The 288358-nt window shown below is 38.8% G+C and overlaps 2 protein-coding genes across 8 annotated transcripts; one reads left to right on the forward strand and one right to left on the reverse strand.

Annotated features, from left to right (window-relative positions):
* Positions 1-21187: 21187 nt before the first annotated feature.
* On the reverse strand, positions 21188-193027 carry mid2 (midline 2). 5 transcript variants are annotated; one of them, XM_030739155.1, is made up of 11 exons: positions 192906-193027; positions 95284-96161; positions 69339-69404; positions 67336-67431; positions 53567-53674; positions 47955-48103; positions 46733-46860; positions 45478-45621; positions 39307-39468; positions 23293-23500; positions 21188-22943 (listed from the first exon to the last, which is right to left on the reverse strand). In XM_030739155.1, exons 2-11 carry the CDS (start codon positions 96103-96105, stop codon positions 22520-22522), a joined length of 2307 nt encoding a protein of 768 aa, XP_030595015.1. In that variant the 5' UTR covers positions 96106-96161; positions 192906-193027; the 3' UTR covers positions 21188-22519. The 5 variants fall into 5 exon arrangements, with proteins under 5 accessions (XP_030595015.1, XP_030595014.1, XP_030595013.1 ...); XM_030739154.1 differs by lacking the exon at positions 192906-193027 and adding an exon at positions 116059-116163; XM_030739153.1 differs by lacking the exon at positions 192906-193027 and adding an exon at positions 116283-116512 and having other exon boundaries at positions 21189-22943.
* Positions 193028-218187: 25160 nt separating this feature from the next.
* On the forward strand, positions 218188-251867 carry tsc22d3 (TSC22 domain family, member 3). Of its 3 annotated transcripts, none has more exons than XM_030740178.1 (3): positions 218188-218983; positions 249487-249538; positions 250168-251867. In XM_030740178.1, exons 1-3 carry the CDS (start codon positions 218643-218645, stop codon positions 250438-250440), a joined length of 666 nt encoding a protein of 221 aa, XP_030596038.1. In that variant the 5' UTR covers positions 218188-218642; the 3' UTR covers positions 250441-251867. The 3 variants fall into 3 exon arrangements, with proteins under 3 accessions (XP_030596038.1, XP_030596039.1, XP_030596040.1); XM_030740179.1 differs by lacking the exon at positions 218188-218983 and adding an exon at positions 244341-244568; XM_030740180.1 differs by lacking the exon at positions 218188-218983 and adding an exon at positions 248571-248930.
* Positions 251868-288358: the final 36491 nt, after the last annotated feature.

The following is a 288358-nucleotide window of genomic DNA, read 5'->3' on the forward strand; positions in this document are numbered from 1 at the left end:
ATGTTGCTCACATCTGTTGTAAAGTTCTTAAAAAATAATTTTTTGGTTTCTGTTAACTTTTTTTCAGGGTCAGAGATCAGACTGATGTTCCTCTCTTTACATGGTCATGTTGGTGATAAACGATGACAAACAAGAAAGAAAAAGAAGATGATGATAAAGAAGAAAGTTTGCCTGGCAATGTAAGTTCAGTATATTAAAAACTAGATACAGATATACTAGTCTCTATTCACACAGTGGCTGAGAGTTTTCTATCAAACGTGGGCTATCTTCATGGCCCCTTTAAGACTGCATAATATGGATGATTTCAGTAAGCTCAGAGCTACATTATGCAAAAGAGAAGTGAAGCAAAGAACATGACCTTTAAAGCTGCCATCTGAGCATATTTTCAGTCCGTGACATAGAGTAAACAAAACTCAATTAGCTTAATATATATGTGTGCTGTTAAAGACTTATCACAGATGATGACACACTCTGGTTCCCTTGTTCCTGAAGAGGAGCCTGTGCTGTGGTTTGCATAGTAATGTTGTTGGCTTTTTGTTGTTTTTTTTTATGATCACATTGTTTATTTTGACCACTCTGCTTTTCAGTTAAAGCACCTTATTACTCTCCTCGCCCAACCCAGTTATTTGAGGTTACATTTACACTCACTGGCCACTTGTTTAGGTACACCTGCTCCTTAATGCAAATATCTAATCAGTTAATCGCATGGCAGCAGCTCAGTGCATTCAGGCATGTAGGCATGATGAAGAAAACCTGCTGAGGTTCAAAGCGAGTATCAAAATGGAGAAGGAAGCTGATTTAAGTGACTTTGAATGTGGCATGAATGTTGGTGCCAGTTCTACCGGGATTTTACCACACAATCATCTCTAGGAACCATAATCATTTCTAAGAACGTATACAGAAGAGCATCTCTGAACACACAACATGTCCAAACTTGAAGTAGATAAGCCACAGCAGTAGAAGACCACAGAGGGTGCTGCCACTCCTGTCAGCTAAAAACAGAAAACTGAGGCCACAATTCACATGGGCTCACCAAAACTGGACAATAGAAGATTAGAAACATCTTGCCTGGTCTGATGAGTCTTGATTTCTGCTCCAGCATTCTGTAGGGTCAGAATTTGGCATAAACAACATGACAGGATGGATCCATGTTGCCTTGTGTCAATGGTTCAGGCTGTTCTTGGTGCTGTAATGATCTGAGGGGTATTATCTTTGGCCTGTTAGTATCAACTGAACATGAATATTGTTGCTGACCAAATGCACTATCTATGATATGACATTTATACTAATTTGTAAGGGTAATCTCTGATCCCACTTCAGCCCATTCAACAGTACCATACCTCAGCACACCCTATTGTAAAACAGATGAACTTTAACAGATTGCCCCAATTTTAAATGGCCTATAAAATCTTCAGACACTATATTTGCCTGACAGACAAACCAAAACCCTGAATAAAATTATGGGCAAATTGGAAATATGATGACAAATATTGTGTAACAGAGATAAGTGAATTGAGGCAAATCTGTCCAGTCTTTAAATTTGTTTCTAAATGTACATGCTGTACATGTGTAATTCATGGAGAATGAGCAAGTAATTGCTATACTCATTAAAGGCCATTGAAGAAATGCTACAGCACTGATGTTACTAATGAACCAGGATGTTAACATTGCCTTAAGTGGCCTACTTCCTAGAAACTGGGTGATTAACAACAGCCTTGTAAGATCATGATCAGAAAAGTTCAGCATGAGAAAAAAGTAATCCTGGAATAGGAAGTGATGCAATAAATTTGCATCTGAAGACTGATAGCTTTTGTTAATACATTTTTGTTGTACTTACAGTGGAAGGTACTTTAGTGGCCAGGCCTCCCAAAAAGAGGGCGTTTTCCATCCTGAAGGGGTTAATCTGAAAATGAGGCATAAAATTTTCTTTTCCTATCACCTAACACCATTATCATGTAATATAATCAGATCTGAAGATGGTGATTTCCCAAACATGTGCTGATCTTTTCTGGAATTAGTGTACCTAAGAAAGTGTCTCATGAGCGCATATGCTGATAAATGGTTTTTACCAAACCTGGTGGAAATAAATACCAAAATATAACTCGTGATGATACTAGCACAAATACAGTCAGTCATCTTTGCTTCTGCAAGCACAACATAATATGGATTCAGAACCCCTCAGACTGTAAATGTTACCCTGGCAGATTCAAACATTAAGATTGTGTCCGGATTTCATTTTTCTGCCTTTTCCAGCTGTTAAACCTGGGATGCGAAGTGGTAGCTTTTATTAATCTCAATATTTCTTTGCTATTTGATTGTATACTCCAGTCTGCCTCTGATATTTGTAAGCATCATCTTCTTTGTACCATCTATTTGTAACACACTTTTCCATATCAGGCCATAATATGTTCTGAACCAGAGGATTACCAGTGGTAGCTCATTAGCTGGTGCTGTATGAATGGTCTGGCCCATGGCTTATCCCACAGTCATACAGCAATGTTTAGAAACAGGCTGTTGCCAGCTGACACGCGCATACGTACTATTACATGGTTCATGGAGAGACTGCCTCACAAATTGTCTGATATCGTACAAATAACATCAATAAATGCTCAAAACATTATGAAGTGTTTGCAGCTTGTTACATAGAGTTACTGCTTGAATGCGTGACAAAGAATCCTTATTAAACTGAAAGCAAATTATTTCTTCTGAAGCAAACAAAAAGAAGCACTGTTATTCCAAATCTTCAGACATGCTTGCAAACATCTTCAGAGCTTTTCAATAAATCATTATTTGAGCAAAGAAAACAATTATTTTCCAGGCTAATGCTGCATGCCGTCTATGCTTTCAAGACTCATTTACCAGTTTCATATTTTTTTAATTTGTTGGGTCAAGACCAAGAGTACACATAGTGCTGCAATGAATTTATATGCATATCGTATACAAGTTATTTAGATGATCATCTCACTTTAAAGCAATCTGTATGGGTTAGATCCAAGTCACACAAGCTGGCAGACTGGTCAGTAATCCCCAGGCAACAAAAGGTTGCTAGGGAAAAATATGTATTCCCTGACTGGTGAAGGATTGCTCGTGATTGCTGGCAGCCTCAGGGTGAAATTGGTAACAAAGCGAGTGCTTCTTTGCAGCTGCTTTGGCTGTTAGCAAATTGCCACGGTTGCTTGTAGATTGTCTGGAAAATGTCAACTTGTCTGCAAACACTCACCAACTACTCTCGGGGGGGGGGGGGGGGGGGGGGGGGGGGGGGTTAGTGAAACTGTTAAAAGAGTGACACAACATGTTGGCTGCAGTGGTGAGGTACAACTTTTACTGTGAAGGTGAAGGTTCCCCGTTTCTGGTTTGTATCAAGTTTAGTACCACTTGTCTAGTAGTTAGCAATTGTTTGCAGACAAGTCTGTGTTTTCCATGCAAACTACAGGCAATCGTGGCAATCTACTAGTGACCAAAGCAATCACAAGGAGATTTTAGCACAGTGACTGATTTCACCTGGAGACTGGCAGCAACACCACCAACCACTCACCAACTGGCAGGGGGCTGGGGGAGACACATTTTCCTCTAGAGACCACTGATTGCCAGATGGTTGCTGGATCACTGAGTGGTCTCTAGGCCTGTATGACTAGGGCCTGTCAGATTATGCCTCACAATTAGCTTTGTAATTGTTTTAATTTAATCACCACAAATCTTAAATAATCCCAATAACCTTAAACATGTTTTTACTTGTTCGGTTTTTTTAACATTTAAATTCACCTGGTTTCTGTCTGATAAGACCCTTCTATCCTGTATTGTCCTGTCTGTGGTTTATCCAGAAGACGACACAGTATTCTAAACTCTTGTTAAACAATTACACTTTCCTCTGGTTTGTATTTTAGAAAGAGGGCTTTGTTAAAATTGTATTTTACTTAAGTTTTTGATATTCTACAGTAGTCAAAACAATCTGCCAGTGGATGCAGAAATTTGCCCTCAAATGTTTGATTTGCATTGCTGGATGGAATTAAATGTCATTACACCTTGAACTGAGCTCTAGGGAAGAAGGAGCTAAACCCAAAGTGGCAGGTGAGTGCATTGCATGAGCTCAACATATGAAACCAGAACATGACCTTGAGGCATTGGGTTGTGAATCCTTTTGCAGTGTCTGCAGTTCCTCTTTAAAAGTGGTGCATGTAGACAGAATTTTCTGTGTTTTTCCTGAAGAATCCTTACCCCTGTGATGGGGGGCCTATTAACTGACGTTTTGGCTTGGACTACTTTTTTTTTTTTCTAATACCGGAGTGTAAGCTAAGTACCTGCTGCTCTGATTGTTCAGCCTTCCTTTACTGGGAGTATCACTGTATTCTACATGCATAGGCAGTTGTTTTCTTGATAAGTGATAACGCAGTAATCTTGTATAGATTGAAATATCTTGGTCCATACGTTAGCAGTGTGATTTATGGGGGTTTCTATGAACTCATCTAAGTAAGTTTATTACTAGAGGATACTTTACCCAAATCTAACCCTTAATTTGTTTAGCTTTAAAACTAAGATTCACTATGACGTCCAATAAATCAGAAAGTGTTTTCCTCCAGATCTAACTGCATGACAGTCTGCTATAAGGTAGTTCTTTGACAGTGTCTCTGACTGAGCCTATAGTAACTTAAAATATGACATTATCCTCAGGAAAAGACTACCATATTGTTAGATTAGACTGGATCATTATGTAAACAGGTATACACATAAATACATGAGTAAACATAACAAACCTGACCTATTATAATGCGTGATGTCTGCTAAGTACATAAAAGACTGACCTTGTTCCCAGCTATTTTTTCTGCAGTGCTAGCAGCACATGTTGTCGTCATGAACAGAATAGTGCTAATAGTCCTAATTTTCCCAGACTTATTTTGCAGAGGACACAGTGACACTGCTGTTAACCTGTAAAAATCTGTGTAAATAGTTTTTGTTTCTCTTCTATAAGCCGTGGTATTAGAGCCGATTCTCTCTTCTCGCTCTTTTTTGAAAATTTTTAATGCAGCATAGTTTATGGTTTTGCTGTCTGAAGCATTTTCAGGCATGACTGCAAACTATGCTGTTAGGTTGTGGGAAAAAAGTATCATAAAAGGTCTGGAGGACTCTGAGAGTTTTATAGCTCTTTCTTAGCTCTTTCATTTCCAAGGAAGAATAAAAAATTACAAATTAACTAGAAAATGAAGGGTCAGCTGTGGTTTATGTGGTAGAGTGGGTCATCCACTAATCAGCATTTGGTAATTCACTCCTTTTCCACATGTTGCCCACGTCCACATAAAATGTCCTTGGGCATTTTATGTGGACTGTCACCATCTGTGTGTAAATGAGATACACTTTGAAGCATATGTTTGTCAAAGTATTTGTACCCAAAGCTTCTTTTTACCCTGTAAAGTCAGTTGCAGCATCTCCTCTTTTCACTTCTTATATATGCTTGGTGATCTTCACATATCCCTACATTAAATTTGTGTCCTTAGAGACTTCCCTTAAAACTGACATCACTTCAAATAGGGTTTGCATCCTGTGGGAACTGACTGATGTGCATGTCATACAGAAAACTGTGCTTTGCTTACTAGTGTGGAAAAATATACAGTTTGTATTATGTATTGCACAAATCAGGATGTTGAGGGCTGCTTTACTTAGAAAATACCCCCCTTATTACATAACTGTCACTTTTCCTTAAGGAATGCACTTGTGAAAATAGCATGGAAAATCTATTCATACACATATGAATGAATCAAAGAGCATGAAGGGCATGAGCACAGATAGGCATACTGACAAGCTTAGTCACTCACTCATCATCTACTGACTCACTCCCTAACAGTCAATTTGCACGAATGAAAGGACAAAAATTAATGTTGTTTGGGCTTCAATTTACTGAATCACAAATAATAGAAATATAATCAAACAGTTTTTTAAAACATGAAATAATGATGTTGAGGTTTCTGCACTGGACCCCGCTTATTGTAGTGATGTGATTTAGCTGCAGGCTGCCCTAAAGCGGGGGTGGGGTATGTGTGCTAACAGATTCCATTCACACTCACACCTGTCACCAATTTAGAATCACCAGTTAACCTAAAAACTTTGGACTTTTGGACTGCAGACCTTGGGAGGAAGCTGGGAGAACATACAAACTCCACACACAAAGGCTGCAGCCAGCTGGTGGATTCAAATCCTATTAGGTGACAGTACTAAACCCCTGTGCCTCCCACATACTCCCTCAAAGCAGAGTCACAATACTTGTTACTTTTGTGGTACTCAGCAACTTGGCCTGACATAAACTGTAACATCAACAGTTACAGTATAAGCATCCTTTAAACGTTTCCTCCTCCTCCTTTTGAGGATACACATAAGATTGTTTTGATGTAGTACCACAAAGCTGACATCAAAATTAGAAAAAAAGCGCTTCACAGAAAGATGTTGTGGGCACCGCTACTGGAGAAAGAGCCATGGGCAGAAACACAAGCTACAGAGGTATAAGCCTGAGCGCTCATCGCAGTTTTTGATACCTGTTCGCTGGGGTCAGCATACACTCCATTTTGCAGATGCTCGCAAAAAGTTGATGTCGTGTTAGCAACAGTGGCTAGTTGTTTCTGGCCACGGCACAGTTTGCACTTTTAGGGTCACATTTTTGTACAAAAAAATAAAAAATAAATTACAATTACATTCATAAATCCACTCCCCAGAAGTTGTAGATGGCTCTTCTCTTTTTCTCTTCCTCCACACAAATTGAAGACATCTGACGTGCGCTGCATATAATGCATATAATTGAAGAACTTATGTAACATAAGTAACAGCATAATTGATTGATAAATAACTAATGAATTGCATTACTTAGCATATTGTGTTTACCCCATGTGTTACTACCAAGTGTTGTCGCATAGAGAGATGCATTTCTGAGGAGATGCATGTGGGGTCATAACAAAGACTATGCCGAAGGGTGTGCCACAGGGTTTGCAGCTAGAGTGTGCAGATTTAATGCAGAGCATTAGTTTTAATGTCAGTCTCTATTATGGACCACATTGCTCACAAGTTCGTTTAGAGATACAATGAAAGCAATATTTAAAATACTGAATTAATGTGCCCAGGATCAAACTTTGATCACTGGGTCTTTATATTTCATAAGCATGAAGTTTAAATATTTATAGTAGATTCTTGCATGTGTTTAGCTAAAGGGAAGTGAGTCTTTGACAGTCTGCAATGCTTTCATATTTTTCTGTCATTACCTATTTTGTCAAAAATCTCCTCTGCCAGCTGCTGTGGACGATCTAACAAAACCTTCCACAGAATTCTCAATCAACCATCTGCACTTGGAACAAAGGAGGGTATATAAGACCTCCAGAGTACTAAGCAATGTGGGAGAAGATCTGACAAGACGAGCAGTGTAGCAAACTGATGGGATGCAGCTGGGCTTAATGGAGCTGTGTTGGTAGAACAAAACCAAATGCCCTGCTAAGCCTTGGAGTGTGAGAATTAGAGAGAGCATTACCTAAACTTGGGAGGGAAGCACAACCTCACTTCACAGTGTTTGAAATTAGGAAGTGTTTTCTTCATGTAGAAAAGGGCAGATACACAAATAGTTAAAGTTGAATATTATTAACTGTACTGCGTGTATACTCTAGCAGTATCAAAATAAACAACTGCTTAGATTCTTTTTGGACACCTTGCAACTGTCTCATGTTAAACATATTACGTCACTCAAAATTCTTGAGCCATATAAAATCAGTTGGACATTACAGTGGTTTTATCAAGTGAGCTACATTACCACTGAATATATACCCAACCACTGCTCACACCTCTGTGCTTACTGTACGTATCAATTTGTCTGTCTATACTGACATCCATTAGTTAAATTAATAGAAGTTCCCTATACTTATTCAGTCACAACATATTTCCCCCCTTTCTGTACAGAAACGCACTGTGGTGGACAAATCTACAGTCCTGCCAGGCCATGAGCTGTATTAGATTCATTACACAGTTGTATGTCTCACATAGCGACATTTAACTTTTGGCTGTGGTGAAATGTCAGCTTACTGAGAAAAGAGGAAAGTTCTTCACCCCGCAAGTGGAGAGGATGGCAGATTTAGAATTGTTTCAAAGCCAGCTAAAACATATGAGACCTTCTGGTCCTTCCTTCAGATGTAGTGTGCTTTACATTGTGATATTATATCATTATAGTACAGTAGATGTCTGCAATCTAGTACACAGTGATGCAAAAATATCTGTCCGGCTCTATTAAACTCAGCCAACAATTAGATGAAAACAGGCAGGGAACCTCTATGATTACACTGAGAAGTTCTGTTATTTATAGATCATTTATGGTAGATGGGATAATATTGATGTGAAGCTCTGTGGGGTGCTGAAGCCTGAGGATAACAATATATCTACTCTCCCAGTATCTCTCCTGTTTCATGCACTCAAGAGATAGCGAGGATAATCTTAGAACGATGGCTGTTTTATAAAAATCTTAGTCATTTTGTGTGATCTATGATTCACATCCTACTATGATGAATAAATCTGTATATTTGTGTTTCTCAGTGAGTCCAGATGCAACCAGACCTGTTGGAAAATCTTTGTACTGGATGAAAAAAAGAGAGTTAGTCAATGAAATTCTAAAGCACACAGAGTTGTAAGTTTAAAAACAAAACAAAAAAAAAAAAACCAGCACTGTAAAGAAGCATGTAAAATTGATGGCATTGTACGAGTTATTCCTCTCTTCTGTGACAAATTCAATATGTCATCTTTTGTTAAACAATCCCATCATGTCATGTTCAAACAAAGCTATTATACTTTGCCTCCAAGGAGACATCCTTGTAATTTTTTAAAGTGGTTTTGAGCAGCAGTTCTCCAGGTTTTCTGAAGGTCTTTCAAAGTTTGTCTTTGGGTATTGCCTAGTTTTTCACTTGTTTTCAGTCCAGTCCATTTGAACACTGACCTATGAATCATTCAAGCATTAAAAAAAAAAGCACCTAACTCAAGGGATGAACCGGTGCTGTGTCTACACATAGCAGACAACTTAGCAAAGAGCCAATTTTAAATCATATCTGCAGCCATACATTATCAATTTCCCATTTTCCTGGCAAACCATAAAGAAATGGAGAGTGATGCAAGACTTTTGCACAGTACTGTATAACATTCAGTATTTAATCACTATGCATTGAATCTTTGTTTTTTAGTCTAAGAAAGCATTATTAATTGAAATGTGGACTACATGTGCTTAATTTCAACTGTGGCACTGACAGTGGTAAAAACAGATGCAGATATAGAGTTTTGCATCTGTTAGACAATTAAAGCTCATTCTACATCAGAGTTGCCCATTGCTCGAGGCTCTGGGCAACAGTTGAGATCTTCACAAGCCCCCAGCTGAGTGCTTGTTCACCAGAGAACGAGACAGCCACCTCTAATTGACTGTATGCGTATGCAGTGAACAACAGTTCAGTACGCCTGGCTTTCTTGGAATCTTTGGGTGGGATCCTGAGTGACGTTCTGCCTGGAGACTGTTTTTCTTATTTTGATCCGGGTGTTTTTATTATTTTTCAACAGTTAAACTTGGAGTTTTTCTGGGTTGGGGGTGGGTGATTGTCTAGTGGTCCAATGCATGTCGATATTGCTTTGTTATTCACCTTCTCTCACAGCACATCCCTATTAGAGAACATCTCTTATGCAGACAAGGAAGACACGTGAGCCACGGACAGTTATTTATATCGTGAGCCGCAGCTTATTAAGTCAACATGTCAACCTGAAAGCATCTGCAGCTAATGGGCTTCCATCAGCATGAAGGATGGCTTGATAAATATCAAAGATGAAGGAAGACAAGAGCAGAGGCGGCTTGATATTAATGATAATGCGGAGCATCATTTAAATGGTGATGACTGTTTGGTGCACAGATCAGATATGCACGGATCAAAGAGTCATCATGGTTCACTAAACAAAATTATCAAGATGCTTTTAATTATTCTATCTCCCAAGAGAAGGAGTAATGTTAGGAGCTTAAATAATCAATCATAATCCAGTGACATAGACTGTGTTTATGTTCTAGCCAGCCATATAGACCCAAAATATTTTTTGCTTTGTTTTTACTGCCTATAGTTAAAATGCTTTAAAAGATGCTCCAACAAATCTATCCCAGCTGACATACTGATGACCAGCTGACGACCCTGTACAGGTCACCAGCCTGTCCCTTGCTTCTGTCCCTGCAAAATAGGAGCTCATGCACAAATACTGACTTCACAGTGTCTTTATCTTCTGCTATCAATTTTAAATGCACCATAAACCGTAACCTCCAGCTCCTAAGTAAGAAAGTCCTGAGTGTATTTTCTTGATTCATTAACCTGTGAAAGTGGCTGTAGAGGATGATGAAGAGCTCCTCTGAGACACTCTCCCCTCTAGCTAAACCAAAACCTCTTCTGGATTGTTTCATCCAAATAGAAACACTCAATCTTAAGGACAGCTTGGCCAAAACACAGCACTCTAAGTGTGAGTGTAGGCCACCAATAGTTGTTACAGATACACTTCAAATAGAGCTGACAAAATGATGGGTAATTGATACTTGAATCATTTTATTCTTTTCCAAACTTCTCATATAAACTCATAGAATCCATTCAAAGTATCAGCAAGGTGCATGACATCTCTACAAAGGTAATGCTTTTATTATTCTGATAAAAATGCAGCAGAGAGAGAGAGGGAGATGCCTCAATATAAATATAATGTCAGTTTTTATTGATGCACAGCGCATGTATTTATATCCATAATAGTGCATGATTTTCTGTCTGAATTTTTTAACAATGGCTCCTTGATTACAGAATGTGTTACATGAAAGTTGGCTAATTGTTTAGCCAGCAACCATTAATTTTGTTGGTGATTTAGTCACTTGTTGGTATGTATGATTTTGTGCATCCAGCTGTATATCTGCATGGTTTAGGCAGAACACTGGACTACTCACTAGCTCTGAATTCACTGGACTATTACCTGCATTATTCTCATACTAGGCAGCTGGCAGGTCAAAGACTGTTTAATGTATGATCCAACTGTGCTGGATGCCTGCCTTTTCACATGTACCTCTAAAGAAATTAATTACAAGTGGGGAACAACTAGCAAGTTGATTTTTGAACAAAGCTGTAAACATGTTTATCTGCTGCAGCTTTGAGGCATTTAAACATGAGAAGGTACATGCGGGGACTGCATATCTTTGGGGGCCAGCTCCATGGCCATTTGAGGAACAGCAGTATTTGGCACGTTTGTATTAATTTTTCAGCCCACTTTACCACTTAGGTTGTCCACTTGCTTTTGTCCTCACTTAAACTGCATTTTAGTTTGATGAAAAACTCATTCCAGGGTGAAGACTTTAAGAAACTGCATTTATGTGTGAGCAAGGAAAACAAAGCTTTTCTTGTGCAAGGTCAATGCGCCGTTCCCTCTTTTTTCTTTGGACATCAGACTGTGTGCCTGTTATTGTTTGTAGGCTTATGATTGGCCAACATTTCTTTATGGTTATATCGCCACCTGTTGCTTTATATGTCATTAGAACCCCAGAATGTAACCAGATTATCTGCCCTTCAGGACTGGATTAATTAAAGAAATGGATGGCAGCTAATTATCTGTCTTTAAATACACAAAAAAAAAAACTGAAGTTCAGTTCCCATAGTAACAGAGAATCTTGGACCCATTTCAGCTTCGGTTCTCCCCACTGTGAGAAATCTGGGTTTGACTTTTGATCAGGTGTTCAGCTTTGAAAACATGATGTTTGTCTTGTACTGACTTGAACTTGAACATCCAGCCATCCATTTTTTTTCCTGCTTAGCAGTTTCAGGGTCATGGCTGGGCTGAAGCCTATCACAGCTGTTATAGGGCGAGAGGTGGGGTACACTCTAGACAGATTATGCCATCTAGGCACACACATTGTGCCTGAACCTGAAATGGAAATGATCATACACGCTTTTATTTCATCATGGTTTGATTATTGTAATTTGTTGTTCCTTTGACTGAGCAAATCATCCCTGGATTGCTTACAAATGGTCCAGAATGTTGCTGCAAGGCTTTTCATCTAAAAAGTCCCATGTGACACCAATTTTGTCCTCTTTACGCTGACTCCCTATGAAGTTTCAGATTCAGTTTAAGATTTTGGTCATCACTTTCAGAGCTCTTCATCGTCAGATGCCTGCCTGTATTAGTGAACTTGTACATGCCTGTGTAACTACTAGGTCTCTGAGATCAGCTGATCAGTGCTTGTTGATGGTACCTTGGACCAGATTAAGAACCAGAAGATTATGCTTTTGAGGTTGTAGCTCCCAAGATTGTGATACCTTTAAAAAGAAGCTCAAGACCCAGCTGTGCAGGCTTGCTTTTACTTAGTTTTATCCATTCATACAGTTTTCATTGATGTACCTTATTTTATACTGTAAGGCACTTTGTGACTATATAAACAGACTTTGCTTACTTACCTACTTACTTTGGCATACTCTGCTGCTTGACGTTGTTTTTTTTTTTTGTGGAAAATCCCTGTCTCAAAGAATACCTCTGTACCTGTGGATGTTGCCAAAATCTGCAAACATACATCTTACCTGTATTTTCCTTAGATTTTCTCCCCAGGCTGTTCATCAGTATGTCAATGACATGGTGTTAGCTTCATATCTCCTTGAAACTAACTCCCTGTCATTTTCATGGGGGAAGATGGAACGGCAGAGATTTCTGTTGAGATGTCTCTAAAGCACCTGGACATATCACTCTCTTTCAGCAGGACCATCAAGGCTCCGAGGCTCTCTGAGATACCACCGGGTGTGTTGATTGATTCCTCCCTCAGAGATTAATCCAGATATTGACTGGTGCAGTGTGAGTGTTAGTGTGTGTCTGGGTGTTTGAGACTAAATGAGAGAGAGAGAGAGAGAGAGAGAGAGAGAGAGAGAGGCTATGTCTGATAGAGACAGAGCCAGTGGGCTTGGTGATCTACAGTCTGTTTAGATCCTCATTTCCCAGAGTTCATAGCTCTCTTCCATCAACCTGCAGGCAGAGAGCCAAGCTTTTGCACTCTCCTCCACGGTGGTCTAATTCATCCTCACTTAGGAAAGGTAAAGGCAGCCTCTGTCTTTCTCAACAGGTCTAAAGGCAACTCTTTTTTCCCCACTTTATTTTGATCCTGCTTTCGTTGTTTGTTTTATCTTTGATTTATTGTGTGATTTTTTGCTTTATGTACTGGGTAGAAAAGAAAAAAAGGAGCCTCAGTCTCTGAAGAATTTCCTTAAGCAAAGGTTAAGTAGTTGAAAATGAAGCCAAGGGAAGAAAAACAACCTTATTACAAGACACGTGCAACCACCCACATTCAAGTAGGCTTATATAGACAGAAAACACATTCAGGATTGGGCACACAGTTGCACTCCTACACACACTGTTGAACTCTCTCATTTGAAAGCAGATGAGCCTCTGCCTAACAGTTGCACAGTTTAAATAAGCCAGATTCTAAATAAAGTGTCTGTCTTCCTCCTAAGCAGATGGTAATAAAATTAGGATTTTCTTTTTTTTAAAACATCACTCCATTTTGGGTAAGTAGTGCATAGGTGCAGCTGGGACAGGTGTGTGAGTGTACAACAGTGCCAGGGGTGTAATGCATATTTCTACTTCATTATATCCAGCTGTGCAGTCATAGTTCTGACAGATCTGAACTGCAGTGACATGCACAGATGGCCGTTCACAGCTCATGACAAATCTGGCTGGATTTGTGTCAAGGGGGTAGAATGAAGTGATGGTAATAGCACATTTTCCTACCGGAGACAAATTGGCAAATAGTGCTATGATGGGCCCCACTCGCATTTAGTCCAACTTCTTTCCCACAAAGGGAAAGAACTGTGTATCAGAAAACTTAAGCGATGATAGAATATTGCTAGTATTCTGCATTAACTTCCCAGCTAATTATTGTTTGCAGAATTTATTAGGTTATTGATGAGTTTAGAGGCAATGCTATTATGCCTAATTGGAGACGGACTCAGTTGGAGGGCAGCAGTGTTTGTGCTTTGCCTGATTCATGTACATCTGTACTGTTTATAGAGCTGCCAAATTTACTGCCTTGAATGAGCAATCAAAAATACATAATTTCATACCAACTATGACTGTATAGTGGCATCAGCAACAAAAACAATGCCGGCACTATTAATTACTGGGCTTATTATTAACAAAAAAAAAAAGAAAAAGAAGAAGAAGAAGCAAAAATCAGTCATGTTCAACAACAGAAAATGCCTTATGGATATCATTTTCTGTTTTGGCTTGTTAGAGTTTTATCTAGAGTTTGATGCAGGGTTCATATAATAACTCTAATGGAGCATGTGTGATCTGGAGGTGGAGCCCAGCACCAAGATGCACTTGTTTTGACTGCAGTTCATTCCACGCCTTTTTTTTTTTTTTTTTTTTAATTATTGCTGGCAAAAGAGTTGAATGAAATGAGATGTTTGTTTGACAGCTAATATTTTTGTCCTTTGGTCTTTCAGAGATAAGTTTTGTTTAAGTTCTGGTAAAAGTCCCCACAGAATTGTGAAGCTGTCTTCTTTGAAAGGCCAGAAGGGGTAAATTACGACAGTCTATCATCTGCTGCTGATAAGATTTTTTACTGTTCTCTGTAGAGAGAAACTACTTGACCTTGCTGTATTTCAAAGGTGAAAGAAAGCAGCCACTTTTCCACTGCACAAGTTACCATTTCATCATTAGAAGTTTATGTTTGGCTTTTTTATACCAGGTTACAACACATTCGTAGCTAATAATAATAATAGTAATAATAATAACGATAATAGTGATAATAATAATAATTCTTATTAATCATAAAATATGCATCAAACTAAACTTAGGCCACAAGTACTGAAATACTCCCCATCATGTGCACTTTTCCATCTTTGTAATTAGAGTTGTTGTATGCCACATTAGAGGCTTTGGTGACAAATGACTTAACGAGCTACACAGGGAGTCCTAATTATTCTGCAATTAGAAATGTAATTATGGGTTGCCCCAGCAGCTTGCTTGCTAGCAGTGTAAGAGAGCAGAGGCAGAGTCAGTATCACATTTAACCGTTTGCTAATCTGTCACATACGGCGAGGTAGACAGGGCTCCAATCACAGCGACACTATTTACATGTAAACCTGCGGGCTGACCTGGATGGAGTTAAGCCACTGAGGCTGTAATCCATCAATGCATAGGTAAACTGAATTTAACTAAAAAAGCACTGACCAAATGTGATAGATTCATAACACAGGATTAACTACCGTGCATGCATTCGTGTGTGTATATATTCATAATAAATGTCTCTCAACCTTCTGGGAAGTTGCAGTGGCATAATGGAGAGAAGTAATAGGTTGAAACCACAGTTCTCTGAGCCTGTCTATGTGGAGCAGTTATTCAATAAGCAAATTTATATTAGGCACTACATTATCATGTTAATCAGGTAATGAGGTTCAACGTGCAGCTTCTAGTTAAACAGTAATGGAAATGCAGAGAAGTAGGGATCTTATTATAGTCTTTTTTTCTTGTTTTGTTTTCATTTTACAATACAAGCTTTTATAGACAGTGTTTCTGAGAGCTGTCCTGTTTTCATTCTTGGTGGAGAGAGAAGGTCACAGGGTGGTATGCATTAAAACACCATATTTAGCAGCTGCAAGAGAGTGGCTGAGCTTGTTTTCACTTTGTGAGCCTGTGTGTGTGTGTGTGTGTGTGTGTGTCATCATAGCAAATCTTTGGCATGAAAACTGTAGCCAGAGGTACTCCAAAGGCATCTAAGTGTACTTTGGTATTTATATATATATCTTTGGGCAGATTCTGTCCACCTGCCTCAAAAGTGTGCAAGATACAGTCACAGAATTTTGTACAATAAAGAAGCCACGATTTAAAGATAGGTGTGATTCAAGAACTCATTGGTGTTGCTGCTTGCATGATCTCATTGGAAGACGATCTCAGACTCGCAAATTTTGTCATCTTATATGTGTAAATTTTCAATGGTTAAGGCAACTCAAATTCCCCTTACGCCCTAATTACATTGCTAGAGCATTCCCGCTGCCTCAAAGGAAATTGAATGCAAATTAAATGAGCATACTGTTCATCCTTTCAGGGTCAGTGTTTGTGTTTGTGCCATGCTCGCAGGCAGTGTTGGGGACCGATGTACTACACTACTGTGTTGTAATGAGGAACTCGTGCCAGTAATGGCAGATGAGGGCTAAGAGGGTATAGCCTTACAACCTCAGCTCTGGATGACCTGCCAACCTGGCAACCTTACTATCCCATGCATCGTTCCAGGGCTCAGTCACTTTGAAAGCTGTGGGTTGCATTTAAAATTCTTGTATGTATGTTTGTAAGCTCTGTGAGAGGCCCGAAGTTTGTTTCACAAGCCTCTTAAAAGGGGATTTATTATGAATCTTTTGAGCGTCGCGAGCTAGGTTAAAATAGTACCATTAAGGAATAGTTTTGACACTTTGGGAACTGTTTTGACTTATCTTTTGGCTCCCTTTGGGATCTCTAGCTTTTCTGTAAATATGTCATTTTTTTTTAAGTGACACACCTGAAAAGAGAATCTCAACTCAACAGTTTTTTGGGATCAGACTTTTAATTGGACTTAAATTCACATAAATAACATTGGTTCATATATATTTTGTATAATATACAACTTTATATAATATATATTTCCCCCTATGATTTACATTCCTCTCTGGCTAAAAGTAGATCTGTTATATCTATGGAAACAGAAAGCATTGCAGGAAGGCAAAACTGCTCTTTTTTTGTGCTGTTTCAGTTTTCTTTTTCTTCCTTTTTTTTAATCAAGGTCCAAATGCCAAAAGGAGAGGAGTGCCTTTCTTTAGAGTCGTAAAAAACCATTTCCCAAGTTACACAAACAGAAAAGCAGAAAAGAGGATCTATTGCATTGTCTCTAGGGTATTACACTGCACTACAAGGAGTGGGTAGCTATTGAAAATCATTCACCGTATATATTTTACTGTATTGACTTGTGACACAAAAAAAAAGAGCACTGCAAATGATCTGATATGCATGGCAATGAACATTTCGTGTATGTTCTTGTATTTTTTTTTCCCATTGTAAAAAAAATAAAATAAATAAGGAAAAAAAAGACTGAGAATATGTCTGACTCGACAGGAAACCCTATCTTGAAGATAAGGACAGAGTTATGAACCTGCAGCAAGGTCACATAATCATGCAGTGACCCAGCCAAGCACACTTGCACAGATGAGTTGAGCTTGTCGGTCCAGATCACAAATCAACACTGTTCAGAGCCTGTGACCGACATTATTCAGCAAGATGGGTGGATATCTGGAAGTCAGGTAACATTCGGTAAGCTCCCTTCTTCCCTACTGGAACTCCCACTGTGTTATCTTTGACCTGTGGAATATCTCTGTGAATCAATAAATTGAATAAATATTCATAACCGATGCACCATTCAGTTTCCCCTAATGAATACAGCAGGTCCAGTTTTCCCTGCCGTCCCAACTGACTCATCATGGAAGTGTAAGGTCACTAGCAAATTATTTAAAACAGTGTGTGTCAGCAGGGTATGCCTGCTTTTTCAAGTCAAGGAGATCATAGCCTGTCAGAGTAGGAAATGTTACAAGACAGTCAACAGTTACATGAGCAAAAGGAGTGAAATCGGCAATGAAGCAGAACGTTTTTCATGTCAAATCGGGTAAAAATCTGCATCTTTTTTTAAGCACAACCTCCAGTGTCACTTTGTTACAGCTTCTCTCTACTTTCCGGCTACGCAGCCTCTTAAATCGGCAAAAAATATAATACATATTTGATTGTCTGAATCAGCCCTGCTGCCTGAATATCAAACCAGAGAGAAACCGTCACCCACGCTAGGCCTTCAAATCCAAACAAGAAAGCAAAAGAATTCTCCAACTTTAGCTGTTACTCGAATAGTGATAAAGAACAAAAAAAGTTTCAAGGTGAAGTCTGCTGTAAAATGTTCAGGTGAGCCTCGATCGGAAGGAAGAAGAAAGCAAAAGAAGATTTGGCGAACTTGAAAGAGTTACTTAAATTACCCAGTGAACTGTGAGCCTATAATGTATCATGCATTTATCACGACAAGACCAACCTAAACTGAACATGATGTCTGTTGGTGTGTGTGTGTGTGCGTGTGTATGTGTGTTAACAAATTACAGAGGAAAACACAATCATGCCATGACGTTGCGACAGACAGCAAGTCTAAGTGTTAACCCCCTCCTTCCCTGAAAAGTCAACAACAGAGTCAACTTTTTAATAACAGCTATTAGTTATTCATTATAATTATGATTAAAAAAATCCGACAAACATCATCATAATCATATCCCTTTTCTAAACATAGTTTCACTGTATGCTAGTGAGAAAGCAATGGGGAGGGAAAGTTGCTGGCTGTGTTCAAAGCACAGTAAACAAAACTTTAACTTTAGAGCAAGGACTTTTTTTTTATTGCAAAGTTCTCTGAGTAACCAACAAAAGGTTTTATTGCAATATGTTTTATTATATGTACATGGCAACCACCATAAATTATTTTGAATATATGAGCAGGAAATTAGCATGAGTTAACACAACCAGCAGTAGTGCTAAAAGTCACTTACCCTCCCCATTACAACCCTGCCACTCATGTCCATCTATTATAATACTCATAGAGGGGAGTTAACGTTAATTAAAAAGTGCATCATGAATACGTTGCGATTAATAATAAAAGTAAACTTTTTTTTTTTTTTATAAATAACACTTTTTTCCTCTAGTAATCAATAAATCTCTTATTATACAAGTCGAGTAGTCACATGATGCAAATCTACCCCCTCTGATCTTGTTAATGCAGGATCTGCGAGCGACACTGACACTTCCCAAAATTTGGAAGCCGTGACGTGCCAATACAAACAAGACTGACGGATCAAATCCAGGAGGAAGATCAAGGACAGGACTTCAGCTGCAACCACTTACAGCCATTAAGGATACAACACATGAAGAGTGGCAAGAAAACACTTGCAGTGCAGCCTGCCGTAGTGGAAAAACATACATCCAAACCTGAAGTAAATTGGATACTTTTGATTTTCAAGAATTAAATATTTATCCTTACTGTCTTGTGTGGGAAAATCAATACCACTTTCATGTCTGTGCTAATGTAGGAAGGTTGAGTCCCATACACGTATGAAATTTGATACACATATGCAACATGACAAAACACACAAAAAAGTCCTCTTGGAGCGATGTCTTACACTCAACAGGAAGCCTGCCATTTTGAATCAATTAGGTGCTTTTGACAATTTCCAGCCCTCGTACTTTTTCACACTCCTCCTAGGGCTTTAATGGGATCAACTTCATATTTGGTCAGTCTAAACTATGTGCAGGTGTGGGCAAATCTAAATTGTGAAACTGGTGAGTTTTCATTGGTGGGTGTGGCTGTGGCGCCACATTTTTATCATTCCCCATGAAATTTAATTGACTGTCCTTAACACATACATTATCCAATCTGGCCCAAACTTGTCATGTGATAAGGATCCGCCACTCAACTAAACAGTATTGCCCTTTTAAGGGTACTCACAGCACCACCTAGTGGTAACAGGAAATGTAATGCTTTAAACTTTCAGGTGCAGCTTCAAGGTGGTTCAGCAGAGCCATCTCAAATTTTGTCTAAGGGCGCAACCCTGGCGGCATGGTGAATTTCGATGTCTTGCCATGAAGCATTTTATTACTGTAACTTAAAGCCACATTGCCCAATTTGCACCAACCTTCAGTGGTTTGATAAGAGTTCTGCCCTGAACACATTGAAATGCATATTGTCCATAATATTTAGAGCATCACCTAGGGCCAAGAGAAAATGCCATGTTTTATACTTTGATATACTGCTCCTCCTAGTTTTACCCCATCCACCTCAAAACTGGCCTGAATAAACATCAGACCTTAATAATGATTCAGCAAAAATTGTGAGTTTTCATTTAACAGCGCCCCCTGTAGGCACGGTGATTCGCCAGGAAATAGGAAGTGGTGGGTGAGGAGCTTGGAAAACTCAAAAAGTCATGAAATTAGCCACACACCTCTATCCTGATGAACCTTATCAGGTTTTATTGCTCTGATTATTACATATGGCAAAATGGCCCCACAGTGCCACCTAGAACATTTCAAACCATCAGCCCCAGAGCTACATTTCATCTGTGTATCTGAAATTTTGCAGGCTCAGGTAACATCTAGAGACGTGCAAAAAAGACTCCTGGAGCCATACCCCAAACCCAACAGGAAGTCAGTAGTTTTGAATTAAAGTGTGATTTTTGCTGTGTTTTTCGCCATTTTCACCTCGTATTTGAACAAACAGGTCCTAGAACGCCCAACCCACTGTGGCCAACATCGCTCATGATGTGAAATTGTGAAACCTTTGGGTTTTTGTCAAAAGGCCGTATTTGTGACGGCATGCGGAATTTCACTCATTCGCCACAGGAAATCAAACTGTCACATCTCAAATATACACTGTCCAATCTGTCCCAAACTACACATGCTTGAGGAGAGTGTGAGTCTGGACACAACTATGTACCAACTTTGGGTCACACTCATAATGCCACCTAGTGGGAACAGGAAATCAACAGTAGACTGATAATTATAGTCCCATGAGCATGAAATTTTCATTGTTGGGCGCAGTCATTATATACCACAGCTTGACACGTAATTAGTGTGTGCTTGCCAACGCCACCTAATGGGCGTAGGAGACTTTGAGTGGTCGCATAACACAACATCCAAGTAGCATACTGGACTTAAAACATTTAGGCGACCCTGTAATGCTCCTGACTGTAGCAACCACGAACTTTAGCGCGACTCAACTGCACCACGGCTCGACGTGCGTCAGGGTGCGAGGGCCCTATCATCGCTGTTTGCAGCTTTAATTAAGAAATATTTTTACCTGCACTCCCAGTCTTAATTGCGTGTGTATGTGTACTGTTGAATTTTTTTCCTACTCTCAAATCTACCTCCAGTGATAAATACTTCTCTGCAATCATTGGTGCGCATTACTTTTCCATCGTGTAGAATAAATACAAAACCCTACCAAGCTAGAGAGTATCACCTAAAAACTGTATGCCTGCATACACTTTTGCAGAAACTGTAGGCTACAGATATGATTTCTGGTTGTCCTGCATTTGCTATATTACAAACAGCAATAATCTGATCATGATTTTACTTTTTTATTTGTTTTTAAAATTTTATCTGCATTTCTAAACACATGATATTACGGCCGGTAATATCATGAATGAAAGCAGAGATGTCAAAACAAAACAGAACTTTTGTGATGTTGTACTTTTGAGTGCAACTATGGCTGCTTCCCAGAGAATGTATGCACTTTTGTAAACCTCGTAGGTATCAAACTTCCAAAACAAAAAAAATTGCTCTTTTTTTGGTGCAGAAACAGTGCAGCCTGGCAGCATCTCAGTTTACCCAACTCTCACGTTATACTTTTGTTAAATATCTAACAAAATGGAAATGTAAATTTGACACCCTATGGTCTTACAAAACGTTAAGTGCTGCAACTTGAAGGTTAGAGCTTTCAGTCTTTATGCTACAAGGCCAACTCTTGCTCTATAATCACAGACATGAAAGTGGCATCAATAATTTATCATATTACAAGACAGATGACAAACTAAAGAAAAATCACGACTGATTGACCCCTACAATGAGGGGTTCCAGATGCTCTGAAATGATGTGTGGGGTAATTGGCAGGTGTGGGTTTACTTGTCCCCTTGCAAAGAAGGGTAATTTATAATCAAGACAATGCTATTCTGAGTGATTAAAGGTGGACTTTTTTGGGATAAACAGTGGCCTGATCCTTAGGGCATGAGGGGGTCACTGAATGGTTTGACAAGTCTGAAAAGTGTGGTAATCATATGCTAAGGCCTTTACATCCACCTGCTCTCAAACCTGTTTGCCAAATAAGGGAGATTATGGACCAGCGTCTTAGCACTTTCCACTGCTGTAATCAAAACACCACGAGTGAAATACTTTTGGAAGAACTGTGTTTTTGCAGATGTTTAAAATAATGTCAAAATGTGGATTTCTATCCTTTTTTTTTTAAAAAAAATTGACTTCTATTCATTGTTCTGTGTATTTTTTCTTTTCCCTTTCTATCTTTGTTTAAATCTACTACAGATGAGACATTAAGTAATTTCCCTGTTCATGTGCTGCACCGTCAAACTTTAAATGGCTGACACGAAGATTCTCACTTTGGTCTTCTGCCTAGGGTCAAACACAGATGAAAAAGGAAGACCTTAAATGGTCCTGAAAATACAGGACACCAAAGCTCTCTTTGCCAGTGACTGCAGGGCGTATACTGATGTCTGCAGTCAAAAGACCTTGTTCCCATTCAGTGATGGATTTGCAAAATATTGGATGGCTACAAACTAACAGGACTGACATTTTTCCAGACTGCTGTGCATATTTGCAACTTTTTAAATTTGTAAGAAAGTAGCTAGTTTACTCATGAGGGTTAGAGCAGAACTCAGCCACCGTGTCAGTGTTTTAATCACATTTTCAGTCACTCGACCACTCAGTGGCAGGTCTTCATCCCGGTCAAGTATGGCGAGTCTTGTCGGCACATCCCCATTTGCTGCTGTTGCTGCTCTTGAAGATCTGAGGCCACGCCATCAACAAAATCAGGGACAGGTAGCCCTGAGAGTATCATGACTGACTTGTTCCAGATCATAAAAGTGGGTACAACAGGCAGAAGGAATGAGATTTCAAAGGTGTGAATGTGCTGGGAATTCATGGCATCATAAAAGGACAGTGAATTGTTGTCATAGTCCAGCAGGACACCCAGCCGCCTCAGCTGCAGGCTCGCCTCCACCAGCATCTCCTTACCATCATGCCGCACCATAAAGTTGTTGTTGCAACGTGAGAAGACCCATGAGGATGAGTTTTTGCCGCTCCATTCGTTTTTTGGGGCTGATTTGTAAGCCACCCCGATGGCATACCTGCAGGGAAGGAACATTTTGAAACACATTAGTGATCTGAAACTAGTGTCCTCCTTAATGACTTTACTTACACAGTCAGGCTACCTCATGCTGAGGACACACAAGACAGACACAGGCCCTTTGGGTTTTTTTGTGCATGAAAAGGTCTACTTCACAGCCAATTAGTGAAAAGAATATAATTAGGATAAGAGTATACACTGCGTGTGGTGTGTGTCTGTTGCCTGCATGTGTGTGTGTGTGTGGGGTTGCATAACAGCCTAGATTTAAACTCCCAAAAGAAAGATATTTCAGTTTATCAAGCCTCCTTCCAGGCTTATATAATGCACTTGTGTGCGTGTGCGTTTCTTACCATGTGGATGCGCCGAGTAGCACCTCCCAGTAGTGGCACCCGCTGTCAATAAAGACATTACCAGCAGCTCCATAGGAGCCTGTTCCACTGAAGCGCTCTGGGGTGTGGCTCTTCTTCAGTGAGCTCTCGTCCTTCTCCATGGTCAGACAGTCATTGGACAAACGAAGCTTCTTGTGGGCTGTTTTTGGGTCCAACTTGAAAGGTTGACCTGGAAAGAGGCATAATTATGTGCTGTAACTCCGGCATCATCAAATTCCAAGTCTTCCTGAGTGGCACAAAATAAAGCTCTCTGTAATTTTTATTGTATGAGATGTTTGCGTTTAACCTTAATAATTCTTAATAAATGCAACTTTTTTTGGGCAGGGTTTTTAAGGCAAAAGAACAATTTGCAATCCCAAACCATCACACCCCCCCCCATCCCACCTCATTGCCTATTGCCACCACGGTGGACCTCAAAATAAATGATTGATAGGTCACAGTGGAATGGTTGTAAGTTTAGTGTATTGGTTCTGTGCGTGAATATCAATAGAAACAAACCAGGAGGGAGGGGGATTATTATATGACAGATGCATCAGGAGGATTACGTGACAGCCAAGAGAGAATGGAGAGATTGCTTCATCTTTGCTGTTCCCAACTGCAGGCATGGCACTGGTATGGTAGCCAAGATTTTTGGTGAAATACACACTGTAACTGTTCAACTGTTTTTGTTTGGTTTTTATTTCCATCAAGGACATGTTGAGTGTTGGTGTAAACACCGTGTGTGAAAATAAAGAAGGAATAATAACTGCAGAGAAATGACTTCATACGGCGCATTAAGCAATGATTGAGTAATGATCAGCTCATGCTATTAATGCTCATTAGCCATGTGGAGCTGGTAACACCTTGTTAAAGCGTGCTAGTCTGGTGAATGTTGCAATGATTAAAAATGGTTCATGTACACTGTAAACTGGAAATGCATGAAAATAATGCAGGATCCAATCATGATCAAGTAATCTTGTCTGTGTTAAAAATATATACGTGCCTCTTAAATTGAATTATGAATCACTTTCACCTTACAAAGCTGAACTGACAGTCATAAGTCTGCACTTGCCCGTTTACACTCTGTCATTTACATAGTAAAAGTAACATTCAGGTCAGGTTAAGTTGCTGTTCACGTGACCCAAGCTCTTTTTCAGTCTCCTCTATCTTCTACTACAATATTTGGCTCTTTCTGCTCTTTACTGACCGTATTTCTACATTTTTTTTTCACTGAAGTCTGTCAAGTGAAAGAGGCCAGCGATGCCACGAGATAAAAGGGAGAACGCGCTAAAAATATGAATAAAACTAGAGGAAGATTTCAACCCAGAGCAGCAGCAGCAGAAGAAAACAAATAGAAAGTGGGGTGAGAAATGCTTGCAGAGAACTCACAGGGAGAGACAGAAGAGGAGAATGTTTGAAATACAAGGCCGAGAGTCTAAACTTCAAAGCGTCTCACAGCCTTCGGTGAAAACATTTCATAACAGTGGAGGAAGCCACCCGGCATTTTCCTCTGTGCCTCCAATCACACAGACTTGGAAATTAGCTGAAGGAAATAGCCTTCACTTCCACCACGACAGGTAGTGGTTGGGGCTTTTCTGTGGGAATGCTACTACCCGGCTGCAACAATTCAGTTTGCAATGGCACCAGTAATTTGGGTGTAATGGGTGGAAAATTGGGAGGGCAAAACTAGGTGAGTGGCAGAGAGAGAGAGGAACTAAGGAGCGAGTAGGAGAAGAGAAGTTGAGGGGATAATATGAGACTGAAGATTTGGCACAGGATCCCCTCTCAACCTCTCAGTGTGTGTGTGCGTGTGCGTGTGCGTGTGTGTGTGTGTGTGTGTGTGTGTGTGTATGTAGGCTTCATGGAAGTCAGCCACATCCCTTCCAGACCTGACATTTAACTCTGACACCTCTCATCTCATCTCTCAGCCTCCCTGAGCCTCCCATGGCTTAATGAGCGACACAATGAGGACCCGGACTCCGCCTTCCCTCTCTCTATCTGCCCTTGCCTTCATCTCTCTTCCCCCCATTCTTTCATTCTCATCCTCTCTATCCTCTCTCTACTCTCACACACTCCCCTCTCCAATAATCTGCGTGGTGAGTGTGTGTTACTGCATGTGGATATGAGACGACGAGGCCAATGTGCTGCTGGCAGCCAATTACATTAATGCGCTCTCTTCTTTGAACTGCTTATCGCTGCCAGCGCAGCCATTTCCAAACACTGGGGCTCTGTCATGCCTTTCCAGGGGATGACTCCTGAGAGCCCAGGCTGGGCCTGAGGTTCAGGAAGGGGAGACACACGTGATGGTAGAGGACAAGCAGACGCATACACAAAGCATCAACTACAGACTCTACAAAACGCAGACATGCAGTACAGTAAATTGCCAAGGAGAAATGTTTTGAACCGGGGCCAGCAGGATTCTTGTAAATGGACAAAGTCTGAAATAATGAGTTTGCACTTAAACTGTGAATTTCCGCTGTGCTCTCCATATAAGTGTGGCAAGACACTGCAAATAAAACTGGCAAAATTGAAGGTAGAACTAAAAGACCGATGCATATGCCGAATTGTTGGAAGATTTACAGACTAAAGTGCTCCAGATTTTCACACAACCTCCAGTGGAACAGGCTGCAACTTGTAACCATTGTCTTAGTTTTCATTTCCTGTTTTTTAAAGCACCTGCAAGCCTCGTCTCCTCCCAGAATGAGTCATAAGTCTGTCACTGGTAAAAATGAACCTAATATATTTCTGTGCTGAATACTTGTACTTTAGTGTTTTCATTTTTCATTTTATGAAGTCATTCTACATTACTATTCATACTTCTGTACTTTAACTTAATGCTGAATGTCGGGCAAACTTACATGTAATGAAGACTGTTCCACTTTGTGACAGTGCTTCTTTTATTTAAGTAAAAGATTTGGGTACTCCGTGTGCTGCTGAAGCTCCTTCATGTTGCAGAGTTGCCATGAAATGAACAGACCTAGAGTCACAGCGAGTGTACTGGTATTTGCTAGCAGCACTCGGAGAACATGCCAAATTTGATTTCTTCTGGAGTGCTCTACTGCTGGCCTAAAGGTGTAAATAAGTCATGTGTGGAGTTCTACATTAGGAAGAAGACCATTTCAAAATAAGAAAGTGAATGTTTACATCAAAGAAATTTCAAAACCTTTCTTGTAATAAGCTACCACGAGAAACCACACACACACACACACACACACATACACACACACACACACACACACACACACACACACACACACACACACACACACAAAATGTTCTTGACCAGAAATATGCATATTGCTGTCATATTTTAGAGCAAAAACAATAAAGACAAGATGGGGAACAGCAAATCTCAGGGATGTAATATCTGAGCAGTAACTGTGATTAGCGTGCTTCAACTTCCACAGAAATATTTAAAGATATTTCTGTCTACAGAGATGAAAGTTCCATGTTAGACTGCCTCAGAGCTGCGCATTGTTACGCACTTGCAAGTCTTTAATGGAATGTTGTAAAACACAGAAAAGAAATTGCATCAAGGCAAAAAAAAAATGTGGAGAGAAATAAAAGAGACAACTGTTGGGGGAGCATTTATAAAAAGTAATTTCATTCCAACTTCATTCTGCTGGGTCCTTGGTGAAGTAGTTGCAGTGGGGCAGCATCTGGGTAATCGACTTTATTTCAATTCAGTCAATTTCACCCACACTTCTTTTTTTTTCCTGGCTCACATTTTTGCTGAGGGAAAGATTGGGTTGCCTCCATAATGAAGGAGATAGAAAAAAAAAAAAAAAGATCCATTTTACTGCATAACTAAACAATTACTGCAGTTACTCTTGACAGAGCAGCGCAGCAGCAAACAATTACTCTTGACACAGCAGCAGTGTAACACAACCTTACATCTTTTCACAGGTTTGTTTAGAACTTGCAAACTGGCAGTGAGGCGCTTGGCTTTCTAATTGTCTGGTTCACATGTAATGCGGCATGTAATCCAGCTGTGCTGACGACTTTCATCTGTCTGAGATGCAGAGGTACACTGGTGAGATTAAAAATGCATCAGCCATGTAACATGGGTGGCGACATCCAATAACACTGCACGAGTATTAGGCGCTCAGCACGACTTCTTGGCATTGAATGTTTATCTGTCACATCCTGTCTTTTCACTCCTTCCTGGGCAATTTTTGGCTCTTTCTACTAAACTTCTCCAAAAACTAAAAAAGTCTTTGTGTAGTGAAAAGCAAAGACAAACAGCAGTCCTTGATCTTCTCCAGTTTCACCCTTTAACGAATGAGGCAAAGTCTTCAGAGACCAGTGCTAGAAAAATAATATTCAGTAAGGCTTCTGGGTCTGCTTAGAATTTCACTGTGATTAAGAAGCCATTTTTGGAAAGGAAGTCTCTGTGATGGTTCGTTAGAGTAAAAGCATGTGAAAGTTTTTTTTTAAAATTCTTCCAACAAGGTTCTTTTCAGGGCTTTGCTTGCATGTGTGAAATGTAATCATTCACTAAAACAAAGCCACCCTCTCAGTATTTCCTCTTCTTGCTGTGTCAATTCGCATAAATGTGCTGCATTGCAGGAAAGAAAAATTAGTAAATGTATCAAAAGGCACTTAAAAGCACAGCTTTATTATCAAGATTTCCTTGGTGAGATCATTTGTAGCTTCCAGCAGTCACATTCACTCTGTTGTCTGTCTGGCATTTTAACACAACCCCAATCACCCCCTCCACCTGCTGGCATTTTCACCTGCTGAATGAATCTGAGTGAGCAAACATCAGACAAAAACTCTTTGTCAAACCCAAAAAGACAAATGACAAAACACGGTCACATGTTGCCACCACACGCTTTGAAAGCTAGATCTGAAGTTTAATTGGCTCGGTAACCTTCAAGATAACAATAACAAGATGATAAGAATAACGGTTTATGGTAAAATTGAGCTGCTTCATGTTCTACTAATGAGGAAAAGCGATGTGTTAGTGTTGACAGCTCTCATAAAAACAAACCTATTTATAACGCAGTGAAGTGACCTGGCTGTCTTCAGCTCTATGGCATATAAGGATATCAGCAAGAAAAATGAAATCATGCAACAAATGAAACAAAAGACACAGCGGCACACAGCGTTGAAAATAGGTGGAAAGACCAAAGCCAATAAATGGGCCATCTATCAGTACTTTTCCGTTTCTATACCCTGTTTGGAGTCAGACCCAATAGATTTTGAGAGAGTGCATCACATCACAAACATGTAGCTGTGGGACCGACTCACAAAAAGCTAGAGAACGTGTTCCTAATGAAGGAATGTGGCTCGTTTTTATGTCTCTGGACAACAATGAAGCTCTATTGCATAGAGGAATAAGATGTGCCTGGCTAACATCAGTTTACAGAACCACTTCCTTGTTGTTCTTCATCATGTCGTGGGATTTCTTGACCAAAAATAAATAAATAAAATAAAATATTGACATCTTTTTCCTTGAAAGAGTGCATACAGGACTACAAAGTTTGCTGCCAGACTGGATCAGCTGGGGGGATGTTCTATTCTGTGTCGATTGCTTGTTTTGCCATGCAGCTGTGACTTATTTTTTTCGCCGTCAAGCAAGTGATGACGCTGTGGGACTTCTAAAAGGTCGCCCGGCAGCTAAATAGGTCAGACTTCGCTTTTAAAATGTCTTTTCAAACTGTTTTCGCTGCTGACAAGTAGCCTAAATACACTTTAAAAACCTCTGAATTGGGAAATGACACCCCTGATCGCAAGCACACATGGCACCTGTCTAAAAAGAATAATTTCAAAAATTCTTTTAGAAAAGGCAAAGTGACAAGTAGAGGCCAACTGGGAGTCATCTGGAGTTTTGGTTCGCATACTCTGAGAAGATTTGTTAAAAAAAGCAATATCATAATTGTATTGCCAGTGTTAGAGCAGGGCTCCGTGGGGGCCAGGCAAGTTGTTGCAGCATTATTGTTTGTCTTGCTTCGGAAAATAGTTCTTTATGACTATGACGGCATTTTGGGGGTTGTTGTCTCCTGCTGCAGAATGAAGTTGGAACTCGTCATATGCCTCCCAGAAGGGTATAACATAATAGATATGAATCTAAAAATCCCTGGTTTCTTAAACGTTTTCACAACGCTGGATCTGATTGTTGCACAGTGTTGATGTGAATTGGCACTACAGGTATGTATGTATAAAATAGAACTGACCTGCTTTTCCTAATTTTACTGTTAATCTATTTAAAAGCAAAGCCCTCTTTATCACAGATCATTCCAGAACTACCCTGCTTCTCTGTTTGTGTAGATACTGTCTTTATTTAAATGTATTTGAAGAATCAGAACAAACGGGGATATAGAAGTAACACTGACATGCACAAAAGGTCAACACTGGAATCTACCAAGGATGCAAGTATGCATCATGTACAGCTATTTTATGTGGACGCTCCCTCCTCTCCTTTTCCTCTGCTCCCTTTACCTCCTGTTTCTTCATCTCATCTCTACCTCTGACTGTTTACTTTAGGGGCTATGTGGTAGCTTGGGGCCTGTCATCAGAGATGCATGCTGGGTAAATATTATTGCAGGTCCTTTAACAGGAGGAGGGACATGTATCCCTGGGGCACCTTGACATGTGATATTTTCAGCTGGGATTTTTAGCTACTTGCCTAATATTGTGGCTAGGATCTGAGAAATACACACACACACACACACACACACACACTCTCTCTCTCTCTCTCTCTCTCTGGGGTTTGCTGACTCCCTGTTTTGTACACACAATATGGATGCCCAGAATAGTTTACCAATAGAATGACAAACATTGTTAAGCCAATAGTCCAGTGTTTGCCTGTCAGCAAAGTAGCTGCCTACAGGAAGGCAAGTATTCATTCAGACTGGGTTTTGTTTGGACATAAACAATATGCTCACTCAAAATAGAGCCCAGTCTTTAGTTAAAACAATAGAGCTGCTAAATGAAGACATATTTAAGCCTGGATTTACATTGTTGGTGCTCCTCCTTCACACTATTTCCTTTGTTCTAGAAAATTACAGTAGAGGCTTTGCACTGTGGGGCAGGTCCAAATGTCAAGCCAGAAAGCTGGAATGTGAATGCTGCTGGTCATTGTATCACACCTAAATGGAGCAGCTTATCACCTGGCAGAAGATGGAGAAAAAGTACAAGGATTAAGCAAGCGTTTCACTTTTGGAAACATGCCCTTGGTGTATATCAGTGGAGATGAGAATGTAATAGCCAAAAATATTCCGCCTCATCAGCCTTCACAAAAACTTAAACTAATCTTTAAATGAAATTGTTCATGGTCTTGATATGTATATTGAATTTTGTAGCTGAGGAAATTACAGGTTATAGTTGAAATCCACCTGCACCGGCACTTGAATCAGAAGTTATGAGTGGGACTGCCTGCACTGTAGGAACATAGTGAATGGCCTGCAGTGTTAAATAATTTTAGACTGTATATAAAAGATGGGCATAGCCAGGGCTGGAGCCTATCCCAGCTGCCATAGGGTGAGAGGTGGGGTAAACCCTGCATAGGTTGCCAGTCTGTCACAGGGCTAACACAGAGAGACAGACAACTATTTGCAATCACATTCACACATTTGGGCAATTTAGAATCACTGATTAACCTAGTCCCACTAACTGCATGTCTTTGGTTTGTGGGAGGAAGCCAGAGTACCTGGGCAGAATCCAAGCAAACGCGAGATGGTGGATTTGAACCCAGGACTTACTGAGGCATGTAAAAACCCATTCTAAATTTAAATCTGTTCTCTGTCCTGAATTACCAAACTGTTTCTTACTATAACAGCAACTTTGTTTCTTGTTGATATGAATTCATTACTGAGACAGACAGTCAATTAAAAAAAAAAAGCACAAACAGGGCACAGCCTAATAAAGGCAGTCTGGATTAATAAGGGTACTTGTTTGGTGAGCCACAGCTCTAATAAGTTGTGACCCAACTGAGATGCAAGCTTAATTTAATTTCATGCTTATAAATGCATAAATATATTTTTTGCTTAAGCACAAATAGTATTGAAAAAAAGATGTGCTCTTCCTTTTTTTTTTTATTATTATTAAAACAACTGAATGCTTCAATTTAAAACAATATTGTATTCTCATTATTTTTTCATACATAATCAATCTAAAATGTATAAAGGGATGAAAAAGCAAATATCTGTGAAAAATATGAATCATAAAAAGAAAACATACTTTTTCTGTATTTTAATAAAACCACTCTGTGCTTGTTTAAAGTGAATTTCTTTCCTGTTGAAGAATTACAAAGTGTAACTGGACGGCACTTTTACCCATCTCTGTGTGCTGCTGAGGCCTGGACTGTAATATTGGGTAAAAAGCAGTAGTCTGAGGGCACTCATGTCTGCAAACACTCATCCCTGCAAAGAGCTATTTGATGTCTTTTATTCACCCAACACTCTTCCTTTCTCACTCTCAATCTGTCACGTGTCATCTCCTTGCACACACACACACACACACACACACACACACACGCACGCACAGTCTCTGTAGGTTCTTGCCTTCATTTTTGAAGACAGTCATGTAAAAACCTGGTCACAGTTCACTCTGAGGTAAATGCACAGCTGTGATAATAAAAGGTCACACAGGCACACTTGCATGTGAAGCACTGAGTTAAAGTCTTGAGCCAGCCCTCATTTCTTAGAAATATTTTATAAAATATGGAAAGAGGTTGATTTAATAAAACATGTACAAACATGCTTGGAAATCCAGTATACTGTATAAAGCAAAAGCAGTTTGTTTAATCCTAATAAGCTTGAAAGTGAATATTTGGTATGACCACCATTATTCCACCTCCAGCCTCCACTGTGTTTTGTAGATAGCTGTAGACTGGAGCCTATCCCAGATGCCATAATTTCATATTTGGTTCATCACTCTGTAAGACCTGTTGCCACTCATCTTTCAGTCGAGTTGTTGTGTAATTTAGCATACGTCAGCCCTTTCGCCATGTTTCTCTTCCCTAAGAATGGCTTCTTGACATCCATCCCTTCCACTGAGATCATTTCTGATGAGGCTTCAGTGAACAGCAGATGGATCAATTGAAGGGTCAGATGCATCTCTCAGGTCCAGTGTCAGGTCTTTGCTGGATTTTTTTTGCTATTTCTTAAGGACATGACTTTCAGATACTGTTCATCTGCTTTTCCAGTTTCATCAAAGTGGCTTAGCAAACAAACCAAAAGAAAAAAAAAAAAATCAATTTCCTCTGAAAATCTGAGGACTAGACTGAAATGAGAAACTGAAAAAGAGAAACTTTGAAACACCTTCACAAAGCCTGGAGCACTATTGCTCAAGACCACTTCAAAAAAGTTAATAGAAAGTCTGGCTCCTAGGAAGCAAAATATAAAGAAATGATGGGTGGCTCAAGACTTCTGCATGGTACTGTACATGCACACTCTCCTCTTAGCCGCCTTCTACATCATACTTAATTCATATGTTATTCAAGAAGCTGTGAGTTACTTCACATGTTAGCTGTGAGCATCCCACAGCAAAGTGATACTTCTGTATGCTACAGCATTAGTGCCACTGTTCACTTTGAGCCACTGAAGGTTCATCTTTTCTTAGAATGACCTCAAAAGCCAGTAAAAGCTCCAGGACAGGGTTTTAAATGTTGTCTCAATCAAGACAACTTGAATTTCAAAAGCATGAAATCATTTACAGATTTAGCTTTGGACGTACACTGGCCAGTATAAGACAAAAAGGATCAAAGTCTCTGTTGCAGAAAAGGAGCAGGTGAATTTTTTTTTCTCGTCACATCTTGCTGGATAGCTTAAAGACGCTGGCCTCAAGCAGAGATGAGGAATGGACTACAGAGGCCTCGTTAGTTTGATGAAAATCCCCAAATCATTTTTCAGCTGCTAATGAATTGGATTCAAGTGAGATCACATGGAGCAGTTCATATGCTTTTAAACAGCCCCCACTGGAGCTACAAAATGATTTATATAGTATGTATTTTTTAATATAGCCTTAGTAGTATAAAACTGGTGAAGTTCTCCTTTATTGTTCTTGAACTCCATGGTATTTCATAGCTTCACAATGCTTGACAATTTACTGCAGGTTACTGGACACCTCTTAATAAGAAGATTAGTTTAATACAAATGTTTAAAATATTTGGGGATAATACCTGTTTCCTGTAAAGGATAAACATGACCTCAGAGATTATTTGACAGATGGCGTAAAGATTGAAAAATAGGTTCCAGACGAGGAGATCATATGCCATAGCCAGGGGTAACAGAGGACAACGTGCCAAGAGAGGGGTTAGAGAGGGACATAAAGGCGGAACAGGGAAATTTTGAGGCCACGACAAGCTGTTGCATAACAAAAAAGACCTTAACGAAACCTCTTCAAGTTCAGGGAAAAAAAACAACAACAAAAAAACCCCCAAAGGCAAAAACCTTCACTTTCTTTTAACATGAGCAGTTTCCAAAAACTTGTTTCAGAATTTGTGATTATGATTAATGCGACATATTAGATGTATAATAAGAGTAAGTATGGGAATCACTGAAGTTCATAAGCATGTAAAGGGAGATGTGCGAATACTTTTGGCAATATAGCGTATCTTATGATCCTACATTCACATTTTTCCCCCACATATAACCTGCAGCAATTTAAGGAGTCAGGTTGTGGAAAAGACAGGGTTGTGATGCATGACTTTCTAATATCTCGCAGTGCTAAATGTTCTTTGCTTTGCAACCCTCTGTCTGAAATATGATGAGCTTAGGTTAAAAGCCCCCAGATCCTCTCATACTAAAATACTGAGACAGCTAAACCTTCCAATCTAGTCACAGACAAAAAAAGAGGCTTCAAGTGCAAGTTCTGAGCTCAAAAGCTTGCTACTTGAACCCACAGAGCAGCAGTCTGAAGGAAAAAGCCTAATAAGACTGTCAAAGTGAGATATTTGTGATCAGTTTTGTTGTGACCCATTTTAATCCAAAATCACTATTCGCCTTCAACAGAACAGAAAAGCAAGGCTCTTTAATTTGAATACCAATTCCTCTGGCAAAAAACAGGGAGGAGAAAGATGGAGAGGAGAGGGAGACTGAGGGACAAAGACATGTAAAGAGACTGACACAAACACAGGTATCATAATGAAAAATCACAAAACCTCAATCATGGATAAAAATATTAATGTTTTTTGTTATTTTGATGGCTTGTCTAAACCATTACAGCAGAACGAAATGCTGGTTGCCAATCACAGACTCAAAATCTCAACCAGTTTTGGATGTGGGTGGACAAGCTTCTTTCCCCTCATAGCACAGGCTGCCAGAGGAGAAGAGGAATGACAGTGTGGGAGTGGAGGGGGAGAGAGAGAGAATTATCGTTCTGCTTTGGACTAAACTAGTGCTGAGCACTGTACTCATGTATGTGATATATAATGCTCTCTACTTTGTCATGTAGTGTGCTATACTGCACTACATCGTAGTGGCAAATATGTACGCTAACAGGCGGTAGACAGAGATTTGGTTGATGTGTAGGTGGTTCTGATTGCTCCTCACTCGACAGCTCGTGGTCACTTACTATTCCATTCATACGGTTGAGCGTACAGTATATGTATATATGCAACGTATAATACCTCTGACCTCAATTTAGTAGTAAAGTCAGGCTGGATTTGCAAAGAAGATAAAGTTCACGAGCTACGTCATAATCCTCTTTAATGTCCACTCTACAATCACCATATTTCTAATGATATACATATAAAATCATCAGCGTGTTTTCTTTCCCTCCTTTATTCGCTGCTGAAAAAATCCTCCTTGGTAAAGGTGTAATGGTGCAAAGCCTCGAAAGAAAGATATGACTGTTTGCTTGATGTGCTTTTTGTGTAATATGTGGTGTGTAAGTGTGTGTATCACTACTTACTATGTAGTCACTGCATACTATTGGAAGCTATTATTTAAATATTAGTATATAAAGTGTGAAACATGATAACAAGTACATGTGATTTTAGCCTGTTGGTCGGTGGTTGCTAGGCAACATGATGGCATCATAATATATCATGCATGATTCAAGTTTTGCAGCTATCAGTTGCTTTTATAAGGTGTTGTAGGTGCATAAATGCTACAAGTGGGTCATTTTAGCCTGCTGGTAAGTGGTTGCTGGGCAACATATTTGATGACATAATAGCTGATATAGATAAGAACCTTCAGGAGCCTGAGATGCACCTTTGGTTGCTCAACTCCTGATCATGCAGGAGGAGTTTGCAAACAAACAGAGGTTTCATGTATTACACTAAGATTACTTTAAACCGCCAGTAGCCGATTTCTGAAAATATCATACCAATAAATACATAAGCCATAAAGCTTTACTGAGCTGAAGTGAATTACCAGATGGCAGTATCACATACAGTGGAAAAAAGGATATACAAGTGAGGAGGGGATAGTGCTTTCTAGAAGCCCACTAAGATGAATACTTATGAAATATAATAAATCAGTGATATAAACTAAAAAAGGTTCAAATCTTAACTATGCCTATATATCCTGAGTCTGTCCTGATGACAGTTAATCCTAAAAACCACTCCTGGCAGAAGCTGAAATGAGCTGGCATATCAGCTGCATTTTAGCTTCACTGCACTTCGCTCGCAATTTTAGACTGATTTTAAAATTTTATTGAGCACCCTGGGGCACATCCTAAATTAGCGATATCGCTGAGGTTTTAACTTATTATATGCCACAGCTGAACCTGATGAATATTTCTGCAAAATAGACTGTGGGTGATATGACTTTGTAGATACAGCCATAATGTCCCTTTTACTGTTTTTTAAAAAAGGAATATTAAAAATGCCTCATCTTTCAGATGAACTACTGATAAATTATAATGATTCCTTGCAATATTCATCATGGTTGTTGTCAAGCAACTCTAACATTTTACCTTATCACATGATATGGGAGCCTCTAGAGGGGACTTTAATTTGACATTCATTGTAGCTTGTAGTGAAACCAAGATGCCCCACATAGCAGAGAGGCTGCTGCTCTGGCACTTCAGGGAAGGAAAAAAAAAAGTCAGTGTGTCCATCAGTGCTGAAACACACTGAAAAAGATCTAGGTGTGAAACTAAACAAGCCTGTCAGTATACAACATTATTATTTGGAATTAATAATTACAGCATTCACAATAATCACTCAAAATCAGCAGGAGCCACATAGAAACAGCTACATGTGAATTTTGGATAGTGTTGATGAAGTTCTTTTATTTTGAAATACAAAGAAATAACCTGTGGTTTTTGTCACTAGTTTTAACTAGACCTGGTGCAGTGCACCGACAAGTAAAAGTTTTAACAATGCCTATTTATTGCCACAGAGAGTATGATGTGGCCATGCACTGTTACAGTAATATGTGACTACAATTTAATTATGTTCCAATGCAATTCTAACCAGTGGCCACATCACAATGTTAGGCAATGAAATATTTTTCTTATGTCCCCATGTCACCAAGGAGTTCTATTTTTAAGACTATACTGTGTTTGAGCTGACTCTAACCTAACATGCCCCAAACAGCATCAGTGGTTTTATGCAATTTATTTGCTCACATTTAGTTCACCTTAGCTTTATTTTGTATTAGATTATTCTGTTAAAGTGAAAAAGGAGCACGTTAAAGGAAAGGCAATAGTTCAAGACTGGTAGCAGATTCTACAGCAGCAAACTGCCTCAGGGAGAATACAGGAAAAAAGAAACAAAAGAGAGACAAAGACAGGTAGAAGAAGGGAGGATGCCAAATCTACAGCTTCCACAGTTCCCTCACTTCTGAGACTAGCAACAGAGGTGCTGGTGTTGAGAGTGCTGCAGGTTTAATCCCTGCAACATTTGCAGTGGTAAAAATAAGTCTAAAAGTGAAAGTGTTGCAAAAACTCACTGTAATCTGACAGTGGGAGAGGAAAAAAGTGGAATAGCTCTGTTGTGCACAGTTTATTTAATTCTGCCGCTTGCACACCTTAATGTGAGCCAAAGCACTGATAGCTTGATAGAGGTCCTGCTACTGAACAGAAATTAAACACAATTCTTCATAAAGTAAGTACATACTTATTTCCAAGCGTATATACTTACTTGTAAATTAAATATACACTTTTTGATGGCGTGAAAGTGTGTGTGTGTGTATATATATTGTGTATATATGGGGGGGACGACAATAAGTGTAAGCTTACAAAAAGTGTCTAAAATGTGATACTTAAAGATCATGCTTTGGTCTATTGTGTACGAACCTAAACCCCATCATTCTGAATAAACACTATAAGATAAGACTAGTCAAGGACATCAAGGACATCAAGGACAGCTCACACCCTGGCTTTGACCTGTTTGACCTGCTGCCCTCTGGCAGGCGCTACAGGTGCATCAAAGCCAGAACAAACAGACTCAGGAACAGTTTCTTCGCCAGAGCAATCACCACCCTGAACTCACACACTCACCCACTGTAACTGTGCAACACCCACATCTCTGTGCAATATTATATCATTCATACTGAACAATATCTAACATTCCTATATTGTGTAATATCCAGTATTCATTCACTAGTGCAATATTCATTCACCAAGTGCAATATTCATCATCTTCATTATTATATGTATACACGCATTTACTTTCTTACAATGTACAGATGCACCAATGTAGGTATGTATGTATATATTTTTATACATTCTATTTTTTGTATATTTTACACATTGTTTATTTTCTGTATATCTCTTGATCATATTGATTATACTAGATTATAATATTTTTGTAATATTTTTATTTTCATTTAGAGAGTTTGATTTTCTGTTACATGGCACTGAACAGGAGTGGCCCTCCAATCTCATTGTACATCCTGTATAATGACAATAAAGGCATTCTATTCTATTCTATTCTATTCTATTCTATTCTAGTGGTTTCTTATATTGTGTGAGGGTACCTTTCCTATATATAAGAGACATATCCATACTCTATGCCCTAATTTATAGTAGTGTTGTGCATATGGACAATGTTGTCAGGGATCAGTGATGGTCAGAGTGAACGGTGATAGCTCCCCACTCAGATCATTTCCCTTCTGATGCATTAAATTAATTGGGAAATTCATGATAAACCGAATCTGCCTCATTATAGTTTTCATGTTGAATCTCCACATATTACCACCATCTGTAATACAGGTGTGTATGGGTGTGCGCGCAAAAGTTAATGCACACATGTGTGGCGCAGCATCACCAATCCACAGTTCTGACTGTTGGATTGATTTTTAAATCTGAGCTTAATGTGACTTTGCATTTGCACAGATCTTTGACCTTAACTTTTATTTTCACCTGGTGTTTAAAACTCCACTGCGTGTGGTGACGGCACAGTGAAGTGCCAAAACACAGAAGGGATTCGTTTCTGTAAGACAGTCATACACCTTTTGTAACAGCTTTTTTTTTTATGTTAAACTAAAACTCATATGCCACAAACCCAATTCTGAAAATGTTGGGATACTATGTTAAATGTACCTAAAAACAGAATGCAGTCATTTTATTATTCACAATAGAACACAGAAAACATATCAGTTGCTTAAACTGAGACATTTTACTATTTCATGAAAAATATTGGCTCATTTTAAATTTGATGGCAGCAATCAAAATGTACATTTTTCAGTTGAACCATTTCATATGTTTTCTGTATTGTTTTGTGACTAAAATCTGGACTTATGAGCTTTGCAGGTCATTGCATCCTGTTTATATTTACATTTTACACAGTCTCAACTTTTTTGGAATTGGGGTTGCGTAACAATCGTAATATACAGCATCTACTCAAGAATTTGTAATGTAATGAAATGTATGTAATAAACACTTGCAATGCAATCTAAACTGTTTCTGAATCAACAGCAAATCTTCCACTCATTTCAATCCTCTGGGAAAAACTTTGAGCTGTGACAATATTATGTTGCACAAATGATACAGGGAGATGCAAACTTTCAGCTGTATCAAATATCAAAACCAAAAATAACACAAATTATAAATATTCATAGAAAGGCTGGCAGAAGTGTAACATGTGCCTTCGCTTACTGTTGGTTTTGAGGCGGGCTGGCTCACTGTTGCGACTTCCTGCTTGGTTGATAGCCTTGACGAAGAAAATGTAACGGGTGCCACTCTGCAAGCCGTGCACCGTGTAGTGGTTCTGCTTGATGTTAGGTACGATCATCCAGCTGTCTGCGGAGTTGTACAGACCTGGCGGAGCCACAGAAACACACACACAAGTACACACAGCATGAGTAACAAGGTTATGTTGGTGCTTTTAAGATGAGCAGAGTTAGTGTGTCTCGCTAAGAATCTTTTTTTTTAGTGATGTTCAAAAGAGTAAAATCTGTTCTCAATTCCGACCAGAGGAGAGTTACTTTTCCTCAAAAAACCCCAAGTGAGTCATCCCCACCCAAATAAGGAGCTCAGAGACTGTACGGCTCTCCATGTTATGCAACATTTATGTCTACATACTAATCCATCCCATTACTTTTACATCAAGTTTAGCATGACAAACTCCCTTGAGGCAATATTGTGTGTTCACTAAGCTGAAACTATAAGCCATTACGAGCAAGGTACTCTCAATATAAATCTCCGAAGTAAGTGCCTCAAGGAAAAAGACTGTGATACCCTTTAATGTTCAAATGTATGGAAACATAGGCAGTAACAACATGACCCCGTTTGGTGGGCACTCTGATTTAAAGCAGCTTGCAGTACAGAGTTGGTAATGCCAGTTAAGCTCTGCAGTTACCTGCTACTAAACACAGTCTTTTCAGTCTCTGAGACGTAGCCGACTGTGAAGGATAAAAAAAAAGGAAACTCGGCTCTGAGCTAAAGAGTGAATCGCCGACAATGGGGCGCTCCTTTGGCTTTACTCTTGTGTGAAATAACTGGATGGATTTTACACATTAAAAGCACGGTTATCTCACCCTTACTTGACCTGCCACTCTTGTCACCACGTTTGTTTCCTGATTTCAAAGATGAAATGCAATCTTTGAACACAAGGCGAGCTGTATGAAGCTGCTGTGGAAGATTTAGGGGAGGACTGCTGATTTGTGTAAAATGGATGTTTGCAAAACTCGCCGAGTTTGGTGCTGCTGTGCTCATGCTTCATGCATGAAAACAGAAGACACTGGTGTACAATTTTGTCCTTTAGCACAGACAGGATGAAAAAAAATAAAATCAGCCTTTTATGGTTTGTTTTAACAACAAAAGTGAAGTTACAGTATTAATAACACTGATAGTTAAACTGAAATGAACTCCGCTGACAGGATGAATAATAAAGCCAAGATGTGCCAACTGGAGACTATACAGAAATGATATTTTATGAGCAAACATTTTAGAGGCAGCTCTTACAAAGAGCTGTGAAATTGCGAACGCATCCAAAAACGCTGCCAAAACAAACAAAGCATCTTGTTTAGTAGAACCACAGCTGAGCCTAACATTTGTAGAGTTGAAAGTAGAATAAAAATCCTTTTCATTGTCTCATCTTTCCTCCCCCTGCAGAATTACAGGGGAAACAAAAACCCCGAAAGGGAAAGAGTTCTCTGGGCCATGCTTACCTTGTCCCATCTGGTGAGGATGCATTGTGAATTATTGAGTAAGATGGAAACAGCATGCATAAGTAATGGCTGAGAGTCTGCTTGTAAATATAAATACTTCACAGGACGCAAATAAGGCCTTTAAAAGTGAGGCGGCTTTAAGAATGAATGAGAGGAGAGGACTCTTAAGGTTGGAATTGGAGTTGGGGGGGGGCTACATTTTTATACAAGCTATTCGGAGACAAGGAACGCACACGCGACACATGGCGTTCGTCTTCCTTTAATGCGAGAGAACCTAATTTACACCTTTACACCTGATGCCCGATCCATTTTATATGCAAATGTGTTTATTTCATCCTAGATTTACAAATATGCATGCGCTTTCAACAATGAAATCGTATTGCTGTTTCACACAAGAAAAGCAAGACTGTTGTTCTATTGTGACAGCTGTCCCTTGTTGTTATGAAATGTATGCCACCCACCTGTCGTTTTGGCTGTATCCTGCAGAAATTAGGGAGGCTACAGTGTTACGTGGGCTTTCAGAAAGAGATACACGGGAAAGATGAGAGAGAAGGACTTCACGCTGCTTTCCATTTTTAAAGCTTTTGATCTCTATAGCACCTCTCCATTTTTTGCTAAATAAAATTGGGTCAGCGCGCAGCAATATGCTATTGCTACTTTTGCCACTGAAAACGGGCACTGTGGCTTCAAAGTATGGTGGAGGAGTTCATGGATGTGCCATTTGGAAAAGAGAAAGAAAAGGAATACAGAGAGGAAGGAGATCAGCTCGTGCCCTGCATCCAGACGTCAGGCGCGCGTGCATGCATATGTACAGTGTGTCTGTGCATCTGTTTGTGTCTGCATTTTCTCGGAAGCAGGCAGACGAGAAGGGAAGAGCAAAATAAAATATCCGGGGAATGCAAGAGGGTTTGTCTTTGATGATGCAATATAGAGTTAATGGTGACAGCGTGTGTCTGACTGTGTCCTTGCATGGGTATGTCTTGGATGTGTGTGTAAGTGGTGCTCTATTGATCTCTTATGAAGCAACCGTGTGCGTGTGCATGTGTGTGTGGAGGGGTGCTCACCTTACATTACTTTTACAGGTTAATATTGTCTGACCCGTCTTTGCAATGACTGAAATCTCATTATCATTCACTCAAACAGCCAGTAAGACTGATCTGGTGAGGCTCAGTCCTAGAACTGTTCCCTGTTGAGATGCTCAAAGCGCAGTTGGGTTTCCCCTTGCACACACTGCGAATTTGCTCTTCACCTGTGATAATCATTTTAATATTTCACCACGGGCCACTGTTTACAATCATACATGAATAACAGGTGGTGGAGGGAGACAGCAGGCAGATATTGCTAGCGTGATTAACAAGCAAGCCTCTCAGAAAAACAGCACAAACCGGCAACAGAAATGAAGAAAAAGTAAAAAGTGAAGAAGCATTATGCGGAACATGAGCACTATACTAAAGCTAAGCTGTTTTTCTACATGTTCTGCTGCCCTGAACTTTTCTTGACATTGCCCGAGCTGTACATGAGAATAGGCAATAAACTGTTTTTATGTGCCTCTGTAAGAATAGAGAAACTGGTGATTTCACAGCATGCTGATGAGTGTTTGCGTGTTCTGCCTCTGGCATGCTCGGGCCACACTGTTACTTGAGCCATTATGAGCTCCACTTGTGTGTTATATGTGAGAATGGGCAACTACGATGTCCTGACTTGATTCCCTCAATATTTTCTGCAGTGTTATGATATTATAAGGGTGTGGTAGTTCATTAAAAGGATATATTAAAATAGTCTACAGTACAAATCAGTGCATACAATAACCTCAACAAAGTTTAAATCAACACTGGAAATGGGAAGTACGCAGACAAGCCTAAAATCTAGTTGAAAACTAAGATGAAAAACAAATTTTTATGAATGAACAAGTAAATGTGTAACTGGATAATCCAGGATGCCAGTTGGCAGATGGCAGCCACATGTGCCAACGGCACTACACGGAGCAACGTTTAGAGGGCCACAGGTAGCAGCTACACAGTAGATGTCTTTGCTTACAGTCACTTTTGGCTTTTTGACACTGCTTACATTTGCCCATGGTATTTGGTTTCACTTGCTGATTCTATTTTCTGCCGCTTTGCTTGGATGATCCTGCAAAGTCAAGGTTCACATGGCACCATAACCCCACTTCTCCTCCTCATGGGAAGACCAAGCCTGAAGATGTGGCCAGGCGAGAAAAAGGAGAGAGACAGGATTGGCACTCAAGTGGGAGCATTTAGCCACTTGGAAAGTTTGAGAAAAATACTATGGTAAAAACTCAAGTGGCAAGGCAGGCTAAATGGGTTTCTCTATTTCTCAGTTTCTCCTATGAATCTCTAAGGACTCTGTGGCAGCACACTGCTGAATATTTGAGTCACTCAGTCTATCATAGCTGAAATGTATCCTGATGTTTCAAATGGCTAGGGCACTTGAGTTGCATGGTTAGATGGAGAAATGTCAGGCTACACAGAGGAGAGGAGAGAAGAGGAGTTGAAAAGATTAGAGGCACACAGGTTCGTATGCGTGTGTACATACATGCTTGAATGTGCACGATTATATACATTAATCACATCCTTCTCATATCAGTAAGTGGTCATTTTCACCACGCCTATGTAACCATTATCCACTCCGATCTTCACTTGTTCATCTGTTCTCCTCCTTCTCAGTGGCCTTTCTTTCACTTTATTTATAGAGCAATAGCCAATCAGCTATAGTGTGACTAGCAAATGAAAGCTAGATGGTGATAAATGCACACAATACTATTAAGGAATATTAAGTGTGTGTCACTTGAAGGTCCAGTGCTGTATTACTGGAATGAGAGATGGATGGAGGGAATTTTACTTCCTGGGAAAATATAAGAAAATACGTTTTATTTCATTTTATTGGCTAAGGAGGTCACATTAGTGTGATACCACAATTGCAGGGTGATCTACTAATAATGCCCTACAAACAAAGATGTAGCCATTTAGTTTTTGATAATAACTACCATTCTGCTAACTTAGTGGCTCAAAACCCAGCAGTCCTGATGATGAAGGCTGTAATCTGCTAACCTAAACAACACTGTGTAAGCACAGGTCTTAAGTATGTGTTTCTCATTGATAACAGCATGGCAATTCAGATAAATGTGATAAATCTTCTCAACACTGCAGATTCTCTGTGCACCCCTTTTCTCTTTTCTTAAGTCCTTATCAATTCTCCTGCACACCTTTCCTTGACCTCATGATGTTTTCCATTGAGGTCAAGAAAAAGTGATTGGGAAAAGGAGATAGGAGGTAATATTATGGACTATTCGAACATACCCCTGGATTTATGAGCCTGCAGAGTCAGCCATGTGAAGGTGATAGTCGACTGAAATGTGCTTTGAAAACTAAGCATTTGGTTTTATAAACTGCAGCATGGTCACTGTTCTATTATGAAACACCTCTAGTAATTACAGTTCATGTCTAACAAGAAAGCACCGAAAGCAAAACACTTTCATGATGGTAGTGTTTAGCTAGGTTAAATCTGTTTGAGTTTGGCTGACTTTGATCTGCTAGCAGAATAAATGCTTGCAAACTATCACAAGTACATTGTACTGTTACGACCCTGAACTAAATATGTAATACTTATGGTAAGGATTAGGATGTTGAGGATCAATGGGAGAGAATGAAACCGGAACTGTGTCTGCTGAGTTTTCACACAAAAATCTGATATTTAACCAATCTTAGGCATCCCCATGTGTTACAGTATGCACTGTATGCCCTATTTTTATAATGAGTACTCTTGATAACTCGACTTCATCGCTCTATAAATACAAGCATGCAAAACAACAAAGACTCAAACTGGATGTAAAAAAAAAAAAAAATCTAGGTTATGCAAGACAGCTGGTATAAAATATTGAACATATCAAAATAAGACTAAATAATACTGCAGTGCTTTGTTTCTTTTGTAACTGCAGAGAGGTCAGTGAGAATGGTGTGCTTTGTGCTTCTGTGTAGGTAGATGTTTGTATATATATATATATATATATATATATAAATAATTAAAACGGGAGAACTCTTATAACATCACAATCACTGCAGGTTCACACAATAATTTTGCACAAACATTAGTTGTTATTGAAGAAGCAACTAAATGAAGAAGAAATTACAGCTGGTGGTGAAGCATCAGTAAAAGGAAGGAAGTGAAGGAGGAAAAACGAGCAGCCTGATCAGAAGCCGTCTGTGAAAATATTGTGCAGAATCAGTGGTCCGTAGAGCTGCAGTTGAAGCGACGTTGTAAAAGTTAAGTGAAGTGCATCAAGCACAGTGCATGAAATGAAACGCATAAACATCGGGAGGACTATGTGACAGCCAGTGGCACCGGATTCATTTCAGATGTGGGTGACCAATATCAGTGTTAAAAAAATCAGGACCCAGTAAAACAGATTTAAAACTACGGCAGCATGTTAGAAAAAAAATGTTTAGGGAGAAACACACTGATAGTTCTATGTCAGGGACTCCTAATGTTCTAGTTCAACTTAAATTAGCATTGTTATTACTATGTTATTACTCTGTTCAGTGTCGGCACTTGCCTTTTCTGCAAGTGCAATATGTGTGTTGGACTCTGTGCTTAATATATATTTAATGTATGTGTGTGTGTGTGTGTGTGTCTCACTCACTGATGAAATTTGTTTGGCCTGTATAGATCGTGTACTGCAGCTCATAGGAAGTGACGCTGAATTCATCCTCAGATGTCCAGTGAACAGTGATGGTGTCGTGGGAGGCGGTGCACAGCTCATCTCTTATAGATGGAGGGTTGGGAGCTACATGTGGAGGAAACAAGAACAGGAAATAAATGTTAGAAACTATCATAATTAACCTTTTTGACTAAATGCAGTTTAGTTTTCCTACTTGATTTTGAAAATTAATGGGTAAGAGATGATTACCTCCCTGAAGGGGAATTTGTTTTGTATGTTTTATATCTTTGTAAGGTCTTTTAGTCATTCCTTTTCATTTATCTGAGGGCGTATGAATATGTTGGCTTATGTGTCAGAATGAGAACCCTGGACACTTCTTGCAAAAACTCCAATGACAGCCTTACCCGGTTTGACCTATTAATATTCATGCAGCACTTTCAACATGGCAAAGTCTGAATGGCATTAAGCCACATAACAGGCACACAAACGAATACAATTTCTGAACAAGCATCAGCCCTGGATGTCTTCCTTGGTTGCATAGGTTTTTGGCTGATGAAAACTTTAATTAAAGAGACGTTGTCTGCATCTAAAGCCTGATGAAACATGAGAGCAGGTTCACAGAGAGATAAATTACAAGAGGCAAGAACCAGCCTTGCATATAGCAATGTATAAGGAGATGCAAGAGGGTCAGAAAAGCTTCCTTAGTGCTTTTTTTGCCCAACCTGAATGTGTCTAACATACAGTAAGTGTTGGCAGAAATGTTACATAGAGTACGAGTGCTTGTCAGTTTACTAATCTGGCAGTCTTTAAGGCCAGATGTTTTTTCTGCCTGAAAGGGAGACAGGTGAGGTAACATAGAGAGCGACAAAGTCAACAGAAGTCAAAGTGGTGGAAGAAAGAAAAAAATGACATTATTCTCCTGCCCTCAACGGTGGTTATATCTGGGACATATTTGTGTACCAAATATAGCTATTATTAAAAGAAATAGCCATTACTGAAAAATTAATTTTGCTTTTCAGTTGGTGTGCAAATCTGGAAATAAAAGTATAAGAATAACTCACATAAAAGAGGCATCTGAATCACAGAATGCTAAACTGAAAGATCATGTCAGCTAAGTTGAGTTTCACATGTCTGAAAAGGGCTTATGTCACAAGGCAAGGGAAAAAAAGCCAACAGCAGGACTACTGTGCACAGTTAACTACTAACCTACTGCAGAGTCAACAAAATCGGAATTTACCTGTTAGGTAATCTAATCCTTCCAGAATCTTCTTCTCTCGGGAGAAGTCAAGAGCAAAGTTGTCAAACGCCTCGTTCAAGTTGACATCTGGGATGAGCACCTGCGAGGAAGCCGTCGCCATTGCAACCCTTTCAGGTTGTCAGGACATGGAGGCGAGTAAAGTAAATGTCAGCAGAAGGGTAAAAATGCGAGGTAGAGAAGGAGGGACGAGAGGTCCGATGAGGTGATGAGGGAAAGAGGGATGGAGCGGGAAAAGATGAAAGGTGATGAGGTGTTGGAAAAATGTGAGCAGAAAGGTGAGGTGAGGTAACAGAGAAGAGGTGGTAGACATTATCAGTGACACAAGTAAAGGCGAGAGAGAGGAAATAATGCAAAAGGATACAAACAGAAAATTCATGGTGTCGACATCTCATCCAACTCAATATCTCTGCTTTGGTGTTGTCAAAACACAGACAAACCAGACATGTACTGACACACTTACTCCAAAGTCCCTGCAGCTTTGTGGAAACTTGTGCCTACTTCTGCTTTGAGCATCAGTAAGCTGTCGGTGGCAGGAGCCAGCCAGAACCACAGTGCTGGCAGGGTTACACAGCAGTGCAGTGTGGAGGACAGAACAGCACTAGTCCTTAAGACTTCAGTTCCTCAGTAAAGAGAAACCAGTCAGTCAATAAAGTGCACGGCCAGGTGCTTGAAAAGAAAAGTGGAGCTAAGGCCAAATAAAAGATAGTATACTAGCTGCAGATTTTGCATAAGTCATTGTCTGTGAAAGAAACAGAGCAAAAGATCTACAGGAGGAGGAAGGAACAAGGATCTTAACAGAAGCATGAGGGTTGAAAGGAAAACTGCAGAGCTGGCCCTTAAATGATAGATGATTTTCAACAGAGGCCTGACATTGATCGCAGGAGCCAAAGACTTTTGAAAAAATGCTGATTTCACCAGCAGCCCTTCAAGTGGATTTCACAGAGGTAAAAATCGAAAACTCATTGTAGGGGAGAGGTTTTGATTTAAAGAGTCAAAGTCTTATTGACAAATACGCTGATGACTATCATGTAGCCTGCTACAAGATGACACAGCTGCACACAGGGGAGGAGAGACAAAAGCCCCAGTCAGGATGACTTGTCTAAAGCCTCCTTCTTACCTGGACTATTAATAGACAGTGAACTGAAATTAGTCTATTGTTGCAACAGGCAGGTGGTCTAAGTCGGTGCGCTTTTCAACTCACCTTTCTGCGACATTTCTGGCAGTCTGAAGAAAGCGGGCGTGGTCGTTCTCCTTCAAACTCTGCTCAGCCTGTGTGATCAGGGCACTGGAGCGCTCCAAACACTGGCGACAGTTTGCAATCTGCTGAGCCAACTTGCGCAGTTTCATCACCTGGAACAACCACAGCACATGTTGCCATGTTACGACACACACGATTCTCATTCGTTCACACAACCTGAGCCTTGAAAGAATATATCACTCTTCCCCATAACTAGAACTCGACTTTTGAATTTTTCATTTAGAGAAGAGAACACAGACAACATTGCCAGCACCTGGTCTAGTAAAAGATTCAGAAATGCCACCATGACACTCTTTTACTATGCAGGAATTTTGACATGTACTCTGTCTCTCATCCCCATCTCCAAAACTTAGACAAAAGTAGTTCACCGAGTGTTATTGATCTTCTATGTTCATCTTCTGGGACTCAAAATAACTTTCTATTTGCTCAGGGCAACTCATGTGCTTTCCACTACAAAAAAAAGTGTCTCAAAACTCCCTCTACATCCCCCAAACCCCTCCACGGTAGTTCAATAATTTCAGTTTGATGGATTTTTTTTAATTCATTTTGACAGCCACTTCCGTTTTGCTTCCTATATTGGCACACATTACTGACACAAAGATAGCACACTCCCGAGATGATTTCTGCTAGGTGATCTTGGCATATTACAGAGTTAACTGAAGCTTTTTTACTATAGAAAAACAGACACAAATCCTCTAACACTGACAGATATTGGATATGCCTGAACCTGGTCAAATATTATGCAGAAGCAATTAGCAGATGACATTAGAGCTCATGATGAAGGGTGAGAAATGGAGGACATCAACATAAGGATGTTTCTCTACTCACTAAATGCAATAAAACTATAGATTCCACACAGAAACACAATCATAGACACAGTTATCTTAAGACACACACCAACAGGAAAACAGAGGGACAGAGAGAAAATGCAGTTCTGGTCACAGGGTCTGAGTTGAAGTGAGTCCATCGCCTCTTTATGCTCACATTGACCTTAAGACCATGTTGCATAATCGAAGAGCAGATGTTTCTAGGATATTGGATGAGGTGCAGCAGTCTCCTCATGAATGAGCATGTGACAAAATTGTGAGATGAGGACTGGCAGAAAAATGTTTGAGCACCTTTTAAGTGCATCTACTGTTTATTTGCATGGTGTGCATGTTTCAGGTGTACCAGTGCAGCCAAACAGGAAACTGCTGATTCTGGACCACATAATTTGGTTCATATTCACCACAAAGCACCATGCTGTGTGAATCAAGTCAGGTCACCAAGTCAGGTGGTGCAGTGAGAATAACTTGATCCTGAACACCACTAAGACAAAGGAGATGGTAGTAGACTTTAGGAGGACAACACATGTCATTCAACCTCTGTTCATCGAGGGGGATGAAGTGGAGCTGGTTTCAGATTTTAGGTTCCTGGGAGTACATCTGCAGGATGATTTGACCTGGAGTATCAATACGACCAGCATTGTCAGGAAGGCCCAACAGAGACTGCATTTCCTGAGGGTTCTTAGGAGCAACCATCTGACCCAGAATCTGCTGGTGTCCTTCTACCGTTGCTCTGTAGAGAGCATCCTGACCTACTGTCTGTGCGTGTGGTTCAACAGCTGCACAGCAGCAGACAGGAAAACACTCCAGCGAATCATCAACACGGCTCAAAAGATCATAGGCTGTCCCCTGCCCTCCCTCCAGGAACTGTTCAATGCCCGCTGCCAGAGGAGGGCACAGAACATCCTCCAGGACCCCTCACACCCTGGACACTCCTTGTTTCAGCTACTGCCATCAGGCAGACGTTTCAGGACAATGAAGGCCAGAACAAACAGACTGAGGAACAGCTTTTATGCCAGGGCTATCATTGAACTGAACTCTGTGCGGTTTGGACAGTGATGTGGGGTGGTAGTGCTGACTGTGTGCGTGCGTTGGTGTGTATTGGGGCTAGATTCGTCTGTTAATTTACTATTGTGCACTGTATTTTAGTAATCATTTTTATCACTCATATTTTTATTATTTTATTATTTATTGTCTGAGGCACCTAGAAAGGAATGCATTTTAAATTTCGTTGTGCAACTTCTGTGTACAATGACAATAAAGATTCTGATTCTGATTCTGATTCACGCAGTCAGGTCAGGATTCAGACAGAGGCACACACAGATGCGTGGTCTCTTTCAGTGTAATTTGCCAATGTTTGTGCTGTAATGTCATTTCCGACCAAGCACAAGGAAGCCATGATGAGCAAATTTGAAATTAAAGTAATCTGTTCATCTTCATTAGAGCTCAAATCCTGATTCTGGGAATTAACTTAGTTTGATGTAACTCTCCACAGTGAAAAAAACAACAACCAAAAAACAAAACAAAACAACAACAACAAAAAAACCCCCAAACGGCCTTTGTGAGCGCTGAGACTGCCAACAAGCGGTAACTGTAGAATTAAATACCTGCTTTGGTGTGGAGCGCTTCCAACAATTAAATGATTAAATAAATCATCTGCAAATTTTCAAAGGTAAAACATAAAGTTGAGTTGCTTAATCGATTAAAAGCATCCTAATTTCAGTAGAAAGAAAAGCTAATTTGAATCTCTAATAAATCTAAAAAGCTCATTTGGTTAAGAGGTCACAATCAAAAGCTTTCAAAGAATCTAACGTCCACTCTCGTTTCTACTGCGGAAAAGCTGCTGCTGCTTAAAAGTCTTGCAGAGTTGGAGTCTTAATGGAGTTTTCAACTGACATCTCAGCCGCACTTGTACTAAGTCCACCATAATCTCTTGTCACTATAAATGACATTTGAGCAGGTTGTTGACTGCAAAGAGAGGAGAAGCGAGAAGGGTTTAAAAGATGAGTTATTATTTGGCAACATATGCCACGAGCAACAATTTTAGAGATGATTACTTCTCTCCTGCAGAATAATGGACAGTATGGCACAGTCTGTCTCCCTGTGTGTGTTTGTGTTGCTCACTTTATGTGAAGCCTACTTCATTTAAAGCTGAAATTGAACCTTCTACAACAGTTTAAATACTTACGAGGTGACACTAGAATATTTAAAGTTGTTCCTGATCCCTCTATGAAGTCATAAAATAAGCCATAAACTGTTTTCAGAGGCTGGATTTTATTAAACCACAATCATAGATTTGAAAACAAAACTATATGTTATTAACGGGCTACATGTATTTTTATAAAGTGACTGTACTGATGTAAGCTTACATTAAATTCTCACTCATTTACATAGACTCTTACTTTTCCCTGCACTCAGTTAATTCAAAAACACAATTTTTGTATTCCCCAAAACACCCCAAGTCAAAGGTTTTTCCATGGCCAATCATCTATCCTGACCTGCCTCTGAGAAACTACAGTTGCATTAGCACATTCACAAGAGGCACTTGGCAGGGATTCAAACAAATGCCTAATGTTGTTGTTTTTATGGTGAGTCTCTACCAGGCATAAGCTCATAAAACGAAGCATGAATAACAAAAGAGATTGTCAAAGAAAAAAAAGTGTCTAGAAAGGGTGATATGTAACTCCAAAAAGGAATTTGCATTGTTAGTCTTCAAGACTCTAAAGGAGTTTAAACAGTTTTCATGATGGGAATGGAAAAATGGCAGGATAGATGCTTGGAAGACAGGAAGTCATGTGATAAAAACACACAAACAGAAACCAGGCTGTGGGAACAGTCTGCTTTTTTGTTTTGTGTGTGTGTGTGTGTGTGTGTGTGTGTGTGTGTGTGTGTGCGTGTGTGTGTGTGTGTGTGTGTGTGCGCTGAGAGAGATTAAGTATGACTGCTGTCTTGCCTTTGCAAGATATAGACCTCATTATGAGGAAGTAAGAGAGAGAATGGGAGCACCTTGCTCACCATGATCAAGCCTGTATAATCCGGTTATTCTGTTGCAGAGTCACCTCTGAACACTTTCCTTTATGAGACTGTCCTCAACAGGAAAGCATGTCAGTACTTCGTTTAAATGCATAATATGGGCTGTGTTTTTTGTAGCAATGTTGCTGTGTAAAATATCAATATTCATCTTTTCTTTTGTGCTCTTCTACAATTACTCAGGACATATTTAATTCATCTTCCTTGACCTTTCAAGAGATGCATATGGGCTTCCTACATTTCTCTGCTGTACCTTCAGCTGGAGAGCCTTTTACAGGCACAGACTCTCAGGGGAACAAACCTTGCTCTTTGTCTGCAATCATTGTGGGCACACTCTGACACGTTTCCTCTGTCCCACACACACACACACACACACACACACACACACACACACACACACACACACACACACACACACACACACACACACACACACACACACTTCAGTCCTTGTGTTAACTGTTAGGAAATTTTTCATTTCTCTACAAAGCTCCTCTGCCACTGAGGATCCTCCACAAGCACTCAGAATTTCACTTCTGGAAAGGTATCTCATGGTCAGAAGGGGACAACCACCCATATACACATGGGCACACACATAACACACACAAGACACGCCCAAACACACACAGTATCTGCTTGTACAGTTAGTCCTGGACTTTCTAAAAAAGCAGCAGGAGGTTCAGAACGGTCTTTCCTGCCATTTTAGATTCTTTCCAAACACATTTATGCTGGCTGCCTACATATGAGAGAGGCTGTTATCGCTCTCTTTTTATCCTCATTTTTTTCATTTCTTGTAAAGCCTGCATGTGGTGCATATTTGGGTAAACAGACAACTACAGAAGTAGCTTTACAAATATATTCTGTCCATGGCATTACTGCTTTCATTCTCATCTGCATGGTGGATTGGGCTTTTTGCCCGTTTCAGATGGCAATGCGACACAAGTGCTTGAAATCTGAACTGCTGAAAATTGAATGAAACAATGTAATACGAATTCACTGAAGTCATCATCTCTCTCTTCTAAGTGCCAGTGATCATTTTTTGTTTATACCCACTGAATAAAATTGTGTCTAAAGTCAGACTGATTCTGTTAGTGACAAACCCACAGATGACTGTCCATCTATAACTCGTTTTGCTTTCAGGGTATATTTAGAGACACACTGATACACTGCCTGGTGCTCCTTAACCACTCCCAGCAACATCATTTACAACAACAGGTCATAGACTGACTCAGACTGATTGCAGAATGTCTGCATTTCTAAATTAGACAGTTTTATCACTGCAGTCAGTCTAAGTTGGACTGCGAATGTTTGGCGGCAGGTTGCCTCCCACCAGGCGGCCTGGGCAATCGCCTTGTGATCAAAAGTGGTCGCCCAGAGCTTGAACAGGAGAATCCTGATCTTTTGGGTGCAAGGGATATATATTCTGACTTCAATATTTGAAATGTTGGGCACGTTTAATATGAACACAAGAATACTTACTTACATATATGGCAGAAAATCAGGAAGAACATAATAGGTTCACTTTAAGTTGATAAAATGCAGCTTGTTGCCTGTTAGCTTTGTTTTGCGTGTTCTTTACTGCCTTAAAAAAATCAATCAGTGTAATGTTAACTTAGTAAAGGCACCTGAATTTGAATATTTTAGACAGCATACAAAAGAGGCTAAAAAAAAAGAATTCTGTTTAATAGAAGAATACTTTACCTTGGATTCTTTGATCTTCACAGCGATGACCTGTTTTCTCTGACGAATGATCTCCACTAGCTCATCACACTCCTCTACCAGCTTAGCTTCATGCATGGCTGTGTTCACCTGGAAAGATGTGAACAAACAAATTAAGAAACCCCCAGAGCCTCACTTTAAAACCAAAGTGCATACTCACTGACTTGCTCACAGTATCTTATATTGTGCTTTGCCTTTCTGAAAACAAAAATGTGTCTGCACATTCTTTTTTCTTTTTTTGTCTTTCTTATTCACATGCTCTCTTTGGGAACTTTGTAAGACTTTAGGATTGGCAGCAAAGATGATTTGTATCATCTCATACAGAGCACGTCCTATATTTTTCCATTTCATTAAGAATTCTGCACACCAGGAAAAGATGCCTCAAGCAACATGTGCACCTGGATTAAAAATACCTTGTGATGAACAAAACAAAGAAAAGTGATTTCCAACTCATTAGCTGTCACTGGAAAGATCATAAATCAAGCATTGCAAGTATTGCAAAACATACACTGATCCAAGGTTAAACAAACAAACAAAAAAAACAAACAAACAAAAAAAATCACAAAAATATACATACATCTGACAAATGAATAGGTCAACCAATTAGGGGGTATTGCAGGTAGTAAGAAACTGACAGTTTAATGTACAGTGTAGAGGGAATTTTATTATTCATGTGTCAAAAATGTTCTTCTCACTGCTGGAGGAAAAATCTATCACACCTAATATAAATGGTCACTGTGCTGTCAGACACTTCTCTGTTCTGTTCTTCTATGCAACATTAATTTACTACACAGGAAAGGCTATTATATGCTAAGAAAAAAGCTGCATTAGATTATTAGAAACACAAAACATGTTTATTTCACTCTGAATCGTTATGAAAAAGCCACCGAGAAAGGGTCTGTGCAGCCAAGAATGAATTCCCTCTCAGAATATGCTCAGACCAAGCCAATTTAAGAGACTCTGTGATTATATCAGGACCAAAGTCACCTAGGCAACTCTTCATCAGTTCACCATTTCACAACAACCCTAAATGAACAGCCATCTTCATCTGTGTGGGTGGTTGGTTGAGGTTTATTGAGACATTAAGAACGTTTGCTGAATTTCAACAATGAATCACGACTAACCAGTCTGCTCATTGTGAAATACACATACAATTACTGCAAAATCTTTTGAACCACTTAAGGCATGGTTTTTAGATCAGCAAAAGATGCTCCAACTTCACTGTTGGAACCAAAGCAGAAAGCAGAAAATCTGACCTTCATTGTGTCCAGTGAGTTGGCTGCCATCTCTGTTTCATGAGGAAACAAAGACACACAAGTCAGATAGAAATCCCACCTGTTCTCTTGATGGGGCTGAAACTTCACTGGCTTTAGGTCTTGGAATAGCACATCCCACAACAAGAAACGATACCTGCTTCATCTGCTCGAAAAGTTGTATTTTTTTTACTTCATCATAGTACAATCAGGATGTAAAACACTCCTATCACCATCTAAGATAATTTTGCCACAGAGATGTAATCAGCTGTATTCATAGCTCTGTGGAGTTTTACTGCAAGTGCAACTTGTGGAAGCCAATTCAGACCATTAAAGAAATTACGTATATACACCAGAATAAGACCAGAAAGAAGAACCAGGAATTCAATCCAATTTTATTTATATAGCACCAAATCACAACAAACAGTTGCCTCAAAGTGCTTTATATTCTAAGGTAAAGACCACACATACAGAGAAAACACAACAATCAAAATGAACCCCTATGAGCAAGCACTTGGCGCCAATGAGAAGGAAAAAAAAAAACTCCCCTTTAACAGGAAGAAACCTCCAGCAGAACCAGGCTCAGGGAGGGGCAGCTATCTGTCATGTCCGGTTGGGGGTGAGGGGAGGGAGACAAGACAACAGACACATTGTGGAAGAGAGCCAGAGATTAATAATATCCAGTGATTAAATGGAGAGTGATATATAAACACAGAGAGAGTGGAAGGAGGTGAGTGAAAAAGAAATACTCAGTGCATCAAGAAATTAGAGGTCATCCAGGCCTTTATGTCTTTAAGACATTTCTGCAGTTTAATTAATTGGTCTGTGTCATCTGGCCTCATGGATATATATAAAGCTGGTTATCATCTGCACAGCAATGAAAATATATGTTATGCCTTCTAATAATACTGCCTAAGGGAAGCATGCATAGTGAACATAGAATTGGTCCTAGCACAGAACCCTGTGAAACTCCATAATTACCCCTTAGTGTGTGAAGAAGACTCCCCATTTACATGAACAAATTAGAGTCTATTAGATCAATATGATTCAAATCACTGCAGTGCAGTACCTTTAATACCTATGGCATGCTCTAATCTCTGTAATAAATATTATGGCCAACAGTATTGAATGCTGCACTGGGGTTGAGCAGGACAAGCACAGAGATGAGTCCACTGTCAGAGGCCATAAGAAGATCATTTGTAACCTTCACTAATGCTGTTTCTGTACTGTTATGAATTCTGAATCCAGACTGAAACTCTTCAAATAAACCCTTCCCCTGCAGATGGTCAGTTAGCTTTTTAACAACTACTCTCTGAGATAAAAGGAATGTTGGAGATTGGCCTATAACTAACTAGGACAGCTGGGTCAAGTGATGGCTTTTTGAGAAATGGTTTAATTACTGTCACCTTGAAGGCCTGTGGTGTGTAAAGATAGCACTGTGACTGTGGGAATCTTTCACACAAACTGGCAACTTAAGAGTTAGAGAAAAATCACACAAAAGGCCTGAAATTTCACTTCAAATAGACCTTCTCAGAGGCCACAAACATTAACAGAGAATACTGTTCCTTGAACGGCTTCACTTGTTGCTGCAGCGTTTGTTGTCACAAAAAGCCACAGGTGAGTGTTTCCTGCAGTGAAGGGACTGTAACAAGATTGTTCTTGGCTGGCAACCATAACACAGTACTACACAAGAAAATGCACTGTGAGGAGACTTTCTTCACTGTTGCACACAATCTTACAGAGGTCCAAAGATGACATTTAAATCAAAGACCACAGCAGAGGTATGACAAAAAAACATTGGATCAGAAAGTACAAAGATAAATGCTCATTTGAGATATAAATTTAAACGAGCAAAACAGCATAGTGAGAGGTACTATAAAAGTGATGCACATGAATTTAAGAAACTGAGTTTATACTGAAGGGCTTGATGTGTCTCAGGTCCTGTGTCAGGTCTTTGCTGATTTTTTCAGTTTGCTTAAGGACATGACTTTTGGATGCAGGTGATCTGCTGTAGATAGTTTTGTCACTTCTTTTGTCCTCTGCTTGTCCAGTTTTCTCAAATGTTTTAAGGAAACATCGCATATCGTACAAGGATATGCCATTTTTTTTTTTTGGCTAATATCTTTGAGAATCACCTTGTTACAGCAAAAATAAATTTTTATGTCTGTCAAACTGTATCATCTTTGGCATCTTTAGTAAAATTCAAAATGGTTTCTCTGCTTTGTTGTCTGGTATGTGTAAACAGAATGAAAAGAAAATCTATTCCTCTGAAAATGGTGAGGTAAACTGAAAATGAGTGAAAAAGTCGCCAGTGTCCAGAGAAGAACTTTGAAAGACCTTCAGAAAGCCTCGAGAACTATTGCTCAAGACCACTTTAAAAAATTACAAGAAATTCTGGCTTTTTGGAAGCAAAGTATAAAGAAATGAAAGGTGCCTTAAGACCCTTTCCCTGTGCTATATTCTTGTAAGGATGGCTTTGAAACAAAATAGGCCGTCTGTGGATAGCAAATCACAGTGATACACGAACACAGACAACACAGTTCTGCAAAGAGACATCTTATGACTGCAGCTTAATAACCAAGCAGGATAAATGCAGGTATCTTGGGTCACCGTGAATTACGACTGGGCTACTTAGCAGTGTAGAGTTATGGAAAAAATGTTGTTCTCTGTCCCCCTTCGCGCTCATTTTTTTTTTCAACCTCACTCAAATTAGGCATTATTAGACACCTCTGCAGGTGTGCTAAAAGCACTGTGCCAACTTAAAGTAGGTCTGTTACTGGAAGAATAACAAGTATGAAGTATCATTTCACCTGCTCCTGCTGAAATAAACTTAGCACAAAACGTAAGGAATTTTGTGTCTGGTCAATTATTTATTTGTTGTAACAATGCTTCTTGGCAATAAATCTTATACCATTGGAAAGCCTGTTTATTTCCCCTTCAATGGTGCCAACTCAAAGCAGCAGCAGCACAGGTCAGCTGATTACAGCTTGTACAGAAAGAAAATCTGCTGTCACTCACAAGAGAAAGTTGTGATTCTTTTTCCATTGCAGAGCCATGACAATCAATCCCACTTTATCCCCCTGATTATGCTTGTTTTGGTATTTAAGTGTGGAGGCAGAGTCACCCTGTACAATGTAGGCAACAGAAAACAGCTTTAAAAAAAAAAAAATCTCTTTCACTGCTTGTGTCCTACATAATAGAGTACAGTGATGTGAAGTAGAATTGAGAATGGAATAATGTTTGTCATGTCATAAGTGCTTGCTCATAGGAGGTTGTTTGATTGTTGGGGTTTTCTCTGTATTATTGTATGGTCTTTACCTTACAATATAAAGCACCTTAGGTGACTGTTGTTGTAATTTGGCGCTATATAAATAAAATTGAATTGAATGTAATATTATTACAAAGCTTATGCATAAGTTCAGTAAGGAAAATCTGTAACCACTGCAAGTTTATTCTTCACGTCACTTCCATTTTCACACGCTGCCAAACTCAAAGCTGTCATCATTGCTCTGGTCCAATCATCTTTCTGCACGCCTTCTTAAGGGCAATCAGCCTCTGCTCGGCAAACTTTAAATCTCACCGCTTACCTGTCATGCTCCCTTGTAGACTCATTTGTGCAACCCACCTCTTCCCCATCTCCACCTTACCCAAATCACTCAGTGCTCCATTCAATCCTCCACCTTTATCTTCACCACTGCCAGCGTCTAGACTCCGGGAGGTCCTGTCCTAATTCCCATCACCACTGGGATTCCATTCTACCATGATGAGCCATCAGAGTCTACTCGCTAAATAGCTTAATTGAATTATGTATATCAATAAATCATGTTCAATTCCTCCCAGAGAGCGCTCTTTATTGAATTATTATTATAATATTAATATAGCACAAGGTTCAGTTAGCTTTGCACAAACATAGAAAGAAATGTCCTCCAAAGAGCTTTTACTTTCTTACTTTGAGTACATTTCAGAGCCTGAACTTTTTCACTTTTACATGAGCAGAGAAGTTGAAGAAGCATTTTTTAACACAAGCATCTGTACTTCTACTTAAATAAAGAATGCGCCAGATTGACCAACACAAGCACACTGGCTGATTCATGGATCCAACTCAGACTCAACTCTGCTGCACCATTCAAGGGGAAATAAACAGGCTTTCCAGTGGTATAAGCTTTATTTCCAAGAAGCATTGTTACAACAAAGAAATATTAAATCAAACACAAATTTCCTTAGTTTTTGTGTTAAGTTTAGTTGTGAAAACTAGCAAAAGTAATCCTTTAGAGGTACTCAAGTTAGGGTGCCATAACATTCAATAAAAATATCTCACTTCCAAGAGTATGCCTTTAATGCGTACTCCTACTTCGTGCAAATTTAACTTCCTATGATGCAGTTGCCACATAGCTGCATCCTATTCAGTGCTTTCTACTAATTATTAAAAGTATATCTGACAAGCATGTTTGTGTCTGCATTTACAATTGCATTCTTTTAGGAAAGTGGATAAAATGCGGATAGCAACCGAGTGGTGTTACAGTTAGTTACAACTGGCAGCACACATTTCTCTCTAATGAGCTAACAGTTCTCATCAAGTTGACATCCTATATCCTCTATTGAAACACCCCAAATAAAGACTATATTTGCATGCCTGATCCATTGCTGGCAATCTTCTGCAGATATGCCAGGACATCCAGCAAAGAATTAGTCTACTGTGCTGAGAAATAGAGAGTAGGATGGAAGAAAAATTACAGACACAACAATATGGGATGTTAAAATGAACTGTCCCACATTATTACAAATGTTCTGGATTCTGGCTCACTTGCCCCCTTTCCTGACATGCCACTGATCTATGAAATAGGCACAAGTTCCAATGAGATATTTATTCATTTTTATTTTTTTTTAGATGTAATTGAATCAAAGTAAGAAGAGAATATTGCCACTCAGCAGCCATCTGGTAGTTATTTTTGAATGAACAAGACTGACCCAAAACAAAATGAATGAGTGCCATAAGTGCTACTTTAATGGGACATAAAAACTGCATGTTTAACTCACCAGTGAAATCTGCTTAAGTTTGATAATGTTGTCCCAAAAATGAAGTTTTAAAAAGATTTTACCTCCTAAAAGTCAATGTTAATTCACAAAAAAACAAGACTCATCTACATCTCTCTTATGATGGCAGTACATTCTGTTAAAGCTTGGTCATAATACAGTAATAATGGGGTAATAACAGAAGCTGGGGTAATAATATGGATACAAACATATGTCTATGTAGCAAAACCAAGTAGTAATAGTATAGTAATATACAGGTAAAAATATGATGACCTGGTATGTTGCCAACATTCTTCTTTAAAAGAATGGATAATATTTACATTATTTGAAGGTGATATTACATGTAAATATTATGTATATATGTATAAGCTATAGCATTATACAGTAGCATTATATAATGCTATAGCTTATTACCTGTGAACATGTGGTAGTTTTTGTGCAATAACCAGGAATCGGGCTGCAAAATGTATAATTGCCTGTTTTTATTTGATTACATATTAATACCCTATTAAATCAAGCTTAAAGAAGTGTGATGATTACCAGGAAAGACATGTGGTAATTTATATGTAATAACTACTAATCATGGCTGCAGAATGCAAAACTGTATTTGCTGGTTTCACTGATTACACTCAAGAACAAAAAGGCTTTGCCAGAAAACATGTAAGAGCTTACATAGATTTCTGGGAGAACATTTGTGTGAATTCTGTGATTCCATTCAGGAACTAAATGTACTGTCTCTTCTTTAGAAACATGTTTCTGGCTGAATGTAACAAATTTTAATCTAATTTATAGTTTTTTTGTTTTTTAAAGAAGTGAACAGTTTTGAAAAAGTGAACTCAAAACACAGATATGCAACTCCTCTTTTGTAAAATCTGGGAATAAGCAGAGACAATCATTCAGGCGCTGCCCATCCCGTGGAGGTGAACTAAACTCAAAACGAGTCCTTGCTCCATGAATTCCACTGAAATTGTGATTCAACGCTGCAATTTCTCAGTATGCTGTCATTTTAAGAAAATCCGCTGGCTCCAGAGAAATGAGATGAATTGTGTGTGTGAGTTTTAATGATGCTGCATTGCTCATTCAATCTTGAAAATGCGTTTTGCTTCTGTCACAAAAAGTCTCACAGCTGAATCATCATAATAGCGTCACAAACTCCAGCAAATACTGCTAAATTACCCACCCACCCCGACATTACAAGATCCCAATTTGTTTTGTTAAACTGCAAATCTTTACAAATGCATACTGTGTTAACAAGCCCTGTTCACACCCACACTGATGTATTTTAAATTCTAGTTCAGAACCAAAGGTTTCACCACATATCAACTGTGGCAGGAGTGGAAAGTGATTTACAAAATGTCTAACAGAGCTTGTAGATTTAAAACTCTCAGTCAGGAATGTAAGTTGGTGCACTGTATTAGGTCCAAAGAATTGGTGAAATGGATTCATCACTCCATAACACCTGTTGCCTCCAATTTTCATTCTAGTTCTTGTGTAATGTTGCATACAGTCTCAGTCCTCTCTCGCCCTGTTTGCCTTCCTTAAGAATGGCTTCCTGACAGCCACCCTTCCACCAAGACCATTTCTGATGAGGCAAATTGTGCCAAACTGTATTCTTTGACATTTTCCGTAACTTCAACTAAAGAAATGAGAACAAATGTTTCTGTCACAGACCATTAGAATAAAGTACCCAAAGCTAAATTGTCTGTTATGTGTAGACACAACAGTGAGATTTGTGCCCTTTGTATGCTAGAATGAATTAACAAACAAAAATACAATCCTCGGAAAATGGTCAAGTACAAAGACTGGACTGGACATGAATAACTTGAGCTTATTACATGATCTTATAACGGAGTATATTTATAAGTAACTAGGCAGCTCATTTTCTTTCTCACATTTTGGGGCCAACTTGAAAGAAAGGCAGATGTGAAATACAAAAGTGAGGTCAGAGGTCAAATGTGACATATTTGTGTGATGTGATATTTAGAATCCCCATATATCATTCCCTATATGTTGTCAATACAAACAATTTCAGTAAGAAACAGTTTTAAATAACTCTATATAGGATTATTAGCACTTTGACCTTCAGATCAATCTATTGACCTTGAAGGAGAGGTCAGAGATCAAATGTGACATAATATTTTAAATCTTTATATGGTACTTTCTATATGTTGACAATACACACCACACTTGTAAGAAGAAACTGACCTTGAAGGCCTCAGTGGATGTAAGCCAACTTTGAATGGATGGTTAACATGACCCCACTCTGCACCCCTACAAAGTTTTCAAATTAATTCAAAACTTTTCAAGCTATTATGTTTATAGACAGAATGACACACACACACACACACACACACACACACACACACACACACACACACACACACACACACACACACACACACACACACACACACACACACACCCAAAACCAAAAACATAACCTCCTTGGCGGAGGCAATAATGAGTGGTAGCTCAAGACTTCTGACTGTAATAACTACAGAACAGTGACAGACAGAACAATGTATGGCTCCCAACACAGACTACTTTAGCCAAAATGGCTCCTATCTCACAAAGAGGGTTGAACAAAGTTCAAAACAGTTGTTAACCTTTTGCTGACACTAAAACCCTTACATTTTGATTCAGCTCTGTGCTCATTTCACTCCTCTGCTCTCTCAGATTTCTCTCCATTTTTTTCTGCCTCCGTTTGACCGGCCCCGATTCTGTCTGCTTCTTACTGTCCCCAGTTTGCCTCTTTAAGTGTGACATGAAGTCCTCAAACAGATGCAAGGATTTAGTGTGACAGTTTTATCTCTGATGCTGTCTACAAATTCTGGGATAGCTCCCAAAGATTTATGACATCCAGCTGGCACCTGGCTCTAAAACTGAAAGAAAGGCTTTATGTATGTAATGGAGTAAAAGAAAATGCAACTGTGGGACAAAAGCAATGGGTGTTATGTCAAAAAAGGTGGAAACGCTGTTCTTCTGAAACGCTTCACTAGCAATGAATCTCTAGCTTCATGAATCAACAAAATATTTATATGGTAAACAGATCTGCTGCATTTATTTCCTTTTTTCATGGTAACAAATTCTAACCTCTTGCCTCCTTTTACTTTTCAACAAAGCAATGAAATACAAACATCAGTCACGACTAATTAAATTATCATGCCTATTATCAAAGGACACTCGTCATTATCTCTGCTAATCAAATCTCAACAAGTATTTGATGGATTACCATGAAAATGTATTTGGACACTCATGCTTCCCAGACAGTGTGCCTTCATTTTCTTTGGTGGCTTCATGATATAACCACTTGATGGAAAGAGCACTATAATTATTAGATGGACTCTCTTTAAAATGAATTTTAATAACTTGCTAATACTCTGACTTTAAACAGCATCATGCTAAAAAAAAAAAAAATCTCTGTAACTGTTGTTTATGACTGAGTACATAAACACTAATGATGGCCTGATAAAATGTTAAACTAAGAAAATAAGATACGTGATCGTACAGCTTCAAAAAGCTGTTATGACTTTCAAATTTTTTTGTGGTTTTTAACAGACAGCATCACCTGTCCTGGATGGATCGACAGTAATTGGCTGACTGAGACATCTACCCACTTCTAAAGCTTTGTGTGGGAATCTGTTAAAAGCACAAACATACCGTAGAGCTTGCAATAAAGCAAAAATGTCACTTATCTATATACTCTTAGCCCACGGTACTGATGTTCCCATCTTCGGTTAAAAGTGGGACTGCAAATGGCTTTAGAAATATGGCTTTAGAAATATGTCTTTAGAAATGATGCCAGAAGATGGTTCAATCTCCCTGATACTATTGTGGAAAGATGAAGAGAGATGAGACCTAATGCAAAGGATTAGCCGGCATTAGAGCCATCAACACACAACTGATTCATATTCTGCACACAGTGGGATCAGCTTCGGTGTACACACACCTAGACAGGTCTTGGCTAAAGACTTACTGCTCACTGTGTAATCAGTAGACATACACGTGTGAACGTTTAAACTCACCAGGCTTCTGTCTGATGTGATTCTTTCTTTTTTTTCCATCAGTCGCACACAACTTTAACACGATCCTAGCAGTTGGAAACACCAGCTGCTGTTTTACTGCTTCCTAAAAACAATGCTTACACCACAGCTGTGTCTGGGCTCTCTGGCTCTATTAAGAGCCAGAAAGCCTATGCCTTATTAGAAAGTTCTCTTTCTGCCAGTGCATGTGCCTTGTAACAACAGAGTCTCTGTCTCACAAGGGATAGCTGAACCATGACCTCAGTGGGGGCAGCTATAGAGAGCAAGATAAAGTGGGACAGAAAGACAGAAAAGCTGATCAGCTGTCAAGCTGCAAGATGAATTAAGACGAGGGAGATGTTAAATGCAAGAACTTCACTACACAGACAAAGTTTCAAGGGCACAGGCCTTTAAGGAACTATTGTGTAAGTAAGAAAGAGGAGGCTCACTGGGAATTAAATAGAAAAGCACAAAATGAAACAGTAACAAAAGAATAAGAGCATCTCTTGAGATGTGCATTTGAAGAGGGTAAAAAAGCTTGTACTATTACTCAAAAAAAAAAGGGAGCTTCCTTAATATTAAACAGAAAAATAATGTGCATTTATCAGATAGGATATTAGTCTTATTCTATGTATTAACACAGCTTTCATTCCAGCTCTGAATTTAGTTAAATCTGTCACTGTATCGATGTCTATTCAATATCAGAGTAGTTTTCAGGGAAATGCTCTTCACCGAAGAGCCTCACTGAGTGCCCCTTACTCTGCTGACTATTAATAATCCAAAATGAGTGAAAATAAGTGACGAGTGCTAACTAAACAAAAATCATTTCAAATGCCCAAGAATCACATCAGTGATTTCAAAAACACTGAATCCTATTCTGAACACCATTAAGCACAAAAACCTCACACCAAATACGTGCGGTGAGAATAGAGGCCTGCTCAGAAAGAAACATCCTACACATCATCAAGTCAGAGCATCTAAGACTGAAGGAAAAGATAACTCCCCCGGAGCGAACCCCCGGAGGACCGGGCTGCATCGCTGCTGTGTGTGTGCTGACACACTGGAAGCTGATTCACACTGTGTTTGATCATTTCTTCGGCACCAATACAGTATGATGCAAACAAAGACGAGAGAAATCCAGGTCACGCTTAAAGCCCTTCAGAGATTTCTTATTTTGTACACACTTCTCTCCCTTCACTAAAACTCTCACTTTTTTATTCCCTTTTTGTGTTGTATTGCATTATTGCTGAACATGTTCTTCCACACACTGCCTATATCTCTTTTTTGCAGAAGAGATCACTGGTAGTCAGACTAACACTTATGTTCTTTTCATCCCATTCTCTGTTTGCCCTGTTAACCTCTGGTTGTTTGCTTTCTTTTTTTTTTTTTCTTTCCCTCACCTCTACAGCCTTTACTTTTCAGTCTTACCAACATTCACCATCATCTTCTCCTCATTCGGCCTCCCTCCTCTTCCTGCCACTCATAAATAAAAAAATCTCTGTACATTAACGCATGCTCACCAGAAAATATTTCAGTCTTACTGTCTCTTATGCCTCTCATAAATAAACCACTACCAGCCCTTCGACGCTGACATCACATGGGCAGAATAGCTCTAAATGAATCGAAAACGTATAGTTCGTTTAAATAATTTGCTTAAGAGTTGGTGAGGCATGTTCCCCCCCATGCAATCTCTCCTCATTACTTTTTGATGAATAACTGATGAAATTGTGCTGCTGTCGTGGCGGTGGCACAGCATTGGTATGCAGACAAAGACGAAACAGAGGCAGAATTTTTTTTTTTCATGCCATGCACTGCTGATGAACAGTTTGCCTGTACTTAATGAATCACCCAGCAATCATTTAATTTTGATTGGCTGAGCGGCTGCATGAGTTGCTGTTCATGGACCTCAGACTGACTCGGAGAAAATGGAGTCATGCCCGGCTAATAAGAAATGAACTACGCTGAGAGTGATGGCAGCACTAAAATGCATTTGTCCTCTGGAGCCATTAATGTCAAATCTCACAGAAAATGATGGTGTTTATTAAGAGTGAGTGTGCAAAGACAGAACGTATGAGCCTGAGTGTATGTGTGTGCATGTGCTGGTAATGCTTGGCTGCTGAGAAAACACTCAGTGGCAAAGCATTAGTACTCTCTGACTGGCTTTGAACACCACCTCCATTAAATCATAGTAGAAGCCCAAATGGAAGAGGTCAACAGTGACAAGACGGACTCAGGTATAATTTTCTGCAGACAGCTACAGGTTCACACTAGGACACCAGAGTGCAAACACTCTTTGAAGGTTGTCATTTAATCGAACCCGGGGAACTGTGACACATTAGTACCTTGTGACAAGTCAGATAAAGCTTCCACTTTGGAGATATATGCCATTTGACAGATAATCTTATCTGATTCGCTGGCAAGCATAAATTTCTGGTGTGGGCATTGCCAATGGGAATTAAAGTGTTGAGTAATGCAACAGTAATTCACCCATCCTAAAATCATCGCAGCGGGATTAATTGAAAGCCAAAGTTCAAGGAAGAACCTAAGCAGCATTACAAGCCAGAGCTGAGACAGTGAAGAGGCTGTGGCTTTTCCCACAACTAGAAGCAAAAGGATGCCTTTTTAAATGGTCTGAAAGTGGCTGATTGCTGAGAGCTACTCCTTTGTTCCTGAGTCATACTTTGAGTCAGATTGTCAGTGCTACAATCTGCAAAGAAAGAGGCCACTGAAACCCTAATTGGTATGTAGTATTTTAATTTTTACAGTGCTGTGTTTAATCGCTCATCATATTGATGGCCAAATGACATAGCAAGATCACATCCTTACATTTAAGTCATTATTAACTTGCTGCTGTATTTCCTTCACATCCTTGTGAGGAAAGTATAATTCTGTAGTTTTAATTCTATACTTTTCATTTTTTTTTTTTTTTAAATGATGTAGATTTTTTTTTCTTTTTTTTTTTTTTTATGACAACACTTTAAGAGCCTGGCATTCACTTCCAGTGTTGAGAATAATCAATATTTAATCAGTAGCTGGTGAAGGAACTGAGAGAATTGAATCCTTATTTTAATGCTGGCAAAGTCATAGTTATGATCCAGCAGGAGGGAAAAAAAAAAAAAAAAAAAAAGGAATTAACTAAAATATAGAGTAGCAAAAAAAAAAAAAAAAAAAAAAAAAAAATATAGAGTAGCATCAGTGGCCTGGAGAGAAAGCTAAATTATCTCCCCCAACTGAGTTGGAAATGCCTATTTCCACCCAGCAGAAATTCCCTCATTAAGAATCTTTTGCAGCTCTGAGGCTGTGGCTGACAGTGACCTCTGACTACCATGATACTTGGCAACAAACAAAACTACTTCCCACATGGACGTTATAAGGGTTACAATTAGGGGAGATGACTTGATTTTTACTCAGAAATTAAAAGACATAAAAATATATTACATACCTCAACCTGCTGACAGATTTGAATGAGCTTGGCCATTTGGTTCTCCAGCTCACTGTTCCTCTTCACCAAGTTGGTTAAGTTGTTCTCCAGAGTTTGCTGTTTGGAGGGAGCAGGAGGGATTGGTGAGATTAGCACGTATAACCGTCACAGTGTGCAGTTTTGGTTATAAACACACAAATGCTGTTACTGTAACAATATTGTGTATTTAAAGCATTAAGCTTAAGACACTACAGAAGAACAGATTCATTTTATATATATATATATATATATATATATATATATATATATATATATATATATATATATATATATATATATATATATATGAGAATTTCTTAATATGCATTTACTTTTATTAAACATTAGTTTTACACTGGTTTATGAGTTCATATTTATGTCTTTTACAGTTACAATGAAACCCATATGATTGCATGTGGTAAAGACCAGCACGGTAAGTCCATGCCTTTTAGTACTCCACTGATAGTCGGATGATGTTATTTATATTTTTTACAAACATTACCGATAATCTACCATATGGCACTAAATAGATGGTAACTGTAATACATTCTGTGACATTGTATGAAAATATTACAGCAGTGTTTCACTTCTTTACCCTTTGTTTTTCTATTTTTGCATTTTAAGTCTCCACATTTGATCATTCCTCTAAGATTGGCTTTATAACATATGACATACATGCAAACAAATCTCTTCATACACAATAACTGCTGCTACCTTGCAATACTTTGTAAATTACTTCAATAAATTAATCCAAATGCTATAAAGGCCTGTGAAATAGAATACATACTTAGATGTAAAAACTCAAATAAAATAGGTGCAGAAGGGAAGCGTCTATCATAGTAGGCATGCACGAAAGTCTGACCCTTGTTGAACACTGTCACACGTGGTATGAAATAAGACATAATCAAAAAGAACAATTTGTTCAAAGCACAGCACTTTTACTCCAAAGGCTTTGCTTTCAAAAGCTTACAATTCTAAAAACAATCTGTACAGATTTGACTCACAGTGATAAAATTACTTTTATAGCTGAATTACTGCAAATGCTACAGGAAATATCAGGACTGTAGTTAAATATCAATACTCTGAAATCAGCAGCAAACAAAGTAGGTAAACTGTTGGTAAATTAAATATTTAAAAATTCTCTCCTTTTCTGTAGTTTTGGTTTTATGAAGCCACAAGTGCTTATATAGCAGTTTTATTTGCTACAGAACTCTCTGATCTCTTGATTTCACTTTCATGCCATATTATACTTTGAAGCAATGAAAACAACCCAATAATTCCTGAAAAATGAAACCAATCAACCTCCATTGGCAACTTTTAATGATCAAACACTCAATTACTATCCCTTAACTGTGACTGCTTTCAGATGTAAAACAAAAGACACACACACACACACACGCACGCACGCACGCACGCACGCACGCACGCACAATAAATAAGTTTACTCCAACACATATACTGTACAAAAGATCAAAATGGAAACAAGCAAATGGGAAGTCAGAAATAGAACTGCCATTCAAAGGAAACAAATCAGCGATGGTGGTGACGAGCATCAAAACAACATCAGCAGCTGCAACGAGAATAACAGAACAAAGCAGCAGATAAGCGGCGGGTGTTTGAAGTATCTCTACTCATGCAAGTGAAGGGGAGGTGGCCTGTACAAGCACCTGGCCAATTCTGAATGTCTAACTGTCTGTCTGCTCCTCCGTGTGTCTGTCTTATTATCAGGCATCCTCTGTGCTTTCCAGTATCTCTTCTACCTGCCACTCAGTCTGATGTACGCCTACCTGTTGTCTGTTTGACTTTGCACCCACTTAATTATTCACCTGCCTGCTTATCTCACTTCTTGCATCCTTTCCTTCTCCATCCAGGTGTCTACTTATGTCCCTTTCTGTCCCTCTGCGTCCCAGCGGTGGGAATAGTTCAGGAAGGGAGAGGGAGGGGTGGTGGTGGTGGGGTTGTTAAAAGGCAGCCAGGGAACTCACCGCAGCGCTTGTCTTTGAAGCCTCCATTACTGCATCTGACACTCTGCCCGGGCTCACCTGATAAGCCTATGAACACACACATACACCTACATAAGTGCACACATAAACACACACACAGATAAGCCTGATCACACGGCTGCCAGCTAAATGCACAGCAACTGAAGAGAACTCCTTTCTCATGAAGCTGCCACAAACACTTTTGAGGTTTTCTTGAATGCAGATGAGACCGTGCAGCTTACAGTCTGCACGACAGTAGTGTTAGAGTTGCATCACTGGAATGAGAATTTGGTTGTTGTGCTGCAACCCCCCTGTGTGTGTGTGTGTGTGTGTGTGTGTGTGTGTGTGTGTGTGTGTGTGTGTGTGTGTGTGTGTGTGTGTTTGTTTATTAGGGAGTTTGAAGTGGAACATCAGTGAGTGGGGACAGATGGGTCATTAATTAGCAAGCTGGAGACAAGATGATTAATACATTAGAATACAGCTGCCCCCCATGCGACTGCAGTCAAAAGAAACTCCTTTGTTCTCTACATACATACGTGTGTTTTCCTGCATTTTACATGTGTTTCCTAGTAGGTTATGACACAGGCATGCATATGGTCAGAGACATATGTATGTCTCCATTTATGCAGATGATGTTAGTTTATATGTTCTAGGGTGAGTATGAAACACTAAACCCTGTGGTCAGTATGTAGGTAGGATTCTGCCTAACTTAATGTAACTGAAGCCTTACAGGCAGGTAGCTGACACAGAGAGAAAAAGAGAGAAGGGGGGAGGCAGAGCAACCATCAACAACACACATTTAACAATTTATTAAGACACTCAAGAGACATCAAAGTCAGCTAAACTCGCTAGAGCTGGAGCAGAGAAAAATGTAACAAAAAGCATGTATTAAGGGAGAAATGAAAGCAAAGAAAGGAGGAATGGGTCAGAAAATGCAGATGTGAGTTAAATAACAGCTCAAACAGATATAACATTATTTTATATTTAAGTTGGTTTCGTCTATTAAAATTAAACCTTTTAATTATCATATCAGTTTTCATCATTCTGTCATTCTGAGACACACATGGTGTCAGAGACTTGAAACACCGTGTAATGGAAAGAGTAAACAGGTCTCACCTGTCACACATGAATGCAACAGAAGAACTTGATTAAGTTCTGGAAAATATGGTTTCTTATATAGTCTTATGATGGAATGATGGAATAGCCACACTGATATGCCAGGAACTGGGTGTAAATACTAAATAGCAGGTAATAACTTATGGTATTACCAGCCTTAGTCAGAGAACCATGAACAGCAGTAGGCACTCTGATTATATTGCTATATTTTCTTGGATTTTAATTGCTACAGGTTGAAATCTATTACGCGTAAAACCTATTGCATATATTTACATATAAAAAAAACAAGGATGATTACAGAGACAGAGAAGAGAAATAGAGTGGAGGGTTGTTAGAGTGGAACAAGAAAAAATCAAAGCCAATGTGAAGAGAGATGAGTTACTGCTTTTTAGTTGCTTGAAGCATGTGATGGGCTTGCTGGGGTAGATGGTGTTATTTGCATGAGGTAATATCTTTCATTCACGGACTCAGCTTTAGACATGGTATGTCATTGGAATGAATAGAGAGAGAGTGCAACAGAGATGGGAGGGGCTGATGGGATGGAAATAGGGACGAGTCTCATGTGGAGAGGAGCAGCTTGGCAGGGTAGTTCAACACTGACCAGGCCTCTAATCCAGGCATCGTCCAGTCTGTTCTGTTTCTCTCTTTTCCATTAGTATCACTTCCATTAGTATTCACTAGCTTTCTCTCCATTTTACATTGAAATAAGTACCCTCTCCCACTAACCTGATTTTCTGTCTCATCTACTGCTTTGTTTCTTGTTCCTTCAGTCCTTATTCTGTCTGTCCCAGCCCCGCTACAACAGCAGCTGCTGACAGCCCATCATCTTATGTTAGATCAACACCCCCTCATATGACATCACTACGTTGAGGGGCTCCTGGGTCTCATTCCTGTACAGACGATCCATTTCTCTTGGGATAGACCTCTATTTATATTACAGTAGCTAGACAGCCTTGGGAGAGGGACTTGAGAGAGAGAGACTTGAGTATGATGAAGGGTTTACTGAATTCACTCCCTCAACTTTGGCTGCTCTTATAGCAAAAACTAGTCATCATTATTCATAGTCACATTACCACTAAGCAATGAAATTACACAGAATTACAGCCCAGGGTACCAAAAATGAAGTCAAATTATTAGTGTGTACAAGGTAACAATCCAGACCCTGTGTGTTGTCCTTCAATCACAGCATTACCATGACTCATCTGTAGATGGCAATTTCTGAAATTGTACTATGCTAGTCTAACTCCAGGGTAAAGTGTTACTGAAGGCCGCTCAATCACAGTTGCTGTGGTTGAGCGGCCTTAAAGGATTTTTATTTCAGCCCAATTAAAATTTCCATAATTTAATCATAAGAAGAACTAAGAGACAATAAGAGAAGAGGTTATAAAATTTGACATCACACAAGAGAAGACCATAGTCCAAAGATGTGCTGCGTTTCAGGGAGCAATTTAAACAAGGTTTTATGCCGAACTGCATCTTTTGCCTAATAAGATGACATCGTCCAGTAGCCGAATCTCTGGGTCGTTACAACGTAACAACAGAACAACAGCGCAACTCCCACCACAACAAAAATGAAACAGAATGCCCCGAGGCCAAGTATCCAACTTCAAAGTCTTTCTTTTAATTAATTCAAGATCGTCCCACATGTACAAGAGAAATGGGACACTAAGAGAGAGAAATGAAAGCAACAGAAAGAGGGAGAGATTAAACTTGAGAACGAATTGAACAAGCTCACTTTACAGCTGTTGTTAACAAGAGGCTTTTCAGAATCTGGACGTGTCAGTAACACAAGCCTTCTGGGAAACGGGGTTTTTGTCTGAGGATAATATTTCATAGGGCAAAACTCCTGAGACTGATGCATTGTACCAGGGTATGAAAAATCGTCATCGTACTTGTCTCCCTGCAGTTTAGGGCCCAATTAATGTGACCATAGGGGACACTTAAAACCAGTTAAAATGTTAACAGTTTTTGTTTGTGTCTCATTAAAAAAAAAAAAAAAAGTACTTGACCTTTTCCATTTTTGGACTGAGCTGTATCATTCAATAAAAGACTCTTTCTCCACAATTTTGCAATAAAACTATTTTGGATAAGCAGAAGAAAATGGATGGATGAATGCAAATAAAGAAATAAATATGGAGCAAAAAAGAAGAAAAGAAAAGCACGTCTAACAGTAAATGCAAGGTAACAGTTTTCACAGTGTTGCTCCGTAGCTCTGAATAGAAAGCCACAGATGTCTGAACTCCAAACGAACTCATGTGACCTTCAAGGTACAAGAGACTGACTGAACATTGAAGAGATCTCAGAACACTCGGGTGCAGCGATAAATGGGAGCAGACAGCTAGGAGATGCTTACTTTCATTTATAAGTCTTGTGGGGGGATTCAAATAAAGTTGCTCAGAAAAGAAAGGAAGGTTGGGAAGTGTTCGGAAGGACGATTCTAATGCCACAGTCAACCTGTTATGAATCTCAATTGTTTTCTTCCTTAAGGTCTATCATAAGAAAACTGGACCAAAATTCAATAGTAATTCAAATTTTCAGCTGCATGAGGGGATTAGGATCAAGGAATTTCTCGTTAGGTTTGAAATTGAATAATGGATTGTTATGGCAACTGCGAAGCTGTGAGAGGGCCAGACACAAGCTGGCATTTGATGTTGTTTATAAGACTCTTTGATAAGCATGAGCCTGAGTGTGCGTTTAGCTTTCCAATTATTTGTTTGGGTCAGTACAGAATAACCCAGGACTGCCAAAAACAAGTGGAATATACATGGAGAATAAAAAATGAAAGAGATGAGGCAACAAAATAGATGTTACACAAAGTGTTCTATATTCTTGTCCATTCCCAAATCTCTGTCCCCTTTGGTAGACAATTTCATATCAGATTACACGTTGATGACACTATGATATTTAAATGCAAAGCAAGGGGAATTTAATGCTGTGGATTAGGGGTGCCTGGATAAAGTGGGGTTAGTACAAATCAGTGATATGGTTGAAAAGGATTAAAGGATCTTTCAGTTTCATTTCAATCAGACTACAATGGATTCTTGGTGGAGCAGTGCTGTTCAGTTTCATGGATTCATGCAGAGGAAGTAAAATAATATATGAGTCGACTGGTTGTTGTTTAATATGATGCACTCTTGTGCTCTTGAGAAAGCATGTAGGTTATAGGTTGCTCTAAGTGTGTTGCATGCTCACTTTTAAGTAGAAATTACTCATTTTGCTATGGCTATGTTTTTCTAAAGAAGAAGAAGGTTCTGGGTTTGATTCCACCTGTGAGCTGGGGCTTTTCTGTGTGGAGTTTGCCTGTGTGGTTCTCTCCGGGTACTCTGGTTTACACCCACCGTCCAAATTGATCATTCTAAATTCTAAACTGGCCATAGGTGTGAGTGATTGTCTGTCCTTCTGTGTTAGCCCTGTGAAAGACTGGTGACCTGTCGAGTATGTACCCTGCCTCTTGCCCTGTGACAGGATTAGGCTCCATTCTCACCATTATTCTGAACTGGACAAGTGGTTACAAAAAATTGATGAATGCAAATGAATTTCCTTCATATATACTGTGCAAACTGAATGTACAGTACCATGCTGCCTCTTTGCAGTGATTATAAAGTTAAACATATTTTTGTAGTAAAGTTATATGAAATGCTATCAAAATATTACAGTTCTAAGTCCATAAAAAGAGAAAACCTTACCTGATTTAAATTTGGATGCCATCCCCTTCAAGGTTAATTCCCTGTGCAGCGCTGCACCACTTCCAGGAGGAGATCTAAATGTAGATCGCTCCATGGAAAACCCATGCTGGGAGTGATGCAAAGCTTCACAAGGAGCTGGTCCTCAAAGGAAATGGCAGTCAAACACCTGGTATGGTATTCTCCATTTCCACAGGAGAGTTGCAACTCATCAGCAAGACGTAACACTAAAATAAAATGACATATTGGACCTATATGTGTAATTGCCAAAAATAAGTCTAAATTATCGACAAAGCTGCTTCAACTCTTATTTGAGCTCCGTGTGTGTCTGCAGTCCTCATCTGTCCACTGTTCTAATTTATTCCTGAACTACTTTTATAGCACAGACATCAGAATGTTATAAATCAGCAGGTAGGAGTGGATCTGTAAAATTGTTTCATCAGCTAAGTTGTATGCTGTGCTGCTAATAGTAAAGCCTTGTTATCCACACTAGACGATATCATTAGGTCGGTGGTGCTGACTGTGGGCTAGATAAGAAATATTCCTGTCCTCAAGACAAGCTGTGGCCGACCACTGTGACTCCTGACTAAACACATTATCATCACCAGCTTAGCTGCTTTGTGTAGATAGAAGATGTAACAGAGCTACGGTAGCATATCAAAGGGGCTCTGAAAAAACCATTAGAATGTCAGAATGTTAGAATATTAGAATGTTCTGAAAACAGAGAAGCAGCTCAGAACGAACATTCTAGTTATGACCAGAACAGCAATACCAAGGCGGCATGTCTGGTAATCTGTAAGAGACATCTGATAAGCATGTCTGGGTCTGTTTTTTTTGCCTTGTATGCTTTACCCACAGATAACTGTACAAACAATGACATTGTGGAATTAAATCAAGATATTTCCAGTAGAGATACAAAGTGGCTGGCTTGAGCCAAACAGATAATACGCTGTTTCCAAATTCAAATGCCATGCCTCAGTACTTCTGATATTTGGACTTGCATAACTGAAGAATAAGGAATAATAATGCAGCATATGCCTGTAGCTGATCTCATTCCACTCATTGTGTTGAGCCAGGCTTAACAGGTCACATCACTGTCTCTACTGAACGCATATATATATATTAAATTGATATTGATCTGCTCTCCAAAAAAAATTACATTTTAAAATGTTGAAGGATTCTTTTAGAAGCCAAAGGGATTTACATCAATATGCTTCACATCTTAAACTGTAGGCTTTGACTGACAGCAAAATGAACTCATCAGCAGGAAAGATGCTCCATGACCATGGAATCCAGGATCAATATCTCGAGCCAATGAGCGTAAGCTTCGAGGAAATGTCCTTCAGCAATGCAGCAAGAAATATCTGCTGCCCCATAGATAATGTCTTGTAGCTAACGTTTACCTCTGGCCTTTTGATTACACTGTTCTTCCTTTCTTTCAAAAATAGTTTACTTCTCATGGCATTATCTACTGTTATCTTTCAGTAGTTTGCAAGGCTAATTAGTTTTATAACATACAACAAATCATTGTTATTCCTTTGACAATTTAAAATTCTGACATTTTGACAGCTTTTCTTATTACATTTCTAGGGTGCTATGAACTGGCTAGCGACTATGTCAAAACTTTGGAAATTTTTTTTATCAATAAATAAATAAGTCACTCACTTTGACCTTTTAGAAACATTGTCACTGGAAAGGAGATGGTGTGTGATATTTAAGAAACACACCAGCTCGTTTGGATTTAGCTACTTATCACTTTACCTCACCTCAACTTCCACGGCATAAACCTTACAGTTCGATGGGCTTCACTGTCTTCTTTTCCCCGGGAATGATTTCCACTGCAAATGGATTATATTTTCACATATTAATATGGCAGAAATGCCTGGTTAGTTCCCACATGAAAAACCAGACGAGGCACAGAAAGAGACGTGACTGAAAAAAAAGAAGAGAGTGCCTAACAGCAAGAGAGAGTCACACAGACAGACAAGCACCATACAGCCACATTTCATTGGCTGTAATACAGTTATGTAGCTGCTGGCTCGTTGGTGTATTCATATGACACGGTTATTCGTTTTGTCTTATTTTCTAAAGTGCAATAACAGAAAGAACAGTTTGTTGGGTCTGAGTCATTCTAAGTGATGAGAACCCAGAGGCCGTTGTTTGGCTCTGTGGTTTTAAAACCCTGAGTCATTGCTACAATGAAAAATGCCAAAGTATTGGTGTCCTCTAAATTTGTCTCTCAAAGATTGGATGAGCGAAAAAGAGGAAAAAAAGAGCTGCTTTCATTGTTTATATTATTTCATTTAGTTCAGTCGAAGGTTTGTTTCTCAACCCTCACATACTGTTCATAATGCATGCCATCACAGTGTGGTCCGGGTCAAGAATTCCCTCATAATAAGCATCTGTACCAAACTACAAATCTATTTAGAATGCATAATTAGCCTATTTACGTTTATAAATGGATAATTAATCCTTAATTAATATTTCAAAGAGCAGGGAGAGTTTTTTTTTTAGTTATTACGCTAATTCTTTGAAAATAGAATTGTTTTACCTAAGACACAAAAACATAACAGCCATAATGATTTAAATGTATTTTATTTAAGGGGCAAATGGCAAGAACATTCTGGAACTCTTGGGATTAATTATATAACCATGGATTTATTATATAATCATGCATAACCATTAGAACCATTAAACACTATCCTCACTGCTATATCATAAAATATCCTCATAATTACCATGTTTAATAGTAATTAACAATTAGAATACAAAACATAGCAGACTAGTCGGTGCATTGAAAGCAGTGGGACTTGCATGTGTTTCCCACACTCACTGAAATGGCAGCCCAGGTGCATTTATAACCTTATGACCTCCCAGCCTCTCTTTTGATCTGTGTTTTAATCTCAGTTAGCACTCAGTTTAATCTCAGTTTGCTCACAATAAATTGATTCTAACTTGTTTATATTTGGATTATTTAGTCACACTGCAGTGCGTTGATTTGCAGATGCAAATCTATTACTATGTAATTTTTTGCTCATGGTCTTTATGTACTATATGCGCTTGCTCCTTGTCATTCTTTGTTTCTTTTGGCTGAATAATTGCAAATGCCACCATCGCGACAGTGCTCCTCTGATGGCGTACTTTACTCGATGCAGTGGCAAACCATTCATGTGTAGTGCAAGCCATAGGGAATAATGGGTTTCAGAGCCCTGCGGTGCCGTTGTGACGTTGTACGTAAAGGGCCCTTCATGTTGTTTTACTGTTTCCCTGTTTTGAGATTCCAACAAGCACCTGCTGCTCCTTCAAAGATCAGCAGGTACCTGTCTCTGCAGGAACCTGGGCAAATGTGGTGGCAACACAGACAGTTCTTATGATAGTGTCAAAGTCCCGTTTGAACTGTGTCACCACTACCCCCCCCCCCCCCCCCCAAAAAAAAATATACACATAATAATAATAATAATAATAGTAACATGTAGAGTTTCACCATTCCACCATACAGTTTCGTGATAAGGGTGATCATATTTCACAAGATGGGTTTTAGACTCAAGCTGGTGGATCTAAAATCCATCTGAATAGATACAGGCCAAATCTGACCCAGAAGAGCTGCACAACAATTTAAAGCCATCCATTTTCTTCTACCCATCCTTTTTCAGGGGGGCTGGAGCCTATCCCTGCTGACATAGGGCGAGAGGCAGAGTACACACTGTACAGGTCAACAGCCTGTCACAGGGCTAACACAGAGAGACAGACAACCATTCACACTCACATTCACACCTATGGGCAATTTAGAATCACCAATTAACCTAACTCCACTAAGTGCCTGTCCTTGGACTGTGGGAGGAAACTGAAGTACCCAGAGAAAACCCACACAAACACGGGAGAACATGTAAACTCCACACAGAAAGGCTCCGGGCAGAGTGGATTAGAACCTAGGACCTTCTTGCTGTGAGGCAGTAGTACTAACCACCATGCCACCGTGCTGTCACAACAACATAAAATTTCAAATAATTTTCATATTGTATTTTGGGTCATTTCAGGAAAAGTCATCAAGTGTTGGGCTAAAAGAATGTCATTTATTGTATTTTTACAGCTGTCAAATGCCAAAATGGGTCAAATTTACATACATCAATCATGAACAGAACTCATATGCGTATTAGTGCATATAATGATGAAAAATACATGGAATAAGGTAAAAGAAAAAAAAGTATTTTCTTCTATTACTTGAGATTATTATGTCGCTTGTCAAGGATTTAAAATATTGGAAAAAATCTGAACTGCTGAGCCTGATACACAGCACCCACAGCGGGGTCAGAGAGACGTGCTGTGAACACCATCGCAACTATAACAGCATAATGAGAACGACAGCTGACACACAGAAAACTGTAGCTGCAGCAGAAGATGTTTGCCAAGAAAAATACAGGCAACCTTATTGGTGTACTGGATGAGGCCTCAGTGTTTTGTATATTGTGCATGGTAAATAATGAGGATGCGTGCAGAAGCATAAGACTACCTGTTTCTCTTTCACTGCAGCTAGTGAATTCAGGGGCAATTTTTTTTTACCAGATTTTGAATTTTAAATTGACTGTTTGAATCTCATGCTGACATCTTTTTGCTTTAATAATCAGAATACGCTTTTGATGGTGGTATAATCCTATCTGATCTCAAGCACTGCGCAAAAAAGTTGCCACAGCCAGCCGCTACGCCTAGTCAGCTAATCCAAAAGATGCTGTGTGCTAAAACCAAGGTGTTGTTCTCACCACATCTCCCCTTAAGGATTTAAGCATCAAAGCATCCACCCAAAGTGAGGAAGAAAGAGTTGTGAAGATGGCAAAGAAGTCACGTTTTCTCTGGAGGTGACAAATGTTGAGTGTGGACTTGTCTAATCATGAAGCTGATGAGATTTTGTGGCAAAAGGCACACTTGTTAGGAGTATCTTGTGTTTGACAATCCACTATCCTCTTTCCATCCACAATTTGAAGGAAATAAAAACCTAAATATGTATGTAAAATATACAAACATAAGAGCTGTTACAGCAGTTTTCACATACTGTGAATATGTTCTGTCACCTTGGGTTAACAACTAGCATGGCCCCTTCTGGCTTGTCACCTCCACATTGTGCTTGCTGTCTCTTATTAGGTTTGATCTCTAAGGAAATATTACGTAACTGAAAGCTACTGGGAAAGACTGGGATAGAACAACTCTCCTGTTATTCCCCCGAGACACGGGATTGACTGCACTGCACAGTTTGCCTGCGAAAGCACAATGAACAACTGCCATGACAGTTGTGAAGTTTTCATCGTATCTCCACAGCTTTGAGAGTCCTTGGTGGTGTTTTACCGTATCACTCGTGGCAAAGTGACACAACAGATAATCTCACTTCCCAACACATGAACCACGGGATATTTACGCTTGTGGAAAATTCATGTTCACTTTACAAACACTGAGTATGCGGGGCTTTCTGGCTGAGCTGGTACATGCAACTCAAAGCCATTTCTGAATGAGGAAAGTGACTTTCAAGGAATGATCTTGCTGACATTACAACAATGATCATCTTCTTCTTTACCATATAATACCTACATGGCTGCCCATGTAAACATATACACTGTGACTATAGGCTGTTGGTGTTCTCCTCAGTCATGCTGCAGTATAATTTTTGAGACTCACTTCACTTAGTTGCATCCTACAATCTTCCAAATCATTTGATGCCAATAATAAAGTAAATTAAAATGAACAAAAGCCTATCTGAAATCAGATAAAGACAAATCTCAGACGGGCACAAAGAGTGACAATTGGTAAATTATTAGAAAATAAGTAATAGACTTTCTTCTTTCTTGTCAAGATGAAAAAAAAAAAATCAATACTGCACTCCTGTCTAAACAATAAATGCAGCTGCAGCCAGAAAGCCAGTTAGCTTAGCATAAGACATTTGCTCCTACCGAAAATGTCTAACATGTTAACTAATAAGCTTTAGAGCTGGTGGAACCGACCCACGCTGCCAGTTTGTCAGTATTTCCAGGATTTGCGCTTAACAACGGTAAGCAGCTAAGATGGGAGAGGTTCCAATGTTATCATTTAACTCTAGGAAAGAAAGGAAATCAGCACATTTCCCTAAAAGTTTTGCAATTTCTTTAAGAAGAAAAAAAAATCATATCCAAATTGCATTTAAATGATCCCAGACTACCTTTTTATCAAAGTATTTTTTTTTTAATGTTGCCTTGAATCATAATTATCAAATTTATGCCACTTGTCACAGTGAAAAGATACATTTTTGCATTGCTTTTATTTCCCACTATTGATTTCCTCATTGGAGTTCTGCACACAAATTCGAGCGCACAATTAAAATCTGAAACATGCACCAAATGAAAAACATATATATTGTGCTCAAAGGGCTGTGCTGACAGCTGAAGCCTAACCTGTGGGTTTGCTGGAGGCTTGTTGAGTAGAAGCAAGGCCTTGTCATTTGAATGTTGCGTGATGATGAGTGAACCATCCGTAATGTTGGCACAGCAGAGTCCCTATAGCTTATTCTATTCTCTGCCCCTGTTATCTGCTTTTTCTTCTCTGCTACTTCATATTTCTTAGTCCTAACCTACCACAGCATAAGCTGCCGCCTTTGCCTTAGTCCTTCCCTAACCCTGACCTTCACATTATTGTCCTCCACTTCGACATTCTGCTCGTTTTAAGTGCAAAAGCTAAAAAAAATGTGACAGCAAGAGTCCCGTCTCTAAGACTTGTGACACTTGCCTAAAGATACGGAGCAGACTTGACAGACTGGCTCCGCTATGATTGCAAACAGAAGCTCAATGTGAAATGAGATCTTTTGTCACATCTTTAATAATTAAACATCTACAAATTATTCTACTCTCTTTGTGGACTCCATTTGTCATCTCTAAACCTGATGCTGCCGTTCATGCAACCTTTTTTCAAATTTTCAATCCCACAACAGACACAATAATGCGGTATGAGTTTCCAAGCTAAAAGTTTTATATCTGTCAGCTTCTAGTACCTTCAGGATGTGTTATCTGAGCTCATGGACTACATAAATACTCAGTCATTTGATTTATTTTTTTATGTGAGCGGGCCAAGAGGCAATGAATCTCTAATATCTGCAAGACAAAAGCACTGATGTTATCAGATGGAGGGTAAAGTAGATAGAGCCCGACCAATATATGGCTGAAATGAGATATTTGCTGATAAATGAAAATGAAAAAGTAAGGAAGGTGTGAAGAAACAGCCTTCAACCATGTTATGAGTGTTCTGTTGCATAGTTTGTCCACCAGAGGCAAATGACTCTGCAACCTCCTTATTGGCAACACACGTTTGGAGTGCTACAAACACAACAACCAGCTTTTCCCAGCAGAGTCAGGAAGAGCGTAAATGAGTAATAAACAACTTGTTGTAACAGTAGAATAAGTTTAGTTTTAATTATTGTCATATTATCTTACTTGCGAATCATAAATAACTACACATAACAAATGTTAGGAACATTTTTTCATGTTTGTTGTGTCAGAATACTGGCCAGAGTTTTAAATAACCAATTATTGGTATTTGTGTATCAGTAAAAATCCTATATTGCTTGGGCTCGTGAGTTGCTGCCTATTATAAACATAAATTTAAAAGAACTTAAACATAGAGCTGAATGAATGAGCATTCACTCAACTCACTGAATTAAGTTTTTGAAAAAAAAACTAATCTAACACAGCAGACACCCCATCATTGTTAGAGAGAGGTCAAAAATGAAAATGAAAAAGAAAAATAAGTATATCTATACCAAATATTCATGTGGCTAACACTTGATCTTAATATCTTACTTTCATCAACTTGTTCCTGTATAGTTAATTCAACCTAATTAATGACTTAACTGATAATGACTTGAAGTAACTAATGAGCGAACAGCTAAGTCACCTTTCTAATGCAGCCCAGACACTAACTGCTTAAGATGAAACTAAACATATCTCTTAACAGAATATTACTGTCAGATTTTGCTGAAGAAAGAGACACGGGAGGTTTGTGATTTAGTGCAGTTTGAAATTTTGTGTCCAAAAACTAACTTCCCCTCTAGTACCTTATCTCCACAAAGTTTTATCTGTTACAAATATACTTCTCCATTTCCTTGCCTTTCATACTGAAAAGGTTCCTTTTGCCCTTTCACACTGAAAATGTTGCCCTTGCACAAACTTATCTTTTCCAGTAGGTAATAGTGGGATGTAATAGCTACCCTGACTTCAGAAAATAAATGCTTGCAATTCCCTTGCAGTACATAATGAGCCTGTGTAAAAACAGAGGAGTCGGACTGGTCAAGGGAAATGGTCGCTTTATTTTGGCTGCAGTTTCAGTCCTATTGATTGTGATAGCAGAGAATGCCATCCAGAGACTCGTCTGAGACGTGCAGTGAGATTTCCACCCTGAGCCTTTTATCTTGGACACCACAGTGCCCCCCCCCCCCCCCCCCCCCACCCCCCCCCACCCTCTTGGCCTCGCAGGTTTTCAAATGCAGAACAGAAAAAGACCCTGACTCTCATCAGTTCAGACTGCAGTGACCAACACAGATACACACACACACACACACACACACACACACACACACTTTAACAAATATATACGCACTTACACAAAATGTGCAAAAACACGAAACGCTCACTCCCCCCTTCTGTTCCTGCACAGAGGCAGTGGTCAGTGACAAGACAGAGTGTCTCTATTAGTATCAAAGCTGCTCTGTTCATCTGACAGATGAGTCTGCTTCTTTCAAGGTGGGAAAAGCTATTTACTCCATCTCCACTAGGCTTTACCTCATCTAATTGGTCCTACTATGTCACGGAAGTGGGCCTGTAAATCACATCAATATCATATATTTAGAGATGAGGTCATGTAACTGTAGTGTTGTGATGGCACCTACATAACATCTATATATGACACTTGTTGCCATGCCTGCTGCGGGCAAAAAAAAGAAAAAAAAGGAACGGACACCGAGAGGAGGAGGAGGAGGCGTGAAAGAGGAAGCAAGTAAGAGGAAGAGACATTGATATCATGAAGAAAAACTGTGATTATCATTGTACACAAAGATTCTGGCATCTCTAGACATAGTGCTTTAACTCTGACTGTTGACATGTTGTAGGAATGTAGACTCACACGCTGGGAATCCAGATCCAGCAGGCAAGAAAGATAGTCCAAGTGCAAAATCACATAACCCTAGCTGAGGCTCAGCCTCACTGCGCTGCATTCATGATTTGGCCAGACACCAGAGTTATAGAGCGGGGAACCACACTGGACAGCGTCTGTGATGGACTCGCCACAAATAAGAGAGGCACATTCCCTACGTTCCTGCAATTCTGCGTGGTTGGCTTTCGGCTGTTGCTATCTGGCACAGACATTCCTCTCTGTATGAGTCCCTGCGGAGCTGAACTTCCTTTCTGTAAGCTTAAATAAACAGAAGATGGTCTTGTAGATCAGTGGTGTGGATGAAGTAAAGTATATATGTAGATTTTCATGTCATCCTTGTGCATTTATTCTTTGGTTTGATTTCCTGAGGTGTAATACATTTTTAGAGAAATAAATCTGAAAAAAAACCCTGCAATCTCCTGCAGAACTGAAGAAATAAAACTACTGTAGAAAAGATTTTTCCTACCATCATAGTAAGGTTGTATTATAGGACAATGAAATCATTTTTGCGAACTGTAACATCTGTAGTATTCCAAAGACAATCCTTGAAATAAGGTTGTTCCAGAGTTGTCTGGAAACATCCAGCATTATCAAATGGTTCTTGTGTGTGTGTGTGTGTGTGTGTGTGTGTGTGTGTGTGTGTGTGTGCATGTGTTCTTCACTCAGGCAAACAGCTCAAATAATATATGCTTCTTACCAGGAAAAAATCTTTGTGGTTTGAGGTTTGTAGTCTGTATCTCTGGTTTTGTGTATGGCATGTGTGCACACACTTTATCCATGCATGTGAAAAAAAACAAAAGAACTCTTTTGCAGATTTTGTCTGAATATATGGACACCAATACTGTTTGCAATATATGCATGACCTCACACACGTGAGTGTTTCCCTGTGGAGCTTTGGTGGACAGGGTGCTTGCTGATGCTGTCACCACCATGGTGGCCTGACATAATACATGATGAGTCCCTTTTTTAGAAGCCATAAAAGAAGCCCTGCGTGCTATCAAGCATGCACGAGTGCCCTCTTTTCCCGTCGATTTTCTCGGCTTTAAGAGAGGTACATCAAACTACAGCCCCGGTAACCTCTTTTCTCAGTCTTTCAAGTTTGCAAAGTCAGTTCATGGTCTTATTGTATTGTCTGTCTTGCTTTCAGCTCTTGTGGCAGTGTTGTGTCTAAAATCCTGCCCAAAGAAGCCGTAATACTGTAAGTTTGTGTTTCTTAAGTAGACATATTTTCCAACATTTTTGAGCCCTCATGCAAACACATGAGATAGCCACATGAAAATTCCATGTGACTATCTCATAAACACTGACGGGGGGGGGGGGGGGGGGGGGGGGGGGGGGGGGGGGGCATATCACCATGTGGGATAGGTGACAAGTCAAAACAAATTGTAGCATATATAGCATCTCAATTTTACCTACATTTTATTACCAAGCTTATCTTTTAGTCAGTATTTCTTCTGTGTCAAAGTAATATTCACTGAGTGACCCCCTGTTAACGTCCTCTATAACTATTAATACACATGATGGCATGATGGTGTTCAGACATGCTTGTGTTTGAGGAAGCAAAGACTTGCAGCAGTTAAATTTACTGACATTGTATGTCTGAGACCTAAGTCCTGCCCACATAAAAAGTGATTCACTCATCACATAGGAAACACTGCTCTGCATTTCCCCCCACCACATGTATATTTCAGGCTCAACTTTTTAAACTGTAGAAATTAATTCTTGAAAAACCTTGTCCACCACTCCTCCCTCTTTTTTAAGCTTTTCTATTATATAATTGGAAGAGAATCAAATCTTGAAATAATGATTGCCCTCAGAGAGCTCAGTATGAAAATAGTTGGGGCTTTTTCAAAGGAATTCATAAGAATACCTGCCAATTTTCCTCTTTCATCAACACTTGCTGACCTTATTTCACTTATTCCTCTCTCCTAGATTTCATAATTTTGTACTGAGCCAACTGATTCCTGACTGGCCTTCACAGGGAAGTCATTTTTCTTTGTTACGGTAATGGGTTTGCTTCAGTCCACTGTAATGTGTAGCCTTGTGCTGGAAGGATAAAAAAAAAACATTTCCTCTGTGTCTTGAACTAAAGAAAAAGATGACAAAATTTATAAAATGATGTTCAGCCAAGTGTGACTGTAAAGTATAGACTAAGTAGCTATGTGTATGGCCAACATCCAGTTTTGGTCATTTGTTTGTCTAAATTCCCAGTATCACTGAATACTTCAGCTCTCTGATGAAAGAGAAATTATGTGTTTTACATATCAAGTGGTTGCAGCAGGGAAGCTGCAAAGAAGGAAACCATCTGTCTTAGAGCCAAAAATGAAGTAGATAAAGCTCTGCCTTCCAGAAAAGAAAACCACTCCATAATGAATGACGAAGAGTGACCATCATCCACCATGAAGCAAAAAATATTAACAGGATCAAAAGAAATGGTACAAATGAGACTTACTTTGCTCCAATTTATCAGTCATCAATAAATATGTAAAAGTCTCAAGCCTCCCTTCATTTTTTTTATATTTAGTTTCAGAGGAGCCAGACTTTGTTGTAATGTTTCAAACTGATCTCAAGCAGTAGTTCTCTAGGATTTCTAAAGGTCTATCAAAGTTTTTCTTTGGAATTTGGCTCCTTTTTCACTCTGTGTTTTTGTTTGTTAAGCCACTTAAAACCAAACCACTGCAAAAACGCACAACTTGTTCCCATTTCATTTGTTGAATCTACAAAAAATGCCAAAGATAACACAGGAATAAAATAGCCTGTCAAACTGAGAATCACCAATAAGGTGATTCCCAAAGAGTTATTAGCAGAAAACTTTTATGTGTCCTTATGGTGTGCAATGTGTCTTTATAAAATTTGAGGAAAATGAACAAGTAGAGGACAAAAGAAGAAGATCTATAACAGGTGAACACTATCTCATGTCCTTAAGAAACAGGAAAAATATACCAAAGACCTGACAGAAGACCTGAGAGATACATCTGGCCCTTCAGTTGATCCATCTGCTGTTCACTGAAGCCTGATCAGAAATGGTCTCAGTGGAAGGGTGGCTGTCAAGAAGCCATTCTTAAGGAAGGGAAATAGGAAGAAAAGGCTGAAGTATGTGAAATTACACAAGAACTGGACTGAAAGTCAGTGGCAACAGGTCTGACGGAGTGATGAATACAGATTTGAAATTTCAGATTGAAATCAGGAAAGAGGTACAACGATGAGTGTTTACAGCCATCTGTAAAACACTGGAGGCTCTGTTGTGGTTTGGTGATGCCTTTCAGCCAGTGGTGTTGGGAATCTTGTCAAAATTGATGGAATTCGGAACATAGAAAATTAATGTCAGATTTTGATCCATTGTCCAGTGTGTGACCTCAATAGCATCTGATTGGCAGCTGCTTTATTATTTTTTTAGCAAGACAATGATCCCAAGCACACTGCCAATACAGTAAAAGCATATATGGATAGAAAAACAAACAATGGACCACCATTAGTCACGGACTGACCTCCCCAGACCCTGGACCTCAACATTATTGAAGCAGTGCGTGATCATCTTGACAGAGAACAGAACAAAAGGCAGCCGACATCCAAAGAAGAGCTTTGAATGTTCTTCAAGAAGCCTGGAGAACTATTCCTGAAGACTACTTAAAGAAATTACAAGAAAGCTGCCTAAGAGAGTTCAGGCTGTGTTGAATAAAAAAGGTGATCATACCAAACACTGACTTTCAAGCTTTTCCGTGTGTATTTGCATGTTTCAATAAACTGCTGCACCTATTTCCCATTTTCCTAGCAAATTATAAAGAAATAAAGAATGGCTCAAGACTTTTGCACTGTACTGGATATCAGCTAATTTAATTAAAATGTGTAAGCTAACTTAATTTCACACAACAATAAAAAGTTTGCATCAGCAGATCAATAATACACATCCTCAAAACGGGGGCTTCTAAGTCTCTAAGTCTCATTTGGCTTCTTTGGGTGTTCTATTTTTGTCATCCTAACTTCATAACATGTAAACATGCAGATAATTGAATTGATTCCATACTAAACTAAAATGATTAAACTAAGACGATTGTTCCCTGGATGTTCCCCCTCAGAGGATTCTAACCATTAGGCTATTTTAGTCTGGAGATGATTTAGAGGTCCCTGTTGTCCTCGGGCCATTAAAGACGTGCTGGCCATCTCCCACTGGTGTCATTAGTTCAAACCAAATATCATACCAGTGGCGACACACTGTTCCTGCCTGGCAGCCTGACAACAGCAAATAGAATTTATCACTCAGACAGAATGTGCAAAACGGAAGTGTGTGTGCACAGGCACCAAAACTTGCTACAAAACAGAAAACAGACACTGACTCAATGTGTCTTTGTGTGTATACCCATGTATACTCACGTATCACACACTGCAGTGTGTCTGTGTGTATGGGGTGAATACATTCAGTAGTTGGATGCTGACATTCCAGATTCAGTATAAATATTCCTGTTATGCTATCTTGTCTTGTCCATTGTTGCTGAGCCAGAAGCTAAAATAGTTTCAGGAAAATCCAGGCGCATGTGATTTAATGATTTGACTGCTAAAGATTAACATCGCTCAGTGTCATCAATCCTTCAGTTTTACAAAGTTCCCCATGAAAAATGTAGTTTGTTGATGACAAACTGCATTTGTCATCAACTTCATCTAGCAGAGCCCTTTACTTCTCATCATGTAAATGTGATCATGTGCCACAGATTGTTGCAGATTAATACCAGAAAGTGCTAATTCATCATATATTGTAGGGAAATAATGTGGCACTATATGAAAAGTTGGAATAAAATGCTTCGAAGCCGGCGGAAAATAAGATCAGCAGAGCCAGATGACTTTCCACTGTTGATAAAACTGTGAATCCTCTTATGCTGAGGTGCATTGCTGCCAGCCATCTGACTAAAATACATAAATACTAATGCGTTTATAATCTGACATGCATTATGACAGCTTTATACACTCACATACGCACATATAGCTACAGCAATAAATTAAGGTCACTTGTCTAAAGTGGAGACAGCATGCACAAAACTCATTCTCGTGTGGATAAATGCACTTTGAGTATACGTATATATGTGTTTATATAGCAAAAGCCACAGAGATCCAAAAGCTGTGTTTATCAGCTGCTTAAGTAAAATGATTTTCCTTGAGTGTCAAAAGTGTCAGAGTCTTAGCTAAGCTCTGCTACGCTGTCAGCTTCTTACAGCTTTACCCTAAAATACACACAAGCCTTCAAGTGCCTCGATTCCAGTTTTAAGCCTTGTAACTGGCAAAAATATATAAATAAATAAGTAAAAAGGATGGTGGGGGGGCTGATGAAAAAGAGGCAAAAACTGACCCTAAATATTTTGAAGTTTTGAAATGGACCATTTTCATATTAAATACCCCAAGACAGGGGTGGGCAATTTTCCCAAGGGGCCACATGAGAAACTGGGAAAGAGGTCTGTACCAATAAGCTGAACTTAATTTTATCCACAACAGTCCCAGTTTCTCATGTTTCCCACCCTAGCCCTAAAACAATATTTGGTTCCAGGGACATAATTATTGAAATCCCAATACACGGGAATTATTTGAGGCTTGCAGAGCAAGCACACACATCACTCATTTCATGGTTAAAAAATAAACTTCTTAGTTATTGACTAAATAAAGCATGCTGTATAATTTACAGAAAATTTGGTTGGAGGCAAAGTTAAACTAACTGTACTGAATCTGGAGCCCTTGATTTTACACGATGAACAAGCTGAACTGCAGATAAACATTTGCAGGTGTAAACAAATAATTCCCATATAATGAAAGCACTAGTAAATCAGTCCCTCATATGGACCACTTAGACAGCATGCAGTGAATATCAGTATCACACTACAGCTGCTTTAAGTGAGAATAAAATTGATCCAGGGAAGCAATTTAACCCTGCTCTTATTTTGTAGAAAGATAACGAGGCATCCATTTCTAATGAATAAATTAAAGGGATACGTTTGTAAATTGCTTTTAAAAAACTCAGAGATGAGTAGTGTTGCTTATACCTCTCTGTCTGCAAGGTTTTTTTTTTTTATCACCTAAGCTTTTAAAAGCATCCCACTTTTCATTTTGCATGTATTGTGCATATACATGATATCACTTGCCGCGGCTGCGAGTGATTTTATGAGCTTTTTATAATCTGCTATATTTTACGATAGGCTGGCGTGACATACTTTCACAGCACATGCATGATGCATTGGCATCACATGCACATTAAAGTATAGGCCCTTGCTCATACACTAAGACACACATTGGTGCCTATTTCCAGATAGGCACGCTAAGGTACCAAGTGGCACACAAAGACACTAAAAGCTTTCTACCACATCCTTGGCGATTCCATCAGCATGACTAAGTGAGCTCCATCTCACACTGTTCTCCAGATAGAACCATGATTTCTAATGGCATCATGCACTCAGCTTCCAATCATTTTTCACATGTTCGACCTTGTAGCATCTGCTTTGGCACACATGCACAGCCACTTGAACTTGCAGGCACACGCACGCACACGCGCGCACAAACACACACCTGTAAATACAGTCACACGCACATTTGAAGGCAATCAAATACCCTCCCTCACAAAAAAGACACTGGAGGGCTTTGAGCCTCCCTCTTAACAGCAGTGTGCCACTGCAGTGTATGTGGATTTGTGGGCGACTGAGGGCAGATAGGAGTGGCGTTACCTAAAACGAGACAGGGGGCTGGGGGCCAAATGAGAGAGAGGGAGGAGAGAGATAAACAGAGTGACAGAAAGCGGGTGGGAAGGATGTTGTTTGTCTGGCCGTATGCAAAGCAGAGGAAGTGAGAAAAATATATTGACAGTGTGAGAGGACAGCGATGGAGACAGCTGGTGTATGAGGGAAAAATAACAAAAAAAATATGTGGGTGCATGAGAAATAGAGGATTGGGACTGCATAAGTTCAGTTGAGTGCTTGAAATTTCAGCTTTCCATTTCCTTTAAAAATCATTACTATCACTGGTTGGGATAATGTCAAATTAGGTGTGCTAAACTTTGTTTTTTGAATTTGTCTGTGCAATAAAAGAGCCATAAAGTTCTAATGTGTTGGTGAATTTGGATGTGAATAGATGCATATGAATTTGTACTGAATGTGTGTGCCTCTGAATTTAGGAAGGCAAAATAGGTGTAAATACAGTGGAAGTGGAGTCAGCAGTGGAAGCAAACATGATGCACCCGTCACCCAGAAAAAAAGTTAGTCAGTGCCTTAAAGGAGCTTGGGCGGGGGGGGCTAAGGGTTGGGGTGATGGTGGTAGTGGGGGGAATGAAGAAAACAGTGGGAATAAAGGAAAAGAAACAGGACTAGAGGGACTGAAGAAAATGAGAAGAGGGTAGAGTTAGACACCAGAGTTGAGAAGGGCGGGGCTGGTGACAGACTTGCCTCAGCCTAAACTGGAATTAATCCAATAATCGCTTGGAAATGTTTTGCATATTTCTTCATTCTTCTCATGTACATAACAGACTATCATCCTGTTCAGCTATGCGTGAGACCCACAGGCCTATCAACACCTTAGAGGTACAAACATAAGCACATAAGTGACGAAAAACACAACACTGCTGTAGTGTTAGTACATGTGATGCTATGACAGCTGAAGAGTCTTTACGTTTATCTGCTGCCTATTGCGGGTGTCGCTCTGTCACAAATGTCAGCTCTGATATAAGTTTTGCTCATTCGCCCCCTTTCTGACGTTAAAGCGTGCACACTTCAAACACTCACAGTGAGTAAATTAAGTGCCAGAATTGCAGCTGAGAGGAAAATCATCTAGTGTTACGGCTCGTGATGAACACATCTGGCTAGGCTTAAGTTTTCTCTTGGCTTTTGAAAAACAGTTATAGCTGATTTGCAACTTCATCTTCAGGCGTTACTACTTCTTCTCCTCCAGTTTTTATGCATTGCCACTTAAAAGGAATTTGACAAAGCAAATTTTTTTGTCTCTATGATGGATGCAATGATGGTTAGATTGATTGCCAATACCTTGCCAATAAGATGATTTTTTGTTTGGTTTATTTTTCCAGTTAAAGCATTGAATTCATATTTCCATCATTCATCATTACTATACATCATTGCTATATTTATATTAATTTAAATTACTTTAGTATCTCTGCAGGTATAGTAGAGTTTAATGTAACTGTGTGTTTGTAGAGGAAATACTTTATTTATTTTCCTCAACTTTTTGTTGAGATGCTTTTGATGGTAAAGTTCTCCACTACTGTTATTATGTTATGAAGGCAGGTGTTATAAGGTAACTGTCCAGCCGATATCCATCTACTTATGGTGACTACTTGGGGCAAAGAAGCTCTCCTGCTGTTACTGCCTATGCTATTTCTCTTAATGCTAGAAGTGGAAATAAACTTCCTGGTGTCTCTTTCTCTCACCACCACCACCACCACCATTAAAGCTGTTGTGTATTGGCCACACAGTATGCATGATGGCTGAACAGAGCTACCTATACCAGTAATTGTCAAAAAATTGTCATTTGTTTGATTGTTTCTGCAGTCACTAGTGTCTGGAAACCTAGAAGACGTGTTCATGCTAAGATAAGCTAACTGATGTCTCCAGCTACATATACATTGTATAGATGAATCTTAACAATAATAAGAGTATTTTGCAAAAGTACTTTTACACATACTTGATGGCATGATTTAGAATACAAACTCCAATGCCGTACAACTTTGTAGCATTTCCATTCATAAATGAGAATGAAAATGAATGAGCAACTCTCCGTTAGTCACCAACGATGCTGTAAACCTTCCACGTACAGTGCTGTCATTTCAGCGTTGCATCAAACATGCAAGACTAAAAGCTGATGCTGAGTGCACACTTCAGTTTCTTGATTTGGTTACCCAGCCTCTGAGAGGGGATGTTAGGCTGCTATGATGTTTATCTAAATTACATTCTAATGAGCCGCCTATAAACACTTCCAAAGCAGCAGGTGATGAGATATTCACTGCTACAACAGAGCATCTTTTCGTTAGCAGTAATTTCAGTGAATGTGATTGTGCAGAAACAAAAATGTAAAGAGTAGCACCTTTAAGTTGTAGTCCTTTAAGCACATAAAAGTAAAATGCTATTACTGACATCTGGAGATTATGAGACGCGAACGTCTGTGCTTCTGAGCACGAGCTCTGCTTAACGGCTGCCTGGAGAATTAACTCGCTACCCTGCAGTTCTGCTGTGCCACATTCTGTGTTTAATGGTGCTTGCACTTGTTGCCATTTTCACTCCTATAATATCCACCCTACTTGCCCCAGGGAAGCTTACCTTTCCCCCTAATGTGAATGACATTATTGAGTGACAGCGTAGCTCCCAGTGTACACAGCGGAAGGAGGAAATGCTATCCAAAAATCAAAGATCAAACAGAAGGATGAAGGGGTCAAAGGAGCAACTGAGAGCAATTATTTAGTGGCACTGATTAATGACCAGCTAGAAGAGCTGACTGGGGCATTGCAGAAGACTGGTCAATAACATTAATAACATATGATTAAAAACTCAACTCAAAATCACAGACATTGGGTGGGAAGAAGATTGAAAGTTAGCTGCTACTGCCACTTGTGAGCTGAGCTGGAGCTTGGAATAGGGCTGGTCTCCTCCTTGACTTGGGCTAGATTGGGGATTTCAAAGTCAAGAGACTTCAAAGCCTTGGTGGGGAACGTTTAAACGAGCCACAGCCAGCCACGAATCAGAGAGGAAGAGGGACAGCAAAGTACTTACAGTAAACTCTCCCACAGCTTGAAGAGAATGAGTGGGCTAACACTAGTGTAAATAAACACCACACTCATGTGGGTTAAATCTGTGAGAGGAGGAATTTTGCTGACATGCTGGTACAAAACTGAAGATGGCAGCCAAAGTTTTGGTAGCACAAATCATCTGTAATACAGAATGTGGGCTCGCATTTTCACAAAATTAAAATGGATGGATTCGGAGCAATCACTGGCGTTGTGTTCACCTCAGTGACCCGATGAGATGGATTTTTGTTGCACATGAATATTAACAATGTCTTTTGAAATGTATTCTTACTGTACACCCACCCTTTTTGTACAGTAGAGTGACACAAAGACCAAATGTAAGACCATTAGAATGCATCCCTAATTTTTCTATGCAAAACACAACATCCACCTACAAAACTGCACTTAAACCGTACCAACTCTCCTGCTAAGGTGTTCATTTCTTTCTGAGTGCTTCACAATTCCATTTATTTGACAAAAATCAAACCATGGCAAAACCCATGTACCCCGGGAATGGATTTAAAGTATGGGCAAATATATGTAAAAAGTTATCTCTAGTGAAGTTATCTCTAGCAGTCTACAGGGCAAATACCTCAGCCTGAATTACTACTAAGGATTCAGTGAATTGAATATTGGAATACTGGGTTATGGCTGGTTGTTGAGCTTTTTTAATGACTGTCACTGTTTGATTTGTATACATTAATGGTCTGCTGCATTGAGAATCCATCCATCCATCCATCCATCCATCCATCCATCCATCCATCCATCCATCCATCCATCCATCCATCCATCCATCCATCCATCCATCCATCCATCCATCCATCCATCCTCTGCTACTTCTCTGGGACCAGGTTGCAAGGGCAGCAGTCTAAGCGCAGAAGTCCAGATTTCTCTCTAACTAGCCACCTCATCCGGGGAAACACTGGCATTTATCCAGAAATTTAATCTCTCCAGCACATCCTGGGTCTACCCCAGAGCCTCCTCCTGGAAGGACACGCCCAGAATACCTCACCCAGGTGGCATCAGATGCCCAAACCACTTCAACTGGCTCCTTTTGCCTTGAAAATCCAGTTTGGTAAATATTTAGCTTGTCAGGCACAGTTGTTGAATTGATGATGCCTTATTTTTGGTGTGTTGAGATACAGTTAAGAACTGTACACAGACATTGTCTTTGTACAGTGGACGTGTCCCTCCACATGTCCAACAAATTCAGTGCTAACAGGCTATTCCGGAGTCAGGTGTGGCTAGCTCCTCTCTGACACTATGACATGCCGATCATATATTATGCTCACTTTTTAATAATTTAGAGGCTGCAAGGTGTCCTTCATCTGATTGCTTTATTTAGATCCTTCAACTTGCCAGTTCAGTCTGATCCACAGGCACAGAGACACTGTAACACCGTAACTGGTAACAAGGAGAGCCAAGTATTATCTGTATTACACTATCCCACAGTACACAAGCTTTCTGACATGGCTGCAAGAGTGCAGATCCATGAGTGAGTGATAGGTTAATTAGATAATAAGTAAAATTTAGGATGTTGGCAAAAAAAAGAGTCTTTCTTTGGAAAAGGATGCTCACAGCGATATGAACACATAAAAGACACACAGATATGCTCAACACAAACTCATGATAGAAGTTTTTAGGCCAGCTGATGCATGCTGACCGCTTTAGGCCTTTAGTGGTGGAATTAGCTCCAGCTAGTGCCTTTCTCTGTTGTTTTTCACCCTGATTCAGCAGTCCCGGTCTTTACGCATAGCCTCTGAAAAAGCTCAGTGGCCACAGGGAATGCCAGCTCATCGACAATTATAATGACGGCCCTCCCTATTGGTCTCCTTCTCTCTCTGCCCTTCTCACCAGCACACTATCCCAATTGTCCCCCTCTCTCTCTCTCTCGCTCTCTATTTGTGATCTGTCTTTCTGCCCTTCTTGCAGAATAAAGGCTTTGTATGATGTAATGTTTATGGCACTGAAAGTTCACAGTCAACAGAAATGTCCATTCCCAAGGCAGGAGTGAACGGATTAGATTTTATTGTTTAGCAAACTGCAAACAAATATGATAAATGGTGCATGTTGTATGAAAACATCTGTGTTAAGAGGGGAACAGCCTTATAAGTAAATTGTGATTTTTCAGTCAAATTAGTTGCAGGTTGTGACTCACCATACTTCACAAACACAGGAGTGAAACAACATGAAATAGGGGCAGTACATAGAAATGACCTCATGAGGGACTTACCTTGAGCTTGTCAAAACGTTCAGTGAGGGAGGACACCTGGTGCTCTCTGTGGCGTCCCACGAGCTTGCAGAGGGCACAAATGAGCTGGTCATCTACCAGGCAGTACATGTTGACCTTCTCGTTCTCATGCTCAAGGCAGGTCAGGCCACGGATGTGGGTGTCTGGCACTGGCTCCACCAAGCGGTGGCTGGTGAAGGGCTTCTTGTTAGGGTGTGTTGCACGCAGGCAGCGGTCACAGTATGATACTTCACATGTGACGCAAGTCTTGACAGCCTCACGTGGTGGATCCTGCTCACAGAACTGGCAGCTGATCCGTGGATCCATTTTAGCAACAACAGCTGGACTGTGGTTAGCGTTGGTGTGGTTAATGTGATTGGTGTGGTTGGCGTGCTGGTGGGAGTGGCTGGAAGTGGCCGGGCTGCTACGGGCGCTGCCTCCACTTGTGCCACCACCACCGCCAATCGTTCCAGCTATTGTACCGCTAATGGTGGCGGTGTAGGGTCGCTGCGGCTGCAGGCGACGGCTTTCAGTGGGAGAATTGGGGCCGCTAAGGGAGGCCTTTTGAAAGCGGTCAATGATGTTCTGCAGCGTCACATTGCGCTTAAGGCCCTCCAGGCCGCGGTGATTCAGCGTGATGACGTAACGACAGGTGGGACACTGAAAGGCAGAAATGGATTCGAGGGGCTTGCTGGTGGAGCAGTGAGACACCAGGATGCGGTGAGCACAGTTAAAGCACAGACTGTGGGCACAAGGCAAGAGCAGGGGATCTTCAAACAACTCAAGGCAGATCGGGCAGGTCAGCTCAGACTCCAATGTTTCCATCTTCAGTTGAACCAATCTAAAGGTGACATCAAATCCCACGGAAGCTGGCCAATTACCTACGTGAAGAAAGAAGAAAGATATTACCAGTTAAAAAGGCCTCTAATTAGGAATTATATTTTTTCTTGCGCAAGAGAAGGCAAGATAATTTTACTTGTAAAGTACTTTTCATACAAAAAAAATCTATTTTTTATCTAACAAGTCATAAAGAAAAATACACAGCCAAACAATCAGCTTGTACATTCACTCATTTCTAATTTCACCTGAGTTAGCTGTGAAATACTGGCTTCAGGTAAGCTTGACTGAACTGCACAGATTTAGCAGAAATACACACATAACATCAACAACTTGATTCCCTTGATGCAGCCTTTACCTCTTCCTCTTGCAGACATACATGAAAGAGAGACAGCTAAATGGACAAGGAGAAGATAGTCAGTGGCCGACTGAATCAAAAAAAGAGGTTAAAATTAATGGAATGAACAGCAGCGAAAAGGAGAGACAGAGAAGTATGTAGAAGGACTTTTGCATTTCTGTATCACCTCGACACCTTACAGCTTTTACGGTAAGATCAGCTTGACTTTTCAAGCAACAACTCGAAGGAAATTTGAACTTTTAGTGCATGATCGCTGCAGCAAACAGTGAAAAACAGCTAAGCAAGAAAATTGATTTCAGATCCTCCTTGTTCTCCAAGCACTTCAAACCTCAACACCTGCAAATCAGGCTGTCTTCCCTGCGTGGCCTTAAAATCACTGACATGAGAAATCACTAATAACCCCCATCCCTCTCTTCCCCCGTGGCTCTGTGTCCTTAAAAAGAAACAAGGCAACCACCGTGAAACTGCTGTATTAAACCATGCAACCTCAGGAAGCAGACAGTGACAATTTCATTGAACAAGGTTGTTCCTAAAAGACTGCCCTTGTCTCCCTCTGCGGTGTTCTGCAGGTTATAACTAATTATGATGTTCAAAAAACATGTTATGAGGAAAGGTCAAGAATTACTGTACAAGGGCTACATTCTAACTAGATCTGACTTAGTCTTCCTCCAACATTTAAAGGAATAGAGAATGAATGTGAAAATGAAATGCATGACCATGAGTGTTGACAATAGGTGCTTATTAGTACATTTATTGAATAATGGTACATTCCGCCTGATGTTTTTCCTTGAATTCCAGGCTTAATACCTATCACTTGACAAAAAGTGACTTTAAGGACAGCCTGCCCAACAGGCTTTTTCAAGGCATTGATGGCTCTTTGTCAGTACAAACGATGTTATTTCAAACATAGGGGAATATTTTTTTAAAGCCTCAGAGATGGTTCAGTGCAGTGTAATCTGCCAGTTCTTTATTTGTTTAGTCAATAAAATTCTGAACAAAATAACAAGCAGAATTTCTCTGCCTGTGGTTATGTCTTCAATTTAACTTATTTTATCAGATCATCCAACCCTCCCTGAAGTCCAAAAGCTTAAAAAAAAAAGTAAAAGCTGGAACTCCTCAGTTCAGAGATGCTAAACCATGCAGGGTTTGGATTTTTTTCTTTCTTGAAAAATAACAAAAAAGAAAGACTAACAAGCAGACTGTAGTAGAACAAGTACACTAATGTTAATAAGTTACTGTTGCTAGTAAATTTTCTGACATCAACTGTTTAAAAGACTTAATACTAAAAACACACTTTGTGCTTTGTGAATTTAAAATGAGCTGTTGCTGTGACCTTAAACAGTTAAGCCTGAATCCAGAGGGATAATAAAGTTCACAGCTTACTGTCAAAGTATCATGTTGAAGTGTGGTATTGCCTTTGTTTCAATCGAGGAGTGACCTGTGGCCACCCTAGCCCGTTTATAATTACTGTGCTATAAGACTCCATTCTGACTTGGTAGTGTCCTATTAGTAGCAGTCCTAAAGAACTGTAAAATTGTGAACCATGCCTAATCTCTGGAAACAGCCCCCCCAAAACAAAATGTGAGATAGAGAGCTCAAAGGCTTAAACTCGTTTGCACTAACAAAAGTCCTCCCGTTCTGCAGCACCAGAAACAATGCCTCAACACTGAACTGTGTTCAAAGCAAACATGATTTAAGCAGTCGCAGTAGAGCTTGGGAAAGGCACTCAGATGAAGAAAACAGTTGTATGCATGCAGCTGCTTTCTTATAAAATTAATTATCTGGAAAGGAAATAAATAACTGCCCTCAGCCAATTATGCTGATAAAAGGCAAACGGCATTGCACTTGTGTGCAAAAAGTTGAACGTGAATGAGAAAATATATTTTAGGTATGAGTCTCTGAGTACGCTGTAGTTACATGTGTACATACGCATCCTCCTCCAATATTTCACCTTGGCTGCTATTTATCAGATACTGTATGAGGTTATCGCATAGCCTCGCTATGTCTGGTATAAAGAAAAATACTGGCAGCAGCTGGTGCTACCTCTCATCCTCCTGACAGTAGATTCTTTAGGTGGCACAAATCCCCCTGGAGGTACAAGCTCCAGGACACATAATTACCAGATCTTGGTAGATCTTAATGGGGTGCATGAGAGCCTCAGTGACTTTATTCATATTCTACTCAACCTAATAATATGTTAGCTTTTATATGTTATAAGCCACGGAAATAACATTGAAAGCTGAGTTACTAGAATGACTAATCAGATGAGCTTTTGCATACACATCCAGCAAATTCTTAGACCCATTTTATCCATCCCAAAAGGCCTGAAACACCTTTTTGATGCTATTTCTGCTGGATGGTCATTAAATGAAAGGACAAATTAGTAGTATAGAAACTGTGTGATATTTTACCTCAAACAGTCTTCTTCATCACAAAAGAATTCTGAAGGAATATTGAAGAAGGTTGAAAAACAATGAAGGTTCTTGGCATATGCTAGGTGGTGTCTTATGAGTTTGAGACCCCCTCCCAGTCATAATTTTTTAATTGGCAAAACTAAGTAACCTTCACAATCACTTAAAAACCCGTTTTACGTGCAACAGCAGCCAGAAATGCTTATTCATGTAAAAATAAATCAATAAAATGAAAAATTCCCTGCCTGCCGGGTCACCCCTGAAACACCTATGTCACCAGGAGCTTTAATGTATGAATGCTCTCTTAATCACAATAAATTCTTAACTGCTTTATCATGTCTACACGACAGTGATTACACGTCATTGTCTGTTATTTGTAAAAGCTCTATTGAAACACATCAACTCTCCTTATTTGTAAATGGTAACACATAATAAAAAAAAATAAACACTTAGATCTATGCACCATTTGAGGCCTTTGAATCTCATCATCATTTTGACTACAAACTGCAGCAATACTGACAGAACATTCCAGGCCATGTTCACATAAAAGGCAAAAAAAAAAAAAAAAAAATCTAAATTGAAACAATAAGTGTGGAAGATCTTTTAACACTTTCATCAAATTGTGCCCTGGTCTGAAAACCCATACAGTTAAAGCAATCTGACAGCAGAAGGGTTATTAATCATTATGAAAATTCACTGAATGCAAATTGGGAAAAGACTGTCAAAAGACTGAAACAGAGGCGCTGGTATAGCTACATATTATACTGCACCACTGAGAAACCTGCAAAATAAAAAATGCATGAATTGTATCAAGGCTGCCAAACTCCAAAGTGTCAGAGATTGTCAGTAGATGTAGCTTACAGTAGCTATCAGTATGAGAAGCCTGTGATATCCTTCCTCAGTAAATACACTTATGGCATGGTTGAAAAAAATCCTAAGTGACCTCTTTCTTGAGCTATTGTGTTCACAAGATTTTAAATAACTTAACCTCTGACCTTTTGAGGTCGAGGTCACCAAAATTTGAGGTCATCTGAGATTTTTAGAAGATACGCCTACTGTATCAATATAAAAATCCTAAGTGACGTCGTTATCGAGTCATCGCGTTCAGAAGATTTTCAGAAAATTTGAGGTCAAGGGCGCCAAGATTCAAGTTGGTTTGAGATTTTGAGTAGATGCACCTGTGGTATCAATTTGAAAATCTTACATCACCTCGTTCTCGAGTTAGCGTGTTCACAAAGTTGGGTGTCCACACTACCTACCTGCTTGCTCGCCCAGCAGGGTGACAACAATACCCCATCAGCCTTTCAGGCTAAGGGGTAAAAAGCAAGTGAAAAGCACAGAAGTTCTCTGGGACTGAGAACAGATAGGGGCTAAGCAACAATTCAGTTGGACTGACAGTTTCAGTATTATAAATCAACAACGGGGAAGAGTGCACGCATCCGTTAAGTGATGCTGCACGGACACGTCTTCATCTTTCAGCTGTTCTCTTTAGCAGTTGCCACAGTGGATCATCTGCCTCCATCTCACCCCATCCCTCCATCGTTCTCTTTCACACCAACCTTCTGCATGTCCTCCACTACATCTTCCTCTTTTATGCCTGCCTGACAGCTCCATATTCAACATCCTTCATCCATTGTATCCACTATCATTCCTTTGCATGTCCAAACCATCTCAGCCTTGCCTCTCTAACTTTGTCTCCAAATCACTCAACCTGAGCCCTCCTTCTGATATACTTATTTCTAATTTTCTGGCCACTCCTAACCTTAACAGCTTCAACTCAGCCACCTCCAGCTCAGGCTCTGAATAGATCCTTCAGGGAAGTAAATCTGTCAGGAGAGCTGTATCATAACTAAGGTTGCCAGACAAAAAAAACAAAAAACTGCCAGTCAGATACTAATCAATATGAACAATAAGTATCGGATTAGACACTCATGTGCAGCTGTATCAAATACCAACAGTGCTGTCTTCACCTCCTCCAGATGACACACAGCTTCACACAGCACAGCTGCAGACAAGCAGGCACCCAGCTAGCTACTGAAGTAGTAATAAAATGATAACGATAATGTGAGAGCTAAGCAGCGTTATCAGTCTTGCCTGTCGGTAACATTAATAGATGGTGTTAATTTAACAGGACAACACATTTTTTTTGTGTCTGAAAGGTTTTTCTGTTTCTCTTAAAGTCTCAGACTGAAGCTGAGTAAAGCCCACCAGCAACTAGACAGAAACAATGACGCTCACTAACTTATAAATTAGCAATGAAATGTGGTGCCAAGTCACCAGAATCACAGCACTACGTCAGACAACCTTATCTAATCTTTATTTTTTTTAAAAAGCCTCTCAATTTTTTATATTTTTTCCTCCACAAATAGTAGAGTATTGCACATTTTCCTGGGTATCAGGATCGAGTTTGAAATTCTGAACACTCAACTATTGAGCACATCAGATCACGTATGAGTGCGTGACCATTAAACTGCATATTTTATCAACATCTAATTCAACTGCTGACTGAATCAGCAGTGTCACTTTATTCCCTAGGACAGAGCTCAGCAGTGTTCCTTATGCTGATGCCAATGTGAATGTGTTTAACGGAGCATGGTGTTATAATTAACACCGAGCTTTAACACACCATCAACAGCCCCATTAAGCTTTAGCTATGTCACTCTGGGGAAACAATGCCAGCTATGATGGGAGTCACTAAGGGACTGAATTGCTAGCCTCATGGTAAAGGCGTCTGCTCCGCAGACAGGCTCACACGAACACACACATACACACACACATCCACAAAATCCTAAGCACGCACAGCCAGAGCTCCACATTTACAAGCACAAACTCTTGTTGTCTTGTTGTCTCTCTTCATCTGCCATTCTTGTTAAGGTGAAGTGTCCCATCTGGAAGGAGAACAGCTTGAGCTAGTGCTTCACGAAAAGCACTCATATCACAGGCATACACACACAGTACCACACAAACCCAAATAAACAGCACATGCACAAAAGCATAAACCTGTACGGCACTTACTCTGATCTATTGTCTTGTCTACTGTAGCAACATTTTTTGGTCTCACCCAGACCTTTTAATGAGGTGAATGAAAAAAGAAAAAGAAAAAATGGACATGATCAACGACTTATTAATCTGTACACATTGAAATGCAGACTGAATTTTTCATCTGTATATACTTAAAACCTTTACCCACACATTTTTGTCTAGTGTACATGTGGGTGGAGACATAACCTGAAAGAAATTCTGCAAAATAGAAAACACTGACATCACGCTTTGTGTCAGTTCATAATCTTACACTAAAAAAATAAAGGAGGCTGTTTATTTAAAATCCCAGTCCCAGTCCCCTGTGTCTATGGCTGCATGTGCTTTGACGCATGCATCAGCATGGAGAGATGACACTTGCGGAACAAAGATGATTATCCTTGTATAAACAATTTAGTGGTAAAAACTAAATTGCTCCCCAGTGAACTGTAGTAGCACAGCTGCAGAGCCAAAATGGAAGCTTAATGGACACTTGATGATGATGGAATGAAGATGGTAATAGATAAAGAGAATCACCACACATAGACCTTTGCTCTAAGGCCAAAAGTGCATTTCCACTGAAGCAATTTTTAAAGATACAAAAGGAGGTGCAACCAAGACAGATGCAAGACATCTATCAGAGATGTTCTCTGAGAAAGAGAGCAGGATGAAAGACAGATGCAGACACCACAGGCGAGTAGTCGTTATTATGATTATTATGATACTACTTTCTGGTGTCATTCAAACCCAGCAGACTGTCACCTACTTGCAAAATTTGGAGAGAACACATGCATGACACATGACAGATGCATTTTAAAAAAACGCTAAGATGTACTTCTACCTCTTGGTTGCTACTCCAGTAAAAGCTGCCTTCACTGATGCAACTGACACACTGTCACAATCTGCAGTGAATCACCACTTTTCATTGTCAGATTGACAGTGTTTACAAAACCAACACACCCCCACACTCTCCCCTACCTGTACCCACTACTCTCTGTACTGTAAGTGTCCCTTGAATCTATCTATTTATCACCAGAGGCTGTCGATCACAGGCTTATCACAGAAAAAGGAAGCGGAGCAGAAAAATCACATGCTTGAGGTTTAAGGCTCCAGAGAGCAAGACAGCAGTAAACAACAACACTGGGGGTTCAGCGGTCTTCCTTTTGGAAAGGCTTTAGAAAATACACCATGAGACACAGCCATGTTTATCCCTGTGGGATGCGGGAGGAAGAAAAGTGCATGACAATGCTGCCACAACACACAAAACTTTCCTAATGATTAGAAATGGTTCTCAAAAGCCTTGTACTAATCACTTATATTGCTCAGAAAAAAGAGTAGGAGGGCAATGTTCTAGCTCACTGCAAAGTGGGGGAGGGTGATTTTCTTAATAACTTACCCATGTAAATTTCATTATAAGACTTAAAGTTATATATTATCATGTGCGTGGCTGCTTTGACAGACAGGTAGGTGCCCACCACACTGCATGCTTGGCAATCATCTCAGTGAGTCAGATTCAGTGAACTGGACCTCTTGACTGTGTTTGTGGTATTGGTGCCTTTTATGACATTTTTTAATGCAATTAGCTGACAAATATTACGGATTCTTGTATCCATCCAAGAAGTCTGTATTCTAGCTTTGGTGAGTCAGATTCTAGCAGTTTGATGCTTAGAAACTGGCAGTGTGGTTTATCCATACAGTCTATGGATGCATCTAACTAATCATCATCATTGCTAGTGGTCCTTGCACACTTTTGCCTCCCAAAAACCAAAATGGCAGCAGCCAAAATGGTAACGCTGAGGTTTCAAATCACCCATTGGTGTCAGTATTTCAGTAATATTTGCCATCCTGATGTGTGAGTAGTAAAATAGCGCATCTCCCAAAAATCAACCATTCCATTTTAGAAATTATGATTACCCTGGCAACCCATCTGCAAAATGTGTTCTGGAGAAAGCTGCATACATACAGTACACAACTCTATCTTTTCTGACTTACGTGATAACATTTAGTGCTTTATTGAACTGTAAAGGCCAGCCTGAAGTCTGTGACCTCAATTTGCCCTGGACCTTTTGTTATGCAGCTCACATTTCACAAATATCTAACAACCAGGAAAAACATTAAACATGCTTTTATCAAATGAAAAGCTTTCCGTCCTTGCTTGTTCAGCAGTAACACATTACCAATTTGAAAAAAAAAAAAAAAAAAAAAAAGCCTGGAATAAAACAGGAAAATGAAGCTTGAAATTTTTATGGAGCAGGAAAACTGTTGAAACATGGCACAACAAGGTGGAAGTGTGATTTCTCTCTCTGGCTCTGCGCAGTGCATTTCTCACTTAAACAAGGGCATTTCATTCATGACTTTATGGAGTAACCAAATATCACGCCTGGAGCCAACATGCATGTTTTTACAGAGAATGGCTGGCCTGTTCGTGCAATGTTAAATCACAAAGCCTCACACACTTTGGCGAGCGTGCACAAATTAGAAGAACGAAAAACAGCAACCCGACATTACACGGCTGTATGAATGCTTTCATTAGTGGCAGTGTTAGCAAACACAGCTCTCAAGCCCTTCCCATGGCATTTACCATAATCACCTCAGCTGAGCATTTAAACCAAAAAGAAACAGGACATTGTTTGAGTGGATTCAGTGGAATTCAGCTGCATTAGTGGATTGAAATGCTGACATTTTAGTGGGCAATTAATTTTAACAAGGTTAAAAAATACCCCACGCATAAGATGCATGTCAGGACAGGTTACTGATGACTTATGCCAGAAATCAAGAAATGTATTCATTATTTTAGAAAGAGAAATAGAGCAGCTCCAAAAATAACTTGACCAGAATGCAGTAAAACTATACATAAGAATATATATGTGGGATTAAGCAGCACATTAAGATGCCATGTGTCTCAGTGTGGCTTCTTTTCAGGACAATGTTAAATGTTTAGGACATTAGAAACTTATGAGTGTTCTTTAAGCAAAGCCTCCATTTTTACCCTTTTTTTTTTCCCCTTCATGTTTCCATCCCTTCTTCCTCTACTCTCACTTTTTTGCCCACCTCCACTGGCTCAGTTTTTCCTCTCTCTTCCTCCCTCTTTTCCCTGCTTTTTCCTCTCTGCAGCAGACCTCAGAGTAGGCCGGTTCCATCAAACATGTGATTCCTATTCATAGAATGTAAACAGTAATGCCGCCAAGCTGGTGTTTCCATTTCACATTCAGTACAGTTGAGCAGACCGTCTTAAACTTAACCCCCTCATTGCTACACTGGAGGCAGCGACAACTCCAAAACCAATTTCAAAACAAATCTCGATCGCGTCTCAGTGTGTTATGTTTCTTACATCTTATCTCATGTTTGTCGCTCATAGATTGGTATATGTTTTCAGCAAAGAGCCCACATCTACATAGTGTACACTACACAGCAATTACTTTATTGTCTAAATTTGATTCAAAATTTATTTATTTTTTTTTTAATTTGAGTATCAAGCACCTGCCAGGCTTCAAATTCAGCCTGCACTCTTCCACGACATCAATGAAGTACTTAAATAGTCACCGGGAAGGGCAGCAGACCATTGCCAGTTAACTTTTCCATTCCCAGGTTACCAATGTTAGCCCTTTGTTTGGGCAAAAAATGGGCCTGAGTCCCAGGCCCAGGAGTTCACCTCACTAACCCTTAGCAGCTCTAGTGGAAACTCATTAATACTTTATGAAATAGGTAATAATAGTGCAAGCATTTCAGCATAAATTAATCTGGTAGGAATGAAACATAGTGCGTTGACTAAGTTATGAATGTGCTTAATGGCATCCAAATTAGGTTGCAGGCACTGCTATAATTTATAATTTATTATTAGGAACAACAGTATATACCAGAGCATACAGAGCTGAAAGATGAAAATGCTGTATATTACGAATGGAGACCCAGAACTTTTTTTTTTTTTTACAGTGGCAGAAAATTAGATGAAAGTTTTAAACATCTGAACCTTTATTTAATTTATTTCCGTCTCTTATACACTTTTATCAAATAGCTTATTACCTTTCTTTAGGCTTTGTCATTTGTTCACCTGGCTCCAAGACTGGGGAAACATTGAATGTCATATTGACTCTAACATACACACTATTACTATATATTGATTCCCCTGGCTTGTCACTGAGGGTGCACATGTCTCAGTAACACTCCTTTTCATAGCCATATTTGTTTTCCTGTCAGCAGCGCTGATGAGGGTTCTATTGTGTGAAGGACATTTACTGATGCAAGACAGTGAAAATAAAATAAACAATCAACTCTTGTTAAGTCCAAGGCCAAGCCAGACCTGCTAATTGGTTTAATGTATTTATACATGAAAGCAGACTGGAATGAGATTTTCACAGAGTTGTGACAGTGAATAGAGCACACCTCCTATCCTTTACTCTCTGCTTAATGCTTCTGCCTGTTACAGCCTGGCAGCCTGTGGGTAATAAAGTTAATAGTGTCAGACGTCGTCTCGTCAGCTCTCTGAGGCTCTTTTGCTGTGGTAGAGAGCCTTATCAGGCCTCAACACAACACTGGAGCAACCAGGCCCCTACCTCTCTTCATGCTGCTCCCATTATTCATGTGTATTTGCCCAGGTGAGAACAAACCCAAGGATCAGAAGTTGGCAGAACAGCTTATTAGATATTTAGACACAGCGGCATGTAGTGAGAGCGAAGGAGAAGTAGAGAGAGAACAGCGATACCACTAAACAACAAAAGCAAAAATATAATAAGTAAGCAGGGTTCAATCCACTGGCAAGTGTTTAGGTTGTGACCGGCTGACCTTGACAATCAGGCTCATCAGACAGATTACGGTCTGTCTGATCTTTACTGTGTTATTTAGTTTTATAACCTCTTCTCCCTCTCTTCTGTAAAAAAAAAAAAAAAAAAAGTTTTAAATTGTGAAATATACTTTCTTCTTAGTCAACATTTTCAAAGGCAGCTCACCTTGAACACCGTGAAAGAGCAACAGTGCTGTTTTATCCTTTAGGACTTACCGGCAATCTCCAATAATAAATATTTTGGAGTGAAACAATGCCCCATACATGCATTCATGAAGCTAAAATGACACATGAGTGAATGATTCATAGGTGCACAATGCAGAACCCAAGAAATCTGTTGTTGTTCCAAGTTTGTTTGCTGAAAAGCAACCATGCTTGCCTCTACTGACACTTGACACCAATTCAGCCTCAATTTTTTTTTTTTTTAGATATTTTTATTTGGCTCTGCGTGTGTATATATGTGCACAACTGCACAGTGCCAAGTTAATGGCTTACCTTTTACTGGAATTCTCTATAAATATGGTAATTTACTTCACATCGTGTGAAAAAGCAATCTACGCACCACATAAGCGACACTCTGAGCTTCCAAAAAGAGGATCTTTTCAGATGGAAATTGCATTCTTGGCCTCTGTATACCTATATGAAACTGGAAAAACTGTCAAGAAAACAATAGTCCTCTGTATGAAGATTGACGATATATTTGTGAAAAGTTTTCCCATTGTGAAAACAGCTGACAGTTTAAAATACATATTATTTGTGCTCTAAAAGAGAAGGATGAGTGATCCATAAGGTGCCAGCCACTTTATCAACATCTTGTCAGGGAGCAACAGTAAATGATGTTGTCCATGCTGGTGTTATTGATTCTACTAGTCAGATACCCAGGTCAATATTGACGTCTTAAAACCATGAACAATCGTGATTGCTTATATGACAGCTATTGTTCTTAAGAAATATCTCTGAGGGAAAAAAAAAAGCTGTCCTATTGAACTACAATGAATTTGACTACTTGAAAATCACAGGACCGGAGCTGCTCTTCTCTTCAAAGTAGTAATTTTGCAAGATAAAAACCAACATTTTTCAGGCGGAGAACAAACTATACTCTTGCAGCTAGAGCTACAGATTGTGGCAGTGTGTCATGATAAGACTTAGATAAAGGAATACAAAAGCTCCAAACAGAAAATGCCTTTCTGGTGAATGTGTGTGTGTATATGTGTGTGTGTCCTTGTGGTTATGTGTTACCACATGTGCATGCAGTTTCCTAAATCTGCCAAGACCAGCAGCTGGGGTTTGGTCTTTCAGACTCTTTGCGGAGCCTGCCAGCAGAGGGAAATAAATTTATACGCCTGATTCAAAAGATAGTACAGATTGAAGACCTGTTGGAGTTGTCTCAGCTAAATCATCCATAACCCCATTACCTACAGAGAGTAACTAACCTTGTTTTAGGGATGACTCTTTCTTTCTCCCATTCTCAGCAGAGGTGGAGGGAGAAATAACAGTGTGAAATGACAAACTGGATGACTTGATATTTTAAACCCAAGATGAATTTTTCATTTTGATATGGGTGCTCTCTGTATAGAATTGCATACTGCCTTTAATGCCACATTGCATGCTGCACATTGTAGGGCCATGTTTTCCCAGATGTACATGAACTGCGTTCATTTAAATGTGAAACAGAAACTTTTCATAACTGTTAAATTAAAGGGAACTGTGCTCAGCTGCCAGCAGTGAGAACGGACCAGTTCGGTCACCCTGAGTCAAAGTCTGTACTCTCCCCCAAGCACAATGCATCCTGAAGGGCCATTTGCCAGTTCTACTGTAGTAGATGGTCTCATTAATAAACCAGGAGGTATCTGTAAAGTGTTACTAGGATGTTCAGTTATTCATGCTTGTTGGGTGTCAGGGAGAAAGAAATACGAACTGCAGAAGTAAACCAGAAGAGATGAAACAAAAAAAAAAAAAAAACACAGCAAGGTCAAGAGAAATCACCACAAAAATAAATCGCACACTCAGACTGAAAACAAAAAGAGCAATAAAGACAGGGAGTGGGGAAGGGCGGAGAGGTGGGAGACCTTGCCATGACTGTGACCCCAGGGAGGGGGTTCCTGTCCTTTATCACGCTCTACAAAGTCAGATGCTTCTATTTATACAGCACTGTAATGTTTGGCATTTCCTTCGAGGGGGGGGGTGAGTATGAGCCATTGTTTTCCTTGGCTGCTGTTCGATTGGCTCAGCATGCTCCATGCGTTGAAATGTCAGCAGCTTATAGCTCTATTTGTTTGATTAGGTCTCTTTATCACTGATAAACGATCATTTGTTCATTCTCAAGATGGGAAATCTTATTATTGTTAGGGGTGAAAAGACATGCTGATTGATAGCACAATGGATGAGTCCTGACAGCCGTTTGATGAATTTAGTTTCCTTAATCTCCTCTGAAATATTTATGGGATATGTTGTAGGCTGCCGATGTGTATATCACAACACAACCGTCAAAAGGCAGATCTGAGCTTGCTGATTACAGCTGTACTAACAATGATGTTGCAACATATAATCATTGCAAACTCATTTGCAGTACACAGCAGTCACTCTAAAAATTAAGAAGTCAACTTTACCGGCAAAGAGGAAAATACAGAGGAAAATAGAGACAAAGCAATACAATATTGGGATTGTTTTATGAACTGAAGAGAACGAATGGACGTCCAGGAATGTGTGACAGCACTTCAGCCATCTATCTGGCTTCAAATGCCACATTTACCACCATCCATTCTTTGTGGTTTTAATGATTCTTCAGTACAACTCGTGGTGATGATAATGGCTCATTTACTGTATGGAGCCCGACTGATTTATCAGTGGGCCAATATCATTGGCCAGTATTAGCTAGTTACCGATCTGCCTGTATTGGTATTTATAATGGCCGATCAATTAAACATTAAGAAGTAAAGAGACATGGGAAACACCCTACAACCATATTTTGAGTGTTGACATTGCACAATTTGCAAAAGGGCACTCTACAACTTCCCAGTTGAGTCTGGAACACCCCAAACAAAGCAATTAGTTGATTCGAGCAGTCTGGGAGAGCGTAATTGAGTAAATAAATGATTATACCTAACAAATGTTGGGGAAATATCAACTTATTTATCAGAATATCAGATTTTTAAATATAGGAATCAGTCTTAAAAATCTTACATTGATCGGGCTCTACACATTTTGCAAAAATGACATCTGAAATTGTTTTATGATAATATACAAACACGTTTGCTGTGCCAGAAAACTTAAAAAAAAAAATTAAGCCAGGATCTATAAAAATCTATAATATTAACAATTATAATAACATTCAGAAAATGTGCTTTGCGCTCACAAATCTGAAGCATTCTGAATAATGTGTTTGTGAAAACAAAACCACATTGCCTCCTCAGCATGGCCCCACAAGCACAGCTGACACAGATCAATAGGCTGTTAGTTAAACAATAGATTGCCAGCATTTTAAAAATAGCCAGTCCCCGGGGCACTGCAAAACCAAAGAAAATAATTGTGAAGGTTAACAATGCCCACCGCTATATCAACACTGAACTGAACCTATGGCCGAGAGACTTAGAAATCAGTCAAAAGAATTCCCACTCATAATTATGCTGGCTCGAAATAAAAACGGTCAGCTTCAGTGGAGCAGCTTTATATTCTAAATAACTAACAGTTTTAAAATAAAGCCTCCCTTGCAAACACTCACTTATAATCTCTAGCAGAGGGTCTAGAGAACATCAGACATTTCTGAAGAACGGCCAGCAAGAAAGGAAAAGAACACGTTTAAGAAGGAAGGTGTTCCTTAAAAGCACCTGCTGGGCAGATCACTGTGTATGATAGAATTATGTACGTGTCTATATGTGAGTGCATGAGTCAGCTGAGATTTTTTTTTCCCCCTCCTCTAACCCCTTAACTTTTTGTCTCTGCTCTTTGATCTGTACAGCTATGAACCCTCCTTAGAAACCCCCAAATAACCTTGCAGCTCAAAAATCTTTTTTCACGCCTCCTCCTGTTTACACCTACCTTCTTGATCTTTCTCTTTATAGTTATTCCCTCTCTCCGCCCGCATTTCCATTTCCAATCCCTCTATTTTTATCACAGCTGCATCCGGGCTTGTGCTGCTGAGGTGATGCGTTCATTATTGCAAGCAACACACCTCAGTTATATGGACAAGAAATGAAGGGAGCGAGAATTTGTGTTGGAAGTTTCCAGGATAGTTGGAATAGTTGGAAATATTTGAAGATGCAATGATACCAGAAACATGGTGGAAACTTTGTTGTAAAGTTATAAGAAAAAATTTTAAGAACTTCAAAAGTTAAAACAAACAAACAAACAGAAATGTTTAACTCCTCCAGCTGAAGCCAGTCACTGGGCATAAATCCACACCTTCACAATATCCACAGTTCCTGCTTCCAAGAGCCAGGAGGTGTGGAACACTCGACCCAATAGACAGGTCTCTTGGGTGGACAGCATGACGTCAGGACTGGGCCTGATTTGTGGATGCCGGTGCCAGCAGGTGAGATCATGGGAAACATCTGTACCAATGTAGGCAGCTGGCTGTTAACTGGTGTGGTTGAAAATTGGCCGCCTCCTCCTCAGCTGAGCTGACCTCCCCTTTTTTCAGTTTTGACCTAGTGTTCTCACACACACTTCAGGTCACCATGACAAGTTAAGGTCGCATTCCCACCCTAGTTTTCTTTAGTCTGAACCACCACACAATCTGTTATGTCTAAATACAGCACTTGCTTATATCAGGATGTCAATAGTGTTAGTTGAAAAGGTTTGCATTCCTGTTAAATGACACTGAGACAGAAAAAAAAAAAATACAAAGACAGACACTGCCAGCAGAAGGATGAATGTAAAGACAGGACTTGGCATTCCATGTTATATACTGCATATAGGATTTGGCATAATATATGTTTATATTTGTAAGCAGCCAGAGGGTTAAGTTCTCTCACTGCTCAAAACTTGTTTTGCTCATGTTTTCAAATGTAACTCAAAACCTTGTAAGCTCAATCTGTTTGCTCTGAGATATTAGTCTAGAAATCATCCACTAAGGCTCTATTAAGTCAAACACTTGGAGGTCGGACCAGTCAGCAAAGTACGCAGTGGAGCTGAGATAATGATAAGGATGGGCACTACATCTGAACTGAAGCTCTGACGAGTTCTTGCATGCACACTAATTAACATCTATGATGTCTCCTGCCAAAGCATATCTATTGATTCTTGCCAGACCACAGTTAACAACATGAAGACAGTGGAGTGGAGTACTGAACAGCAGCACACGAGCACACAATTCAGCACTTTACAGAAGTGTGCCCAACACTTGTGGCCAAAGTTTTGTGATTATGTAACCTTCTATATAGTCACTTTTTTGTTTCAACAGCACAGTGCAGTGTTTTAAGATTATGAAGGCTGTTCCCTGTGCTAGCACGGCAGTACAGAAGCTGCTCTGCCCTTTTTAAGATATAACATTATCAAAACCATAGTAGAACACCCAGATGGCAGAGCAGGTCTTTCATGCTAGCATAAGAATAAAATGCCATTTTGGCTAGGAGAAGAAAGTTCAGCAACGGGGTTCCATGCATGGGTACTCTTTGCTGATCTACATGCACAGCGAATATATCAGCAAGGCAGGCTCTCTTGGCAGGGGACCTTCATTGCACTGAGTGCAATGAAGAGATCAAAGGAGTCTGGAGACAAAGACAGTAGGCAATCTGTCACACCATACATCCATCCATACGATGTAAGTCTCAACTCCAAGATTTATTCCACTGATCATTGCTATATCACATAGAAACCATTTTCTCTAATTAATGATCCCCAGTCAGACTTGGCAATCTTTTAGTTTCATTCAGTCACTCTTTTTACAACTAATTACCACCTTCATATATGCATGTTATGGTTAATTTCACCTCCATCATACTCAATGTAACTACAACTATACAAGTGAGTAATTTTTCACAAGATTTATCTGGCCTTTGACCAGTATGAATAATGTGAAGAATTCAGCAGCTGTAAAGTGGGAGAGAGTGGAAAAGAACTATAAATTCTTTGTAACATGTCCATTTTTTGTTGTTGTTGTTGTTGTTGCAAGATTATGGGAGTTTTTTTGTTCTCAACTGATATGCAACTATCAACAGCATGCTTCTCTCCTAAAACAGTGGGTAGTAGGCCCCGCTATTTCACCTGTTTGACACTTTTCCATTTAACATAGGTGCTTGTTGCAGATTCCTGTGGTTTTGCTAATGGCACCCTGAAGAGCATTTGATGCTGTTATTATGCTTACTTCAATGCTACCAACCCATCACTTTTGCACCCATCACAAAAGCATGTCCTCTAGAGTGTTATTACTAGTGCAGAACAGGCATGCGAAAAGAGTGGAGTTTTATTTATTTTTAAATCCAAAAGCAATAAATAAAACACACAACAGTACATTCAAACCTAAAATTTCTTCTACCTTTACATTAGGCCCTACATTTGCCAATACAGAACTGTTTTCTCAGCTCATTTGCCGTGCATATGTGCAAACACAACAACACAGCTGAAGGTAGCAACTCAGGAGCAACAGAGTTTATTAAACGAGCCATGTCTGCTCGCTAAGATGATTTATTTGAACTGTTTCAGAGAATTAGTGGAATTGCTGTGTTCCAGATTTGTTGCAGAAAGCTGGAACACTGAAGGGAACAAAGGAGCAGAGGGGATTTTGAAACATCCCAAGTTCAGATGCACGGCTTCTCTCCATATATGCCTCAGCTGCGTAAAGCTGGCCACCTGCATGCAGACACACATAATGGTATGCTGCCAGTTGCTGCCTGTCATGAAGCTCAGATGAAGTTATGTGCTTTTAAGTATATTACTGGCAGCTATACCAACTTCAGATTAACAGGTGGTCTACTTCAAAATCTGATCAAGGTAAATGGAAAGCTTTCAAGACATTTTAATGTGCACTGGACTTGGATTTACGACTCCTGTCACCTCTGAAATCAAGGTAAAAAAAAAAAAAGTCCTCTCTGAGCACAGGAGCTCTCGCTGGGCTCATTTTTTTAAACTGATGAACACAAATCTAGTGTTCAATGATTTTTAAGGCTTCAGTGACTTCAGTATATTAAAAGATATAACATATAACTTACAAATCACTTGAAATGAAATGGAAAAAAATGCCCAGAGGACAATCAGAAGTATTTTAGAAATTCAGCACATTAGGAAGTAAGAACAAAGAGAACCACGTCTACTGCTTTATCCTTCCACTAACTGAACTGCTGTGCTGTGTTAGTAACACCCTGTTATGCTCAAATTGTTGCACTCACTGTACAAAAAAGTGAAAATACTTGGGGTAATGCATGTTACCAGTGATACATTTCAGCACCAGAACCACCCCTCACCACTGCAGGGGTGGTTCTGGTACGAATATTTTCCCCATTCTGGGACAGCAGCAATGTGAAGCTTTTTTCAAATGCAAGGAGTGACAGTTACATGACCTAATCCATTAAACCCTGTTGAATGGATAATGCTAAATGTATCTCTCTTGATCCATTAAATCCAATCTTACCACACGGATACATCACTGGATAACAATGTTTCTTTTAATCTACCACTTTTCCTTTAATTCTTTTGCTGTCCACAGTGACTAGACAGAAATGTATGCACAACAGGCCAATGGAAGGTAAAGCAGGCACAACAGTGAGCTTTGTGATGTGGGTTCAAGTATTGACAGGCAACAACACCCACTTTTTCTCAGAGGTAGAAAGAGCTGGATGGAAGGGGAGGGGAGAAAATAAGAAGGAAGGAAGGAAGGAAGAGGGTGATAAAGCAAGAAGCAGGAAAACAATCCTAAAGAGAGAAAGCCAGTCAGGAAAGTGAACATATGGCATTTGAGGGTGTAAGTGGCAGCCAGGAGCATTAACTCCATTCTTGTCTATTTGAGATGGACGCGTATTTGAGTATGCTGATGTGTAATCAGTCTGATGAGCCATGTTGTCTAATGGTATGAGACAGCAGCAAAGCTTTAAGGGGAAAAAACCCAGAACTGGGTAAACTTCTATTACAGGACTTCTAGGACATGCAAAAGCCTGATTGGGTTTCAGCCTTTAGTCCACCCTGTTGTGGTTTTGCTTTGCTCAAACTGCTGGCACAGTCACAAAGAGGGTGAGTGGAGAGGCAGAGAGTAGCAATCTGAAAAGCAGGATTTGAGATTCAGCATGGAGGGACTGATTCGAGTAAAGGTTGCAGAAAAAAAGATGCAAAGTACTACCGACGTGCAACCTGGCAGACACATATCACATAACAGCAGTTACGTGTTAGTAGTACCCAGCAATTCAGCAACCTAACAAGAAGCACATTTCCTCACGCTGCCAGCTGAGCACATCAGGATTATCAGAAGTCCAGGATCATATCTGGCCTCCAGCATTGCATGAGATGAATTATATGTCGTGACACTTAAACACTACTGATGAGTGTGTATTTCTCCCCAGTTGCATTAACTTTGTGCAAACTCACTTCAGTGCTACCCCATGGCAAATCTGGGTTTGATTTTAAATTCAGTGTTTGGATTTAAATCAAATCAAAAAGTAAAGGCTTCATTCATATAAGAATGGCACACGCATTTCTATCAAAGTATAATTAATCAATGATACTGTTGTAGCGTCAGGTCAAAAATGTGCAAAGAGATAAAAATATCGAAATTAAATTAATGTTAAAAATGTTCTTTTAGCACGTGTGGTACATAAATTACAGTATATATATGGGGGGGGGGGCATCAGGTTCATTGTTGATCAGAAACCGCAGCCCAAGTTCTCCAAAATTTGCAGAGCAAATCAGATTTTTCTGTTGGATGGATTCCTATGGCACTGAGAAGCATGAGGATGCAATAAGGACCCCTTGTTTATAGATGCAAACATCCCAAGTGCCTGTATTTCATGGATACACTTCTACTCCCGGATTGAGCCTAAAAAAAAAAACAAAACAAAAAAAAACCAAAACCCTGAAATAACCATCAAGCACAACATAAAAATCTCTGAAGCTGAATCACTCTAATAAACACAGTATGCCACCATATGCGCAGCAGGGGTATTCAAACTAAAGCACGGTTTTCTTAAGCTCTGATGGGAGTTAGAGGCACTTTGAAGCAAACTACAGAAATGTTTAATTTTCCTGTCTTTCACTGTAAATGACCCCGGGAAGCAAAAATGCCGTTTTCGTGTAACGTTACACCACCAACCAGTGCCTGCACGACTATTGCCTTAATCTGCTACATCAACAAATCTCTACATACACGGTATTAAATGATCAGATGCGGACATGGAAGAAAACCTGTCCCAACACTAATTCTAAGTTTGAGCATTATACCAGCAGCCTACCTCAGACATGTTCATGCGCGTATGACTCGGTTCCATTCAAGAGAAATCTCACGCAAAAGAAAATCCCATAGATGGTGGGAAAAGAACCACCGGTTCCCGTTTCTATTTCCGGGCGCTTCTTTCTCCCCCGGCGTGTCTGAGCGTTGCCACAAACCTGAACCCCCTTACCGCTAGACCAAGTCGGACACCTCTGAGCGCGGAGGGGAGGGGTTTCAGACACCTACCAGCTTTACATGCCCACTTCTTTTTTCTTCTGTCATCTTGAGAGAAGCCCCGAAATAAATTCGGAATAAACACAGAAGGGTGACCAGGGACGGGATGAACCGAGCCGGGATATTCTAGAGTACTCCTCCTCACGGCTGTTCCACAAAGCGCAGAGCGCGGCGCAAAGCGAAACACCAGTCTGGTGCCTTTCAGTCAGTGGGCTGCACCGCTCCGCTGGCGACAGCTCCCAGGCAATAGGAATATTCAACTTTGGAAAAATGAGAGAGGGAGAGAGAACGAGGGAGAGAGAGAGAGGGGGGGAGAAAGAGATGGGAGGGAGGCAGACAATCAGAGGAAAGCGGCTCCTCCTACTTGTACAATACAAAAAGCAAAAGCAGATAGAAGCGTCAGTGCGTTGAACTGAACCGCTCTGGGCACCAGTTGGAACACGTCTACTAACTGAATGTGCACTTCAGCGACAGACCACGCGTCATGGTTTTATATATTTTATTGGATGATCAAATCAAAGCCCGGGTAGGCACGGTGACAACTACAGATTCAAGAAGGGAAGTTACTTGCCCAGTAACAGTGGGTCAGACACGGTTAAGACAGTTACAACTGATGGCATTTTATAAGCCTGCATGACGACTGAAATAATGCCCACAATCACTCTTTTTTTTTTTTTTTTAATTCTTGAAAATGATGCAACGCTGAGTAATAAAAGCAGACCCCAGATATTAAATATCGCGCATCCTTCATTGTTATCAATAGGTAGCGCCACGTTCAAATGCAAAAAGGCCCAAAGGCAGCAATTAGAATATTCATAGATTTCAAGATGAGAAAAAGTGGTTTGTGAAAATTGATGCACCACACATTAATTTCCTGGATTAATTACAAGATTCAGTGTGTGCAGACACGCCAAGAAAAGTCAGTTATAATATGTGTGCAATACTCCTGCGTCATGCAGTGTGGCTGTCACTTAGTGTATATATCCCATATTATTATTGCAGTATTGCTTTCATATTTCTACCCCATACAGACTGGAGAAGTGCATGCCAAAAATATACCAGACAATTGCTCTAACTTTGTTCTAAAGAGGCGGGTGTGCTGTCTGTGCCTGCAGGTGTGTGTTCTGCTGCTTTGATGTGTGTGTCTGTGTGCTTGGAAACAATGCAGAGGTTAAGAGGTTCTGCAGACCTTTCCAGCAGACTACTCTTTCACATGTGGTTGCTTCCCTCTGCCAACTATGCCCCGTGCCTGTCTGAACTAACACTGCCTGTAATACCATTTCTTTCCTGCGTGCTGCTCTCTGCATTGTGTCCACACACACCGAGGTTGCCCTATAATGGCAGGCACAGGCAGAAACAGAATAATGTAATACTGATGTAAATGTTATTCAGCGCTTTACAAAAGAGTGAAAGATAGAAACACCACACACAAAGGATGCCATGCTTTGAAAAGTTACTTCTGCCACCTCAACTGTTTCACATGTGATTGATGATTAACACAAATACCAACATGTTAGTTTTTTCAACTGTTGTCACAGGAAATACTTCATACCTAAATGAGGTATGTTAACATCACTAACAAGATTTTAAAGATTAGGCAAAACTGTTGGTTGATTAAGACTCTGGACTTCCAATCAGACTTCTGAAATATGAAAACAAAACAAAACAAAACAAAAAACATGTAGCTGCTGTCTTCCAAAGCTATAGTATAGAGAAAAACTGGCTTAACACAGCAGGGAGGCCGCTTTCGGTAAACAGTGTCAGACGAGGTGTGGCCTGACAAGCAGGTGTGTTCTCTGACTGTAAACAAGTGATACCACAAAGCGTCTGAGAGCTGGTTTGTTACCTGTATGTCTATTAGCTGTATCTACAAACACAGATGTCTGGCCTTTTCTTGTCTTAATAATAACCTGTTCAAAGTGTCCTTGTGTCTGCGGCAGCGCTGGTCAGTGTGTGTCATGCAGCTCATGTGCTCTACACTATAATGCAGAGTCTATCGGTCTATCTTGGCTTGATTTTCAACGAGATACTGGAGTGTCACCGTGGTGTCAAGGTGGTGTTACTGGACAAACAAGTCAGATGGTATTTAGTTTGATAATAGCAATAACATACACAGATTTTCTTTTCTTTTTTTTAATAAGCCAAAACAGTTGGATTTAAATTGTGACATTTAAAATATTAAGTATCTTAATTTAAAAGAAAATCAGTAAATGAATATGATTTGATTTGGTGGACAAAGATGAATCAAATACAAATTCACAATATTTTTCTCTCATTGAGAATCAGTGTAAAAGCAGGAGTTTGGCAGTCTGGCAAAGCAGTAAGTCTTCGGTGTCATCTGAGGACGCTCCACCTCACTGTGTTCATCTTCAGTAATGTATATGTGGCTTTATAATTCTCTGCCTTAATAACGCAGACAGTGAGTAAAATATGTTTGCACTTGCACCATTAGGTCTAATAACTCTAGACTAATATCAGCTCTATAATATATAACATGTGGGATGTAAAGCAAGAGCCCACTTTCAACATTTCATGGGGTTTCTATTGATAGTGCTAATGACTTTTCTCCTCTTACTGTATGTCAGTTAGTGCGGCACAGATGGTGTTGATAGATGGCAAAGTGTGGAGAGAAACAAGTCAAGAACTGATGCAGAGACTTTATATTGTTTCATGACTGAACGTAAATTGATTGGGCCTACTAAAGGTAAACTAGCTGGAAAGCTCATGTTCAACTTAGGCTGTTGAACTAGCTTAGTTTGAGCAGAGTATCAGAGCAACACAAATTAAACCATGGCTAGACTATAGAAGCTAGTTTGATATTCTCATACCTTCTGATAACATCATCAGAGCATGTATTTTACTCTTTTAAAATGTAAATGAATTCCCTTTTAATTAAATTATTAAAAAGGAAAAATTAATGCATAAGAATTACTCATATCCATAATACCACCTGCTTCAGTGGAGTTTAACACCACCATTCTTATACAGAACTTGACCATGAAACACAAGCGAGTGCACTTAAAGAAAGCTTTTTCTGCACATTGCCATATTCAGAGTCACCACAAATCAAATCTTGTTATAGTTTATGTACAGTCTGTCAGATGATATCAGTCATAAGCCTGCTCTTGCTATAAGGACTATAAGGCTGATATAAGGTCACTGATGCACACACACGCCAACCTGAACCTCCCACCCATCCCCTCCCTCCTACTTCAACAGACACGTACAGTCATGAGTAAAAGATTCGTTTTACTTTTATAAATGTGATTATTGCATAATTCTTTTTTCCCCCGTTATCTAAATCCTCTGAATCGGTATATGTGAATTTCTATAAAAGAAAAAAAAAGAACTCTTTCTTGAGCACGTGGTTAGAGCAAACTACAAGTGAATATTAGTTTAATTCCCAGCAGAGGTATTTTGGATTTTAATAGGTCTTTTACCCTTTGAGCCTGACAGAATGGTTGGCTGATTGACTGCACAGACTAAGCCTGGATCCAGCCCCAGGCACCCGTCAGCGCTGTCTTTGCTCACTGACCACGTAGACATTTGAATTTTGTGTGAGTGGCAGTCATCTGCACTGAAGGCAGTTTTAGCACTGAGTGCTCTAAATGAACTCAGCAATTTGTGGGTTGGAAAGCACTAATGTACAGCTACTTAGAGTGTGTGCAAAGCAGCTCTTTTCTCATGTGCAGTGAGTGGTCAAGGGCTTGCTATTGATATTTTGTTACCAGCCATTTTTTTGTTTCTCCCTGAACCACTGAGACTCATTTGCTATTATACGACATTCCCATGTGATGGAAACTGTATCAGCAAATGTACAACTGCTAGTCCTTAACCAAATATACAGTACATAACTTGAGCCTGCCATTGCAGTCAACACACTATCCTTAATACTTATTGCTGCACCTTTATAACTGTAAGTCTTTAGTGTGCACACATTTCTTCTGCCATGTGCTGCAGCTCTTGCTATAACTGCTGTCAGTGGTGTTTCGTCAGGGCAAGTAAGGCATCAGTGCTTGCCCAGTGAAATATAAATTGACATCATTTAAAACCTACCGAAGTGAAAGTGATCTCTTGCTTTACATTTCAAATAGCATTCGCTCCCCTAAAGCATCTCATGTTGTCTGTTCACATCCATCCTTTAAATTACTTCCATCTTATGGCCATTATTGTCTCTAGAAGCTAGACTGACTCTGAGTCTTTGGAATTTATAGTGCCTGTATCCTGTTAACAAAGGCTGGAACTTGTCAAGCTTTTTGCACACGAATTGTGGATAATCTGTGGCAGTAGACTGACAGGAGACCAGCATACTAGACAAGCATATAAGAACAGAAGACAGGCAACACAAAATCATGAAACAATTCTTTTAATCGGGTCCAGTTTATCTCATTGTTGTGTGGTGTCTGCTCGCCTTTAAGTAAAAGTCACTGGATGCCACAGGCTGCTTTTCATATAACATATATGTGAATGGTGATGTGGGGAGCCTCTACAGCTCACCTGGTTGAGCAGATGACCCAAAGGCTATGGTTCTCATTGCAGTGGCCTGGGAGCCCCTACCAACTACTGCCTCCCTCCATTTTTTTTCTACACTGTACTATCTAATAAAGGCCTATATATATATATATATATATATATATATATATATATATATATATATATATATATATAAATTTTTTTTTCAAGAAGTGAACAGAGAATATTTTATATCTCTCTTGTGTTGGTGTGGATGTGGAGCGTGTGGAACCAAAGTGCAGACTTGGAGGCAGAGTTGATTGAACAAAAACTGACCCTTTATTGTAGAAGCGGATAATCCAATTGGCTGGCGAAAACAAAGCCCGTTAATAAGAGCGGGCGACTGATGGCAAAACAAACAGAATCAGAACAGTATGACCAGAACAGTATAATGCGACCACGAACTAAGGAAAACCGAGGCTCTGAATTTGCAGAGATAATGAGGGAAAGGGAAACAGATGGGAAAACACATACGGCTGAAACTAATCACAGTAGACAAGACAAGGGAAGCAAAAGCAAACAGAAAGAACACGAGACGAGAGGCTAACAAAATATAACATGAGAACACCTTACACAGACGGAGACTTAAGACACGGGAAACACAGGGAAGGCAGGAAAAGCTGGAAATACTTGGACTAAAATGTAACCTACAAAGAGTCTGGAAACTTGAAAACATAGTTACAAGAACATAGAAACTAGGGACTAAGCACAACAAAGTCAAAACACTGGGTCAAAGATCCAGGATCATGATAATATCAGCCTGCTGCATAGTCATATGGTGGAAAAACTTAAATGAAGCAGCATTTAATTTGAACAAAGGTGGTTTTCTCAGAAAACAAAGATTCATGTGAAAAGCAAAATGCCAGTGACAGAATAAGGGCAGGCTGGATGACTGAGGCTTCCTTGGACAGTAAACACACCAGCCACCGGAGACTTGGCCTCACTATTGTGCTGGTCTGGCCTATGCATAAGACTTATAACATATCAAGTTACCATCAGCAATAGAATTTAACAATGCTTGGGTTGTGTGTGTCTGTGTGTGGGTATGGGTGCGTGTGTGTGTGTGCAAAAATCAGTTACATTCACACACTCCAAGTGCACACTTGCATGACAAATCACCAACACCCCGAAAACAGAGTGTGTCCAGAGGAAATGCATCAGCTCTTCTCTTCCTTTTTCCACTCCCAGCACCACAGCTCATCAGGGACTTATTGTACAGCACCAGCCTGTCTGTGTACTGCAGCAACATGAAGTGATCAGGAGAAACACTCACTCACAGAGACATAAAAACCTTTGTTCCCCTCAGAATATGGGAATCTTTGTCCCAATGTAGAGAGTGATGCAGTGTTATTAGCATTCTGTGCTTGCATGCATTTCGTTATGTTGGGGTGTATAAATATATACACACTGCTCAGTAGCCATAGCAGTTACCGAAGTGAAATCATTATGTGGTTGATTACAATTCCCCACTGTTAACCTAGTGAGATGTAGTACAATACTGTGAATATTTTCAGGAATTTCTCCTTCACTTGGTAATGAATGCATCAGTCCTCTTGCAATACTATAGCAACAATAACCTTATAACTCAAGTTAAAGATGGCCACCCTATTGCCAACTTAACAATCAGGTCAGCATAAACAGATCAATAAACACTCAGAGGGTGTAAACAAATCAGTTTCTGGGTGTAGAATTGCACCATCAGCTTTCCATTAGTCACGCCATCTCATATCTGATATATTTCACTAATAGAGTCAGGCTGAAAATATTCTGTTTTCACCTTCTCACAGAAAAAACACAAAAACCCAACAACAACAACAACAAACACACAGTCAACAAGGATGCTGTTTTTTTTTCCATTAAAACACACACACACACACACACACACACACACACACACACACACACACACACACACACACACACACACACACACGCGCACACACACACACACACACACACACACACACACACACACACACACACACTAAGAGTTGTTAAAAGACTTCAATTAGAGAACTGGAGTTGTTTCGGGTTTTGAATGTCAGCACTTTATGTTTGTGTACCTCTCAGTTAAATGCTGTATATAATTCTTCTGGTGATTTAGCTAAAATGTTAATGTATATTGTTTACTGTCCCTACAAGTGCTGCCAAACCATAACTAATGAAAGTAGATTACGGTAACTTAGCTGTTTCAGGAGTGCTTCCTCCTGGACTTCATTTCATGTAGATATTGCAGATTTAAACAGCTGGTATAAGCAGACTAGATGCGAGCTGGCTGCATAAACCAAACTGAAGGCATAGTGACAACTCTCTAAAATAACACTATACTGCTGTGTCGCTTGAATTGCAGCAGCTGTGTGTACATGTGTGTTTTCACCCTCTGGCTCCACGCCAAGAGATTCTGGAGCTGAATACAGGCTGTTGCTGGACAGAGAGAGAACTGTATTACTTTTGCAGTGACACTAAATAAGCCTTATAATTTGAACATCATTTGACATTTATAAACAGTTATAAATAGGTTATTACACCCCCTTAAAACTATTTGTGGTAATTACAGTGCTCATTAATCCAGTAATGTATCTTCACTTTAATTTAGCGTAGATAATAATGTATATAGTGCAGAATTCAGATGCATGTGGGAGCTTTGGAACTCCACTGTAGGATCAACAGATATATTCATTTGAGCAAAAACAGACACAGACACTGATGGAAACCACAAGTCAATCTGTACATTGTAGGAGGAGCTAACTGGACAGCCCTCTTTCCATAAACATCTAAAAAAATAAATAAATAAAAAAAATCTAATTTGTAAAACTAATCACAGGAGCACAGTACCCAACAACTATCCTTTTTGTAAGCCATACCAGTGTTTCATGACAGCACTGTTAACACTTAGCTAATTTCATCTGACGGGGTTTCATATTAATATGGCTGCCTGAAACCTTTAAAAAGAATATGGAGTCAAGTCCGGCTTTAAAAATATGTTTCCCTAATGTCACATTGCTGTTCTCTGCTTGAGCAGCTGCCTGGCTTGGGAATGTGCACCTTGTTGGCAGCTGTCACAATCTGTAGGATCAAGGGAGCTGCTGTATTTTAATCTGATGATGCAACAAGTTGTGTTTTGGTTTAACATAATACTAGTGATGTGTTATTAGCTAACTGTATCACAGTTAGCCAAATTGCCCCCCCCCCCAGAAAATGATTTGTTTGTGTTTGTTGTCATTAATTGAGAGTGCAACACGGATGCAAAGGTACAAAAATTATTTCTAGTTTGGCAACTCTAATTTATGATTTTGATCATCTATTAGTTAAGCTTCTGTTTTTAGAAATATTATACATTTAGGTATTTAAATGTCCAAAGGTCCAGTCAATTTAAGATAAAGACTGGGTTTCATTTTTTTTTTTTTGGTTTGTTTTTTTAATGTGTGGCATTCTCACTGCATGTTAAAGTATGTCACATCTTCCGGGTGATCCAGATCCTCTTTATGGAGGATTCTGGATTCAGTAACAAAGACCTTATGCTTCCTGTAGACGGTTGATTGATAAATCCTTCCATATATTATTTAAGTTATCGCCACAATAGCAATTTTCCCCCCAGATTAGTTGTCTCTGTTGTACAAAAAAAAAATCAAGCTTTTCACTGGTTCTCAAACTAGAAAGTGATGTGAAGCTGCACTGAATACACTATTATATGACAGATGACTGACAGACCCAACATTAGATCAGTCTTTGAACAAAAATCAGATACGGCTGTGCAGGGATTTAAACCTTGCTGGTACAGAGTTAATAACATCACTGATGATTAGTTAACAATGTATATCCACATCACTACTGCAGCAAAAGGAAGGCGTATGAAGAGGGAAGGATAGAGAGCCCAAGAGGAAGACTGGAGACATAAAAAGCAAAAACACGGAGGAGGGATATGGAGAAATATGGGTCAGACAGAGAAAGACAGGGAAGGCTCAATGTAAATCAGAATGTGTAAACATGTACAGGCCTAATCTCATTATCCCTTATCCTCCTGGGCCTGTGATCAGATGCTTGATTAAAGCAGGAGATGAAAGAATAGAGGTAGAGGACAGAGATGGCGCTGGGTGGGAAGGAAGGGAAACACTGGATGCCTAAAACAGATAGAGTATCCTTTGGAGAAGAAATAAATTGCATTTTTGAGTTACAGTAGCATAAAGCAAATGTAAAGATTGTAGCGTATTGTATGCTACTATGAGTGTACCACTCATGAACATAAAGCGAGGCATTTTAGCAGTATATTAAAGCACATGATGAGCTCATGTTGCATTATATGGCATGTGTGGGTAATATATCAGAAATACGCTTTCATTCTATTGAAAATTACGTACATGTAGATAAAACGTTTGTGTCCAAGAATGATTCTCAGCATGACATGCAAGATGATGGCATTTAATGTAAGAAACAGACAAAACATCTTAAAACTGTCAAAAAAAAAAAAAAGACATCTGCATAAGCAAACCATACTGAAATGTATTGCTAGCGTCTGATTTGCTACAGAAGATATGCCAGAGATAATGCTTACATCCAATTCATAACTGATCCTAAATGTCATGTTTTTCATCTCACCGCTGCCTATCTTCTTCTTACAATTACTGACTATATGGTGGATAATGTCTTAAGGCCTGTTATAGTTTCCATATTTGGGAGTCTGCTAGGATCCGTGTGGCTCTGAGTTCCGATTGACGTAAATTTTTTTCATCAGATGGTGATTGCGAGACTTGGTGTGGGCATCCTCATACCTGTTGAGACATGACACTACACTACAGTGCACCAACTACACATGCAGGAATACAAGAACGACTACTTGCCCATAGTGTCTCCTGCTGTCTTTACCTGTGCCTGCAACAAACTATGATCCCCACCTAGAACAAAATTGATGCCCCCTCAGCATGTGAAGTGAACTCTATGGGTAAATAAAATAATAATAATGATGATAAAAACAACAACAACAAGTGGCATTAAACAGTAAAAACTGTAAAATGCAGTTGCAGTAGTGCAGTAGTAGATTACTTATTCATATTCCACACTTATCACATGTTGTACTCACTTTCTATATTGCATATTTCTTAGTTCAGCAACAAATTACCTCATTACTTTCTAAAGAAATACCAGCTAACTGTGTGTGAAGCTTTTTTTTTAACTGATCCACACATCATAAACCGTAATGTGTGTATGTGTGGTTTGATTGTAGTGCTTTGTTTAGTTACACGAAAAATTATTATTTGCATCTACTGTAGCAACCAAAAAAAAAAAAAAGCCTTTCTCTCTCTGATAGACTCTTTGCTTATTTTTTTGTTGAACTTAAAGGGCAGCATTAATATTAAAGTTAAATGGGCATTATGTGTTACTAGGGCTATATCCCACACACTGTTATTTTTCAGTAAAATTACTAGGAACTTTTATAGGAACAGAGCCCATTTAAATTTAATTTCACTGGACCTTTAAAACTGCATTTACAACACAGACACTCTCCCAGAACAGAAAGTTCACCTTGGCATATATATACTTATAAATGAGTAGAAAATTGATTAAAAAATAAATAAATAATTAAGTGCTCTGAGTTATTGAACGTGGGCCAATAACGTAGTGGCATTTCACACTTGAAATACTTCCTCATTCTGTTAGAGCAGACACCATGAAATAGCCAATAAAGGTGTTGTCAAAACAGAGTCCGACCTGCTCTTAAACTGCGCGCAGCGCGGCAAAGTGCTGTTACAGTAATTCCAGTCACATCAAATGACAAGTTAATTTCAGGTGTGGGCAAAAATTTCTTTGTTCATCTGGCCTGCCCTTAAAGAGCTTCCCTTTCCTTTTCCTCTCCTTTTCTCCCTCCTTTCTTTGAAATGCTGATACCATCCTCAACTTTTCCACTTATTCAACCATTTTCCTTCCTGCTGATTTTCTGATCCATTTTTGTCTTCACACCTCATCATCCAAGTCATGCCAAGACCCCCCCCACACACCTCTCTCTTCCATTTTACCCCCTACCCTCATCCCTTCTTCACTCAGTGGACCAGCACTGCTCTTCATTAAAACAGATGTCAGGCATCTGTCAACATTCAGGCCAGTCCTGGCATGATTGATTTTTGGCCCACCTGTGTCTTTCGTAATGACCAACTGTCAGTTGTTTTACTGCCTGCACTGCCTTGCTTTAGTATCTCTTGTCACCGCAGCTTCCAGAGGCTAAATCTTTCAGCCCAGACCCACAGCGCATCATCTATTTGTCTTCAGATAAGATTTATGTAGGTAAACCATAGAACCAGCCTCCCTTTCCTATGATCACACAGGAGATTGTCTTTAAGGACGGTTATATCAGTGACATAAATGGTTTGCATTCCGTCAGTAAACCAAATATATAGTACACTTAAAGTTTCAATTATTTAGAGACAGAAGCTAATAAATGTCTGTTTGGACTTGCAAATGTGTTTGGATGCTGCTGAGCCTTCAGACTGTCTTGAGCAGAATGAAATGGTGACACAACAGAGCACTGATAAGACATATTCCCTGTGTGGCAAAGCAGTCTGCCTTTCTTTAAAACAAACAAAAAAATTTTCCAGTGAGCCCAGGCTTTTAATTTCACTTTGAAAGTTAATTATTTATCCACTTGAGTTCTTAAGGAAGCAGGAAGTGATAGATTCAGGCAATCCACAATAGCTGATATTTCTATATGTCTATGTGCATTTAGACTCCACTGCATCCTTGGTTTCCATGTGAGTAAGAGCTGCTTGCTTACACTGTAGCAAACTCATGAACCAAACTCCAAACTCATCATAAGGACACGAATCTCCACTTGACCAAGACACTTAAATTTTGTTTACGGTACAAGATGTAACTTCTTGAGCTGAACTCAGACTTTAGTGTGGCTCCAAAAACATCAGATGATGAAAAATATTTTAGGAAAAAAAAAACAAACAAACAAAACAACAACAAGAAAACTTCATGTCCCGCGGCAGCGTCCAGACTGAGTGAAGATATATAACAGGAGCTTCAAACTAGAGACAGAGTGAAAGAAGGGGCACAGCACTTCCTCTAGCTGTACTCACCTGGATGTCAAGCTTCTTTGATAAAGAAGCAAGGTAGAGCTTCCAGATCTGGAACACAGGCAAGTCTGAGGATTCTACTCTCTCTACTGTCTGCCATTTCTCTCTATTAACCATCTCTTCACTGTTTATCTTTCTTTCTTTCCTTCCTTCCTTCCCTCCTTCCCTTGCCCTCTTTCTATCCATCTGCCTGGCAGGATCAACTTAGTGTCCATGGAGAGCAGGGATGCAGCAGAAGGCATCTTTGAAAGAGAGCTCTGGCTACAGACCTTTCATCTAGTGCTATACCTGGCCAAGGCAGGCTGCAGGATACCTTGGATGTCAGAAGGCATACACTAGAGGAGGGAGGACAGATGAGAAAAGAGGAAATGGAGGGAAAGTAAATGAAGTGGAAGAGTAACACGCAAGTAAAGTTAAAAAATAAATAATTTTAAAAAATCTGTAGTTTTAATAATCTATTTATGATTTTGTCAGGGCCCCAAAAAATGAGAATGAAAATGAGCACAAGTGAGAAACAGACATCAGAGGAAAAGTGGGGAGAGCAGAGAGGGGGAACTCAAAAGTAGAGCAGAATGATGAGACTGGACTGCTGTGGCTCAAACATCATGTTAATGCAGTTATCAAATGTTTTTCTTTCACCTGAAATATCGCTATCCAAGACCAAAAAAACCTCAAAATCACTGAAAGTATTTTTATTCAATTTATGTCCTGTTGATTAAAGGAATGCCAAATGAAAAGATTGATACGGTGCGTTAATGTATGTAATGTAAAACCTAAAATAACCAGGGCAAAGCCAGCCAAACAAATAGCATGGTGCTGGGTGGATGAAAGAGAGGAAAGCCTGAGACAGCCAGCTATTAAATGCTCCAGGGAGACTAGCCAGGTGCTCCCAGTTGCACTGATTAACTCCACCTACCAGGAACCTGCAAGCCAACACAGAGAGACAAGCAGGGGGAAACAGAGAGCAGACTCATCCAAGGCAGAGGGCCGTCACAGTAAGTTAAAGGTTGAAAGTTGATAGAGGTGTAGACACTGTGCTAGAGTATGGGAGTGCACTGAAATGATTGCCGGTCGTTCAAAACCTAGACTATGTGCTGCACAGACCATTGCAAATTTAGCAGTGTTATGGTCTACTTTATTTCAACCTGCCACTGCTTGGCCTCTTGCATCTGCAGCAGAGTATGTCTCCTTGACGGGCAAAGACTGAGTGCTTAGAGAGAGTGTTGCCATGACAGGAGGCAAGAGGGGAGAAGTGTAGTTAATGCATGTGTGTGTTTTTGAGTGGCTATGTGTGTAAAATTCATTTGAAACTTGCCTCTAAAAAAACAGCCTGCATGTTTCTTTTGCTAAGGCACATAATAACTCAAAAGCCTCCCTTTGACAGCAGCTGTCTATAGCCGTGAAAGACTGTGAGTTTGACAAATGGATTCTCTTATAGCTGTCTACCTGGTTCTGCATGGGGAAATCAGACAAGAATGCTGCAAGGCAGCACTGTCCTTAGTCCTAAATGCCATGTCTGGGAACACAGACGGGGATCATTATTGAGCCGGACCGTGTAGTTAAAGCTGACAAAATGTCGTTTACTTCAGACATAGCCAGGCCTCTCAATTGTCTGTATCAAAGAAAAGAAAATGGAAATTTGTCTTTTAAGTCAGAAGGTATTTAAAGTGTAATCTGTTCTTGAGAGGTCATCATTAAACAAATTGTGCTTGCCAATAGAAAAAAGTCTAGCTTTCCATACTTTTTATCTCTCTGCCCCTCCTCCCTTTTGTATCAAAGACAACCTTGACCAGGATCGTATTAAATGCTTCACATCAAACGACAGTGTAACCATGGGAGCCAATCTAATTCATAAGAAAAAATAAATAAAAAATCTTAACAAAAGCAGAATATTTTTGTTTGTAGTACTCCATTAAGCCTCACAAGCCTAAGGGCAGCAATAAATAAATACTTTAAGCAAAAATCACTGTTAAATTACTTACCAACAACGCTCAATACAGTTTCCAGCTGCTGGAACAAAGACGTGAATCAAAACACCTGCGCCGCCTTGAAATGTAAAGCTTTTGTTTGCAGAGGAAATGCAGAGATCCTTTATAATACCAATCATCTGACCTATTTTTACACAAAGCGGCTCTTTTCCTTACAATGAATTATTTAGAAAAGCCTATAAAATGAGACTCAAAAATTCATTAAAGACAAATCTTGCTACTGGTGGAAAAAAAAAACGCTCATATCCCTCCATTTAAAGCTATTCTTTAACACCAGTGTGGGAGCATTGCATTCCCACTCAAACTGTGTATAATAAAATTAACATGCTTCATCCTTCCAAACACCAGAGAATTTGAAAAATGCAGTATTAATCCGCTGGTGGAAGTTGTGTGCTGTTAGCTGATGTTGTCATGAGAAGATGCACTAGGAAAACCCAGTTGACTGGTTTTAAATTACTCGACCCTGAGGAGGACTCTAACGAGGCCCCGGACTTCAGCTCCCAGTCCAACAAGTGCACTGGGTTTTCATGTGGTGGTGGTGGTGGTAGGAGGGGGCTGCTGAGACGACTGCCAGGCTCTCAGGCAAGGTGGCAGCTTAACAAAGCAAACCATTTAAGACATGAATGAATGCATCCTCTGAAAAACACACGAGCTTTAGCCAGTATTTTGAGTCAGCACGGCTTCTGTATTGTTTGATTCCTGATAATGACCTTGATGTAACCTCCCTCTCTCTTAAATCCTCCATCTGAAAACACTGAAAGGAGAGAACAGGCGCTCAGCAGCTGAAAACATCTGATGCTGTTATGAAAACTTAAAACACCACTCAGTTCTTATAGGTCAAAGTGAAGTTGAGGGAACGCTTTAGAATAAAGGCAAGGGCTTAAATAAACAGATAATTGTCTACAGGTTTCTGCCACTTGGCTAGAATGATAGAGAGGTGCTGACAGAGATGTGAGTTAGGGTTGGAGGATGAGAATCGCGAGAAAAGATCTTGGATAGTTGAGTTAAAAATAGAGCATGAAGTGGAGGAGGGAGAGGAAGCGGAGGGGGAGGGGGACATACCTGTGGGCTTGGAGGCAGCCTAGTTAGCAGTGTGCAGCACCACCGTGGACTTTGATGGGCTTGAGAAGGAGACAAAGAGAGGGGAGGGAGAGGAGGAGAAGAAGAGAGGTTGTGAAAGATGGGGAGAAATGGCAAACGAGAAGAAAGGAGAAGCGCAAAATGAGGCGAATATTAGGCAACAGACGATGAGCAGGAAGAGGAAAGGAGTGGAGGGGTTGAGGAAGGTAATGAAACAAGTCAGATTAGCATGAAACCCCTTGTCTGAGCCAGAAAAGGACAATAATTTCACAGTAGGCTGCAGATAGAAACAATGACTGCCAATAGTCTGCAACTGATGCACACACTGAACACACAAACACAAATTGGAGATTCCATAAATAATCCAACAGCTATGCATTTATAGGGACAATACAGCCTTATGGGGCAATGCATTATTTCATGGCATGTTGCCTACTATCTAAGAAACAGTCACTCCTAAATAAAGTAGCCCTACAACTTTTTGGTTTTTGCACTTATTCAGTTTAAGATAAATGAATGGGCTTGTGATCATTTCCACAGCTGGTTGATTCAGTCTTCACATTCCTTCAAACATTCAGACATACTATTGTTCATATCTTTTTCTTTCTTTCTTTCTTTCTTTTTTTTTAAACCCCAAATCTTATTTAAGTTTTTGTCGAGATAAGTCTGTTTTGATTAGCCCTTGCCACTCTCTCTCATTAGTATACAATGCATTTAAATTATTACATGTAACTGTATTCTAGATTTCAGATAAGAAACTAATAAACAAGAAATTAGCACTTGATCTTGACAAATAATTGAGCCACCAGGTGCTTCACAAATTAGACTCATCTTAAGTGCAACAAGTCTTTCAAAAGGCCTCGCATTTCATAAAAGAAACGAATGCACATCAAGCACATGCTGAAAACCCCAATAACAATCCTTTTCTTTTATTTAGCAATTATCAACACCCCTGAAGGGATTTGCTCAAAGCTTCTAAACCACCCTTCATAATTTCAGATTTCATACAAATAAATAACAATTCTAGTGAGATATGGCTTTAGAGAAGCTAGATAAATATTGACACCAGAAGGCAGCAGGGGGGGAAAAATGGGGGAGGGAAAAAAAAAAAAAAAAAGGCAACAGTCCCACCATGGGCAATCGATGCATTACATTGTTTACTTCAGGGCCAGCCAGGTGCATTGTTGCTTTTTTTTAATTTTTGTTTGTCAGGGAGATATAATCTGAAAAATCAGAACACATGGCCCATCATTTGGTTCCTAATAAGCTATTGTTCAGGAGGGATTCCAGTGAGTCATCCATGAGTGACAGAAAAAAGGACTTGGCAGGAGGAACTGTGCTGAGCAGCTGTATTGAAAACATCTCAGGGATTTCAAAGCCCCCCCCAAAAAAGCCCATTTCAAATATATGGATTCTGAAGATTTTTGTAATAAGAAAATTAAGAATTAATAGATTATAAATGCATATAAGAAAAATATTGCTGATCCCGGTAATGTTGATGCTCATGTATATCACAAGACCTGATTGGAATGGTCTTAATTTTTATTTATTTATTTTTGCCTGATAACCCAGTGGCTTAAATGAATTTATACTTGATGAAACCACAGTCCTGATCTCTATGACAAGAACAAAGAGATTCAGAGTAACAACTGTCATTAAAAAAGTGAATACATGTGTATCCACTTGTCAGATTTATGTGCTGCAGTCTGAATAATGAACTATGGTTATAAATCACTCTGAAAGCATTCATTAGTTTTCAATACAGCTCATTAATGAGCATAACAAATTAACAGGAGGTGCTAACAAAACTACAATTAATTATGGACAATGTGACACTATCTCCTCCCAGCGTTGCCTACCATCACTACCTCTTCATGTGCATCAATCTGCAGTGATTTACCTTATTGTTTGCCTTAGAAGAGACAGTAAGGACTGAACAGGTCTTCTAATTACCTTGAAAGTGATATTCCAAGCTTTCATCTTCTCTCAGTCCCATATGAGTTATCTATCAGTTACATAAATGAATAAAAATAGAAATGGCTCCTTTCCCAAAGATCTTAAGGTTTATTCTGTGTTTTGTGACTTCCTTTTGGTTTTGAGATGAGATTTATGTTCAAACTCCACAGCCTTCTGTTTATGGTGTTATTCTTGCTTTATTCTTGCTTATGAATTTCTTGTTATCAATGCCTTTAGTTCCTTGCATGCTTTAGTTGACAACAGGTTTGTTAATCCCCTATTGTATTCCCTCCAATTGTGTCTCCATGTTCGTTTGTCCTCTGTCTCAAGTTCGTTTGTTTGAGTCTTGGTCTTGGTGTTATTTCCTGTTTTTATTTTGATGGTCTCTTATCACTTGTGCTCTGTACTGAGTTCTGCTTCCTTTGTCTCATTATCTGTGATTAGTTTCAGCTGTCCTCCCACCTGTTTTGTCTCCCCTCATTATCTGTGTGTATCTATTGTCTCAGTCTCCCCTTGTCCTTTGTCGCGTGCTCCCTCATGGCTGCGTTCCTCATTCTGTGCTGCTACACAGCTGGTTCTTGACAGAAATCCTTTACAAATACTACACTATTACACAAATATGAAAAACAAGGTGGTCGACATTTGTTTTGTAAACATTTGGACTGCACACACTTTTTTCATGTTTTTTTTTTTCTCTGTGTATTTTCTTTAGTTCTACAATTCAGATGAAAATTATTCTGTTAAATTGTAATAATTAGCACTCAGTTTCACACTGTGTTCATATGCCAATGTTGGCTTGTGCCTAAGATATAGATATATAAAGAGATAGATATAATAGATGCAAATGCAAGATTAAACTCTATATGAGCAAAATGTAACCATCTGCTACAGCTGTTTAGCAGTGGCTGAGAATGATCTGTTCTGAGCTGTGAATTAACAACTATAAACAGAAATGTGATAACTTAGTAATGCACAACCAATCATTTGCCTACAGATGACTTGGATTAGAAGAATCTATTATTTTTTTCTGCCATGAAAACAGCTTCAATACACAGTAGCTGGTGCACAAAAAATGCAGTAGAATTGAAGCTTTCCTCTGACTAAATAATAAGTAATTTAACAGTTAAATTACTTAATTTACGTATATTGCTGCTTTGTCTCTAATAAGAAACCCACATAATGATTGAATTAAAAAAAAGACACACTTGTCTCTTGTCAACACATTCAGAGGTTATACATAATAAATAAATGAACAAATAAATAAATCAGAATCCTTGACTCTCTTTTCAACAGACTGTTTTTAAATGTCTAGGCACATCATTTCTAATACATTTTTCATTCTCTAAATTTTAGTGCAATGTTTCCAAGACCAACGTTATCAAACTTCATTAGTATAATACTTTCTTTAATTCTCAAACTGAAAATCCCAACAACACTCAGCTCAACATTATCATCCAATGTGTTGGATGATATGTTTTTGATAAGAATCATAGTTAGGGCTGGATCAGGTGACCCCAAACCCTCCCTTATTTATGCTGCAATAGGCCTAGGCAGGCAGGGGTGGGGTGGGGGTGGGGGTTTATACACCACTCTGCATTTAATCATTGGTTATTACGCAGAGTCAATGAAAGTAACAAGTACAATACTAAAATCTTGTGACACTTTACATGCTTTGGAAACTAGGTGAAACAGATGCAAGAAATAAAAATCAGAAGTTTACACCAGGGGTATTCAACTCCAAGCCTCGAGGGCCGGTGTCCTGCAGGTTTTAGATGTGTCCCTGATCCAACACACCTGAATCAAATGGCTAAATTACCTCCTCAATATGCAGTCAAGTTCTCCAGAGTCCTGCTAATGACTTCTATATTTGACTCAGGTGTGTTGAAGCAGAGACACATCTAAAACCTCCAGGACACCGGCCCTCGAGGCCTGGAGTTGAATACCCCTGGTTTACACCATGTATAATTTCCATTCAATATGCCTTCTCAGCTACCTTAAAACTTTAATGGGATGGTTTTGTGTATGGGGGGGAAAAAACTATACAATTTATATGGTAATTTCTATCATTCCCAAATAACTCCTGGCATTCAGTTATCTTACATTTTCTCTTTGCATACCAAGCTTTGCCTGCATGGCAAAGTCAGTCCAGCTTCTTTCTTTTCTTTATGTAATGTCCCCAGTCTTCTCTTGGTGGATCCTGAAGCATCTCCAAAACAGATGATATATAATTCCATTGTGTTTTGTGTCTACATGGGGGTCTCCTATGAGTTTTGAGGTGCCAAGAAAACCTCTCAAGGGCAGCCAGGAGGCATCCTTATATGTCCAAAGGGAACCTCAACAGATCTATTTGAAGGTGAAGCAGTGGAACTCACTTTGTTTCTTCCAGATGTCTCAACTTTTTACTCATATCTCAAACAGGAAGTCCAACATGGGACATTCTTTTTTGGAACCAGCCCACCACACCACCCACAAAATGTCCCCAAAAGGGTAACAGTTGTAAATATTATCCAAGTCCCCAAACCAGATTAGTTCACACACACTCAAAAATGTGAAACATGAATATATCTTTTGAAATGTTTTTACAATGTAAACTTTTGCGTATATTAACTGAGAGTGGAACATGTGGCTTCTCTGAATGGAAACTGCTTTGGCAGTGAAAACAAGATGTTAGCACATATATTTTTAGGGCTATTGATGTTAAAAGAGGCCGCTCTAACTTAATGGGAAAATTGTTATTTGGAAACAGGCTTATCAGTATCAGTATAACAACATACTGTATTTTCCTCACTCACCCAATTCCAGCCTTTTTTTCCTCCTGCTTCTCTCTTCCTCTTTCACCTGAATTTTCAACTTGCTGCTGAAAGAAATTTACTGTATCAGCCCACCATTCTCTTTCTTTGGGAGTCAGAAAAGGAAGATGGGACAAAAAGGACACCCACAGAATAAAAACCAACCTATGAATGAAAATAAATTGAATTCCGTCCATTTCTTGCAAGTCCTAAATATGCTCTGGCAAGCGTCACAGTTATTGCACTTTGATGAGACTACCCTGTTAGAACTGAGACATCACAACTCTGCTTGCTGATTTAGTGACTGTCCCTGCTGAGAGAGGCTTAATAGAAATAACTGGATGATTGAAAATAATTAGGAGCATACCACGAGACGACAAAAAGTTTGTTTAAAAGCAAAGATGTAATATGAACGCTAACCGATACAATAATTGAGCCAAATAAAATAACTTGGCTTCATAGAGTTCATTTCAAAGCTAATTTTACTGACACGACAGTCCCTAAAAACAATATTGCCAAAACATCAAAATACAATTTAGTGAAATAAAAAAAAAAAAAAAATTTAATACATGTATTGATTCAATTTTTTTTTCAATTTAATTCACTATGCTTACCATCCATCCATCCATTCTCTTCTGCTTATCCGGGGCCGGGTCGCGGGGGCAGGAGCCTAAACAGAGAAGCCCAGGCTTCCCTCTCCCCAGCCGCCTCCTCATTAGGAAGCATCCCCAAGGTGTTCCCAGGCCAGCCGAGAGATATAATCTCCCCAGCGTGTCCTGGGTCTGCCATGGGGCCTCCTCCTGGTGGGACATGCCCGGAACACCTCACCCAAGAGGCGGCCAGGAGGCATCTTAATCAGATGTCCGAGCCACCTCAACTGGCTCCTTTTGATGCGGAGGAGCAGCGGCTCTACTCTGAGCCCCTCCCGGATGGCCGCACTCCTCACCTTATCTCTAAGGGAGAGGCCAGCCACCTTTTGAAGGAAACTAATTTCTGCCGCTTGTATTCGCAATCTTATTCTTTCAATCACTACCCAAAGCTTGTGACCATAGGTGAGGGTAGGAACGTAGATTGACCGGTAAATCGAGAGCTTTGCTTTTATACTAAGCTCCCTCTTCACCACGAAAGACCGGTGCAGCGTCCGCATCACTGCAGAAGAAACCCTGATCTGTCTGTCGATCTCCCGCTCCCTTCTCCCGTCACTTGTGAACAAGACCCCGAGATACTTGAACTCCTCCACTTGGGGCAAGAACTCGTTCGTGAGCCTTACCCTTATCCGGCTGAGAACCATGGCCTCAGACTTAGAGGTGTCGATTCTCATGCCGGCCGCTTCACACTCGGCTGCGAACCATTCCACTGCGAGCTGGAGGCCACCCCTGATGAAGCCAACAGGACCGCATCATCTGCAAAGAGCAGAGATGAGACTCTGAGGCCACCAAGGAAAAAGCCTTCCGCCACCTGGCTACGCCTAGGAATTCTGTCCATAAAAATTATGAACAGAATCGGTGACAAAGGGCAGCCCTGACAGAGTCCAACAACCACAGGAAACGAATCCGACTTATTACCGGCTACAAGGACCAAGCTCTCACTGCGGTTGTACAGAGACTGAATGGCCCGCAACAACAGGCCAGACACCCCATACTCCCGCAGGACCTCCCAAAGGATACCCCGAGGGACACGGTCGAATACCTTCTCCAAGTCCACAAAGCACATGTAGACTGGTTGGGTAAACTCCCACGCACACTCGAATATCCTTTAGAGGATAAAGAGCTGGTCCAGTGTTCCACGACAAGGACAAAAACCGCATTGTTCCTCCTGGATCTGAGGTTCGACTAACAAACGGACCCTCCTTTCCAGCACCCTGGCATAGACCTTACCGGGGAGGCTGAGGAGTGTGATTCCCCCGAAAGTTGGAGCACACCCTCCGGTCTCCCTTCTTAAAGATGGGGACCACCACCCTGATCTGCCAATCCAATGGCACTGCCCCAGATCTCCACGTGATGTTGTTAACCAAGACAGCCCTACAACATCCAGAGCCTTCAGGAACTCAGGGCAAATCTCTTCCACCCCAGGGGCCCTGCCACCAAGGAGTTGTTTAACTGCCTCAGTGACCTCACCCCCAGTGACGGTCAAGTCATCTCCCTTGTCCCCAGACTCTGCTTACACTATAGAAGCCATGTCAGTGGGATTCAGGAGGTCCTCGAAGTATTCCTTCCACTGTCCGACTACCGTCCTGCTGGAAGACTTCAATGTTCACGTGGGCAATGACAGTGAGACCTGGAGGGGTGTGACTGGGAGGAACGGCCTGCCCGATCTGAACCCAAATGGTGTTTTGTTATTGGACTTCTGTGCAAACCACAGTTTGTCCATAACAAACACCATGTTTGAACATAAGGATGTCCATAAGAGCTGCGCTGTCAACTGATCACCACCTGATGGTGAGTTGGATCAGGTGGCGGGGGAAGATGCTGGACAGACCTGATGCAACTAAACATATTGTGAGGGTGCGCTAGGAACGCCTGGCAGAAGTCCCAGTCCGGGAAATCTTCAACTCCCACCTCCGGCAGAACTTCAAAAGCATTCCGAGGGAGGCTGAGGACATTGAGTCCGAATGGACCATGTTCCGCACCTCCATTGTTGAGGCTGCTGCTCAGAGCTGTGGCTGCAAGGTGGTTGGTGCCTGTCGTGGTGGTAACCCCCGAACCAGATGGTGGTCACTGGAGGTGAAGGGAGCCATCAAGCTGAAGAAATCAGGCTTGGTTAACCTGTGGGACTCTGGAGGCAGCTGACAGGTATCAGCAGGCCAAGCGGAATGCAGCTCGGGCAGTGGCCGAAGCAAAAACTCAGGTGTGGGAGGAGTTCGGTGAGGCTATGGAAAAAGACTTTTGGACGGCATCGAAGCGATTCACTATGCTGACATTTTTTAAAAATAGTTTTCTCTCATTTGTGTGCAGGTTATTATCTTCAGGTACTTTGTGGCATTGGTATTGATCCAAATCTGTGTCACAAAATTGATGTTTTTCATATTAGTCATTGATTATTGAGAAAATAAAGCTGCGCTGAGCAGTGACAATCCGTTTACAGTAAAATGTAAAGTAGTCAAAATTCCATAAACAATATTGTCTATTGATTTATAGCCCTAATTGTTGGATATGTATTATTTTTTATCCCACTCTCATTCTACCAAAACAACTGTTACTCACTGTTGCCCACAGAAATACAAATACTCCTTCACAGCAGCAGCAAAAATTGAACAAAAATCACCTTGACATTAGCTGTTCTTCACTGTGTTTAACGTCATTCGTTTAAGCTGAAGCTGAACACTTTCTGGTTGCACGTCCACTTGACAAATACCATTAAATATTCTGTTGTCACACTATCTATCCTGATCAAATTAAAATGGCTCCCTTTTCTTGGCCATCACAATCAGCTATTAATATGCCAAACAAAAGTATCACACACAGATAAATGTCAGTGGTGTAACGTACACAGGCTAATGAGTTTTGAACACTGCTGACACCGTTTGGCTCAAATAAAACAGAAAGGACAAGAGTGATGACTAGTTCACTTTATTCAATTATCCTGCCTGAGCAAAGGGTATTGCTAATGTTAGAGAGGGCCATCTTGCTTTTTTTTCTTTTCTTTTCTTCAAATAAAGATGGTAAATTAACTGCCAAAGTGCTGATGGGACAGGCCAGAAAGTGGTGACAGTGTTCATACTAGGGTTTAATCCCGGGATCCGGGATTCCCGGGAAATGCGATCAGAACCATTTCCCGTTTCCCGGGAAACGTTAGACGGGAAACCGGGAAAAAAGTCGCGCGCGTTGATTTGACTTTCAGAAAGAAAAGAAAGCTTCAGAATGTTAAATTTAAGGAAATATTGAGAGAAGGGTTCGTTTAATGCGAAAAGCATTACTTTTCATTTCAGGCACGTTCAGCCTCCGTTTAAGGCTTCAGCCTTCATCTCAAGCGTTTTAATAGAGGTATTACACAGTTGTACTTTTTTCCTCTTTAATTTGTTGAAATCGTAGGCAATGTGTTTACCCTAAGGTATTTTGTATTATATAATTTTATATTATTATATATTGTTATATTGCATTATATAGCCTATAAAATATGCCTGCCCTGAACAATAAAGAAATATCTGTTTAACTTCGAGTGTTTCTTTTCCTCGTTTGCAGCCGCTTACTAACAATCATGAATTAGGATACGGGCCTAATGTGTGAAGAAAGTATCACGAAATAGATTGCTTTAACATATTTCGCTTTTAAAATGGAGTTGAGTAAAATGTATATTTTTTAGGCTATAAGGATCGGCCAGTTTTTCAAAAGACGATTCACAGCGAACCTACTTTAACCCTCAGACACGGTGTTATAAATTTGCTGTTGCCAGAATGGCAATGACCAAGTCGTAGTGCATTACTCAAGGCCCTGTGTTATGCCATATTATAGTGTAGTACGGTAGTTAACTTTTCAATGACTATTACAGCGTTCCACTGGTGGAGATATAGCGCAACAGATGTCGCCACGACAGCGTGGCTGAGCCTTTATCAATGCTGTGGAGATGAACCGTATTGTTTTGCACCAGCAGTTGTAAAATAGCTTGGTATAATTCCATGTACAATGGAGGAATATTCGAATTATATTTGTTAAGGGAGTGTTGAGGAACGATAGAACACCGCATAGCTCGAGCACTCGAATGTCGAGATGTAGGTTTTATTGCATTAATCAAGCCGACGTTGCCCCCTACTGGGCATAACAGGACATAGCTGGAAAGCTACCTCTACAATATCACAATAGGTTAAGGCCGACACAGGCTACAGAAGGCCTAATTAAAATAAAAAAATAAATAAACTTTTTCCCGGGATTCCCGGGAAATGGCTCGTCATTTCCCGGGATTTGATTCATGTCATTTTCGGGAAAAATATTAAACCCTAGTTCATACTGCCGAAGATAGCACCTGAATTATTGTAAGTCTGCAAGCAACTGGTGAATCTGGTGTTACACAAATCATAAGAAATCAATTTGATGCTTTGGGTAACATGCATTTTATCTCAATTTGAATAGTTGCTTTATATTTTTTCTAGTGCGCTCTGTACATTATTTGTGTAGTGCTTAAATTGCGACAGAATCCTGTCGTCTCAAATCAAACATGGCGAGCTGTGCACTTGCCAGAAATGCAGTATTTTTCTGTGACCTAACGAGTTTTGTAACCATTGTATTCAGCATTTAACAGTCGTATTTTGACTGTAGGTATTTGTAGTTCACTTGATTTGTGAACATAGTTATGCACTCAAAATAGCAAGTTTACATATGGAAGTAGACACAACTATTGGTCTAGAAATGGTTCAGGAAGAATATTTTGAGAAAACAGTTTTTAAAAGTATATTTCTATGATAAAGTGCATTAGCTGTTACGCTACAACATATTAGCCCTTCCACCAAACAAACTCTCACACAGTCTTGCCAATCTTGTTTCCTAGTATGACTTCATTCACAGCAGGACACAAACTTCTCTTGTCAGCATTTTTCTCAGCATGAGGCCAGCAGTAACTGTCTTTATCATCTTCTATTCTATTCTATTTTTTTTTTTGAAACACTGTAAATGATGAGGTCGTAGTTTACATTACATTCAAGAGTAATGATCATTTTAAGTGTATGGAGAAATATGGGTTCATTCATTTATAGGAGAGCTTTATTCATTTTCCTGCAGTTCCCTTACCCTTTCATATTCTCAAATTACAGACGGTAACAGATTTTTTTTGACATTACAGACATGATCTTTAGCTGTCTTATATTATTCAGCTGGTTGGACAAGACGAACACTGGATATGTCTCAGTTTAATCACTTTTGTCACTAATGTTAAGCAAAAGAAGATGCTGAAATCCAAAAAGAAGAATAATGAAAAGGAAGAGAAGATAAATTGTTTCCTCGTGTCTTACCCAGACACCAGCCACAGCCTTCATAAATACCAGTGTGATTGAATTTTTGTGACGTATTTATGTGACGCAATTGTGTAAAATTAGATAGCTGTCTGTTTAGTCACATTAAAGGATGACCTTCAGATACTGGATTACAAGCTGACAGAGCTTTATCTTTGAACAGAAGAGATGCTTATGGGGATGCAGAGCAAAAATATTTGTCTCTGAACATGCAAGCAAATAAAGTGCCGTCTCAAAATGGGAGAAAAATCCATTGCCAATGGTCAGCGCCTCATCTCTTGCATTCCTGAACATGTGGCACATCATTTATGAGTGAGCTGCAATCACATATGGCACCCTCAATTTGACATTTGTACTAAATTATATTACAGGTTTAGCATTGTAAAAGAGGCACTCAGCCATTTAATAAACTTGGAGTGCAGTGTGCACTTATGGCTCATAAAAACCTCGTCTATAATGGGCTGCCATCTATGTCTGGGCCTCAGTCCCTCTGTAGAATGCACAATAAGAGTGAACCTCTAACCTTAATGACTTTTTTCCTCAGTAGGATGCACTTTTAATTATCAGCCTCAAAGCTCTCTGTAGGATCTGTACTCAAAGGGCTGGACTTGCCTAATGAATGCCCAACTTCACAGACTTGGCCTTAAGTTAGTCAGACAGTCAAAACCTGTTAGCGCTGCCAAATTCACCAGCAGAAGTGCTGCAGCCTATTGGTGGCAATGCCGCCTTTAACCTGAATGCATCACACAGCAGCGTTGCTGACCTGGTCTTTATTTGATTAGCAGCAGTATCCTGGCAAAGCCAACAAAAAATTTTATAGCATTTAATATATTCCTATCTCGATCTAAATCGATGAAATACTATTTGGAATTTAGGTTTTACAATTTTAATAGTAATGAGAAAAATCCTCCTCTGCATTTGTTATTCTGTCAGAGCAGTACGACCTTGACAAGTCCGTAAGTAGAGCAGCTTTAATGCTAAACTGGCTGTAAAATCAGGAATTGCTCCAGTCTCAAATACAGCATCACCAACACATTCTTATCCACTGATGTCAAACTGATTTGTTCTGCTGACATCACAGATACCTGCAATGTGTCCTTTGGTACTGGTTACTTGATGCACCAGCCATGGCATTATTAGAAAGAAGAGACAACTGTCCTCTTTTAATGAGTGATAAATTCTGCATTAGGTGGTATGAGAGGTTGGGGAGGAGATTCTGAGTCAGTTTCTCACTGAGGAGACTGCGGTTTTTGCACGGATTTGGAATTTTCTCATTTTGTTTTGCTTTTTTTTTTTTTTTTTTTTCCACTCCCTGATTTAACTTTTCAATCTCTACTCTTGCTTTAACTGATTGCTTTGTTAGATTTATGCACCAAAAACTGCTTGGTTAGGTTTAGGCACTAACACCTACAGGGTAAAGGGTGTGTGTTTTTAAAAAATGCCAAATCACGTTAACCCTTCATGCCTAGAAATTATGTTTACCCAGGGTGCTTTAATGAGACTCCAAAGGGTTCTTTAGAAGCCAGCATAGCAATAATTTAGTGTGTCACTGCACTGAGTCTCGGCGTGACAGAGCCTAGTCGACTATAACTCTATGGGCACATGTCACAACACATCTTGAAAGAAAAGGCTCCTTTGTCCTTTTAGGCTTCTTTCGAGGATGAGATCGGGGTAGATCTTATCAGAATGTGCCAGTTATGTGCAGAGGACTACATTGGAACAAAAAGGAGCATAATCATGCTGCACAAACTGTGTTTACTTCACTGTAAAATGTGCATCTTTTGCTTATTTTGGTGGTTCACCCAAACAGACTGCAACAATGACTTTATACAAAGCAGCTGCTTTTCTTTTCCTGCTGAAACTCTCACTGGAGTCTCATTATTGCAGAACAGACTTTCATTCTTCAGCTCTTGAATGAAGCATCAGTTTGGAGAAGTGCTTATCGGTGTAACGGCATCGGTCTACTCAATGCAAAAACAAACAAACAAAAAAACCCTACTGTTTAAAAGCTATTGTAAGGAAATATGAATTCATATTGTTATCCTTAGAATGTCATGTAAAACATTAGCTGATATTGGCCGTTCAATGTACTAATGTTTTGTAAATAACATACTATATATTATTCTCAGGTTAAAGGACAAGACAATTCCAATGCCATCTTAGATGTATTGTTTAGCAGTGGCTGATTATTTGCCATACAGTTACATTATAACACTGTCACACCTTCACTTTTGATTTTCCTGATGGTAGTATGATCTTTCAAGGCTGTAAAATGCAAGTTTAAGTAGTACATTTACATTTATTATAACATGGTACTCAAATAATTTATGGCAGTGCAACAATTGTTCAGCAGATAATCTTGCTGGGTCAGCCAATGATTTATTCAGCAGATAATCCAGCTGAACTGGCATCTTTGAACCACTTGCTGTTCTTCCTCTCCCCTGCAGCTGTGTCAGATAACCAACAAGAAGTACTCTGAGAGCGCAAGCCAAGGCAGCTCACTCTCAGCAGTATTTACTTTTAAGGGAATAGTACTGTATCCGTATTTGTATATATTCACTTTTTCATTTTCCTTTTTAAATGCACTTTAAGAAGTTTGCACTTGTTTTTACTGCACTACAAAGTGCAGGCTTTTATTAGCCCTGTTGAAATGCATTTTTCATTATGCTTGGCATAATATAGTTTTTTATAATATATATATATATTTTTTTGGCAAATTTGTTTAAATGTTTAGTAGTAAATATCAATTGAAAGGTTTTGATCACAAATTTATTTTGTTTTCCAAAAAAAATCACTGTACGTGCATTCCATAGCACCAAAGCTATGGAATGATCTACCTCTCCATATCCGCACAGCTCAGACGATACACACATTTAAATCTTTATTAAAAACACATTTCTTTTCCTTGGCATTTGGCTGTAGTGCTACCTCCTTTTAGACGATTGCTTTATGGTATTTTTATGGTATTTGTTTTAAATGTTTTTAGTTGTTTTATGTTATTTATTGTCTTTTAATGTTTTTATTTATTTATTTTTTATTTAGTATAGTCCTTGGGGTTATAGATCTTGTACAGCACTTTGGTCAACGTTGTTGTTTTAAATGTACTTTATAAATAGACTTGACTTGTGTATTTAAATAGTTATAACCTGTTACTATCATGTACAAATGATAAAGTCATAATACTGATAACTAATAACCATACTAAACCATGCCAACATGTCCCTTTCTGATCAATCTATTGACCTCGAAGGAACGGTTAGAGTTCAAATGCGACATATTTTAGATCATTATACAGGAAAGCTTCCTGCCTTGGCATCTTAGGCCTGTTGCACCTCCGCTGGTGCCATTAGGTCAGCTGCAGGGTCGTCAGCTGGCGCCGCCATTAACTCATGTTTTGCCCCGAGCCAGTACATCTCCGGGCAGGGAGGGCAAGTGGAATGGACGGGGACTGCAGCTACCTTTATTAGGATGTGGGCCCCCAACTCTTCTCTTTTGTCCTCAAACATAGCCAGTAGCTGGCTCTCTCAGCCTCCTCTCTTTCCACAGGGTTGCCCCTGCTACGCCCTGCTCAGTGGAGCAGCTGGACTGATGGCCTCCCCACAAATCCACAACACCCAGCATCCACAGCCAGCCAGCCTCTTGGCATTCTGCTGCCAGCTCAGTGTACTTGAGGTACTTCCATTCATGTGCTGCTGCCATGCACTACTTTTGACAATATAAACCACACTTGTAAGAATCATAGTTTCTATGTTATAAGGCTTTTGTCAATTTTCCACCAACAAATCATTAAGTTGACCTTGAAGACCTCGGTGGATGTAAGCCAAATTCTAATGAATTACTGTAACATGACCCCCTACAAAGTTTTATCAGAATTCATTCAAAACATTTGAAGCCATTTTGTTTACAGACAGAGTTACACAAACAGCCACCTTGTTTAAGAAAGGAAAAAAAGAAAAAGAAGATGTATCTTGCTGAATTAGAATAGCCATTTTGGAAAGCGCTGAAGATACATCAGGAGTAAATACATTTATTTAACTCAAAGATGTACTTAAAAAAATTAAAGTGTTCACTTCTTCACTTTAGTTCCAGCCAAAAGAAAAGAACTCTGGCTAGCACATGTTGCCATACTGACTAAAACAATCTTCATATATTAATACTTTGAAGTCTTTTTTTTTTAACAATGTAATATTCATTTAATGCAAATTAAGTACAGAGTTTGAAATTCCTTATTGTTTATTTCCTAAGCTTTAGAGCAAACAGCTCTAGCGAACAGTATCTCATCACAGATGAAAGCATAGCCTGAATGCAACATACTAACACTGGCTCAGTTCTACTACATTATTAATAAGCTCTTTATTTGTAAAGACCATGTAAAAACCTTCTCTTTTTTTTTTTGATGTGCAAACTAGACTTTGTAGAGCAAGATAAATTAGTAGTTTCTCATCATTTGAAACTCTCAAATATTTAATAATAATAATAATAATAATAATAATAATAATAATAATAATAATAATAAAAAAATAGCACTGTACTAAACCTGAAAAAGGAAAATGGAACTGGTGAACCATCACTCTAGACACTGAGCAAAAGAATCTTATTTTGGATAACTTATAGGATGGACAGAACATGAGGAGAAACAGGCAGTAAAGGAAACCTTTGTTAAACAGAATATACTACAGTCCATTTCAAACATATCACCAGGAGGAGGCGGTTGCTGAGTGGGAGTCATCTTGTTACTTTCCCTCTACGTTCCTCCTGCAGTGCTTCCTGCAGCTCCCGTTTTTTTTGCTCTGTTCTCGCTCCTCTACTGTCTTCCTCTGCACCATCTAAATATTTTATATGTAGCCTGATGTTGTTTTAGGCATCTGTCCTACTCTTTGATCAGGCAGACTGTCATTGATTGGTTTTTGGCGTAAGGCATTGACTGCTTCATCACAAAGGAAGAGGCAATGAGGACAGACTGGCTGAAAGAAGACAAATTAGTAAATATTTGCATCATCAGCTTGTGTTCAGCTGTTGTATCAATCTTTAAAGACTCAATACAGTGAAGTTCTCCATTATCTTGAGCTGCAAGTGAATTCTGCGCCAATCTGTGAGCACATGCTGCTGTAATTTCAAGCATGCAGTATTGAGACTGTGTCTGAGTTTCTGGCTGATCTATTGTTGTTGCATTAAGACCACTTCTCTGGCTTTGATGTGTCGAACAACCAGGAAAACATGTAAAAACGGGGCCTAAAATATCAGACTGAGAGGAAATGCTGCTGCTGCCATAATCCTTTGGGTAATCGTTTACATTTGATCACCATGCATGAATATGAATGCTGTTGTGCGTGTCCTTGAAAAATCCCCTAACTTAGCTGCTAGGGTAGAGGGACAGGCATGAACACTTTCTGCAGTTCTTCCAAAACATGACAGCAAGATTTTCTTCCACCTCGTGCAAAAAACAAAATGTGAAACAGTCACAAGTGGGGCACATTTACTGTACTCAGAGTAATAAATAAATAACTAAAACAGGCGGGGGGAACAGTGATAAGGTGTGGGGAGTAGGGGACTCCCAATGTACAGTAGAACATTGCAGAAGAGACGCTTATTTCACAGTAATTTTCTCAATTTATTCATGGGGAAGCAGCCTATGAAGGGCCCTTTGGTAGCTGAAAACAGGAAGGCCAAGCAGTGGGAACATATCAGCAGAAAATGTGATGGGGTCATGGAAAGTGTACAGCTAATCCCAGACATAAAGACACAAAGAGATTATGTTTTCTTAAGTATGCTTTCATGCACAGACAATTATGTATTTCCTCTGGATAATTTGATCTAAATTTTAAATTTGTTACCTGAACTTCTCCACTGAGTGGAGTAATTAGCACGGCTGAGTCGTGGTCTTAGGCTTCATTAGCCAAATTCAACAGCAACCAAAAGAACTTAAAGAATTGTGTGCCAAACACCTCAAACTGTACTGAAATTCAAAAAAGGAACAAAGATAATCTAGTCAATGAACAGAGAGAAGTGGGAAAGTGGTTGCATCTTGTTAACTTAAAAAAATAAAATAAAATAGAAATGTGGAATGATTTTCAATTTGATTTCTTTAAATGTGTTAAAACTGTCCAGAAGAAGATCCCAGTGGGATACTATTGAAGTTAGATCACTTCTTATCTTTTCACTGTAGTAATATAGCGTTTCATCTAGATTACAGAACATGAACCAGTCTCTCAAGAGGCCACAGGCTGCATTTAAAGGCGTTGAAGCTAGTTGTTCCTATTAACAATAGATGGAGGCCCGCTTTTAGGATCATGTGGTAGATCTGAAGCCATTTCTACAAGCATATGAACCGAATTTAAGCTTCAGCATCAATGTGTATGAAGATCTTCAGCATTATTTTAATGTTAAATTAGGCTCAGTTACACACTCAACACACAAAGCCACAGTCTTATGTATTTTTTGATGTAGGAAAAGTTTCTCATTTATTTATCCAATCAAAAAAATGTCATTCTTTTAATTTTATGGCAACAAGAATTTCAGTGTGTATGCTTTAAAAAAGTCTTTTGATCACAAATATTACTATGTTAACAATACATTTAGTTTGTTTTGTCTTATCAATCAACAAGCTTTGAAGAGCACACAGCATTAGCTGAACTATTAAAGTTCATACACCCCCTGTGTCCTTGACTCTTATGTAGACTCGGTTGAAGCTACAAAGCTGAATGACCGTGTGTCAGAAATGTTCTACAGTTTCATGTGAACTGCACTGGAATCTTATTTCGGGGATGTCCTTAAAAACCTGTGCACACAGAGCACTAAAATATGCATTCCTGTTGCTCTTGTTTTGAGAAGCTAAGAACTGCTGGGACATTTAACATCTCACTTTAACAAAAGGCTGAAAGTGGCCTCGAGGAATGCACGAGTATCTACTGAGTGGGAAGAAGCAGACTGCAGTCACCGTTTAAGTGTCAGGTCCAAGGTGCAAAAGGAATCTTCCCTTTGGGACATGCAGCAGTCAAAACTAATACGACGGCCTTCAGTGACTTTACACATATGCTGTCTGTTCGTAATGTGGGAATTAATACTGATATGACAGAAACCAGAAACATAAGACTCCGAAGTCAAAACTGTACCTAGTTCCCATGAGTCAAACCAAGGACAAAAAGCCTGAAGCGCTGTCACAATGCAAACCACCACCCACCCATTCACATTTTTGAAGTATAAAGCTTCTAAAGAGCTGAGCATGAAATGGACCCTTTGTGCTGAGCAGTTTAACAGAGAACAGTGTGGCATAATATCTGGTGGGCATTCCCCTTGAGTCAGGGGATGTCACATATGCTCATGACAGACACACAAACACACAAGAAATGAACACAAAGGCGACAGAGACGCTCGGGCCATCCAATTAGATGGATGGACAAAGATTCTCTACACTTCAAGTTTAATGTACCCTTTCTCACACACACTTGCGCACACACTTTCTTTCCCGCCTCCACTCTCTTGTGACAGAATATACCCGTTGTTTCATGCTCTTTGAGGGAGCATTGGGGAGCCAGGCTTCTGGGGCTCTGGGAACGGACATGAATAAATGGACTGTCCTTCATAGCAGCATGAGGAGAGCTGCCAAACACCCAAGCAGGGGATCTTACAATTATCAAAAAGACCTTTTTCTGACTAGCTATAGCTACAACTGTGGCATCTTTGAAGTGGTGGTTACACCCACCCATGTCCAAGTCCACATGTGTTTGAAACAACATGTTGGGAATGCATGCAATAGACACAAAGACATCCCTCTCTGCACCAGATCAAAGAAAAAGTTGAAAGCTTGAAATTAAAGACTATGGAATATAGGGAACAAGTTCTAATTTATTTCCCTTTTCAGGCGTGCTTTTTATCTTAAAATGCCAATGTAACTAGCATAAATGTTGACTCTTTCACTCCTCATTAATACTGATGTGTTTCTGGTTTTCCATCCACATCACACTGTGATAGAGAAGCTCTTAAAACACCTAAAGGTGCAGTGGTTTTGGCTTTCATCAGGTTACAGTTTTCTAAGAAGACATGTCAGTAACAGCGGGAAATGGAATGGGGAAATGTGGCATTCGTGCCATGATGCAGCAGCCGTGATGACATTACACACCGAGAGCAACATAAAGGGTTGTTTCTCATTTGAAAGCAACTGCAATGCATTTGGAAAACAAACAGGGTGTTGGCAGTATGACTTTCAGCATTGTCACCAGAGATACTTTTTGGAGCCACTGTGGGGTTTTTTCCCCACTTTGTTTCAGTGTTTTTATTTTTAAGGTTCAGGTTTCAGTCTGTCTTTTTCATCATAAAGACTACTAAGTTTGAGTTAGGAAAAGAACATGTTTGTTCAGCTAACAGTATAAACACTGTTATGAAAATATACGTACGCCGAGACATCTTTGAATCATTTTCTTTGCTTAAAATAGCAAAATAAACCATACGACGATGGAAAATGAGAATAATACCAGTAAACTAATTACATTTCTACAATGATGTAATTGCTATTTGTGCCCATGAATAGCTCTGCCATGCAGACAGAATGAATGAAAGACTAATATTCATTTAATGTTAGAGCTTTACCATCTGGATTTGGCAGCACTTGTTCATGATTATAACCATTTTTCTGTCCTAGACCATACTTTGACCAGAATAATAATATGAATTCTAATACCAGAGTCATGTACCAAAGTACTTTGTAAGTGATGGTAAATTTGAATTATTTTAAAGTGTGAAGGACTCGAACATTAGAAAACTGAGCCTTCATGGTATCTCTGTATTATCTTGTTTTCTGGAAACAGTGAGTTTTTAAACTTAGTGCAGGTGTGTGATTGATGGAAACTATCTGTAAATACAAACAAAACATGAGGGACACTTGTTCATGTCAGAGGAAAATGCCAGACTGCTTCAAGTTGGCAGGAAGGCAACAGTAACTCAAAAAAAAAACTACTCATTACAACCAAGGAATGCAGAAGAGCATCTCTAAATGCTCAACATGTCGAGCCTCGAAGCAGATGGGCTACAGCAGCAGAAGACCGCACAAGGTTCCCATCCTGTCAGCTAAGAACTGGAAACTGATGCTATAGCTCACACTGGCTCACCAAAATTGGACAATCGAAGATTGAGGTCTTGATTTCTGCAGCAGCATTCAGATAGTAGGGTCAGAATATGGCATCAACAACAAGAAAAAATGGATCCACTCTGCTTTGCAGCAATGTTCAGGATGGCAGTGGTTTAATTGTGTGGAGAATATTTTCTTGGTTCACTTTGGGTACCTACTGAGAATTGCTGAAATGCCTAAAAGTACGTGGGTACTTTGTGGTCATAAAAGGATGTACAGTGCACCCATCTACTGATGGCTGCTTTGAGCAGGATAACACCAGGTCACAAAGCTCAAATCATCCTTTCTTGAAAATGACGAGTTCACTTCACTATATATATATATATATATATATATATATATATATATATATATATATATATATATATATATATATATACATATATATATATATACACATATATATATATATATACACATATATATATATACACATATATATATATATATATATATATATATATATATATATATATATATATATATATATATATATATATATATATATATATATATATATATATATATATATATATATATATATATATATATATAAATTCATCTCTCTGTGTTGGCCCTGTGACAGGCTGGCTACCTGTTCAGGGTGTATCCTGCCTCTCGCCCTATGACAGCTGGGATAGGCTCCAGCCCCCCCGCGACCCTGAACAGGATAAGCAGAAGCGAATGGATGGATGGATATGCGTGTGTATATATATATATTTTTTATATTTAATTTGGGGGATGCTGTGTTTTCATTAGAAAACATGCCTATTGAAGCACTCCACGAGGTGATATATGAGATGATATTTCCTTGTTAAAAGTGGAAAAGTTGCTATGTCATACTTTCCTCCAAGGCCTTTCCCAGTTCTGCCATCTTTATATTCTTGCTGGGCTGGCAAGTACACTGTAAGACAACATAAATACTGCAGCTGCCTCAGGCTTTTCTAATAGCCATCTTAATAAATCGCTTAACCATCAAGCCTGTCTATCACTGCTCTTCTTTCTTGGAAGGAAAAAAAAAAAAATCAATAACTGATATTCTTCTTTCTGTGACAGAAAGAAGCAGAAAAGGGTGGATGAGCTGTCCTTGTGTCAGTTCTAGCGGCCTTGTTGGAGCTTACTGAATATCATAAGTCTACACACATGCACGGGCACAAACATGCACACACTGCCAGGCAACTCTCTTGACAATGAAGTGTTCTAATTAGCGTGGGTAAACATTGGAGTTGAACAGTGTGCTTGTTTAAAACTAACAGAGCTTCCTCCGTGATTGATTTGTTAGCTCTCTTTGAGAAAAGGTTACTAAGAGGCAAATCCCAACATGTTTAGCAAGTAGAGGGGAAATAGCCAGCAGAAAAGCAGCTGGTCAATCAAAAAATAGGGTCAACAATCTGTAAATAACATAATATTGTAACTTATTTTTGGCTAGAGCCACCATTAATATGTGATGGAGCACTGATTCCACTCATATGCAACAACATTGTGCATTCTGCAGTATGAGAGAACCATATCAAGATTAAATATGAAAACACTGCCTCATCCACTATACAGGAAATTCTATATATTTTGACAAAACTGTGTGCTGCCATTTGTTCTAACTAATGGTAACAAGTAAAAACCAATGCATATGTCTATTGGTTGGCAATCAAGGCCTTACAGTCCTGATTTGTGATACACAATCCTGAATGAACAGCTGAAATAATAGTAATAGTAATAATTGCCCCTAGAGAGAGGTCAGGGGCTCAGCAGTCCTCATTCTTTGGAAGCCATGGATTTGTAGACAAACTTTCACAGCTGCTGAGAAATTTCAGTCTGGACAAAGTATGAAAGAGCTGCAGGATGTTTAGCCAAATACTGTAGATTATTTAAACTTAACCCTTTCACACATAGTGGTCACTATAGTGGAAAGTTATCCAAAAGCTGTTCTCTTGTTTATGCATGCATTTTGTTGTTACAGTTTCATATCAGCCAACACAATGGATGCTTGTGCATCACCCCATATATTGCTACCTATTGGCCGGTCATGGGAAGTGGTTTCTGTGGTTAATTCATGCATGAAAGGGTTAAGTGGAAAATATGTTCATGCTCAGCCTGTACAGCTGCCTTTAGTAATAACCGAACAGATTCCACAGAGAACATTTTGAGATCTGTATGTCAATTATATAATTCAGTATTTTCAGATTTTTGAAAGGCATTTTACACCATAAATGTGGATCAGCAGATCTTCTCAGAGTTGAAACACATTTTCATCCACAGAAAAGTGATGGTCATCCAAAATAAATCTTGCACTCTTTAGTTCTTTGGTTACAGCTCTTGTATTTTCTGCACAAACATTGTGCTTTTTGCTTGAATAAGCCAGTTGAAATATACTGATGTGCTTTATCAAGTTTGTGGTGTTGATGCTTCAGATATTTCAATAACTTTCAAATCACAACAATTTTGGATGGGATACGTTTCCCTTCTCTTTCATCAAACACCTGACTTAATACTGTGTGACAATATTGTGGGTATTGTGTTTAGTGGTTTTCACTTGTGATAAACACACTGTTTTCTTGATGGCAGGTGACACGTTACATGTTTACATCATATTTCAACATATAATGGTCAGTTGCTCGTATCAAATTTAAAATTTTCTCTGGTATTAAATTTCTGGTAGACTGAAAAATGCGCTGAAATACATCTCTTGTTTACAGGGATTTTAATGTTCTCTTGGGGTGCAAAGCAAAGAAGAGCCTGCCAAAATAAAATCCAACAACTTGTTCAGAAAATACATAAAATATAGTCACTGATGTTAGTCAAATGGTTTGTGGAATACTGTTTTAAAGTCATGATTTGAGGCTTTTGGCCATTGCAGATTGCCACGGTTACCAGTACTTTGCATGGAACACACTGACTTTTCAACAAACACTAGTCAGATTTTGCCAGAGCAGTTGTGAAACTATAAAAAGTGACAAAACCAGAAATGGAAACTGTGTTTATCTTCAAAGTAAAAGTTGCACCCTTTGAAATGTGTTCACTGCAGTGCCGAGGCACAGCTTTTACTTTGAAGGGGAATGTTCTTTGTTTCCGGTTTGTGTCACACTTTTTCAAGTTATACTACTGCTCGGCTAGTTATTAGCATGTGTTTGCGGAGTCAGTCTTCCTTGCAAACTACAGGCAACCATGGCAATCTGCCAGCAACCAAAAAAATGTTGTTTGTTTTTTTGTTTTTTTTCTTGCAGCACCCTCTTTGCAATTGATTTCACTTAGTAACAGCCAGCAACCACTCAACAACCAACCAGAGAATAAAAACTTGTTCCTTGTAAAAGGTGATTAAATCACATCCAATATGGTGAACAACTCAGAAATGTGTGCAAAGCCTGAAAAAAAAAATATTTAACAACTGCCCCCTGCTGGCCCTTAAAAGAAGCAGCTCCAGAGGCTACGTCCATTTCTCAACAGGAAAAATAGTTTTAGTGGTTGAATGTTATTTTTGATTAATTTCTGACTTCTCAGAGAAGTCCAGTGGGCTGGCTCAAATTTGGGTATAATAACAAGAATTCAATTCATATATCTTTCCACTCCAAACTAACAACAGTATAAAAGGTACACAGTATGAGGATTAATGAGATTTGACTGAAACATGCTCCAGGCGGATTATAACTGGTGGGAAATGACTTGTGCATATCAAAATGCTATAATCAATCAGTGCTGACCTCTGAATATGTCTCAGTATTCACTAACATAAAAAAAAAAATCCACAGAAGATACATTTTTCTAAAATCATATTCCAGCACACTTACTTGTCCATTAGAGCAATTTGATATTTTGGACAGGTACCATTTTCTGGCACATTGATGCTGGGATACTTATAGCTACCTCTAAGCAGGGTCAGCTAGATCGCATTGATTTTCTTTTCTTTTGAGGGGAACAATATGGAGAAAGGAGCAGGGGAAAGCAAGCAGAAGAAGAGAATGGAATAAAGAATGAGGAGAGTGGGAATCAAAATGAAATGTATATGCAAAAAAGAGAGAGGAGAGGAGAGGTAAAGGAATGGGAGTCTAATCCCCAGCATGGAACAGATTAAGTACATGACATGAAATGCACATTTATGAGGCAGAGCCATTAGGAGAGGAACTCTCTGTGTATATGCTCACAATTCCTTTCAGCAAACATACCACACACACTGATTTATTCCCCTATATACATAGCACCCCCCCACAGAATCATCTACACAACCTTCTTTTTGGTAATCTCATCCACAGCCTATACAGGCACAAACATATATTCATAACATTTCCACATCTCTTCTTCAGACATTCCATTCCAGTGTATGTAGTGGCACTTGATATTTATTGCTGACCTAAACAAGCAGTACTTTAAATGCTAATATATATTAATGAAATCTGAGAAAAAGTAAACACGAATTGGGTACTACACTCAAAACAAAAACACGTGTATAACCCAACATGATTACACACATGCGCGTACGCAAAAACACACACTTACAGAATCCATTTCTCCTCCTCAAAACATGAAAATCTTTTCTAATCGGTCTGGTTGCATGACACAACAAGATTATCTTAATATTTTTTTGTGTGTATGAAAGCAGGAAAGCGAGTGAAGGAGAAAGATTTCTGAGGGATTATATATCCATAGTGCCATCTAGTGTCTTTTGGAAAAACACACACACAAACACACACAGGCTTTCAGCTGTGATTATGCACAACATTAGTGAGAGTGTCATACAATGAAGTCTGCTTAATGGTAGCTTTTCATTTTAGGTCTTTGGTAAGGTGTTCTTTCATACTTCCTGCATACGTTATATGTTAGGTGGTATTTTATCATATACATAAGTATGTACACAGACAAAGCGAGATGAACAGGCAACCCCTGGAGGACAGATTTTGGAAGCAGCTGTAATGACTTTAAACAGGCAGAGCCATCAGCAGTGCTCATTAGAAGTAAGTAACATTAAAATAAATGATTAACAACACATTACTAAAATCATTAATTACATAATATATTATGAACCAAGTAATAAATCTGTTACATCTGTAATTATGCCTTCTTATTTGATCCATGTGTAGCAATGATAATTACACAGATGATGTATTACAGTGTTGTTTAAATATTTTAAAAATGTCTGCCTTTAAAAGCTTCCTTGCAAAAGAAGGACCCGAAACTTCCGTGACGTAGCAGCTCATGCAGCTCGAGATCCATCACAGTTCATAGGTTGTTTGGAGTACAGCAAAAAAAAAAAAAAAGAAGTTGTCTTGTCACTGACTGGCTGTGCAAACTAATGAGAATTTAAATCCACTGCGAAGTCAAGGAGGCTCACAAACAGCCATATCCAGGACAAACTTAACCAACATGGTGGGCCGTGGGATTTTCTGGTTTTTAAGTGGGCTGCAGCACTTTTGACTTTGGGAACCGCTGTTCTGTCACATTTAGACCTTCATTCAGATCATTTCACTATTTTCTCAGCATTGCAGGAATTTTTCCATCAACTTACATTTTGGAGTGACTGAAGCCATGAATAGAGTATTTTCTCAGAGGCTTTGCACACAAACAAACACAGTAAACTCTTTAAAAGTGCAAGCTACTGTATGTGCTGAACAGAAGCATAATCGTGTTGGCTATAGCAGTCAAATAAAATGAATAATACAGAGAAATAAATAAACAAAATCTTCTGGTGTGGTCCCCCTGCGGTATTAAGTAGCAGGACTATAGGAGCTGCTGTTGCTGTTGAAATTCAATACACTGGCTGGCAGGAGTCATGTCCTGAGAAATCCATTATGAAACAGGCCTCTTCTTTAGAGAACAAAGGCCACAGCTTTACATTTCTATGTGTGCGTATACACTGTAACAGCAGCAAAGGGCATTGGGATAATGGGAGCATCCACTGGGTACCAAACACTCCTTTACCCCCCCCCCCCCCCCCCCATCTGTCTTCCTGTCTGTCTTCCTGTCCCAATCTGTCTTGTTCCTGCTCATCTCCTTCTCCATCTGTTTCATCCCTCCTTTGTCTTGCAGACTATATCAGTTTTCAGTCTCTACCCCTACGCTACTTTCTCAGATTGCCCAGTATTTAGAGTTTTTTTTTTTTTTTTTTTAATGTTCTGGTTTTAATAGTTATTTGAAGTATATGGCCTCGAATATATATTGTGTGTGTGTGTGTGTGTGTGTGTATATATATATATGAATGTCCTTGAGAGGTAATCAACAGGTAATCTGGCAATCTATGGAGAGTAAGTTAACCATGTGTAGACTTTACCATTTTTAATTATATTAATTATAATTAATTATATTTTTTCTTACAGAATGCTCTCTGTGATGGTACCTTTCATCATTTTTTAATTAAAAAAAAATGACCACTTTATAGCCACTTTATAATTTATAGTGACCACTAATGCACACTATACGTATATGGACAATCATAATTCTGAGTTATATAAAATGAAAATTGATTTATGGAATGTAACAAATAATCTGTATGATTTCTAAGTTGATAAGAATGTGTATAACACAGAAATGATTTTAAAGCACAACAAGTTAAGGAAATTGTGAAATCTTGGAGAATCACTGAGCAGGGTAAGATGAGGAACTGAAACCTGTTGCCTAGGAATCAGTAGGAACCGAGGGGAAAAACAAGCTGAAAATAGCTTTAGATGGAAAGTACCTAACAGGCCTTGTATTACGAGAAATGAAGTAATGGTTAAGTCAAATACCATAATTGGAAGCTGGGCATTGGAGTGATAATTTGTCATGATGATGTTTTAAAACTAGGATGTGTCTTAGATTTAAAATATAAAAGGCGATGCACAGAAGTAAGAGAATCTTGGGAGCCCTTCCCAGCACCAGGACTGATCTGCAGAATGGACAGGGCCAACCCAGCTGTGGACAACTAATTGACTTGGAATGGTTTTGAGTGCATTCTCCCTGTATTTTCAGTTGAAGATTGGAAGTACCTAGGCTGTTGGATTTCAGGGAGGATTTCTGCATAACAGTAAGGACTATAAAAGAGGACAGTTGACAGAAGAAAACCAACATCTTTCTTTTTGGACTTCTCCTTTTTCCCCACTTCACTGCGGCAGCAACGGACTGGACATCGGGTGTGGTCGCTTCGGCTGAGTGACTCACTTGAAGTCCTTTCTTCCCAAAATAGGATGTTAACCAATTGGATATTTTCAACCCCCTTCCTCAACAACCCAGCTCTTAAGTATACCATCCTGATTCAGATCTAGTAATTCTGAAAGATATGCTCTGTGATTGATTCATTTTGATTCTGAAACTTAAATTCTAAGTTGATTGTTGAATTTGGAGAATTGATTAAGAATTGATTTTGAGCTAAATGCAAACTGCTTGAGCTGAAACCTGCATAATAAAATTTGACTCTAAAAAGTCAGTATAATTCTCTTGAGAATTATTTTCCCCATTAACGGTACATCTACATCCATGCAACAGTAAAACTCTAGGCAAGTCAAGCTACAACATCTGGTTCTGTTTGGACACACTAGTCGTTAGTAATCCACTTCAACTTTACTTATGTCCCTTGGGCTCACTGTCCGAGCCGATAAAATAATCTGGCCAGTAACAAGTGCACTGATCAAGGGATGAGCCACTACAACTAATTCGGACTATATTTCGGGGTCGACTGTGGAAGCCTTCCTGATCAGCGGCATTGGAGTATAGAGGAAGCGGGGCAGAGGTTAGGATTATTAGTGGTTAGAAGCCAGATGAGTCACCCCGTCACAGCTTAAGTAGTGTCACTGAGTTGCAGGAGAGGGTAATACCCCACTGATGAAAGTGATCTGGACCCTATGAAACGGAGTAGCTGTCACAGAGGTAAATACCTGTGAGATCTAACAATATATATAAATATACATACCGTATGTACTGTACGTATCTTACCATACATACCGTACGTACCATACCTTACATATATTACAAATTTTTAGATATTTATATTTTTATATTTTAATATATATACATACAGGGGTTGGACAATGAAACTGAAACACCTGTCATTTTAGTGTGGGAGGTTTCATGGCTAAATTGGACCAGCCTGGTGGCCAATCTTCATTAATTGCACATTGCACCAGTAAGAGCAGAGCGTGAAGGTTCAATTAGCAGGGTAAGAGCACAGTTTTGCTCAAAATATTGCAATGCACACAACATTATGGGTGACATACCAGAGTTCAAAAGAGGACAAATTGTTGGTGCACGTCTTGCTGGCGCATCTGTGACCAAGACAGCAAGTCTTTGTGATGTATCAAGAGCCACGGTATCCAGGGTAATGTCAGCATACCACCAAGAAGGATGAATCACATCCAACAGGATTAACTGTGGACGCAAGAGGAAGCTGTCTGAAAGGGATGTTCGGGTGCTAACCCGGATTGTATCCAAAAAACATAAAACCACGGCTGCCCAAATCATGGCAGAAAAATGTGCACCTCAGCTCTCCTGTTTCCACCAAAACTGTCCGTCGGGAGCTCCACAGGGTCAATATACACGGCCGGGCTGCTATAGCCAAACCTTTGGTCACTCGTGCCAATGCCAAACGTCGGTTTCAGTGGTGCAAGGAGCGCAAATCTTGGGCTGTGGACAATGTGAAACATGTATTGTTCTCTGATGAGTCCACCTTTGCTGTTTTCCCCACATCCGGGAGAGTTACAGTGTGGAGAAGCCCCAAAGAAGCGTACCACCCAGATTGTTGCATGCCCAGAGTGAAGTATGGGGGTGGATCAGTGATGGCATTCCCTTGGCCCAATACCTGTGCTAGATGGGCGCGTCACTGCCAAGGACTACCGAACCATTCTGGAGGACCATGTGCATCCAATGGTTCAAACATTGTATCCTGAAGGCGGTGCCATGTATCAGGATGACAGTGCACCAATACATACAGCAAGACTGGTGAAAGATTGTTTGATGAACATGAAAGTGAAGTTGAACATCTCCCATGTACCTGCTGTACGCACCGTACATTCCATTACACACATACCGTACCTACCGTATAATACCGTCTGTACCGAACATACCGTAGATACTGCATGGACCTGCATGTACCGTACATTCCATACCACACATACCGTATGTATGGCACATTTTGTACAAACCATGCCATACCTTCCGTACATACCGTATGTTCCACAAAATACATACAGTATGTACGTACAGTATGTACCATATCGTACATACCATACCATACATATATTATAAATTTTTATTTATATTTTATATTTATATTTTTTTATGTATAAAAATATAGAAAATATATAAATATACTTTAAAAATAACATATTTATAATTTATATTTTTAATTTTTATATATTTTATATACATACCGTACCTTACATACAATACCGTACATACGTACGTATCTTACCGTACATACTATACTGTGCCTACCGTATGTACCGTACATTCCACAACAGTATGTACCATACACTATGTACCATACCGTACATACATACCATACATATATTATACATTTTTAATTTTATTTATATGTTTATATTTATCTTTTTATTTTTATATTTATATAAATATAAAATATACATTAAAAAATATATATTTACAATTTATATTTTTAATTTTTATATATTTATTTATGTTTTATTTTTCATATATTTATACATTAATAAATATATATAAATAAATATATTAAAATATACCGTACATACCGTACATACCATACCGTACGTACCGTACATTCCATTACACACCTACCATATAATACCGTATGTACCAAACATACCGTAGAGACTGTATGGACATGTATGTACTGTACATTCCATACGATACATACCGTATATGATACAACCATAAATACCATTTGTACCATACCGTACATATATTATAAAGTTTTATTTATATTTTATATATACATATATATTTATATACATTTTTTAGATTTATTTTTTATATTTTTATACATATATGTAAATATAAATATACATACCGTACCTTACATACATATCTTACCGTACATACCATACTGTACCTACCGTATGTACTGTACATTCCATACCACATATACCGTATGTATGGCACATACCGTACATACCACACCATACCTTCCGTACATACGTACAGTCCACAACATACATACCATATGTACGTACAGTATGTACCATACCGTACATACATTATAAATTTTTATTCATATTTTTATATTTATCTTTTTATTTTTATATTTATATAAATATAAAATATACATTAAAAATATGTATTTACAATTCACATTTTTAATTTTTATATATTTATTTATATTTTATTTTTCATACATTTATACATTAATAAATATATATATATATATATAAATATATTAAAATATACCGTACGTACCATACCGTACATACCATACCGTACGTACCGTACATTCCATTACACACCTACCGTATCATACCGTATGTACTGAACATACCGTAGAGACTGTATGGACCTGTATGTACTGTACATTCCATTCGATACATACCGTATGTATGTCAGATTTTGTACAAACCAACCCATAAATACATACCATTTGTACCATACCGTACTTTTATTATAACGTTTTATTTATATTTTATATATATATATATATATATATATATTTATATAAATTTTTTAGATTTATTTTTTATATTTTTATACATATATGTAAATATAAATATACATACCATACCTTAGATACAATACCGTACATACCGTACATATCTTACTGTACATACCATACTGTACCTACCGTATGTACCGTACATTCCATACCACACATACCGTATGTATGGCACATTTTGTACAAACCATGCCATACCTTCCGTACATACCGTATGTTCCACAAAATACATACAGTATGTACGTACAGTATGTACCATATCGTACATACCATACCATACATATATTATAAATTTTTATTTATATTTTATATTTATATTTTTTTATGTATAAAAATATAGAAAATATATAAATATACTTTAAAAATAACATATTTATAATTTATATTTTTAATTTTTATATATTTTATATACATACCGTACCTTACATACAATACCGTACATACGTACGTATCTTACCGTACATACTATACTGTGCCTACCGTATGTACCGTACATTCCACAACAGTATGTACCATACACTATGTACCATACCGTACATACATACCATACATATATTATACATTTTTAATTTTATTTATATGTTTATATTTATCTTTTTATTTTTATATTTATATAAATATAAAATATACATTAAAAAATATATATTTACAATTTATATTTTTAATTTTTATATATTTATTTATGTTTTATTTTTCATATATTTATACATTAATAAATATATATAAATAAATATATTAAAATATACCGTACATACCGTACATACCATACCGTACGTACCGTACATTCCATTACACACCTACCATATAATACCGTATGTACCAAACATACCGTAGAGACTGTATGGACATGTATGTACTGTACATTCCATACGATACATACCGTATATGATACAACCATAAATACCATTTGTACCATACCGTACATATATTATAAAGTTTTATTTATATTTTATATATACATATATATTTATATAAATTTTTTAGATTTATTTTTTATATTTTTATACATATATGTAAATATAAATATACATACCGTACCTTACATACATATCTTACCGTACATACCATACTGTACCTACCGTAAGTACTGTACATTCCATACCACATATACCGTATGTATGGCACATACCGTACATACCACACCATACCTTCCGTACATACGTACAGTCCACAACATACATACCATATGTACGTACAGTATGTACCATACCGTACATACATTATAAATTTTTATTCATATTTTTATATTTATCTTTTTATTTTTATATTTATATAAATATAAAATATACATTAAAAATATGTATTTACAATTCACATTTTTAATTTTTATATATTTATTTATATTTTATTTTTCATACATTTATACATTAATAAATATATATATATATATATATATATATATATATATATATATATATATATAAATATATTAAAATATACCGTACGTACCATACCGTACATACCATACCGTACGTACCGTACATTCCATTACACACCTACCGTATCATACCGTATGTACCGAACATACCGTAGAGACTGTATGGACCTGTATGTACTGTACATTCCATTCGATACATACCGTATGTATGTCAGATTTTGTACAAACCAACCCATAAATACATACCATTTGTACCATACCGTACTTTTATTATAACGTTTTATTTATATTTTATATATATATATATATATATATATATATTTATATAAATTTTTTAGATTTATTTTTTATATTTTTATACATATATGTAAATATAAATATACATACCATACCTTAGATACAATACCGTACATACCGTACATATCTTACTGTACATACCATACTGTACCTACCGTATGTACCGTACATTCCATACCACACATACCGTATGTATGGCACATTTTGTACAAACCATGCCATACCTTCCGTACATACCGTATGTTCCACAAAATACATACAGTATGTACGTACAGTATGTACCATATCGTACATACCATACCATACATATATTATAAATTTTTATTTATATTTTATATTATATTTTTTATGTATAAAAATATAGAAAATATATAAATATACTTTAAAAATAACATATTTATAATTTATATTTTTAATTTTTATATATTTTATATACATACCGTACCTTACATACAATACCGTACATACGTACGTATCTTACCGTACATACTATACTGTGCCTACCGTATGTACCGTACATTCCACAACAGTATGTACCATACACTATGTACCATACCGTACATACATACCATACATATATTATACATTTTTAATTTTATTTATATGTTTATATTTATCTTTTTATTTTTATATTTATATAAATATAAAATATACATTAAAAAATATATATTTACAATTTATATTTTTAATTTTTATATATTTATTTATGTTTTATTTTTCATATATTTATACATTAATAAATATATATAAATAAATATATTAAAATATACCGTACATACCGTACATACCATACCGTACGTACCGTACATTCCATTACACACCTACCATATAATACCGTATGTACCAAACATACCGTAGAGACTGTATGGACATGTATGTACTGTACATTCCATACGATTCATACCGTATATGATACAACCATAAATACCATTTGTACCATACCGTACATATATTATAAAGTTTTATTTATATTTTATATATACATATATATTTATATAAATTTTTTAGATTTATTTTTTATATTTTTATACATATATGTAAATATAAATATACATACCGTACCTTACATACATATCTTACCGTACATACCATACTGTACCTACCGTATGTACTGTACATTCCATACCACATATACCGTATGTATGGCACATACCGTACATACCACACCATACCTTCCGTACATACGTACAGTCCACAACATACATACCATATGTACGTACAGTATGTACCATACCGTACATACATTATAAATTTTTATTCATATTTTTATATTTATCTTTTTATTTTTATATTTATATAAATATAAAATATACATTAAAAATATGTATTTACAATTCACATTTTTAATTTTTATATATTTATTTATATTTTATTTTTCATACATTTATACATTAATAAATATATATATATATATATATATATATATATATATATATATAAATATATTAAAATATACCGTACGTACCATACCGTACGTACCGTACATTCCATTACACACCTACCGTATCATACCGTATGTACTGAACATACCGTAGAGACTGTATGGACCTGTATGTACTGTACATTCCATTCGATACATACCGTATGTATGTCAGATTTTGTACAAACCAACCCATAAATACATACCATTTGTACCATACCGTACTTTTATTATAACGTTTTATTTATATTTTATATATATATATATATATATATTTATATAAATTTTTTAGATTTATTTTTTATATTTTTATACATATATGTAAATATAAATATACATACCATACCTTAGATACAATACCGTACATACCGTACATATCTTACTGTACATACCATACTGTACCTACAGTATGTACCGTACATTCCATACCACACATACCGTATGTATGGCACATTTTGTACAAACCATGCCATACCTTCCGTACATACCGTATGTTCCACAAAATACATACAGTATGTACGTACAGTATGTACCATATCGTACATACCATACCATACATATATTATAAATTTTATTTATATTTTATATTTATATTTTTTATGTATAAAAATATAGAAAATATATAAATATACTTTAAAAATAACATATTTATAATTTATATTTTTAATTTTTATATATTTTATATACATACCGTACCTTACATACAATACCGTACATACGTACGTATCTTACCGTACATACTATACTGTGCCTACCGTATGTACCGTACATTCCACAACAGTATGTACCATACACTATGTACCATACCGTACATACATACCATACATATATTATACATTTTTAATTTTATTTATATGTTTATATTTATCTTTTTATTTTTATATTTATATAAATATAAAATATACATTAAAAAATATATATTTACAATTTATATTTTTAATTTTTATATATTTATTTATGTTTTATTTTTCATATATTTATACATTAATAAATATATATAAATAAATATATTAAAATATACCGTACATACCGTACATACCATACCGTACGTACCGTACATTCCATTACACACCTACCATATAATACCGTATGTACCAAACATACCGTAGAGACTGTATGGACATGTATGTACTGTACATTCCATACGATTCATACCGTATATGATACAACCATAAATACCATTTGTACCATACCGTACATATATTATAAAGTTTTATTTATATTTTATATATACATATATATTTATATAAATTTTTTAGATTTATTTTTTATATTTTTATACATATATGTAAATATAAATATACATACCGTACCTTACATACATATCTTACCGTACATACCATACTGTACCTACCGTATGTACTGTACATTCCATACCACATATACCGTATGTATGGCACATACCGTACATACCACACCATACCTTCCGTACATACGTACAGTCCACAACATACATACCATATGTACGTACAGTATGTACCATACCGTACATACATTATAAATTTTTATTCATATTTTTATATTTATCTTTTTATTTTTATATTTATATAAATATAAAATATACATTAAAAATATGTATTTACAATTCACATTTTTAATTTTTATATATTATTTATATTTTATTTTTCATACATTTATACATTAATAAATATATATATATATATATATATATATATATATATATATATATATATATATATATATATATATATATATATATATAAATATATTAAAATATACCGTACGTACCATACCGTACATACCATACCGTACGTACCGTACATTCCATTACACACCTACCGTATCATACCGTATGTACTGAACATACCGTAGAGACTGTATGGACCTGTATGTACTGTACATTCCATTCGATACATACCGTATGTATGTCAGATTTTGTACAAACCAACCCATAAATACATACCATTTGTACCATACCGTACATATATTATAACGTTTTATTTATATTTTATATATATATATATATATATATATATATATATATATATATATATATATATATATATTTATATAAATTTTTTAGATTTATTTTTTATATTTTTATACATATATGTAAATATAAATATACATACCATACCTTAGATACAATACCGTACATACCGTACATATCTTACTGTACATACCATACTGTACCTACCGTATGTACCGTACATTCCATACCACACATACCGTATGTATGGCACATTTTGTACAAACCATGCCATACCTTCCGTACATACCGTATGTTCCACAAAATACATACAGTATGTACGTACAGTATGTACCATATCGTACATACCATACCATACATATATTATAAATTTTTATTTATATTTTATATTTATATTTTTTTATGTATAAAAATATAGAAAATATATAAATATACTTTAAAAATAATATATTTATAATTTATATTATTAATTTTTATATATTTTATATACATACCGTACCTTACATACAATACCGTACATACGTACGTATCTTACCGTACATACTATACTGTGCCTACCGTATGTACCGTACATTCCACAACAGTATGTACCATACACTATGTACCATACCGTACATACATACCATACATATATTATACATTTTTAATTTTATTTATATGTTTATATTTATCTTTTTATTTTTATATTTATATAAATATAAAATATACATTAAAAAATATATATTTACAATTTATATTTTTAATTTTTATATATTTATTTATGTTTTATTTTTCATATATTTATACATTAATAAATATATATAAATAAATATATTAAAATATACCGTACATACCGTACATACCATACCGTACGTACCGTACATTCCATTACACACCTACCATATAATACCGTATGTACCGAACATACCGTAGAGACTGTATGGACATGTATGTACTGTACATTCCATACGATACATACCGTATATGATACAACCATAAATACCATTTGTACCATACCGTACATATATTATAAAGTTTTATTTATATTTTATATATACATATATATTTATATACATTTTTTAGATTTATTTTTTATATTTTTATACATATATGTAAATATAAATATACATACCGTACCTTACATACATATCTTACCGTACATACCATACTGTACCTACAGTATGTACCGTACATTCCATACCACATATACCGTATGTATGGCACATACCGTACAAACCACACCATACCTTCCGTACATATGTACAGTCCACAACATACATACCATATGTACGTACAGTATGTACCATACTGTACATACATACCATACATATATTATAAATTTTTATTCATATTTTTATATTTATCTTTTTATTTTTATATTTATATAAATCTAAAATATACATTAAAATATATATTTACAATTCACATTTTTAATTTTTATATATTTATTTATATTTTATTTTTCATACATTTATACATTAATAAATATATATATATATAAATATATTAAAATATACCATACGTACCATACCGTACATTCCATACCGTACGTACCGTACATTCCATTACACACCTACCGTATCATACCGTATGTACTGAACATACCGTAGAGACTGTATGGACCTGTATGTACTGTACATTCCATTCGATACATACCGTATGTATGGCAGATTTTGTACAAACCAACCCATAAATACATACCATTTGTACCATACCGTACTTTTATTATAAGGTTTTATTTATATTTTATATATATATATATATATATATATATATATATATATATATATATATATATATATATATATATATATTTATATATATTTTTTAGATTTTTTTTTTATATTTTTATACATATATGTAAATATAAATATACATACCATACCTTAGATACAATACCGTACATACCGTACATATCTTACTGTACATACCATACTGTACCTACCGTATGTACCGTACATTCCATACCACACATACCGTATGTATGGCACATTTTGTACAAACCATGCCATACCTTCCGTACATACCGTATGTTCCACAAAATACATACAGTATGTACGTACAGTATGTACCATATCGTACATACCATACCATACATATATTATAAATTTTTATTTATATTTTATATTTATATTTTTTTATGTATAAAAATATAGAAAATATATAAATATACTTTAAAAATAATATATTTATAATTTATATTTTTAATTTTTATATATTTTATATACATACCGTACCTTACATACAATACCGTACATACGTACGTATCTTACCGTACATACTATACTGTGCCTACCGTATGTACCGTACATTCCACAACAGTATGTACCATACACTATGTACCATACCGTACATACATACCATACATATATTATACATTTTTAATTTTATTTATATTTTTATATTTATCTTTTTATTTTTATATTTATATAAATATAAAATATACATTAAAAAATATATATTTACAATTTATATTTTTAATTTTTATATATTTATTTATGTTTTATTTTTCATATATTTATACATTAATAAATATATATAAATAAATATATTAAAATATACCGTACATACCGTACATACCATACCGTACGTACCGTACATTCCATTACACACCTACCATATAATACCGTATGTACCGAACATACCGTAGAGACTGTATGGACATGTATGTACTGTACATTCCATACGATACATACCGTATATGATACAACCATAAATACCATTTGTACCATACCGTACATATATTATAAAGTTTTATTTATATTTTATATATACATATATATTTATATAAATTTTTTAGATTTATTTTTTATATTTTTATACATATATGTAAATATAAATATACATACCGTACCTTACATACATATCTTACCGTACATACCATACTGTACCTACCGTATGTACTGTACATTCCATACCACATATACCGTATGTATGGCACATACCGTACATACCACACCATACCTTCCGTACATACGTACAGTCCACAACATACATACCATATGTACGTACAGTATGTACCATACCGTACATACATTATAAATTTTATTCATATTTTATATTTATCTTTTTATTTTTATATTTATATAAATATAAATATACATTAAAAATATGTATTTACAATTCACATTTTAATTTTTATATATTTATTTATATTTTATTTTTCATACATTTATACATTAATAAATATATATATATATATATATATATATATATATATATATATATATATATATATAAATATATTAAAATATACCGTACGTACCATACCGTACGTACCGTACATTCCATTACACACCTACCGTATCATACCGTATGTACTGAACATACCGTAGAGACTGTATGGACCTGTATGTACTGTACATTCCATTCGATACATACCGTATGTATGGCAGATTTTGTACAAACCAAACCATAAATACATACCATTTGTACCATACCGTACATATATTATAAAGTTTTATTTATATTTTATATATATATATATTTATATAAATTTTTTAGATTTATTTTTTATATTTTTATACATATATGTAAATATAAATATACATACCATACCTTAGATACAATACCGTACATACCGTACATATCTTACTGTACATACCATACTGTACCTACCGTATGTACCGTACATTCCATACCACACATACCGTATGTATGGCACATTTTGTACAAACCATGCCATACCTTCCGTACATACCGTATGTTCCACAAAATACATACAGTATGTACGTACAGTATGTACCATATCGTACATACCATACCATACATATATTATAAATTTTATTTATATTTTATATTTATATTTTTTATGTATAAAAATATAGAAAATATATAAATATACTTTAAAAATAACATATTTATAATTTATATTTTTAATTTTTATATATTTTATATACATACCGTACATACCATACCGTACGTACCGTACATTCCATTACACACCTACCATATAATACCGTATGTACCGAACATACCGTAGAGACTGTATGGACATGTATGTACTGTACATTCCATACGATACATACCGTATATGATACAACCATAAATACCATTTGTACCATACCGTACATATATTATAAAGTTTTATTTATATTTTATATATACATATATATTTATATACATTTTTTAGATTTATTTTTTATATTTTTATACATATATGTAAATATAAATATACATACCGTACCATACATACATATCTTACCGTACAAACCACACCATACCTTCCGTACATATGTACAGTCCACAACATACATACCATATGTACGTACAGTATGTACCATACTGTACATACATACCATACATATATTATAAATTTTTATTCATATTTTTATATTTATCTTTTTATTTTTATATTTATATAAATCTAAAATATACATTAAAAATATATATTTACAATTCACATTTTTAATTTTTATATATTTATTTATATTTTATTTTTCATACATTTATACATTAATAAATATATATATATATAAATATATTAAAATATACCATACGTACCATACCGTACATTCCATACCGTACGTACCGTACATTCCATTACACACCTACCGTATCATACCGTATGTACCGAACATACCGTAGAGACTGTATGGACCTGTATGTACTGTACATTCCATTCGATACATACCGTATGTATGGCAGATTTTGTACAAACCAAACCATAAATACATACCATTTGTACCATACCGTACATATATTATAACGTTTTATTTATATTTTATATATATATATATATTTATATAAATTTTTTAGATTTATTTTTTATATTTTTATACATATATGTAAATATAAATATACATACCATACCTTAGATACAATACCGTACATACCGTACATATCTTACTGTACATACCATACTGTACCTACCGTATGTACCGTACATTCCATACCACACATACCGTATGTATGGCACATTTTGTACAAACCATGCCATACCTTCCGTACATACCGTATGTTCCACAAAATACATACAGAATGTACGTACAGTATGTACCATATCGTACATACCATACCATACATATATTATAAATTTTTATTTATATTTTATATTTATATTTTTTTATGTATAAAATATAGAAAATATATAAATATACTTTAAAAATAATATATTTATAATTTATATTTTTAATTTTTATATATTTTATATACATACCGTACCTTACATACAATACCGTACATACGTACGTATCTTACCGTACATACTATACTGTGCCTACCGTATGTACCGTACATTCCACAACAGTATGTACCATACACTATGTACCATACCGTACATACATACCATACATATATTATACATTTTTAATTTTATTTATATGTTTATATTTATCTTTTTATTTTTATATTTATATAAATATAAAATATACATTAAAAAATATATATTTACAATTTATATTTTTAATTTTTATATATTTATTTATGTTTTATTTTTCATATATTTATACATTAATAAATATATATAAATAAATATATTAAAATATACCGCACATACCATTACACACCTACCGTATAATACCGTATGTACCGAACATACCATAGAGACTGTATGGACCTGTATGTCCTGTACATTCCATACGATACATACCGTATACGATACCATACCTTAAATATATTATAAATTTTTATATATTTATATTTTTTATATTTTTATATTTTAATAGATACATAGAAATATACATACAGTATGTACTGTACGTACCTTACATACAATTCCGTACGTATCTTACCTTACATATCTTACCGTACATACCATACTGTACTTACTGTACGTACCGTACATTCCATACCGTATGTATGGCACATACCGTACAAACCATACCATACCTTCCGTACATACCGTGCATTTAACAACATACATACCATACCGTACATACCATACCATACATATATTATAAATTTTCTATATTTATTTATATTTTTAACATATTTTTATATTAATATATTTATAATTTATAATTTAATTTATATTAATGAATATAAATATATATACCGCATATACCGTACATATATTATAAATTTTTTGTTATATTTTATATACATATATATTTATATAAATTTTTCATATTTATTTTTTATATTTTTATGTTTTAATAGATATATAAATATACATACCTTACCTACAATACGTACATACTGTACATATCTTGCCGTACATACCATACTGTACCTATCGTACGTACCACACATTCCATTACATACATATGGTTCTTATTTTATGTACCATGCATAATGTACGTATCCTACCATACATACCGAACATACCGTACATACTGTATGTACCTGTATCTACCGTACGTACCGTACATTCCCCAGCATACAGATGCAGCCACCGAAAATGGCCGGCCGATCCGTGACGCGACCTTGGCCGGTCCTTGGCCGATTCGTGGCCGAACCTTGGCCTAAACGTGATCCCCCGCTAATGACGTAGGAATTCCGGCCACTGGTGGGAACGCCCCTAAGCAGCATTTGGGGAAAATGGTGGTAATGTCTTGTTTATCCACCAGGAGGAGCAGTAATAGTGGAAGCGCATTCATTTACAGTCCGCTGTATACTGTACCAAGGATCCTCACATCATTGAACTGTAATTGTAAGCGGAACTGTCCATTAAAAACAATAGAAAGATGAGAGTAAAGCGGTCATTATAGTGGAGCGGTGAGTATTGTCTGGAGGGACGGGCTGGGCTTGAAGTTCAGTCCGGGACCTCGGACAGGCTGTGAGCGCTGCACCGCCAGCGAAACTGGGTAAAAAAATAAATAAAATAATTCTGATCACCAGCTGGTTTGGCCTGGGAATGACCTGGGAAGCCTAATCCTCTCATCAGTGTCACATTGTTCTTCCAAGTCTTCACAATGTTAAGCTTTTTGTTTGTTTATATTTTTGCTTTTATTTTATAATCAAAACTGTGACCAAAATGACTCTGCTTCTCAAACTAATAATACTGGCAGTCGTTATCGTATGTTGAGCTAGGGTTAGGGTTAGTAATTCAGACTAAATGTCATCCATATTACCTTTGCTGAATCTAACAAAGCATTCTTAGACTCTCCTCCACCTGCTTCATCAAACCTCAGCAGTAAACATATATGAAGGCAGCAGCTGACACAGTAACAGTGAGCGCAGCGCACTGTGCAGTCTAAACTCTGCTCTGATTAATTATATGAATGTACAGCGAGTCAATCAGGATTGTGAAACGTCAGCTGCAGAGCCCCCAGTCTCCATCATCAGATCAATGCCCGGTTCATTTTGTTGTGTAAGCGCTTTGAGTGCTCATATCTGAGTAGAAAAGCGCTATATAAGAACTAGTCCATTTACCATTTACCATTCATTTTCCATTTTATAAACAATACTTTAGAGGTTTTCGTGAAGTCACACTGTGACAGTGACGTGCATTAGTGTGTGTGTGTCATCAGTGGCTATAAAAGGCCTTTTCTTAAAGGATAAAGTGGTGTTTGAGCCACAGTTACGGCGGAGCGGCGGCTCCTTGAAATGGGACGCAGCCTTCCTGCGGCAGACAGCTAGCAGCAGGAACCGGATGCGCCAGGTTAGCCTAAGAAGCTACTGAGGCGTCCATGACAACCACCATAGTAACAGCCTTTTAAGACCGTTTTAAAAACCTCCTCAGAGTTCAAACGAACAAAAATATATGATTTGAAACAGTTACAGCTGCAGAGCTGTGGCGGCTTCTTTAAACGTTGTTTACATAGATGATCATGAATGATACGATGTAGCTAGCAGTGTAGCTAGCAGTGAATGAGGTGACGTCATTGTGTGCGCATTTCACAGCTGTCTGTCTCAGTCTGTTGTTGATATTACTCCAATTAACATGTGTTTACTTTCTCTGGACCATCTCAGGTCCACCGTTACAATTTCAGCCTACAAAATGATTTAAATATGAACACACACTCTAACATCAGTGCGCTTTATGAAGTCCAATCCTTAAAATAAATATTATGTTTGTAAACATTCATGTCTCTGAAATAAGTACAGATGTTCATGTTTGTCATTACCATTTTATTTGTTTAGAGAATTGTGAACTTCACATTGTGTATCTAATCAGAGTCTCAGCAACCTTCAGTCAGAGACTGAGACTGGATCACAGCTTTAACCTCTGCAGAGTCACAGACAGACACAAACCTTCCAAATCACACACAAGCAGCCCAGTCTCATCATTTTTGGATGCCTCTACTGTACACTACACTGTGATCAATATATTAAAAATTATAAATGAAAAGATAACATTCACATAAAGCTGTTTGAAAGTAAAATTTATAGGTACTTTCCAATAATATTTTTAAGGATCTCTGTCAGAGACCAGACAGAGCCATGACTCTCAAGAACCAGAGACTGAAATATGGAAAGAAAAAAAAAATCCCTATGAGAAATAAATGTGTAACAGTAAATATTTTGTCCAGTGGAAAATAAATGTTTTGAAACAAAAGCTTGGGATATCATCAAACCAGAAAAATAGAACTCATTTTTTTCTTTAATAACACACCTTAGCATGTAGTAATGTGACACATTTCCAAACAACAATACATAGATTTTGTTCAATGTTTTGATTGTGGCAGTGAAAACACATGTTGCTGTGTGAGTGTGACTGGCAGCCTGTGCACTGAGACCATGAAGCCCACTTCTCTGAAGCAGCTTCTTCTTCTTCTTGGCATCAAAACAGAGCTGGGAGAAATCTACCAAAAGGAGAAAGAACATCTGAGGTGAAACCAGTGAGGACAAATGATTAAATTATATATAGTAGTTCAATACAGCCTCTCAGGTAGCTTTGTGCTGATTTCAGCTCACTGCTCCTGTCTGTGGACCCGTGGTTTTTATGTTTGTAACCACTTAACTTCCATTCATCTATTTAACTCAGGGAGGAGAAATGTCAGGTTGGTGCAGGCTGGTGAGTTTAGGAGGGAGGTGCGTTTGGTTCTCTGTTGTCATTATCTGAAAGATTTGGTTCACCCTGTGGCTGGGCTGTATCTGGGGTTACGTTGGACCTGTCACACTTAGCAAGTTTCCCAGGTTGGTGTTTATGGTTTAGAACTTCTAGCTCTGGAGCAGCATCTGTGGCTGTGTAGGGTCCCGTTGGTTTTTGCTGTTTCTCCAGATCTGCGTTGGAAATTAGGTTATTGATCTCAGTGCATTCTTAAACAGGCTGAACAAGGTTATATATCGTCACCCTCCTAAAAAAATGGTCAAAGACATTTTTAAAATTTTATTTTTGTCTAAATTAAATTTTCAACATTCGGTTCAGTTTTTTGTGTTTTCTGAAAAGCCTGAAAAAAATCAAGGGAGGGTGACGACATGTTTCATGGCTAAATAACATAACTGCTGCAGTCTGATAGTGACAGCAAGATCTGAAGCAGTGGGTGACGAGGAAGAGGAGGAATACAACAATTTGAAGACATCCCTCAGTCTACAGTCAGCACAATGGCTACATTAGTGGCTGTTTGAGTTTCCTTCCATCTGCTGTGAACCTGAAGCACGGAGAACACAAAACATCTCTTCCAAATTTGAGATCACAATTACAAATATGTTCTTATTAAAGGTGAAATATGTGTTGTGACCTGGCTTTTTATACACCTGGCAACCCTGGGTCATCAGTGGTAACCCATCCCCACCCCCACACCCATCCCACACACATTCCGATCTACTGGCCCCGTGTACATAACAAAAGGTGGCCTAATGAGATGTAAACTGCCATTTGGAGGTGCTTGGTAGAAAAAGGAGTAGTGTGAAAATGCTGGTAGTTCTAGTGGTCCAAGTTGTTCACCCACTCCTCCAACCTCCTACAACAGTCTCCTAAATCCTTAGGGCTTGGTTTGTGGCCTGAACTTGAGTTCAAGCTTCTCCAAACTCCACTGGTGTTGCTCTGCAGTAGCTGGTCCTCCATCTTCTTTCTGTAGGTGTGTTTTCCATCCCTGATTTTCCTTCTGAGATCCTTCTGCACAGCTCTCAGCTCCTCCTTATTTCCTGATCTAAAGGTTCTCTTCTTCTCCTTCAGGAGAGCCTTTGTTTCAGAGCCACAGTTATGTATAACAAGTAATACTCAAGTGAATGTTAAACATGTATTAAAAGAAAAATGATTCAGCTCAGCTCACAAGAAACTGCTGGATACTATTCTGGAAATGCCTAATGAATACAAGGCCACTGTGAGCAATGACAAACCTTTAAACATGATAATCAAAAAGTACACATTAAGTATCATTGCTCACCTTTATTTATGAGAATGTCACTTCTCAAAATGATTGCATGCTGTCAGCTCTCATGGGTGAAGTTTGGCTTTGAGGGTTGGAGAAGAAGCTTTCCAGCACCTTTGGATTTCCAATTCAGTTCTGAAAGAGCAAAGACACAAACTACAATGATGTATGAAGCGGAAATGTTTGATTGTTGCTGCAGCACTAAACAGGTTTATAAACTGGTAGCTGATATAGCCTGAAGTATTAAAGATGAACCTCCTCTTCCACAAAAAAAAAAAAAAAAAAAAAAAAAAAAAGATTTAGTGGTTCTTATTGCTGTTCTCAAATCTGCTCCCTCCACTGATAAACAACAACAATGTAAAACATATTAATAAATCAGTAACAAAATTATGGTGTTGAAAGTAAGTAGCCTGATGCTTCTAGATTAGTGACTCCAAAGCAGGCTGAGTCAAAACCTGAGATGGAGACTGGGTTTGTTTAAAGCTGAGGACAGTGAATCAGTCCCTGCTCACTGACAGGATTCCCAGAGTCTGGAAGCTAATACACTATAAGTAATACACTGTAATACACTGTAAGTTTCAGCTCATTCTCAGGTGCTGACAGGTTTCATGGATCCTCAGGTTTGTCAGAGGATTAAAGGCAGCCAGACTTTCAGTTTTATGTGTATAGCGCCAAATCACAACAGTCACCTCAAGGCTCTTTCCACAGAAGAGCTGAAGGCTCTGCCTCCCATTCTACTCTTAAGTATCATAGGAACCACAAGTAAGCCAGCAGTCTGAAGTATAAACAGACTGCTCTTTGTTTAAATAGTGAATATAAGAAACTTGCTAATATAAGGTTTGTTTACAGTGAATATAAAGAAATCACGGGAACCTCCCCAGCAGTCTAGGCCTATAGCAGCATAACTAAGAGAGGCTTCAGGGTCACCTGATCCAGCAACTGTGTTCAGACCAGTATCATTTTATTTTACATTGTGATAAGCCTGGGTCAGTTCAATGCAGATTAAATGAAGCACTGTACTCGCAGATATTGAATATGGATGCACTGAAGCTCATCAGGATATTTATTTGGAATCTGTGGCTGAAAATAATCATTTTACTTAACTAGTAAGTCCAGAAGCTCATATTTCTGTCATAACATTGTTTAAATAGTGAACGCTTTCCTACGATATCCGCTAACATTTGCACAGAAAATTTAAGCTAGCGTCTCAAAGACGGCAAAACCCGCAATAATCTCTACAAATGCATCTCAGAGTTGGGATATCAGCGCTCTCTTACACCACATTAATCTAATTTCAAGTGCTTATTGAACTCACTGCCGTAATAATATCACTATATAAACGCTGTCCATTGAAATCCTCTTACCTGAACACTGCAGCATCCGCCGGAAGTCAGCGAGCATGGCTTCTGTAGTCCTTCTTCTGTAGTCCTTCATCCCTCTGTCAGTGATCCTCCGTTAGAACGATAACTACCTTCTCGACTGACTACGAGGTGCAGACGGCCCTTGCTGTCCCATATCTACGGGCCTGAAAACCGCTAATAAAGTCAGTAATTACCTGATAACATCCGAAGCGGGTGAACTAATGCAATTAGCTGGACAGCAACGGGAATACGCGTGACCATGGTTACGGCCGATGGGGTGATGGATACTGTAGTTCATTTATTTATTCATCGTTGGTTCATGGATTTAACACAGAGGGAAAACGGCTTCAGACCACGGAACTCAAAGAAAAAATTTGACACCGAATATAGCACTAACCATAAACACGTAAATATAAATTTAGACCTAAAAAGCCCCACAAATGTCATCGTTACAACCATAAGCAGCACCCCACATTAAATGAAACAAGGAGAAATTCATGTCAAAAGGAAAAGTGGCGGTTAAGGATCGCAATTAAAGGCATAATTCAGCTTCTGAGCTTCCAGTTCAAAAGAAAAGGGGGGAAAAAAGGGGGACAGGGGGCAAAAAAAAAAAAAAAAAACTATACTGCAGCTTAGAAGCCGTGCTCAGAGGCACGAACTTTATCCCACTGCATTTCAGGCAGGTTAGAAGTCGTGCCGAGTAACACGAAAAAAAGAGGGAATTCGTGTTCATGAGCACGAATCAATAGATTAAATTTCGTGACTACTGCACGAACTGCCGTGAGACCGGGTTGGCTCAGCGCAGCACCGCTTCTTTTTTAACCTACTGTATTTATTTACTTATTTAGTTAAAAGATGAAGTGAAACAAAGGAATCTTTTGGTGATTCGCAATGGAAATGTGTGAAAGGTCATACTGACAAAAATTTTAGGCATCTATTTTAGGTTTTCAAAACTTGATACTTCACCAAAACTTTTTTGAATCACAGAACTCAACGTTTTTGTTAAGAAGGCGCCACCTTTTGGTGACAGTCTACAATTGAGGGAAAGGGGTGTGTTCATGCTGGAAAGTAGATACGCCCAGGAGAAGGAGGGGGACTTCCAGCCCGACGACAGCCGGACGTCGGCCAGCTGGGAGCTGGACTTCAGCTGGCCGACGTCTGGCTGGATGCGGCAACATTAGGTGGCTGCATCTGTACACCCTTATGTCACACATGGGATGAAGAGAACCAGTACTACCACTAATACTACTACTACTACTACTACTACTACTACTACTACTACTACTACTACTAATCATATAACTACAACAACTACTAATAATTACAATATCAACTATAAAGCTACTCACTTTATCAACTAGGACTGAAAATGGGTCACAGATGTTTTTGGTACGTACATCTCTGTATGTGAGAGAGGCACTACAATTTGATTCTCTAGCTAAAAAAACCATTTGATTCTCTGGATGATTTATTTTTCTTTCTTTTTTTTTGTTTTTTTTGTTTATGCTGCATGCTCCAAGCCATTTTATGTACCCCCCACCCCCCACCCCCTTGTGTAGTTTCCTAGACAATCTTAAAAGAGATTTCAAAAATGCCATTAATTATTAGCATCTCCCTTGTCAGCAAAGTTCAGAGTGAGAGATGGAGAATAAGCCTACTTCTTGGCAAACATAAAAACACTTCCCTAATTCAAGAATAAAAGTATCTCAACACATCAGAGGATATTTGAAGCTGTCACTGCTAGACACAGAGGCAAAAAAAAAAGAAAACATGCTTCAAAAAGAGGCCAGTGAGGAAATGCGTGAAAACATTATCTTAATATGACATCAAATTTTCATATGGAGAGGGAAGCTGTGAAAAACTTCAAGCTGTTACAGGGTAGGAGGGAAATCTGTTTTGATCCATGTAAGTCGATTCATGTTTTTTTTTTTTTTCTTTTGCTCAAGGTGTTTTTATTAGTGTTTAAGGTAATAAAAATTCTACAAATTACAAATATAGTTGGTAAGTGCATTTAACCCCCCACCATACCGCCCAGTACAAAACCTAATCACATTTAGTGTAACCGTTTAGTAATCAATCAAGGCAGATTTAAACACAAACACCTAAATGTACATATAAAAGAACTGAGTAAGGCAAAATATTATTATATAACATAACGAGCAAAAATAAAACAAATGCAATAAACGCTGCAAAAAATGACACAAACAGTAAAATGGTAGGGGAGACCGGGGCCAGCTGTAACACAATCAATCCCTCATTGCAAACAAGCTGGTGATTACACTTACTCTGCACATGCTCATTAGGATTCTCTGCATGTGGAAGATGTGAAGTTACTTCACTTCTCTAAAAATTCTCAAGGACAAAACTGATTCTGAGATAAGGGGGTTACTTTTGGGATATACAATATTTTTTATTCTGCTGCCTAAAGTTTAGATGACTGTGAATTTAAACTTGCATCATTTTTATCTCTAGGTTAGCTGTTAAAAATTATGGTAACACGGATGCTATATTGGAGGCAACTGTAACATGTTACTCAGAGGCAATTATAACAGTTACAATTGCAGGCACCTTGTCTTTGTTTCACTGTTAGTAAAAATAGATATACTTCACTAAATTTAAAATTGCATTTAGAAAATTTTTGTATAAAATCGTATCATATGTGTTAAAACAGTCTACATATTGACAGAAAGGAACTGTCAGTTTTATCTATGTATTATGCATTATTATGAGAATAGTTGCCAATTCTTCTGGACAAACAGAAATAGATTTTTCCTTGAATGCACAGCCTATGATATCCAACACCTAAACATATTGGAAAGTACTGTATGTAGGCTAAACATTTTTAAGTTACATTCTTAGATAAAACTACAGTAACATTACTTTGAAGATTGCTTCTGTTTGAAATATTATGGGTTAGTGTGATTTTTTTGAGTGTTACTGTTGCCCTCATGGGTTGCAATTGCCCTACTCTGACGTCTTGCATTTAAGATGAGTACACTGTTGTCTTTATTAGGGAAAAGATTTCAATTGTACTGTTAGTTAGTGTACATATATATATGGTCCTTTTATCAAAAGATGACTAGTATATTTCAAGTAGCCTGAGTTACGAAGAAAAATGTAAAAACTGTAGCCACTGGTCTCACCGACTAAGAAAAACATAAAGAAAAATATATAGCAACATGACATTTCTGAGAGCAGTCCCCTGTAGAATACAGTAGCACATGTTCTCAGTTACCAAAGGAAGTAAGTGCTTAAAGGCAGCTTAAAGGTCGGCATTTTTCTTCCATTTAGCAGTATACTGTCTGATGAAAGAGATGCAAAATCTCTCATATTTTTATTCAACTACTTTGAATAAGGTTGTATGGATACTACCAAAAATATCAGAAAAGGTTACATTTTTAATGGCAAAAACTGTTTAGTTTTGGAAAGGGTACTACAGTAGGTGCTTGCCTGCATTGCTTGCACATAGGGCTGCAACTATCGATTATTTTAGTAATCGAGTATTCTATCGATTATTCCATCAATTACTCAAGTAATCGGATAAGAAATACTTTTTTTCATATTAACAGCTCATCTGCATATTTTAACTTCTGCACTGCAGTTTTTTGCTGTGTGAAACAGAGCGGTGGATGGAGCTGCTACAAAGTTCTCTTTTCTTCACTTGCTGATCAGTTGGCTGATGAAGGACCTCCAGCTGTTTCCCAGTAAAGGTTTAATGGTGGTTACAGGGGGGGGGGGGGGGGGGGGGGGGAGCTTCTTTTGGACGCTAGAATACTTAATGAAGAATATCTCAATAAATCCTTTGGGGCACAGATTAAGTATGAAAAACTGATTCATAATTAGAGTCCAACCAATATCTTGGCAGGCCAATATTCTTGGCTGATATATATTCGTATTGGCATTTATAACAGCTAATAATGAAATATTAAAAAGTAAAGAAGAGATGGGAAAACCACTCTTCAGCCATGTTATGAGGGTTGATGTTGCATAGTTTGTCCACCAGGGGGCACTCTGCAACTTACATACTAGCAATGTGTTTGGAACGCCTGAAGACGAAAACCTGCTGAACCAAGCAGAGTTTAAATGAATAATCCACGACTTGTTTTGACAACACTATTTACTATTGTATTATCTTAGAAAGGACTCGAATTACTACACATAACAAATGTTACAGAAATCTGTTTGTTACGTGTGTCTGAAAGAAAAAGAATGTCAGCCAAAATATAAGCTTTTTAAGTTGCCAAATATCAGTATTGGTCTTAATGATCCTTTTATTAGTAGGGATCTATTCATAATGATGATTAATACAACTTTTAAGTTGTTTGCCATAAGAGGCTTATTTTGTTCCAGAGAAAGACACAATGTGACTTTAAAGGGAAAACACACACAGACACACCAAACAAGGTATAAGCTTAACTTAGCACATCAAATTTTGGGCTATAAATTCCCTTCACCTCCAACTGGTTGTGGCAGATGGCTGCCCCTCCCTGAGCTTGGTACTACTGGTTTCTTCTAAAAAGGAGTTTTTCCTTCCCACTGTCACCAAGTACTTCCTTTGTTCATCTGATTGTTCTAGTTTTCTCTATATTATTGTAGGGTCTTTATCTTACAATATAAAGTAACTTGAGGCAACTGTTGTTGTGACTTGGTGCTAGATAAATAAAATTGAACTGAAGAGAGTATCTGAAGTTAAGTACCATTTCTTCCATAATTTTCCTGTTTAGTGTTACCTATGGTCAGATAGTTGAAGCCTTTGGATAGCAAAGGAAATTATCACTGTGTTTACACTGGAGGTTCTGGTCTTAGATGTGAGCACTTTTAATAAATCACTTCTTTCAAAGTTAATTAATTTAGGCAAACTGATTCCTTGCCCCTGGCATGGTGTCTGGTACAGATTCCTCCTCTTTTGCTAATTAATTTAAAAAACATGGTTCAACATGAACAATCAATTCTCTTACATTAGTAGAGTGAGATTTTAAGATACACATGTTGGCTTTCTTGCGTGATTTAGATGATGAAACAGCGGAAACTGCTTTGCTGTCTCTGTTCAAAAGGTAACAAAATCTAACTATCATGCAAAGTTTCTTAAAGTTTCAAGTAACAGAAGAGCACAAACTCTGATTTTGACACAGATGCCTTTTTAAAATGTTCCGTGTGAATTTTAATTGGCTGATTGATTAACCAACTGACTGATCGATCCCAAGTCAGTCAGATCAAAATGTTGTGGTGTGCTGTTTGCTCTACATTTTCTGGCTGGTCCACTCTTAGGATGGGACAGCAGCATCAGTGAAAGAGATATTGGATAAAAAAATTTTTTAATAACTCCCAGAGAGCAAGTAGAACTCAACTCCAAACACACTGATGTAGTATAACCAGTGGGAAAAGAAATGGAGTACATCTTTATAAATGACACCTCACAAGTGAAGCCTTATGATTCTGTCACACTGCTTCTGGCCCACAGTTTACATGCAAAGTAGCAAAAATCTAATTACAAGGCAGAGATACTATATACCATGCTTGATTTTGAAGGCACAGACAAGATCCCTTGGGAAGGATAAGAGAAACCAAGGCTCAATATGCTGTCAACTTCTCTTAGAAACGCTGTCATTCCGAAGAGATTAGAATAACTGCTGGCTTGGTGCAATATTACGAGGATCACTTGCACTCTGTTTAAATTTGGTGTGGAACTTAAATGTCATATTTTGTGGAAATGACAATGTATTGTTGCTGCTGTATGTGAATATTGGGTTATAAAAACATGAGTCAGCATAAACACAAAATAAGTGAATAAATGATGATGATGATGATGATGATGATGAATCAAGCACCACATTACAGCCAACAGTGCCAGAATAATGTGGCAATCAAATAAGTACAAACCTGTCATCTGTTGATGTAATGTTCATTAAAATTGAGTAAAAGGTGTCTTAGATCCACTGAGCTTTAAAACACCCTTCTTTTGAGAAAAAAAAAAAAATCAGTTCAAAGTACTTTGAGCAATGTTTGGGGGGAAAAAAGAAATCCAAACCTTTTCTTCTCATTGCCTGCAGAAGAAAGAGGAACGAGACTGTGTAAAATCTACTGGGATATCAAAGAATATCACAAAGAAAATAGCCTTTAACCAATCCACTTGGGTCTCTTAACTCAAAAGTGAATGCGTAAAGGGTGCGATTATGAAGTCACACAGGCAGCGGTGCTGTGATAAAAAATTTTTTACATAAAGCCTCCACTTCGCTATCTCGACCCATTCAAACACAATTATCAGCATAATGGTTTCACATCTCAGCACATATGAAAGAGTGACAACACCCAGCACTCATTCAATGTGGTTTAGAGCGTTTTTGTGATAACCAAACAGACAAACTCATGGGCAGAATTACATTGTGGGTTTTTTTTTAAATCTTAGATCACATCCTAAACATAGCTGCTGGACACTGGGGGGTTGTGGTGGAGATATGTTGGGGGGAGAATGGGCTGTTGGCCTTTTCGCAGGAAGCTCAGACTGTGTGGGTTATGTGAGTTTGCTTTTGTTGGGGTTTTCTAAGGATAGGTTTCTTTCTCAGCTGGGGAATTTAACCACAAAAGCCATGATGTAACAGTAAGTCTTTATTTTCAGTGTTTAAAAAAAACAAACAAAAAAAAAAGTAGTGATGATGGAAAAGGGCAATGATGCTTGTCCAGTCTCTGAGTAGAGGAGGATGAATTTAAGATCACTGAAGGCCTGTTTATTTGATAATACCTGACTTGACAATATTATGGGATGGACAGAGAAAGCACTAGATCCTCCAGAAGCTCTCTTTATAAAGTATCTTGAGCTTTAAGTTACTACACTGAATCAGAGTCCTGATTTTCTTTTTTACTTTTATATCCAGTACAGTGCAGCAAACAATTTTGTATACATCTACACTTTTCACCCAGATCACTATAACTTTTTTTGTTCAAGAGGTCAATGCCTCAATTTCACCACCAGAACTTTCTTAAAGTAAAAGTGATAAGCTGACTAGGCCTTGAGTACTATTGAGTTTTATGGAGTTACTGTATCTGACTTATGATCATATGATCCTCTGGCTCGTAAATAAAGCCTTTAGCACTTTCAAGTATAGCCTGGCAATAATAGCTGTCACATCACTTTTGGGGGAAGAGTGTCTTAGTCTGTGCTGTAAGTAGGGATGCAACAATACCAGATATCTGGTAGTCACACCAATTCCACATTCTAAATATCCAATTTGTTGTAAAAAAGAAACCAAAAACACAATTTTTTTTTTTTTTACTTTGCTTGCAAGTGTCCTCCTTCTTCAGCATATAAGGATAGACTAGAATATGGTCCCTGTCTAGTCCCCCCCCCCCCTTCCGTGAACCAGAACGGACACTTAAGAAAATGAATGGAAGCACAGATGGATGGATGGATTTATGCAACTATAATGGATAATCTGGGTGGAAACTGGCAATGTTTCTATCCAGAAATGAATAAGGCCTGCGAGGGAGAAGATTACAAACTACAAAGGGAAGATTTATATCATATTTGTAGCCAGAGTGTGTATGTGTATCGGATAAATCTCAATGAGACAGAGAAGCACATAATAACTGGGAAAGACAGATGGGAGGAGAGAACAGAAAGGGGGGAGGGGGGGCAGAAGGGTGTACTGATTAAGCTTATACATGCATGTATGTGGAAATCCTTACATTGCAGTTTGGCAGCAGAGGTCAGGAAGACAGTAAGGTTAGGAGTAGTTCATCATGGTGAAGCAAGTAAAGCCCTACTACCCCAATCCCCCCCACTGCTTTTTATAAGTAAAACAAGTGGTGACAGAGGACGGCCAGAGGTCGCTGTCATCCTCGGTGTAAACTACTGCAGCCACTACACACAACTGAAATCTATTAATAAAGCATGTGATCATTAATGCATGTAACACCGCTATTGGATAGCAAAGGGAGAGGACTTGTCTGATCAAGTAAAATTGAAAATGAACAGCCTTTCATGTGTCTTGAGATGCACTGCATGTTGACATTTATAGGTGAGGTATAAAAACTGGATCAAGTTTTACACAACTTGGCTAAACTGAAGGTTGATTCCAAATCAGTGCTCTTCACTATCGGAAGAATAGTCTTTTCCACAATAAGACATTTAAAGGCATTTAAATAGAAAGCTGAAAAACACACTTGATTAAAAAACTGTTGTTTGCTGGGATAAACTGCGAGCGTGGAATTAAGTAAAATCATGTTAAGAATGACTGGCAGCTGTTTTTTCTCTTTTGGTTAAACACAATTTGGATTGTTTAGGATTATTTCAAGCAGGCTGCTGCTGAGAATCACAACATCTCTGCCGATGTGTTGGATTACTTAGTTATGCACAGCTTCACCTTCCTGCTCTAAATGCAGGACATGTCGCCTCGGTCATGCAATCTTTCTCTAATAAAAACACTCAAGGAGAGTCGGATGATAACATTGTGGAGCATGACTGTGAGCTATTTAACTGGTTCTGTGCATGAACAGACAATAATAATCAAGATTATGAGAATTAAACCCTGATTAAATTTCATATACTGGCACATATTGAAATTTTACTAAATATACTAAATACAGTAAAAAATAACCAGAATGTGCTGGGAGTGAAGTGTAAAAACTAAAAGTCAAGTAAAACTGGGAATATCAAAGAATTAAGACACAAGGAAGTATGACATATAAAACAAAGAGAACATGAATATTAAATGCAAACAAAATATCAAAAGCAACGGACTAAACACTGAAGCATTTTGACCTAAATAAGGAATCTGACAATAACTGTACTCATAACATTTTGCACAGACTGGCTCTCTTGTATCCACAGCACGATGAGCCAGCCCAAAAGAAACCACAACACCAGTAGATGAGTACGTAGAACTTTGTTCACAGAGAGAAATACAACTTCCTCACAGAGAGCCCTGCCAAAAATAGAAGTGGTCTTTTCTTGGGGAGTAAACAAGTGGAACTGTTTACAACCGGAAGATGGGAACCACTTTGTATTTACGGATGAACCAGTTTGAGATTCCTGAAACTAACAGAAGGCTGCATGCAGACATGTAGTGTGATTTTAACTACCAGAGCACATTAACAGCGCTCGCTTGAGCATGCATACGGCTGAGTTGTGGTTCCTCTCTAACAGCATGTAACCACAGGGTTAGTTTACAACTGTAACTGACCACAAGACCAAATCTTAGATGTCCTGAATTAATCAATGAGGCTTAAATGTCGATATGAAACCTTTTGACCATTCAGTGACTGATTATTGTATCTCACACATGAAATAGGCTTTAGTGATGACTGAAATTTAATTATGCTATTTGCAAATATTCTGTTTCCTCACATAGGAAAAAAAAAAAAGTACCAGAGTGTCATTCCAGTGTACTCAGCCAGCATTACACCTATGGCTGTATGTGGAGCTACACTCCTCTCTGAATGAGGAAAAGCAGCACTACATTATTCTGAATGCACAACACATAAGATGAAGGCGGGCTGACTGCTTTGAACTTTCCTTCCCACTTAACATTTAGACCGCACTTAAATACTGAAAAAGGAAAACATTCCTGACATCACAGGAACCACTGTCAGATCACGCTCAGATAACATGAGTTAAAAGATCTTGTGCAAATTTATTAAGTCCATCCAGCTCGACTGCATATTGTGACTGTCATCAGTGGAAAAGTGGGGGGGATCAATTTTGTTATCTCATGTTCCAGTTTTTTCTATCCCATACATTTTTTTTTTTAGTTTGTAGAACATTATAATATCCTCAGATATGAAATACTACAAAACCTTTACCACATCACATTACACATAATGTATTTTTATATAGAGGCAATAACATACTGGCTACAGTACATAATGACTACAGTGTGAAACCCATAGACACTGGATAGCCAACCATGTGTCAGAGCTTTTGCAGTCCCCATTTGGAGGAGGAGGAGAGAGGATGTGTGTGGCTGTGCGGCTGAGGATAAATGCATGCACATGTGCATGAAGGGCATGGAGAAGGCAGCAGTCTCCCAAAAGAAGACTTTATTTGAAAAGAGCCTCCCATGACCTGGCTTGATCTTGTCCCTTCATTCCTGGGTGGGGGTTGTGCATGCCTTTGTGTGTGTGTGTGTATGTGTGTGTATGTTTGTACGTGTATGCTCAGTGTTGGGGATTTGCAGATCTTTAAAATGGCTGTGCCCCTGAGGATAGGACTGCACTCCCACCAGTGGCTCATAGAGCTAATCTGACTGACAGTTTGGTCCAGCTTTCAGCCAACAAAACAGCCCACTGGCAAAGTCCAAATACCTGACTGCTGAAGAATCTGATCTGCCATGAGATGACAGTGGAGAAGCTACTCACCCCTCTGTGTGCTGAAGCCAATCCTCAGCCGCCTGTTTCTCTCCCTCTCTCCCCACCACGTTTTCTGTCTGCTTGTTTGTCAGCACTACACTGCTAGACCTACACATCTTCGGACTCAGCTGGATATGACAGTTTGACAGGCTGTCACAGTCATAAACCAGAAAGGCACTGGGATGACACCGCCACGGTACGTATCTGCAGGCATTTTCAACTTTTGAACCTTCAAAGCTTTATTTTTGAATATGTATTATTCTATACTGTTAAATGTCTCTTGGTTTAAAGAGCTGATCATCAAAACCTGCACTTTAAAGGAAAGCACTTAAGGCCTGATCTGTGTGGACACTGAAGATAAGGATTCTGTCACTGCACATATTCACTAATAAAGGAAAGCCACAAAAAAAAAAAAAAATCCTGCCACGTCAGTTAAAAACACCCCCACAAGCCATCTGTCTTGTTTCTTCCTGCTTCAGGGGCAAACTAAGAGCTTATTTAGCTAAGATGCCCACTCATCAATCAGCGAGGCTTTTCCATAAGCCATCCAACACAGCTTGAACTGGAGGACCCTCATAATTGAATATTAAACCCCTGATGAGTAGCAAGGCAAACTGTGACGTTGACTGGAGGCTGTAGTGTTCTGTTGCCGTTGCGTTGGCAGAGTTACCTGCGGGACTGTTAAGTGCAGCATCAGTTGCATCCAGCCTACCAGAGGTTATTCTGTCACACTGTCATAACTTCCATCTTTTGGATAAGAAATGTGTCTGCAGACAAACATCCAAACTCACACAGGGGACCACAGATGCAAGCAGGCATGAATCTATTTGGCACGCAAATATGTAAACACAGCTGGCTTTTACTCAATAGCAGCACTTGTAAGAAGACTGTAGAAATTGCCTTTTGTTCAGTTATGGCAAGAAATAAATGTTGCTTTGCCTGCTTTTTATTTTGGTCTGTATTTACTGCAGCACGCTGAAGGAATCTCTACACAACAACATATCAGACAGAAGAGTGAGAAACAGCCCATGACTCTGCACTACAAATATAACTGTATTTGTATTAGACCTGAAAGCAAAATAATATTGTGAGATAAGGAGGAAATTGTGTTTTTTCTGGTGTCTTGCCCACATAATCTGATGTATGAAATGGAGGTGGAATGTCATGATGGGAGGTACTCTCGAAAAGATGGAAATCTGCGTTGCCAGTTGTCATAAATTTGGATTTTTCTAAAGGAAAGCCCTCTCAGTAAGACACAAATCTTTGTGCACTGAAGTGGTAGATCAGTTAAAAAAAACAAGACATTTGAAGCGTTTCCATAGACATTTTGCATCATATTCATATGCAATTTTTCAAATTTATCTGTAGGAAGCTGGAGTTTCTATTAACATTAAACCTGAGATCCTGGTAATCATGATTGCAATAAATCAAGAGTACAATCAGATGTATAATGAGAGTCCCCGAGAGTCAGAAAATTAATAAAAAAAATAAATCATTATTTGCAGCCCAGGTGTTTTTTTTTTTTATACATTTTGTTAAATATCTCAAATCAACTAATCATCATATTTCTTTCGTGCTGGCAACAACAGCACACACAATTTGCAGATGGAATCAGTGCACCACAAAAATATACATTAACAAGTCACCACATCCAAGTCACACAAGAAAGCCTTTTTTTTTTTTTTTTTTTTTTTTACATTTTTTTCCCCGTTCACAGGAAGCCAGAGCTGCAATCCTGAAACAAGTTTAACCAAAACAGCACACCAGGTCCCCTGCTGTTTTTAAGCGAGCCCCTGAGAAGGCATAGCCAAGAGGAGTCTTAAAGAAACAGATTATTCAGACCCATACTGGCATCAGGGTGTTGACAGACAGTCCTAAAATCATTCCCATGCTTGATGTCCTTTCTGCCTAATTGCTCTGTGGGATAAGTTGATTTACATGTACAGAGAACCTCCCTAAGCAAACAATGAATGTGAGCAGTGGCAGCAGACAGCCACAAAAATGTTTTCATTACATCTTCCTAGCATCAAAGTTCAATAGGGTAAATCTAAGTAATACTGCAATATGCATGCTAACAAATTTTAGCTTCAGTAGTTATGGTAAAAGTGAGCTAGTTATATCTAGTACGTTTTAAGATTGGATGGTGACTTGGAGATTAACAATGTTTTCATAATCCTACTTTTAATATTGCTTCAGGTCAGGTAACGTAGTTTAAACATTATGGAATTACAGCATAAAGCGAGGATGTAGTCAGACTTGTTTTTGTTTGATCCGGTTCTTAAAGTGTGGGAAAACAAACATTGCAAAAGCAAACATTGCTCTTCAAATTCATTTATCTTTTCTAAATTAATATCCTTGATTCTTTAAAAAAAGAAGAAAAAAAAAAAAAGGAGGAGATCTGGCAGGTCAGTTTTTGATTTTTCTGGCAGGTCCACAATCTGCTAGCAGAGGCATAAAATTGGCTGCATGTATCAAAGTCAAACAGGTACACTACTGTACAGTTGGTGTTTACGTCTTTTCTTGGAAATCATTGCAGCTGCAACCCCGACAAAGAATACCAACCCTCTGTCACAGTTATAATCATCCCAGCACGTAGAAGCTGACTCCCTGCCTCTTCTGTAGAAAAGAAAAGAAAAAAAAAAAAGCACTGCTCTTGTCATCAGTATGTCTTAATAATTATCATCTGAGGGTGCAAACTCGAGAGCATGAGTAAGACACAGAGAGAGAGGTACAGTGTGGATAGACTTAGAGAGCTTGCAGCACCCTGTAGATGCATGATGAATGAGGGTGTCAGCTGTATTCACCCAACTAGCAGTGCAGTCTCTGAGACTGTCGCTCCCCATGCACTGAAACCTGTCTCATTAACCACTGTGATCATGCATTAACAAGACAGGCAGTAAGAGAGCGGGAAAATAAATCATTTTTATAAGATGGTGAACCACCAGTTTTTGAAAGTGCAATTGGCATTAAATATGTTTCACTGCTGATCAGCCTGACAGGATATAGCACTTTGGAGCTCATCATATGGGTTTGAATTTGGTTGTTTATTAGGATTAGAATAGGAATATTTGCATTTCTGATAATTACTCCAAGTAACTTTTGATAAATTATTTGTTATTCAATGATATCAAAAATGATGAAACATTGACTAACACTTCCTAACAGTGGATTCCATTTTCTTGCTCCCCATTGTTTTGGTGTCCTGCATTATTGATAAGCAGGTGACATTTTACACTTTTCTAAAGGCAAAGCCAGAGTCCCTCCACAGTCACCTGCAGCATTGTCTCCACAATAACCAGGCTGACAATTTAAGATGACAACAGGGACTCTGTAGGATTCATATTATATTCATTAGCAGGTTTGTGGCGACTGCAATGGTCTGTGTCTTCTGCTGTTCTAGTCTGGCATTCATATTATATAATATGGCATTTACATTAAATAAATATTAACGTGCCTTCAAGACTTGACAACTGATGGTTCTCATGTTTGTTGGTAAAGTTTACTTTTCTCTGTATCCTTTTAGAAATCTTGTTTTAATCCTCCTGGGGAAAAAAGGAAAATGCTTCTCTGAAGCATTCCTGCTGCTTTGGGTGACATCAGTGGGGTGTAGTGGGGAGTCAGCTCAGGTTAGTCCCTATTTTCCAACATCAGTCATCCATAAACTTAAACCCACCTGCCTAGTGTGGTGCAAGTCCCCCTTGTTCTGCTAAAACAGCTGTGACTGGTTGGGACACGGGCATGTGCAAAGCAGCAGAACATTAGAAGTGGATCATTGATCTCCTGCTGGTTACAGAGTGGGGTCTGAGTGAAGCATTCTGTGAATGCTTTATTGTACTGGGATCTGGGAGTTTGGAGGCCGGGTCAAAACCTTGGGTTCTTTGTTGCATTCCTAGAATCATTCCTGAACAGTTTTTGTGGCATGGTGGGGTGCACTGTTCCAGTGGGGGAGGCTTTTGCCATCTGTGAGTGCCAATGTCATGAAGCGTGCCTGGCTTTCAGTAATGTTTAGGTGGATACATGTCAAAGTAACATCCATATAAATGCCTGAAACCAGGGTTTCCCAGGAGAACATTGCATTGTAGCAGGATGATGAGTGTTATGCATTTCAGTTGCTGTAGGTTTTAATATTGTAGCTGGTCTGTAGTACACAATGGCTGAACTCATGAGCGCAGAAAGACTAAAATATTTTAACTAAATTTAAAATTTTATCCACTCCAATAGTGAGAACTCATTCAGCACAATCAACAGCAACATCATCAAGTGGAGGAGTGTAGAAATTTTAGCACTCTTAAAAACTTTTGAGCCTTAATTTGCAGGCCACTGTGAATTCAACACCTGCATTCAGTCCCTGACACAATATTTACCCACTTACATTAGATGTGCGGGCGCGCGTTTGCTTTTTTTCCGCCTTGTTTTTGAATGAGAAAATTAGTCACACACTCACACACGTCTTCTTCATGCTGCAGGTTTCTGTACCGAAAAGGCTCGTCATACACTTATCATTTGAGATGGGTCATTATACTGTTGCGACCCTGTTACCCACAATACTGCACAGCCTACTGTATGCCTTCCACAAACTAACTCACGCTCCTAGCCAGTGTGTCTCCCCGTGCACGTTACTCTCGCTATTCCGCCAAAAAAAAACACAAAAAAGAAGCACAGCCTACCTCGGTTCACCGTGACAGCTCCGTACGTCGACTCGTTGCAGGAGATGGCAACAATGTGATGCTCACAGTAAAGATCGCAGTTCGTAAGCGCAGAAGTTTTGACAAGTCAGTGAGTCGAGGATCACACAAAGAGTGCCAGTGACTGACGGATCTGTGTAAAACAAGCCAGTGTAGAGAGTGTATGACAACGCCCCAAAACAACACTGATCCAGATGATCCGCCGCTGGATAATTACGATTGTTAAAGGTGTTTCTCTTCAATTTGGCTATGCGCACCGGTGCGCTGCGTCTGCCTCCCAAAGTGATCCCCAAAGCAAACGTCCCCTAAGGACACGTGACCAACACACGGGGGACAGGAATAGCTCTCAATCCCCACACAGTAGCAGCTGGGATCAGTTACACCGCTGCTTTAGTGCCCGTTCAAAGAGCCCAAGCTGTGCGCACCCATACTCCTCCTCCATCCGCCTTCCCATCCCATGTGGCCTCACGGTGTCGCTGTCATTTGTCTTCGCCTTAACAATTTGGATCTTTTCACGTACTAGACCTGATCCTTGGCCAGTTAATGATTCTTTTTTTTTTTTTTTTTTTAATTAAATTCCTGCAGCTGCAGTTAGGCTTAAGCTGGAAAAATGTGCCTGTGTTAAAATGTGAATGTTCTGGGCCTGTAGATGAAGTTGAAAGGAGCTTCCAATCCTGTAGGTGAGCTAACGTGGGTGTGCTGAAGAGAAACAAGCATTTGTCTGCTGAATTGCTGCCTTCAAACAGCTCTCAAATGCAAATGGGATACAGACTAAATGGCGGAAGAACTGTACGGTCGTACAAGTTGCCATATTAATTAGTTCCTCTGTGACAAGCTCACCATTCAGTGGAGACAAGAAGGACAACTTAATCCTAAGGGGATCACTCCTAGGTGGTCTTTGCATCTCTGTTCCTTCCACCCACTGAAGGGAAAACCAGCATTGCTCCTCTCAGCCTGCTGGAGTACATGTGCTGTGGGGTTGTAAGACGGGTGATAAGAACAAAGGGGTACACAGGACCACTCACACCTTACATATATGCTGACGGAGTAGCATATAAACTGTAACTCCAGGGCTCCGCGGGTTCACATTACTGAATATCAAAGGTGGCAGGTGGATCTCTGTGCTGGTGCGCAAAGCCTGCAAAACTGTTTTATTCTTATGAACATGCTTTTACTATACAGTATAGGCAGATTTTTATCTCAAGGTACACAGTGACAGATGAAAACCCCACCTGATCTGGAAATGGCTTATTTAACATAGTTGTTACAAATATGTCATTTATTAATGGCATCACAGTAGTCAATGTCCAAGTTATCAACACATTTAGACAAAAAGTAGAAATCTTTATTCAAGAATGACCATTTTTTATTGACTTTCAGTGTCACCCAGTCTACAAAGTAACACATCCCCCACAGCTGAAAACCTGTTAAAGGAGTATATTTATCATTTTAACCTTCCTAAATGAGATTTCCTTGTCTTGTATTGCTTGTATGGAATTACAAATTTGAACATTTGCTCTTGGCCTTTTATTATGAATGTCATCTGGCTTAAACAAATAAGAAAACTATTTTCTTGTTCTAACATCCAGCCACTTTAGCACTTAAACGTTACCCTCTGCAGTAGTGTACTCATTTTGTATCATTACAAAAGGCTGGAATTGAAAGTAAGGAATATCTATTAGTTTCTTCTTGTGCAAGGACAGTCATCTATTGCGTTAACAGCTTCATCCTAAATAATAATAATAAAAAAAACTGGCTATTCTCCATATCCTCCATTAATATGTTCAAAGCCACCGTGTCCTTTATGATATTAAAAAGGGTGTGCCAGAATATATAAACCTACACCTGTTCATTCAAAAGAGCCTTTAAAGATACCTTGTGGGGTTCTGGCCACAGTTAGTATTTTGTATGAATCCTTTTATGAGGGGCTCTCATTTTTGTTTGTAACATGCACAAAGATGAGAGGGAGACTGTGTGATACTACCACCACTGATCAAAAGTTAATGTGCAAAGGACAATAGAAACAAGCCTGCAATTTTTTTTTTTTTTTTAAAGAGGACTAAAAAAAACACTGAATGCAAACATAGCTTTTGTTTAACTTCCACAGGTCACACAGAAGTCAGATTTAAGCTGTGATGAGTACGTCTGTGTAAGAATCTGAGAAAAAGACCAGTGCAACCAGTGACTGAACAGGAACAGCAGCAGATGCACATTTTACTGCCTTGCTTATAAAAATGTAAGGTAGTTCTAGGAATGCAAAAAAAAAAAAAAAATCCATGTTGAAGGAAGGTAAAACACTAAATCCATCCATCCATCCATCTATCCATCCATCCATCCATCTTATGCTGCTTATCTGAGTCCATGTTGTGAGGACAGCAGTCTAAGCAGAGACACCCAGACCTCCCTCTCCCCAACCACTTCCTCCAGCCCCTCTGAGTGGACACCGATGGATCCCCAAGCCAGTTGAGAGACACAGTTTCTCCAGCATGTCCTGGATCTGCCCCGGGGTCCAGAGGGACATGTTTGAAACGTCTCATGCCATTTCTAATTTACTTGTTGCTAATAATACAAAGCCTTTTTTTTTCTCTTTTACTGTTTTGAACTGCTGTTCTCAGTGTTGTTTTAATTACTGCTTGCAGTGATTTTCTTTATATTTGTTATACTTTTTCTTTGTGTGTTTGTATTATAGTTTCTTGAAAGCCCAAGAACTGACAAGTTCTACATACAGTGTAATTGCTGTCTTTTAATTTGTTAGCGCTGAAAATTTGATCATACTCCTCTGGAGTTAGAAAAAAAGGTTAAAATATACAACAAAAAAAGGTAAAGAGAGCATTTGTGAATCTGGGCCTTTAAAGCTTCACGTTTGAAAATGAAATGAAAGATGATCTCAATAAAATGCCAGACCTTACAATCCTGAATTGTTGGAGGTCAATAAATAGTATTTAATAACATGTTCAGATAAGAGGAATTTTGCTATCTCCTTAAAAAACTCCATTCCTTTACAAAGAGATTAACCCAAAACATATTGTTAAGCATTACAGAGCTTATGAATAGTTAATTGAAGAGGGATAACTGAGGCTGGGGAAAAGTAATAATTAATGAGGCTGGGTACAGATGGGACAGTATGGGATACTTAATTAAGTTTTGGCACTGGCAAATGACCCATTTTTAAAGGTTTTTTTTTTTTTTTTTTTTTTTTTGGCGTACACATAAATTTAATGGAAGGAAGATTTTAGTTTTAAATGTAAAACAAAAGTTATCAATGTAATATGAAACACTTCTGCCATCACGTCAAAGGCACCTGTGTGTTTTGTTGCAGAGATGTCTATTGAAGTTAGCATAGTAAGAAGACAACCTTCACTCCATCCTGTCTTGTTATGCCAACATTTCTCAAGAGGTGATAGTGAGTCACTGTAGTGTCCAGTCTGCCCTCTGTCAAATGTGAGAGGAGTGCCTCCTAGGTAAAGGATGGTATTTTAGTAGACATATCACATAGACACTGGAGCAGCTGAGGTTTGTATTCTACCATCAGTGGACACTGCTATAGCATAGAAATCATCCAACAACCAACCTGCATGATGATAGCTGAGAGGAGAAGCCTGTAGACCTGTGAGTACCAATCCTGCAGGTCTACAGGCTTCTACATGATGCTGGCGGCCAGGGCAGAGGACATCATAAGCCATGTACAAGGAAAACAAGTGCCTTTGCCTTTGATGTTTTTTTTTTTTTTTTTTTCTTGGACAATCAATTGGATTGCATGAAACTCCAGAGGTCAGACTGTATCCAGAATGGTGGCTCTGGGATGGATGGATCTTATACATTTATATTTTTTTAATGTATTGCACCTTTAAAATCAACTCAGAAAAGTCATACCCACATAAAAATTCATTTGTACTCAACATTTGGTAGTTACAAACTAACAAAGAATTTTACAAAAAAAAAAAAAAAAGTTTCGACATTTTTTTTAACTTGTGAAGTCGTTAACACATTTGTAACTAGAAGCACTCAGAGAGCGCAAACCTCCGCCAAGGCCATAGGGTCACTGACGCTGTAATACGTGTATCTAAATACTGTGAAATAATCTTTCATATTTCACAGACAACAATAACTACCTATCCTGCAATAGTGAAGAATCCTTAAAACAAATTCCTCGATCCGGATCACCGCCAAAATTTAATCACTTCTTCCTCTTGTCATTTCCAACCACTCCACAAAATTTCATGGAAATCCGTTCATAACTTTTGGAGTAATCCTGCTGACAAACAAACAAACAGACAGACAAACAGATAAACAAACCAACACAACCGAAAACATAACCTCCTTGGTGGAGGTAATAATTAAATAATAGCTGGAAATTTTTTTAAGTACCACATGAAATTAAAACAAACTGATCTACATTTTTCATAACTTCTAATAAGTGTTGCATGCCCCAAGACTAAAGCAACAAGAACTTCCAAGGATTGCGTAATGCTGTATATTATACATTATGTAACTATGCCAGTGACTAAATCTTTGCTCTTCAATTGTGCCTGCATTGGAAGTTTGAAAAAGAAAAAAAAAACATTTCTTTTGTTGAATGGCTCTGAGGATTTGGCTGTTTGTTGCCTGACTGACTGGGATTTTTGAGGATCCATGTAGATGTAAGTAGCTGCCAGCTGCTGTCTTTCAGCTCACTGACCTGCTGGTTCTCTCAGACTGCGACACAGCCACAAATAAAATCCTGCAATCATAGCGGATTATAAGGGTCTAAACAGCAAGATGTCGGCTCGCAGGTGGTTGTAGGCTGAGCTTTCACTCTGCAAGGTCTGCTTGATCCGTCATGATGCCTCAGCTGTGCAACTCTGTACATCAGTTAAAAAAGAAACAAAAACCTCAGCAGAGCACTATAACTTTTTGATACAATCTGTACAATATTAAAAGGAAACTAAGTTGACTGTCCTTTAAAAAGTCATGACTGAGGTTTTAAAATGTATTATTTGTTTATGGTTACAACAAAACTTTATAGAGCCTTTTGAAACCACATAGTCACAGTGAGCCAGTACTGCATTTGTACTTTTACAGGATTGTATGTTATGCAGTTTGTTAATTTGAATTTTATGGAGGCTAGTATGCATTAGTTCAACCAAATAGTTGGGTAGCTGTTAAAAGCTAGTCATATTTTGGGGGGCATCAGAAAATGTGAGCGTTGCAGCGCTCAGAAAAAAATTTGTAACATTGTTAACACTGTGTTACATTATAGACAAAAAGTAATCACAAGCTTTTAAAGAAAGAAGTGCGCACATAAACCACATATTGTTTTGTAGCAGATTCACCTGCTACAAAACAATAATTTATATCTGATGGTTGCTATGTGTGGGTGGGGATCATGTGTTGGCACTTTTTGCAACCAGCTGACCAAGCAAATCTTGACTGACTAAGACTCCTCTCACCTTGTAAGGCTCTGGGATTCTCTCGAGATCACAACCATGTTATTGGCATGTTTTAGGTGAAACCAGAGACAAGTGGTTCATCCAATTTCCTGTGCAAGTGCAAATTTTCTTTACAAGCACAGCAAGAATAATCAGCTAACGCACATTGATTTGGCATTTGTTTCTCTGACATAATAACTTGACATAGTCACAGGCTGGAAACATTTTTCCTTTTAAACAAACTTGGAAGGTTATGTAAATTGGCACATTCAAAACATCTATCTCTATGTGTCCCACCAACATAGATTAAAAATCTGTGGGACTCATATTTTACTTGCAAAACATGTGTAAGTTATTGGTTTATTTCAGGATTTAAGAAAATCTCTCTGCATGAGTTCTAGTATGCAGTGAGTGTTTGCATAGGTGAAAAATGAGAGCCAGCTGAGCACAGCAGTAGGTATATGATAGCACAGTCCCTTTTAATTCTCTGGTTGATTAAATATCCTAGTCCATTGTGCAAAAAGGCGCCTTACTGCAGCCTTATATGGGCAGAATAAAATTTTGTCCAGCTGCAGAAACTTGAGGCGGTGGTCTCATGTCACACCAGACTTGAACAGAATATCCAAGCATCTGCTCCTGCCAGCCCATGAAGCATTGCTAGATTAGAAAACCTGGAGGGGTCTCTTATTATCTTGGGGTCTTGTCTATGACAGAGTCCTGGTTGGCAGCAGCCCACAAGGTAGTTTTGCCATCCTGAAATTGAATTGGGAAGGATTTAATGGCTTTAAAGGCTTTTGCTCTCAGTGTGATGGAATCAGATAGCGGTGAAAATGCCAGAAAGTTGTGAGAGACAGAAGGTTTGACAGTGGAGACTGATACAGAGAGAGAGAAACAGGGCATGGCTGAGGCAAGTTGATGGGAAGAAAATACATTTCTTAATTAAGTGAAGGTAATTTTAGGTATGTGCCACTGTTTTTTCAGTTCAGTTCATTTGATAAAATCTCAGCTAAAGTTATTATTGTCCTTCCAGTCCTCTAGTGCTGACCTGACTTTCTATTTTTCTCCCTTTCCCCCTCCCTTTTGTTTACCCTTTCTAGGCATGTCTTCCAGTTGCCACATGTGAACAGGTTCATCCTCCCGTTCTTTGCCAGATACCATCTGCTAGAGTGGCAGCAATGCTCCCAGTTAACCTCTAACTATTTCTGTGCTGTGTTTTGACCTTGATATTTGTGCCAAAGACTTACCTTGTCCTTTTTTTTCTCCATCGCACAATCCCCCCCGTAAGGTGTGAGCTGGTGGCCTTGATTAGAGTTCTGGCTTTTCTAATCCCCTGCCTGCTCACTCTCCCCAGAAATTATTGGAATCTTACCTTTGCAATACTTTTCTGAAAATCCCTGTTGCACATTCCTCACCTCTATAAATAAATCTTTGAACTTTACAAGCTGATGAATTCTGCACTCAGGTCCATTGGTTTAGTGAATCTTAACATCAAGCTTATTATGTAAGTAGTAATTACTGTCATACACTATGTAAACTGATAGTAACACATATGTTCTATTGTTAACAGGACATCCTGTTATACAGAAGCCATAAAAAGCATCAGTGAGTGACTCAAGATATTATTTTAAATGTGCTAAAAACCAAAAACCTGTAAGCTGAGAAATTATTATGATGCTTGCGTAAAAGATAATTTTAATCATGAATCAAGCCACACAATGCCACTACAATTTTTTTTTCCCCCAAGTGGAAAGTCTGCAATTTAAAATGTAAATGCAATTTGAAAAATATGGCAATATGGAATTTGACATGTTTGTGACAAGTGTGAGACAAGAATGTCCTGTCATGGAGCCTCAGGGTCCCATCAAAACTGATGGTGAACTTTAAATCTTCTGGAGTTTGTTGCGTACAACTGTTTGGTTCAGTCAGTGAACTGAGAACAGTTAAATGGAATGTGGCTGAAGTTGTCTGGGCTGGGACAACGTATAGAGTTTCCTAACATGATAGAAAGGATGTAGCTAAATTTTCTTTCAAAATTAGAAAAAAATGAAATCCTACAAAAGCAGATTACTCAGATGAAGGCAAAAATGATGATCCTGTCAGCCTTCACGATAGAAATTTAAGAGCCCGATTCTAGAATGTGGAGGATCTACGAAGACTAAGTGATCCAGGTCCCCAGAAAATGCTCTTTGTCCATGTGGTTTAAAACTGGCTGGAATTGCTGCCTCATAGAAGAATAGCATGGGAAAGATTATATTTCCCATCAAACAACACCTAGAGTGTATGGAGAAGTCAGTTAAGTTTGGAATAGAAAGTCTCATGGACGCTGACAACAAGCCTGTCGCCCAAACCTGGTTCCAGCCCCCCCACAACCCTGAAGTGGATAAACGGTCAGGTAAATGAATGGCTAGATGGATGGAGCTGGGCCTTTTATACATCTACACAGCAAGGTGTATGCTAATGTTCAACAGAACCTTCTAAACTGAACCTAATTGAGAACTACAGTAAAATCACTGGTGACAAAATTATGGCTAAGAAATCCACCACAAACACTGAACTATGGAAGAGACTGCAAAAAGGAGTGGAGCAAAATTTAACTGCAGCACTGTGAGAATATGGTCCCATTCTCCCTATTAATCTTTTTATAAGCAGTAAACATAACTTACAAAATGTGATTTATTTTCTTTTGTTCCTTCAGTAGTTGCTGTCACACTATTTTCAATTAAAAAAGTTTTTTGTTGAATGGTCATGGTTAATTCAAATAAAATGCTAGTTGAACAATTAAGGTCACCAATACTATAGGAAAAAATACATTTTTATGATTTATTCTTTATATTTTTATATTATGGATGGGGGAGAAAAAGCTGAAAAAAAGAAGGCATCTGATGTTTCTGCTTTCAGTGTAAACATGCATGTGCTTATTATTTCCAGTGAAACATATCACTTGTAATGTAGGATATCCAAGTGGTAAGATGCTGTGTTGACGTGTGTATGACTCAAACTCACTGCTGCAGCGAAAGTTCTCTAAGCCAAAAACGCAACAGTCGTGATCAGTTGTTGTCACTGTTTCCAATCATTCTCCCAAACTGTTAGTCCTCTGCCTTTGGCCACAGAATCAGATGGCCTGGGGCATGACTGGAAGACATGGCTCATATGGAGAGATGGAGGGAAGAGAAAAGGACCATTTAGGAAGCCTTCATAAAAAGTTGTGAAGAGAGGAACATACTGTAACCTTCTGTTCACATTTGCAAATAGCAGACTTGTTAAGCACACATAATAAATGTCTCCGTTTAAGATTTCATGGAAAAATGCCTTTAATCTTTTGAAAGTTCATCCAGATGAAAGGAACCACTGAAAAAAGAGGCGTTTGCACATCTAGGTAGATGTTAAGCTTCTGTGGATTCTTCATCAGTTTCCAGTAAATGAAGGGTGACTTAAATAAGCTTCCTTCCCAAGTGCTGGCATATATCGGAAACAAAAAGAGCAGAAATTCATTTTTAGCTTCAGTTTGAATATGATGGGAAATCAGAGTGGCACACTGAAATGTCTTTTGCCATGAAATCATAAGCACTCCGACAGCTCACAGAAAAAGCTCATGCTGTGTTGTTGGACAGACATCAAAGGCAAAGGCCTCAAATAGTTTCTCTGTCACACTGGGTCACCCAGCAGCACTTCTCTTCCTCCATATGTACACAGACAAGTTGATATCCATGAAAACGAGGCACACTCATATGCAAACACTCATGCACAAACACGTGGTTTTGCAGTACTCACTGCCTGAATGGTTTGTTGTTGTTCTTCTTTCTAAGTAGTGTATTTTTCAGTTGGTTCCACAGTCATTTGACCTAACACACAGATACAGTATCACAGTACCACAAGGAATGGGAATCTGTCACAACTGTCTTGACCTTTTGATCTTTAAGTCTTTGAAACCCGCTCACCCTCTTACACCACCATCCCCATTCATCTGGTGACGAGAACACAAGTGCATTTGTTTCTAAATTTAGCATAAAATAGAAGTCAAGCCACACAGGAAGAAGAGTGAGAATGTTAGGCATCTGCAACCGGTTGTCAAACGATTGCTGGAAGTTGCTGGCAGTCTATATATAGATAAAATTTGTTGCAAAGAGGTATACAGTGCACCACAGAATACCTCCTTGAGATTGCTTTGGTCACTAGCAGGTTGCTAGTAGTTTGCATGGAAGATGCTGACTTGTCTGCAGGAAATGGACCTTTTGCAAAGTAAAAGCTGAGCCTTTTGAAGTATGTTGGTGGCAGTGGGAAGGAACAGCTCGTATGTTAAAGGTGAAAGTTTTCCGTTTCTGATTTGTGTTGTACTTTTCACAGTTTCACTAACACTTGGTGAGTAGTTGGTGAGTATTTATAGACAAGTCGATGTGTTTCATGCAAACTATCAGCTGTGTGACTGAGGCCTTAATAAAAGTTTAGTCTGGCCTTTCAAAAGGTATCTTGATCTTATACTGCTATGCAGTATAAATTTATTTGAAGACAGCACATACAAATTACAAAAACATTTAGCAGTACTCAAATAAGTAAAAGGCTAGACAGGGTAGGTTTAAAATTATTGCAATTGATAATTATGGTACAGTGTGTTTCATTAATCAGAGTGTAGTCTGTCAGTCTGCTGTTTACCTCAGCTGTCAGTATGCTGGGTCTCCACATTTATTTACTTTGGAGGAGTAGAGTCTGATATGAGTCAATGAGTCAGTGAATCTAACTTCTGTCTGATGATAGCATTATTTAAATAAGTTGTTGAGAGTATCCTGAACTTTTCTGTCAGTAAGCACTGCTGTATTTGGCTGGCGTTAGATCCACTTCAAGGAAAGTTTCACTAACACTGTTGGACTCAGACACTTAATAAATAAATTCTCATGTGATGCCGGAATGTAATCAAACTGTTTATCACAGAGTGTGTTTTTTAGGACACTCAAGCTGTTGTTGCTTATCTGGCTTATTCCAGCTATCCGGAGATGGGAGAGTTGCATGTCTAATCTGCTGACAATAAGTAATTACGACAATTTTAGGAATAAATAAGTGTGTTTATGCACATTTTTACGTGTTAGAGCCCTGACCTCAGTTCAGGAGATGAGGAGGAAGAGGATGAGGTGGAAATGAGGGAGGAGAGAGAATAGTGGTGGAGGAGGCAGATAAGGAGTATGCTCTCTCTTTCTAGTCCCTGTCAGTACTGACAGGGACTAGAAAGAGAGAGCATATTTCTCCCTTATTGGCTTCTCTTCATTGGCTCCCTGTTAAATCTAGAATAGAATTTAAAATCCTTCTCCTCACCTACAAGGTCTTGAATAATCAGGCTCCATCTTATCTCAAAGACCTTATAGTCCCATATCACCCAAATAGAGCACTTTGCTCTCAGACTTCTGGCTTACTTGTGGTTCTTAGGATACTTAAGAGTAGAATGGGAGGAAGAGCCTTCAGCTTTCAGGCCCCACTTCTGTGGAACCAGCTCCCAGCTCCCAGCTCCCAGCTTCAATTCGGGAGACAGACGCCCTCTCTATTTTTAAGATTAGGCTTAAAACTTTCCTTTTTGATCAAGCTTATAGTTAGAGCTGGATCAGGTGACCCTGAACCATCCCTTAGTTATGCTGCTATAGGCCTAGGCTGCTGGGGGAGTTCCCATAATGCACTGTTTCTTTTCATTCACCTTATTTACTTTGTTTATACTCCACTCTGCATTTAATCATTAATTGTTATTAATCTCTGGCTCTCTTCCACAGCATGTCTTTTTTTCTCTCCCTGGCAGATGGCTGCCCCTCCCTGAGCCTGGTTCTGATGGAGGTTTCTTCCTGTTAAAAGGGAGTTTTTCCTTCCCACTGTCGCCAAGTGCTGCTCATAGGGGGTCGTTTTGACTGTTGGGCTTTCTCTGTATTATTGTAGGGTCTTTAACTACAATGCAAAGCGGCTTGAGGTGACTGTTTGTTGTGATTTGGCGCTATATAATGAGGATAAAGGAATTGATACCATTGACTGGACCCCACACTTGCCTGATGTAAATCCAATAGAACACGTTTAGGACATTATGTTTCGTTCCATCCGCCACCACCAGTTTGCACCTCAGACTGTCCAGGAGCTCAGTGATGCCCTGGTCCAGATCTGGGAGGAGATCCCACAGGACACCATCTGTCATCTCATTAGGGGCATGGCTCGATGTTGTCAGGCATGCATACAAGCATGTGGGGAGGGGGGGTGTCATACAAACTATTGAGTACTGTTTTGAGTTGCTGCAAAGAGATTTTGTTAAAATGGACTAGCGTCATTTTTTTCACTTTGATTTTTCAGGGTGTCTTTCAGCCCTCTGTAGGTTCATTTCCATCAAAACAATGTGGTATTCTTTCATTCTTAATACATTACACAGTCCATATCAGTATAAATATCCAGCATGATTTATTCTTCCCACTAAGATCTGATGTGTTGTCAAAGTGTTCCATTAATTTTTTTTGAGCGGTGTATTTTTAATGGATTGATTCTAAGTTTATGAGAATGCATCAGTTTGATGGAAGATGTAATTACACACTAATCAGTGTACATTTATGAGTACAATAGTCTTTTTTTCTATTAACCAGCCTCACAAAATTACTTACTGTACATTTAAGGCACACTGTATTTTCAAATTTAAATGTTCTGATATGTGTGTGTATATAGATTTTGCATTATTTTTCCCTCTGGATTCATTTACTGTTTTACTAATAGGATACGGCTTATATTTCACGACAGGAGTCTTTCCAGGTAATTACTTGTAAGTTATAATGTCTGATGGTTCCTAAAGAAGTAGTCCTATGAAAGTATGCAGGTTTGTGCCCTAAAGAAGCTTCACTGCATTATATTTTCCTGATTCTTTTCAGGTTGTACGATATTACATTCTTACTTGAGGTGAGCCGCCTCATGAGAACTCACACATACAATTCAGAAACACATTGCAATTAATGTTGTTCTCCCATTACCATTTAAAATGCGGTGAAATTATACAAAACACTGTTTCAAGCCACAGGCAGGTTGCTTCTCCTCTCGGATGACCTGAGAATTCATTACAAACAACAAAGCGGAAAAAGGAAAATGAGGAAAAAATAAGAAATAATCTGACTGTGAAGATTTCTTTTGAAAATTCAGTGTGACTGTACAAGTGGATAGACTTCAGGCCACCTGCTGCTGCCTGTGTGCTTAGGCTAATGATGTTTTTCAAAAAAAAAAAAAGGACCTCTCAATGGAACAAGCAATGGGATTTAATTAGCAGTGAGTGACAAGGCCCAGTAACTGTGATGTTGTCCACTCCCCCACCCCCTTTTTTAATTCCTTTCATGCAGGATGCAACTCTGCTGCACACTGCAGATTGTTTTGTGGATGTGGACTTATGGGAATTACTCTAGGCAGTCTTTATTCTTTTCTTTTTTTTTTTTTTTTTGTAAGTATGCAGATGCAAAACATGGCCTAGTATCGAGCACTGTTATGTCAGAGAATGCGACCAAGTAGACGTATCTGCTAACCTTGGATTAGTGCTTTCACTGGGGGGGGGGGGGGGGGGGGACCGAATACTTTATGCTTTAATTGCTCTTAAATGTTACTGTGTCACCATCTTAATTATCTAAATAGTAGCAGTGCTTAGCGTATGGATTGAGGGTGTTTTCAGCCTTGGCCTGCCACTTAGGAAGCACATTTTTCTCTAACTGACCTAAAGAAAGACTCACTGCGACAAATAACCTCAGGAGCAAATACACACACGTTCATCAGAGCGTTAATCAGTTTATGAAGTGTCACAGCATGGCAGCTTCCAGAGGAATGAACTGCCTTTTCACTCCAGCCCAGTTTTTTGTTTTAAAATCAATTTTGACCCATATCTGTCTCTCTCACTCATGCAGAAAACAAATGAAAGGTGTAAGTGAACATAGCTATTGCTCTAATGCCCTGGTGAGCTCTTTGCTGTAATTAACGAGGTTGTGGACTTTTAAAAGCCGGTCAAGGCCAATCAATGCTGATCTGCTGGACAGTGAGCATTAACACAGGCTCCCCCGAGGCATGTCAATCAAGGAGAGACTTCATGCCATTTCCAGTTTGAATAAAACCTAGCATAAAAAGGTGGGAGTGGATAAGAAATCATCACATTTTCTTCTTTAAAGAACTGTTTGTTGCCTTTTTTCTAAGGAAACCAAGCCAAATAACCTGGGAGGTTTAAAACATAAAATTAGTTCTGTCTCACAATCAGTGCGTTCAATTTATGCTGTTGTCATACAACCCAGTTCGGCGAAAGGCACCATTACATATAAATAATTTATGGCCACATCTGTATTCCAAAAGACACTTTGAATTAGTTCTATGTAGATTGTGTCTTGTGGTGTGTCCATGCATGGGTAAGCAGAAGATACTAAAGGAGATAAGATGTCTGGTCTCTAACCTGTGTGAAATCAGACAAATCTAAAATGTGAGATCTTTCAGTAGATGCTTTTACCTGCAGCTGTTTCATTTATGCCCTACAACAGACTGGCGATGTGTCCAGAGTGTGCTCCGCCTCTCGTCCTATGGCAGCTGGGATAGGCTTCAGTGCCCCTGTGACCCTGATTTGGATAAACTGCAGAAAACGAATCAATGGATGGATGGATGTTTCATTTATTTTACCTCCATTAAAGATAATCAATATTTTATTGATAGCTATTTTGGTCCATTTCAGTAAGCCCACACATGGCTGTACTTGCTCCACAGGCACAGCTCAGTGATATTATGTGCATATGTCAATTAAAATGCGCTAAAACCGTTTATATATTTCTTAACGCTTCAGATTTTATTTTCAGAATTGCCTGAAGCCCCACGATCAAGCTTTGCCTCTCCATCTTTCCTTGCATATTAACACATCCTTCATCCTTGGAATTACATGCAGTTTTAAGCAACAGTGTTGGTATTAAAGCGAGAGCAATGCTTGGAGTGTGTTCAGCACTAGTAACAAGATTAATATGTTGCACCAATTTCTTTAGCAAATTCTTTCTTCCCACACGTGTTATAGTTTCTGATCTTTTCTTCCACCTTTAAAACAAGCATATCTTGCTGGGTTAAAACTTTAAAAGTTAAAAAAGCTAACATAAGCTTTTTCAGAGTCAAGCACATTACCAATTCCCATTACACAGGCAGCAGCCTAAATTCATATTTAGTTACGTTTCCCAGAAGATAGCAAAACAGTAGCGAAAAGAACTACTTGCAGAGTGTAATTTTTAGAATTGATATCTAAATGCTGCAGTTGAAAATAGTTGAAATTCAGACAGATTTGTGCTTAGCAGGCAAGCATAGTGGGAAGATCAAGCTTATAAAGCTAATTTAAGTAGCAGCCCTTCAAACACTACAGAGGCAAGTGACTGGGAACAGGGGCATACTGATGTATGTGTTATATTTTTATATGGCTCGCAGAAGCTTGAGATCACAGCTCATTTATAAAAAATATTTAGTTACATTAGCAAGAGTGCATTTTTAAATAACCTCTTACATATGATATTTAGATTCAAAATCCACTCACATAGATCTCTTCAGTTTGTCAATCAGCTAAATATATGTAGATGACATATTTTTTCCAGATGCAGAGCTTTTCAAAATGTGCAATGAAAGGCCATGCAGCTATTTGTCTGTCTCTGTGTACCTAAATAAAAGTAAATCTAATTATGCAGCGGCACAAAAAGCTAAAAGACTTTCTCAGTTTTTTTTTTTAATGAAAATTAATGTGACACAAAAGTGTTTTAGAAACTTTACAACTGAATGCAAAGAAATGTGACAAGTAAAGTGCTGGCGTCTGATAGAAAGCAAACAGTAGTGAATACTGACAGTAAGTCAACACGTTTCTTTAACTGAACAGAAACATCTTAAAGGAAAAAAAATCAATTAAAAAAAAGAAAAACTTAAAATTGAAGCTGAACAGTGAAACCATAGAGAAATGCACTGGAATGCATGACACTGAGCTTTGACAGTTGGGGAGAAGAAAGTTCAGACCTCACTTTCCTGACAACAATAATTACTTCCCTAGCTTAACTCATGGCCTGAATCCCCTTCACAGCCAGCTAATGCTCACCACTTGCGATAAGTTCTGTGTGTTCCTGTGATGAGATATTGCCTGCAAAGAGTTTGTGCTTTACTTCTCTACAGTCCAATCCTAACCAGTGGGGCTCATTTCTTAAAGATGAGTGGACAGCAAATTTAATCCTCAGAGGGTGAGAGAAGCTTAGGATTATGGGCCATATCTCACCAACCAATGAGAGGATTTGAGCCTGTCTGGTCCGAAAGTATTGTCCAATCACAGCCTGAGGTAGAGCATCAAATACACATGGGAATAGCAGCAGCAGAGACATGATGTAGTATGATAGATATTGTTTTAAAAAATGGGTCTTTGTGGATCAGCAGAACCCTGCAATAAAGAATATATTGAAGGAGAAAAAAGTTTTTCTTTCTCCTTCAGTCTCCTTCAGTTCTTTATTTATTTGTTACTTTGCCAGCTTCACAGGTTCAGGTTTCTTTACTTTTGAATGAATATAAATCATATATTTTGATAAAATAATTATATTTTATTGAGAACCTTTTCTTCCTTTCTTTTCTTTTCTTTTGGATTACTTGCCTATCATGCACCACGGGCATAAATCCATAATGGATTAAAAAAAAAAAAAAAACGCAATGCATATTTATTATCTATGATCCCTGTACCTCCATGGATCTTATTTGTACTGCACTGCAATTCATCAGCTTAACAGAAGTTGTACTGAATCTGCAGCAATACTTTTGAAAAAACATGGCAAGTATTAGTCGTTCGGGCAACTCTCATCCTTAAAGATATTAAGGTTTCTTCTCCTTGCTTTCGCTGCCCTCTAGTGTCAGTTAATTGGCAGTATTCATACAAGATGCCATATGGAGATATATGTTTTACCATTGATTTAGCTGATAGTGTGCATGCAAGTACAGACACCTCTATGTATTAGGTTTAAACAAATACTGGTATGCAAAGTCCTACACTTTTTTATTTTTTTACTCTGTGTATTTTATACTTTGATGTATTTTGTGCTTTCATGATGATGTTTCTGTTTCTTGTATATCTATCTTTTTTATATATCTATCTTTGCACATTTACCCTAAATGGAGCACTTTGACATGCACAGCCCACATGCTATCGGTTATCAAATGACAGCAGGCATTAATGTTGTTTCAGAGGCATGCCGAGGAGTGGCAGTATAAGCTAGATAACTTGGTCTGGAGGACTGGTGTACAATGATGATTACACTCAAGCTGAAATGGGAAAGAAAATCAAATCACTTGTTTGCAATTCCTGTGATAAGATAACTAATGCAAACAAGTCAGGACAGAGGTGGACTTTGTCCTCACCTATTAAGCAGACCTTCCCCAGAGCAAACTGTAAAAAAAATGGTATATTTTGCTGAACATTTTCCATAACTATTGTTTAAATAATTTCCTTTGAAATAAAATCTTGCCTAAAGACGTCAGTGTTGTACATAGAAAACCAAAGCATCTTAAATCCAGCAAAATTAGGTCTTTTAACAAGTAAAGATACCATGGAAGTACGCTTGTAGCTGGATTTGATCATCTTCCACATAGGGCAGTCATATTATGTAAAGGGAATCAAGGCATGAAATGCAAAGGGAGCATTGAATGCTGGGCTTAAATTTGATAGACACATCCACTGTTTTCTTTACAAATCTCAGAATAATCCACATTGTGTTAGTCAGTTGTTAAATAAAGCTAAAAGATCCTCAGCATATTGTAAAGTTGTATTTGATATAAATTCAATACAATATTTTCCAAATATTTGTTCTGATAATGTTATATAACCTGAAATTTAAACAAATCAAAGAGCAACAGCGTGAATAAACAATTTGCCAATTGTCTAAATTGTACTAAGTAAGACACTGTGGCTTAGATTCAAACTGATTTGCACTTTCTCAGGTGTTTGAGGGCAACCTTTTATTAAAAGGTAGGAAATGTCTGACATTAAGTGAAGGATCAACATCTGACTGTACCCTGTTCTTCACGAGGCCAGTCTGAACCAGTTCATTCTGGCCTTCGCGTTGTCTGAGGGACTCTGTTTGTGTAAACTAGGACACAACTTTTTTCTTTGTAGAAATGTTGTTGTGGTTTGGAACTTTTTTTGTCCCAGAGTGGTTGGAAATAAAGATGACATCTTTGTCTTGAAAGACAAAACAAAGAAATCTTGACAACCACCCACATATACTTTTTTTTTGTGTGTGTCCTTACACAATATGCAGGGACGCAAGTGGAAAGAAATTATTAAAGCATGTAGAGACTTACACCATCTTAGCGTTTTGGAAATGGGAAGAAAAAAAAAATCTGATATACTTTGATGTATCTTGGCAGCATTTAAAACCATATTCCAGAAAACAAGCTGCTGGTAATTCCATTTTTCATAACTTACTGGGCACTGGAAAATGAATCAAAGACAACACTGCTGCAGAATGTGAGTTCTCTCCTCTAATGATACTAGGCATGTTTTTTACTAACCACATCAACCATGCACTTGTGGATCCTTGCTCATAGTTTCTCAGACAACCTTCTTCTCTCCTCATGCATTTTGGGTTTTGAAACTTCTGTCAAGACAGCACACAGATTGATTTTGGGATTACAGGTAGAAGGGAAGAGGCAGAAATGAGAAATTTGGCTTAATCAATCAAAGCACCCCTTAGACATGCACGTACTTTCTCTCAAGTGCATTTCTTAACTTTTCAATCAATTATACTGACTGTAAAAGTTTCAACCACCAACCAACCAACCAACCAACCAACCAACCACCGACCAACCAACCAACCAACCAACCAGCCAAAAAATATCTTTGTCAATTTTGGTGAAGATTAAAAAAGAAATGCAGTGTGTGAATTGCAGATATCTTAAATTTAGATCATGTTTATTTGCCTGTTAAGGCAAAAGTACTTGACTTTAATTGACTTTAACACTTGTTTGCTATCAAACTGCAGCTGACAACAAAATGTGGTCTTGTTCTTGGTTAAGTTATTACTGCTATTTAGACAGATTTTAGAAGCAAAAAGCTTCCACCACCCTTACTACAATGATGTTGGAACAGCTGTTGAAGACTGTCTGTAAAAGGCCTCTCCTCAAATTAATATTTCATTGAAACTGTCCACATTATTTAGTTGAGTGTATGCTATATTTCTAGAGACAAATTTGTCATACACCGCAATATGGCAGCAAGTAAAAAAGTATAGTATTACATATTTGCAGCTGCCATTTTAATTGAATCTGAAAATGTAGACATAAATTGGCTCAACTTAACTTTTATGGCTTTTTAAAATTAAACAGAAAATCCATGCAAAGCACAGGGTTGAAATTATGTTGCTGTAGGCTACACAGTTCTCCATAGTGTGAAGGTTTTAGCTGTGAATATTTGTCTCAGGTGGGATAGACTCCAGTTTGCCATGGCCATCAATGTAAATTAAATATACAGCTTGGTTGGAAGTTTACATACACTCATCATGGGCATAAATGTCATGGTAATTTAGAGCTTTTAATTATTTATTTGAACTGTTCTTTTCCCAGGGTTTAATTGTAAAGTCTGAAATTATTTTGGATCTTCATTAAATCCACACTGGGTCAAATATATACATTATATTGCCTAAAGTATTCACTCAGCTGCCTTCACATGCATATGGGCTTGAGTGACATCCCACTCTTAAGCCATGTGGTTTAATATGATGTCTGCCCACCCTTTTCAGCTATAACAGCTTCAACTCTTCTGGGAAGGCTTTCCACCAGGTTTAGGAATGTTTATGGGAATTTTTGACCATTTGAAGCGCATTTGTTAGGTCAGAGGCTGATGTTGGATGAGAAGGCCTGGCTCGCAGTCTCCACTCTAATTCATCCCAAAGGTGTTCTGTCAGGTTGAGGTCAGGACTCTATGCAGGCCAGTCAAGTTCTTCCACACCAAACTCATTCATGTCTTTATGGGCCTTGCTTTGTGAACTGGTGCACAGTCTTGTTGTCCCCAACCTTCCCCACCCCTTGGTGATGGAAGGCTTGGATGCAGATGTGGAAACCCAATGGAAACACGCTCCATGAAGGCCACATAAAGTTTAGAGGTCTGTAGCGACAGAATATTTAGTAGCGAGGAACTTTCACGACTGGACTTGTCGCACAGGTGGCGTCCTATCAAGTATCATGCTGGAATTCACTGAGCTCTAGAGAGCGACCCATTCTTTCACAAATGTTTGTAGAAACAGTCTGAATACCTGGTTTTAATACACCTGTGGCCATGGAACTGATTGGAATGCCTGAATTCAGTTATTTGGATGGGTGAGTGAATACTTTTGGCCATATAGTATACATACACGCCTACTAATATTTGGTAATTTGGTTGTACCTTGAGCAGTCACTTTTGGTAGCTGACAAGAAGCGTCTAGCATAATTCTGGCTGGATATTTGACCACTCTTCTAGGCAGAATTGGTAGACTTCATTTAAATTGGTTAGTTTCCTGGCAGACTGTAGTTGAAATTGATTTATTTATTATTATTTTGCTATCAGGGCAGCACGGTGGCGCAGTGGTTAGCACTGCTGCCTCACAGTTAGCATAACATCTGGAAGGTCTGAGTTTGATTCCACCTTGGCCCAGGCCTCTCCCTCTCTGTGTGGAGTTTGCATGTTCTCCCTGTGCCTGCGTGGGTTTCCTCTGAGTACTCCGGTTTCCTCCCACATTCCAAAGACATGCACTTAACTGGGGTTAGGTTAATATTGGCTACACTAAATTGCCCATAGGTGTGAATGAGAGGTTGTTTGTCTCTCTGTGTTGGCCCTGCGACAGGCTGGTGACCTGTTCAGGGTGTACCCTGCCTCTCGCCCTATAATAGCTGGGATAGGCTTCAGCCAATGGATGGATGGATGGATTATTTTGCTATCAGGTAACTCAGTTTCCTTTTGCAAAATCAACTTGTTGAGCTAAAATTTCACTGATATAAGTGAATTCAGTTAACCTCAGTTTAATGAAATTACTGCCAATTCACAATAAAAGCCACCTCAAGGCATCTGCTCTATCATCAGTTAATTTTTTTCTACTTTTAAAAACCATCAACCATTACTTGTACTAAGCTGTGACTGGTGATTTGCGTTGTAAAATGTGTTTTTCTGCTAATATGTTGCATAGGCTAACGCGGTAAGTCACTGTTAATATATTTTACTATTTTTCAGTTAGTTTTATTGCGTTTGTGGATCTTTCTGACAAAACTTGTCATATTTTTAGTTGTTTTTGTGAAAATACTGTTCTGAGTAAAGGGAAATCAAAGCACCACAAACCACTTTATGGCACGTATTATTTTGATTTCAGAAAATCTGCAGCAGCAGCAGAAAAATTCAAGCAGCAGTGCCTGACAGCAGCCACCTCAGGGCACCACAACCAACTGTCTGTCAAATAACTTATAAGTGAGTTTCTGTTTTGATTTATCTATGCCTGGGATCTTTGCTGTAGCTATTCTTTGCAAACAGATACCTTCATGGGAGTAAGTCCTTTATGCACCAGTTAGCATAAATTAGCAGAATGCGCACATTTGGCATCCCTATAATAAAAAAAATATTGGTAATAGTGTTAATTAAATTTTTGCCCCATTATCAGTACTACATTTGCAAAAATCTAAATTAAATTTGAGTTTTTTTCAAGTTGCATTTTCAAAAAATTATTTTTGCAGTTTAGCTCCATTCACTCCTATTCACTGAAGGCTATCTAACCATCACACTTTAAGGTAACTGTATTCAGTTTTAGTACATTGGGTTTTGGAAGTCTTCAGACTCCAACCGCTGGATTTGTACATATCTGGATGTCAGGTAAGATATATTTTATCATGATTTACCTATGCTAACCTAAAGAATCAATGTGTCTGTTCGTTTTAAAATCAATATCCTGTTGGTTGCTGTTCAGTTGTCCAACCTATAACCTGCTTTAAAACAAAGATTTGTTCTACACTCAATGGACAACATTTGAATATTTAAACTTTAGATTTGCAAGTAGGTATATCTTGTTACCTTTGGACAAGGCCAGGCTAGCTATTATCTCAGTTTCCAGTTATGCTAAGCTAAGCTATTGAATTTTGGTGCGGCCTTATGCTTAAGCATTTACAAGAAAATGAGTATGCATATTTCCTAAATTTTAATTGTTTGCATTTGTTTTGTCTTTGTTTTTAAATTGACATTATAACTTTACTGTTATAATGTCAATGTATTCATGTTTATAACACCTGTTAGTACAGCTTTCATCCTTTAATTAGTTTGCTGGATACTTGTACAGCTACACTCAGTGGACACTTTTTTAGGTACACCTTGCTAGTAAGGGGTTGGACCCTGTTTTACCTTTAGAGCTGCCTTAATTCTTCATTATGTAGACTCAACAAAGTACTGGATGTGTTGGCTGGACATCCTTGATTCGAATCTCCCAGTCCACCACATCCCAAAGGTGCTGTATTAGATTGAGGTTTGGTGACTGTGAAGGCCATTTGTGTCATGGTCCGGGGTCCACAGGACCCCGTGTGTTTTTGTTTTGCTTCGTTTTGTCTGTTCTGTTTGGGATTTCTTTTGGTTGTGAGGTTTAATTATTTCTAGTCCCTGGTGTTCTCTCTATATTGTGTCAGGTCTGCGTTTTTGTTCCATCGTGTTACTTCCTGTTTTATTTTGATAGTTGTCCAGTCCCAGTCTCTTGTGTTTAGTTTTGCTTCCCCTGGTCTAGTCAGTATTATCAGCGTCACCTGTGTTACCACCTGTTTCCACCTCCCTCTTTAGCCCTCCTGTGTATTTAAGTCTTGTGTTTCCAGTGCCTGTTGTCGCGTCGTGGTCCCGTATTCGTCTATGTCTCCTGCTGTGTATCCTGTTCAGCCTTCATATTTGCTCGGTGTTTTGCCACTAGCTCTGCCTAGTCCGGCCTTTTGTTTGCACCTGAAAATAAAGTTGAAATTCCTTTTACCTGTGCCTGGCGTGTCCTGCATTGGGGTCTCTCCTTCCTGCCTGCCACACAGACGATACATGACAATTTGAGTACAGTGAAGTCATTGTCTTGTTCGCTAAACCAGTTTGAGATGGTCTGAGTTTTGTGACTGAGCGCCTTATCCTGCTTAAGCACCCACCGGAACATGGGTACATTGTGTCATAAAGGGATGGACAGTCTGGCCATTCTTCTCTGACCTTTAGCATCAACAAGGCATTGTCACCCAGAGAACAGCCGCTCACTGGATATTTTCTCTTTTTTGGACCATTGTCTGTAAACCAAAGAGATAGCTGTGTGGGAAAATCCCAGTAGATCAGCAGTTTCTGAAATATTCAGATCCGCCCATCTGGAACCAACAAAGTCATTTAAATCACCTTCTTCTCCCATTTTGATGCTTGGTTTGAGCTTCAGCAGGTCGCCATGACCATGTCTACATCCCTAAATGTTACTGCCATGTGATTTCTGTTAATGAGGAGCTGAACAGGTGTCCCTAACAACATTGCAACTAAATGTATAAATTAGATTAGAATTTGAAATTCTTTATTGTCGTTGCACATTTCCATGCGACGAAATTCTGTTTGACAGCTCTCCCGTTCTTTTCACAGCAGCATATGAATGAGAACAAGATACAATTTCACAGGCATATAAATAAGAACAAGAAACAAAAACAGAAACAAGAAAATAGCAAAAAATATGAATACAAATAAATATAAATAGCAACAAAAATAAGATAATACAGGCCTAAATGTTCATAAGTTTGAATGTGGGTAAGGTGCAGAGTGTGAAGTGCAAAATCCAGTGAGAAACAAAGTGTCAAGTCTGTGCTCTGGCTTACAGCAGAGCTTTCACTGCTCTGTGGAAGAAGCTGTGTTTAAGTCTTTCTGTCCGCGCCCTCATGACCCTTAGCCTGCCAGAGGAGAGGGTGCCAAAAAGACATTGTCCAGGGTGCATGTAATCCGACCTGATTTTTTTCGGCTCTTTTTCCTCAGTCGGGGAGAGTGAATTTGGTCCAAGGATGGGTGAGGGGGAACAATGATCTTCGATGCAGTCTTAATGATCTCCTGCAGGTCTTTTCTCTCTTCTGAGGTGCAGCTGGAGAAGCACACTGTGCATCCATAGCTCAGGACACTTTCTATGGTGCATCAGTAGAAATTGGTGAGGAATTTTTGTGGGAGCCCAGGAAGAAAAGTCTCTGCTGTGTCTTCACCACTTCTGGTGTTTACTACCCATGTCAAGTCCCTTGAGAAGTGAACACCAAGGTACTTGAAGCACCCCACCTGTTCCACCTTTTCCCCAGCAATCACCAGACTAGCATGTACTGTGTCCTTATGTTTCCTGAAGTCAATGACAAACTCCTTTGTCTTTTTGGTGTTGAGGAGCAAGTCATTAGTCTGGTACCAGGATGTGAGGGCCTGGACCTCCTGTCTGTAGGCCACCTCATCATCGTTGGTTATCAGTTAGAACAGAAGATTATGACATAAGAACTTGATATAATGCCACAATAACCCATATGAATATTAAACTATGTCTGAATCTAAAATGACAAACTCAAAACCCAGGTTTAGGTTATAGTATTTCTACATTCCTGCCAATGTCAGGATAGTTTTTAAGCTGAATTAATCCTGACTATACTATACAACTCCACTAGATGGCAGCCTCTACCCAGATTAGTTTGCAATTCCAGTCTTTCCACCACCCAAACAGCAGCAACCCCTCTGCCTGAGGACATCATTACACACTCAATAAAGCAATAGTCAGTCATTTTCTCTGCTTAATTGATCCCTTTGCTACTCAACAATAGGTGCTATGACATTTTTTAGTGTAGCAGGAATGACTGCATGCCTCAGAGTGTATTTTTTTGTAATTATCTTGTTGTTGTGTTCTTGTGTGACTAGCCATCTGTAGACAACATGCAGTGCACTTGTTTGGTCAGCAGCTGAGGTCTCAGCAGTACCATCCTCCCAGAGCGTCTGTTTTGGTCGTAACGACATTGTCCTGGTATTTATCAGGACTTGCGAAACAATCGTCAGGAGAACGAACACAGCGCACGCTTTCCTAATCCAAAATGGTTTGGGAACAGATATGGGAAATGATAAAGAAATCCCACTGCAAGCTGCAAGCACGCAGTCTTTCACCCTTACCAACACAAACACAACCAAAAAACACAACATCTTGTATTTCATATGATTTGTTTATTCACATTTCCCTTCTGGATTCCATTAGTTTTCATGCTGACCTGTGTTGCATAGGGCTAAGGGTTACAGTAAGCCAGCTCACACAGGGCAAGAAGTGAGTCACATCCATGTTTGGACTGTGGCCTCACAGGCCTGTTTTTTCTTAAGGAGTCCTGAAATAAGTTTTATTGCATAAAGAAAAACCTATTTTAATATAGATATATATAGTGGATTAAAGCACATAAACATCATACAATCAAGAACAATTTATTTTAAGCACGTAAAACACTGTGTTAGCAACTCACATCTTCTGCAACATCTTTTTTTTTCTTCTCACAAGTTATCATAGCTTTGTGTCTCTTCCTGCACCCTCTCTCACTCAGCCACTCCTTAGGCTGTCAGCATGGCAGGGTGGAGCTGGTGAAACTGCACATGTCTCAAGCATGCTCTGAGCTGTCACTCCCTCTCTGTTTCCCTTTCGTACCATTAATGCATGCATGGCTAAGCTGAAAGAGAAAAGAGGAGGGCCCAGTAAATCACGAGCAATGCTCTTTACCAATCATCGGGGTTTCCCCACCCTGTCTGCCTTCATCGCTCCCTCCCTTCCTCTTTGCTTCCTCCCTCCCTCCCTTTTTTACTCCCTCCCTCTGTCTCTAGGCACGCCAACCACAGAAAAAAAAAGTCCAGAGAAAAAGTGATAAGCAGCTTCTGGGTTTTGCTTTCAAGCGGACTCCTGCTGAACTGGTGCGAGTGTGTGTGTGTGTGTGTGTGGTGTGTTCACTCTTTTTCCTGCCACAGTAGCAACACATTGCAGCAGCGTCGGCCCCCGAACAAAAGGCTAATGCAGCAGAGCCACAGGAGGGGAACTCAGAGATAGAAGCAGGCACAGTAGCCCAGCGTGAGCGCACTTCTCAGGGAGCAGCTCAATCTGCCATTTAGCCCTCCTGGCCCCGGAGTGGAGACAGGAGGGTACACTAGGCTGGCCCAGGCTGCCTGCCAGTGTCTCTGTCAGAGCTGAGGAACACACCCCTGTTGTGTATTTCACTTTGTCTACTATTTATACACCTGAGTCTCTGTCATTCTCTGCTGAAATTTCTGCACCTGCCCTGGGCGTCTTTCCTCTTCATCTACCTGCTCTCCAAGATGTCAGATGATGACTGCCGCTCACCTATCGGCCTGGACTGTTGCAGTTGCTGTTTGGACCTGGCCAATGGCTGTGACGAGTCCATATCCAGCAGTCCAGCTCAGGGCCTCGGTACTACAGGAGGCCCTCCAGCGAGCCCCACAAGCCCCACTGTAAATCACTTCCGCCAGCTCCGCAACCAGCTGATGTACCAGAACCTGAACACGGACAAACTGAACAACATCATGAGACAGGACTCCCTGGAGTCAGTTGTGAGAGACCCCTGTTTCCTGCTCAATGAGGGGATCTGCAACAGCAACATCGACCAGACCATGCTGTCTATATTGCTCTTCTTTCACAGGTAAGTCTGGTTATCAGACAGGTACATGCTGACCTGGTTAGTTAAAAGATCTTTTACTAGAGTCAACTGATTTAAGGCACATTCAGCACAAAGTCTAGATTTCACCTGTTGATTTAAATCATATCAGAATATGAGGAACATATTTTGATTAAATGAACCAGCTGGTAAATGGAGAGTAATCAGGTTTCTTGGATCTTCATCATGTTTACAGTAATGGATTAAATACAGGCTAGGATGGGTGTGTTTATGCTACATAACACAACTGTGACAATAACAAATGTATGTTCAGTTTTAACAATGCAATGTTAAGGTTTAAGGGTAATTATTATTTATAGGACATAAAATAACTCATAAAGAACATTTCTAGATTGATCACAATGAAAAACTTCAAAACAGCTTAAAGACTGAGTGTTGGGGGGGGGGGGTGGGGGGGGGGGGGCAGAGAACAAGGTAAACATAATGTAATCTAAAAAGAATGCCTTACAAATACATGAGGTTATTCTAAAACAGCAGTTTGTTGTCATACTGATTCAATTAAATGATCTTTTATTGCTAGAGGTCAATTAAAACTGGCCTGCCTCCTATTCCGTCTCTGCCAAATAGTGTTTATAAAACAGTGTTTGGCAGCTCCCGCCGCAGTGTTTGTGAGAAAGAGAATGTCCTGCTACAACGTTGCTGCCAGTTGGATGGTTTGTTTGGCAGCCACCGTCAAATGACTTCAGCTTCAAATTAACAGCTACCATCTTTCCAGTAAGCTACAGTTTTACTGTTGCTGAAATACTGAACCTGAGCCAGCCATATGTAGTTAAATATGGCGTGTCTGGTTATTGGATAAGTAAAACGTGCAGCTTTGCGAGGAACGTGAATGCTAAAACAACACGAACCTGCGAACAACGCCGCTGTCTTTTGTGTCAGTAAGATATGTGAGATATGCGTTAAAGGATCGTGGCGTATATGTCAGAGATGCTGCACGACACGCTGGCGCACAGATGGAATCTCGATAAAAGTTGACCTTTGTTTCCACTCATACAAGTTCTTTTGCCTGCTTGAATTCACTCTTACAGACTTTTACTTTCCAAAAACTTTAGAGGATATTTTCTCAAGGCAAAAAAAAAAAGGCTCATTAAAATTGGAATTTGTGTGATTTGATAGAAGAAAAGGAGAATGTTGCCACTTCAATTTTCAAACTAAATATGTGAGGCAAAGTTTCAAATGAAAATAAACCCACTGATTTCATTTAAGTTTAAATGCATGGGAAACACAAAAATGGGCAGTTTGAGTGACATAAATATAGATTAAACATAGATTTCTTTTACTGCCTAATCAGATAAAATATCTGCAATATGGCTGTCCTGATGAAGGTTGCCTGGAATGAACACGCTAAAGGTAATTATTATCACTTGTGCAGTTATTTGTAGGTGTTATCAGTAATGTTTTCTGGCCAAGAAGCATTATCAGTATTTTATCAAACTTCTCCAGAAGCTGGACTGCCACAGCGTATTAAACAGAGGCCGTTAATTTTTTATTTCCTATATGATAATTCTTGGTAGTGATGATTAAAGTTCAGATTGGGAGTTAAACCATTTACCATAGTCTGCAGCTGATGGAGCTGATGACAGTGATGATTAGGCAGTTACAAGTTTTATGTTGATTGTGTAGCTTTTGGCTATAAAAACTGACAAAAACTAAGGTTTTATCAGATTTAATGTGAATGGATTTTAAAGTATTGTGCAGAAGTCTTGAGCCACCCCTCATTTCTTTACATTTGGCTTTCAAGGATTCAGATTTTCTTGTAATCTTTTAAAGTGGTCTGCTCATTTTTCTCCAGGCTTTCTGAAGGTCTGTGAAAGTTTTTTTTTGGACATTGGCTGCTTTTTTACTCGTTTACAGTCCAATCCTTGTGCGTGACCATTTTAAGAAGAATGTTTTTTTTTTTTGTTTGTTAAGCCACGTAACACTGATCTGTGACTCATTCAAGCATAGAAAAAAAGGCACTTAACTCAAGGGATGAATCAGTGTTGTGTCTGCACATAATAGTCAGCTAAGCAAAGAACCGATTTTAAATTCTATCCTTAGGCGCTTTGTACTAGCAGCTTGTTGCAGAAACACATAACTTGCTCCCATTTCTTTAGTTGAATCTATGAAAATCCCAACGGTAATAGTCAGGCAGGCATAAAATAGTATTTTTGCACCAACAAAGAAGAAAAAGGGTGGTCGTACTAAATGCTCAAGCTTTGCACAAACTGTTTTTGCCTCATACTGTATATGTATTTCCATTCATGTTTGTGCCTGTCTCAGTAAATGTCTCCATCTATTTCCCATTTTCCTAGCAAAATGTAAAGAAATGAGTGGTGGCTCAAGACTTTTGCACAGCACTGTAATACCAGCTAAGCTACAATACAGCTGAATTAGCTTCTATGCCAAATGCAGGCTACTTGGAAAATGTCCACACTCCTTTTGTTTTAAACACCACTGTGTACATACTTATTAATTCTGACCTTTTAGGAGGCATTGCTCCTGTTTTCTTTCTGTGGAACTCTTGATTTATTAACGAGTGAGCGTGTGCTGTTATGATAGGTGGAGAAATGTTGGTTTAAAGAGTCCAGCCACACCTGAGAGCTTTTATAAAGAAGTGTGTTTTTATTCTATCTAATACTTTCAACATTCTTTTAGGCTACACTGACAGGTCAGCTGAATTACGATTTGACGCATTCCCACATTCAGTGTTTACATTATCACACCCGGAATAATGCCTGCTGGCAGGGGTTTGTCAGATGTGTTACACAAAAGTTTTTTTTTCAGGCTTTTAGTATTTCTTCACTAACCGACACCTTCATAGTTATATAGTTCATTAGAATAATCATAGAAATAAACCAGGAGTGCTGTTATTACATAGTAGTTCAGTATTGAAATCTGCGTATCTATTTAGTCATCTACACTTCGGATAAAGATGAAACATTTCTCTTATGGGTCGATGACTAAATTACAGGCAGCGCTGATTTTTCTCTGTGCTGGGGGAAAAAGCAGGTGCCAATGTTTTGACATTTTTTGGCTGTGAGGCAAACTGTTCACCTGCGCCATTTGCCAGAATGGCCATATGTCTGTCTATGCCAGCTGAACTGTTTGCCTGACGAACACTCTTTGGCCTGAACACTTTGTTCCTGAACCCTTCCCTTCTCAAGAGAGAAAAGCAGACATGCGGCTTCATGGACTTCCTGCAGGATTAAAACTTGGATTTCAAATGTGTACCTTTGCAGTTTTTTTTTTTTTTTTTGCGCGAAAAAGGAAGCACTCATTCATGTGTGTACTAACAGTCCAATCCTGTTAGTTGATACAAAAAAAGCGGCCTTGCTGAGCTGAGGTTTGCAGAAGTTTATGCTTTTTTTTTTTTTTAAGTATTCACTTTGGGAAAGCCTGGTGTCTGATGAAAGCCAGGCTCAAGTTTAGACTGTGACCTCACAACTGGGTGGTCATTCTGCCCATCATTCTCATTTGCCACTTGTAACAGAATAAAATGTTCAGCATTGCCTGAGGAAGCATGCCAGGATGTCTCTTGGAGCAGACAGAAGATGTGTTATGTAAAGGATTCAGGGGTCAGAGAAATGTCCAGAGACTCCCGAGACTTAACTCATACGTTTTCTTGTTTTTGAGGAAGAGCCAGAAAAACCCAGGGTGGGCGTGGGGGTTTGTGAGTTCTACAGGATAAATCAGAGGAAATGTGTTGATTTATTTTGAGGCTTAGTGAGCTACGATTGGCTGGAATGAGAAAGGATCTGTTGCACACCTTCACCACAGGCACTCAGTCAGTATTTAGCAGCCATTAAAAACCACTTGCCAGGGTGAAGAGGGGTGAAGAACCTGCAGTGATGACACAAACATTTATCGTAGGACATCAGCTCTGTGACCAGTTGGCTGTAAGCAGTCAAAACAGAGGGTGGGGCAGACAAAAGAGAGCCAGAGAGTTTGTGACCATACGACAGGGCTGAAGGGGGAGACAAGATTTGCAGACACTGATTATTTAATGTTTGTTTTAGGTAGCACAAGTTAGGCTGACTTTTCAAACCTGTATAGATTTTGAAAAGCTCTAATGCTAGACCAGTATAGGCAGGAAGCCGCATGACGTGTGTAGGGATGAATACGCTTCATCTTCTTGTATCAGGTCTGCTGACTGAAAAAAATAGAAGACTTTCCAGTCTAGTAGAAAACACTGTGATTTCTTTGTCAGGCTGAATGACCATCAGTCTTTGTGACAGGATTGTAGGTGAGGTTCACAGACTCAGTGCTTTGCATTGCAAACTGTACAGAAAAGGCAGCAAGTGGATTGTGACAGAAGAGTTTGACCTGTAACTGAGTTAGATTCTCTGTTCTGGGTTGTCTATTTGTCCTTCTGACATTCTGTTGCCCTGAATACTTAGACCTTGGTATAAGTTTCGGACTATGGCCCTAAGATGACCACTTGCCATTGGCTTTTGTCCAGTGACTACTGAACCTAACCTGGTCCTCCTACAATGGAGTGGAGACGAGATCCAGCTGTGTAAGACCCCCTGCTGGACATAAAAGCACCAGTCTGTGATTCACATACAAACCACAAAGTAGCTTTGGTACAAGATGTTTTTCTGGAGTGAAAGCCTATTTAGTTTTAGGATTACTCATTTTAAACCCAAGGCATGATTATGAAATACCTGGAGAGGTTTCTGCAACCAAAGGAAAAAAAAGGGGGGTTCCATCACAGTCTGTAAAACTGCAGTTTTGCAGTGGATCAGCTCTTTACATTTAAAGTGAATATTAAGATAAATCCTTCTCAATCCAGAGGGTGGCCTGGTGGGAAATTTGCATTCATTTTCATGTATTTTTTCACAGTGACAGTAGAGCAGAATGTGCTTTGCTGTTGACTCTTTGAGGGCAAATGAGATGCAATGAAAACGATACACACAGAGACCAGGCTCTGTATGCTCTTTTTTTCCCATTGTGTACAGTTCTTAAAGGCGTGATGCTTTGCTGATAAATGGATTGCAATATGAAGTTTTGTTCATATGTCAGATTGCAAATATGAAACAATAAGTAGATGAAAACAGTAATAGGTGGGCAAGAGAAGAAGATGAGGTACAGAATGAATTGAATATCAAGACAAGTCAAATGATTTCATAATTTTCTTGTTGGGGCTTTACAACAGCATACAGCTCGTGTGTGATTAACCTTCTTATTGTACCCCCAGTGTGTTTAAACTTATTCGGCAGGTAATATTGTGGTAGTGTAGAACCACACAAATGAGTTGTAAATGTGAAGGGTGCAAAATGATGTAAAGAAAAAAGTGTTTCTCCTCTTTTTCTCTGTGGCATCATTTACCAGTTCACTATTATATGGTGAAAATAGAGGGAGGCACATACTACAAAGTTCTTATAAATACAAGCTGAAACAATGTGTGAAGGAGAAATGCTGTTTTCAATGTTGGGGATCGAAACAATGAGAACAGCATTTCTTACTAGCGTCTGCAGAGTACTGTCACTGTATCCCCACATTAAAGATTGTCAAATACATAGATTTGGATGACTTTTTTAAAAATCTGTGTTCTCTTTTGCAATAACGCAGAACATATTTCACCAACCAACCAATCAAACTTCTAACAAACAAGGCTACAGAGGCGATGGCAGGGAGGAGAAAGGAGACACAGCTGGAGAAAGACTCTGAAGGGATTGTCAGAAAGGGATCTGGGACTAAGACAAAACATGGTTAGCTAAGAATAGCAGTGCTGTTGACATTTAATGGAAATAAGATATAGGCAGCGTTGCAGATGAGTCTGTAGGAAAAGTCACAATGTTGTTCTATAGCTACAGGAAGTATTCTTATTGAAGGAAGCCAAAGGAGGGTAAAAAAAAACCATGAACGGTCTTTGTTTTAGTGTCATTTTTATGAGTTCCGCAATAGCATATTTGACCACTTGTGTGCTAGAAAATAAGTGATTCTGGGAACAAAGTATTGAGACACAACATTGTAAACCAGTAGATATTTGGTGTGTTTAAACCTGTGATTTATTCACAGAGGGGCCAAGTTATAAGGAATGGACAATGATGGCTTTTTAATGGACCCTCTTGACTTACTAACTTGTGTGTTGTTACCACATGAATAGGCTGCCTTTGGTGCTGTGCCAGACACAGTCTGGAACCGTCACTGAATGGTTTGTTTGCAAGTGTGTGTGTTTGTATTAAATAAATGACAATCCTCTGCTCCAGGACTAATCTGGCTGTTCTATGAAAAATGATAATCAAGTTGCTAATCCTTGTGAAGAGTGCACACAGTGAAGTGAGCATGTAACTCCCAAATACACAAACACAGACACACACACGCACACACACTAAATTCCATTATTGCCATCATCTTCAGCAGACAGAGATCAGTGTTTGTTAACTCAGAAATCCACAGACACACCCTGCACCACAGGTTGATGCAACCTCTGCTGTGCAGGCCTTCTTTACCAACACTGCTGTGGTTTCATCTTCGGTTGCCCCAGCAACAATACAAACATAAGAAGTGCATCAGATCTTTGTTATATCTTTCTGTTCTTTCTCTTAACGCAAAGAACTTGGCAACCAATATTTGAATAAATAAAAGTTGGTTTCTGTCTGAATAAATATACTTCCCGTCAGTGACTGAGTCAGAAGACTTTTCAGCATTGGCAAACAGGTGCTATGTAACTGATAGCTTCAGCTTTTCAACAGGACCGAAGACACAAGGCCCTGTAAACAACACAATCACACAAATGCATCGGTATACCTGCAATGGAGTATGCAAAGGTGACCTATAGTATTATCCATGTGCAGACTGTAGTACACATAGCATTATGCTACTGTTGACACATCACCCCAGCAAAATCAAGCTAAGCTCCTTTGTCCTGTGTGACAGATACAACCTGTACCAGATTGTGGATTAGAAATCTATAAGTAACACATCTGTCATCTGAGTCAGATCTTCAAGATCAGCGTCTGCAGAACTGTCTGATATGGAATTATCTCTATTAGTCTTAGACATCAGCAATACTGAGCAAGTCTGTTCTGTCTGTCTTGCTGTATGAAACAAGGAAAGGAATGAAAAAGTAATTATAAATGATAGCATGGCGTTCATTAGTTATGAAATTCCTGTCAGTGATGTAAGCTGTAAGCAGATATGATTTACAGTGCAAAACCACTGGAATGCTCTTAACTGGCTTAGGTCGTGGTTGTAATCATGTTGCAATTATAAATAACAATATCCAAGGACAGACTTTATGGACAGTGTTGTGGTTTCATTTAAAAAAATATTTGTAATAAATGCCATGAAGCTAGCATTGCCACATTAATGTGACTTAAAAACTGTAAAGTATTCTAGGTATTTTTGGAAAGAAGAAGAAGAACCACAAGAATCTCTGTTCTTTCTTAGTAACTAACAACAGCAAGAATTTAAAAACAGTTCCACCCATCCATTAAAATTGCTTCTTCAGTCATGCTTCGGTTTGTGTGACTGTTTTGTTGATCCCTGTATATTTGCCGCATCTCTTCCCTCTTTATGTTTGTTTATTCCCTCTGTCTTTTTTTTTTTCATTCTTTATTCCCCATCTTAGTTGTCCCAGATGGCAGTTATAGGAATTACATAAGTGTGCCGGAAGGGGGGGTGGAGGGGTGCCTTATCTATTTGGACCATGACCGTGGCGCCTAATTAGATAATAAGGAAGCCTGTCAACACTCGCCATCACATACGCCCCACACACAGCTCTGCACATAAGAGTGGGTCACAGTATCACAGACAGTCAATATAATAATTACACCATTTAAATAGACATTAGATTGTAATACAGCCTGTATATTGCTTGATAGCCAGAGTACACTGTGGTTTACACTTTTCACCAGAATGCTGCTTATAGAAAACAATATATATACTGTACTGTAAGATGTTTGCTGGAGAATCAGTTGCTGGCTGGAGGACAGTAAAATTTTCATTTTGCCCTGTTTTGATTAGCATGGGAATCCCACTGTCTTTCTAATCTCTGCATGAAAAGTGAGCCTGTGGGAACCAACCACGTTACTGAAGGCCAAGTTTAAACTTTGAAAGAAAGATCAGTAGAAATAAATGGTTTGCAGGGCACCAGCAATGGTGCTGCCTGTGTATTGTATGTGTGTGTAAAACCCCAAGGAGCATCTTCATGTATCCAAATTGAAATCATTTGTGTTAAAAACTTGTTTTTGAAGGTTCTGCTGAGATTTCACATTTTTCACTTTTGGGCCTGGAATTGTGCCTTTAAAGGTCTGGAATACCCTTTAATTGAGACCAATTCAAACGTTAAATCAGTCGGTATCTCTATTAATACTGTAACTGTTTCATAATCTCAAGTGTTTTTATCCCTCACTAAGTCAGTGTGGGATACCACAATAGTTGGCTACACAATGCAGCCCGACAGTGCTTTTGTGGAGCGGGTCTGAGCCAGGCTTATCATTGTTTTATCTTATTTTCCCTGGGCACTGTTCATATGCAGGTTGAGAACATGATGTACCCTGACTACACACACACACACACACACACACACACACACACACACACACACACACACACACACACACACACACACACACACAAAAACCATCGAAGAACTTGCCTTTTCTGACCTCAAAGGAAACAACTGTGTACAGCCTATCAAAAATAAATAAATAAATAAATTTAAAAATCCACACACATACACACACACACACCCTTACACAAACTTTTAAAATGGCTTTGAGCCTGCAAGGCATGGACTTAGCATCAAACAAAGTTAAGCAAGGGTGTTGCCACAGCCCATTGCTGAGAAGTGTTCTTAGACTCTCTGGGAAAACAGTTCTGTGAACCTCAGCAGGTCGTGAAGCCCTTCCTTTCAGGACACAGGAAATGTTACGACACCAGGACCAATCACATATTCTATTTTTGAAGTTGCTGAACATCAGGAGTTTGGCAACAAACAGTGTTTTCCTTTTCTGACTAAACTTCAGTGTTCACTAGTAAACAATTTTGAGCCCTCTGGTTGGAGGTGTAATTTAAAAGCCCTGCATTTTCCAAACATTACTCCCCTCTCATGCAAATGGAAAAACTGCAACATCTATGTTATTAAGAAGCATTTTTAAAAAAAAGCCCTCACTTTGGTCGAAGAGCTTATGGCAAACAGTTATGCAACGCTCAGTTGAGTAATTATTATGTTGTTTGGCACATTAAACAATTATGTAATGTGAGTAATTTATTATATATATGTGAACTGGATTTATGTCAGTGTCTCCAACATCTGGTACCCATCACACAAACTGTAAAGCACAGTACCTAAGTGGTACTTTCACGTTTAGTGTAATTAATGCTTTGTAAAGTGTTTGCCTAATTTTGAGCACATCACCACAACAACTCTCACCTTATATCTTGGAACTCATGTCTTACGGTAATTGCATCAATAAATTGAGTCCTGGGTAACATGGCGGTTAGCACTATCACCTCTGGCTGGTGGGGACCTCTCTGTGTGGAGTTTGCATGTTCTCCTCATGTCTGCGTGGGTTCCTTCCAGGTACTCCGGCTTGCCCTCACAGACCAAAGACATGTATTCAACTGGCGACTCTAAATTGGCCCTAGGTGAGCATGGGAGTGTGAATGGTTGTTGGTGTGTCTGTGTTGGTGGTGCAATAGACTGGTGGATAAATGGGAATGAGATTATTACAGTTAAGAGAAAAATGAAACCCTCCACACCTCGGACAGCTGTCTACAGCTGCTGATGTGGGAAACTGAATGGAGAACATGTTGAGCGACTTGCACCTGCGATGGTGTAATACATTTGTTTCAACAGATGCATTCACGTGTGCAAAATCATATTTCCTAGATAAAGAAAGCAGAAACTAAAACACAGTGGCAGAAATTAAATAAAATGTAACTGACACTGAATAAAGTTTTAAAGCATACGTTCTCAAAAAAAAAAAAAAAAAAAAAAAAAAAGCCTAGCAGAGCAACATGAACCATCAACTCTGACTGTTATATAATGAATATGGTTTCCTGTTTGTAACTGCTGTCTCCAAATTTCCCCCAAAACTCTCTGGCATCAGGTTTCTTTTTTTTTTTTTATATATACATGAATGAACATGGACTTCATGAAAAAAGAAAGACTGAATTGAAAAAAAGAAGTTAAAAATATAATTAACCACACTGACAAAGAAAAACAATGCAGTGGAAATTTCATAAAGTATCATTTTTTTCTGTGCTGATAGTGAGCAGTGACTCTCAGACTGATACAAAACAAAGCTGATGAAGTGCAACCCAGCTGTGGCTTTTGAAATCTAGTCACTTCTCCTCACTTCAACTTTGACAAAGGAGAGTTTTGCTGCACTCAGGATACCGTTGGGCCCTCTGGTAGACAACAGTGGTGGAATAAAAAAAGAAAAAATGAAAAAAGGTGGACCTGTTCTGCCAAGCACTTTTTCTGTCTCTCAATGCCTTGCTGGCAGACAAGAGGCTGTAAGCGAGCAAGAAGAAAAATGAACAAATGTGCCAAGTTTCAGTGAGTCTGTGATTGTTACTGGCTGCTCCCCAGCAGAGGGAGAAAGACAAGGAAGAGAGAGAGACAGAGAGTGAGGCTTGAATGAGCTAAAGAAACAAGATGCATCCTGTCCAAGACCTCATTTTTTTCTTTGTGTAACTCTGTTCTAAATGAGGCAGTCGTAACATAAGAGCAGCTTGGACCAGTTGTATCTGACCCAGCCCTGTGCCTCACTCCTCTGCCGTCTTACTGCGCCGTTGCAATGGGCATTTAGCACCAGTGACATTAAATGAACTCCTGCATTCCTTCCAGTATGGAGTCATGGAGACGAGTGAGTCACAGACTCATCATTATGTTTGCATGCTGTGTTGTTTACACAATCTGGGATTAGGCTAAACAGCACATGTACATGTTTTCAGCGGTTTTCTGGAAAACATGTAGATGTCTCATATGCAGAGTGATAGAGCTCTGACTAAAGAAATAAAGCAGTCAGTGCCAAAATTGTGGGACTGGAAGGAACGTTAATGAATGAAAGAGTTTGTCCTCCCTACCCTTTCTTCATCTGTTCCTTGCAATTATCTCTTTCTTTCATGTGCTAGTGCACATCGCACACGCTCAGATTCCATCCAGACTATCATCCATGTCCCTGACGCAAGTCTTTCACGGGCCTGCAGTGTGCACAAAGACCTATTTATCTCCATGCAAGGTGGCATAAAAGGGGAAGTGGAACCTGCACCAGACTGGGTGGAGATAGAGAGAAAAGGGTGTGTGTGTGTATGTGTGTGTGTGTGTGTGTGTGTGTGTGTGTGTGTGTGTGTGTGTGTGTGTGTGTGTGTGTGTGTGTGCGTGTTATGTAATACTCAAGATCACAGCCTTATTTGCGAGCCTTGGGTGTGGAAGTTGGTTAAGGTCAGGAGGTTTTCTTGTATGAAAAAGGATGCCCCTTTGCTGTGAGAGTGCTCAAGCCAAACAGGAAGACTGACACTTTGCTCCTTCTTCACTTGTCAAGTTACAGCTGTGTGCTTAGTCTAAAAAGGTCAAGAAAAATGAGTTTCTAGTATACTGAATATGAGGATTCTGAAAGTGGAAAAACCCCTGTAGTTCAGCCAGGAACTATCATCTGCTCTACTTTATGTGTTGTGTTACGGCTCTGATCTGCAAGTCCACTTGCACTTACAGATGTGGATAACCAGACAAAGTGAAAGCAGTAGCAGCAAGAAACCAGCCAAAAACTGAGCAGGCATCAGTGACGTACTGTGCTACGCAAAGCCTGCAGACATCCTTCCAGCCCTCTGATATCCTGAGATGAATTTAAAGAACAGGCGCTAATCATGTTTCCAGTGTTAGATTTGCCAGCTGACTGCACAGAACGACATCAGCAGTGTGCAAACTGCTGAAGTCACCTACGTTGACAAGATTTGATCAGAAATCATAGTGTTGTGTGTCTCTTTCTCCTCCTTGTGCTTTTTTCCTTCTCTCACTGCCACACGCTTGCTCAATCTGACCTTCTTGCTTTTATTGATCTATCATGTTTGGGCTTGCTTAGCATAGTCTAGCATTTACTTTGTTGCTGGGTACTCTCATGCCAGTTCATAGCAGGACACTGTACACGTACAGAGAACTATCACAAACCTTTGATTTTTCTGCTGACTTTTTCTAAAATCCCTGGTAAAGTATAACTTTAAAAACAGCTGTTGAATCTTGCTGTTGAATATTTATCTTATAGAAGCTGTGAGATTTAGTGTGAGGATCTTACAATAATACTCAAAATCTCTGTCTGTTTGTTTTCCTGTGAAGTCCTCCTACACGATCGGTAGTTGAGCAACCAAAATTGGCACACAGGTCTCTTATGCCCCTGACAGTTCTTATCTATATTATATATTATGATTTCATCATGCAGTCTAGGAAAATAAGTACTGTTTAAAGCAGGCTTCTTTGCATACATCAAACACTTTGAACGTTTAAGCCCAGTTTTTCTACTATAGGTGGATGCCCTGACAGTTCAACCAGGAATAATGGTTATAATGGCCAAGTCCTCCTCCTAATTTAAAGACAGTGTCCTATTCTTACCAGAAGTTACAAAAACTGAAAAAAACTAAAAATAGACAGCACTGTGAAAATTTTGGCCATTACATGTATTTGCCAGGATTTTGTTTGTATAATCAGCAGTTTGCAGTTAACTTGTTTAACTTAGTAGTTAGTTTAGTAGTTTAGTAGTAGTTTAACTTAACTTAGTTTAATTTAGTAGTTTGAGTGAGTGGCTTTGGTGTGTTCCCAGGGCTCTTTTTGTTCATGATCCAATGTTCTAGCCCTGTGAAGGGAAAGGATGTTATTGTAGCTTATATCACTGAGAAATTCGGAGAAACACCCTGATAAAAAACAAAGTCCTTCGTTGTTATTATTTAACAGGCAGCAAAGGGAGGGATATGGCCACAGCCGATCATGTGCGTAATGAATATCTCAGGCAGCAGAAACCTGATGAGGAAGAGGAGCATGAACAGGGAACATAGTGGAACGACAGGGCCCTGCATGGCATGTGCCACAAGCAGATAGAAGTGACTGAAAAAATCCTACCAATGGCTGGACAAAGCTGGACCGAAAGACAGCACAGAGGCACTAACCATGGCAGCACAGGAGCAATCTTTAAGCACAAGATTGATAGAGGCGGGGGTCTACCATACTAGGCAAAACAATGAGAGACTGAGTGCAGAGTCTCCTGCCTGAGACAATCCAGCACATAAAAGCAGGGTGTAAGATGCTAGCAGGAAGGTTATGGAATGCCATAACCAAGTGGCTGCCATAGTATACAGGAACATCTATGCTGAGCAAAGTTCCAAGGTCAAAATGGGATACGCCTTCAAAAGTGGCCAAAAACACCGAGCTAAGATCCTGTGGAACTTCCAGATAAAGAACGACAAACTGGTGACGGCTAACCAACTGGACATAGTAGTGGTGGACAAGCAGAGGAAGAAAGCTGTAGTAATAGATGTAGCAATACCAAGTGATGGCAACATCAGTAAGAAGGAACACGAGAAGCTTGAGAAATCCCAAGGGCTGAGAGAAGAGCTAGAGAGGATGTGGAAGGTGACGACAGCAGTGGTCTCTGTGGTAATCGTAACACTCAGGGTGGTGATCCCCAGACTGGGAGAATGGCTCCACCAGATCCCAGGAACGACATACAAGATCTCTGTCCAGAAGAGCACAGTCCTGGGAACAGCTAAGATACTGGTAGAGGACCCGAGCTTGGAGGACAAAGACCACCTGCAGGGCGAGCTGGGATTTTTATACATATATATATAAAATAAAAACAAGAACAGAACTGAAAGACAAGAAAGATATTCCCACCTATTCATATTCAAATGTGCTCTCTAGAAAGAGATATCAGATTCAACCAAGGCAATATGTGTCTCTTGTGTTTTGTTTTTCTTGCAGTATTAAGAGGCAATAATATCTAGGCCATCACACTGAAAAGAGCCTCAGTAAGCACCTCTCTGGGGGCATGTCTTTTATTTCCATCTCACGTTGACATTTGCATTTCAGTGAAACAGTTGGGAACAAATCCGCTGGTTCAAATTGGATGGTCAGCAGGGAGCAAGCAATTTGATTTCCTCCCAAGCTTATCTTTTGGGAATCCTCATTTTAAAATTTGTGTAATAAAATAGCAAACCCCAGTGGTACTACTGAATTGATTTTGCAGCTCACTTAATTATGTATTTTTCCACACTCTTCCTTTCACCGTGAAAGCAAACTCTTACCAGTATTTATGCCAGTGGCTTAACGTCTTAGTTTCATCACCTCTGTTTTCTTTCACAGCTGCCACTGTTGCTGTCAGTCATATTTTAAACAAGTCTCCACATTTTCTGAAGCCACATCGGTATTAAGAACTTGGAAAGTGACTCTAAAAACTGTTAGCCTGGAGTGATGGGTTAAACAATCCATTGCACCTGTTTTCACAAACACATTGAGTCGTGCAGTAGGACAGATTAAAGACTTAGATTGTTCTTATCATCCTGATCCCATGATAAGAGGCTAGCAAGTTTTGCAGATGTATGCACTGTTACTCCTGCACAACATCCTACTGAATCATCATGTGTACACAGGCATACAGATCTTTTGTGGGAATTTAATGCTTTATGTTCTTAATATTTGGTATCAAATCTAATTTTGCATATTTGAAAATTTAAGTTTTACACTTGTTTTTAACAATTAAGTTCCAAGTTCTTATTTTTATCCTCTTGATGTCATGCCTTCGTCATCTTAAGACTCTTTCCTGCTCCATCATTTACAAACAAAACCACCGCAGTCCTCTCAAGGTAACTGTGTTATTTGTCAGTTTACCTAAAGAACTGGGAGTACAGCCAAAGCCTCCTATCAGAGGAAACACTGCCTAACAGCTGTGAAAGCCCTCTCCCTCTTTCTCCTCCTCTCTTCCTCGTTTTTTACATTTTCCTGTTTTGGTGTTTGGTAGCTTTGAGTTTAGCCTTTAATACAAAGCAAAGGCCTGTCCCCAGGCTACAGAGCGCAGACAAATAATATCTGGTGCACTGTGCTCTGATGAAAGGTGATACCCTGAATTCTTGTCATTAAATCAGTTTCTGTGTCTGTGCTGCATTTCTCTTGAGCTGAAAGAGTATAAAAAATTTAAACGGCTGGAAATATTACGGCTAAGATTCTGTAGTTTTATTCTCCTTTTAAGCAAATACAAGAAGTGTTGCTTTAGAATGTAAGCCGATTTATCCTCTTGAATCTCCAAGGTGATAATTATATCTTGGAGCAAATGATAAACTATGATATATGCTTGTGTGTTTTTTTTACATCAGCTCTGCATTCTCTGCTTTTCCTAGTCTAAGAAACATCTATAAATTACTGCATGGTGTCAGGCTTTCAGCAGGGAAAGCTTTCCATAGATTTACTTTATGTTCTTAACAACAGGGTGGAAGGGCATGACACTGCAGCATCACTGTATGCTCACCTTTATTCAAGAGCACAAGACAGGCATGGTATACTTGCAGAGTAAACACAAATATCTAAGTTCACTGAGCACAAGGCTGATGCTCTTTCACGCTAACCCCTTCTGCTGTGTGTCCATATGCAGGTCACGGTTACATATGCTGTACAGCGTGTACCATCTTGTTCACTCACGGCACAATGGCAACACCTGTGTCAAAAAAAGGTGACTGTGTACCAGACAACATGAATATGACTAGACAGGTCAGAGACAGGATAATTATCTTGAGACGGAGTCAGGGTTAGGCTGTCCCGAAGCATACCAGTCAGATAGGATTTACTGCTCTGAGACTGTATGAAAGGACAGGAATAACAATAGCTGTTAGAGGAGGAGGTGTGCAGTACAGGCAGAGAGGAAGAAAAGAGGAGGAGCGAGACAAACACAAAGAAAGAGCCAAAAGACATAGACAGCAGGACAAAGGACTGTGCACAAGGTGGCAGACGAGACACAGAAATTACACTACCAAATTAATCACACACTAGCAAGTTACATTTATATGTATGTGTCTCTGAAAGAACATCTCTGACTTGTTGAGGTGCTGCTGCATTGTAAAAGTGAGCAGATACCTCGGAGGCACCACACCATGCTCCTGGCTTTGTGGTTAGAACGTAATTAGAGTCTTCACTAAGAGAACACCACAGTTTTTAGAGTGTGAAGAAAATAATCAGTCACATGGCTGAAAACCAGTGATAATAGTGTGACTGTGTGCACGTGTGTGCTTGGGTGCGTATGTAGGTCAGGAGTTATCATGGGAAACTGAGAAATACAGGATTTTGTTTCATTTCTGCAAATCCTGAAGCAGTTCCTCAAAATATTATATTTGGTTTTACTGACAAAGGTTTTCTTTTCGAACTGATATGTTAATTTGCTGTAACGACAAAATGCTGAAAAAGGGAACTCAACTCCTTTATAATTATTTGATAGGGCAAGTATGTTTTACATTACTCGAGGGCCTCTACAGAGATTTTAGGACATACCTGGCTTTGTGTGCTGTAATTGTGTGCAACAACAAAGCTGCGCCCAAAGCTGGCATATCATTCCTGCAGTATGCTTTGTGGTTATTGCAGGACTGAGGTCAAAGACAGCCCTGGATCAGTATGTTTTTCCAGAATGCGGTACCTGAGTATTTGACCTCACTCACCTCTCACAGTCTCTTCTTCCCTATGATTTGCTTCAGTTGTTTCTGAATACAGTGTGCTGCACATTGAAATGGCATCCCTTAATACCCCCCCCCCCCCCCCCCCCCACACACACACACACACACACACACACGCACACACACACACACACACGCGTGTGCGCACACCTTGCTGCATCAGCACGAAATTTGAGGCACTGCCATACTTGTGGGAAACCTCGTACATCAACGCTCGAACGCTGTGATGTGAGCTGTGAAGATAAGGTGACAGCTTTTACTGGTTCACAAACACTGCTTACGTGGGCAAATCCGTCCATCTCCAAAACAATAAAGGGATCTTACGCACGTCTCTTTGCCGATCGGCCAGATCTGATTAAAGATTTTACGTCAGCCTCAGATTTCATTACATATTTCAGATCACAAGCATTCCCAATCATGATCTGCTTTTTCTTCTATTGTGCACTAAATAGTTTTTTTCATTTTACCAGTCAATGTAATCACTTTTTGTAGATCTGAATTTTGAGCAATTTAATTCTTTATTTCCCAACAACATTTCTTTCTGGTCTGTTTTTGATTTAGTGGAAACTCTCTGGCTGATGAAAAATGCCAAATTATTAAAACTCTCTCCTTTCCGGTGCCTTGAAAGTGTGAGAAGTTGCTTGCCAAGCATCATAAATCTGCATGCTCAGACAGAGGCGGAGTGTCTCGTACACGGGCATGCTTTTCTGTCTGTCTATGTGTGTCTCTTAGCTTTGTTGGCATACGTTAGTGACCTCAAGTTTTTTTTTGTGCACACATGCATCGATTTCTGGATATGCCAGTTTTCCTATCTTGATGCACTCTTGTCCTTTTTGCGTGCATACGTAAGTAGCGATCTTTTACTGTTGTTCGCATCCATGCTTGAATGCACACCTTCACTTGCACAGGAGTATGACCAGCGACTGTACCTGTGAGGTGTGTGCGTGCAGAACAGACTGTTCCGCAGTTTCATAAGTGAACTTTGGAACCCTTGGGTACACGCTGGAGGCGGACCACTTTGGCCTAGATTGTTTACCTGCACCTTGATACAATGACTGGGATGGCAAATCATGTTTACTCTCTACCATGCAGCTTGGAGACCAGGAAAATGACATCGTAGATAGGCAATTTGTCTTGTGTACTGTGACCAGCCCCAAGTTCAAGAGTCACTTCAAGTGGAAGTATTTCCTGTTTGTCTCTTTAAAGAGAGCTTGAACCTGCTGTAAGATCCTCAAATTTAAAGAGAATATTTTTGTGAGTATAAATCCGAGATGGCAAGCATTAATGTTTTCTGCGTTTGTACTTAAAAACACGACAACAAAATTAAATTGTTGTCTCTATCTCTCTACAAGTGACTAAGGAGCAGAATGCACAATGAGCAATTACTGAGAGGCTTTATTTCAAGAACTGGAAAAAGACAAACTCTCCTCATTTGCTTTATCACAGCAACGCTCAGAGCCTACAGCAGAATGAAAATCACACTGATGGGAAACCCCTAAACTTAGTGAATGCAACGTGTTAAGGCAATGCTGATGTTTGTGTATTCATCTTTTTCATAGATATGATATCACATCACATTGTGTTTATTTTTAATTAATCAATGCCACCACATATCCTGCAGTCAAATTCTTATCTGTTTCATTATTCCTGACTCTCCTGAATGCCTACAAATGGACTGTGACAACAAAACAAAACAAAAAAACAACTCGCACCAGCAGTCAGTAAAGATTAGAAGACTTTGGCAGGATAGGCTGGGGTTCCTTTAAAATTCCCAAACAGCCTTTCAGCCAATCGCAGCACAGTGCTGCGTATCACCGTGTTCCCATTAAATCTGGATCACACAACAGAGCTGATTCCGATCCTTCCCCTGGCTGAGTCACATCCTGAAATGAGTGCTCTTGTGCCACAGTATAAAAACCGGTGAACTGACAGCCATTAGGAAAAAAACAAAACAAAAACAAGTTCTGAATGTTTGAAATTGTTGCAGAATTTGACTTGCCTTCAAAATGAAAACAATAATTAAATCATGTGAGATTGACATCTGTCAAAGCTCGATCCTCCCTCCCTTCCCTTAGTGCCACTTTTGAAGATTCAGGCTCAGCTCAGTTTGACAGCCTGTTTTTTCAAATGGCTCGTACCAAACTTTAGGCACTACGTAGCTCAACTAGGCTACAAAGAAGAGTCTTAACTTATGAATACCCATGTATACATCTCCACAGCTGAGTCAGACTTACACCAGAAAGGTAATAAATACACCACTGACTGGACAGAAGAACACATTAAATCGTTATTGTTGTAAAACAACAAACCAAAGACATATTGATCTGTTGCCATTGCTTTTTTGTCTTTTAGAATTGATACATTATCAGTAAAACATCAACAAAGCACTTTAATGTAATAGTACCCCATTCCCATTATTCATCCTCTAAATACTTAGATTAGGATCTCACTGTGGATTAAGCAGATATCCCCATTAACTCCAATCAGGACATTTATTTCAAGATAAGGTTTCTACTCAACTGCAAAATGTTTTCTTTTAAGTACAATGGTGGCCGGCACATCTGGCCTTGTCTTCGTCTGTCTCAGGCTGTCCTCTATCAGTAGGGGATTCTCACCATGCAGACAGGCTGTGGAAATATTGTGCACACAGTGTTCTCTCGCCCTTCAGTACTTCTCTGCTGCATTTGATCCACACCATACCTCTGTGAGCCTGCACAGACTGAATACCCCTGTGGATTTCTAGGCTCCAAAGTTAAACGGTTTGGTGATACTATTTGGAAGGGAGAATTAAATTAGGTGCTGAATATACATGAGTTCTCTGTTGCACCACTTCACAGCTGCACTTTGAGTTACATTGGCATTCCCTTTGAGGAAAAAGTTCAAGTGGCTTTCCTCAGTAAATGCTTTTAATGCAACTTTAAGGCTTGTTTATATTTATGGACTTATTTACATATAAACAAGCCTAATTTCATGCAGATACTCCACCGATTCTGTGTCTGCAGCAATCACTCAGCGTTTTCAATAGTACTGCCACAAGCTGCAACACAAATACAGGGTAAGATCCCAGGAGGTGACATTAGAGGCCTGCATTCATTACAAATGAGAAGTGGGCTTTGCCTGTTTCTGGTTGCATTGCTATTTCTGGTTGGAACACTTACAGTAGTGTGATGTAGCCTGTATGTGTGTATATGGGTGTTTGACTGTTCCAAGAACAGCGTGTGTGCTCAGGTTTCCAGTTTGATATTGATATAATATTACAGACTTTAAAAAAAATAAATAAATTGTGCCTTTAAGGTGAGCTAAACTCTAGGGCACACTGCACAGGAGATATGTTGCACATTATTCTATCATCTTTGTTTTGATATACAGTGTTTTGTGTGATCTGAGTCATTCCTGTGGTCTTGTTAAAGGAGAAAATATAGGTTGTTGGGTTTGTAGAGATCAGAGAAGCAGGTTGATGGAACTTCCTCAGGCTAATAGTAGGAACTTAATAGAAAACACTCGTGTCTCTGCTGTCTGTGTCTCAGTTTCAAAGTTATTTTACCGAAAAATGAGTGATTTATCTGATATTTTCTTTCAAACAGCAACGAGCGACAGTTTTATTTTGTAGCTTAGAACAATCTAAAAATTGAATAACAGTTGAATAATAGATGCAAGATACCTCAGAGCATAATGTGACTCAGGTAACATAAAAGGTTTTAGGAATTACAACAGCTATCACATGCATTATTTAGAATTCCTCTGACAGACTTTGTTTTAGGCATATTTCTTTGAAAATTGTTTTGCATTTTGTCGCAAGAACAGTTGTTTAATGCTTATTTGTGCTGAAGCTGTTAATGTGCTTTTCTTTCATAATGACCGAGAATGACTTGTTTCAAATTACCCATGGGAACTTAGTCATTGCTCCATCGTCATGTCGCAGGTGACAAAGGATTAGCTTTAATTCTCAGCGGAGAAGCCTGCTGGAGTCTGTGGGAACGCTTCAGTGTTTGGATGACTCTGACAGTGAGCGTTAGCAGGGTGTCCATCATCCAGTTAAATCCAGATCATGCTGACAAGGCCATACGTGCATGAGTATGCACGTACGCAAACGTATGACCAACTGGATTCATCAGCCTACACACAGGCAAGCAAAAACACAAGCAAACACATAAACACACACCAGAGGACGGCTCAGCGAAGCCCAAGCTCCCTCCAGTGTTGTCCCAGTTGTTGGTGACTTGGGTCACACAGCTGCGAGCGCAGCTAGCTCAGCCTCAGCTGGAAAAAGATAAAGAAAGTGGGAAGATCGGGGGGGGGGGGGGAAATGGAGAAATGGCAAGAAAGAATATATTTAAAATGAAAGGTGGGAACATTAGTATGAGGAATAGTTTGAAGAAGATGAAAAAGAATAATGATACTAGAAAGTATGTGTATGAAAGAAAGCTTTAAAAAAAAGGAGGAAAAGGACATTTTCATCGTTTCCTTTTTGTTTCAAAGTTGTAGACAGTTCATTATTTTAGTCCATAAAGACTAAAACCATCCGCAGGCTTTTGGGCAATGACGCTTTTTTTTTTTTTTTTTTTTTGTAATTTTGCCTCTTTACACCATCACAGTGGATTTTAAATCAGTCAAAAATGTGATTGAAGTGCACTTTGAGCTTTAATTCAAAGGGTTTAACAAAAGTATTGCATTAACTGTTTAAAAATTACAGACATTTTTACAAATAGTTCCATATTTTCAGAGACTCTGAGAAAGGAATTGGACAGTTGACTGACAGTTTCATGACAAGGTGGAGGCATTGTTATGGCATGGGCATGTGTTACCTGGTTACTACTGTTTATTGATAATGTGACTGCTGATAGAAGTGGAAGGAAGGAACGCAGCATTTGGTAGCATCCGTGGTCCGTCTTTGAGTGAAAATGATTTTGATCCAAATATTAAACACAAAACTTGAATTTAGCATGATGTTGGTTTGTCCAATTAATTTGGAGTCCCCGAAAATTGGGGACTATGTATGGAAATGATCATGAGCCCTAAAAAGTTCATGCAGTCCTTTTGACAAACGCCTTGAATTAAAGCTGAAAGTCTGCACTTCAGACACATCATGACTTTGATTTAAAATCCACTATGGTAGTGTACCAGTTAGCCAAAAACTTATGGACCTAACTATATTTACTTATATTACTTCTAGTCTCAGTGACAGCCTTGATTATGAACCATGAACAAACATCCACTACCAAAACCATATTTCTAAGTGTTTACTAATGTTCTAGTCAGTTATGAAGTTTGCAGTAAAACCAGCCAACTTCTGCCACCTTAAATCTGAGACTAACACATAGCATTATATAATTATCAACTGATCACTCTATCAGACAGTGTTTCAGACAGATTTATGGCATATCCACTAGTCTTGTGATGGATTTCAGTGTAGTATGTATCCATATCTAGTCCAGTGTCAGCATTCCATAGTTGAAGTCAACTCTGACATAGACACTCACAGACACACCAGCTAAGACAGCTGATATATAGTGCAGTAAAGTAACCATAAGCAGATGAATATGGACAAATGACAGTGAACTCTGCAACCCTTTGTTCCAGGATATGATCCAGCTATGCAAGTGTAATCCACTGGATCTACTCTTTAAATGTCACCATACATGCTTTCTAAGTAAACACGGCATGCTCTATGACCAGTTTTTATGTGTATTTATTTTTATCTAGCTCACAGATGATTTTCCATTTAATATCAGCAGAACAGAAAAAAAGAGAGAAATCCAATAGCTCTTTTTCTAAAGCTTGTAAATTAGGGGACCCATAATGACTCAAAAATTAACAACAAAGTTCAGTGCGATTAAACACTCCATTGTGAACCAAGTCCACAACCTTTCCAGTCTGCATTCCTGGAGCATTTTGGGAGATCACTCAACTGCATCCAAACTACTCCAAGAGTCTGCCATCTTTCAGAGTGAACAATATTATATGTGTGTGTGTGTGTGTGTGTGTGTGTGTGTGTGTGTGTGTGCATCTGTTGTCTTGTGTGAAAGTCAGTGTAAACGCACTAAAACACAGATGGGAATCCTAAGGGCTGTTGACTAGAACATACTGTTATTTCTTTTTGGGGTGGGGTGGCTGGGGTATGAATGTTGCCTGACAGGGTTTCACCTGTGATGCTCCCTTTAACACAATCCTCTGGGCCTCTGCTCTACTTCAGTATTTTCACAGTAAATTTAGCCAGAACATGCTGCTCGTTAGAATACAAGGTAAATCTTTACATTATGGCCCAAAGCTTCTGACTTCTGCTGAGTCGCATCCTGGTGCCAGATGCTACAAAGTCCCCAAGCTTGTTAACTGCAATATACTGCACACATCACCATTTCCTACAATAGTGCCTGCTCTCCTATTAGTTACGGTGAAAGCTACTGTAAATGAACTGTATATAATTATGCATTGACTACAATGAAATGCAATCATTTCTGGTAAGCAAACCATTCAAATGGCCCTTTATGCGGTCGTGGGAAACTGCATTAAGGCAGTAGTCCTTGTCTTGTCTTTTTAATGGTAATGAACACAGGTTTGCACCCAGGCAGCTGTTATGTAGCAAAGGAGATTCTCTATCAAGGGACTAATCAGATAAACACAGCTCCCTACAGATGGTGAGGACTACACATGCTCACAAATGCACACAGCTGCTTGTGTTAGCTTCTGATTTAGTAAAAGTAGCCTTCAGGAAAATATTAAAATACTATTCAGATCGCAATTAAAATTTTTCCTGTAAATGAATAACCTCCGTTAAAGTTGATCTTTTGTTGCCTATAATTTAGTAAAACTGCTTAATGCAGCAGCTTGTGACTGATATTTATATCCCACCAGGTATGTAACGTTTTTCTTTCTTTCTTTCTTTCTTTCTTTCTTTCTTTCTTTCTTTCTTCTTTCTTTCTTTCTTCTTTCTTTCTTTCTTTCTTTCTTTCTTTCTTTCTTTCTTTCTTTCTTTCTTTCTTCTTTCTTTCTTTCTTTCTTTCTTTCTTTCTTTCTTTCTTTCCTAATATTCAATATAGGATTTATGACATCACTGCACTGATGAAATTATATGACAGCAAAAGTCATATTTACCCTTTTTCTTTAAGCTTTTCTCATTCTATTAATGTCTTTAAGGACTCAGGGAAACACATTTATTCAAATTTCTTGAAATTACTTTACACATAACATGCTGTGACATGATAAACTGTCTTGTCTGTAAGAAGATTACTGCCTCAAGGTATGTAATTACATTGCACCTTTGGTGTGGTGGAAAAAAACAAAAACAAGGGGCTCATTAACAGGTTGGCACACTGTCATCTTCTCCCTTACTGAAGAAACACAAAATTCATAAATATGCCAGGATATATAAAAAATAAACACTACATTAAGATGAAAAAATGCTCTGAGCTCTGTTTGTGTTTGCACCAATGTGACCTTGTGAAACTATAGATGATAAAAACAAAGAAAAGAAAAGCAGTTTACCCTGAGAGTCTGAATGACCTAGCTGAATACAAAGTGATTAAATTCTTTGGATTTAAATGAACTGTCTGACACGATGGGTGCCAACGAAGTTCTGTATGTGCAGTGCAGCAAGCAGCCTCGGGAGGAAGGCTCTCCAAGAAAAACAACGCTGAAAAGTGATAGCGATCAATGATTGTTTGACACTGAACTGAGTGAACCTGAAATTCCCCTACTACAAGGAAATATAGATGATGTTTTTGTTGATTTACTGGCTGTGTGGTAAAGTCCACATAACCAAATTATCAGTGCTGCCTAACTGAATGTTGCCATTATATTTTCATCCCCTAAAAATGTGCCGCAGACTCTCATTTCTGGATGAAGATGGATGAAGCTTTCTGTTTGAGAACATTACTTGAAGTGAAGACGAGAATGCGGAAACTGGTTTTGCATGTCATCACTCTTCTGTATATCACAGAATATCAAATGTCTTGTCAACAGAGTGGATTAAATGCAGACAGACATGTGAGACACTTACATCGAACTGTCAAATTAGAAAGAAACTTGTGAGTAGTTATGTATAGAGGGGATTAATCTGGCTATTACACCTTTAGCAACAGCAATAGCTCTCCAAACAATTACGCCCTCTGTGACAATAAAGGCTTAATGCAGTTGACAAGCCCAGCAATTAAATGTGTCTAAGGATTTTTTTTTTAACTTGAGCACATAATAAGGCATGTTACGTGAGAGGCAACTGAGCTGAGGCGGTTATATGCATAACATAAGCAGTTGTGTAATGATGACTCCAAAATACTTGTTTTGTGCTATAAAAGTTCATTACATCTACAAGATTGTTTCACATCATGGGAGAATAGCCCGGGGATATTTCTATTGCACGATGGCATGATGATTATTCCTTTCAGGTACAGTCAGAGAAATACCTTTTGATTTGTCTGCCTGAAAGAGACACTCCAGCGATTTAGAGATGAAACCACTGGTGCCACTTAAGGCAACTGACATTTTCATTGTAACTCTGAGGTCATTGTATTCAGCTGGATTGGAGACACATCATACGAGTGTCAGTCTGAGCATGGCACTCACAGTTATGGCTGCATATCCAGAGGTGTTGCCAGAGCTGAATTGTCTCTTTGTGCTCTGAGAACGCAGTTGCTGAGAACAAACAACAGCAGAACAGTGAGCTAACACTAAGAGGGCTTCTGACTCGTGAACAGCCCCTTCATTTGGAAGCCAGAATGGGACAGTCTAAGACGCGTCCTGCTGAAGTCGCCCCTCTTGGGGCACGGCCACCCTCTCCTAGGTCGGTGTGCGCCTTCCGCCTGGCCGAACCATCTCAGAGATTCTGCTGTCACTACCAGCACTTCAACTTTCCCGAGAGAGCTATGAGCTACTCACCCCCTTACTCACCGAGTCTGTTCAAGAGGCCAGATCGGCGGTAAGTGGGGACAGCCGAGGACTGTAGGAGAATTTTTCATGCTTGTGTGAAAACATTTGCCAGCCATGACAGTGACATGTGTCAGTGACAGATGTGTACGCCAACGGCAGTTAAGGCGAAGACGTGCGGCTGAGGCTGGCAGTGTGTCAACATCTAAATGATATAGAGTTGTCATTGCAGTATTTCACAAAATGACATCAGTTGCAATCCTTAAATGGAGTGAATACCATTACAGTTTTCATAATCTTCAGTCTGGTCATGTAGACAAAAACGGTGCTAGAGAAAAATGCCGCAGCTTCAGTCTCATTATCAAATGCATTCATAGAGATTATACACCAGAGTTACACGTTCATTTTGCTGCAGTTAGGAGTGTTATTTTGTTCTTAGTGGTGAGTTTGGAAAACTGATTGTTGTGCTTGCAGCACTGAAAGCAGGCAGAGTGATATCACTACCAGTCCTTGGATAGCAGTGTCAATCCTGTCATCCCTCTCTGCATGCACAATATATCACATAATGAAATATTACATTCAATCTTAGGGCATAAATTTATTGAAACATCTCATGAGAAAGACCAAGGCCTTGTGCCTTATTGTTATTCATGGCTGAGGAGTCTGAGGTGATGAGATAATAACGATTGCCTCTGGGTGTCCTAGTGTATGACTGAGTTCAGTATGAATTCAGTATTCATTGTTTGTAGCCATTCTTGTTGCCCAGGGTGGCAGCTCCCTCTGAGATAGCCCCTGGCTGCAACCTTTGGCAAGCATGTGTATTCTCAGGCCACACTCTTATCCAGGCCATGCATTCCTAATTGGCCAAGACGAATTTTCTTCTATATATATTTTCTCTGCAATATCATGAATATCTTACATTTGAGTGTAAGATAAGAAAGTGAAAATCCCCAAAATGCTGCTCATAACAAATGCTGGAAGGCTGGTATTATGTGGCAGCCTTATTCTTTTTGAAGCCATCAGTACAGATGAATCATGGTATTATATAATAGAGTTGGCTCTTGCACTGGAGACATCTGATGGAAACTGTGGGCCATCGCCTAGATTCAAAATGACTCACTGGATTTGGCACACGCCAAACATGGTTGGGCATTAGGTGTTCTGCAGAAACATGAGGGTCTTTATTTTTTGAAAGGGCTGGAAAAGTAAATATGTGTGGTATTGAAACTGTTTAGGAAAAAGGAATTTAAATTAGTTATGTGTAAAAGCCCTTCCCTTAAATTTGTATCAGAGCAGTTCCAAAACGGCTACAGCAGGAAAAGCAGGAGACTTAGTTTACACTGTGATCATCTATCTTAATGGGACTCATCAGTTATATTTTACTTGAACTGTGCTCGAAGGCTCCCCACTGTCTGCAGTTTCTATCTGTGCATCTCAGCCGAGCTCGAGGCAATTGTTGTGACTCCTGCCTCCAAAATGGGACTATCACTGCAGGCCAGGGTAATTCACCTGTCTCTCATTGCGTGAACTGGACTTGATATTAAACCTGGCAGTTGAACTGTCGCGGCATGAAATCTGAGACGACAGGCACGATGGGCCCTAAAACTCAGTCAATGTGCTTTCTGCTAAGCCTTGTTAGTCCAACCAAAAGTCAGCCCTTCCACTATAATTGTTTAGTTATGTAACGCAATTCCTCCGCCCCCTCAATGCCAAAGGAAAAAGAAAAAGAAAAAAAAACTGGCAGAAACAAGGAATTTCATCTTCAAAGTTGAGAAAGTTTCAGGTCTGGGGTTATTTAATATTTTAAATACAGGTCCAGGAAATTTGCCTGGATTGGAATATTCATCGCTATGGTGCAAGTAAAAATATATTTGGACCCATAATTGAATTATTTCATTCAGGCTTCATACAAATTTTTTCTGTCCTTATTAAAATTAAGCTAATATCCCATTGAAAGATATGACTGAAAGGATGTGGATTATGTATGAAGAAAATTTAATAGAGTTGGACCCCCCTCAGCAGAGAATTTGCATAAAAGTTATCCATGGTTGAATGTTCCACAAGTTGGTGTGCTGGAAGAAGAATTGCTATGCAGAGACTCTTTAATAAAATTGTAATTGGCTTATTATCAGTATTGAATCAGATAATTGCAACAACAAAATGGAATGTAATGTGACAGCTGAGAAGTGCCGGGAAATTACATTAAAGCTATTAAAACCTGCAGTGAAAACAAGGTCTATTGCACAATAATAGCAGTGGGAAATGCGGTGGAAAAACGGAGATGGCAGCAGGTGTGCTTTCTCTGTATCCTTTGTAGTTATCCTATGTGACAAATTAATTATTATTTTATACTCTGTATGAGTGCATTTGTGTCACGTGTGGTAAAATGCCCGTTCACTAGAGAGCGTTGCAAATTGATGCACTCCAGTAAGAGGTTATTGATGCTTGATACAACTGTGCAGGGGTGGGCAGTTAACTTTCCCAAGGGGGCCACATGAGGAACTGGGACTTTTGTGGAGGGCTGCACTAATAAGCTGAACTCAGTTCTGCACAATATTAATTTTCTCTCTTTATAAGCTTATTGGTGCGGCGCTCCACAACAATCCCAGTTTCACAGTGGAACCCTTGGGAAAATTGTCCACCCCTGATATAGAGGTACAGACTACACATTAAAATATCCGTGTGTGTTGTTGACTGTGTTCTTGACTAGCTGACACAATGGGGTGGACTGTAGTGTGATAAAAACTTAAAGAAACAAGAAATTAAGTAATAGGCCTACGCCACACAAACAGCATGAATTAAGTTAGTAATTTTAACTATAGAATGCCATTTGATTATTTCCACACCTGAAAAAACAAGGGGTGTATGGAAATTTCCATAGTAAACACGCTAAACTTACCGCTGCTGTATTTGTTACCAAAGTGTATTGTAGTCTACTTTTTCACCACTAGAGACCAGTAGAGTTCAGACATAGACTGAGGAAATTTACCGGTACACAGGACGGAAAAGTCCGTGTGCGTGTACATGTGATACGTGAGGATGATGCAGGTCGTTCGTAGAGCACATAGTGTAAAAAACAAACAAAACAAACAAACAAACAAAAAAACGTATCTTTTTTATGAATTTATTCATGCAGCGGCAGTAATCGAGGACATGTTCTTTGAGGGTCAGTAACACAATAAAAAAACATCTTCCTGAGAAGTAACATTCTAAAATCACTTGTTAAATAAGCGCTTTAAATAAATTATCCAGATGGAAGTAAGATTAAAACTGTTGCGCTTTTAATTGCCACCAGATTTTTAACTTGCAACAACAGCGGCTTATAGTGTCGCTGAACATGTTCACCTGTTTGTTTTGTACTAGTTGGTGCAGTTCTGCGGATTTCGGATTGTGGGTTTGCAGAGGCTCACGAGTTCAGAAACGGGGCAGAGCTAAGGCTGCCTTCAAATGCTCATGGTAAGCTCGGTATTTGGAGAAGTGCATTTGTTTATTGAGGGTAATGATACACGATTGTTTATCGCGACTGACTGAGAGATTGACTTTGGAGGACTATACTATCATAAAGGCATCATTTACTGTAAAGAAGTCATCGAAGAATTACGTTTATATATAAACTTTTATTAAAGGTGAGTGCTTATATACTATAAATAGTTATTGCATAATGTCATATATAGTAATTATTATATAACTATATTAATAATTTGAAAAAAAAAACAAAAAATTATTGCATAATGTTAATTTTTGGCATTTTATAGTTGTGGGTGTTAAACGTTAAATGCATCATATTTATGGCACTGTAATCCTTATTATATTGAACCAGCACAGGAAAAAAGGCAGACTAATAATAAATACTAAATCCTATTTCATGGTACATTCATTACTTAAGCAATACTACGTGACCAAGTATTTTGCTATTATGTAAAAAAAATGCTGAGGTCGCGGTTGTGTTTATCAATCTCACACTGTTCTTGTTTTTTTTCCTATGCCACTGGAAGGCACCATAAAACCTGTCCCCTTTCGCCCCGCTCCCGGTCTTATTTGACTAATATATGCACGCGTCAGATGACGTCAAGAAGGCAGTCGTTCAAATAGCGGCCGGTGGCAGAAATAGCATCAGACAGTCGCTTGTAAAAATCCGCGAAGCCGACAAACTGACACAGCACTGAGCTCAGCCTGAGGCGACTTAGTGCATCGTTGCTGAAGATTAAACACACCCGGATCTTAATTTAGGTGACCAACCAGCCGCAAACGTGGCGAGAAATATTATCCAAACGAGTCTGGTACTCAACATGAGCACGGAGATGTTCGCTAAAACACCAATGGAGGTTGCTGTCTACCAGTTGCACAACTTCTCCATCTCTTTCTTCTCCTCTCTGCTCGGAGGAGACGTTGTTTCGGTCAAACTTGACAACAGGTAATTTTTGCAACATGGTCATCAAATACTTGAATACGGTATTTCCTTGTTAATGTGTTTGAGGTGTTATTTGTCAGACAAAGCGTTAGTCTCTTTTTTTTCTTCATTATACTGCGATACTGCATGCTTACCTATTAGTTTAAAAATAAATTTATACGTGCGCGATGTTTGATGCTGGAGTTTCCAAATAGTGCCTGCTCAGCTGTGTTTCTCTCTGCTGCCTTTATGGACTTTGAACAGATCTCTGTGCTTATCACAACAGACTGCCACATACACAACACCAAGGTTACACTGTAACCTAAATAAAACCCTAATCTAACTCCAAAAGCAATCATCATGTAGTTTATGCTTGACAAAACTGAAGGTCCTGGTCAGATACCAGCAGAGCAAAGTTTTCCTTTCTGTTTGAAATGCTTTCTGTTTCACTGTAAAAGCCGAGTGAATTCCCAGAATGGGACCAGGCTGTTTCATGTGAACAATTTGGAATGTGAGGTGACTTTAAGAGTTTGAAGTTCCAGGATGTTAATTAATGGGCTCTTTTTCTTCTCTTCTGCAGTGCCTCTGGTGCTAGCGTTGTGGCCATTGACAACAAAATTGAACAGGCCATGGTAAGCTGGAAAAAGCACACTAGACACTAAAGAAATGTTGCATCCCACATGCATGCCTGTTCAAATACCAGTTAACTTATTTATACAGTGCACAACAAGCATAGGTGTTTCTTTCAAAGTGATGATAACCTGAAAGTCTAATGGGTAATTGTGTATCACATCAGACACTTGTTTTCAAGCCCTAAATTAAAACTGTGAGGTTTTGCTAAATTTCTTTTGCTGTAGTTTGATCATACATCATCATGTATAAAACAGCTATAATCACAGACCTCCCAAATGCAGTTGTGTAACGTTTCTGCTTTCTGCGAAGGCGCTGGGAAGTCCCTGCAATGTGACTGTAGTGCAGGCTACTGCATGTTTATGCACATGCAGGAAAGTGCACAGGATTATTGAACCCTGAGATACGTTTGTACTGTAACATGTAAACTTTATTGTGTGTGTTCTCACACAAGAAATACACATAAGCATGGAGGCAAAATGTAGCAGCCGATGTCCTCTAATGGAAAACATATCTGGCAAACCGAGTCCTTCTTTTAGAATTGTGCAGGCAATTAAATTAGCCTTGCAGGTTTTAACAGTTGCTGTTTATGTTCCTAAAGTTGAGCTCTCTTTATCTTTGTCACGGACAGGATCTTGTCAAGAACCACCTGATGTATGCAGTGCGTGAGGAGGTGGAGATCCTCAAGGAACAGATCAAAGAGCTGGCTGAGAAGAACAACCAGCTGGAGAGAGAGAACTACCTGCTGAAGAACCTGGCCAGTCCAGAGCAACTGGAGAAGTTCCAGTCTCGCATCCCGACAGATGTGCTGTTACCCCTGGACAATCAGAACATCCAGGTGACGCCAGAACACCAGCAGCAACAGCAGCAGACCTGCAACCACAGCACTGGTTCTGCTGTATAAGTGGCTCTGCCTTGGGGCGGGCAGAGCCACTGTCTCTCTCCGATTATGGACCTCCATTTGAATGCAAGCGTAACTAAATCGCTGCTACAGAGAACCCTTCAAACCAATGAAGGTGAAGCATCTTGGCTTTAAATGACCGATGGGACAGAAATGAACTGTTGACACTGATAAGCACAGACCAGAACTGAAGATGCTCGGACTGGTGCCATGTCAGGCCCATCCTTTGATACCATCCAGCTTTTTGTCGTGTTCCCTCTAATGTAGACAAAAGTGTTAAGAATAGCAAGATAGTGCTGACTAGACACGGTGGAGCACTTGCTTCTGACAGAGGGCGGCTTTCCCTGCCTAGCCTATCCCTTCCGACAGACACCCTTTGCTCAAGAGAGGAGGGGGTGAGAAGGTGTTGATCGGGCTGGCCCTTCAGGTGCTAACTTGGAAAGTGTGGAGAGTTAGCTCTGTCATTTCCCAGAGGAGACCCATCTGAGACCGTCCTCCGAGTCTCAGTGAGAAGAGCCCCATTGTGTGGATTTGTTGCCTCAAAATGCAACTTTCAAAGACTTGCGACAGTACATTTCAGCCACATAACAAGGACTTTACCTGTACTGACAATGTATTGCTGACATGTTTGTGTACATTTAAGCATAACATCAATAATCAACTGAATAAGCTGGGCAGCAGAGGTGGAGGCCAGTACAGTTTAACATTTTTAGAGCTGGTGAACCGATCAGTATACTGTAGTGATTCATAAAATGTAATTTTGTATTGCCTGCTGTTGGGGCTTGCTGCTTATGGGGGAAATTAATCCTGCTATATCTTCTTTTTCTTTTTTTCTTTTTGAACAAAATCAGTTGTTTGTAAAGTAGGAATATCACGTTTTTTTTTTTTTTTTTGTTTTTTTTTTGGTAATGTAATGGTGCATATCTGATATGTTGTTTGCCTAACTCTTTGCAGAATAACTACAATGTACATACAATTGAAAAGTCCTGAGATTAACATAGTGTAGCTCATTTGCAAGCAGGCACCTGCATTTCTGGCTGCAAGATGCACTCCTGACTGTAGCAGCGGCGTCCAGCATCTGATCTGTTTTTCCCACTCAGATGCCAACTTGAAAACAATGGCATGACAACAGTGCCTGTAAGAAAGAGAGGAACCCATTTTGACACTGTCCTCAGTTGCTGCTACTGCTGTTGTTGTTGTTTCTAGCTACCAAAGACTTGTATGTTTTCACACAACAGCAGAAGCTGAGCAAACCAGGACCATGTGCAAACGTTCACAGGGAGAAGTCTTCGTCATAGCTAGTGCTGACGTTTGTGTGTTTTGTAAGAGATTGACTGTATTGTTGCTGTAATGTATCCTCAAAAACCGTTCACTAGATGTTTTGGATACGACTGCACATTTGCAATAAACCTCGTTTACATTTACAATAAGTCAGCATTGTGCTTTTTTTCTGTGAGTCTGCCCACATACAGAGGTTCCACACGTATACACGTTAATTAAGAAACGATCAATTCCTGTTATATAGTATCTGTTTCAAATCCTATGGCTTTTAAGTAGGGGTAGTATTACTAATATCCCATCACTAAAACTTCATATGCTGGGATTATATGCTTTTGTTGCTGAATTTTAGTAATAAGTAAGAGTGGGATACTATTATTACCAGGTTTCCATAAAATGTACTTATGTAACTGATTTAGAAGTTGCATACTCTTTATTAATTTAAAACAGACACATTCAGTGGCTTAGCAGTAGATTTTATTTTCAGGGGCAAAAGCAAGTTAACAGCTGTGAAATCTGTTCATCTGATCTTCCGAGTAAACAACCCTTCATCTTCAGTTCAAACTAACATGGCTTTCCTGGCATGTAGGAGTCACTTTATCAAAGTATCTGAATATATTGATTTCCTATTGAATTTGCAAGCCTTGTTTGTGTTTACAAAGTCACTCTGACAAACAGCATGTGATCTGTGAAATTGTGAAATGCACAAATCTCAAGGCTAATACAGGACAAGAAGATGCTTTTAAAGTTTATGTTGGCTGTTTATGAATGCTCATATCTTGTAGTTTTACTCATTGAGAATTTGAGAAAGTAAAATGTATAAGTCACTTTTCTTTTCCAAAGTCAAAACCGGCACTACCGCTAATGATAGTGAAGTAATAATAGTTAGGTTGCATGCAGATTGGAATCTGCTAGAGTGAAAAAACAGTTTGTCCTAGAAGCATTTTCCTTCAGACGGACTGGCAGCCAGTCACAGCAGCTTGTGTGCAGCTACACATGTTGTGGCTTCTCTGGTACGCAAACTAGACTCGCATATTTGAGAATAAGGAGACGCAACTCTGGCTCACAATCATCATCACAGATCAGATATCATTAGAGTAAACACAACATTGTTCCCAGTGCTTCCTTATAATCAACAAAACTGTAGTCTTTCCAGGTGTTTTGTGTCAAAAACACAGATTTTATGTGAGGCTGACGGTCCTGATCAATATGCCTGCTCTGACACCCGTCCTCCATTTAATCAGTAGCAGGAGGGAGGGGCAGTTTATTGACTTCCAATGGCATTTATGCTATGTAGCAGGTGTTTATCATATTCTTTTGTACAAGAAAATTCGTCATTTCTTATAGTTGTGATCCAGGCAAATACGAACCCTTGTGCATTTCAAAGGAGACTGATGGGTCAGCTACAGTAGGAAGTGGTGCTCTAATTTAACCACACTTGTGCTCATGGCTAATGCTCCATAGAGGAAAATATCTTTGGCAGTGGAGTCAACATACAAAAGAGTGTAGAAGCTGAAGTTGATTACAGCTTTGGCTTCATTTACCATAAGGTTTTACAACAGGTTTTATGTTCTCCAATCACTTTATTTGTTCCTTCCAGTTCACATGAAAATTCATTTTTCAGTTCAAACATTAATCTCATCCAGGTAATAATCTTACCAGCATACATGTCAAACATTTCTATTTTTATTTCATTTATTGGCTTCAAAACCATTTTTGGCTTTTTGCCGGAATTAAAAAAAAAAAAAATGTATTTTCTAAAAAAGTTAAAACATCACTGATTCCACATTACTTCCTGTGGAATATATTTTAATATTAACGCCTGGGAAGAACCTTAAGTGTGGAATTAATCTTTAGACTGCTTGAACGAGGTGGCCCAGAGATGAGCTTGTGTTGGATTACTAGTGTTATGCAATGCAAAAAAAAAAAAAAAGAACATCTGTTCCAGATGGAAATTCGGGGGTGGTGTTGGGATAAGTTAGCTATGCCTCAGTGTGGTCGGGCTTGCATGCAAGGGGATAATTTGGACCGACTGCTTTTCATGCAGATGTATACAACTTGTGTGTCTTCTGAATGTCAGCATATTTAGCATGACAACACTAAAGTCAGAGTTTAATGAAAAATACGTCAGATTTTGACTCTGTGTCACACTGTTATGCAGTCTCATGCCCTGCACATTTTTGTTATACAAACAAGGAGTCACTTTACTTTTTCCAGAAAAAGCAGTTCAAAAGAGTTTAAAATTGTTGATGACAGATGGTTATGTAAAAGAAAAAAAAATGCTGTGTACTATAGTGAAAGACACAAGACTTTTCCTTCACACCGCCTATTAGAGTACTGACCTTTTTAAAGCAGGTGTGACTGTTGATGTCTGAAAGCAGAGAGGAGCAAAGTCAAAAACAGCAATGCACATGTTCATTTTGAAGTTTATTTTACTGATTCTGCATCTGTATGATTATCATATTACTGCTTAGATATATCTATTCTCTCCTCTCTGATCATGACTGTGAGTCAGTATAGTAAGTCCCCCATTTAATGGGCCGCAAACGTACAAAGTCCAATCATGCAGGCAAACAAGCTGTGACGGCCCCTGCCTAACTGCTAGTGTGCGGTGATGTGGCTAATCACTCTATCTCCCTATGTGTTCCTGAAGGTACAAAACAATGGTAGGCTGAAGTAATCAGCTGAATTGGTGCTCCTAGTCTGAGGATCCAGGAAGACAAAAGCCAGTTTAGCCCGGTTGGCTGAATTCATCATCCACCAGTGCGTCTGTTCCAGTTTTGTCGTGGCCTTGGATCCAAGTCATGACGCAGGTATTTCACAACAGAGAGACATGTTGGTTGGTCATGCCTTGAATCGTGCAATAAACCAGTTAACCCTTTGTGAAGGCTTTCTATGTATGATACAGCTATGTTTGTTCCCTCACACACTGTGTTCTATTATCCACCATATGATGGGCCAAACAAGGGTTGTCCCAGGGTTGTCAAAATTAGAAATTAGGTCAAAGAGAGGACAAAGGTCTGTTTTTGAAGATGTGCTAAAAGTGAAGCTGAATCTGGATCTTTGAAAGTTTCCCCAGTTTTACTGGGAACTACTTAATGAGAAAGGATAAGTGCTAAATCCATTTTCAAACTGATTATGGGTCAAAAATCTCACTAAACTACTTTTGGTATGTTTTTGCTATAAACCATAGCAAAATTAAGACATTATAAACCACACTTTGAGTTGTTTAGATTTTGATTGTATAAGTGACCTGGCAACTTCTTGTTTTTTTTTTGTTTTGTTTTTTTCCCATGGCAGTTGTCAGCTGCTGTTCTATCTGATCAAAGCCTCTTTAGGAATGCAGCCAGGTCAGGGCATTCATAAAGGTCAAAGGTGACAAACCACTCATCTCATCCATGGTGACACCCCAGTTCATGGCACTGCTGCACAGCAAGAGCCAACACGCAAATCCCCTGAAAATTTTAAAGCCACGCTTTAATATGTGCTTTAATATGTGCTTTAATATGTGCTTTAATATGTGACAGTCATTAGTTATTATATATATATATATAATATATAAATACTAATTATATTTAGACTCAGCTGAAAAGACATCATGCATATCACAATACTTCATTAAATGAATCAAATAAAACAGACAATGCTTTTTTTAACTAAAAAAATAGTTTCTGTCTTATGATAGCTGCATAGATTTGAAAAACCAACAGTCATAAGTCCATGTTTTTAATGTCTAGTGCGCTTACTGAGTGTGACTGTGTACAGTGATTTTTTTTTTTTTTTAACAGTACAGCAGGTGATAATCAAGGGCACTGAAATACACAGAAGAGCAAATGAACATAGTAGCAAATGATATTCATGTGGGAAATATATAGTTTTACCTTGTTGAATTTCATTCAAGTTTTGTTATTATATACCACAAACATTGGTTTGACAGTACGCGTGTTTGCAAACATCTGTCATCCTCTGCTCTAGTTTTTGGTGCATAGCAAGAGACCGAGTCAGTGTGGAAAATTAACTCCAGACAGCACTAGAAATGTATAGATTTGTGATATAAGCAACTGGAAAAGATATTCACAAATGATAAAAACAGCAAATTATTAATATCTAAAAATAGTAAATTATTAAGTCTTCAAATAGAACAGCTTAATGTGTAGGTGTGTGTGGGATTGCTTCCCACACATGTAAGCTATTCAGCCTTGATATGAACACATAAACTTCAAAATCTGTTTTTAGTCTCTTTTTATTATATGCAGTGGGTTGGTGTTGGCTGGATGGCCATAGCTGCGAGTTATGCCAGCAAGACGCACTAAAGAGTAGACAAACAGTTCATAATAATAACCATCACAGTGAATACCCTGTTTATGTGTAGATGAAAGGGAAAAGCTTTATAATTCATAATGTAAAATGTGTTGCATGACACATATATATATATATATATATATATATATTTGTGTGTGTGTGTGTGTGTGTGTGTATTCAAGTGTTCCTTTAATTTCTAACCCTAGCCCAAAAATTAAAGGAACACTTGAATAATGAAATAATAATTTATAATAACTTTGATTTTTGGTGTGATTTTCAGTCCAGGCCTTAAAGGACTGACAATGTGTGTCACCAAATATTTTCAAATTGACTTGCATCATCGACCAGCAAGCATTGTAACTTTCCATAGTACAACAAGCACATTTCCCTGATAATATGTTAACAGTAGCTCATTTCTACTGACAGCAGATCAGGATAATGTTATAGTGAGCCAGTAAGCTCAATACCAAAACACCCAGGATCAAAACCAGAGCAGACATAACTGAATTCATTATTTTACTGGTGCTTTTCCAACATAATAAAATATTATCCATGTAAATGCCTATTAATAAAACAATGGAAACACCTAGCATTAGGCTATATAAACCAAACCGTAACAGGTTTGTGCTGTGATATCAATATTGCTATTCCACAGTTTGGTACATGCTGCACTGCTGGCGTCACTTGAACAATGTCTAACTTTGTGACAAACTGTAACTTTGTTGGCTCTGCATGGATTAGCAATCTACTACTTACACAAGTGCTTCAAATGTTCAGAACACTGAAAGGTATAAACAGGACGCCGGTTCAGTGAGGTGTGTTTTCCCGACATGGCAGTGATGCACTGCAGTCAGTCACAACCTTTTTACATTTGTTGTGGCAGGAAAAGCAGAGGTGTGACACCGTACAACTGATGTTGGCTTCATTCCATAAACTGTACCTGAAACTGGATCACAAAAATGTTTCATTAGTGATCTAATAAAACAAAATTATTATTATTATTTTTTAGTTTATGCAAAATGTCACCTGTGGGAAAGATTTGGAGGGAGACAGAAGGAATTTTGAGATCTCAAAATGGCAGCTGTTTGTTAAATACAGTAAGCTGTGCAATGTGCAGGCTAACAATAAACAGCTTCCTCGCAATTAAACTCCTTGTTTACCTCCTAATTCCTGCAGTGCACTTAAATGTGCACTGCAGGAATAATGAAGAGCTTAGAATCCTAGGATAATTTCCATTCTGTCTCATGAATGATTACTTCATGTCTGGAAAATGTTTGTGTCCCGGACAATAAACCTCAGCGCGATCTGAAAAACTTTAGTGTTGTTATGTTTTGTCACAGTCTCATATTTCCTTTGTTGGTCATAAAAACATCTGTGTGGTTCACTGTAGGATAATGTGAGTAAAAAAGGAGGATTTTCAGTGACTTTTTAAAACAGCTTTAATACATGCTTGTGTGTCTCAACAGCTGTAGGTGCTCCCCCCCCTCATAACCTAGTTGTTTTTAAAGGTATCCTGTCAGTTTACAGGATTCCAAGCACTTACAGTTTCCATCTGGTTTCTTAAAAATTCTCAAGGGAAATGTTGAAAGAAAAACCAGTTCACACAGATCCATACATATTACTCAGATATGTTTCAAAACAACTTCCTAGAATAAAAAACTGTGACCCACCATTTTTTTGCGTGAGACAAAGTGGTTCAGCAGATGAGGAAATATAGAAGTGAATGAAAACAAAAACTTTTCTCTTACCACTCAGTCTTTTCTCTGGTCTATCTGACAAGTTAATGCCCTAAAACTGAGTGGGAGGCAACTTACGTGGTGATGCCAAACCTTTGAGCAATGTTGAATATGACATGGCATAGTATTGGCATGAAAAAAAAAAACACCTGGCAATTGCCACACAATTATTGATTTTAATTGTAGCATAATGACAGGTTCAGTGTTACAGACACAAACTTAATGAGTATGAGATATGCTCTAAGTTCCACACCTGCCCTTTTCTGCTTTTGTATTGGGGAGCCACCTCTCACGAGCTCCTTTTGGATGGCAGAACAGTGTGTTCTCTGATGGTTTATTGCCTTCCTGTGGTTTTCCGGGGTTGTGAACTTTATGAGGATTGCTTTACAGCCGTTTAACCTGTCCCCAGCTGTGTAGAGCTGCTGTGGATGAGAAAAGATTGTTTAGGGCCAGATCTTTATGTTTCTCTCTTGGCATCTGTAGTACATAATTATGTTTTTCTTAAATTACCAGTCAGGCCACCCTTTAGCTTGCTTTACTGCTGCACTGTATTCCAGCAGCTAATCGCTACAGATGCTGCTCTTCTTTTCAGATGCAACCTTTATGCAACATGGTTATAAACAATCCAAATTAAAGGGCTTCTTGATTACAGGGAACAGGGGGCAGCCATGCTTATTCTCTGTAAAAAACAAAATAACAGCGACCATATAAAAATATACTATAACCTATACTTAGAAAGCACACGTTCATTCTTTCTACCTCCCTCTCTCTCTCTCTCTTCTGTCTCTCTCACACGCACATGCATACATAACCACACACACACACACACACAGAAAGAATGTCTATTATGGTTTATAAACAATCATTAATGCAGAATATCGTGACAGCTGTCTGCATCTCTGCTGATTATGACTGACAAGCTATAACTGTATCATTGTGCCTTTGCGCTGCTTCCAGACTTGAGGCAAGTGCAGTACCTCCACTACTCACTGCTCAATGCAACTTTTAACATCCAGACCAATAATTGCAGCTCCTGGAAAAAGATCAGGTCCCAGTCACACAGGCCTACAATCTGATCAGTTGACCATCTGGCAACCACCAGTTGTGAGGGAAAAATTTGTATTTCAGGACCAGCTTGTGAGTGGTTGCTGGCAGGTCACAAGGTGAAACTGGACACCCAGAGCATTGAAAACCTCCTTGTGATTGCTTTGGTCGGTAGCAGATTGCTGTAGATGTCTGTAGTTTGCATGGAAAATGCCAACCTGTCTGCAAGCACTTGGCAACTACTCTCTAGGCAGAAGTGAAACTATGAAAAGCATAACACAAACGTAAATGGTTTTGCCTTCAAAGTAAAAGTTGTACCTTTTGAGACATGTTAGCTGAGGTGGTGAGTCCCAGCTTTAACTCAAACATTCTCTGTTTCCAGTCAGCGTTGAACTTTTTCAAGTTCATTGCTCAGTTATTAGTTAGCAAGTGTTTGCAGACAAGTCATTGTCTGGAGCCTGGAGCCTTACCTGAACTTATGTAAATGATGTGTATGATGTTATCAAATAGAATCCATTATACATAATGTGCAGTTTTTGTAAGGGAAACAAAAGTAATGAAGAAAATTAATACCTCGAAATAACTTTAATTCATAGATTATCTAACTTATCTAACATAGATGAATAAGTTTTCATTTAGCAGGAATGATGAATTGTGATAGCAGTGCACTCCTACAATTGCACCTCTCTCTAGTAGTGAAATCTATAGTTGGTTCATTTAATATGAATGAACATGCAAATCAGAGTTCATCCAGGTAAAATTAATGTGTTTCAGCACAGTTGTTCACACGTTGTAAAAAAATGCTTTTATTATGTAAAACATTATAATGTTGACAGATGGTACAATATTAAATAAAGCCAGATGCCCAGGAGATTGTTTTATATAACCTTAGTACTCAAGTTAAGACACTGTGAACTGCCTTGGAAACACTCTGAGGTAACTCCATGAGCAACAGGACAAATACACACTCACCTGTTTTTTCCTGTAGTCTCTTCAAGGAGGAGACGAGACTGTGGACACTGTCATCTTTTTAAATGGTATTTGCAAACAGGCAGACTGAATTACATTCTCTGAGCGTGCCTTTTCTTTACTTTAGTTCCTAATTTGGTTTCATAAATTTGGCCTCGCCACACAAATTGGTCCAAAACATTTTTTTTTTAATTCTAACGTGAAAAATAATTGTAAGAGCTTTTTCTCCAATACAAATCCATCCATCCATCCATCCATCCATCCATCATCCAAACACACAGCCAGATGACCACAAACATAACTGCCATTCTTGCTTTATGCAAGGCTTTTTTTATGCTGAAGAGTCATTAACATGATGTTCCTTCCTCAGGTGATCTGGAAAAGAAAAAACATTTAAGTTGCAAATACAATGACTCTGTATGTACACACGACACTGACACACATTTATTGAGGCTTTAGGATTACACAACGTGTAAGATTGTCCTACACAGCCATAGAAAGCATGAAGGTTTTACTACCGTGACAAGGTAACTAGTTCACAATGTATTTTGCATCAAGGTGCATGCTTGTTAAACTTGATTCAAAACAACCTCTTTAAAAACCTCATCTCAAGTAGCTGACAAATTAAAATGTGCAGCCTAGCGTCATTGTTCTCTGCAGGGGTGGTACGACATTTAGGTTGAAATTATGGGTTTTATGTTTCTGTAATCCTCAGTCTACATCTGTTCTATCAAAAGACATTTTTCAGTGTGCGGTGTTTTTATGCATTTCAGGAATCTTACAGAAATACCTTTCCTTGTTTTGAGTTTGTTTTTTTGTGTAGGTTCATGCTGGAAACCTGCCTGCTAAGTCAAGTTCATTTTGCATGTTATGCAGTTTATTTCCACAATGCTGTAAAAATACTTGTTTAAATTATACTTCGGTTTTTTAATTAGTATTTAGCAATTAGAAATGGTGCTGATGCAAATGAATTGTGTGAAAACTACAAATTGGCCTTTGTTATTTTTTACTTGAAAGTTGGAGTTTCAGTTGATTTATATTACACATTTATAAATAACATACAGTACACATAAACATTTCAGAGGGGTATATCACAATGCACATGCACATTTGTTGAAGTCGTATGTGTCATTTATCATTTCAAGATACAATGACCCTAAAACTTGCTAAGTCAGCTGTCTGAAGTCTGAATGTACAAGACAAACACTGGCAGGTCAGACTTTGTCCTTTATATTTAGATTGATGCTTCCATGTGAGACAAATGTGCCATGAAGAGCAAACAAAACACCAGACAGTTGAGCACATAGACAACCAAAGAAAGAAAAAGACCCTTGCCCTTCGATGTTGTAACACAATGGAATTTGTGATTTTGTTTCCCACTCCCTGTTTGTCCTGAACTTGTTGGCTAAATAGACTCTTTGTGTACAGTAGAAGTTTGTGTGCAGAAGGCAAAGTATCAAAGTGCCATCTCAGCATAATGAATGGCTAATAGGTCTGCAATAATTACTGATGTAATTATCATTTCTAGCAACACGCCCATCAGTTTTTCTTGCTACATTCTAACAAATTCTTTGAAATGTATAACCTCACATGTCCAGTACAGTATTACTGCAAATATCAATGGCACACATTTGCAGCTAGAGAGACTTCAAAGACAGACATTCCACGGCTGTATGGTTGTATGTATGACATATGATTTATGCCAGAATATCCCAAGGCAGATCAGAAAGAAAGCCAGATAAACAAGTCAGAGTGAAGTGTCTGGATGACCCCATTTTTAAGCATAGATAATCAATGTATGATGCAATTTCTAGAACACAGACTGCTTGTACATAAGGCAGTGGCAGGCAGGTTGTTGTCCTCAGAGTTTGTCAGGTATGTAGAGCTGTATTTGGCATCAAGCAAATGTCCAAATGGCTGGTGTTTGCATTTGGCGACTCACCTCCAGAACAGAGAGCCAGAGAAAGTGACATGTCTCTTTGTTAAAAAATTGTCATTACTAATGATATTCATTGTAGAGTATGAAAGGGCAACATTTCAGACCAGCTGGATAGAGACTGACCAATAGGTCACAACTGTTCTTGTCAAAAGTAACCATGTGCAAGCTGTGTTAATTTATCAAAGAGTGATAGAGAATGTGCGGCAGTGATCACCTGACACCGTTGCTGTTTGCTTTGGAAATACCTGCAATTTAGTAACAAGAGAGAGAAGAAACAACTGTGCTGTGATTCATGGTTAGCATCTAACCACACATGCAAAAAAGTGCAAGCTGCCATGAAAGTCTTCTTCACACATTTTTGAATAGGCAACACAATAAATATGGGGTTAGTGTAAAATGCGTCAGCACCTTGTGTAAAACTAGTCATTTAAAAACGGAATCCATATTTATTACCATTATGGTAAGCCTTTCCCTTCAGTGAGCAGCACTAGAGTTACTTGCGTGCACTTGAACCATATCCTGCAAAACACAATTAGAACTAGAAGTTAAGAAGTTTAGTAAACCTGGAAAGTCCATTACAGGGCTTCAGTCTTTATCATAAGATATAACTTCCAGAACTTTCAGTCCTGTCTGTTCTCATGTCAAAGAAATTCAGGTTTAAATAGTGCAAACCTGTTTCATCTCTGCTGTTCTTTTGTTGTTGATATGCTGTAATTAGAATGAGCTTATATACAGCTGAGGGCTTTGATGAGGCTCCCTCCCATTTTTAATTAAACCGATGAAGCAGAACCCAGGGGAGTTTAGATCTGTTGATTGAGCCTTTACTTTCCTTTCCTGTTTTCTTGTTTCTGTTCACCCAGTTTATTCCCTCCCAGAAACATTGGTAAGTATGCTTTTGCCTAAGATCTCCTCCTTCTGTGGACTACTGTCAAAAAAGTATGCCTTTAGAAGGATATTTTTTCTGGACTGTGAATATTCTTAAACAACACAACAGCCAGACAGAGACAGTTTCGGGGGGGGGAAGGGTTCCATGAAGCCAATGAAAAGCTAGCGTGTGGTGTGGCCAAACCCATGTTGGCGTAACTCTGGTGCAGACAGAGCCGCAGAGACTATCTGGCTCTACAGACTCAACAATCTTGACATGCAACACAGCCCAACCAGACCAACTAGAGGCGTCATGTTTGCATACAATACACGTTTTAAGTGTTTTAACGTGTGTTTAACTACATTTTGTTTACATTGATTTGTTTGCTTTATTTCTTGACAGAGCAGAGTCACAGCACATAAATATAAATTATTTGATAAGGTTGGTTAATAACTAGAATTCTTCCCCCAGATTAATGTTACTTAAATAGTTATTTCTTAGTTCTGCAGGAGACTGTTGAACAGGTCATTTTTATATATTATAAATAATCATTTCCCCTTTGAATATGAAGCTTTTTTAGACATTTGATACTTGTTAATGCGTGCTACATAAAGTGTATGTAATATGCACAATAATGCAACCGCGCTATGAGGATAAGTTCTAAGAATCATCCCTGCAGACCATGTTTAATTTCGAATTCTTTCAGTTAAACACATATGACACAGAGTATTGTAGGAACAAATGCAGCTAAATTAATCTATGCCAAATACGCCAGATGTGGTCCACTCTACTGCTGGTGAGGATATAGAGCTGCTGACTGTGCACATTTGAAATATATTATTTACTAAAGCACTTCAACATTATGCACATGCTGAGACAAAAATGAAGCTCCCTCTGGCTATAAGTAAAAAAAAAAACAGAATTACTACAAGGGCCACAGCATTTTAGCATTGTAGCACAGTTAACAACACTTTGAGGAACCTGATGAAAACCTTCTTAGGCCATGCTGTTAAAGACATGTTGCATCACCATGTCAGAATTTCACTCAAAGTTGTTTTTTTCTTTTTACTTTGCTTAACACTTGTCCCCAAATGGTAATGGAATGACAATTTATTTATTTATTTCAATGACATTCCAAGGATGGTGTCAGAGGTGTCAGTCGGTGTAGACGTCAAATTACTGGACAACTGCAAACAGAATCCAGACTTGACCAGAGTTGGCCATACTTCAGGTTTTTCCGGTCTCTCAGCGTCTGCGCTGAGCGTCACATAAAAAATAGAACTGAGGAAAGTGGAGCTCACAATGTTTGTTAGGCATTAAAACAGAGGGAGGAAATGTTTCGCTGCGTACCAAAACAACATATGTGAAAATACAATGAACAATTACCAAGCAACAGGGGTTATATAGCCGAGTCAAACAAGGTCAAGGAAATGTTAAGTTCCCCGTGTTTTTCTTTTCTTTTTTGTGGCCTCAGTGCCACACTGGTCCAAGTTGATGTTTTTGCATGGATTGTTTATATAATGGAGAGAGGAATGATGGAAGCAACTGTACATATTTCCTGAAATGGATAAGAACAATTGATTTGAGAGATTTTGCAAAGATCAAAGCTGGCATTAGTTCACTAATCAGTGGGTTTGCTGCAGTTTAAAGAAACAGTAGGTGTGGTGTTATACCTTAAAGTTAATTTTTTTTTACCAAGATGCCCTGTAGTATATATTAAAACCATGACTGAGGGCTCAGTGATGATCAACTGTCAGTTTTTCTATGTTTTTGTTGTTTCATGCTATCTGAGCTGTCTATTAACAATAGGGATTCTGAGTGTCACAGATATTAAAATAAACTGAGGAAAGACTTGAAATCCTTCAGCCTTTTTCCTGCTTCTGCTTCAGCTGCAGTGTGGGATTCGCAAAGTGCTATTCAGGTCTGACTTTGCGTTTTCAAGGAGTTTCCTGAGGGAAAGCTATTCTGGCTCACTGACAGGACAAACATGCCTGCTCTCTCTCTTCTGTGGCCACAGGGACTTTGTGGGCCTGTATGCTGGATTGGAAGGATCAGCAGCCTGCTTCACAATCATTTCCTCTCAGCTGTCAAAGCACCGGTGACCCACTGAAGAGTGGGTTGACTCCCATATAATATGGAGGTAGAGCTGTGCAGGATTTGCAGTCAAGCTGTTTCCTATATGTGAAGAAGATCAAACCTCTGGTTCTGTCCACATAACTAAGGAGTTAAGATCTTGTGGGACTTCCAGATACAGATAAAGTTGTGATGGCTAACCAACCGGACATAATAGTGGTGGACAAACAAAGGAAGAAAGCCATAGTGATAGACATTGCAATACCAAGTGATAGAAAAAGAGCTAGAGAGAATGTGGAAGGCGAAGGTAACAGTGGTTCATGTGGTAATCAGAACGCTCAGGGCAGTGGCCACCAAACTGGGAGAATGGCTCCAGCAGATTCCAGGAACGATAGCTGAGATCTGGGAACAGCTAAGATACTCCGCATGGCCCTCAAGCTCCCAGGTCTCTGGTAGAGGACCTGGTTCACTATAACACATAAGGAATCATGTAGTAAACTTAAAAGTCTTAAACAAACCAAAAAATATTTGAGAATTTATATTCTTCAAAGTAGGCACCTCTCACTTTGATTACATCTTTGCATGCTCTCGGCATTCTCTCAATCAGCTTCATGAGGTAATCACCCGAAGTGGTTTTTCCAACAGTCTTGAAGGAGTTCCCAGAGGTCCTGAGCACTCTGCGGTCCAACTCATCCCAAACAATTTCAATTGGGTTCAGATCAGGTGATTGTGGAGACCAGGTTGTCTGATGCAACACTCCATCTCCCTCTTTCTTGGTCAAATAGCACTTGCATAGCTTGGAGATGTGTTTGGGGTCACTGTCCTGTTGAAAAACAAATGATGGTCCCACTAAGCGCAAACCAGATGGGATGGCATGTTGCTGCAAAATGCTGTGATAGCCATGCTGGTTGAGTGGGCCTTGGATTTTGAATAAATCACCAGGAAAACACCCCATACATCACACTACCTCCTCTATACTTCATGGAGGGAACTACACATGTAGGAACCATCAAGTCACCTTTTCTGAATCTTACAAACACATGATGTTTGGAACCAAAAATCTCAAAGATTTCCACTGGTCTAATGTCCATTCCTTGTGTTCCTTGGCCCAAGACATTCTCTTCCTCTTGTTGTTCATCCTTAGAAGTGGCTTCTTCAACCATAAAGTCCAGATTCATGCTGTCTTCTCTGAACAGCTGATGTTGAAATGTGTGTGCTACTTGAACTCTGTGAAGCATTTAGGTGGGCTCTTATCTGGGGTACTGTTAACTTTCAGTTTCTGAGGCTGGTAACTCTGATGAACTTATCCTGTGCAACAGAGGAAACTCTTGGTCTTCCTGGGGCGGTTCTGATGAGAGCCAGTTTCATCATAATGTTTGATGGTCTTTGCGACTACACTTGAGGATACTTTCAAAGTTCTTGAAATTTTTTAGATTGATTGACTTTCATTTCTTAAAGTGGTGATGGACTGTCATTTTTCTTTACTTAGTTGAGTAGTTCTTGCCATAATATGGATTACAACATTATTCAAATAGGGCTATTCACTGTATACCAAGTCTACATCTTCGCAACACAACTGAAATTCAAGAAATTAACTCTTGACTGGCACAGCTGTTAACTGAAAGCCATTCGAGGTGACAACCTCATAAAGCTGACTGAGAAAATGCCAAGGTGGGCAAAGCTGTCATCTAAGCAAAAGGTGCCTACTTTGAAGAATCTAAAATATAAAAAGTATTGTGGTTTAAACTTTTTTGTTTGTGCATTTCTTCATAGTTTGGATGACTGTAGTATTAATTTACAATGCAGACCATATCCATATATATATATATGGATGTGCGATATGGACAAAAAAGATCTCTTGATATTTTCTGTAATTTTATCAATATCGATGATAAACGAGAATTTGCATTATTTAAAAATGTGTTCGTAAAAAAGTGAAAGCTAGTAAAACATGAGACTTTAATCAATGTTTCTGACATGTTAACTTTTGCAAATTTTTCCAAAGCAGTTGCTCAATACTGAAGACTTGACAGAATGAAAAAATCAAAAAAGAGATTGTCCCGGGGAATTCCCCCTAAATTATAGCAAAAAAAAAAAAATTTAAAAATTCACAGAAAATGTACACCTTCATCTGATCAGAAAGCTGCTTTTCTGTAGACTGCTTCAGCGCATTATCCAAGGCTCCAAACATGAGCTCCGAGAATGTTGCTAGATTATGATGCAGTGATTGCAACATACCTAGGGGTAACATACCGAGGGGTTCTGATTGTTGTTTATTCCGCAGTCATTAGCATACTCAATAACGTCAGCTTGCTATAAAAATACTGAAGCCTTTGGTTAACACGGCAATTACGATATTATTGTAGACTATATATATATATATATATATATATATATATATATATATAGTATAAGTTTATCTGTGGATATGCACCATGGAGTCAGTGGTTTTATAGCTTGCAGTATTTCATTTGCAGTTTCGTTTCTCTTTACCGAGTAAGCAGTTTTTCTCTGTCTTATAGCCTATCTATCTAGGTTGTTATGTTATTTAGATGAGTGGTATCAGATGACAGTTTGGATTTGATGCATTTTTCTGTAGCATCAAATGTAAATTTTTTTTTTTTTGTGAAAAGCATGCAATATCTATTATTCCTGTGTTACATGCTAGCCTCACACTAATCTTGTTTTTTAGGTCTTATGGCTCCTAGATGACTGAGTTGTTCTGAGTGCCACTAATGTGGACTGTATGAAAGTAAGAAATTGTGCAGCTATTTTTTTTTTAATCTGGTTTTGTTGGATTTTCAACCAAGATGCTCTGGTTTATTATTGCATATATATTTTTTATTAGTATTCTTTGCTTGGACGGTCCATTCTGAACAGAGGTCAGCTCCTCTTTTGTATTGCAACTCTTTACATTTAAAACATTAATATTTCTGTAAATTTTGTCATTACTGACTAATAAAAGATACAAAAAGAAATATTATTTTTTGTAATTAAATGCATTTTAGGTATTTCATGGCTTTATATCTATTATCACTTATTAAAACCTCATTCATGTCAATAAAAGACATCTTGTAAGGATAATTCTTTGCATGTTATTTCTTCAAGAATAGACCCTGGCAATAGCTGTATAGAGATTCTTCATGTAATGATGTAATTTATTTATTTCCAGCAGCTATGAAACAGTCATCAATAGCCATCACACACGCGCGCACACACACACACACACACACACACACACACACACACACACACACACACACACACACACACACACACACACACACACACACAAATCAGATGAAATGGTTATTTACTGAAAACGTCCTCTTTTACATTCTCTATTTGCTGAAACAGCACTTGTGACAAAAGCCCAATCAGGCATTTGAGGTCCTCTGACTGTTAATAGCATTGCTGAAAATTACAATATTAACACAATATTATATTGACTTCTGTTAATCAAAATCAGCATCTTAGACAAGAAAAACTTTGTAAAAGTGGATGAATGCTTCTTTCAAATAATCCCTATTTTGCAAAGGGTTGCAACAGCAGATGGATCCATATACTTGATGTGGCACAGTTTTACAACAGATGTCCTTCCTGACACATCCCTCCCAGTGATTTGTATCTCCTCTTAGTCCCAAAGCAGGGATTTATTGCATGCCAGACTAATGTGTTAACCACTATGTTATGGAGCCACTAATAACTTTGTAAAACTGATTATTTCCATAGGAAAATAAAACATTCTGCCCACTTCACAGGATGTTGAGCAGATGATAGGGATTTGAACTTCACTGCCTCTGGGGTCCAGTAATTGCAAGCTGGTATGCAAGAATCTATTTTGTGCTTTTGTGTATATTCTGATCCCAAACTTCCAAGGGGATCAGAGCAAGTTTTACCTCTATTAAGCCCAGCATAAGGTGCTCAGATCTTCTTATCACTGCAAATAAGTTAATTTGTAAATAACTGTGACACTTTCCCATGGAGCTTAAAGACCAGGCCTGTCCAAATCAGACCTTATAGCTCAGACCACTCAAACACCTTAAAAACATCACAGCATACATAAAGATTACTTACATGACCTTGTACACATTTCTACTTGTTTCAACTCAATAAAAATAAATTGAATGAATAAAAAGTTTGTTCTGAAGACTTCTGTAGTTAATTGACTGGTTCACTCAGGTTATATGCAAAACATATGTCACTATAAAAAGGAGAAACATGATTTAATTAGGGATTAGATGCATGAGGTGTTTTATACCTCTATTTAATCTGTTTAATTGGTTTGGGGGAATAAAACAACAGATGCTCAAAGATGACACAAAGATGCTTTTTGGATTTAACTCAAATAACAGCAAAGTTTCAAAGTCCTATTCACACTGGCATGCTTCCTATTTATATACCTATAAAGCTAGTCAATGAAAACAGCCGCTGAACTCGCAGAAAAACTTTTTTTTAATGAGTTTTGAATCCAATATGTGCACGGTGGGGGCTTTTTGTACAAAAGTCTAAGCAGTTGAAGATGTAATTTGTCATCAGTGTTACCACTTTTTTTTTATTAGTCACCATAAAAAAAAAACTGTTAAATCTAAATTAAGATGCAAAATCTAACACACTCAGAATGTTGTGGGGGAAGGGGGGGCCCTCATGAAAGCCACTACTCTTTGAAACCTACCTTGTAAATTCTGAGATCTGATGCAAAATTGCCACGCTACAGAACAAATGTGATCATAGTGTGCTCGGACAGACAATATGACCCTTGTTGAAAATGGCATTGCATTTTATTGGACTCTGACCATGTAGTGATGCTTTCAAAGTACAACAGTAGAGGCTCTTGTTCACACTGGCTAGAACTGCATCATCAGTAGGCGCTGATAATGTCAAATGCTGGTTAAAGCCAGGATGAATCACTGTCTAACTATGTGTGAAATGTAGCTTTGTTTCCACTAACAACTAAACAAATGAAAAGGCAACAAACTAAACAGGCATATGTATATACCTGACAATTTCTCTAAAGAGGCTAGTCAGTACATCAGCCCCCTCTCCAATAACATCAAATTATCTGCTAAGAACCTTGGTGTCATCTTTGCAACATCTGAATTTTGGATCTCATATCTCAAAGCTTAATGCATTAATAATACTGTGGCCAAAGAAAGTCAGAAACAAACAGGCCACATTCCACAGCCTGAATAGTCAGTTGCTAAAATGGCTGATGCAAGATTGCATGACTTTAGAACTGCACCAACAACATTTGTGATTCAGTTGTTAAATGGGTGTAGAATAATTAATCTCCTGAGCTACAGTTCCCAAAGTCTATGACTGGTTCTTGCTGTTATGGTGGTGATGATAAATTCACATGTTTTGGCTTTTAGAATTCCATTCTTACTGTAGCATCAAACACATCCAGTACAAACATAAAGTATAAAACAGTGGTTCACTTACACCAATGGTGGCTCAGTATAAACTTGCTCAGTTACTTAATAGCTTCTATTTTGCAGCTGAAGCTGTGTGGATTAGTTAAATGAGCAAATCTTTTGGACTGGTTTCTGTAATAGTGGCGTGCTTGTTAGTGCCCGGCGGTGTCGGGGTTTTAGTGTTTATCCTTTGGTTCACACCAATTAAAGGAATGACTGTCATCACTGCCAGGACAAGCTTAACTTCCTTGGCACAAACATGACTGGGTAAGGCTATGTAGGTAAGTGTGAGGATTAAAACACTATTACCACACTTTTATTTTGGTTTATTTGCAATAGTTGTTTCACAATAAGAGGTCAAACTGAATACCTGCATGGAAAACCTATCATCAGTGTAACTGAACTGCTTTTTCTGATGCATTTGCAGACCATAACCTCTGCATCTAGAATAGAAACCAGTCTTAGGTAGCACTTCAGCTTGGATGTGCGTGTAGAGATACAAGCTTCAGAGATTCCCTTAAGCTAATATTACTTAAACCCAAATAAACACAATGTACAATGTAAAGGTCTTGCTGTGCTCTCTATTACTTCCCATCAGGTGGTTTAAGGAGTCAGACTGGAAAGAAAATATAAATCATGATAAAGAAAGAAAGAAGACACTGCTGCTCTTTTCAGATATCCACAGCAGTGGGACACAGTGTTATGCTTGGTTCATATTATCCAAAACAGAGTCTTGTCTAAAATATATATTGCGCTGTGTGCTCAAGCGACACATCTGGTTGCTCAGTATCGAGGGAAATCCTATAATTGAGAGCAGAGGAGCATTTCCTCCATGGCTTTGATCTGCTCAACTTGCATGCATTAATGTTCTCTTGAAAAGGCAATAGTCAGTAATTAAAAAAAAAGAAAAATCTATAAGTTAAATTAAAATCCCACAAGTGTTTTGCATGTTGGTGGCCCAAAACAAAAGTGACAGTTTGATTGTTTGAAATTTGAGGTTTTAACAACTCCTTCACCCACCCTACCGCCCAGCCAACCCCCATTCTCTCCCTCTAAATCATGTACCAGGGCAGTAGATTACACACTGCACAGTGAAGTATGTCTACTTCCCAGTCTTTGATCATCATATAGAAGACCACCATGTAATGCGGCACTATCCAAGGTTTCTTTTGATGTAGCTCTCTAGGACGTAGTATTGCATATCATTAACGTTGTGCCTTTCTCACTGTCCTCTCTGTACCTTACATGTGTAACACCTTTGTTTATACAAAACATGGAAAGCCGGTATCTTAATTATTGTTTTCTACTGCAGACTATGTTTATGATAAAAAGATGTGCATAACAGAATTCTGTGTAAATCAAAGCAAAAGCCCAGTGGTGCACCCATATTTTTAGATATAATCTGGTCACTGTACAGATTCCTTTAAGCATTCATAAACAAACTGTGCAATTTTTTTGTAAAATTGTTTTTGCATGTTTTTTTTTTTTTCCCCCATGTATAAACTTTGCACATTCCCCCTGGTTTACAATAGAGGGACACTGTTGTCTCTGACTGCTTCAAGGCTTCACCGACTATTTGAACAGCTGCAGACATCATGCTAAACTTAACTATCCTTTAGGGTTATATCTGATCAACGAAATCCACGGGTTTTACCGAACCTATTGCATAACTGGTACATGATTAGAGCTACACTTTGAACCAAGGTTTATTTATTCTAAGTCCATTGCAGTAGTGGCGATAATCCAACAGCTTGTTTAAATGAGTCTAAGTGGAATTACTGCTTCTGGTTGCTCGCACAGGCCTTACTGACACTCTTTGGACAATAGCCACCAGGCACCGGGTGATATCAGCTTTTTTTCCAGCTTTTCTACTGAAAGATGCTGTGCCAGGACTCCTGGTGACACACATCTGTGATGAGGTAGGTTTCCACAGTTGGTCAGGGTGTGACCCACTTCCCCATCTTTTTATATCTCACTTTACAGAAGGCCTGGGAAAAAAGTGCCTCACAGAATCATGTTCAGCTATCACTGTTACATACAGTATAACACACCCCCACTTGCTCCGTCCCCACTCTGTGAAGCAGGCATGAGGGAACAAACCGAACCTTAAGGCTCAAGAACATCTATTCTGGGATACTGTTGGTTTGCTGTCATAAGCAAGAGGAATCTCTTAGTCAGATTTTGTCTGCTGATTATGGGGTTCCCTCTACCATCACTTCCATGGAGACAGAGACAAGCTCAGACACAGCTGGCGACAGTCAGATGTGAGAAATGAAAGGAAATGAATAGTCATCCTCATTTGAGCCAGTAGTCTTAAAATAGCGACCCACAAGGAATACATTTGTTTTGATGGCATGCGCTGAATCTAAGTGTGGCTGAAGGAAAGAAATACTGGAATAAGTTTGTATCAGGATGATTTTTTTCCATGGTGTGTGTTTTATTGACAACAGAGCTCTATTTTGGGCCACCTCTTTTCCTTGTAAATGCAGATAGAAATAAGTAATAAAAGTGCTACAGATAAGAGGCTTCCAATTACCCAACAGGAAGAACGATGAGCTCGTTTCTAAACCAAAGGCTTCAGTGTTGTTTGGAGAGTGAATTCCAACCAACACTGCTTGTGAGCACAAGCAGTGCTGCCTCTCGAAAACACCTCATACACTCCGAATGCTTTTTCATAAGCAGTCTGACTTGTCAATTGCATGCACAGACCCAATTTGTGAATAAAACTGGAAAACAGAAAGCATATCCCCCTTCCTGTTCCTAATTTTAAAATAAGATTACCTGACATTCTGCTGGATTTTGTGCAGGCCTACAAGCATGCAGGACTTGGCAGAGGAATTAAAGAATAAAATTGTATCATCTAATCAGCATTTGTGCATCCTCTGTAGGCAATATACATAAACACAAATAATACCCACACGCACACACATATGTGTAAACCCTAATTTGAAATATGAAAATGAACCTTCATTTAAAAGGTTTACTTTTGTTGGAAGTAATTTAGGTTATATCTCTCCTTTTATCAGGTAACCATCTTTGTGAGGCACTAGTCTGTGTTTGGCCAAGAAAAGAGTTAGTCAGTGATTACAGAGAACTCTGCACTGTTTTTTTTTATACCCTTACACAAGTTATTACATTACCTTACATTGGCATTATGTAAACAGACATTGTAAATGCAGCACTAAATAATGATCCAGTTATATGAGCATGAATATGCGTGCTGCACTTTGACATACCACTAGTTATGCATCAGCCTGTGTTTTCAAAGTACATGGCCTTGAGTTGGTCTTTGGCTGTATGCGGTGTGTCTGACTGCAGACAGATGGGAATGTAAACACACACGGATAATGTCTGGCACTAAACACACAACAGGATAACCTGTGTTCAGAAATTTACAGGGCATGGAAAAGAGGTTACTGCTTCAGCCCTTTTAGTTTTGGAGTAATTGACTGGTAGTGAGGTAACCAGGGAAGCAATGTAAGGCGTGACATATTAATTACAATGTTATTATGACAAAAAAAAAAAAAACAGCAACCAAAACATAATGACCTAGATTAAAACTGAATATGACTTTGAAATGTAAACATATAGAGTAGCTGCAACAGCCTTGGCAAGTGAATACTTAAAGAGAATCACAGAAACAGTTTTCGTCTCTGGTCTGAAAAATGATATAAAAAAAATCCTTTCCATTCATGGTTTAATGGACAAGATGACCTCTGATTTTGATTTATTTATTTATTTTTCACTAAGCAACAGCTTATGTAAGCTAGAACACTGCCCACATTGTGGCTAGCCGCAGCCTACAAGCACTCAACTGAGCTTCCTTGAAGTGGAACAGTGTAACGGATAAGAGGAACATGATCTTGTGCACCACAAGGCTAGTTCACTAGTGTTATAGTCGTGATACTTGTTTGGCCTCCACCTCTACATGATGTAAGGTGGCACTCTAACATGTCCTCAGGAAACACAGTCAGAACAGCAACTCGGTGGAAAAGCGGAAACATCCTGGCAGAGCTAACAGTGTGTCAAAGTCTTTTGGATAAAGCTTTGCAACAGCAGAGTAATGCAATGCGACAACTTGACCTATGTGTTTAAGAGCCTGTTTCCCGGTAATGTCTCATTTTGTTTAAAGTGTCCTCTGTTCTCGTTGCTGCCAGTGAGGCTATTGTATTGTCAGCGCCATCTGGCACTGTTTACTATATTCAACACAAGTGGATGACGTTTATTGTGTTATGTTTCGTTGGCACTCTAAGTGTATATTCCTGTGCAATTGTTAAGGTTGCTGTCACAGATTACTTCATAAATAGTAGCGCACTGAGGTTCAGTGTACTCCTCAATCCACTTTTACTGTTTGCTGTTTGATTCCTCACTTATTGAGGTTTAAGCAAATGTCTTCATTGCATAATAAAATCTTACAATGGTAAGTGAGTCATCATGCTTCATCCTTCAATGAAGGCGGGAAAATTTACATATACAGTCACGAATGACAGTAGTTACTAGGTAACGATGGCCTTGGTGTCATCACAGAAACTGTGATGTGAACACTAGAGCTGTATAAAGAGAAACATATAATGTCATCTCTGCCGTCTTTCAACATTTCGTTGGGTGGTGGTGGTGGTGGGGGCTTACTCTCTATATGAGTCACACAGCTTGCATTGTATGACCGATGTCTGGTTAGTTACTAACACCAACAACAACAGCACCATGCTTATCCATGGCAACTGTGTGTGCCCAGGGTGGTCTGAGTTTACAATGCAAATAGAGGGAGGTGCCATTTTTTTCAGAGAAAGCATTAAAGTCACGGCCCACCAAGAACTCAGCCGTCTAAACTCATAACATGACCTGAGCATCCTTTTATCATATCATCCTAAGACAAAAATTTCAGGCCTCTTGTTCTTACACTTATCTCAGTCCCACAGCTTCCGCCCTCTTCAGCTTCCCCTCCCTGTCTGTTTTCCCGCTTATCCTGTTTGTTGGTTTTCTTGTGTGTTCTCGAGCGCTACAGTCATCTCGAGTCATTTATAAATCGTTTTAAAATTCTCCGTCATTTTACATAATCTGAAAAAAAAAAAAGATAGATTAAAAAAACATAATTGAGAATATCATTTACATAAAGTCACCACTGTGAGAAGGTCAAATACTCTCTGTGGCTTTTCTGTTTATTACAGTTGATTAGAACCTCCTTCATCCTCTCTACTTAAAGCATAGCACACCATCCTACCTTGAGGGAACAGATGAAAGATAATTAAGGGGAATCAACTGATTTCCCGGAGGCTCTTGTACACTTAACTGCTCATTACATGGGAGCCACATCCCTCTGGTTCAACTGAGACAGGCTTGACCTTGAGGACTTGCCCAAAAAATATCATAGCATAGAGTTAAAGGCTCTATGCTCATTACTGTCTGAAACTTTCTTACTGTACAGTCTTTATTATCCTTTGTTGGGGTTACTGTTTTTGTGGTTTCATTTTCTTTTTGAAATACTTGACAAAGCTTAAAAAACAAACAAAAAAGCAATTGAAGATATGCATCGGTGAAAATCAGTTAGTGTAAAAACCTTTGTGAGATGATTTAAGCTTTGCTACAGATGCTGTATCTGTTTCTTTTCAGTCCTTTGGCACATTTACGGCTTCTTAGCAGGGTAACAGAAACTAAAGACTATCATAATCGCTTTGCAAACAGGATGAAAATGGTACTCTCCAATCCACGTGAGAAACCCAGTAATGTGAACCAAGATCACTGACAGAAAGGTTTGATGACAGTCTTATGGGCTATAAACAGAAAACATGAGGACAAAAAGAGAAGGCATGGAAAGCAAGGGTAATATCTCTCTGTGCTGAAAAATCACAGACTCATCCTGCTGAGCAAGGCAATTTTTTGTTTAACAAGCTTCTTCCTCCAGACTGCTGTAATAGACGAAACATTACCAAACCTTGAAAAAGAGTTGGAAAAGAGACGCTGATGTCAACCCTTGGAGCTATGCAGCTTTTTTTTTTTTTTAATCTGCGTCCTGTTTACCCCCTTTTCTGCATGCCTCTGTCAGTCGTAGCAATCGGGAAAACACCTAGAGCTCAGCTCCCTAGGAGAGCCAGGGACACATTGCAAATGTCAACAGCAAGGCCTATTGTCACCAGAACCCTTAACAGACCTTATAAGGACAGATCTCTGTTTGGCTTGTACCTCTGAGGGAAAGCAGAGGGCATAGACACAGAGACTGGAGGAGTATGATGGAGTTAGTTAGAATGAGAGAAGAAAAGTTGCATTAATGCAGAGGGGGAAAAAACAACCAACACTGAGATGGCAGGACTGAGAAACCCCCCTTAGTCTGAGTCATCATCAGGAGCGAGCCAAACCCAGACAGCCTTTTCCTCCTGTTCTCACCCCTTCCCTATTACCTTAAAATGGTGAGAACTGTCCTGGCTTATAAAAAGCAAGGTGGAAAAAAAAAAACCACTGGTTTCTGAAGGGGCACAAAAAGCTGTATAAGTAGTTATTTTGAATGTGAAATGTATCACTTCAACCCGAGAATTGTTTTGTTTTCTGTACAGCCAGTGACGATGAGTTTGAGTATTTCCCTCTATTACACTGTCGTTGTTTGTTTGCTCAGCTTGACGTTGCTATCATATGGTTACTATGGCAATGACAGTTATAAACAATAATATGAAAAAGAGAAGTGAAGCGTGACGATATTTCCAAGGCAAGATTTGACATTTTTCACTGCAATCTAGATTGCATAGACTGTAGCATTTGTAAATACAGTGATCACATTTTGTACCTAATATTGCATTTCTCTTGTTGGCACATCACCATTTTTTTTTTTTTTTTAGGAAATGACTTGCTACGACCTAGACAAAGTTCCTATTTTAACTAGTTCACTCTGTTGGTGAGAACCGCTGAACCTCGCACTTTTTTTTCCCCTCTAAGGGCTCTTCACTATTGGCTGTATTGGGTAAAAAAAAAACAAAATCCATACAAGATGATTGGCTGTTGAAGATGTCATACCACTCTGCCCGTCACAGTATTTGCACTGCATTTTCTAAATGCAGCTCATTACGTCGCAGACCCCTTCTATATTTGACTTTAAAACCAACACTAGTGGTTGTCAAAGACGCTGTTGATGCAGAGGCGGTGGCACAAGAGTTCATTCATCTACTCACTATCCTACTCCACCTCTCGCTACCAGAAATTATCCATTTCACTCTATCAGAAGTGACGGTGTTAAAGGCAAGTCATTCATCTCAAACATGCTGAGTGGACTGATAAACTGTTTGCTTTGACTTTGCTGCTCTGCCCCTCAGAAGACTTCACCTTTAGGACAGTGTTGTCAACCGCTGCCAAAAACCAAACTCACAAAAGAGTTCTTTATGTTTTTGTTTGCTTTTCATTTTCAAAATATGCACGCAATGCCACAAGAGTACTCAAATAACTGAACTTATTACACAAATGAATCAGAAAGCTTATAAAGTTAAATCTGTTATTGTGGGACAAGCTCATTTTGACACATCAGTACAGATTCTCATTACAATAACTCCCATCTGCAGCGGAGTTAGTATTTGTTTTTCTTTAGGGAGGGGACAATGTACCCATTATTGGTATACTGAGAGATTTTGAGTGGGCGGGGGGGTGGGGCATCATCATTTCTTTTTCCAGCTATGACTTCACCTCAACAGCATGGCCCTCCGCCTCAACTTTTCCCCATTATCTAAGTACGCCTGTTCCCAGATTCATGTGCTTCTATTTTTGGGCACTAATTTCCATCATTTCGCTGGTAGGCAGACCTATATATTTGTGGTTTTTAACATGGAAAATGAAAATGACTATACCCCAAGCATGAGCATTTGGTGCTCTGTTTCAACCAAGGCTCAGTCAGCCTAAAAAAGTTATAATGGTGTGGCACCTGGATAACCGCATTAAGGTCAGCAGCTTGGATTCAAGTTGCCTGCTGGAGTTGCCAGAGTGTCTAAGAGACAAACCATGACTGAAAATGTGGGTCAAGCACGACACCCTGTAAATCAGCTTTGTTAAAAAAAAAAACACATAAAAAAGAAAGAAACAGTGGCTTATTGATTCCTCTCAGTCAGACAGTGAAACATCAGACCAAATGCTGTGTCTGCCTTTTAAAGTCAGTTAATAAGATACCAGTCCCCCCCCCCCCCCCCCCCCCCCCCCCCCCCCCCCCCCCTTACAGCTTGACCCGACAACCTGACAGGTAAAATGTCTGGCCTGTGACAGATGGCAGATGGTTTCTAGCAGCCAAAACAAGAGTGGGGCCAGCCAGAAAACCCATTAACAATGTCATGAATGGAGGCTTGGCTATATAAATAATGTTTTTTTCCACTACAGGTGGAGATGTTCCACATCGAGGACAAACACGGCAATTCACATCCTTTGCCAGGGGTGAAGAGGGGTGGGTGCACATTCACGATGACGCACACACACACACACACACACACACACACACACACACACACACACACACACACACACACACACACACACACAGGCGTGCACTGAAAATGAGATGGTTCTGAAAATGGTATACATTACGTCAGTGCCAGGAACAGAAATATTAAGAGTGCTAAAGTTGGCTCATGCAGGAAGAGATGTAAGGGTTGGGACCCATGTGGTTTATGTTATTTTACCTCTCTCCACACTGAGCTGTTCAAGTGAGCTTAATGAGGATTTGTTGTTTTTGTTTTCCTCATATAAGCCAAAGTTCTTTTCAAAGCATCTCTTCTCTCTTATTTATTTGGGTTGAACCAAACTCACTCAAAGAAAAAGTACCAATTGGTTAGGGCCAAAAAATAAATAGGTAAAAAAAGTAAATACTCAAATTAGCTAATTGTTCACCAAGTGGAGCTCTAAATTATTTGTACTACAGTATATTGCCGTACATCAGTGTCACTCTATTTAGTCTTTTCAGACATGGGTTGTAAAGAACTGTGTGCAGTATCAGTCTGGTAGGGTGACATCGTTCTGTCATTCAGTCACATGAACTTTTCATCACAGCTTCATTCAGACACACTCAGGACAGAACGAGCCACAGTTCCACGTGAAATATTTGCCATACATGCAAATTTGTACAGTATATTTAATGATGAATGACTAATAATGCAGGCTATATTTTGGTAGCCTCTTTAGTATATGCAGAAGAGTTATAAAATTGCATATATGTATGTAAACATACAGTTACGTTGTTTTTTCTTTAACTCTTTCTTTTAAACTATCATTCACAACTCACCCATATGAAGTATTTTTTAAACTTTGGCTAAATTGTGGTTAATAAAGTCACGATGACTTTGATAACAATAAATAATACTGATTTAAAATGAAGAGAATTGGAGAAAAGTGGACAATTTCATTTAGTTTTAGATACTGTATCTCTGTGTCCCTATGCCTGGGATGGGCTGATTTATTGTTGATGGGCCATGTGCATAAATTCACGTGACTCTTGCTTTATGGACAATCTTGGATGAATCACACTGCTGTATGATCCTGAAGTTATGCAAACAAACAAACAAACAAACAAAAAAACCCTCAGAAAACCCCTATAAATATCTGGAAACATCAAAGTAAAATGCAACTTTTTCAACATTTTGTCAAAAACTTGAGTCCTGGGGAAATTTTGATAATCTGACTTGTCATAGTGTCTTTAATGTGGTAAAGACTTTATAATTAGGGGGGCATTTAACAGTTGACATTTGACATTTTAATCAGTGACATGTGAAACTGTAGAGTGAAGTAAATAAGGGAATTTTATGGCCCTGTGCTAGTGCCTAATTGTGGAAAAATCCTCATGTTCAGGGCATACTCACACTAGGCATGGTTACACCTTATACTGTGCTCAAGCACAACCATTCCCCCTTCCCACTCCCCCAGTGGCCTCTGCTCACACTGTGCTTAAAGGTCTGGTATTGGAGGACACATCAGCATATTAACTCCTCTCTTGCAATTATTCTCTCTCTTTTATGTGCACGATTTCATAATTTCATGTATTTTGCAGCCTAATTTGGTCAGCAGTGATGCACATTGTTCTTAAATATTTGTTAATGACCCAATTTTTATGGAGGCAGCTGTCACAGAGAAAGCACTGGAGATTCGTACTGGGGCACATAGAGATCACACTGCATGTGGACCGTTCCCTAGCCCAGCTGAGCTGTGCCCAGGACCACCTTTCCAGGCGTGGACAAACACCAATCACAAAGGTCAAACAAACTAGATGGTTTGTCTAGCTGTGCAGAAAAAGCAGGCTTAACTTTTTTTTTTTTTTTTTAGTTAACAGTGAATTTGAGGTGTTAGGTGAGTTTGGCCAGTGTGAGACTATGAGACAAAGCCTGAAAGCCTGAAAGTGTGACTGTTAGACTAGGAGACCCTGTTTTTCATTTCATTGCAGCTTAGAAAATTATCCAAAACTGTCATGCTTGGTGAGCCAAGCAACTCACAAAGACAGGAATGAACATGATGCCGTTAAATTAATGGAATGGAGCGCATGTCTTACAGGGACTAAAGATTCAAAACAGAGAGGAAAAGCCATCAGTATCAAAGCAATCCACTACTTCCACCTTTTATCGCTAAGATCAAAAGGACTTTGATCCACTGTTGGGACCTCTATTCTTCCTGCATGGCCTGTGTATAATTAGTTCTGCAGAAACTCTGTAACATCTCAGATTAAACAGTCACCAGTTGAGAATGTGTGCAGCACTGCTCCTTAAACAAATGTCAAACACAGTTTTTATACAGCTGCAACCCCTCCCTTTCCCTGACTCAGCAAGATTTAGAACACATAACAAGCAGTGAGCAAAATGTGTGAAAGCAGGAAAAGAGGAAATCTGTTGTCCATTAGTGACCATTTTATTCAGGGGGAGCGCAAGAGCTATTATTAGAACAAGATCCAGGGAAGCAACAACAATGGCATGTTTAGAAGAAAAACAAAAACAGGCAAAACATGACATAACGCCTTCGATAAATGGAAGAGGAGGAGAAGGAGAAACTGTCTTGAAACGGCAAAGAAGAAGGGGAAAGGAGCAAAAAAAAAAAAAAAAAAGCAGTGGGACAATGGATATGTAAACATTAACAAGGCCAGCGAGACAAACTGTATAGTCCACACTGTCTGCTGAATAAATGTCTTTGGGGAACCACTGAGTCACTCCACAAAACCACAAAATGCAAAGGAAATTCTGAGACATATGATAATCAAAGTTTCATGTTTGCAACTTATTGGAGTCTGTAATGGATTTGGGTTAAAACTAAAAAAAACTGGGTCAAAGAAAATGTTCTTGGCAATGCAGCATCGCAGGCTTTGGCTCCTGGGAGCCATAAACGTGCTGGACGGAGGAAGGCAGTCACCTTTTCTTTGGAAGAGTTCTACTGTTATTAAAGCAACACGGGAAGACGATGAAAGAAAGGCACGGAGGGAAGGTTGAGGGTGATAGACAGACGGAAACAAACAGAGAGAGAGGGGGGGGGGAAGGGGGGGGGGGGCTGGTCTCTGCTTCCCTGCTATAGCTAATCATCTAGCTTTGGCTGTGCTCACACCCCAGCTGCTGCTGGTTCAAAGTACGGTCATTGGCAGGGAACCAGCCAAAAGGCTGCGAAAAACACCCACACAGCCACTTCACATAAGGGGAGAAGCAAAAAGAAACAGAATGTCTTTGGAACAAATCAAAGTCTCAGACTCAACCTCTGAGTCGCACAACTTTACCTTCAAAACCACCAGAACCTCTAAGTTATATTAGATGAGAAATAATTTCTTTTTCAGTGGGCGGAATGCCAACGTTAACATTTAATTTGCTATTTAATTAGCACACTTGTGAATATCATGGTGGATAAACTTGTATAAACACATTTCTCATTTCTACAGTAAGGATTTTTTCAAAGAAACTCTTTGTGATACCAATATATTTTACAAAGCACACACTTCTTTTTTCCTTTTTTTTGTGCAAATGCAATGAATGAGTGAATGAGAAATGCAACAGCATTTGTCTGATTTTCATCTTCTCATGCTTCTCATGACAAACACACTGCTGTTTTGAGTTCCATTATGACACAGTGACACTGTGCAGACCTCAAACCTAAGCAGACACTAAATATCAGCTTCTTTTTAAAAGCCATCTGACCTTTTGTGCAAACAAACAAGCTGGCATCGTAATTTCTGTTTTGAGAGATGGGTCTCTGGATATGACCAAGCAGGTTTCAGTTGAAAAATCCAAACTTTCCAAACCCGAAAGCGACACTTCTGGTCTGCAGTGGGACCACGAGCATGCTCATTCTTTTCAACATTCATTCCACAAAGCAAGACTGTCAGTGTGGGGGTTCTACTGTTGTGAGGTATCAGAGGGAGGACATTCAGGTGCAACAACCCGAACTGTGACTGTGACATGTGCTGTGGCATTGTGACATCGTGTGCAGGCACACAGAGCATTAAAAATTCTTTTTTTTTGGTAGCAACAGCGCCTGCACCACTTGCCTGATATACCCCTCTATGAGTCAGTTCATTTATTTTGCTGGCATGTATTCATGCATGTATGAAAAGATGATCTTGAATGATTTCAAAACATGCAGTATTTTAATTTTCTTTGAAATTTTTTTTTTAATATATTGATAGATCGGAGCACATGTACTTTTGCATCTTTAAAAACCATTTTTGCTGCTGTGCTTTCACTGTTAGAAATTTACAGTACAGAAATTGTTGTTAGGTTGCACACACGTCTAAACTTATTATAAGTTTAGACGTGTGTGCAAACTAAGGTCTGCATTTTTCTAGAACTCAGTGTGTGCTATAATCATATTATTACATGTGAATGATCTACATGCTCCATTTATCCTCTTGCACACATCGTAGAACAGGTGTTTGTGAGCACAAAGTGAAGTTAATGAACCATGCAAAACCTTAAACTGGTAGATAAGACTGTGAATTCAACACACACACACACACACACACACACACACACACACACACACACACACACACACACACACACACACACACACACACACACACACACACACACACACACACTCTTACATGCACATGGATTTCCTTGAAACTACAGATTTGTTCTTGGAGCTTGAACGTGACTTTGCAAGTATTGTTACAGCTATTGTTTGAACTTGTCTGGCGTGTCTAGGTCACCTCTGATACAATTTTCTGTGTTGTGTCTGTGTAGATTCTCAGTTATCCAGGTCATAGTAGTCTCTGGAGCTTGAAAAAGGGCGACTGGACTTCTTTTTGTTTCTTGAAGACGTTTCACCTCTCATCCGAAAGGCTTCTTCAGTTCTCAACCAAATGGTGGAGAGACCCAGGTATTTAAACCCCTGTGGGCGTAGTCCCCTGGAGGTGGTTATGACCCTCTATTGATCATGTGCGTGAACACATGTGCCCAGGTGTGAAGGGGGCGTGGGTCATATTTAATCAGTGGTTTCAGTTGAAACCAATTTAGGACTCCGCTCCATTGTTTCCTGTGGCCTATTGAGGTCACTGGAACAAAGGTGTGAATGGGGGTTGAGACGTCTGGGAAGGGAGCTCAGGACAGCACTGTAAGCGGGGGAAAGTTGGTGACGTAATCCACCTCCTCTGTTCAATGATGGTTGTTCACAGTGGACATAGATGGCTTCTTTCACTCCTCTTTCAAACCATCTGTTTTCCCTGTCCAAAATGTGGACATTGGCATCCTCAAAAGAGTGCCCTTTTTCCTTCAGATGCAGATGTACTGCTGAATCTTGTCCTGTCGAGGTGGCTCTTCTATGTTGTGCCATTCGTTTGTGAAGAGGCTGTTTGGTTTCACCAATGTAGAGGTCCGAGCACTCTTCACTGCACTGAACAGCATACACTACATCGCTGATCTTGTGTTTGGCGGGTTTGTCCTTGGGATGAACCAGTTTTTGTCTTAGGGTGTGACTTGGTTTGAAGTATACTGAGATGTCATGCTTGGAGAAAATTCTTCTGAGTTTCTCTGACAAGCCTGACACATATGGGATGACAATGTTGTTCCTCTTGTCCTTCCCATTCTCTGTAGTTTTTGTTTGGCCTTCATTCCTGTGCATCTTAGCTGATTTGATGAAGGCCCAGTTGGGGTAACCGCATGTTTTGAGGGCTTTCTTAATGTGTGTGTGTTCCTTATGCTTCCCTTCTGCCTTAGAGGGAACACTTTCCGCACGGTGTTGTAGGGTCCTGATCACCCCAAGTTTGTGTTCCAGAGGGTGGTGGGAGTCAAAGAGTCAATTTTCTGTGTTGTTTTTCTTTGCCAGTGCAGCTGGTTGAGGACTGAAAAATGAAATTTGGTAAGAGGGCTAGTATCAGATATAAGATACATTTATCCTTAAATCAACACTAATGAAAACAAATATGTGATGACATGATGTTAGTGTTCTATCAGGGGTGAGGCCCACTTCCTGTGGTAAGCATTTTGATTAATGGGTGACGTTCCAGGAAAGCCAGGCTGAGCTTATTTCTTATGTTAACCGACACGTTAGTGAATGACTTGTTCTGTCTTGTGTTTAGTCCTTATTTAGTGGAAGTGAGATATCAGTGAGATAGATAGTTCCATATTCTGCTGTTGATGCCGTTAAATGAATAAAACTGACGTCTTTATCCTTCTCAAGTCCCAAAGTGGAGGATTATACTCGCAGTGCATGCATGTGTTTGCAAAATTTTACATTTGTAGTTTTTTTCTTGCCAATTCACGTCGTTAGCTTTCAGAGAAAGTCATAAACAAACTGAAATGCCCATTTCATGTCAAAGCATTATTTAATGCTTCCACAAAACATCACAACCAGTTGAGCCCTTGAAACAACTCTCAAACATGTACTTGCAAAGGCAGAGGATGTGCAGAAAGTCCATAAAAACTTCAGTCCATATTTAAGCTTCTAAAAAATCCCACATCTTCCAAACACAGATAAACACTTTCTGAAAGAATTCCAAGTCTGCACACACAGGACAATATTTTTATACTGTACTGTAAAATTTGAACATCCAGTACATGCTGATTATTATATTATGGCAGGGGCATTGAGCTAAAGAAAAAACCATAAAGCAATGTTCTCATTGCAAGGAAACAGTAAGTGAGCCCTGCCCTCTCACTTCCTAGAACAGAGCAGATTTCATGATAACACTACACGTCTCAGGCAGCTACACTAAACACACAGGAGATTATACAGGTGAACAACTGGGGCAATCGATAAAACAGTGACATTACACTTTTTTTATATCCAACCTTAGAATAACAGCTACCATCACCAATACTAATGATAACACATGAACAATAGGGAGAATCAACAGTCTGTAGATTGAGCACACTGTACAACATCACCAGGTTCATCTCATTTGCTGTACTTTCCCTTTCGCACACATTGTGCAACAGCTCAACCAGCACACTCTTGCCTGGGCATCAATCAAGGTTGTTCAGAGAAAGCTGCTGGGGTGGATCATTTATGCAAAAGGTGTCCTTTGGCATTTGTGGCTTGGCACACTGGGTTATGGGAATAGCGGGAAGGGTCTGAAGGCGTATTTTAATCCAAATCACATCCAAATGCGTCAGCCTAACTAAGGAGATTTGCATGCTTAACTCTAACCCAAGTAGATTTCAGAGATTACACCTAACCAGCAAGTAAAAGTCAAAGGAAAAAGTGAATAAAAATTGAAAGCAATCAGCAAGTGAAAAACAAACAAACAAACAAAAAATAACGGAACAAAAATGTGACCTCTTGGCCTCTTACTTGACAAACTTCAAGTTATGCCACCCCTACTATCCAAATGATCAGAGCAAATTTGTATGTCTATAAAGGAGACCATCATCTCTTCATTGCAAATAGTGCATCAAAGTACCAATGCTAAAGGGAAGCTTTTCTATAATGAGGAGACACATCTGAAAAAACTGTATTATATTACATCAAAAGCTCAACATGTATCTGAAAAATGTATAAACGTGAAAAACTACATAAAGTGAAATGATTTGTTGAACTGAAATTAAACCTGTGCTACTCAGACTGACATTCGTGCTACACAAAGTAGCTCAGAATTAATTAAGTGCTGTTTATTAGGGTTTAAAGCCAGACAACCTTCATGAGAGGAAACTGAAAAGACCTGAACTGTGCGTGACGCACAGCATTTTCCAGCCTGGCCTTGGTAAGTTTAACAGGTATGGTGAGCCATATTGTGTGCATCTGAAGCACCACGCTACACGCTGTGAGAGTGTTTATACACTCCTGACTCAGGAAGGAGTTGTTTCCAGGGCTGTGCCCAGTCCTTTTCCTGCAGACACAGGCCTATTTGACACACAGTGCCAAAAATGATGTCAATGTTATTTTTTTATATATATATATATATATATATATATATATATATATATATATATATATATATATATATATATATATATATATATATATATATATATATATATAAAACAACCTGTTTATTATAATACACAATTTCTATGGTCACCTGCAGTTAATAATAATCTGAGGCAAAATTATGCAAATTGTTGATTAAACAGTGGGAATTTTAATACACACTCCTAGTCAAAAGTATTTTCTGTTCTATATGTGCTTGTTGATGCATGACAACATGACATTGTTGAATGCCACATCATTCTGACTAGGACATTAAAGCCCTTCTTAAAAACGACAGTTTCCCACCTCTAAACCCTTATTAGCTCCTACTCTCTCCGGGGTTAAGTCCTGTGATCCAGACAGCTAACAACCCTGTATGAGTCTGGTAAAAGCTACTCAGCCATTCACAATGCTGTATGACTGACAGCACCTCATAAGCCTTCTTCAAAAACCTCCCACAGAGGAAAAATTTCAAAACAAGTGCTTATTTTGAGAGGACAGCACTGAAACGAGAAGGGGGTCAGAGGAAAATGCAAGAAGGCGAGAATAAGAAGATCATTTTCGCTGGGGATTTAAAGCTGATTTGGACTGCTTACTCCAGTCTTTTCTCACTCCCAGGATATTAACTGCAGGATGTTCCAGTTGGTTTATAACACTGGCCCTTCTACAGTTTACTGTGTAGAGGTGGAACCAGGAGCTATAACTCTTTGCTGTGGTCAGTACATTATAACATGGACAAGGACACCTTGTGCATATGTCTGTTAGCCTAGGGGCTTCCTACAGTACAACAGGATTTGATGCTTTAGTGTATTGATTTATCCAGAAGGGTTGATTTATTTTAAGGTTAGTTTGGCTTTTTGAAGACAATTTTGACTGCAGCATCCATTATTCAGCTGGTCTAATAAATTTGTTAAGCACTGTCTTTAAGAACATTCTGAGATATATTAAGTGAGATTGCAGTGCATGCATTTTTAAATGATATTGGATGGACAACCTGCCTGGCTGATATCTGATGCAAGAAATAATCAATAAAATAAAATAAAACTGCTGTAAATCGGATTTCTGACTCAACAGCCTAAGAGGCAGGTGCCAGCCCACCTGGAGTACTTTTGCAGTTCGTGGTAGTCCCTTTCTCTGGTAGAAGAAAATAACTTTTATAAATTTCACCCCTGATAACCTGAATCGCAAATATTGCCTAAGATTTTACAGTGCTTGGAATGTCAGATGTTGGTGCAATACTGATGGAAAGAAAAAGAAAAAAAAATCAAACATGGGCAGCATGGTAGTGGGTTGGTTAGCACTGCTGCCTCACAGCAAGAAGGTCCTGGGTTCAAATCTACCATCTGGCCAAGTCAGTGTGGAGTTTGCATGTTCTCTCTGTGTATTCAAGCTTCCCACCACAGTACAAAGATGTGGGATTAGGTTGATTGGTGATTCTAAACTGCCCATAGTTGTGAGTGTGAATGGCTTTCTGTATCTCTGTGTTAGCCCTGTGACAGCCCAAGGCATACCTTGCCTCTTGCCCTATGGCAGCTGGGAAAGGTTCCAGCCCTCCTGCATCCTTAATTTGGAAAGGCAGAAGAAGATGAATGAAAATCAAACATGAGATAAGTAGAATCTAAGTCTCTCTCTTTTCCCCCACCGGGATGTTTTTGTTTTTTTTTCTCAGTACCAGCAGTTGTGTTTACTCAATATGCACGATGAAATGAAAGCTGAAAGCAACACTTTTGCAACATATTTGAAGGTGTGGAAAAATGGTTAACATAATGTCTTACATAACTGTGCTGAGATTCCAGTCAACAATTGCAGAATGAATGCATTAGGTAAATCTTTCTGCCACTTTTCGCTACTTTTAGAACTTAAATACGATACTGTGCAAAAGTCTTGAGTCACCCTCAGATGTTCTTGTCATTTTTAAAGCGGTCTTGAGCAATAGTTCCCCAGGTTTTATTTTCAAAGTTTTTCTTTGATC

This window comes from Archocentrus centrarchus, chromosome 10 (assembly GCF_007364275.1).
Source record: "Archocentrus centrarchus isolate MPI-CPG fArcCen1 chromosome 10, fArcCen1, whole genome shotgun sequence".
NCBI classification, from domain to species: domain Eukaryota; kingdom Metazoa; phylum Chordata; class Actinopteri; order Cichliformes; family Cichlidae; genus Archocentrus; species Archocentrus centrarchus.

Excerpts from the sequence above, each read along its gene's own strand:
- mid2 (XM_030739155.1), bottom strand. The coding sequence starts at position 96,105 with ATGGAAACATTGGAGTCTGAGCTGACCTGCCCGATCTGCCTTGAGTTG. Across the intron at positions 46,861-47,954 it reads GCCAGAAATGTCGCAGAAAG|GGTTGCAATGGCGACGGCTT; the intron begins GTGAGTTGAAAA and ends ACAACCTGAAAG. Across the intron at positions 45,622-46,732 it reads AGGATTAGATTACCTAACAG|CTCCCAACCCTCCATCTATA; the intron begins GTAAATTCCGAT and ends CTCCACATGTAG.
- tsc22d3 (XM_030740178.1), top strand. The coding sequence starts at position 218,643 with ATGTCAGATGATGACTGCCGCTCACCTATCGGCCTGGACTGTTGCAGT. Across the intron at positions 218,984-249,486 it reads ATATTGCTCTTCTTTCACAG|TGCCTCTGGTGCTAGCGTTG; the intron begins GTAAGTCTGGTT and ends TCTCTTCTGCAG. Across the intron at positions 249,539-250,167 it reads ACAAAATTGAACAGGCCATG|GATCTTGTCAAGAACCACCT; the intron begins GTAAGCTGGAAA and ends TGTCACGGACAG.